The sequence below is a fragment of the Chaetodon auriga genome, chromosome 21 (genome assembly GCF_051107435.1).
Source record: "Chaetodon auriga isolate fChaAug3 chromosome 21, fChaAug3.hap1, whole genome shotgun sequence".
Lineage (NCBI taxonomy): Eukaryota > Metazoa > Chordata > Actinopteri > Chaetodontiformes > Chaetodontidae > Chaetodon > Chaetodon auriga.
The window spans coordinates 8,680,500-8,909,890 of NC_135094.1; the positions used below are offsets into that span (position 1 = coordinate 8,680,500).

The following is a 229,391-nucleotide window of genomic DNA, read 5'->3' on the forward strand; positions in this document are numbered from 1 at the left end:
GCTCCTCTGATCCCGATACACAAATAAACGTTCTGCTCAATTTACCAGATCTACAATTAACCAAATGTCTGAATGGATCATTATGCTGCTATGGATGCTATATTATTCTAAGTCCTGTCTGTTCGCTGGGATAGCTAAACGCTAGAAAGAGACAGATAAAGACTGTTGACAGTATGCAAACACAAGAGGTAGCTGTGTTGTGTTTTTTGCCACCACTGTGCAGCAGCTAATAAAAGTTGGGATGAATCTATCATGCTGTTATGGAAAGCACGAAGGATGCGTCAGTCAAATTATGAGGTGCAAAACGAACCAAACTGTGACTGCATGAATCACACTCTTACTGTGAGAGAGAGCACTGCGGGCTGTAGTTGCTGTAGAATCACAGAACAATAACAGCACTGATCAAAGTGCTGCATGACAGTACGTGCTGCAAAGGCTGTGGTGTGATGGTGTAGGTCCGCAACTCACGCCTGCAGTTCTAAATAGATGCATCTACATCAATAGTCGTATTGATTAGGAGACCATGCAGTTGGCTTAAGAAGGAGTGTCTGTATCCAGTAGAAACATACAAACTGCCTAAAATAAAACAAAAACATTGAGAATTTGGAAATTTAACTCCCCAAATTGAATATTTCTTGAAACTCTTGATGTTTAAATCAAAGTGTATGGACATTAAAGTCAATTTAGAATCAATTAATCAATTAGTTGATTGATAGAAAATTGATTGAGAGTCATTTCCCAAACGGCAACATTAAAAATCCTTTGGTTTTGTACTGTTTTGCAGACCGTCAAGCAAAAAAGCAAGACATCAAATTTGGCTCAGGGGCATTTTGCCATTGATCCTACAGATTAATCAATAATGGAAATAATCATTAGTTGCACTCCAAGCACATCAGATCTTGGTGACACGTTGACTCTCAGTCGATTTTGCTTACTGTCTAAATGTTCTATTAGAAAGTGACACTCACATTCATCTGAGTGAAACCAATGTGAATGACATGCGAGCACATTTGACGGGAACACTTCACACACCAGACAGCAGGCAGTTCTTTAGTCAGAGACATTATGATAATATTTCTGTCTGACCGCTTTATCTAAAGGTGGCGGATGGTGAGACAGTGCTGACTGCCTGATGCTACCTTATAACACTGTGGTTTTTCAATCTCTTGATCATTTTAAACCACTTTGACCCAGACATGACATTTAGCAAATCACTGGAGGATGTAGATATTATAAACTTTTTTGTTCAGATGCCACGAGTCAGTTACAAAGGCCAAAGACACCTGGGGGATATTATCCCTGCTATTATTCCTGCTATAAATGCCTAGTGGGGAGAGAGTGTGATAGTGGAAGCTGATTATATTTCACTTTTCTGGATGAAGAGTTGAATTTTTCATTGTAAAATTTACTCAACTGAATCCCCAATTTGTGCTTCCTACCATAAAATCTGCCATTTACCAACTGGCATTGCATGTATTCATACTACTTTTGTGTTCTGAATTAATTTCGGTTCAGGGGAAACTCAGATCAGCACACAGATCCTTGTAATCTACCAGCTTTATCTGGTCTCAGAAATGAAACACTAGTATCACTATACTATAGCCCTTGTACAAAGCCACGAAAGAGGAAAATGGATCAATAAGATATTCTGTTTTACACCTCAAATGTCTGACGGAAAGTCCACTGAAGCGTACACCACCACCGAGGGCCTGAATAAAATCAATCTCAAACAACAGCAAATGGGAATCACATTGACTGCCACACCTGCGAATAAATGTGCCCTTCAAAGTCCTTTGTGGAGTCACTAGTCTGCTACAAAACAAGCTGTACAGTATTGAATGCATTTATCATATTCAATATCCGATGTGGTTTCTAATTGGACAGCAGGGTGAGGGGGGAGGAGAGGCGGGATTTTCTGACATGTGATGACTTCTTTCCCACACAGGCCTATCACTGCTGTGACAGCACTGCAATGCACACCAGCAATTACAGCAAAATCTGGGGTCAGATTATTAGAGGAGCACAATCCATTATTTGATAGAGTATTAATCATCATCTGCATCACGACAGCGTTGTCTAAAGATGGAGTAGTGGGCGTGACGAAGGTCAGAGGGAAAGGTGATTAATTATGGATTCAATAGCACCCCATATGAAAATAAATATAAATTTTGCTCTTCTTCATTGCGCATACCTTCACTTATATTGCCAATCCATGAAATAAGAATAGCTGATTTAGGATGTAAAACCCAGGCTTGAACTGACGATGAAACTTGTTGTCAGCACATAATTCAATTCCTTGCAACTGCTTGATTCAAAGGATGATATTCCTGATGAAAACACCAAAACCGCCAATGACCAGTTAACAAGTACTGCCTATGTAGCCAAAGCCTGACTTATCGTATTAGTCGCTATCATACAGCTCCAATGCTCTAAAACTATTAGCAAGACAAAAACTCTGCAACCACGCTAGCAGCTATGCAGGACTGCAGGACAGGCTCAGTAGAGCTGTGAGTGAAATGCTAACATCAGTGTGCTAACATTCTCACCTTAACAATGCTAACATGCTGTTTACAATCTTAGTTTAGGATGGAATGGGAATGTTTTGCAGGTTTTTGGTCATAAAGCAAAGATTTGGAGGAACTAAAATTTTGACCCGGTGATGGCACTCGAACAGTCAGGAGGACTGTTGCTCAACCTATAAAATTTCATGGCAATCCATCCACATTTCACTTAAAACCACCAACGTGAACCTCATGGTGGTACAAGAGGAAAAAGCAGGAGATCATTACGATGAGTAAGCTTCATCCTCAGGGGACGACATTACCCTTCCTAGAGACATGCCTCTAGCATGGCAAAAAACAAAACAAAACACACAGCTGTAAAGAATGAACATAGGCATATTATAGCTTATTTCTCACACACCAATGCATTAAACATACACACAAAATGTGTATTAATCCACAGCTGAAAATAGTTCCCAATAACTGCACTCACTATACTCCTCTTTGAGAAATGTTTGCTACAGTGCTCAGCTGTTTTAGAAAATTGCTGAGCCTTTAAAAAAATGAAACTACAGGGTATATTTTAAAGATTTAGTGGGAATGAATGGGCTCAGGACTGCATGTCACAGTGTAGGGAAGTCAGAAAGTACTGATAAAAAACATAATTCATTCTTGATTTGGATCTTTTCATGGGATTTGCCGACAGCAAGAAAAATATAGAATAGCACCAGAGTTACTCATTAAGTCTGTCACTGAGAACAACTCTACCTCCTTCTCTATTAGCTCCCATTTCCCAGTCTATTTGTCGTCAGGAGAAAACACAGAGAGGGCTGTAGTATGCCATTTCTTTATTACCCCTGACTACACGTATTTTCAATTCGGCTTTTAAATTCACCAAGACTGCCTGCTTTTTCCATTACGCCCACAAAGTGCCTCCTTGAAATGCCCATCAACATGTTCTCTCAGTGTATTAGACCATGAGGCAGGGCAGTTTGTTTTGATTTTGCTTGAGGGGAACATTTTCTTCAAACAGTCCTTGTCACCAGATACCGCAGAGTATTGATTAGAGCACTCAGGTCACCCCATTAAATTTATCTCCACAAACACAGTCAGTATGACATGAAACCCGTTGTTAAGCTAATTTTACTGAAAAGGTTGACAAGAATCAGATAATGACAGTGAGTATTTGACGTATAGGATATAACAGTCAGTGTAAACAGCAACGTTTCAATCAGGAATGGCAGGAACATATTACATCTGCTGCGTCAGGGATGCTGATAGCACAAGCTAACATACGGTAATAAAATACAGCCACAGATGTCATCGCTATGTCGGGCTGAAACGGATTATAATAGCCTTATGCACTGACGCATTTTCATCAGTGAATAATGTCATGAGATGAAGGACATAAATCACGCTGAGTAAATGTTAGTGGGTAATAAAGAACTGGATAATAGCACGGTTTTCATGCACGTAGTGTAAGAAAATGTGGCTTCAGCATGTTATACAAAGCTCAAGCTTCAAGTTTCAAGCTGCAATTTGAAATTAAGGTGTCAGGAAAGTCTTTATCAATATCTCTACATTATATGAGTGTGAATAAATTCACCTTGGAGCCCTCCAGTAATATGTATTTTTCCGCTGCCACAGCACACTGTAGTTCATCATTGTTCCCATACCTCTACCTCAGAACCAGCAGAAAAACTCATCGACCTACAGAGCGAGCTACAGACCGCTTTGACTGGCTACCTCTCCTGGTGGCCATTATTTTTACTGCCTTGTTACCAGATGGAGCCTGTCAGCACTGGCACACAAAACAACCTCATGCACCTCCTTTGTGCGAACAGATGGACCATGAGGGGACGGGTGATATCACATGGTGCGAAGATGCAAAAACATGAAAGAGGGACGCTCGCTGACTGTGTGCAACTAGGCGCTACGATGCTATGTCTATGATCGGGTCACAGCCTGTCGAGGTGCGCACATCAAAAATAAGAGGAAGCGCTGGCCCGCTGGACTGTTATCAACCAGACTCTAGAGGTGGAAACAGACAAATTAGCTACACCTCTGTGCTACTGTCTCTGGTTTTCTGCTTCTTTTTTAAAGAGAAAACACAAATATACAAACATTTCATGAAGCATTCTTAACTTTTGACCACTCATTAAGCACCAGTAATAGCACCACAGACAGCACCATGAGTCCATCCATCTTCAGTTCCATCAATACACAGCACAGTTAGGTTACTGATATTTCACAGGATCAGGCAGACTAGGCTAACATTCAGCCAAACAGCCGCTCTGACCGCACTCTCTCTGTTACTAGGAGATGGAGAGGAGGGACGGCAGCTTAACAAGGGGGATGCATTTTGGTCATCTTGCTAACAAGGATGATGGCACCCCCCTCTTCTTGCCTACACTGGCTGGAGCACTATGTGCCTGACCCTGTTATCACTGGGAAAGTGATTTTTAAAGATGCAGAGAAAGATGAAGGTCTCTCACATTGACAGAATGAACCCCTACTGCAGGAGAGACACTGTTACTGGAGGTATTATTGGAACCAGTGTACTAATGTCTGCCGTGGTGAGAGGATTTGTTGATTTATCCGTCACTTCATCCCAAAATGGCCTCATTAGAGAGGATTCTTCCTTGGCAGAGACATTTCTCCCCATACTGACTCACAACACAAAGAAGTGTTGGGCTTTACTCTGGAGGTTTTTGAAGCACTGCCTGCCCTCATTTCTGGCACACCTCCTCTTGGCACCGCAAAGGACCTGAGCACATGTTAAAATGAGACAGATCTACACCTTACCAAATGCTCTCATCCTGTTTCTCTGGCTCTTACTCTCTCTCTTTTCCCTATCTGAGGATCTGGCCTGGGGGATCCTATTTATGTGGCCAGGCAGCTGTCAACAGGGCAGCCTGGCAGACTGCAGAGGAGACTGAAATGGGAAATGCTATTTCTAGGACTCCACAGAATACAAAAATGAAGCTCAGGAGAGAATAAGTCATGCCACACACTGAACTGACGTGCAGCGGATATGTAATCAGGTCATGCTGCTTTATTTTGCTTTCCCCAACATGCCACCTTATCCCTCTGAAAATATCAGTTGGCACATCCTCTATTTTGTTTTTTTATATATAATTTTGCGCTTTGCCCTCCCTTTCTGCTTAGATTATATCAAAAACATATAATAAAGAAGCAGTGGGAGACGAGGGCGTGTATGTGTGTGCCGCTGTGTGCAGTAATGTGTTTACAAATGAGACGGGGACACAGCGATGAAAGAAAGGGAGGGAGAGAGCGAGAAAGGGAGAAAAAGGAGGCGCATGAGAGAGGGAGAACTGATAGATTGCCACGACAAAATGAGGCATGAGTCATGTTCAGCGGTGACGTAGATGGATGGGTCAGGTAAGCAGCACCCGTGTCATGTAATCACTGACCCAGAGGCTGCAGAGAAAGTGCAACATTATTCCGGCAATAAAGAGAGGCAAGAATCCTAGATCGATAACTGCCCTAACTCTCAGTGTTATGTCATTTTTATGGTGCATTTTACTGGGTGTTTGATGTGGCGCTATCTCCCCTCAGCAGAATTTATTTGTCACCAAGTCTCTGAAAGCATTTAGTCGTTGAAGACTTACTTCGCGTGTTCGTGTTAGAGTTTTAGAAAATGCGTTTTTGTTGCAATTCTGTTTTGAAAAGCGCATTTGAAACTTTGTGTTGATGACGAGGGAAAGTCTGGTGAGTTTAAATTGGTAATAGAAAGGAAAATCAAAGCGGCATGGTTTGACTGAGGGGGGAAAAAAAAAATCAATAAATGCAGGTTGAATGCTACATGATGAAATGACATTTTAGACAATAGCATGCTTCCATTTCGTAGCCAAGGCCCTTTTCAACATGTCAGCGACCCCATGTACAAGGCGATGTCCATAAAGAAATAGTTACCCAGATTGGTTTGGAGGAACTTGACTGTTCTGCACAGGAGAAGATGAACAGAAACACATAGCCAGGCCTTAGATTGATGGGGTGTTCACATTGTTTTGGCCACACAGCCTTGATAGAAATATCAGCTGAAAAGCTTTTTATGACCCCCCTTTTTAAGAAAATACCCAGAGTTCAATAAATCCCACACTATCGCTTCCACGCAGCCATGTTCAATACATTTTCATCAACCCTTGCCTCAGATGTTCAGGGATTAAAGGGAAAAAAAGTGAGTGTGTAAATATGGAAAAAGAAATGAGACTTTAAATGCAGCTGACTCATTCACTGAATTCAATATACTGAATCACAGAGAGCTAAGCAGATTATAACTGTGTGTTCCTCTGCAGGGCAATTATTGTTGTGTTGGAAGTCTCATCAGGATCTTCTCCTGTTGCTCAAACAGTAATGGATTAGCGTCTTTAAATCCAAACACACCGGCATTAACACTTTGGTTTGGATCTTTTGTTTTGGCGGTGACTCAGGTATGAATATGTGCATGTAAAAAGACAGAGCATGGCCAACTTCTAAACTACTTTGCAATGTTACTTATCCTCCTATAATGTCCACATTAGTCACAATAGGAGCAATCTGTGCTCTTGAAATGGAACTGACAGCTGGGACTGGAGAACATGGTGGTGTACTGATGGCTACTCTCACACCTGTGCATGAAGATGGTAAAAATGTGATTCAAAATGCCAGCTTTGTGGAAAAAAAGCTGACCTTTCACTGCATTTCTAACACAAGCGTGTTCATATTTATCTTTTTATACATCAGATAAGAAAAGTCTGGTCCTATCTAAGAGGATGAGGGCCGCAAAATGAAACTCATGAAATAAAATGTAATTAAATGAGAGTAAATGTCAAGAAATGTCAATAAAATATCTCTTTTTATCTATTAGATTTGGTTTAGCTATCACACCACATTTTTTAACATTTGTATTTTGTGCATTTCCTCATTGTTTGGGCCACAGACATGGATTATCGACTATCTGTGTTTGTGTTTGCATTGTGAGGTGGTGAGCGAACATTACGGTCATTTTAATATTAAATCAACAGGCAAGATAAAAGGCTCCTTTGCCCACACTGGATAGCAGATGGAGATAAAAGCCCTTGACGGCAGCCTGATCAGAGAAGACAAATCCAATCACAGGGCTAATTAACATGAGGAGCCTATTTTATAGACCATAACCTCTAGACATTCGAATGTGATATCTGTATTTGGTTACCGTGTGTAAAAATGAAATATCGAAAGCAGACTAAATTTGTATTACAAATGCCTTAATAATTTCTCCGATCCAATTTTGAGTGCCTCAAATTACTCAAGCACATTATCATATTTGGCTCATCAGGGAAGGGAAAGCCATTTGTGCTAACTGTGTCTCAAAAAAGGCGTTTTGCATCTTAAAAAGGAAAATGATCTCTCTGCATGTGTAATATCTCAATAACAGCTATTTTTACTGGAATGCTAGTTTGAAAGCATCTTTAAACATACGCTTCTTCGTTTCCTTGCCAAGAGTTCGATGAGAATACTGTTATCACTCTCATGTCTATATGCTAAATATGACAGCAGCCGGTTAGCTTGGCGTAGCATCATGACTGGAAACAGGGAGAAAGAGCTATAGTAGCCTGGCTCTGTCTGAAAATAACACAATCTAGCTAGCAGCACCTCTAAAGCTCACTAATTAAACACACGACATCTTGCTTGTTTAATCCATACAAATATATACATATGCAAACTGTTACTGGGTGAGCTCTAGAGGCGCTGGCAGATGGATTTTCTTACCTTTGCACAAAGCCAGACAAGCTGTTCCACCTTGTTTCCAGTGTTTACGTTAAGCTAAGCTAAGCAAGCTGAGAGCGGTTTCGTCTAACTCTTGGCAAGGGATGCTACAGTTTTCTATTTTTCCTTGAAACTGATCGTACGCAAGCATTCAGCCATCATCCACGAAGAGACCATTCTGGAGGCTTTCGAGCCCCCTGAGTCTGCTGCTGCTCATACTCCATGTTTAACCACACTCAGTTTGATGCTGCTTCAAGCACCCCACCGCCGAGGAACATGCAGAAGCAAGACCACTGCATTCTGCCAGAGGCCATTAAGATAGCAAATGGATCCTACTTAGCCTTTTCGATCAATGGATTATTTCTGACTGGAGCGCAGGCAGTTCTTAGAGGTTATGAAGGGGTCAGCAGAGAAGGGAAGGAGAGGTTACCTCAGTGCAAATGTGGTCAAGCGTAGCATTAGAAATGAAATGCAATGCATTTTTAATAAAGCAGCACAAACAGTAGAGTTTGGTACTGTATTGCAGGTTATACGCCATGCTTTTTTTTTCTGTTTTTGGGGCTCCTGTTTGAAAACATACAGCATTTTGAAGACATGTTGTCTTAACTTTGATATCTGTATTTGCTCGTGGGGATAGTGGAACAGAGGAGTTATTTCTGAGAGAAGAGTAAATGGATCATCTGTTATTCTTCCAGCCCCCAGACAGACGAGAGCTGATTTTTGTTAATCCACTCCCTTGTTAGTGAAATTTGCTCCACAGCATTGTGTGAATGTACCGCACCGTCTGCATTCATCCTCGCTACGTCAAATCAAACAGATGGTGTCTGACAGAGGTACGAACATATCATGGCGCTGTAACTGCTGCAGAAGGTTACATATTAAGAGTGCAGATTTTCTTTCCACATCTCTTCCTGGAATTGCATGCTGCCTGAAATGTCAGGATAGTAATCTAGGGCAGAGAAATAGCAATTGAAAGGAAGAGAAGAATCAGCAACTGCCAGCTGGCTGACTTCAGGGCACACGGCTGAAGTCACGCCTACATGATGAGCCACATTATGGGCTTACTGGAAAAAGTAAAGCTTTGATCGCAGCTCCCTGCACACTGGGAACACCTATAAGTCCACCCCTGCGTCTCTCCCACTGTTGACATTTAAGAACACTGTGCACTTTGCAGCTGTAGCTTAGTACAGCTGGCCCCTCAGAAATCAATTCTAAATCGATCAGAACATGAATAGGAAATAAGTGGAGGCGGTGCATAAAAGTGGGATGTTAAGAAAAAGAGACTGAATTTTCAGACATCTTGCAACACCCTGTAATCATGTCCTTCATGGCAATTTCCAGTTGCCATAGGGACAGAGACAATGCAATCAATTAAACCGCGTGTGTCGGTCTGCTGGAGACACAGATGTTAACATAATTATTCAACAGATTAATGGAAGAATACATTGTTTCTATGACAAAATAATTATGTATTATAGTGTTTTTGCAGCAGAAAGCTGAACTTGATTTAAAATACTCCAACTGTTTTCTTTTTTTGAAGTTTTACATAATCAAGACATACTCGTATACGCAACTTTCCTGCCTGAAAGTTTGACAGGCAGAAAGACTCATTTAGATGACAGGGAGCGATTTGGTTAATGCACAGAGATTAATTAACCTCTTCACCGTTATTACATCTGTAATCCATACGATGAAGCCTTGTCCGCAGAGGTGTGTGCAGGTGCAGTGCATGCGGGGAACACAATGTACTGAGGAGAAATTAGCGTCTGAATCAGTGAAGCGCTCCCTCCCGTGCTTTGCGCCTTTATCAACATGTTTATGTGACACGTGTCTGCAGGCGGGGCTGAAAAACCGAACAGGCCACAGTCACATTGTCAGAGGACACTGGATGACCACTGTGGAAACTTGCCATCAGCGCATTGAAAGCCTCCCACACACAAACGCAGATCCACGCACACACATCCAGATGCAAGCACATAGGCAACGCTCCCTCCGACTCTTGCGTCTGATGGGCCAGTGTTGACAGAAGGAGCCGCTGATGACTCACCACCAGATAAGTGATCAGCCGGCCCCCTCTGAGTCACATGGGTGTTCTGATCTCCATTTATCACAGTAATTGTAGTCACAGGTGGAGGCAGGGGCCTAGACCCACCTGCCATCCTCTGTTTGCCTCTGGCTAGGTAAACAAAGTCTTCATTTCATGTGTTGGCGTTGCACTAAAACACAGACAGCTCCACCTCCGCCTGTCCCCACGGACTCAGAAAGCTGAATTACACTATCTGCCAATGCAAAGCCTGCCCATTCATACAATCACAGTAATTATGATAGATTGTTAATGCCATCAACTGATAGCAGTTCACGCAAACCCTAATAGCAATTTAATGACCAGCATAACAAATGACCCCTGATTTGGTGCTGCATTCAAGGGCGCATTAGTGATGTGAATGCAGGATGAATTAGAAAGCTCTCCACAGACGCCGGACCATTTAAAAGCAGGAGGAAGAGGAACGTAAGGCTTTCACACAGCAGGAGAAAAGCACAGGGCCCATTTCCCGCCCCCCACCCCCCCCCCACCCCTCGCTCTGCAAAGTAATTACAAAAAAAAGGGAATCTCGAGGGGAAGCTGAGTGTGTGCGCAGCTCAGCTGTTGGAGAATGTGGCCTAACCTGATAACAGCACATTTTCACTTTAGTACACATGCAGTACATATTCAACCCACACAGACAATTTTCTACTGCGTTACTCTTATTTTGGCCATTGTTTGCATGGGCTCTCTTGTGTGTGTCCCCCTTCAATTTTCACCCCCTCCCAGCTCTGTTTGAATATTATTACACTCTCCATGTCTGGCGGCTCAGGTTTTGTCAAAATAATGTGTACACAGAGGCACAGTGCAGAGGCTGAGCAGCAAAGGCTCGCTCTATCAGCCTTTAGATGTTTACATAAGCAGCACTTGCCTACAGAGACTCCATTGTTAGTCATATATGAGTCTGAAATGAGGTTTGTGATATATTCTGCTTTTTGTCTTTTTGTATCTGGCTGAGCAGAGCAGGCCACTCACACTTGGGGTCAGATTATCAATGAAAACCAGTGAATTTTTCAGTCAGAAAAACTCATTTTCACCTCCTCTCTCCCCACATCCATGTGCGCACCTCCGACAGCTCTACTCCATAATTTTCCTTCATTTTTTATCTGTCTGCGCCACCATTCCCTCTCCTCCCTCTCTCCATGAGATGGTGCCTCCATTTTGCTCTGAAAATCTACCACAGTTCATTGCCCTCCACCATACTGGCAGCATCACACAACTCTATCAGGTAGTTCAGTGCTTTTTGGGGGGGGCTTGACACAAGGACACGAGCTGAGTGAAGCACACGCTGTATTGTCAAATTTGGGCTCTCATCTGTTTATGAACGCACACACATGCAGAGCAGAGCCAAAGCTCACTGACAGTGGCACAACTAAGAAATAAGCGCTGGAGCGGTTTATGCACATGGATGATAAACCACGTGACTGAGCATTTTATTCATCGACAGAGGGAGATTGGTACACTCGCGTTCAGGCTTTTCTCTGGGCGAGAATGCACTGTGAACATGATCTGGCAAATATCTTTTGAGTTGAATGTGCTGCGGAGCACTGACATCAAAAGTAGGATTTATGCAAAATACGAGAGCGTAATAATATGTGTGCAGCACTGCAGCTGTGATGTTTGGAAACTGCAGCAAGGCTGTGCTCCAGTTTCACAGCCTTACCTAACAATAGCTTTTACAAACACCACAACATGCAAGCTAATGCAGAATTCAGTTTTGCGTGGGTCCTTTAGTGAATAGCATGCTCTATCGTGTGTATGTTCATATATGTTGGCTGAGGAGGGCCAAAGCTAGGCATGCACTGCCCTGAGGGGTGGATGGTTAACTGGTAAATGAGGTTAACACTAAGAGACAGCTCCCTATCCGGTCAAAACCAAGCCTGGGTAGTGGTGGGGATGTCACAGCAAATATGTCAGAGACACAGGAAAACAGCAGGGCACATGCTGAGCTGTGTTTCCCCATCCACTCATATTCATCGTGAGAGGCTGAGCCGAACCTTTATCCGTCTGTCTCATCTGCTGCGTCTCACCAGAGCAAAGTGCTTCCTGATCAGTCGGACAAAAAAGTGAGAAAACTGGGAGTAAAAATCGCTGCCGACTCTCTGAAGCTGCAGCAGCTTGACATTATTTGAGCAATCTGTGTATAACACTTAGAAAACGCTGCCAGAACAAATCTATTTTTTCTTGTTCGTGTTCTGCCGTGATGAAAGCGGCGGCTTTGCAACGGTAATGCAGTGGCAATATTTCTTTTTAATGTCACTATATAATTTCAAAGGGAAGCCTCCAGGACACAATGGGCATAAAAACTTTGCTTCCAAACTCTTTGGAAAAGAAATGTAATGAGCATCAATCAGAAAACAGCTCATGAATGTTAGGAACAAATTAATGAAAGCACCTAAGGGACCCAAAGATATTGGATGATAATTGAAGGAGCAATCTGATTTGGACGTTAATAAATCAGAGACAAAAAAAAAAAAAAAATGCCACACATACAAGTGAAGCCAGATTTTCAGGTTAAGAGATTGGGAGCCACAGAAGCAGATGGGTGCAGGCTTGACATCAGCAGGGTCATCCTGACAGAAGAACAATATGTGCTGTCTTGTGTGGCCAGCTCCTCACCCCTGCTGAATGGCAATTAGTATTGGAAATAAAGCAGGACACCCTCTCCTGACCTCCCTTTTTTCCTGCTGCATCCTATTTGCCTTATCTCTTTGTCTCTTGTCACCAGGAAACCAGCACAAATTGTGTGAGATTAACTTTGGGCAATTTTGCTGCCTTTGATGGAAGGAAAGGAAAAGGTGTTAGAGAGTGAGAGGCGGCAAAGATCTCAGACAGAGATGAAGCTGAAAGGTCTGGGATACCTGCTTCTCAGATAAAATAATAAAACTAGATGGTTTTTGTTTTTTCCTCCAGTGATGGCAGTGTTGGTTGGTCGGTCCTCGACTTTCCAGACTGATACATCTCAACTATCGGACGGATTGCCATTTTGTACAGACATTCATGGTCCCCAGAAAATGAATCCTTTTGACTGATGATCCCCTGACTTTCATGCTCAGGATTTACACAATAAGCCCACTTTGTTTCATGACCTAACACCTGCAAAACTAATGAAATTCTAATCACTCAGCTGTAATTTGTGTTTTGTGCTAATTAGGAATTGTTAGCACGATAAACCATGCCAAATTAAGATGGTCAACATGGTATTTTACCTGCTACATATTAGTACATTAGCATTGTTATTATGAGCATGTTGACATGCTGGCGTTAGCATTTAGCTCAAAGTACCACCGTGCCTACGTACAGCCTCACAGAGCTGCTAGCAAGGCTGTAGACTCTTATTTTGTTCAAATGCTTAAAAGATATCTATCTTTATGCTTTCCTGACGAGCGACCTCTCATGTTCATGTGAATAACAACTGTCCTCTCTCAGAAACAAGGCGGCAGAAGCGTGCCGGTCTTACACTGCCACAAAACCACCTAACCTAACCTTAACCCCACCGAGAAAAGAGGTTCCTTTGACCATGACATGATTCTACCTTAATCCTAATGTGTCTGATACTAGAAGATGTCTGACTTTGACAGTGAAGGCCACCTTCACTTCCCTTCCAACATCAATCAACACATAGTTCCTTTTAGCCAGAACCACAATGGTTCCCTTACTTTAACCAACTAGCTTTGGTTTCCTGAACTTAATCAAAATTCAATCATAGAAATGACACATCAGAACATGCTCCCATTAGTGCACAAGTCGCCTTAGCACTGAGCGTGAACTTCAGTGTCCTGGTTTGTGTCCGGCCAGGGACCTTTGAAGCATATCATTCCCCTTATTTCCTGCCATCTCTCTACTGTCAGCTGTCATCAAGACCTATTTTGTCATCTAGGAATCACTCAACCACCAGCAGCACTGCCCCTCAGTCTGCTTTCTAACACTCGCCACACATGTAGGAAAACAGCACAATATTGTAGACTGCCAAATCCTATAAGCAGCATGTTTCAGAACAATTTCAGAGCAAATCTATAAAGATATAACATATAGCCAGCTGACAATGACTGCAACTGAAAAAGATGAATACAAGATCCTGATGAATTCAGGCCCCTCGGAGTGACAGTCCTTTCCACGAATGCATGTCATTACAGCCTGTACATTTGTCGTCTAACGCAGTCGGGCACTTATTGAGATTATTCCCAGGCTCTGGCATGCACACTGTGAAGAACACTGCATGGCACTGGTATGAAAATGCAGCCTCTAGCATTTCCAAATATAGGCTACGCCACGCCAAGATATCCGTGATTAGGGTGGGAAGGTGACACAAACAGAAAACAGAAGCCTTTGACTGTCTATAGCCTTTTTTTCCCACTCATACATGCTATAAACATACCAAAGAGTCGCAACATTTCACTGGGTATCCACACAAGCCAATCGAACTGTTTTCAACATAAGAGTCAGCCCTGAACGTTCGCATCATCCAGAGGAGAAAAAGCAAGATGCAGCTTTATGTGGAGATGTGTGACCACCGTGGTTGAAGCATTTACTCGCTCGTTTTTCAAAGCTCTCTTCTGACATCTCTGCACCTTTTTCATCCCTTCCCTCCATCCTAACCCCCCCGCCCCCTTTCTCCGTAGTTATTCTATTTCACAATTTGTCATGCTGCAACGACAGGCTGAGGCAACGGGCACTATGCTGGTGCCTGTGAGCCGAGCCTCTCAGAGGGTGAGATAAAGCTAAGCTGACAAGTGGGTTCAGCTGTGTCAGAGTGTCCTTTGAAACCATCTCAGAAAACGCAGAAATGAAGGCAGGGCATGTTCCTCCAGAGGTGGCCCCCTTACACGTCACCTCTTGGCTCCTCTTGGCACGCAGCTGCTGGCTTTTGCCTGAGGCTGTATCTTCAAATAATGCCATCTTCATGCTCCAAAGGCATCATAAAAGGAACGAAACAGCATATTCACCCCGAGGTCATGCACAAAAAAATCATAAACGCCACACAGCTCTATGCTGTGTTCATTTGAAGCTTGAGGTTTTCAGTTTTCTGCAAAATTTCAACATAGCTTCAATCAAATTTCAGCATGTAGGCAGAGGAGCCAAAGCTACTGAGCTGCTACATATTCATCTCAGAAATATAATCCTTCATCTAACACACACACACACAGGTGTGCCAGAGGAAGGCTTCCTTAAGAGCACCACTCACTCTCTGGTGGATAAAGACAAATCCATCTCCCTCTCGTCTTTCTTCCCCCACACAGTCTTTTCTTCCCATGAATGCCCATCCCCCCCTTCAACTGAGGAGGGCCCTGGTAAATAATTGAGGCATATTCCCGGTGCTAGTGTAGCTTCCCTGCTTATTTTTACTTTTTCTGGGTCTTGCCAATATTTGGTGATTCTGATATACAGATATTGAGAATACATTGTGATGTATGTTATGATAAATGGTTGGTGCTGTCCATGTAGAAGTCACAGGATAAAAATCCTTAAGTTCAAATAGCAAAAAGAAATGAAAGCATGGGTCTCATCATTAGCTAGAGTATCACCATTTCCCACACAGATGCCCCCTACTTGCTTCTGATTTCATTCTGAAGAAGGCTTTTCCAGCCAAGTGGGCCAGCCACCGCAGCAGGTACCACACATATGCCCAGACCTGCATGTATGGAGCACTGAATGATATGAATGGTACAAATGATGCATGTTGTCACTGGGTCTGACAGGCATCAGTGCTTTGAAGTTCCCCTCACTAATGCAAGCAGCTTGTATTCTGAAAGATCCGATTCCACAACTGTACCGAGGAGTTCACCGAGGAGATGTGATCTTCGCAAAAACATTGTGCAGAAAGATTTGATGCATCCATTCATTTTTGAAAATCTGACACAGCAGACCTAATCTGACCACAGTTTTGAGGCTGCAATGGCAGAAAACTGAATCATTTCTGTTTGGGATCTATAATGAGGTGTTTGCTGACACCTGCTGTCTCAAAGCATGAAGTCAGTCCTCTAGATGCATATTCCACAAAAGTATACACATACAGTATGCATAATGTATGTATATGTGTGTGTGTGTGTGTGTGTGTGTGTGTATATATATATCGTATAACACTCATCCATGCACACAAACATATATATGTATGTATACTGATACACGCACACACGCAGTTATGCCCATACCTAACAAAAAAGACATTAATTCGATTGGGGCAGGTTCATCTTGAGCATCTTCTTTTTATAAATATTTGAATATTTTTGTCCATCCATAAAACTCTGTAACATAATTGAATTAAAATCTATATAAAGAGAGGAAACAGAAAACAATCAAAGCTGCATCAAACATGGCTCACTCACGTACACAAATCAGAAGTCGAACCTACACTTAAGAAAGGAGGGTATTTAAAATGAGACATAAGGCAAAGAGGCTTACATGGTAAATGCCTGAGGTTAAAAAATCTTCCTTCTTTTCTTTTTTTTTTTTGTTACACATATACTCATCTCAAACTCAATCCACGGGAAAATAAAAACATTAACCCTAAATTCCAAAATATAAAAAACCAAAACCACATGATGGATCTGTGTGAACTCCAGCTCAAGCTCTCGGTTTCTAACAGTGTTTAGTACTATTTAGCAGGCAATGATGGTAAGAGCAACTAGATAAAACATTATGCACCTTTGGCATTTTAGTGCAACCTGGGATGATATTTAACAGCAACTAAGACTCAACTAAAGCTTCATCCCGCTTGATGAGACTTACAGTATGCCTAAATTGGAGAGTACATTCAGATTGTATCCCACCTACCTTCCAGTCAACATAAAACCTTCTTCTTAAATGTGCAATTCAGGGTGCCGCAATGGCACCTGTACATAAATAAAACTCTTTGAAATTAGAAAATGATTTCAGTGATGCAACTTACAATCTTAAGGGAAGCGTTCGGTATCATAGTGTGCTCTAAATCTCCTCTAATGCAACTGCTTCTTAACTGTCTGGCGCAGCAGTCTCCGACGTCTGCTCCTCGGTGATATTAGCTGACCTTGAGGGCTCAGAACTGGTGTCTTGCACCTCTGGGATACTTGGGTCACTCAGGCTCTCTGTGGTGACTTCAAGGCCAACAAGGGTGTCTGCAGTCTCTCTGCTTGGAGAAGCGGTGGTGATCATGTCAGTAACATGCTCCTGCTCAGTCTGCTGGGTGTCTGAGTCTTCCTCCCTCTCCAGAGATGAATATCTTTGGTCAACGGATGAGGTATCTGAAAAACAATCAGGGATCATATAAGGCAGAGAAGTGTTGCTGCTTTACTATACATAACTTAAAAAAATAAATTCTGATTATTGCACCTCTGGCTGAACACCGATGAAGATATCAGAAATGCTCTGCTATTCCTATATTAGCTGTGTTGCACATTAATTTATCTGCCATTTGAGAACACTGTTCTTCAACATGAATAAAAAATAATTCACCAGCAAACAATAGCTGGTTTAAACTGCTTTTCCTCTCCATGCAGGATGGCATTGGAAACATGTAATTGCTCTATTCAGCTACACACTTCAATCACTTGTGGAGGATGTAGAGATACTTACCCAAGCTACACTGATCACCAGAGTCATCTCCATAATTAGCTAGCATGGAGCTCAGGCCAGTGTTTGACAATTCTGGCGTCATTGTCCCAGGATTGTCGGTGATATCTGCAATCGACAAAGAACAAATATCCATTTTGATCTGTGTGAAAACAGGGAGTATGTCAGACACTGAAAACAAATTCATGCTTCTTAAAAGTAGATCTGGTTACCGAAATCTACAGCTGGCTGTGTGGGTGAGGCTGCACACAAGTCCTGCTCAGCTCCTTTGATTTGATTAAAATCTATTTCACTGACGCTAGAGGGACTACATGCAGGCACTGAAGGCTCCTGAGGACAGAGAGAGTCTCAGACTTAAAGAAAACTCAAAACAAAACCTCTACCAAAGAACACTTAATAAATGAAAGATGTGATAAGCTGTACCTCAGTGTGGTCACTCCCAGCCAGCCCCTCACTGCTGCCAATCACTGTGGACTGCAGAACATTTTTGCTCTGGGTGTTAGGCTGAGCTGGACGAGTTGGGATTCTGTGCAAGTAGCCATAGCCAATGCCACAGCCTAAACTACATTTAAAACAAGCAAGACAAGGGTATTACTGTAAATGTTTACTGTGTCTGTACATACACAGGTGACATGATACTAAAAAGGTTTTAGCTGTTTAAAAAAAATGAAAAACTATTTGAAACCACACAGCACCTACCTTCCCTCTCCTCCCCATGCTCCATTTGGAGTCACCACCACCTCTCTGCATTGGTCAGTCTGTGTATTGTACACCAGCAGCTTAAGAGGTTTCCCCTCATTGGCTTCAATCAAAGAGAAGAAATCCTCAGACTGCAAAGGTGACACAAACAGAGAGGACTTTAACATTTTGCGATTATTTTGTTCATGGATGGTTGTTCATGGATGGTTTCTTATTTTCAAAAGCAAGAAAGCTTACGTCTTGTAACACTTGGTCAGCTCCTACAATGAAGTCATCGTGAGCAATTAGGCCGGCCAAAGCTGCCGGAGAGCTGGCTTCCACATCCTAAAAAAAACCAGTGATGATTATGAAGGAATTTTTATTTAAAACCACCATGTCAACTAAATTAAGACTTTAAAATGTAGTGTTATATGTGAGTTTATGTATGAGAATGACACACAAAAATTTTCCCTTCTGGTGGGACCAACCTGACAGGAATATGACTTTTTCTAATGGTTAGGACCCCCGAGCAAATTCACCACATTAGTTAAGTACATTTGGTTTTCTTCTCTTAGCTTTCTTTAACTGCATCTAACATACATGAAAACACTGAAAGAAAATGTGCTGACTACGACCTCAGAGCTGCCACTAAAGTGTTTTATGTCAGGCCAACAAGAGTTTACCATAAAGAACTTTAAAGAATAGCCCCAATTAAGGCCAGACTTGACTTACCAACACATGCCAAACATTCTCATTGGCTCCTTCAAAGCTGCAGAAGCGGACACTGGCCCCCAGCAGACCCTGACCACCCCACATATTACTGGGTGTCACTTCCAGTTCCCTCACCCGCTGGGTTTTAGAGTTGTACACTTCAAGTTTGACCGCTTTCTCCACATTGGCTTTTAGAAGGTCTTTCAGCAAGTCACTTTCTTTATTCTGGTGGAACAGAGAAATATGGACTACTCCAGCTGTGACAGGGCAGGGACCCGTTTTAATGTGAAAGAACATGAAATGAAATTACAGCAGACCACTTTTTTTCTCCTGAGGGTACAATTCAGGCCCATTAAAAAGAAAGAAAAATTGGCTGTCAAATAGAGTTGCAGTAAAAAGCAGACGCAGAAGCACACATCACATCAAACCAATGTTGAGAAAATCTAACATCAGATCAAAGCTACACAAAATCCATAGCAAGTCACCACATTATACTTTAGACTTAAACAGTCCAAAATTAGTTAATAAGACCAGAAAAATGAAGTTAATCTTTGTTGCGCTGTAAAATATTATGCAAACCTGCACCTTCATGTAAGACTTAATACGGTTGACAAAGGGCGCATCAGAGGGCTTTCATCATAAGTGAACATATGCAGATACTATGTTAAACACACTGGGACTCATTGCCCCTTTGGTGCCATGTTTCAGACCTTCTGCAGCTGAACTCCATAAAGACATAAGATCAAACTGCAAGGCCACAATGATTATTTTCATTGTTGATTGGCATGCTGATTATTTTTTCGATTCATCGATAAGTTGTTTGGTCTTTAAAAGACAATAGTGACAAATGTTGATCAATGTCTCCCAAAGTCCAAGACGACGCCCTCAAATGTCTGTTTTGTCCACAACCCAAAGACATTCACTTTACTGTCATGGCAGAGTGAACAAACAAAAAATATTCACATTTACGGAGCTGAAATCAGAAAATTCTGACTTTCTATTTTTTAGATAAATATACTCCATGGTTAACTGATTATCAAAACAGTTCAGGATTAATTTAATAGCTGACTACTAATCAATTAAGTGATTTGTTGCAGTTCTACTTAAGTGATAACAGAAAAAGTCTTAATGACATAAATGTTTGACATTTTTACATTGATAACTACAGTTTTCTGTTGTCATCTTGTCCTTTAAGCCTACTTCTGTTCATACTTGTGAAGACAACTATTTATAAATAATTGCTTCATCAAATGTACTCATCCATTCAAAGATTTGTCATTTGGTCATATTAACCTTTATGACATTTGATGAGTGGACATGCCAAACCACCACTGATTTACAGCAATCATCACAGCAGTCTACTCACAAGCCTCGTGTTTCCTATAGAGAGAATGAAATCAAAGAAGGGCTCCAGACCGGCCTTCAGGGCAGGTGAATCCTCTTGAACCTGAAATATTTAAAAAACAAACCGTGTTACAGTCGCCGACTAGTGTCAAGTAAACACATTGCATCGACCAGAATTTGGGGATCCTCATTGCGAGATATCGCACAGCTGCTGCTCTTCACATGGTGAACAGGCTGACATTCGTTACAGTTTAACATTGCTCGTATCAGTGTCTGCAGTGAGTGCTATGACAGTCTGAAGCAAAGCTAAATAGCCTGGATGTGTGCCAAATGCCACCTCATCATGGGCGGACACCATTAAAGCTGACCACGAGTTACTACACTTCCACTCAACGTTACAGAATAACCCGACAGTTAACAACCAGCTAATATTACTGTATTTTATGCAGCATATCTTTTCAGGACTAGCATAGTTAGCAAGTTAGTGAGCTAAAAACCCAGATTTAAATGAAGAGCTGTAGAGACAAACCCAGGTTTGGGTATAACCTTGCACAACGCTGCAACGTACCCCATGGACATGATATCCACTATTAGTTCCCCCGTCCGACAAAAACGAGCTCTGTGGCAGCCCCATGGCCTTCAACAGTTCCGTAACAGTAACGCTGACGAAATGTCACTGAGGTAGAGCGAAGTTAGAAGTCATTACTGAAGGCAATTCATGCTAGCTAGCGCCAACGGCTGCGGCAGGTTGACAGCAGGCGCTCGAGGGCTAGGCCAGGCTAATAAATAAAGATGCCAGAAAAATCGAACCTGTGCTACTCTTGGTATCCGTGATGATCAAGGAAACTATGTTCGATTAGCCATCCTTGACGGAGTGCCCTACGCGGTTGCCCGGCAACAGATAACGCTAGTGTTTTATTCTCATTCATTCATTGAAAAATTGACATTGTCCGTGATAAATTTACATTTTTGGTGGAACATTTTGTTGTAAAAATGAGTTTGACAGTTTGTAGGTGTTGTCTGAGGAAAATCAAGCAAAGAGTAAATTTAAAAAAACAAATCAAAACAACTTTATGTGTAATTAAGCAATATTTCTCATTGATCTTGTTTTAGCTTTGCCTTGAGTTTAGATATCTTATATTTTATAGCGAACATAAGGTTGCAATGAAAGAGAGAAGCAGTGCCAAGAACATATATAACTTGTAATCTCATTAAGTAAATTACCAGAATTATATATAAATTAGATGAGGAATAAAAACATCAAGCAGAGAACTAGAAAATTGTTTTCCTAGATTATATGTTTATATATTTATTTGATCTCATATCTGTATATTTAATTTGACTTTTTATATGCATTTTTTATGTTTGTACTGTATAATAACAGATGTGTCTGTTTGTCACAATATGGAGTTGAGCAAAGTCGTATTCTGTAAGCAGTCTGCACAACATTTTCTTCTCATGGGGTGTGTGAAACTTTGTGTTTGAGTCACCTTTTTTACAGATGTCCTGGTTGATTTTGCCCGCATGTGAATGCACCTGCCCTTTTCTCACTATGATAAGAAATATGAGCTTTTGTTTTTTTACGTTTCCTAAATGAATAACAATGCAAATACAATGATAACAATGATTATATAACTACATACATGGATTTTGAGAGATTTAAATGGCTGCAGACTACTTGTAAAGCAATGTAACATCTTTCCAACATGTTTTTCCATTCCTCAGTACATCATGGCAAGGCATGCTTTTAATCTGGAATTATCCACATGATTTGCTGACACTGGCAGGTAACTTAATGGTTGCCTAATACTTTCTCAAGGTCTCCCAGTCACAGACTGATATAAATAGTTAAACTGCCACAGGTCCTCAGTGCTCCAACATGATTTGGCTTGTGGCTTTCCTGTCCTGCATTGGTAAGTTTTTAAAGAAATAAACCAAAACAATTTACAATGGACTTTAACAGCGCTGTTAGCAATTTTGTGAAATGTCACCACTGCAATCTCTGTTCATGTTTGTGTGTGAAAAAAAGGACTGATTTGTGCTGAAGCACCCATCAACCACTATGTGCACAATCAGAGGGTCATAGGAGGCCAAGACGCTGCACCCAACACCTGGAAATGGCAGGTAAAACCTATAAGCACACACACACACACACACACACACACACACACACACACACACACACACACACTAAAAACACATCTATCTATCTATCTATCTATCTATCTATATATATATATATATATTTTTTTTTTTTTTTACAGTGATTCTACAGTGACACAATTTTGCTCCATTAAACATGTGCCTGTGTATTAAACATTAACATGATTTGCATGTTTAAAATTAAATGTGCAAATGTTTAAATCTACTTAAACCTAAACTTAAACATTTGTAGGACTGAAGTTGATTGAAACAGTGCAGTTGTTTTGCATGTTCTTTTGTTTTATCATTGACATAACCACTACATTAAAAAGGGGTTGGTCCTTTTTTAAATTATTTATTCATTTTTTATGGGACTTGTCAAAATCTTGATGTAGAAACAGGGGTAGGTTGTGGATGGGGAGATTTCCTTTTTTCTTATTGAGCAAATAGGGTGAAAATTGAGCTACTGATCCTCATACTGGATGATTTCTGAAATAGCATTTAGTCCTCTACCTTATCAGTGTGCGTTTCGTCTCTGTTTTCTCTCAGATTTCTCTCCAGCAGGATTCATACAATGACGGTTATTTCTACCACATCTGTGGAGGTACTATCATTGATGGTTTCCACATTATGACTGCAGCTCACTGCATCCTCAGGTTGGGCCTCTCACTGCTCCTTATTGGTATCAATATACACCTAGTGAGCTGTGTCTCTTACTGTCAGACTGAATGCATTCCTTGTCTGCTGGATAAATGATTGTAAGTAAGCATAGTGTGTTTTTGTTCCTTATGTTCCTGTCAGCATGGACGCTAGTAAGTACCGTGTGGTGGCAGGTGAATATAACCTGTACGAGTATGATAACAGTGAGCAGTTCATCGGTGTGGACAGGATTACCATCCATCCTGAATGGAATGGAGACCTTGGCAGAGGGTAAAATGACAGCAAGTCAGACCCCTTCTCTTTATTTAACCACAATCTTAAAAGGCAAGCTACTCAAAAACACAATTATATTGACATGTTGTGTTTTATTGTTTATTAGTTTTGATATTGCTATCATGAGACTGGCTGAGCCTGTGTATGACAACGGCTACGTGGCTATCGCCAGCCTCCCTGCTCCTGGCGAGATGCTGCCTCATGGCCTCACCTGTTACATCACCGGCTGGGGACTTATGGACTGTGAGAAGACACTTGTGCACACATGCAGTGCAATATATGTCCCATGCACACCACTCATATATGTCAAATTAACAAAATTCCTGCACTTGCTCCTTTCACAGATCAAGGGAGTGTCCCTGACATTCTGCAGGTGGCTGCCCTCCCTGTGGTGGAGCATTCAGTCTGCTCCCAGCCCGACTGGTGGGGCAGCATTGCTCTGAAAACCATGGTGTGTGCTGGAGGGGATGGAGTCATATCTGGCTGCCAGGTACAGCAAACATATGTGTTCATCTTCCTAAAGCAGGACATTTTTGTCTTGATTCACCCAGAACTAGCATTTCATGCACACTTCTGCATTTCTTTTCAAAGGCAGCTTATCAGAGATGATGATCCTGACAACAATGCCAGCTTTATTGGGAATTATACTTACCACCAAGCAGATCTTTGGCTCAGTAAAAGTCTTCAAACTGGACTCTCTCTTCTTGTGTCTGTTCTGATTGCTACCTGTCCCAGGGCGACTCCGGAGGTCCCCTGAACTGTTACACTGATGGAGCCTGGAGAGTCCATGGTGTTGTCAGTTACGGTCCATCTGGCATGTGCAACCAAGTGAAGAAGCCCACCGTCTTCACCAGAGTCTCTTCCTTCCAGGACTGGATCTATTCAGTAAGACTCCTTTTACCTCCACAATGTGATTCTGGAAATATCACCGTATTTTGTCTGTATATTTCAGATTTATAGCTGACTTTAATTTCTTTGTATGTTTTCCCCAGGTTTTGTAAATCGATGGAAAAGTGCTCTGTCCAAGCTGTCAAGTAGAGCCTGTAAAATAAAATAAATATGCATCACAGTCATTTGTGTCACATACAAAATATCTTTGCTTGTAGTTCTTAATTCAACCAAAGGGTGGCGATAGTGGTTCATCTTCAAACCAGCCACTCTAACTCCTTACAGGCTTTGATGTGTTTCTCAGCACTCTTCTACTTTCTCAGTCTCACAAATGTATTGCTTATGGATGTACTTTGTGTTGATGCTTACAACCAGTCTGAAAATGGGGCCACAGTTAAAGGGTCATGGGTGAATACTAACAAAAATGGTGACAGTCCCAATTCTCTGACCTCCCAGGCTGCAACCCCAGGGGATGGAAAATTCCTCGGGATGTTTTGATGGATGTTTCAAACCAGAGACCAAAGGGACTGGACTTCTTTTAAGCTAAAAGGGCTTTAAGTGGCAATGTGGCATGGAGGTAAAACCCTTTAATGTCAGCATCACATCTACCTAAAGACTTAACAAGAACCACATTTTCTTAATGGTGGCCGAATGTGAGCTATATGCAGCCCTTGGCCCGTCGGGGAATTCTGGTCGTATGTTTGTGGTGGCAGTCAGGAGACTTCAGCATGACATCACATAATGAGTTTTTCTCTTAACCATGGAGACCAGAAACCACAGATGAATTCCAGTGGTTTACACAAAAAACAAAAAGAATGTCAGTGCATCCAATGTGAGCGCAAACTGTCTATTGCCTTTAGGGAGCCAAGACTACATAAAATATGCATGAGATGAATTAAAGAAAGCAAGTGTGTGGGCTTATTTACTTATTCTCTAAGGTTTAACATAAAGTCAGGAGTCAAGCATTTAGAAAATGTTTTTTTTTTATTATTATTTGGAGGGACAGGCTGTCAAGATGGCTTAGATGAAAGAAACTGTTTTTGAACAGCAGGTTAAAGTGTGAATATGTAAAAAATAAAGCAGCTTTGTTTGCTCTGCAGGACCATTCAAGCAGAAATATGTACAACACAAAAGGCAAAAAGTAAGACACGTTCTTTGAAAATAAAATTTAAAAAGCTGTACTGTAATACATTACATTGATAAAACACTCACTGTTGCCATTTCTTCATGAGAATTGATGTTTTATACAAGAGAAACAAATGTTTGCTTGCAAAAATCAGTGCCCTCTTCATGGCATAAGAACATATATCGGATGGATTTCAAAGCAATCAAAAAGGCAAAAAGCGAATAATACATTTCCAATGTGCACTCAGCACTTTTCAAAGTATACAATTAATCAGAACAAGTTTTAACAAACAGGACCTGCATGCATAATTTCTAAAGGGTCCAGAAAGGCTGTTGAAACAGCTGTAGAAAGGGTGAGATATGTACATCAACTCTCTAGTGTCCTCAACTGTTCACACAGGCGACAGCAGAATCACCTTTGAAAGGTCTTGTTCTATAATTAATGAGGCAACTCTTCAATTTTCAGGATTTGTGTGCGCGATAAAAATTGTATAATATATGCAGTTTTTATCCACAAAAACCCTTTACATGTGTCATTTCTAACATAATGTAACCCAAGTCACAGACTTCCAAAAAATTCAGAATACAATCAAATTGATCTTTGCAATTTCTCAGTTTTAGTGGCATTTTGCTAAAATATCAAACCATAAGACTGCCTATGAAAAATACTTCAGAATGCTAGAGAGCGATAACCTTCATAAGTATACATTTCTCTATAATTCATATATTACAAAGGTTGTCCCAGATTGAAAATTACTCATTTCGCTTTCTTAATAAAATATTCAATTTGTCAGTGATTAGAATTCTTTTGTCAACCTACATAAATTAGTTACAAAATATTAGTGTAATTTTCTATGGTTACATTATAGGCAGCGATACAATAGACCCATAATTTAGTTTCAGTGATTAGGGAGATTCCACAGTTTTCAGTCCCAAAGCTTAAATGGAAGCACTGCGCACACACCATCGGCAGGCATGGCTCCCCTGATAAGCAGGCACGTCCAGTAAACTTCACAACACCCCATTTTATTGCCAAAATGTCTTAAATTAAATAACTAATGAAATGATGACATAATAAGTTATCAAAAAAAAAAAAAAAAAAGTTAAATGTAGAAGAGAATAGATATTAAATACTTTCTGATGGACTCGTGGTCCCATTTCCCATAGCGACGCCTAAATGTGATATGGAAAAAAGGAAGGAAGATTGCACTTTGAGGTGAAAATATCAAACCACAGTGCTTCTTGAGTGAAAGTAGGCTTTATCTGAAATAAATAAAATAAAATCATAAAGGAAATAATTTAAAACAAAAGCAATAAAGACAATACAGCTACAGCTTTTAATGGTGTGAGCATTATTTCTAGTTACCCGGCTCATAAATAAGATACTCCATAATTTAGCGTTGAACTGTTGAATCGACCCCATACAACCAAAACAATGCCTATTCATACATAACTATTTTCACAGATAAAGTGCTGATCGAGGAGCTTTTAGAGGGATTTCTTTTGTACCATATAACTCTTGGGAGAGATCTTGAGGAGCAGGAGTCCACTAGCTTCAGGATTCAACACAGGGAGGACCCTATCCACTCAAGTGATCTGGGTGTAAGCCCAAGGGGAGGACATGAACAGGACTATGTTGTGATTTAACTCGGGTTTCATATGAAGGCCATCACAGCAATGGTCACCATACATTGCCTCCAAAAGCTAGAAAGCTAGAAAAAAGTCCCTGAGGTGCACATTCAGCTGTGTTGAGATTCCCAACCTGGCCCCGGTTAAGGTTGATTCCTGTTTAGCATATGGTTGGTGATCTTGGTTTGGTTAAAAGAGCTTCCTTAGGAATTGAGAGTCATCATTGGTTTCTATGGGCCTGGTCAAATTCACCTCTATTCTGTATCATCTCACTTTTAACATTAGCTGCCATCTCACACAGCAATAATCCCAAACTGCTTTGCTAACGTTTTGAAGGCAAGTCTGGAATCTGAACATTTATTAGGCAAGAGGGAAATCACAGCTTCCTCCCAAATCACGCTGACTTCTTATGTGCATGTTCAGTCCCCTCCCAAACCCCTCTTTTTTCTTGCACTGTCCACACATTTTCACGTTTTTTGTCAAACTTTCACAGACTCCATCACAGACAATTTCATGGCTTCCTCCAACAGCTGATTGTCTGTAAATGTGGCAGGGGGTTCTGGGACGGATTCTGAAAGGCCAATCAGTGACTCCAGGAGGCAGGTCCCCGGGTCGCTCGCTGGAGGGAGGCTGGGGTAACTAGGCAACTGAAACTGAAAAAAGTTGTCCATGTGTTCGTACTCCTTGAGGGAGTTGTAGAGCGAGCTGGGCCCCAAGCAGGGGAAACCGTCAAAGAACTCCAGGTCTGACTCCGAGGAGAGGCTCAGGTCCATGTTGTAGCTTGCAGAGCGATCGACGGTGGGGGAGGGTGTGCGTGGCACACTACTGCTATGGAATAGGGCGTTTCCCTGGTTGGCGTTCTCATCCAAGAGTTCTGAGATGGCTGTTGCTCGATTGTCTGTGTGATCGTCTGCAGAGTCCAACAGTGCAGCGTCTATATTATCATTCTCATCTGCAAAGTCCACCATGCTAAAGCTACTAAAAGCCTCCGTAGATGGCTGCTGTTGTTCTTGCCGTTGGTCTTGGCAGTGCATGTCTTTACGGTCCCCACCGTCCCGGCTACTTCTCGAGCCATTTTCTGAATCGCTGAAACTGAGAATGCGGCTCAGGCCTTTCTCATCGACATCCAGCTGGGTGTGATGCTCACACCGGCTCTCGCCAGTCTCAGAGTCCTCACTCTGACCTGAAGAGTCAGAGTCCGTCATATCGCTGCTGCAACTGTTCTCCCCAGTTGTCGCCAGCTCTGAGCTAAAGGGGAAGGAGGGCACCGCTGGTAAGGACGTGGCCCCTGTTGTGTTCTCCTCCTCCTCCTCCTCTGTGCTGGACTGCTCCTCCAGCCTCTTCTCCAGCTCCAGCTTCATGATAGTGTGGATGTAATGTGTCTGTACCCTGGTGGAGTTGAACTCAATGCGGCCCTCTGTGTTTCCACAGCCGTCCTTGGTACAGCCGCATGGGAAAGAGGAATGATCCATCTGTGGGAAGCAGAGGGAAGTTGTTAAATTACATGTGAAATGCAGATAAGAAGAGTCCTGGTGGCCTGTACTGTTGGACATCTTTTCAGCTCTTACCTGACATTTGATGCCGGCCAGACTGCAGCTACATGTCTCAGGCTCGCAGAAGCCCTGGCAGTCACAACCGCAGTTCTCCCTGGAGATCCTCAGCTCATGCAGCTGCCTCTTCTCCTCCTTGTCGATCTTCTTCACCCCGGCTGCTTTGAGCAGTGCGTAGCGACGTTTAGGCGGGTAAGGCTGGAGGAAAGAGCCCTCCTCCAGGTTGGCTCCGCTGATGTCGATGTCCTGCTCGGGGATGTCATCCACCGTTAGCCGCTCAGCCTCCTCGCTCTCCTGGGTTCCATTCTTAGTCAGCTGGAGAACAAAAGACATCAAATGTGTAATTGATGCATTGAATTTGTGCATTACAACTTTTGGATTTTTACAAATCATTCAAAACACTTAAAGGAAAGTTTGCTCACCTTCAGTTTGAGAGCCTCCAGCTTCTCCTCCCTGAGTCTGTTGAGGAATTTTTCCCGACGTAGGAGCCGCTGCTCCACAGCAAACTCGGCAAGCGTATAAGTGCGGAGCACACTGTGGCGCTGCATCATGCCCAGAGTGCATCCTCCTCTACTGGGAACACTGGTGAAACCCTGGCACCGCGGGAAGAAGAACACTGTCACCTGATCAAACGTCACATTGCCCCGCCGTGCTCTCTTGGATTTCTTCAGGATTGATGTTGCTGTGAATGAAGAAAAGGCAGATTTAGAATACATCTCAACCAAGAAGATTTGTGTTTTAAACAGGAGCAATGTCTTGAACAGTTGGTCAGTTGCTTTTATGTGCCACTAGATGGCATAATGCCCCACCACTTGAAGTCTACAGATGTCTGCTGAACAGACTGTAAAAGGACACCCCTCTGATTCATTGCCCTAGTCCCCAACCAAGCCTTATCATGTACCCAATTAAAAGACACTTCTAACAAGAGTCCAACACACTTACATCCTGTAAAGTGAAACCTAAACTACCAAGAACCCATTCAGCCTTGTTTCTTGTCCTACTATGTGACAAAAAAAAAACAAAAAAACACCCAGCACAGGAATTTCCCCGTGGTGGCCAACACAGTGGAGGAAGTAGAACTGCCAGGATCACAAACTGGTGAGTTAATGCTTCGGGCTTCCGGAAGAGGTGGAGGGTGGAAGTGTAGCTCAGGACAGAAATAAAAACTGCCCACCATGGTCTCCTGCAAGCTGACAATCCCCACAAATGGCCCAGTAACTGACAGGAGTCAAAGGTCCATCTCTGTTTAAAACATTCAGGACCCACAGCAACCGGCCATCTTTCTTTACCCCGACAAATACAATAAAACCATATGGGAATCAAAGTGGAACCACATGTGGGATCAAGTCCAACAATTATTCAAGCTTTATTATAAATTCCACTTCCTCTGCCCAGGAATATTCAACATGACTTCTGAGCCTCGCTTAAAGACAAGCAACTTTTTCCTCTGCTTAAGACGCCAGAGCCAATGTTTTCTTTGTGTGTGTGTGTGTGTGTGTGTGTGTGTGTGTGTGAACAGAAAAGGATGCTAATACTCCACATGTGTTGAGCATGTGAGGTGGGGAATTCCTTGTAGATTCCCATTTTCTCAGCCATGGAGATTTTTTTTGGACGCACCCTGAACACGAGCAGAAGTCAGAAGGGAAAATCTGTGTACTTGGTGTGATAACTGAAGCTCAGTGGAAGAGAAGCAACCTTTTAGCCCAATGCAGGTACAGACAATAGTCTTACTATATCGTCCAATCTGCCGCTAGGGGTAATACAGACGAAAGAAACTGCCAGTTTCAGCTTCACATCCATCAAATCCAGTCAGGCTTATGACACCCACAGGAGACAAATGATACCTTCTCTGCTGCCTCTAAATGGGATAGCTTTGCTGGCTTGTTTTCCCCCTTCACTTCACAATGGCAGGCAACTTTCTGTCCAACACAAACACTGGATTTATAATGGTCTGCACAATCTGCTCTTCTAGATGTGTCTGCATGCCTTCTTTTCTTGATTGGCCAACCCCCCTTTTTGTATCCCTTCACCCAGCCTCTTTCAGCACCTGTGCTGGGTGCACGCCCGGGCTTCAGACAAGGCTCTGTGTGTTTCCAGCCTTGGCAACCTGCCACGCTCCTCTTCCTGGCTACACGCCCCACCATCCTGGAAACCTCACAACTGTTTGCCCTTCTCCCCTACAATCCCTGTCCAAGCTGACCGGTCCCCTAAAGGCCAGCAGACGCACCCGGGTCCAGACAGAAACACCCTGAAGCCGCTCAACCCACACCTCTCAAGGAAAGGTGAGGCTCTGTTTGCAAGGCTCTGGGAAGAAGGTGGAGACAGAGCCAAGGTGAGCAGCCACTGCATAATGCGATTAGCCATTTTGCAGCTTCAGGGCATGAAATCAAAAGGGGTATTCATTGCAGAAGTCTGAAATAATTTCTGTGAAGTGTTTCATGGGCTGCCAGCTGCCTAAATTCCTTAACTCCCTCCCATTTTTATGGGTTTGTTATCAGAGCCTCCACGGAGCAGTAAAGACAAGGCGAGAGAACGCATTAAAAAGCATGTACCATCAGCTCTTTCTATGATTTATTGTTGCTGGAAGAGGACACTCACTGTTGAAATTTGTTGCTGGGGAGCTGGGGTTGCTGGGAGTGGAATCCAGGGTGTCCGAGTAGCAGCTCTCCCCCTCCGAGTCCCAGCCTGAGCAGGCAGAGGAGAGGGAGGAGGGTGAGGAGTAGCACGGGTCCTCATCCACCTCCTCAAACTTCCTCTTGAGAAGCCCACTCATGGCGTTAGTGCGAACAATCTGCAGGAGAGAGCAGAGGGAGGGGTTATTAGCAAATTATTCACGCTTTTTTAACAGCTTTGATCACTAAGGGTTCAAGTTTTGTCTCATGAATGTAAAGTATCTGGTAATATAACAGAACCAGAAAACAGTGAATAAACATGACCTGTATGTGGCATGGAGGCTATTGTACACACACACACGGGCTTCTCACAGTGTTATCGGTACAAGCGAGTCCTGTGCTCAGCCATGTGAGACCGTATGCATCCCAGTCTCGTGCTGCACTCAGCTGAGAGTGGAAATAAGCCATGGCACAGGAAGCAATCAATCAGGCCTATTCGCATAAGTCAACAATTACTGGACCCTTCACCCTCTTCCAAATCCCATCAGCTCAGCAAATGCATTGATTAGAGAGAAGGGCCGAGCACAGAGGTGACCAAATCATCTAGCCATAGATGTTTAATTTCAATCATTCCCTTTAGGCAACACTCACTGTCAAGAATGCGGGCCAAAGCCAGGGCAACTCGCCACTTGTCCTGTTTAATGTGCTCACATGGCCTTCATAGTAAATGTGCACGGCTATGCATAGTCAAGATGTTTTGTTATGCAACTCCTGCGTGTATTCTTTCAGAGCTCCCGTGAGAGAGGCTGCTGGTTCAGCGATAAAAACAATCAATCCTTTGAGAGAGACAGACAGGGAGACAGACAGACAGGAGAAAAAAATGATCGTCACTTTATGAGAAGAGGGAATGCCATTTACACTCTAATCTTCAAAAGAATTGCCTGATATCTGTGAGAGCGCTTCCACGTACCAGCTTTGTTGGTATTGTTAAATCTTATTTTAGTCAATGAATAACGCTCTCGAAGCTCAACCGAATCAAACTCCTGTCTCCTCGGTTTGTTCCAGGAAAGAAAAAAAATAAGAAAAAAGAACAGAAACCACATGACATGAAAAATGATCATGTTGGATGAGAAAGAAGGTTCGCTGCTGATGTGTTTTATGGTTATGGGATGTAAAAGCGTCACAAGGCTCTGACAAACAACAGACAATCTTCATAACTTCTGGGAAGCGAATCAATGACGACTGCTGGACAAGACAGGTCATCATCACAGTCCGTGGGCCGAGCTCCTGCTAACTTAAACAGGGAGGGATCGAGGGGTGGAGGGAGGAGGGAAGTGAGGGGAGAAAGGAGACATGACTGGGCTCAACTCCAGTGTAGACACTCCCTTCGATGATGTGGAATGGGAAAGGAGGCTTTTACTTTACGCATAAAGAGATCATTTTGCCATCAAACTGTTTACTGTCTTCGGAATCGCGGCCAAATCACTTACAGCTGCTGCAGCTCGAGCATGTTATGGATGTGCTTCAATCTTTGGTTATTTTTAGCTTGTGTTTGCTCAAATATTTGCTTGGTAATACCTATAATTTTGTAAAAATGTTTATAAGGAACTCTCAGAGGTTGTTTTTTCACTTTATTTCTTTTAGGCTAGTTAAATTTTTGGGGGTAATTGTAGAGTAGGTACCTTTAAATTAGCTAAATTTATGTCCCAAACATGTCAATTATTAAACCGAACACGGCTCAGACACACAGACACCAAGCTGTCCTGCCAACAAGCTAATTTGTCACCACTACTCCTTAGAGGACTGCTAAATGTGTCAAAGGCAGAACACGTCATGCCCAGAGATCCTCCAATGGCTTTAGAAGAACTTTAACACCATGTGCGACCTGCTGCAAGCCTGGTGTTTCTTATCAGTTGCATAACATATGCAAGTGTCAGCACTTGGGAAACAGTAAAAAAAAAAAGCCTGACCAGGTATGCAAGGAGAGGGTCATTTTCAGCATGCAACGGGGAGCAATTATGCAAAACCAGTCCTCCCTTTTGACAAGGATAAAAGAGAAGTCAGAGTCAAGGGCAAGAGGCTGACACCTCTGTATGGGCAGTGGGGGTAGCTTTGCAGCTGTACACAGGGTTATTGTTATTGCTGCAGTCAGATATTGTTGTCCCCAGTGCACATATGATGAATGAATCACCTTGCAATAGGTCAAGCTGGCTCATACCATTTCTGCAACAAACAAAAAGGCTTCCTTCCCTGTGACCATCTCGTTGCTTAAGTGTGTTTTGCATTACCAGCAGCCGCTTATTTGTCATCCATCAACTTACTCGAGCAGCAAATAATCTCCAAATGCCTTCCACAGTTACTGATATTATCACATTGTGGGATTTGCCTTGAAACAATTTAGAAACACCTGGGTGCAGCATCTGTTACTTATGTAGTCACTGATCAGACAACAAGTGTGCTTTAAACGCCACACCACAGCAAACAAATCTCAATGCGAGAAAAGCGGAGCACACATGGGTTCACCTTACATTTTTGCCATCACTCCCACCACCCCTTATTCCCTGAAAAAAAAATCGAAAACAAAGCTGTGAGGCATCCTCAAGGGAGTGCATAGCGCCAGCTAAGCAAAGTCTTTTTAATTAAAAGCTGCAGTGAGGCAGAAGGGGGAGGAGAGGGAGAGAGGTGGGGAGGCAGTGGTGTCAGAACTGGGTCATTGTCTCCTGACTGCAGTCTACCTGACACATTGATTTGTTAATCCTGTTCAACGGGCAGAAACAATGGCGAGAGGTTAATCCTGGCAAGGGGACGGCTTGTAGTCAATCTGGGGCTTCTCAGCCTGCTCAGCCGCTGCATCCACAGAACAAGGCCAAGAGAGCAGGGAGAGCGGATGGAGCAAGGGACTGGGGGTAAAAAGACAACAATCGTGCAATGACTCATTTGCAAAAGGGTGGAGGAAGGGGTGGAAAAAAAGAACAAAGATAAAAGAGGAGAATTCAGAGCTGGCTCCTCAAGAAAGCAGCGCCTGTGAACGTCTGCTCTAAATGGAGAATGGATGTGATCGGACAGCCGAGCCAGAGAGGGAGCACAGCATGTTTTCTGTGCGCGCTAAATTATGCATCACTGTCATTCCATCAACCGCACACAGGCAGGCAGATAAAGGACGCATCCGCTGAGGTGCTCCCCAGCCAGTTGTCACAGAGTTGGGAAGATAAATCTCAGGCGAGGAGATTTGTCACCAGAAGCGCTACACAGCTCAAGTCAGATGCATAACTATGTCAGTCGAATAAGATTATCTTGATACATGCAGCTACAGGCTGTTAATTTGACTTCAGAATCCCAATTCATTTCTATTTTATCTGCAGACAGCTACTCAAGTTCTTATTAAGGAATCCTAAATTATTCAAATGGGGCAGGATGTTCAAAATGTTAAAAAGTTTAGGTTTAATCAATCACTCACTAAGAACATTCAACAGCTATGAGCTAATAAAACTGCGCTACCTTTTCACTTATGATAATAGCTAAAAAAAAGAGGATTTTAAGGTAGAACAATCCCTATCTTCATATCTAGTTTTCCCAGTGTGGCAGAGAAGAGTTATTCTATAAGAGCTGTAATCGGGAGCATAAAAAACTGGAAAATCATAAGAACAGAGAGGAATTTACATTTCCAGGAAAATCTGAAAAGCCTTAAGGAAATAATTATTATGTTCATCCCTGCATATGTGGAGACATCAGCCAGCAGCCTGTTTGAACTGCCCCCATTTGCCCTGCAGCCCAACAGGACAAGTCACAGTTGACTTTGCCCCCTTGCACTCCCTGCTCAGCCCCTTTGCAGCTGATAACAGTGTGGGTGGGAACGACAACTCACACTAAACTTAGCCAGCCGAGAGCATTTACATGGCACACTGACAACTCTGCGCAGCGTCTGAATGACTGACTGAGTGAGTTGAGTGCTCATAAAATGTGATAATGATGAGCCTGGGAGTCTTCCTGTGTGTGTGGAAGCGTGTCTGTGCAGGCCGTCCCCCTCCAGGCTTCAAGGTATTGCACCTCTCACTTCCAGCTCTGTCACCGAGAAGACGGAGGTAATTGATCAGAGCCATCAAGGTGACGGCGGGGCTGGATTCCAGCTCCTGCACAGCTGGGGAAACACTGGCTCATTTCTTCGACTCAGCTGTTGCTCAGAAGCGCTCCACCTGCTGGAACAATGCAGGGAGAGCTCCCGTTTTCTCCTCTATGAGCCTGTTGTTCTCACTGAAGCCCAAAGCTCACTGTGACTGTGCCACAGAAACATTCTGTTCCTCTGCCTCGACCCGTGCACACACTGATTCCAAAAAGGAGAGGTAGTGGGAAGAAGGAGGGAGGATTGTACAAAACAAATAAATAATGTCATGTCTCCAAGCCACAGGAATTCCATTCTGGCAGCGCCACTCTTGCTATAATAGTGGGAGAAGAACACAGGCTCTATCTAATCCAGATGTGTTTTCTACTGCTAACCACTGGAAAGTCCTTCTCCCAAAAGGCAGCCTAGCGAGCCACCTTTCCTAGCCACACCTGACAGGGTATTAGCTTGCACGTGGACCTCACATGCCCTCAGCTGTCACTAATCTATTATGCAGGCCAAACTTGAATGGCCAGGTGATGTCCTTGGGCTGGTTTACTCAAATTATAAACCAAAAAGAGGGATGAAAACCTAATTTAAAGTATGTTTATTCTCTGGAAAGTCTTATTATATGCAGTCAGAAAGCTGAAAGATTAGAAAAATATGTAGCTGTGATTTGTTTTTTCCCTGCATGTATCAGAAACTGAGCATATGTGTATAAAAAGCAGAGTAGAGAAACTCAAGTAAAGCATTCCTTAGCAGAACAGTCTGCGAGCAGCAAACATGCAGCTTTGGGGCGTGTGTGTGTGTGAGTGTGGAGGAAGGGAGGAGGTGGTTGTGGGTTCAGGGGTCGTGCTCCAGTCTGGGACACTTGCAGTATGGAATGCTGGGAGAGGACAAAGCAGATGGGAGCTCTCCACTACTGTGTGGGAGACCGTCAGCAGACTCCTGCACGCACGCACACACACACACACACACACACACACACACACACACACACACACACACACACACACACACCCTCCCCTCACCCTCTCTCTCGTCTACAGGCACAAAAGCGTGGGGGCCATCCTGCGTGACCAAAATGAAGCAGGCACAGACAACCTTGTCTGAACCCAGCACTGCTGCTGCTGCTGCTGCTGCTGCTGCCTCTGCCAGCTGGGGACACAGATACTAAAAGTGTGTGTGAGCTTCCTGAGCTTGTGAAACATACCCTGCAGTGCACAGGAAGTGGCCATCCAGTTTATCTATGCTGTGTCTGACAGCTGCAGGCACCACAAGGTTAGCTCAGTGCAGGATCATATGATGGAGGTGAGGGAGTCAGGAGGTATGGATGGTATTAATCATTCGTGGAATTCCTCCAAATGTTGCCATTCTATCATCTGATTTAGTTTTTAAAGAAAGGGCAGCAATCTGGTTCGTTGTTGTTATTTACAGATTCATCTTGAGGTAAAATGGAAAATAATAATATGTACACGGGGATTAAGATTTATTCAACATTATTGCACATTGCTGGGAAATGAAGACCACAAGAAATGCACAGCATCAAGTGCTATATTCCCTCTCTGTAAACAAAGGATCATTCAGCTCCCTGTAGCCTAATTCCAGAAAACATGATTCCAAAAATGATCCGGGTGAGGTCGCGCTAGAGACGATTATATTCATTCAGCCGCTCTATCAAAAACAGATAGAGCCTGGCTCTAGAAAATAAGAGCCTCAGACTTTAGTGTCATTTCACACAAAATGCATTAATAACAGCTCCCGATGGGACGATCACGTAAATAAACAAACAGCAGCCGCACACGCACGCGTTTCCAGAGACGAACACAAACATTTATGCGCCACAATGACTGGTTATGAAAAGGAAATATCCATGTGCTGTTATGGAAAAAATGTCCAAACAATGAAGGCGCCCAGAATTCTTTACCCACGCCTGGCTCCGTGTTAGATGCACGAGGTGGAAAATGAATCATCAATCAAAAATCAATCATTAAATGTGGCCGAAACGTGCGCGTCGCGGAGCCGGGGCAGTGCGCTCCCTCCCCGTTGACCCGATCATTCCTCATGATTAATGCTAATTCTAATGACAGCAGCCCTGTCAGCTGTGCGTGTCCGTGTGTGCGTGTGTGTGTGCTCATGTAGTGCCTTCAGGAGTCGCTCGAGTTACAAGAGGCGCACCAGCACCGCTGAGGTGAACAAGAACAACTCCACACGGGCTGAATACACAAAGCCGACCTCATCAACAGTTCACACAAATGAATCCACAGCCGAAAACACACTCATCTAAAGTAAGCTCCAACACTCCCGGTGCGAGCTGGGAAGTTTCCACAAAACCCGGATAATCAATGATCGATGTATGAATCAATAAGTGAATGAAGCGGATTGTTGGAATCTCGCCTAAATCAATAAATCATTCCATTTCTTTGCCACTATCAGATCGTGATCAGCTGTGTGTAAACCGGCCATAAGTGAAAACTCACTCCAGTCAGGCGCAAACGATGTCAGCTTTTACAATAAAGCGTCAAGTTAAACGACTAAAACGTAAAGTGTGTTTTTTTCCTTTTTTAAAAAAGAAACCCAGCCAACACTGCGTAAAGATTCACCTGTAACAGCGGCTTTTTCGCCCTCGCACGGCCACACAGGCGGCGCGTTTAAATGACACGAGAGAAAAGAACATTCAAACTATTTGGCTTCCCTCCTCCGCTGAGCTGAAACACAGAAAATACGGTGTTCAATAACCCCAGCAGCGAACTCTCCGCTCCGTCTCTACTCACCACCAATTCGGGTATCCGATCACCATTAGTGGCCAAATAGCGTTGGGTAAAACAGCCGATGGGGTGTGAGTGGAAGTAATCCAAACGGCAGAAATAAATGCGCTTATCCCCGCATATAGACAGCTCCTCGGCGCTATTGTCTGCGTCTGTCCGGCGCACAGGGCTCCGTACCAGCTGAAGCGCTTCCCTTGTCTGTAGCAGACTGCCGAGAAGCGCAGCCTTTTTCGTCAGTGGAAAACTCCCCCCTGGCGTCTGGTCTGACGCAGGCGGTGACACAGGGAGGCTGCCCACGCCGCTTCCTGCCTGTCCTCCTCTGTGACTGCGCCCGTACTACCTGCAGGAGAATAATGCACACGCGCATCCGTGGAGATAGAGTGATAACGATAATATGTCGTGGAATAAATCTGCAGAGCGCAGCCTAACAAATAGAGAGGTAAATAAATACATAGACGGATGGGGTTTGGAAAATGAGAGAGGAACAATGAGTGATATCATGAGAGTGAGTTTCAGGGAGGTGTGAGGTTCAGAAAAAAAATGGAGAAGTGACAATATAAACAGTAATGAGTTTAAAAAATATGAAACAACATAGTACATCATAATATATGCAATATAAGATCACATCATTATGACAGAGAGCAATAAGTATAAAACATATTTTAAAAAAATCACTAAACAAACAACATTATGGCACTGAGAGAGACGGTAAGAGAAGTATGAAATAACCACTGAATACATAACAGACTTAGAAACCAAAACTAAAAATGTATATACTGTACACCATAAGTGTTCTTTTACAGACTGAGAAATACTTCTTTAGCTAAGTTCACTGTTTGCTTATGAGGAATGCATTGCCTTTACTGTGTAGATAATATGCTGTTATGTACTGTATAGATAGATGGACTATAAAAACATATGTGTCTAAAATCAATATGAAAACCAGTACTCTAAATAAACAATGATAGTGGGTGTCATTATATATTTAAATCATATATATTCTTGGAGCGTTAGTTGAAGTGTAGTATAAGGATCAAGTGTTTTTTTTAATAGGTGGAGAGAACTTAAAGAAAGTCCTTTTGGTGTATCTGAGAAATGCATTGGAACAAAGCTGTAAACAGGGCTGATGTTTTGGAGATATGCGGTTTTAAAAGGATGGCAACAATATATTATCTTGTGATGTTGTTCTGAACCGAGCGTCTGATCTGCCACATCACCCAAACATCTTCACCTACGGAAACAGACTTTCAGAGAATCCCCGGGTTCATCTCTATGAGCTCACTGGAGTACAGTGAGAAGTATTATCATCACTGCACACACAACATCGAGCACTAATAGTGACGTGGGTGGCGCTGTAATGCTGCGTGGCGTGGCTTATTTCCAGTCAAAGGAAAACACTGACTAAGCTCTATGAAATTATGACTCAGATTCTTTTTCATGGAACACAAAAGTGAAGCTCCGTTTCAAAGCAAACAACGATCCAAACTACATTCTTGAAATGACTCCCAGCGTGTCGCAGGAGCTGAGCCTCAGCTGACATAAAGACTGTTACCTTTAATCGTTTTTTTGCATTGTAACGACAGCGGTGGTTATTAGCAGTTTGGCAAAAATAATGTCAACTCCATACGCCAGCTTGTTGTTTGCTCAGTATCTGCTGTTTGCTCAGTATCTGAGCAAACAGCAGCCACCCGGGAGACCATGAGATACAGTTGGAATTTAGGAGTTTTAGCAACCTTGAGGAAGTTTTCGTTCAATAGTTTAAAATGTACACACGGTGGATATTTTTAGACTCCTTTAAAGGAAAAGTTTGTCCTTCGGGGAAATGACCTTTGCTTTCGTGCTGAGAGTCAGACGAGAAGATTAATATCATATTTGAAATATGAAGCTACAGTTAGCGGCTAGTTAGCTTAGCTTAGCTTAGCACAAAGATAGGAAGCAGTCTGGCTCAGTAACTGAAGCTCACTAATTAATGTTATACCTGGTTTGTTTAATCCAGACAAATACAAAGTCTAAATATGACAGTTTGTCATTGTACAGGAGGTTATGACTCAGACTTGGAAGAGTTGCCAGGCAGGAAGAAGCTTTAATTTGACATCAAAAACAAATAAATAAATCATTCCTGACAGCACGAAGAGGGCTTTAAAAAAGCATTTAGACCTTTATTTTGAAAGGAAAGCCCTCAATTTAATAGGTCAAAGAGTTCCTAATAACTTCCTATTAACATCTCTGTAAGGAATTTTGTAATGTGGAGCTAATTTAAGGGAAAATATAAAATGTTCTGTAAGAGTTATTCCAGTCAGATTTTAGGTTTATTAGAGGCTGTTGATCTTCAGAGGAAGAGAAGAGCTGCCCCTTTAAATAAAACTTTATTTTGGTGTGGGGCATTCGTGGGGGTTTTACTCTTGACCTCGGCTTTTCTGCTCTCGCTAAGGCCCTGAAACCAATGTTACTGAGGTCAGGACCAAATATTCACACAGAATTAATGACTTCACGTCTGCACAATATTTGAAATTCCCACAGTGTGGTAATCGCTGATTGAATCAGTCTTTTCTCCAGAAGCAGCAGCGTCACACGCCCTTTCCCTCCTCTGAACTCCTCCCAGGTATTTACAAGTCTCGCTGCCCACGGCGAGCTCGCTGACATACTCTGCTTTCATTCTCAGCTGGACCTGAACACTGAGGCAAAGTGTTCTGCCAATGTCAATACAGGTGCTCGACTCAGATATGTGGGGACGGCTCTCCTAAAGCTGTGTACATAGAGCTATGCTAATTGTCTCCTGCTAATAGAGGGCCCTTTCTCACTGGCCTGTTGAGCCCCAGGGCCCCATTTAGGGCAGAGGCAAAACAAGCACATCAAGCTGAATGACAGCAGAAGTACTCTCATTACTGCTAATATTGAGCCCACAGTGTTTTCAAATGAACTTCTCTTTTCCAAGTTTACAGTAAAACATATTGAAATCACAAGATCCAGTGAGCAAGTGTGTGGCTTTACTCGATTTGCTTTGGAAGCAGGAGTTTCGCTGGAGCCACAAATTAGCATTTAAACAAGAGTGAATGGCTTTGTGATAATGAACATGTTAGATAACAGAAATTACAGCTGACCACGCAACTTATTTGTTTACCCAAAGGAGTCATTGGAAGCTATGGTGAAAATGTGAGAAAAGCTGCTCATTAACAACACAGGAGAACATGTATTGCATGTTACTGACATTAAGTCAGTGTGATTAAAGCCAGATTCTGACTGATCAGTGAGACAATCAGGTGATCCAATGTCGTTCTTAAGTTTTTCTGTGGTTCCAACATGCAGCGTTTCCTCAGTAAAAAGTCAAGATCAAGGTATCCATTTCATCACATACTGTTACACCCTAATTACACTGTGATTAAGGTGAGGCGCAAAGGGGCAATTTAAAGTGTTATTGAAGCCTTTGCATTGTTGTTATCGCAACTAGAAGAAATGGAAGAAGTGGAAAATAGGTGTAGAGAGTTGGATCCCAAACCAGGGATCAATCTGATCTCTAATATCTGCTGGTTTATTGTGAAATACTGGACACTTTTTCTACTTAAGGTATGTAAAATCCTTCAAAAATCACTGGTTAAGCTGCTCACAGCGAATCGCTTTGCTTTAAGTTGCTAAGCGGTCCGGTTAAGTAAGGAAGTAAATAAACATTTACTGGTGCTATCTGCACACAGAATCTCTGCTGTTATCTGTGTCGTAATGCCATCCAGGAGTTTGTTTGTTTTCATGCATCCAAGGTGTGTAACAGCATAGGTGAGGGCGTGTGACGTGGTACTGCTCTAGTGCAGCCTGGGAGTCTGTATGTCCAGACAGACTCCACCCAATTAGCTTCCCTGTCGCCCTGCAACTCCTAAAAGACACAACAATGAACTGTCCACGGCCCCCGAGGAAGAAACCGGCGGTCACATGAGCGGCAGCAGCAGTCACAGCCATTACTGAGGAATTCTGCCCTCCTCACACACACACACACACACACACACAAAAACCCCTAATAATCACCAACATTAACAATTAGCCCTCTGTTTGACAAGTCCCCGAGAGCCTGGAGACATTCTCTCTCACTCTGACACTTCTGTGGTTTAGTTCAGCGTAAAGCCTAATTATAGCCGAAGCTTTGCAAACATCAGATCACTGACACGGCGTCGACAATGCTGCTTGACGGACAAACATTATGTAAGAGGCGAATCTGGGATCTGGACAGCATAAAGACTTGTTGCGAGTTCCTGTGCTGGTTTTCAGTCTTTGATGAAGTGTCCTTCATGAAGTTCTCTTGAGATAAACAGGAAATGTCTTGGCGGTGGGACTCGTGCTTTTTTGTGTTGCCCTTTGAAGTCCCCTGTCAGGCCCATCAATTCCCTTTCTGATAAACAAGGAAAAAGTTCCAGGGAACAGCGCGACTCACACATGTTTACCCTCTCTTCTAAGAAAAAGAGCTGCATACGTGTGTGTGTGTGTAGGATGGGGGGATGGTAGCCCAAGTGCCAAAGCCACTGAATCAGGCCTGAATACATTAAGGCCACTCTCTTTAAAAGTGTGCCAGAGAGTTCATGGTGGAAGACGCCCCTCCAAGAGCACAATAATGGGCTTCAATGCTTTCCATCTGCGGAGGGAGAAAGGCCTGTGACTGCACGTGCTGCGTGGAGTGGGCTCAACAATGTATCAATTTATGGCCATCAGAGGCATCATAAAAACGCTCCCGAGGTGAAGACCGGGGCTGTGAGAGTGAAATACCAAAGCCATCGATAAATAGGCACGATTCAAAGAAAGGAAAAAAAAAACAATTCGCAGCATGAGAATGTTGGCTGAGATGCAGAAAGCTCGCCCCGAAAGCCTGGAAATAAGCAAATTCATAGCAACATTTGTGTTGATAGAAGTGTCCCCTGGAGGAGCGACAGACCAGATGAGACAGTCTGGTGTTGTTGTTGTTGTGGTGGCGGCTGTGGTGGTCAGACCGGGGCAGACGGACGCACCGGGGCTCAGGGGGAGATGATTGATGGCTCCAGCTGTCCCAGAGGAGAGGAACACAGGCAGACAGCTGGTCACCTGTAGCCCCAGACATGGCTGTGATAGAGGCGCATGGCATTGTGTTTCACTGCAGAGGGCAGCCAGTGCAATGCAGAGTTCAGGCCGCTGTTCATCACAGCCAAGAAAACAAGCAGGATGGCTACAGGGGATGAGACTTGAGGATTAAAAGAGCACTTGAGGAAATAGATTTAGCCAAGAAAAGCATGCATACGGCTAATTTATTGGATTTTGAGCAGCAATTCAACACTCAGTAAGTGTTTTGTTAATAAGATTACTGACAACCTGAGCAGAAAACACACACACACACACACACGCACACCTCAACATCGTCATCTAGCTAATGACAACGCAGTCCTCTGAATCATGCAGCTTTGTGTGAGACTGCTGGGACATGACTACATGGAGAAAAACGGTTGTTTTGACACAAGTTACATGAGGGAGAGAAAAAAGAAGAGATGAGCTCACTCAGGCACAGGGATTAATCCAGAAGCAGGAGAGAAAGAAGAAGAAGAAGAAGAAGAAGAAGAAGAAGAAGAAGAAGAAGAAGAAGAAGAAGGAGAAGAAGGAGAAGGGGGAAAAAAAAAAAAGAAAAAACACCCTCCCCCTCTCGCAGCCCGCCAGCCAATCAGCACGCAGAGGAGCTGGTTTACTTGGAGACCAAAGATTCTGTGTGTAGTGATGTGACATCATCAGCTGCCCATTAAAGGAGAGGTCACTTTTTCTTCTCTTCCCCCTTTTTTTTCCTCCACCTTTGAGGATGAGTGAGGAAATGTGGTGCAGTTTTCCAAGAAGAACAAAGACCCTTTCAGGCGTCGTACCTTTCCTGTTGTTTTCCTCATATTGATTGTCGACATGAAAGGATTGTTGTGTAGTAGCCTGTTCTCAATTTCACCGTCCAGGATTGCCTGAACTGGATGCTTGAGTAATATTCATGAGTTTCAGCTGTTCAGCTCTGGGACAGGCACGATTCATAAATTCAACAACTTGCCTCTGCTGTTTTCCTTTGTCACCACAACACTCAGACAAGAAATGTTGGGTTTTCAATGCTTCCATTCATTCAGTAACAAACAAGCGCTATGTTTGGGTTGCCATCACTGCATACAGTAAGCGTGTTTGCTCTTACTGGGTCTCTGTATGTGTCTTTAGCTTTAGGGGAAGAAAAGCTGCCAGTTTGTGTTTTGTTTACTTGGCAACGTCACAGGGCTGTCTGACTAATGCATTCTGGATTGCCTCTCCCAGGACGTTTGTTCTATGTTTTATTCATCGGTGTGATGTGCTATAGACTTCCCCCTGACATAATATTATTGATTGCCTAATAGACTATCAAAAGAATGGCCTCACTCAAGGCATCAAGAGTTTAGTGTACCTTTATTTTTCTAGATAATTAGATTTAAAAAAGAAAAAAAAAAAGCAGGGCTGCAACAGTTTCAACATTGATGTCAGGCTGCGAATATAAATAAAAGAATTAGGCTCAATTAGGCTATTATAGTTTAATATCTCCCCTTCCTTTGAGGAAGAGCTTGTATCAATGTGAACAGGCTCCGTGGAAATCCATAATGATAACTAGACACTTAATAACTAGAAAATGTTTTCAGATCTCCATTGAGGAGTCAGCGCTCAACACAAAACCCATACTTCAGCTACCGATGAATGAGTCCTTAGCTTCACAAAAACTCCTCTTCAGGACCCCAGGAAGCAAACAAAAATACTCAATTTGACACTCTAAACAACGCCTCTTGCATCTGATAGACAAGGTTAATGATTCTCCGACAGCTCCTGTGTTACCTCATGCAGCCCAGCCAGGGAGCTGCTGTCGGCTCCAGGGAATGGCCGGTGGTTTGAGGGCGGGTCCGCGTGTAGAGAAGATGGAGCTGGAGAATAATCCAATTCTGTAGAACTGGTGAACTATGAATTTTTAATGAAACAGACTTTTTGGATTGTTGCCAGGGGTTGGCAAGCTAATCGACAATCGCTCTCAGGATGGACTGGACCTCTTCCCCTCACCAGTAGATGCACACATTTTCTGAATTCATCAATATTCTGCAGGCGGGATGGGAAGCTTTGGTGGGCCGGATGTGGCCCTCAGGCCACCAGTAGATGAAACCGACAGTCCAAAATTCAATTCAGTTCAATGTCACACAAGACAAAGAAAAGTAATGCTGAAATTATAATTTGATTAACTGATAAGTCAATCCACAGAAAAATCAATCTGCAACTATTATTGATAATTGACTTATTCAAATTTTAAAGCAAAAATTCTCTTTTTCTTAATTCACTATGATATTAAAGTTAATGTGATTGAATTTTGGACTGATGGGGGACAAAACAAGGCACTGGAATTTGTCAACTTGAAACTGAATTTAATATTTTAAATTGAATATGTCCATTTTCAGAAATGTAATGCACAGAGCGATGAATTGAGGGATCACATTAGTTGTGACCAAAAAAATCCTCTAAATTGAGAAACTGGAACCACACAATATTTGACCTTTTTGCTTGAAAAAATGACTTCAACAGTGACTTGATGAAAATCTTTGGGATTAATTTTCCCCTGCTTGACTAATTGATTAATCAGCCAATTGTTTCACCTCCTTTGCCCTTGTTTTCAACTTATTTTTGGACATGAGGTGTATTTTGTGAATCCAGGTAATCCTCCAGTTTCATGAGACAGATGGTTCTGGCACCCAGAATATTAATAGGCTGAATCTATTATTGAAGTGTTTTTGTGCTGTGAAGCGAACAAGTAAGAGATCAACAAAGAGCATCTCTCGCTGCAGAGAAATAATGCTCACAAGAAACCGTTACACTAAACAGAAAGTGGAAAAAAGAGGTGTGTAAGAGGCGTGAAAGGGTTAATGATGAGTGACATGAGTATTAATGAAGGGGTCCCCTGCTTGGAGCACATCCCTGACCAACACTCAGGCCCATTATTCACATGACCGAGCTAAACCTCACTTCCAATCCAGACCGCGCAGTTGGCCTTTATCTCTGCGACTTCATCACAAAGCTGCTGTGATCATTGTAGACTCCTGAGCTGCCATCACACTCTCCTCAATTGCTGTGAAACTGCTGTCAGTGCTCCGGCGGAAGTGTTGTTGGGACACATGTCTTCCAGAATTTACCGCTCCTGACGGCTCCTTCCATTGCCCAGAAATCAATACGTGGCAACCTGTGCTTTATGGCAACATAACAGTCCTAAAAGATGTAGTGCAGGAGTGCATACAGAGATATTAGCTCGGTTGAGTGCCAGACAACAAAAGCGAAACCCCTCATCTGCTTATTTTCCTTTTACTGCAGCACTTCCTCATTGAAATGTTTACATGCAGCACACGTGCTTTCAAAGAAAAGGCAGAGGCTTGTGAAGCACAGGAAGCGCTCTGCTGATACTGATACAGAGCTGATAGTAACAGTCACACAAGGTCTGATTTAATATGTACTCATACAGCAGTCAAGACTGATGCACAATCACATGAAACTGTAAAACTCTACCTCTTGACTAAAGTTTTTTTTTGCAAGATTTAGAGCCACTGCACCATTAAACAAAGATGTTATTAGTATATCTGCCCAGAAATAACTTCCCTAGGCTCACTCTCACGCCTTCATATGTTACTGTGATCCCGATCAGTGTTAATGGAGACGTGATTTACAGAAAGAGTCTGCCTTTCACCAGAAACTGAGAAGCTGCTTCTCAGCAACAGAAGGTGAGAGTCCGACTGCATGTGATGGAAGTCCCTCGTCGCGTCACGCTCTCCCTGACACAAGGAGAAGGAAACCACACACTGCCGTGTTTCCCGTAACAAACCGAGCACTTCCTCCTTTTTTTTGTTCTCATTGTCTGTGTGACAATTTCAAAGCGTACAGTATCTCACGATGTCAAAATAAGTGCTGCCGGGAAAAAAAAAAGCAGGCCGGCCCGGTGAAATTTCCAGCAACGGCAGAAAACCGATGTCTCGAAGACTCAGAAGAAATATGTCAACTGCTCATTCACTTTCTGACTCAGACAAATAACAATGTAGTTATCATAACTCAGCAAATAAGTCATCAGTTTCTGCCCATGTGGGGTTTTCTCTGTGTTTGTGGTTTAGTGCATGGCTGCCATTGAGGTTCTAAACAAATTGAATGCAAAACAGCTTTGCGAGACTATTTGTGACAGAAAATTAGATTTGTGTTGGGTTGACAGCAAATCAGCTTTTATACTCCTCTAGCGTTTCCAAGTGGCATTATTGTTGCCGCCGCTGTTGCAAAGGCATCCGGATCACTTTCCATTTTCCTCAGAGCTTAGTGCCTCCCAGCAAAACAGGACAAACGGCATTCGCTTCCAAATGTCTGTGAAGAGACGATCAACACCACTTTGGAAAAAGGAGGGAGGGAAGAAGCCGAAGAGGTAAAGTGAAACTGTTATATGGAGTAATAACAGTTTGAGTATTCACATAAACAAATAACTACAGCAGGGGTCGGCTTCAGGGCGGAGGGGGGAGAGGAAGAACACCCTGTGAGTTCATTCATTGACTTAAGCTTGGTTTAGGCTTCTGCGTCGCGGCGACGCCGTACCTACGGCGTACACCCTACGCCGTCACTGAGCATTCGTAGTTCTGCGTCGAGGGAACGCGTTGCTCCGCAATTCACCGCCAAGCCGCTAGGGGGGTGCGGCTGTGTCTTTGTATGGTTTCGGGGGGCTCTTGCTGCCGCGAAGAGGAGTTGTAGAGGTGGTCGTACTTGCGTACCTCCTCGATAATTCTTTCTTCGGCTTGGTCCAGTTTTTCTTGTAGCTCTCACCACAGAAACTTTGAAAATGGCGGTGTTGTTGTGCTGCGACCATAGGGCTGCGACTGAACCGAAAATTACGTTCTGAACGGACCAATCACAGTCCTCGACGTTCACGTCACTACGCGTCGACGCGACGCGTAGTCAGGATTTTTTGGAGGCGCGCGTCAGGCTACGGCGTAGGGTCCGCGTAGGGGTCTGCGTCGACGGCGTAGGTACGGCGTCGCCGCGACGCAGAAGCCTAAACCAAGCTTTAGTCTCGAATGGAGACATGGAAGCAGACAGAACTTCTTCAGCGTTAGTGTTAAAAAAAAAAAAAAAAAGCAAACTAAGTTATTTTATATTTTTACAAAATGAAGGTCTATTTCCAGTTTAAGCTAGCTGTTTCCCCTTGTTTCCAGTCTTTATGCTAAGCTAAGCTAACAGGAGGCTGGCCTCTTGCCGACAAGAAACAAGCCAATTAACGGCAACAAAGTCTCGCCACTTTCCTTCCAGATTATCACAGCAATTTAACTCATTCTGGTTATGTAATCCAGTTATGTGTGTTTATGTAAACAAACGGTCTGAGTCATGTGTGCACCCACTCCATTAAAACTGCCGCACGTTAACTAAATCCCAGCTTCCTGCTCTCACAGTAGTTGGTTGTCGTCAAACAAAATCAGCCCGTAATGTCTAATTTGTGGCATTTTTTCACTTTTTTTGGGGGGGGGGTGGTGGTGGTTGGTAATAGGGGAACGGCAGGGGGGGAGCAGGTGGGGGTGGCTGGGGGGACGTGCAGTCGCTGAGGCTCGGAGAATCAGCATCACAGCATGCTGCTGTTACCACGGCTACAGTGACATGCGGGCCAACTGCAGGTGCCAGGCCGACAACAGTGAGGCCCAATTAGAGACCCTGGGAGAGGGAAGATAATGAAATCCAGCCCCGGACTGACGTGGGTTAACTAAATAAGTCCACCGTCGTTTAGCGTTAACAAAAAAAGACGACCGGTTGGATGTCAGGGCAGGAGAAGTGGTCACAGGCCCCTGGACAGTCGTTCAGATTTATTGACTGACAGACTGAGGAGATGATTGGATTTGGTGCTGTGTTATGTAAGAATTTAAGATTAAAATTCATCATTTATATGCCCTTGATTAGCTTGCATTACCACACTTTCCCTTCCTCTCATTCCCCCCGCTCTCTCTTTCTCTTTCTCTTTCTCTCAGTCCATTTCAGCTGTACCTCACTTACTCTGACCCACACACACACACACACACACACACACACACACTTCCGCCAATACACACAAACACACACATGCACTCCACAGCGTCAGCCTCCGGGCTAGCCGCTGCAGAATGGCCTCAGAATGTGAGAAAGGGACAAGTAGCTGTGTTTACCGAGCACTACTGTCCACACATCCGTTCCCACAATGGCCCCATTGAGGGTGGGCCCAGGTTAAAGCCTATTTAAAAGGCTTGTTTAACACTGAGAAGAGGGGCCGCATACCCGAACCGCAGGGAAGGGGAGGTGGGGGGAGGGAGAGGGATTCACAGCGGGCTCCTCACCCTCCACCCCGGCTTTTTCTTCAAAGTCAGGCCCATGTTGTGCTGACAGTTCACTTTATCTTTTTCTCTCGCTGCACTTCTGCTTTTTGTTCTTTTTCCTGCGCACTTTCTGAAATTTCTTTCTCACGTCGCGCCTGTGTGCACGTGTGAGGGTGCATGAGGACGTGCCACAGTTTGAGCTGAACATCGGACAGGGGCCAACGGAAAGGGAGAGGACGGAGACAAGGGTGGGAGTAGTTGTAAAAGTAGATAGTTTGGGGAGGGAGAAGCAGGATGGATGGGCAGAGGGGAGGAAAGAGAGAGTAAAGGACAACGAGGGAATATTTTCCCCTCCACCCTCCCTCCTTCCCGCCTTTCTCTTCTCCTCATGTGAAGGACAAGCCTGGCGGGGCTGCGGTCTGGCCCAGTGATTGTGTACGGCGCCTTGCGGTGCCTCACACAGGAACCCCATTAATCACTGGAGCAGGTCTCTCACTCCTGGACACAAAGACCCCACACACTGACTCTGCTGCATACACTTGCACATGTAAACACGCAAACATAAAAAAATACTTGCATATCTGCTTGTGCATGTGAGGCAAAGAGGAAGAGAAGAGCGAGGATGGAGATTCCTGAGCGTTTTCACAGAAGTACACGTAATTATTTCTAAAATGTTTTGGCAGCGCTGTGCAGAGAGAACTGAGAAAGGAATGCCAAACAGTTTGGAGTCACACCAAGAGAGCGGTCTTGAATTGCTTTAGCATTTAGTCGTGGACTGAATTTGCTCCTACAACACAGCACAATCCTGATATTTAAGACATTAAAGTGCCCTGATAGTGATGTCAAGAAAACTTATTTCATGTTCTTCCTTACGGTGCAAAAAAGAAAGAAAGAAAAAGAAAAAACAGCATCTGATTTAATTAAGCAAGCAGGCAAATAGCTAAAGATGACTCTGGTGTCTTGATAAATTACATATTAGTGCTACGACGTGCAGGAGATACACATATTATCCCACAACTCCAGCAGGCAATGTTTTCCAGGTCATTTGGTGGAGAAATCCCTGCAGCAATTCTATTTCCATCGGCTGCCTTGAGCTCGAGTCCATGTGTGCACAGTCCGTCTATAGTAGCAGCCGAGGAAAGGACACCACTGAGGTCATTCCCTATATTAAGACTGCTGGCTCCTCTTACCCCCAACATGCATTGCAAAAAAAGAAAGAAAGAAAAAAAGAAATATTGACCTTAACAAGTCATTTACTCCCACATGCGGTTTTAAAATGAAAAATTGTGTCATTAGGTGAGGTGATTAGACCTGTTTCCAACATTTGCATGAGGGAAGGAGCGCTGATTATTTACTATTTTTAGAAAATTACACTAAACCCAGGCAAAAAAATCATGAATGATTTTCACTGTAAATAAATATAAATATTGATCTATGTAAATGTTGCACCCTGCATCTTCACTTGTTCTGAAGAAAATAAATGTTTTTAGCGACACACTCTCCAAAGTTTGACTCATCAACAGGTCCACACATTCATTTCTTAACTGTCCATCATGTTGTTTGTCGTCTGAACAGCTGCAGAAATGGTCCTTCTCAGCCTGCTGCATGCTGCATTCAAACGTGTGCATCTGCAAACATAAAAAGTAAAACATGAAATTGGATTGATTGATAGAGCAATCTGCAGGTGGAAGAGGGGGAGGAGCACTAAAATGTGGAGTTGTCTGGCATACGGAGAGACAATCATCTGTGTGAGTATGTGTGTGTTTGCGTGCGTGCATCCTCCTCCACTCTGCCTCTCAGACATCCCCCTCTCATACCTAATCCCAGCCCAGCCACTATAATTTACTGCCCCATTGGTAACTAGCCATCGACAGGGAGGAGATGAGGAAGGGAGAGGGAAAGGCAGGAGCCAGAGGCAGGCTGAGGGTCAATGGCTATATCGAGCACATAAACCCCCATGTAATGAGCAATATTTGTGTACCAGGAGGAAGGTCGTCCGGGTGAAATGGAGAGGGAGTTGCACGTCACATGCAGACACAGGACTCCATTAGTCAAGAGCTATAGAGCCCGTGTATAATGCTTTTTCGTGCATGTATGCAAAGCAAATAAACCAAAACTGAAGAAATGTGAATGCCTTTTCTTCCCTTTGTCCTTCCTTTTTATGATGTATCATTTATCGCTTTTATTATTTTCTGTCTGACGCCAAATGCGCCGCTGATTCTTTGCTTATAAAAGAGATTTCTGATCTTAATGGGACTAATCTAGATAAGCAAAGATGAAACCGAAAAACAAAAGCCATACGCTAAAGGGGCCATTTGTTTCCTTTCTGAACGCAGGCGTTAACTGTCATGTGCGGCAGAGTGAATCACTATCCTAATTATGTGCTGTTGCATAATCAGTGTGTTTATCGTGATGAAGCAGATTAGTTTGTGTCTAAATTCCTGCGTGCTGTAAGGTAGAAATGCAAATGACGGCCGACACTTTGGAGCTTAATGTCCATCAGTGCTGTAAATACTTACAGTATGTCTTAGCTCTTATGATTAAAAACACACAGCAAAGTGAATCCAATCAGCGCTCAGCAGCTGACCTCAGCCTGGGTAAACACATTTAATGTGTTGCAAGGAGTGCTTGTTTTTTTTTTGTCCACGTTAAAGCTGGGCCTTTGTAGAGAGATTAAGGCAGCGGATCCTGCGTGTTTGAGATTTGATGCGCATTGTGGCTACTTTAATCATCTCGGTCCTAACATGCCCTCACACTGTACGAGCATACTCTACAGATGCATCCAGAGCCTCCAGGTCTGTCACCCCGCACTCATCCCCGGTGGTGAAAGCCCTGCTGGGATTGGCCCAAACTAAACCCCTTTCTAACTGATGGAGCTCAGGGACGTGGAGTGACAGCATGTGTTTCACGATGATTAAACGCTGAGCGAGGAGTCCATCGGTGACCGGGCGTTGGCTTCCGAACACCTCCAGATGCTGTTAATCATCTAAACAATACACTGCCTCCATCTCACACACAATGGATCCATATTCACGAGCAATCAGCCGTGAACCCATCAGGCCTGGTATCAGCTGTCCTCATGGTAACGACTGTGATCCTGCTGATGACAAGTGTTTCTTTCTGGGTGAGAATAGGTGTTATGGCAGGCAAGTCCAAGAGCTGACTGATCCACATCAATGTGCTAATGACGCCCTGATACTCTAATTAATTAAACTAGCAAAAGCAAACCGAGTCTATTTATTTACAGCTTCCTGGAGTTAATTCTTCAGTATATCAGCTCCATGTTTGCAGGTGTGATTAGGACACAAGATGTTGATGGAATCTGACACCTCAGCACTGTTAAACCCTCATGAGCAAATATGTAACACAAGCAAATAACCAGGGTGTAGAAGTAGCAGCACGGCAGATGCAGTGAATTTAATAAAAGCCCTTTAAGAGGACACATGCATTAAATATGCAGCCTGTAAATCTTTTATAATCTAATTATACAAGCAATTTGGAAATCTTTTACAAACCATTTATTTATATGTGTAACCACGATCAGATGAAAACTCTCCGTTTGCTTAATCGATTAAAATCCAGCTTAATGAGGTAAAACTGCTGTTTTGTTGTTGTTGTTTCTAGAAGAAATAGACTTGTGACCCACGTCCAGTCTGTAAAATTCAACAACAGTGGCTTTAGATAAGAGGAGGTATTACAGAATAACATGTTTCCTTTCTGTCTGATTAATGCATCAGTGGCAGATGCTGAGGGGATTAGGTCTAGATTAGTATCCTTTCCACTGACTCTGTTTTCCTCTGTTTGCCACATTGCCTTTCCAATGGTCCTTTTTAAGAAACAAACAGGATCAGCTTTCCCTGTTTTTCATCTTACTCAGCCATTGTTGTTTTTCATGCTGTTTTTGTCAAATATATCATGCAATATTTTCAAAAAAAAACGGCCGCTGGACCTCAGGTGCACGTATGGAAATGTCAGACTGCTCGGCCAGGCACAGTCAAACAAAAGGCTTTCCCGCTCGGGGTGGTCTGTTTCACTTCACCGTTCTGGCACTGTGTGCGCTCTTCTTTTCAGGCGTGACTCATTATTTCACCTTTATTAACCTGACTCATCAGTTTTGCAGACCACATCATGGCAGGATACAGGAAGTTGCTTTTTTTTTCTGTTGAAGCTGGCAATGTGCTTCTGGGCGGATTCTGGCATCTGTTTAACCACCCAGAGATAAAGCTATCAGCAGCAGGGCCTGTTCTCCATTGTTAAGAGGAACACCCGGACCCTAATGAAGTGCATGTAAGCGGCATAAAGGGACCGGGGTGTGTCTCTTCCTCTCTAACCTAAGTAACGCCGGTTTTCTCTGTGTTCCCTGAAACTGCATTCACAAGCAGATGTCTGCTGGCAGGGCCTGCCAGATAATGACAAAGGATTAAATCGCCTGATTCCCACACCACCAGCCCACTGTGTTTGTCTACCCTCTTTAGCCACAATTTATGGGCTCTGCAGAGCTGAGATAGATCGACTATAGGAGTATAAGCCTCAGAGGAATAAAGAGGGGCGCTAATCGGCGAGGAATAATCCCAATTCAGGGCAGTGATTTGGGATTAATAAAAATGCAAATTTGCAGAGATGTGATGGAATGATTTCTCGTGTTGGTGACATGTCATCTGATATACATACTCAAGTTGTTTCATCACTGATTGTCACAGCACTTTCTTGTGTTAGAAAAAAGTCCATTAGCTTAGCTTAGCACCACCACCTCTAAAGTCAAACTGCACAAAAATCAAAGTGTAAAAATGATGCTAGCTAGCCAGGCTAGCTGCTATCCACTGCTTCCATTTTTCATCTCGCATCTATTATTTTCCAGTTTTTCTTTCCTTATTTTTGAATTTTCCATGTAACTATTTCTACCTAAATGCATCAAACGCCACTGATTGCAAATGAGAAATGTGAAACTCATGGTATAGAATTTGCCTAAACCCTACACACATCTCAGTTTGCATTGATAATGCATATTTTTGGAGCTTTTGGATGCAGAACTCCCTGCAAACAAAAATGATTTGACTAAAACTTGATTAGAGTTGATAAGATGATGATGATGCTAGAAACTAGTTAAGTTAAAAATGAATGAGCTATCATTCAAAGACAAACAAGACAGAGACTGAAATAAACATAACAAAACCTGCCACACATGATAACCTGCAATTTGAAATCAAAACACAGATTTTTTTTGGTTTTATTTGTAAAATACAGAGGCAATTTTTGTCTGAACACAAGGACGCTTTGGATACACACTGCTCATTTCTAGTGGATGATTTGTGTACCAAACCTGGCAGACTATCATTTGTGTGTGTTTTAATGCGGAGTCCTACTGACTCCTGCAGTTTTGCGGATCACCCAAAATAACACCGTGTGTTTGTCATTTAGGGATAATGTAGCTGGCTGGCAACGGAGAGCAGCAAAGCAACAATTAGAGAACTGTTCTCTCCGGCTCGCGAACAGGAGACGAGAGGAGGTCACTGTTTTCATTCGGTCAGGTTTGCTCGGCCGCAGAGTAATAATCAACTGGCAGGCTGTCTTACTGTAAAGAAAGCAGTCGGCGGAGAGTTGAAAGGAGGGCACGTGTTCTCACTTCACTTCAGCCTCTTTATTCAGTGCTGGGAAATGTAGTGTGAAATGAAAGACTCACATTTTTGTTTTCAGCTGTTTACAGTCTTGACTTTACTGGTGTACATTTCTATTCATAACCTCCCAGTGCATGAATTCTCCCCCTGTGCTTACACATACACAAGAGGCGGCACTTTCCACCACAGTGTATGCAATGAGGAAAGTATCTTGACAATCCCTGTCTTTGTTTGCAGTAAACTACAGCGCTCACCTGTGACTGCAGTGGCACTGGCAGCTATCCAGAGGTGTGTGTGTGTGTGCATGTGCGACTAAGTGTACAAAAGACAAAGAGAGGGCCAGTCAGGCGCCTGTGCATTGGTTTGCCTGTTTCCACACAGTCTGGGCCCCAGAGGAGGATTTGCAGGCCAGATAGGATTAGGCTCCCTCTCTTTACACAACAGTGATGGGGATAAGGAGTCCGCAGAGCTCAGGAGCACTCCAAAGCCCTATTAATACACAGCAGCAGAAACCGCACAGATGAGTACCTTAAACAGCTGAGCCCACTCTGTCCATGTTTGGTTATCAATGCTCGGCTGCTGCGCCACTGGTCAATTATGTCCACAGCCAGCAATGCCCGGTGGAAAATTTACTCAATGCACCAATTATCAGGCACATCTTCCTGTTGCTGAGCTGCAGCTGCTTTTGATCAGTCATTACAAACAAAGTCCTTCTTTGACTGTCATCCCGGATGTCACCTCGTCATAGTGCTTAATAAAAGCAGGAAGGACACTCAATATTTGGTGCATTCGGTTCATCTAATCAGTGTGTGGCAACCCGCAACACACACAGTCAGATGTTACCTGTAATTATATCTCTCATTTAGTCTCCCATTCAGAACCATCAATGGCAATTTTCACACTCTAATGAATTCCTGTATCACAAAAATACAGAACAAGTCAAGCCATTATCCCTGATTATCTGCCAATAAAAACTGCCGGTGACAACAGTCCCAGTGGGTCTTGCATACTGGTAGCTGACTGACGAGCGTTGCATAAGTGAAGGGTCCTTCCTGCCCTGCGAGGGTTCAAAGAGCCCTAATCACATTAAGACAAGCCACTTGCAGCTGAGTTCAATCTAACTGCAAACTCTCTCTGAGCTCAGATAAGACCTCCCGAGCCATTCAGACAAGACAGTAGCAGCATGTTTGCTTCGCTTTGATCCCTGTGAAGTCTTTATGGTAGGAAGCATACAGTTCATTGCTTATTTTGCCATTAGTTCAACACATTCATGTGGGCTGTCATCAAGGTTCGGCACAAATTTCCTCCCCCTTCCTTTTTTTTTCCTGTCGTCAGAGCTTCAGCATCACATTTCCCATCTCATCCTAAAGTCTCGTCCTCTTATCTCCTTCATTTGCTACCTCCTGCAGAGTGTATTGATCTCTCCACAATCTGCCAGCCTACATGTCCCACAGAGGCTGCTGGGCCTCCTGTACAGTACTGGAAGTTAGAGGAGGACAAACGGCTCTGCTAGATGTCTACCGTCTGCAGCCAGTTGCCCATTTTCTGCACGCTGCTTCTTTGATTTAAAAAAGAGATGTTGCCGTGAATGAAGATCCTTCTCTTTGGGTCAATATTTCCTATGAAGTGTCATACACCCTAAATTCTGTCATCAAATTCCTTCAGGCAAACAACATTAGCAACTCGCAGGGGGAACATTATTGGTCTTAAATCCATCAGGTGGCCAGGACCTCCAAATAAATGCCAATGCTGCTCTGTATCTGCTGGATGTATAGATAAGATTCTGTAACAGGCTGACAAATTTCCATATGAACTTAAACGGTGACAGTCTGGTGTCCTGCATGAAAGTCTATGCACTGTATGCCCATCCACCACCCGGACCTCCACATCCTTCCTTTCCACTTCTATAAAAGCCAGACTATTTCCTGCATTGGCATATTAGAATTGGGCGTAAATCACGCAATATGAACATAATTCCTTGGGATACTGTGCTGGGATTAAACTAATCATTTTACAATGTAATTGTAGTGTAAATGACTTGAATGATGTGTAATTTTTGCTAACAGGTCTCTCAAATGTCTGGAATCAGCCAAAAAAGGTTCCACTTGTCCAACACTAAATCCCAAATTTCATGCCACCAAATTACTCGGTGGTTGCAGAGTGCTGATGCACAGTATTCTCATTGATTCAGAGGCGAGGAGACTGACATGCAGCCAGCTAGACGGCACTCTGCCGAGATTACTGCTACCCTCCCGGTCTGTTCTGGTGTTTAAGATTAGGAAAATAACTTGCTGTGGACAGTGAGGACATTATTAACCAAGGTGTTGGTGCAGAGATGTGCTCAGGGCTTAATTTCACCACAAGTCTCTATGTGTGTGTTAAAAGCTGATTAGCATTAGCATTAGCCTCACACGGGATGTAAACAGGCAAAGAAAGGGTGTAACAGCGATGGCAGCCCATGAAAGAAGAGGGAGGTCGTAAAGAATCCTGTTTCCGACTCCACAGAGCATTTTTACAGGGTCTCCGCCACAGAGGGTCAGGGGGTTTGGAGTGGAACTGTGTGTCAGTGCGATTATTGAGCAGTGAGCAGCGAGGTCACATCACGGTCATGGACGTTTACAGATAGAAATATATGATCTCCAAACAATGACTTGCAACAAAGCCTAAAACTGAGAGCTCATTAAAACTCACAGCTGTGGAGGGATGGAGGGGTGGCGAATTAGCAGAAGGGAGGAGAAGGAGGCCACTTTCCCTGTCTCTGTTCAGCCCACAGTGTGCAGACCTGTAGATGGAGGGGGGGAGAGAGGGGAGGGAAGGAGGGAGGGAGGGGGTCAGCTGTATTTAGCAGGAGAAGCTTCCTGTGCGTGGGCCTCATGGCGCCGAGCGGGGGACGGGATCCACAATCCAACTTGCTGTCTCCACAAAACACCCTTTGCTACAAAACACACACACCCTCTGGCACCGATTCTGCTCTCAATTTCCTGCCTGTAATTCTGGCTGCTGGTCAGAGAAAAAGCGACTTCCTAACAGTGAAAGAGCCCCGGACAATCATTCGCTGCTTAGATCACGTGTAAATAATCACGCTTCGTGGTACGAGAGGTGTTGTGTAAGAGCAGAGGAAAGGGGATGGTGAGGAAGACTGAAAATTAGTGACACTCACTGATGAGCTGAGGAACTAATTATTACTCTTAAGGTTCAAACAAGCTGCATGAGTTACCCTAACAGTGTATATTCAGTGTATACAGCACAAAAGATCTAAAAAATATTTGAGTTTACAGTGTCGTGTTCTGTGTGCAGCCATTATCAATCAATTATATGATCCATATCCAGTCAGTAAAAGGAATTCCCTAAAGGTGCACAAAGCGTTTGACTACCAGATCCTGTGCATTTGCATCATGTCTGTGTGAGTTTTTGCAAATTAGGTGGTGCAGAAGCCACTCTTAGGTACAGTTTGCCTCTCAGTTATATTTGAATTTGTCTTACCAGAAAAGACGACAAATCACTTCCTGTTCATGCTTTCACTGTTCCCTATATGAGAAATCCTATATAGTGTTCTCTATAGATATGTGATGTAGTGCATTGTGGGATTGCAGATTTTCATACATTCATCGTGGGATTTTTTTGAGGTCACTTGAGAGTAAGAACACTCAGAGGATGAAACCTCATATAAGATAGCAGAGGGTAAATCTAAATGTGTTATAAGGTAAAAGGGGAGCTTACAGTTGTGGGAAATGTTCACCTTGTTCACCATCTTATTAAATATGTTAGCATGCTACTGTTTGCCAATTAGCACTCAACACAAAGCACAGCTGAGCCTGATGGGGATGTCAGTAGTTTTGTAGGTATAAATGAAAACATTGGACAGTTAAAATCGTAACCTGATGATGGTGCAACAGGAAGTCAGAGGCTTTCATTCTGTATTTGTTGAGAAACTTCAGCTGGGACCAAAGCGATGCTCCAGCTGACCTATGTTACCATTCATTGAGCAACACCGAAAAACAAACAGACAAATAAAACCAGAGCTGACAATTCAAAAACAAACAAAACAAAAATAGACTGCAGATTTATGCCACGGACCAGTTTAGCTGCTTTTTGATTGCTTGATTAGCAGGTTTGTTACCACTGACACTGACATGTACAAGGACACTTTCATGATCTTAAGAGGCAGAACAATGTGTTTTACATCAGCAATCTATAGTCAAATCTAATACCACACATATAACCAAACATTACATTAAAGACAGCCACAAGGTGCCGAACCTCTAATTAGCCTGGCCTTTAGTTCACACCCATGAAAAACAATCTGAGCGAGGACAGCCCTGTAATTAAAACCTGAGAAACGCTGCGTCCACGAGCTGTAAAACAAACATTTATTCCAACCGTATCTCTGACTTTGTTCACCCGTGCTGGCCATCTCCTCCCAAACAATTCCTAATTCATGGACATTACAAGACCCAGAGGATGTTCCTAATTACAGGGCGCGTGTAAAACCAAACCAAGGCTGGTTACCCCTGGAGGGGTAAGAACACAGGAACATCAGGCTGGAGCCAGTTTTATTGCTGTTGCCAAGGCTGAGGAGAAGAGCACGGAGGAAGTCCTAAATCAATCCTGCTCACTGAGGGGTTCACAGTAGGAAAGAGGCTGTCATCAACAGGAGGTGGATCTGTCACGATCAATTACAAATCCACAGGGAACAGGCCTAATGAATTCTGATACCAGCCTTTGTCTCGCTTTGTTTTCATTTCAGGACTTTTCCCCGAGCTGATAAAGTCTGAACAGCTCATTTCTACGTTTAAAACAGACTCAAATCCCCTATTTCTCCAAAATGTCGCATGTTTAGGATTTTCTGCTTTTGAAAAATGCTGTCGTTTCATGCCTGTGTGAATATAAAGATTTATGGAAATCCTTTCAGCCTAAAAGATTAGCCACTTAATTACTATGTAAATGTGTCAATAAAGTTTACTTTACTTGTGCAATTCAACTATTATTATACAGATAAATATAAATAATTATAAGTGCAACAGCCGTTTGTTTCCTGTTTTAAGAATGTTGTGCATTTCTGAGCGCACTCGTTAAAAGCTGAGACCTAAATACTTAATAGAATCATTAAACATCTGCTGTCTGGTTGCAGCCGCTCCATTAGCCACTCTATCTCCATTTCTGTTGTCAGTCATCAAAGCTGTCTGCAGGCACATTAGATACCTGACTGTGTGAGATGTAATCTGTGCAGAGTCATCATCGTTCTTCTCCATGCAACTTTCAAAGGAAGGGCAGGGCAACGAACACGGTGTTCAAACCAGAAAGACTGGGACACAAATCAAGCCACAACTGAAATACTTAGCGAGAGAACACATAACGTGGAGGCCTAACTAGGTCAAAAGTTAACCTAAGCGCTTTGCCGTTCCGAAACAGTCACCTAAAGATGAGACTGGGAGTGGAAACATAACCCTCTATTGATGTTCAGAGAGCAGAGCTATTGACTTAAGGCAACAGTCATCTGAAAATCAAGAAAAATAGATTTTTAAACTCCAGAAATTGCGTAAAAACGAGAGATTTCAAAATGATCTGCCCAACTTTGCAGGATGCCAACAGGTTGATAAGAAACCCCAGGCAGCCAAGTGATTATCACTGTGCACAGTTACAAACTGAAACTAAATTACGAGCTTCCCACGACAGCAACAACAACATTTGTTCCATTCAAAAGCATAACCCCGGTGCCAAGTGCAAGGACGTTGTGTTGTATTGATTCCTGCAAAGCTTTACCAATGTTCTCCTGATATGTAGGTCAATGAGGCTGCAGACTCGCTCAAGTGCAGCTTCAGTCAGATATTTAGGTCACACCCCAATTACAGCGAGGCAGAGAGATGAGCTCTGCAGGGGAAATATCTTTATGGAGTACAGCCATTTCTTTGAATATTATTTTGTAGTTATTTTGAGACTGAGCCCTGGCAGGGGCTCGGAGCAACAAGCAGCGGTAGCAGGAAGATGACAGCTCGGGTGATTGGGTTTGAAAGTGGACCTGTCTAGCCTCTATGCTAATGCTCTGGCTCCTAGACAGTCTTCTGTTGGCGACGCTCTCCGGCGAGCTCCAACCCTTTTCTTTTAGGTGACATCACCATTCATACAGGCGTGTTGACATCACTGGGAGAGCATGTTTGGGAATCACAACCAACAGCAGATCTTGCAATTTCTACCTTGTGCTGGTCTGTGTGCGCCTTTGTTCTCTTCGACAAGACAGTCTCTCCATCATATCTGCATGTTGTCACTGCTGATAAAACCTGATTCACATCCCAAAACAAATCCGTCCTGCACGCTGGAACTCAATGTGAGATTTTTTACAAGAAGCAAAAGAATGTTGCCAGCACTATTTTACATCTCCAAGGGAAGCCCTGGGAGCGTAAGCAGACTGAATGTAAAGTCAATACCATCGTACACAAGCTCTGCATGTGGTCTGCGTCAGATCAGTCCTGGGGGCAACTCTCAGCGAGGGGGATGGATGGGAGGGCTCGTTTAAAATCCTTTGAATACACAGAATAATTGAAGCAGATATGTTGAAGTCTGTAGCAAAAAATGACAAAAAAGCGACTGCGGGTGCTGCAACTAAAACACTTCTTTTTTTAAAGAAAAAGTGAAACGAACAAATGATGAAGACAGACAGTTGTGAAGAGGAAGGAGGCAGGAGAACAAGTGTTCCTAATTCACAAGATTGTGATTAGCGTGACAGATTTAGTGCATGGTGACAAGAGGGCCTTGCACTCTAATTGGGGGTTTTCAGCTCTGTATGTTATTTTAAACTAGCTTATGATGATTATGGCAAACTGACACTAACTCAACTCCCACATATGCTGCTGGCAAGAGTATGGTGGATGAAGAAATAGTTATTTTGTGTTTAAAATAAAATCCTGCTTGCATCATGTGCTATGAATAACAAAACGCAATTTCATGCAATCTTGTTTTTCCAGATAAAATATGCACCTATAAAATGACCTCGTCCAAAAAAAGACTTGATATTATGACAAACATGGTGGAAAACAGTTATAAAGGGTAAATGTTTCATGAGCACAAGCTACTCACACACGGAACTTCACCCTCATACAACAATGAGCGTTGGTGGGTTAACTGTGGGTTTTCCAGTTGCTTTATTACCACCTGGCACTCCACATCACATAAACTGGTCCAGCTGCATAGTCACGCCCGTCAACAGAAATCCCCTGTGTGGTGTTGTGCACAAATATGCTGCTAAATAAAACAAATAACATCCAACAACAAGAAGACACTTCGGCGGGACGACTCAGTTTTCAGAGTCTGGAGAGATGAAACGTCAGTCTTTCAAAGTTTTCATAGGAAGTTCATACATCATTTACATGTCTGAAAAACAAGTTGGAGGAAAGTCCCTGTGATTTGATTAGACCACAGAGGAGTTTTCTCTCAGCTGCTGCTGCCACAATTTGAGTTTTTAAAGATAAAACCGGGCATTACAGTCATAATGAGCATTTTTGTAGGCCATGTGAGTAGCTTGGCTGTTGGTCAGTTGGATGGTGCAACACTTTGACCTAGACTGAAATATTTTAACAACTATTGGTTGGATTGCCATGAAATTTTGTCCAGACATTCTTCTTGTCCAGAGGACATTGACCTTAACTTTTCCTTTTGGGGATGTTGGCACCGTGCTTCATGGTGAAATACCTTATTTCGTGGACTGTGTTAAAGGTTGCTACAGATATTCAAGGTCCCCAGAGGACTGATTCTAATAAATAACTACAATTTGTCCAATACTTTGCTTTAGATAATGAGATTTCCATCAGCCCACTTTGCATCTAGTGCTAATTAGCAAATGCTAGCATGCTAACAAGCTAAACCAAGATGGTGAACACTTTAAAGATTACACCTGCCCAGCATCAGCATGTTAGCACTGTCAATGTGAGCACGCTAGCATGCTAAAATGACTGCTGTGCAAAAGTAGAGCCTCACAGAGCTGCTGTGTGTCTGTAGACATTTTTAATGTGTTTGAGAGTACGTGCAACCAGAAGCATATATTTACTCTTCAAGTCTGCTGTCTTCCATTCATGCTTGTAACTACAGGAGGCTAATGATCAATGCTGAAAAGCCAGGCGGTAGCACTGATGCTGCTGCTGCTCTGCTAATATGCTGCTTTCGCTACGCAGGCATTGTGTAAGATGCAAAGGAGGAACATTAACATTAAAAAAAATCTGACTATGCACTTTGATTCGGTTTGGACATCTTACACATGTTTGAAGATGAATCAAGACTGGACTTTCCTCACCGACAGACATTTCGGCTCATATTAGGCAAACACAGGTGTAGTTAATAACATGAATTAATGATGGCTCTGTTCCATTTAGTGACTCAGTAAGCCATGACAGTGAGCCGGCGTGTACAAGACCTCAAACACCTAACTGGAATACAGCCTTCATTAAAGTTGCTGCTATAAACCCCATTCTGCATCCATCAGGCTCTTCAGTGAGGTTTTTTAGAGTAGAAAGTTCCCTGTTTTTCTCCCTCACTCAAAAAAAAAAAGAGATCATCTTACAATTTGGAAACGATGTACTGTCACTCGGGTTTTCTCTAAAGCTCTTCCCTGTTACTCATCACCACCAGCCACATTGAATATTTTGACTTCTTTCCCGCTGAAAAATTCTTGTGAGCTGTACTAACAATGAGCGAAAGCAGAAAATATTTCCTCCTTAATCTTAAGCCTGTTATTCTAAGGCTCTTTCCCTCTGGCAGAAAAGACACACAAGATGGCTTTCCCAATGTTATCCCTTAAATCTTCCCCAAGTTATTGCTGGCATTAGTCTGGCTATTTCAGCTGTGATATCAAAGCAACACAAAGGACACATCAGAACACAATGTCCTATGAAAATGCATGAGGGAAAACCAAAGTCTGTAAAAGATACATAATCAATTCTTTCAGCAGAGGCCGGCCTGGAGAGGTCTTTAAAAAGCTGAATTACATCACGTGGATCTAATGAGTGATGAGTCTCTGGATTTCTAGCAACCAGACCTGTGTCTCATACACAGTGTGTCGATAGCAGATAATTACATGGTTTACACTACACACACGCACACACACACACACACACACACACACACACACACACACACACACACACACGAGCGAGTATGTCTGCTTCAGGAGGTGATTTTCACAAATGGAATGTATGATCTCAGTGTGTAAACGGAGGGTAAAACCATAGACTGGAAAATACGAGACCAAGCCCTTAAAACATAGTGAGAATTCAACAACGCGACACGGGGGAGGGAGGGGTTTCCCGACGAACACTCCCATGTTTTTTTTCCAATTCTGCTGATGCCGTGGAAACTTCAAAGAAGTCAGAAAACAAGGAGAGGGAAAAGAGATCTGTTTTGTTTTCCCTCTGCCTGCTACTAGGTGACTTGGCAGATGGCCAGGGAAAGGAAAGCAGGAGTCTAAAGTACAAGAGGCAGCACCTCATCAACAGCGACTGATGTCCCGATCTTATCTTCTGACACCTGGTCAGTCAGCAGCGGCAGTCTGACTGTAGGCAATCAGTGCTACGGATCAAATGTCTCAGGAGTGTTACCAGACTGCCATGCAGATAGCATTAGTCATGTCTCTGCAATGTACGCTAAAGGAAATTAGAACAATATGTGCTTACTGCACAAGCAACTATTCCCCTTTTTCTCTACAATTTCTCCTTCCAGGAGAACGTTAAATTCATGTGAATATTAACGACAGGTTTTAGAAATACGCACCTCATGAGTCCAAAGTACTGCCAACCAAACTCCATGAGATTTTCGGAGTATTTTAAAACAAATTTGATATTTTATTCATTTATTGTGGTTAGCACTGAGGCCTCACAGTAAAGTTTGCATGTGCCTGTCTGTGTTTCCTCCCACAGTCCAAAAACATGCATGCTATCTTAACTGGAGCCTCCAAATCGCCCATGGGTGTGAATGTGGGTGTGAATGGTTGCCTGTGTACATGTGTCAGCTCTGTGACTGACCCTAACCTGACCAGGGTGTACAACGCCTCTCTGGTATCAGCTCCAGCCCCTGTGACCTTCTAAAGGATGAGCAGTTATAGCTGAAGGATGGATGGACATATAACCGTTCAGTTATGCCAAAAACAGCAAAAATTTCAAGATGTTTAGACTGAACACTGTAATGGGATCAGTGCAAAAAAACCCAATGAAAAATAAATTCCTCTTCATGTTCACACTTGTGAATTCCTTGAGTTGATGCAGAGAATAGGACGACCCTGGTACATATATTTTGAATTTAATCAGGTATAAAATCTATGATTTCATCAAGTTTTATCATATAGGAACTGTCTGAAAGCCACTTGAACCTATGGAGGCTACTACATTGGGAATCTCTCTATGGAAAGAAGAATAGGCCGGCTACAAATTAAAGGAAAAACATGACTATAAATTAGTATAAAAACTTAAATGCAGATTGTTTCATACAGTCAGTGAATCTGTGTTAGCCTCTTGGTCATCAGATCAGTGTTGGACGTGCTCAAATGAGGCAGTTTTGTGCTTTAGGATGGTGTTCATCCCTCCTGTAGAGTTACACAGACTTAAAGAATCTATAGCAGGGAGATTTGAAGATGCTCTTTATGTCAATTTTCCTTTAACTTCTAACTCATCTGCGCTTCTTCTTCCAGGACACGTGATGCACAGCCAGGAAACGGCTATCAGCATCTCCTCAACTAACAAGTTTGAGTCACTATTGTTCATTCAAGGACATGACTGGCTTCCCACCTGAGAATTCAACAAACTGTGTACACGCTGCACTCTGTCTCTGCAACGCAACTGTGCCTCTGCGTCCCCTCCCCGTGCGCTCACATGGCAGACATTAGCCAGATGAATGGAACATTTTCACCACACTACGTGTTTGCCCGAAATGCTTTCAGGTGAGATTCGCTGTCAGTCCATGAAGTGCCTTACTGCCGAGGCGATGCAACGCTGCCTATCATTATAAATGTAAATATGACATGGGGAGCACTCTCATTTACAGAGAGGGAAATGGGAATGTCTCAGCTCCAGTGCTCACACTCACGTCGTGCAGAGAAAACACTGGAGGCTTTGCTCAATCATGTCCTGTTTCAGCACCTTGTGAATGCAGCACAGGGGCGGCGTGGCATTCGAGATAAGTTATAATGACTGCCTTAACGATGGCAACTGGTGATTATTGAAATGTTAGTGTGGCAATTCATGCAGAGGGTGGGAGATCCACCGGGCAGCAGGACTACTGTATGTTAAATAATTTCCTTACAATGAGATTACTCCCCATTCATCACTCTTTCTCACACACGCAGACTCACTCATACACACACAGCCGGAGAGCACCCTCTGCTTTATTTGATGCTTCTCTCTTCACACAGATCAAAGGGAGAAGGACTGATCATGCATGCATTAGGACAAAACACAGACTGCCTCCAGCATGAATGCATTACCAGGTTAGTTATTTTAATTAACTCTTCAGCACCATCACCTTTCACCTGCTTTCAATATCCCGTTCAATCAAAAGAGGTTATGATTTAGGGAGCTGCTGTGCTCTCATGATTTCATCCAGCAAGCTCCCGATACTTTGCAAATGACTTGTAATTCTGAGGCTTTCGCTGGCAAAGTAGACACAAAACCAACAAAAAGTCTAAGCAAAGCGAGGCTTTTCTGCACACTGTCTATATCAGGCCTCTTATCTTTCTGTCAGCCATGACAGCTGATTGCTCCTGCAGAGGAACAGCAGTGTGTAAAAGACCACAGGGAAAGCATGCCTTAAATGGCGAGTCGGCAGCTTGCAGCCAGGTGCTCTGGGTGTCCAAAGGACACAGTCGGCCAAAGGTCACTGGAGTGCAGAGCTTAAATTACATAATCAAAGTTTGTTTTAGGCTTTCAATACATTTCCTGGCTGACTCTCCTGAATGTGCTGCTGACTTAAAGCCAATATGTGAGGAAATGTTATGCGATTGCACCATCTTTTAAATTATTCTGATGGCATAAGTTTGTGAATGAGACAGAAAACTGCTGCAGTTGTGTTGCTCGCAGCCCATTCATCTCACTGTCCCTGGGTCAGATCCATACGGGGATGAGAGAGAGAATCAGCAAATATTGATGTCTGCCACAGTGTCTCTTTTTTGTACTACTAGTGGAAGTTGCCAAACGCTGGAAATACCTCCCTATGGTGGCTTTGGAGACCAAAATTATGTCATAAATGAAAAACGATGTCAACCATGTAGATATCATAAATTATAAACTATGCTAAATTGTATGGTGTCTCTGTGGGAGTCAGATCCGTGAATCTCGTTTGGTCATCCATCTTTTTTCTATCTATTCTTAGTACTTTGGGTCAACAGGGGTTGGAGCCTTCTCCGGGACGCTGGACAGGTGGCCGCTGTGTTGATGCAGCTGTGGTGCTAGTGCAGGTGAATAAAGCTGAGGGTTGTCCAGCAAAAGTTGAATTTTTGCTGCAAAGCAACACCATTCAGAAGGCGTTGCATTGGCAGATGTAATATGTTTTAAAATGTCTTTCTGGTATCTGATTAGGCTTCAAACATATGAACCTGTTACTCAGACCGGACAAGATGCCCCCCAACATCGCAGGCTATTGCAGTTTTTTTTTAATGCAGAACAGTTTTTGGTCTGAACAGCCACTAAAAAAGAGACAAACACATCCACACCTAAAAACAAAGAGTCCTTCAACTGTGAAGCTGCAGCACCTGAAAAGCAGGCAGAAAAGTCAGGATCTCCGTACTGTGACACTCCAGTGCAAACTGGGGCTAATAAAACTTTCAAATATAGACGCCCAAAGAAATTTGGGTGGTGTGCTGTCGTGTCAAGAATAATAAGCTATTCCAACTGAACCTATGCAATGTTTGCATTGCAAAATGAGATGGTTTTTGGCACTGTTACAGGCTCACAGTTTCCCAGCTCATACATGTGTTTAAACAGCCACGAGCTGTTCAAGACAGGAGAGGGACAACTGACGTCTTTGGGTGGTCCCCATTTCTCCACACTGCACCTAACAGTCGTGCGACATTCCTCACGGGGGTTACCGCAGGGTCCGTCCTTTCTCATTGATGTTTGGGAAAATTTGAAGAATTTTTATTGTTCTTTGTTGGCCTTGCTGCTCTTTGGACAATAGGGAGGCATGGAAAGGAATGCACAGATCATTAAAGGGTCGGTTCACCCAAATTAAAAGAAAACATATTTCACTGTTTTTTTTATTTACTCAGGCTTAGAGATATCCTCTGGTCAGACTACTGACACCTCCCGACACAGAGTGGGGAGAAGTGTCAGCAGCCGATATCTCAAAAAGTGAAGAGATGAAAATAAACTAACTAATGGGAAAATAGAAGCTGTTATGTGGTTTGGGTGAACTGACCGTTTAAAAAGTAAACCAAAACCCCTTTGTTTAAAAATACAGGCCAATGAGAAGGTCAGATTTTTATGATTACTTCACGTCTGCACTTCTGGTATTAACAAGATCTCCACATTTTGTCTAAGTAGTCATCCAAATACTCTTTGAATTACACAAAAGTCTGTTTCGAAATGTCTCACTCCTGCAGACAGTACGAAAAATGATTCAAATACTTCACTCACTCACTTTATTTCTGACCTCAAAAGACAGGAAGTGCTGCACACAATAAAATGTCCACTGATGTTTATGGAGACTTAATGACCTCTTCTGATGTTTACAGTTTTCATATTCTTACCGAAGCAGATGCAGTTGTTTGTCTGCCTGACAAAGACGTGTGTGTGAGGCCTCTTGTCTGATGCCAGTGACTGCAAACTCCTCAAGGAGAACAAAAAGCATTCTTCCAAAAATTAATATAGTTATAACCCACACTCCTAAAACCCCCTTTGCCTCTAATATCAGCTAGGAATGATTTTTATTTCCCTCAGAAGACCGACACTCACTGGCACTCCCAACCATCTTCCCTTTGTCTTTCTGCCTCTGCGGGCTTTTGGCGCTCAGTGCGAGGCGCGAGGGCAGGAGGAGCCCCACTTGGCATGAGGGGAGGATGACTCCCGAGCAGCCTGTCGACTTCACTCCCTAATGCTCTTTCGCCTGCCCCACTGACTGAGTTTTTAATAAATGATGAGATGTGGTATAAATAAACCACAAGGCAGTGCAACTGCCAAAAGGCAGAGAGAGATACCAAGGTAACACACAAGAGTGATAAATAAGTCAACAAGGACTCATTTGCACAACTTGGTTTCTATCACTGTCATCACGGCACTGCGTCAGATTGGATTTGAGAGGTAGTGAGTATGTCTCTGCACATGCACGAATTATTTTTGGAACAGAAACACTCAAGTTGTGCACCACTTCTGTATGATTTCTAAATATAACCCAGAGGTCAGGAGCTTGGCTTTTTGCTCTTTAGCTTGTTCCTTTCACTAGTCCACCAGTCAACAAGCCATTTGTGTTGGCCTCATTGATGTGATTTTCATTCCTAAGTATGAAACACCTTAATATCGGTGAATTTGAGAAGATACTGTATGTAATGCAGCATAACATTAGACTGCAGCAACATCCGAGATATTGACCATACAAGGTTCTGCTTGATACGAAACATAAAATAAAATCAAAATTACTCATCCATTGCACGATATCCCCCTGTGTGCATTAAGTCATACTAATTTTCCTAGATTTGTACTTCAAGGTTATTATATTAATACACTAAGAAAACACAACTATAAAACATGTGTTCCAATAATTCTATAATAACCTTGGCTTGCTATGCACTGCTAAATTTGATAAAAGCTACTTTCTAGTTACAAGCATTAGTATTTCCATACAAAGGCATTCAAAGGGATCCCATCCCAACACTGACTTTCATGTCTGCGCTTGCAGATGCATCATATGAAACAGAACAAAATGCTCCAAAAAAAGCACGTTCAACAACATTTGTACGAAATGATGTTAAACAAAGAAGAACTTGAACCAGCACAGACAACCCCGGGCAGAATCGCTGCCTTGAATGTGAAAATGGACATTGTTATTAATAGTTGACAAGCCCGGTTTCATCACGAACAGGTCATTGATTCATATGTCAAGATGTGGGGAAATCATAACAACAGTGCAGACCTCTTTATCTTCAGCCAACCGTTGGGAAAACAGTGGTATTTTGCAACAGAATATCAGCCTATATTCCAACTCTGTCACTGCCACTTTTGCTCCAGTTATGGTTTGCAGATAAAGACAAACCTTGTCCTAGATTCTGCAAGAGCTCAAGCTGGTGCTGGGCGAACTTTTAACTAGGTGAATTCATACTTGGACGACTCTTTTTCACAGGAAAAGTCCACCAGGCAACAGCCAATGCTGCAAATTTATATCACTTTGAATAAGCAACATTAAGTGATTTTAGAGCAGCGCAGGGCAGGAAGACGCCAAAACAAACACAACCCCTGAAAATCTTATCATGTGTTTATGGCTAATGTGTTAGCAAACAATTTCCTCCCTCACATCCTGCAGACACAGAGCAACATGAGCATCCCACTGGAGTTTGTTCAACACAAATCCAATATGCATTCACTTGAATTGCTATTAAGAAGGACCAGCTCTTTTGAAGTAAAAAAAAAAAAACCCATTAAGTTAAAATTTACCAGATTGGTCACTTTGATTGGAAAAAGGTAGACAAAGCCAAAGGCAGAGATGAATGGAGATGGAGTTAGGAAAGGCTGAAAGGTTGTAAATTACAAGGCATATCAGGATCCAGCATTAGTCAATGGAGCTGGAATGATGAAAAGAATGATGAAAGGCAGGGGTGAAAAGCTGAAATGAGGTGGGGGGCTGTTTAAAATATCCTCCATTTCATCAAAGTGATTATTGGGGGTACTTAGCAGCTTTCATATTAAAATGATTAAGGTCTCTTTGAAAAACTAAGAGCTGGTGTGGCTGTAGTCGGTGGGAGGCCTCGAATAAAAGGTTCTTGTGGTAAGAGAAGAATGAGCTTTAAATACCTTACAGGGGACGGACGACGTGGCAGGTTTTGGGGCTTTCGGCGCTGCTTCTGCTCACTTACAGGGGGTTTCTGCAACGAGGAGAATCAGCTATAAAACTGACAAATATAAATGTTAACATGGAATCACCTGTTATACTGATGTTTTTCTCCTTTCTTTCATTGACGGCTATTTTAACATAGATAAAAACAGTATAATTCAGACCCCAAATGTATTATTTACATCTGAGATCAGTTTGGCCGCAAAAGAAGAAGAATTAAAAGACTCAAACTTCGATTTCCCCACGCTGTTGCACGGCGGGGGAGGATGCTGTTGTAACCAGTTTGCCCCAAAATACTCTTCGATTTTGTATTTGTTTACCAGCCCAGAAAGCAAAAGATCATTATTGAACCACAGCGGTGCAATTTGGGCTCTAAATATTTTGTTAACCTGGTTTGCTGCAGGTCCTCTGCAGTCCAGCCGGTGGTTAGCTTGAACAGGTTTAAACTGTGATTTGTCAGTCCAAAGTGTGCTCAGCTGGTATTCTGTGACTCAGCTCCAGTAGCGCTCACACTAGACTGACCTTCTATTTCTAAAGCTAAAGCATTTATTGTGCACTTGACACTGAAACAGGAACTTGTTCCTTCTTAAATCTGCACAGATTTTGAGGCTAAGCCTCCGACTTCTTTCACCGCTGACTGCTGATTCTTATTTAACTGTTGCTCAGACGATCTTTGTCTCTTCGTGCCCTTTCAGTTGTCAGTCTGGTTGAACTATTGTACAGTGTTTTGTTCTCTATGTGTTTTCTACTTTTTTGCAAACCCTTCATAAAAAATAACATGTATTTGTAGTCATTCAAAACCATAATCTGACTGGACTCAAGCTTTTGTTGCAGGCGATTCCAAACTTTTGAGCGGTGATGTGCGTCCCTGTGGATATCCGCCTCAGCCGTTCACTTTACGGCTGTTGGCAACATTCACAATGCACAATCCTGCTATCACAAGCAAGTATTGTAAAGCTTGTCCTTCAAACAGATGGTCAACACAAACAGGTGAGGACTGTCTGTTCTGGCCTGCTCCCTTGACATCCGCCAGGGCACACAGAGCTCAAACAATCTCCCCCTGGAACATACAGTAAGAACCTGTTCTACATCTCGCCGAGCTGCAACCTAACACCGCCATCGAATAAAAGAGAGACATTACTCAATTCTGCGTCACCGTCGGACCTTTGAGGACAAACCGTGCATATTAGCAAACACAGCAGTCAGCTACATTATAAATTGTTAGACTCACTTTGCAGTAAATGCAACAGAGGAGCAAATATTGATCAATTGATTAGCGTCTGAATGTGACTTTGCTCGGTTGAATGTTAATGGCAGTGAACAGATGCCTGGAGAGGCGCTGGCTGCAAAAAAAAAAAAAAAAAAAAAAAAAAAAACAGCTCTCCATTTTGTCTGGATTAAGGGCTTGTGTCACAAAATCACTGACTTAAGTGAACAGGAGAGGGGTCGCGACCTCTGCGGGGGCCAGTCTGGTTCGGACTTGAGATTGCAACTGGACAGTTTTTTTTGTAAGCCTTGTTAAAAGGTCAGCCAGTTCCCAAGAAAATGCTGTTAAAAGATCACACTGTCTGAAAATGAGAATCAAATGTGGCGCCCGCTCCACTAGACATGACAGAACGTTCCCTGCTCGCTGCAGAAGGATTACAGAGACAACTAGAAACAGGGAGCAGGTTAATATTTAGATACAGCCGGGCGGAAAGTAAAAGCACTGTGGTTGGGGTGTTAGGTAGGCGTACACAAAACTGTCTATAATTCAACAGCCTGAAGCCAACTGCCAACTCATGCTGAGAGGCGGTCGAAAAGGCTCAAAACTTTTCTGTTTGCCTCTGCCTTTTATTCAATTGCATTTGGAGCTATTCATTTATATCACACATTGTACCGTCACTGTCATGTTCACTCTTCTGATTATTCTGTTTTGTTCGATTTTAGCTTATTTCACACCATTAAAATCCTATTTGCATGTGCCTTCTGATATCGCCTTGTGTTTCTTTTATATCTTGTCTTAATGCCTTTTTATGCTGATGTGGAGCACTTTGAATTACCCCGGTATTAAAAAATGCTACAGTATACACATAAACTTGCCTGGCCTTGAATTACCTTATAAGAGAAGTTGTATTTTTATTTATTTATCTTTTTTTTTCTGAGCTTCAAATGAACCAAACCATAGCATGCACAACTTGAGAAAAGTGTCAGAAACTCTAATTTGTGATGGATAAAAGCATGTTTACATTATTTATGTTTATGCATGACTTCATTACATTTTAAAGGAAACCTGTGACCACTGGAGATGTTCAGGGACGGTAAATCCACCGGTAGCTTCTCACTTTTACCAGTTACTTTAAAGTTTTCATGCAGAGGCTTCACACTGACGTTAAAATAAAAAATACCTTGTGATAATACCGTCATCAAACATTCCAACCTGCTCTGCAGCCACCCACGTACACATATCTAGGGGGATATGATGTTGCTAACAGGGAGGCTACAAATTTGCCACCCAGCCGCCAGATCACTGGAAGCTGGACTGTAGCTGCTGCAGCTGCAGGGGCAATACGCAGCGTGTCATAAAACTCTGGGAACCAGAGAGCTGCACGTTGTCCTCACTTCACACACACACACACACACACTCTCCCAGGGGAGACAGAGACAGTCAATCAGTCGTAGCAACTAGGGCATCTTATCCTCAGCTCACCTTCTCTTGTTGGACGTTAGCTCATCTGGCTTAGATGGGGAGGGGTCCTGTCCTCGGTTCACACTGAGTGAAGGTAACACCGGGACAGAGAGAAAATATTGCGTCTGCCTTTGATGCAGCTTGGAGCTGCAAAACAGCTGCTCCCACTTCATCCTTTAACAAAGCCCCTAATTTTCAACCTCATTCAATTAATGCCACCTTTTCTTCTGTTTTTGATAATAAAAGTGTGGAGGTGTCTGAAGGTGTCAGCCACTGGTGCTGCTTTTCCAGAGACTTAGAATTATTTCATGTTTGATGACAGTATAACTTAATCCTTGATTTAACCCCATAACCCCTTTCATCATGCTGTGACCCACGCTGCACTGCTCCCCTGCTTCATCAATAAATCAGACTTTTGCTTCAGAATTTCAAGATGGGCCCGAGACAGAAATGAATTTCCAACTAAAATGGAACCATTTGCGTCTCCGCCAGAAATCAATTCATTTTCAGCTTTCAGTGGGAAAGCAGAAAAAGAAATGAGAGAGAGAGAAAAAAAAAAGTCTCTTAACATCTCATCTCTGCTGCTTTTCCACAGAGAGCCTCGGCATTGTCTAGAGACGGTGCAGAGATCTTCTACCGAGGCTTATTAATTCACTACTCTCATCTCCCCGAGCTGGCTATCATTACAGCCCTATATATAGAGTCGCGCGGGGAATAGTGAGGGATGCACACACACATTAACATTAATGACTTTAGGCTCTGCTCATGAGCCGTGTGCGCTCACAGACGCACTCACACATGCAACTGTGAAAAAAAAAATCAACCAACTGTGCTTGCACCCCATGAAATAAACACTCCTCTGTTTACAAACAAAAGAAAGACTGGTTTCATTTTCACTACGATATCTCAGCATCGAGCTGATGCCGCGTCTCTGATTTCACGACTGAACGTGCGTCAGGTTTGGCTGCAGGCGAGAGCAGAGAGTCTAATCCGGGATCTTCGGTAGGTTGGTCGAGTGCAAGCTCCTACTGAGTCTGCTAATGAACAATCATCAGTGCCTCCCCCAGTGGCTGCTGTAAAGGACCAGTGCACGGCTGTATTGTGAAAGCAGGATTTCATTGTGTTGGACCCTTCCTTAGTAATTCTATCCCGATCTCAGCAGGAGTCTACACAGCCCATTACATTTTCCACATCGTGTTAATCAGGATCTAATGTCCAATATTGCAACCACACGCTCTGGGTTTTGTGCACAGGTCTGTGCACATCTCTTTGAGCACAATCCTGCAGGATGCATCTGAAGGAGAGAGCCAGTGTTGAGGCTACTTTAAGTCCTTCCTCCCCTGCAGCACCCCCAGGCCCCATCCTGGGTGGCTCAGTAGTGGGGTAGCAGATGGTGCTTGGGGGTTGTGAGGGGCGGGGGGGCTCGCACACACACTCCTGTCCCCCTGCATGAGCCTTGGGGGTGTTTGCGGCTCAGCAGGGGCGATCCAGTGGGCTTCCACCCAGGAGCAGCAGAATGTGACCCCACTCTCTCTCTTGCACTGCCCTTAGGCCTGAACACGGTCAGCCACGCATGAACCAAAGACACTCACGCATAAACACACACAAGGGCTGCGATGGACAGGTCGATTCCCAGCTATTTCCCCCCATCGAGGATCCATTAAGTGTCTTGTGCATGCATGTTGTTCGCACGTTACATTAACTGACAGCAGGATGAATGATTTATTCGGGGAGCTTTTCAATTGTCAGAGATGGATGGCATCAATAGGGGTTTTGTCCTTGCCGATGAATCAGGCGATTTGCCACTTTAAACAAATCTATCCTCATGCTGTTGTACAGGCACACACTCAGAGAGGACTCCAGGGACCTCCTCTGTCTGTTTAGAAACTGGACTAAAAAGGAAGGAGAAACAGGTGAGGGAAGCAGGCAGAAACGAGGAGCATATTGCAGTGTACATGCCCTAAGCCCCTCGCTGCTCCCCTTCAGTCTCTTTGATATCTTTATGCAAATATGAGCTGGCTGATTTGGGAGTATGGAGAGGATTAATAGCTCTCTCTGTGGACACGCTGTAACACAGTAGCACAGGATTGTGGGTCAGAGCGCTGAGACCCCTGGGCACAGCGGGCATCAGCTGCCATTCTCCAGGTACGAAGGCTTGAGGAAAGCTGTGAATGGTCTCACACCTGGATACAAACCACTCCACATTACATCATTTTATTTATATTTACTAGAAAACATGTTTTCCAATCCAAATTCCTTTATCCACTATTAATTTCTATATTCTCTTGTTTTACAGTCTCGAATAACATCAGCTGGGCATGTGTGTCCCCCTGTGGAATTAGCTGATAAATTAGCCTGGAAGCATTATATGCATTTGAATAAGCAGCCGTTTAGATTATTTAGCCATGGGAATACTAAAATAACATACAATGGTAAACAATTAATGAGGAGATAAAGCGGCAATTAATCAAAACGAATGAAGGAGGATGAAAATGGCACATCACTTGAGGTGTAATATGATTTAAGCATGCAGGTTTTGATTAAATCTGCATGATTCTACAGTGAGCCCGCTGCACATTAGGCGGTGGGATATTGCAGTGGGGTATGAGCGCTGTGAAATAGGCACAATAGGCTGAGCTTGTGTTTTCCTGGAGGCATACTGCATGCTCTCGTGTCAGCCTCACTCACTGCCGGCAATGACCAAATCCATCATGACATGTGGACAACAAAGAGCTACAAGAATGCCTGCCTTTAGTGTGCACGCACACCACACTGCGTCTTAGAAGGCACTATCTCCCCAGAACACAAGCCTATCCCCATGCACGGGGAGCATTACATGTCACAGAACACAGTGAAATCTTTAAGCACCGTATCCAAACGAAAAAGCCCTGTCAAATAGTTCTACTCGACATGAAATACAGTAGAGCGGTTGATGGTGCCAGAGCGGAACTAGTCAGCGGAGGGAATTTTCCAGATAAAGCTTTCTGGTAGAAAATTGGGAGAGTCCAGTCATCAGTATGTTCCAGGCAATTCTTTAAATTAGCACGAGATTAGGGAGTGCATGGTGATTAAGCTCATTTGAAGTATTGAGGATCCGTCTGGGCATTGGCAACAGCCACACTTTAATTAATCTGGTAATGGATGAGAAAAATAAGCACTCTTACGCACATATCAGCATTTTGCTGAACAGGAGGAAGTAGAGGAGATGGAGGGGAGGGGGTGCGGTGTGTGGTTGGGGGTGGAGAGGGGTGGATTTTTAAAGGCAGACACAGAGAGTGAAATGGAGCATGTTGCCTACAGAGAAATTAGCACTGAGTGTAGCCTGATGAATACACCATTGTATCTATGTTATAATGGAAAAAAGGAGACTGTATGATTTTTTTTTTTTTTTTTTTATCACTTGCCCTTGTCCGGGATTTTTCCCTGGAAACAAGGGATGTGAGAGGATTTCAGATCATGCACAGAAAGGCTGCGGCGCCACATTAACAGTGAGAACTGTACAGTGTGCGAGACAGCAGCGAGGCTATAAGTCTTTCTACTCTTTGTTTGGTTCACTATGAATGACCCGAGTCAGACAGACACTGTGACTGACCCCCGCATGACAAACACGGACTCAGTTGCTCATCTAACCCTGTTCCACCAGTTTGAAGCAGTGACGCCTTGGTGACAAATGTCTGCGCTCGCTTAGTCGAGTCATGTATTTTATAGGGTTTGACAAATTAGCTGTGTGTGTACATGCAGCACAGCAGTCAGCAACAAAAGTAACATTTAGTCACGCGGTCCATGAACCAAGCTGGTGCTTCTTAAATAATTGAACCCTGGGAAAGGAGCCCTGGAAGAGGTTAAGAGAGGCTGAGCTGCACAGGCGTTCTTGCTCGGTGGTCGCGACTCTGCCAGCAGGACGGCCTCTCACCCAGGACTGTCCCAGGAGTGGACTGCTTTGCCTAATTAGGCTTACGCCCTTTTAACATTTAATAACGGCCAACTGGATCTTCAGTTGAATACTTAATCCAAGTCTATGCTGAGGGATTTCACAAAGATTATCGGGATTATGAGACAAAAGACTGTCCCTTCCTGTTTGAAATTGCCCCCCGATATTTTAGAAATTCATAATTTTAAATGACAACTTTTACAACTCCCTCGACAGTCAGACGATGCACAAATAAATTACAGCCATATTCTTCCGTTTTCCTTTGTTGTGCTGCAGGAGCTCATTTTTTCACAGACATAAGCTGAAGAACAGATGCATGCACTGCATCATGCAGCGGGAAAAATCTGTGCCAGTGTCGATCACTCTAATACACTGAGCCGTGGATAGTATAATAAGCAGAGAGATCTTCTGAAAGCCTCTACTAAAAAGCCTAATCACATATGGGGAGGTCAGTGGACCATCTGGTGGCTCATTGTTATCTTGGACAGCTCTCACCATACCTGAACATCAGCATACTGAAGGCATTCCCCGGCTGCACTAATTCAAAATAAATCCTCTCCAAAAACCAGAAAAAAAAAAAAAAAATAGGAAGCTCATGAAGAGGAATCGCTTGTCAGAATTTCAAAGAACACGACAAATATAAACCTCAAAGGACCAATAGGCTCATAAATGAGTAACACTTTGTGTGTTAGATATGGAATATCAGATGCAAATCAGCTGCTCGCAGGACTCAAAGGTGGCTGTGGTTGTGTGCGGCAGGATTTTTAATGCAGAGTGTCATTCCTCAGCTCAGTGTACATTAAGACATGCCACTGTCTATTTACCACCTCTGACATCCCCCCACCGGACATGCAGCCCTTGTCGGCTTTGCTCCGAACCAACTTCACGGCATGAAAAACAGATAATGCTAGCGTGGCCTACTTATTTTCCCCTGCCTTTCCCTGTGTGCGTAATAAGTAGTGATGGCATGTCCTCTTCAGGGAATGTAACTCTGAATGTGAAGAGGCCCTGTAGAGGACAGGTCAGTGTGAGGGGGGGAGACGAGGACTCTCGTCACAGCAGCTCCCCTGCTCCCAAAACAGATTCAGAGTGATAATTAGAGGTAGGTGACACGATAAACTTAGTATACTGTTTATAGAAAGACGGTTCTGCCTTTGGCTGCATTATACCAGTGCTGCCACTCAATGATCAGGACTGCGTTATGGCTATTTTGATATTTTTTATGTGTATAATTCACCAGATTAGGCAAAAATATATATTAAAATTAGCTAACAGTAGCTAGCATTAGCCACCGTAAGCTGCCAGCCGTACCAGGCAGAGTAAGGCTGTAGCAGCAAAAACCACTGAGCATATTGAATTGAGCTGCAGAGCGTTTCATTACTTCTAAGTTGAACTTTTCTTTTGTATGATGCAGACTATGTTATTTCATCTTTTAAAAGGGACATAGGCTTGGCTTTAAAGGCACAAGTGAAAAGGAGCAGTTATTATTAAAGCCACCTGTAAGCTCATACAATAGAAAACCAAAGTCGGGTCTGAGCTGCTTTATGGGTCATTTCAGCAAATGACCTGTGTTAAGTCAATCAAATGGCTCCGGATAGGACAGCCACTCTCAGCACACAGGATTAGGTCTACTGACCCACACTGCCTGGGCTACTTATGTAAACACACTGTAACAAGCCGGTTGTGTAAAACTCGTCCACTTCCTATAACCTTGCTGCTGTGAATTAGGTTTCTGTGCATCCTCCTCTGTCTCCTTTGTACCGTATGACCCTGAATTGTAAGCAGGATTTTGATCTTGCTAAGGAGATGCATTGGATGCATTTAGCAGCTCTGGATGCCGTCCCCCTCCTGCTGGCACCAAGGCATCTTAATTCAGGATGTGGATCTCAGTCAGCAGGTGAATGCTGGTCTAATCAGCCAACCATATGTCCTCATATCCCCTGGCTGATTAAGGTTTCCTCTCTCCCCCTCACTGATTGCTGTATGGTTTGATAAATCATATCCCCTGTGAAAAATGCTAATGATATGGTAATGCCGGTTCCAAACTGCTGTCCGGCCAGATAAAGGCTTCCAGCTCATATGACCCTCATACTAAATTCCTGCCCACGTTCGAGGAAAGAAAACAGGAGTTCCTGTCAATTCGGAATAAACCCAATCTCTCTTTCCTCTTTTTCTTTTCCAGGAATCTGTTGCCCTTGTCCTCCCACATGGCCCATCTGTGTAGCCGGGTTAGTCACAGGAGCTCCATGCGGCTCCCTCAATCCCCCTCAATCTCTTTGTGGGTCACGGAAGCGCATCTACTCTGCTAGTCGAGAGCAAGAGCAGAATCAGTTACCAGATCTCGGTCAAATCACAGACACATTAAAAACAGTAGCCTGGTACTAATACCCCTCACACACTCACTCACTCACTCACACACACAGGCGGTTTTATAGTTTGTTTCACATGTTGCAAACCAATGTCCCCTGCTGTGGAACCAGGCATTGAATTTAGGTCATGACCGTTTACCTTGTTATCTTGTGATTTTATACCGTAGCAAGCGAATAAACTGCAGTGACGCCTTAATGCAGCTAAAGCCCCAATGAAACCAGCCACCGTGCAGGAAGAGTTCATCCCATTTCAGCAGCTGATGAACATCTGTTCAGCATTAGTGGTTACTGCTTTGTGGTCTGTGGTCCTGTGGGTGCAGCGCAGGGCTCAACTGATAATGTCGAATCCTCAGGTGCAGCGTGCTTCAGTTCAGAGGTAAAAACAGACAGGAAGGAGAAACAGGAGCAAATTTCCTGTTTGCTTCGTATGCAATCCAAGACCGATGTTTGAAGCCTGTCACAGAGCTCAAAACATGAATGCAGACGCTCACTATTTGTTTTTTAGACTGAGCCAACATGCAGTTTGCCTCCTAACTTTCTGTTAAAAGTTTTTTTTTCTTTGTTTGTGAATAAAGACAATATAGAAAAAAATGTTGGAATTCTTTAAATGAAGCGTAGCATTCATTTAGGCAGATGAACCAAACTAATAAATAACTAAAGCCGCGCTAAAAGCTGATTAGCATTAGCTGTTTCATTCGCGCTTTACAGTGATTGGGTCATTCATCTGTGTTCGTCTGTCAGCTGACTGGAAACCTTCCAGTCATATTCATGCAGGTGTACTCAGGTGGTCTTATAACCTTCTCATTACAACTCTGCTGACATGCTCATGTTTCCAGTGTTTGCTCACACAGCTCACCCGCCTTAAGTCTTTGGTTTTGTTTATTTATCATGTTTATGTGGAGCCTTTTCCATTAAATCTAACTATACAACTATTTGCTACAAATGGTCAATTTCTTGTCTGGAATTTGCCTTCTTTGAGTTAATTTATCTCTTTTAATCAACCCTCTTGTGGTTTTTATGAGCCACATGAGGACCCCCACCATCTGAACATGGGATGCTGCAGATAAATAACACCATCACACTTACTATCCCGCCCATTTTCATTTTTATATATCATTTTTGGAGCTTTCTGCTGGATTGGAGACATTTAGCTTTGAGCCCATAAGACATAAACAGACATTAATACCATAAGATATATTTTATTTGTTTATTTATGGCAAAACATAAAAAATATTATATTATTATTTGATTTATTTGATCATTTCAGGTATTATTATTTCACGTTTCCACTCATATTTTTTTTATATATATATATCTGCATCCCAATACCACACCCTCTGTCCTTGGAGTTAGTTTTTGTCAACTGTTGTTTAAAAAGTCAAGAATAAACCCTCAGTCACAAATTTTGAGCCAACATAAAGTCCTCAAAGTGCTCCAAAAGGCTCCAGAACTGCTCCTGGGTGGATTCTGTGGTCACAGTGTTTTTGTCAATTATTTCTGTTGTTGCTTCTGTTGTTGTTTGTTGAGTATTTTTCTGTCAGTGCATATGTGTGTGTGTGCACGAGTGTGTGTGTGTGTGTGTGTGTGTGTGTGTGTGTGTGTGTGTGTGTGTGTGTGTGTGTGTCCAGGGGTGCACATTCTTGAGTGTGTTTGTGTGATTCACACATTCCACAGGCTTAAGGAGAGGTCATGATGAGCATATTTCTCCAATCCTGTGGCACCTCTTTGTTTACATACCAGACATGCTCCTGGGAGACAGAGTGACTGACTCAATAAGCTTGCCTGGGCTGTCTGTACATCACAGCAGGCCTCTAGCACATCGTAGTATATCAACAAGTTCCCAAATACACGGAGGAGCCGATGGTGCAACCACTGTAAACTGAGTAGCTTGAGGCTTTTGGACATTGTTGTAGGAATTTCACCATGTTTTGACATTTTAAAGACCAAATGATTAACTGATTACTTCATAATGAAAAGAATGACTTGCTGCCCTCGAGGTGACATTGACATACTGTAGCTGGCAGGCTCTGGTTTAACTCAGAAGGAACATCTTTGCATGTTGTTTTTGTCTCAGTAAATCTAAAAGAAGCCAGTTGTCCCTCATCAAATCATCAACTTAGCAAAAGCAGCCTCTTCTCCAACATGATGGGGGTTACTGACAAGGTGGAATGGCCCTTGGTGGAGACGGACGACCTTTCCCCCGGAGCCTGACCCCTGACCCCCCTCTCTGTGATCAGCTAATTGGGAGAGAGAGCTAGAAGAGACTAAAAGCTCTCTGGTAGGAGCCGAGCGGCTGGGACCAGGACAAGCCTTCTGGGGAAAGAGCTGGTCTGCTTGAGGAGAAGGGACTGAATAATGGCTTCGTGTAGAGGCCAGTGTGTGTGTGTGTGTGTGTGTGTGTGTGTGTGTGCGGGGGTAACAAGTCGCGGGAACACCACTCATTACAGCCACATAAACTGAAGGAACAGACATGAGAATACCCCAGGCAGGTGTGGTGCCACAGACTGCACATGATGAGTCAATAAATCACAAAGCCGATAGAGTTTTAAGCAGGGCGGTCATCAGCATTCAGACAGTCTGTGCAGATTTATGAACCACAAGATTGCAATACCTTTCACAAGCAGTTATCTTATGAATAATACACGCAGACCGTATTTGATGAGCCAATCTACAGGCGACTATAAACTTCTTTTATTTGCGACGCCGGGGTTGGTCTGTAGTGCCTCTCTCTTCATAAAAATGGGATCTTCATTGAGGTAACAGCAGCACCATTTGGGTAATGGCACACTAATATTTTACACCAGCTCTGGGAGACCTGATTAACTGCAGCGATGCTGGGAGAAATCTTATGCAATCAAAGCACTGTTTCACCTCCCACGATGTTACTTGAAAGACGATTATGAAATCAGGAACCTTAGCTCTTGATACAGAGACAACTTTTAAGCACAGTGTGAAGGAGAATCACACACAAAAAAACAAGGATGTGATCCCAAAAGGAATTATATCTTCACACTGACATGACGCCTTTTAAACAAGCTTGAAGCTTTGGGGAGAGCATGCATATATTGGTATTTTGTCCAAAGGTGCTACACATGCACAAAACATCAAGATATTTTATAATATCTGTGATGAAAACCTAATGTTTTGAATACATACTATTCAAATTATGTATTTATTTTCCATCAGATTTCTTTTACTATTTGAGATACATACCACCAAAACCCTTTTTTTCTTTAAAGCAAACCCTCACAAAACAGTGTCTTTGGGTTGCAGAGAACAGCCTGACAAAGAGGAGTATTGGTTCAAATATAGCTTTAGTGGTTATTCTGATGGTGGCTCTTTGTACAGTATCCGGTCTAATGCTTTAGTCTGTAATAGTAACACACTTCTGGTCGCTGACTGACAGATACGGTTGATGTGAGAGAGAGTGAAAGTCTGTTTTCAATGGAAAAACAAGCTGTCTTCTCTTCTGTTGCGTCACATTCAGCAACATGCAAATGTGCCAGATCTGTCCTTTTTGCTTTCATCAGCAAACACGGCAATCTGAGAGTAGTGGGGCCTTGACAGCACGCACACATGCACACACGCTGCAGATGATTGACTGAGTGTGTGTGTGTTTAAGATAAACTGGTCAAAAAGGCTCTGAATCCCTTATAAAACAGCGAGCAGGCCTGGTTTTGACACTCATTAACTAGACAACCCAGATCTCAGTGTACGTAGTGTAGCACAGTGTACTAGTGTGTGGTTGCAGGCTAAAGAGTGCGCATGTGTGTGTGCGAGTATGTGTGTGGTTTGTGCGTCACACTCAGCTGCAGCCTGATACCACTGGCCTACCAAGCTCTGACCTCTGAGCTCCAGCCACGTAACAATCTGCCGACCTGCCGCCAGCATGAAGCGCAGGCCGTCCTCAGGGTCACACACACACACACGAACATATAAACACACACAGCACATTGGTCGCTGCAGATCTCAGGGTCTGCATTAATGTTTGCTTACGCTGTCTGACTCTAAAAAGCTGTGACTGCTTGTACGTGATGAGGCTGAGCCGAGGTGAATCATGAATGGTTTCGCCTCGTTTTGTGAAATACAAATGATGTAACGTCAGTTCGCTGATAGAACGGAGCCGTCTCAGACCTCGGTACAAATCCAAGGTGTTTTGTTAGTTGCTGAGCAGTTCCTATAAATACATCATGTTTGAAGTCGGGCTGAGGAACGTCTGACTCAACTCTGAGACACCCACCAGGATAGAGCTGACAGCTGATTGGCTGAACAACCGATCAAAAACCATCCGTCTCAATTTCTGGTCTATTCACAACACAAACAAACTACACTGCACATGCAAACACACTTTAACGATGCAGAAATGCTTATGTTCATACACATTTCATACATTATTCTGCTAAGTTACACTTACAATAAAGCTATTTCTTTACATGTTAGGAGCGTCGTTTTGAGGATGGCGATGGTGAAATATCTCAATAACTATTGAATGGATTCACATGAAGTGAACACGGTAAACACTGCAGTATAGCCGCTATGCATTGGCATGTTAGCATTGTCATTACGAGCATATTAGCATGCAAATCTTAGCATTTAGCCCCAAATATTACTTCGCCTTGCAGGGCTGCTAGCATAGCTGCAGACTCTTAACCTTGTTAATCTCATCTTAAAACCCATTTTTGTAGGATAGCTTCTATGCGTGTTGCTACGTCGTATTGTTTTCCCTGCAGTCTTACAATTTTCAGTCTCATCTTAATGATCTAGGACTTATCTAGGACTTTGTACATTTTGACTTTTCTGCTATGTTGCATAAATATTTTGCTGTTGCTTTCACTGTTGTGACATGTGCTCTACAGTATATACGAATATACTGTTTATAAACACTATGAGAGACTAAACTACCACAAACAAAACAGATACAAACTATTTAAGCCATAATTATGAGAGACAGAGAGCACACTGTTCCAATGTGGAGTTAAAAAACTTTCCAATATACAGAAAAATTTTTCCAATTGAGTCTGCAGAACAGTACATTCAAGCACAAGCACACACAGAACTGATGACAAAAGCAAGGAGGTGGCCAGCACTTGCTGAGCCCACACCGCTACGGAGGAGGCATGTGCTGAGGCTGAGTCACGGCGTAGCCAGAAATCATCAAGTCATGAATCCGTCTGTGTTTGGGCGTACAGAGGCACATATGAGTCATGACAGAGAGAGGGAGAAACGAGGAGAGAGACAGAAAGCTGCAGAGACAAAGACAGAGGACAAGCAGTCTCAGGTCAGACATACATTAGTTCCACACAGTCAGTTGTGGTGACAGTCTGGAGTGTCAGCAGCTCTGAAGTCAGCCTGAACTTGAAATAAACCCCGAGCTGAGCGGCAGCAGCACTGGGGTGACACAGTTTTTATGTCTTCAGTTCAGTCTTTGTGGAGAAACACACAGTCCTCCCACCCTCACTCTCTGTGTCCTCATACACTCCTACACTCCATTTCTCATCTAAAATATATGCTCAAGATCCCGTGGATAATGTGAAACTAGGCAGAAACACTGGCTCGACTCAGACATCAGCCCCTTCCGTTGACTTTTGGTCTAAAAAGAAAAAAAAAAAAATCCTACTTGATCCGTGTCCTACATTTGGCAAGACTTGGAGGCTCCCTGGTCAGTCTGTGCCAAGGCTTTTCCCTGGTCTAAGCCACGGGCGGTGTGCAAAAACCGAGCACAATCCCTCCAGCAGTATGTTGTCAGTGCATATTCTATCAACACAGTCAGGCGGTGTTGTGCAACTCTCCACTGACAGGGTGGGGGTGACGGGGTCTGCCATAGGTGAGGGAGGGAGAGGCTGCAACAATCGGTCAGGAGCAGCTGAGCCTTTTGTGTGTTATTACAGGTTAAAGCTCTTCACCTTATGGTCCCACCTGGTGCCACTGAGGAAAAAAAGGAGGGAGACCTTTTCTATGTAGGAGGCCTGCAAAATTTTTAGATTGATATTTCCAGTTGATGCTAACAGTGGTGGAAAGTAACTAAGTACATTTACTCAAGTACTGTGCTTAAATGCAATTCTGAGGTGCTTTTACTTTACTTGAGTATTTCAGTTGTATGCTACTTTATACTAATACTCCACTAGATTTCAGTCTACAAACCAAACAAATGAGCACAAATGATACTGTGCTATAGAAACGATCTAACTACATAAAGTACTTCAAACATGCGCCACCTCCACCAGCTGTAGCATTAAAATACAGCTTATGTGTGAAAGCATCAGTAATGATATTCCCGTCATGTATGTATAATCATACAAATCTCGGATAGAGCTCATTCTGGCCAACAAATACTTTAATACTTTAAGTACATTTTGCTGTTAATCCTTTTGCACTTTTACTTTAGTACTATTTTTACAGAGCAGTATTGCTACTTTTACTGAAGTAAACCATCTGAGTGCTTCTTCCAGCGCTCGCGTGAGTCAGTTTTCCAGAGTCCTGAGTGATTGAGGAATTGTTTTTGAGATGGAGCGATGTTTTGGTTACAGGAGTTTTCCCCATGCTGTCAAGGCAACCAGCAGAGAGGGCAGTTGGCAGGATGGTAGTAAGACAGCGAGGGCGACATGCTGTTTGTTCTGCAGATGCAGCCCTCTGTTCCCGAGAAGTCCCTAGGTGGTGCAGACTGAGTGGTGTATCCCGAGGGGCTATCGCGTTTCAGAGCGAAAACAAGCCGGCCGGGCTCTGGCAAACAGGATCGCTCATTGCAAAACCTTTCATTTGCAAAGGACTCTGTAGCTGGAGGCTTGTTTCTTTTTCTGAGAACCCCTCAGAGAAGTCAGACAACGGCAAACTAAATTTTGCAGAATAGTTTTGGGAAATGTGATCCCTGTTTTTTTTTTTTTTTTTGCTTCTGGTACTATTGGGGGGGGGGGGGGGGGGGGGAATCAAAGCCCACCTGTTTCTGCACACTGGAAACAATGAAAAAACCAACACAAAGTGGAAGACGGTGTTGATGTTTGTGCACGCTCGACAGTCATCACAATAAATATCCAGTGGTTGAAAAAGCCAGTTCAAATCTATTTTGGGGTCATGTTTTTGTGGTCATCCATGTGAGTCATTAAGTCCCAGCCACATGAACGAGCAATAGCTAATGCTGTCTGTGGAGGATAAAAGGCTACTGTTGCCGGCATTGATATAAAAGGCAACACTTCCTAAAAATAGACTCACCCGAGGCCATGGGGATGACATAAGTACCTCAATCTACCACAGTGGCGCGGCTTGTTTCCTTTTTTAACTTCTCTCTATTTACCCATCACCACATATGGGGAGCAGCACGTGGTGTCATGTGCCATTTTTATCCCAGTACAAATATCCTGAATAGTCGCTAATAATGCAGCTCAAGGTCAGGATGATGAGTAATTTATGTAAGGTGTCATCGTGTTTTTATCAACAGTGTGACATCAGGAAGTAAGTAAAGATGCTGCATGTCATGAGTGACAGCCTGCAGATTGAATCATTTTTCATTAACACTTACTGAAGCACCTGTTTGCATTCCCTTTTTTCTTCAGGTCTTAGCAGAGTTCACTGCATGTCACGTCATTACTGTTAATAACGCTTTCATCATAAAAGCGTCACAGACTCTGTGAGTGTGTGCAAGACTCCCTTTTCTAATTACGCTGATAATAGTGAGGGTTTCTGAAAGGCTTCATTCACAATGGCACACATTTCCTGCAGAGTATGAGTCATTTGTTCGACCAGAGGGAGAGAGAAGAGCACCTCCATCATCCGTCATCCATTGTGATGTCATCCTGAGTCATAATATTAGTGCCTTGACACGTTAAAGATCATCCGCAGGTCATAAATCCTACTCACACCACCTCCTCGGTCTGTGTCACAGGTGTTCTGCAAGATTCGAGTCGTGATGCTGGAGCTTCGAGTCACGACCGACAAGTCCCCAGTCGAGTCCAAAGTTAAGGACTCGACTGGGGACTGACCTTTGAGGCCTACACAAGTCATTGTGGGTTATTCACCAAATGTAAGAGTCATAGGCCAACTAACTACGCAAGCTCCAACCTTGTTAAAAGTTTAAGGCGTTAAAGGTTAAGTCTAGTTTTTACAGCTTAGTTTGGGCCATGTTATGTTAGTGCATATTATTTTAAGAATAATTCCAGTTTGGTCTTATTTTCATAGTTTTTACCTTTATTTCTATTAGTTATGATAATGTTTTAGACACCAAGTCAGCTGCTGACATTTGGAAACATAGCAGCAGTGCAGGGAAACACATGAGCTTGACTGACTCCCTCATATACCTCCAGCCTTATTCCTCCATATGCTCCATCACATCCTTCACATCCCCTTGATGCCGACTATTTAACCATTCCTCTAACCAACCACTGCACATTCAGGAGGCGAGGCCTGACGATGCTTTCAAAAACACGTCTGTTTTCTGTTTCCTTTCAACGGGATCTTCACTGGTTTCACTGGCTGGAAAACAACCACTGTTTTTCCTCATTGATTGTAGGCTAGCCACCACAATCCTGCTCTGACCATCTGACCTCTGTTTTTAAAACTACTAACCTCAACCTTGCTGTCACATTACCATTATTGCTTGCGAGTGTGTTTGTATGTGTGTGCGCTTTTACCTGTGATATGGTGTGTTCTCCTTCTGTTATTTTGCATTAACTTGTAAAAGGGAACAGAGACTGTCTGGCTGATGTGTACTTTTTTAAACAAACCCTCAGGTTATTCAGACTTATTTGGAAATGAAAATGACAGTGAATGCTAAAAATATTACAGACTGCTGTAAACACCCATCCGCTGGCTCTATTTGGCTGTACTGTGTGCACATAGTTTCCCTGTAATAGAAGGGATTATTAGCCTTACTATTATCTGCTGATGCTTCTTTTCCCCGTGTTGACCCACTCCCAAATCCCAGCAGCTGACTTCACGAGTACAGTCTTATCATAACTGATAAAAACCTACGAAAACAGGTATCAAATTGTAATAAATCAGAATAAACCATTGCATAATATGTACTGACAAGGAGCGGCAGTGGAACACCGCCGTGTTACACATATGAGAAAAGAGAAGTGAGAGAGAAACTAAAAGAAAAGAGAAGATTCACGGAAATTACCGAATTTTCCAATAAAATTCAACCTGTTGAGGGATGGAAGCCGCTTAGCTCGCTGTCTAACCACATTATCCTCAACATGTTCTTCTTGGTGCAGCCTGAAATGTCAGAGAAGTTGTATGTTGCTGCGTCTCCATCTGTGATGTTTGTCCTGCTTGTTTTTTCATTGACTGATTGAATTTTTATTTATTTATTTATTTTCGCTGAACTGTGTGTAGTATCCAAATCCTTCCTGGTATCATCTCTCATCTCTCTGCTCCGCTGTGTGAAAACTGAAGCGCTAATTCACTTCACGCTAACCCACTTCACACAGCAGCATCATTTGGTTACCGGCTACAATATATCGTGAGACTTGTTTATGTATTTCTTCAGTCACATTTATTTATGTATTTACTTGTTTTACTTGGTGAAATTCACGGAAAAAAAAACCTGTGGGCGGACAAAGTGTTGCGCTGCTCTGCGGCTCCAGCGTGGAGCAGAGCGTTTGTGGCGACTGAATGTAAGAGAGAAATAAGACTTAGGTCAAAAGGCAGCTTTGAAACACGCAGGCGATAACAGCAATCCAGACTCTCTGGATTCATTTAATGACTGGGGATGAATTACAGTGAGATTACAGGTCGGATAGTGTCTGTTGTGCTGCAACAATAAAACATTTCTTCCTGAAATTACTCTGTCAAGGCTTTACCAATAGCTGTTACAGTCTTTATGTTCTCAGGAGGTGTACGTTACTGACATTAATGACGTGCATTTGATCTAATTAAGCTCCATATTTAATGTAAGGATGGACTGGTGTTTAATGAATGAGTATTATGAAATCAAGGAACCCTGTTCTTCCCATTTGATGGTAACAATTTGTATTCACTGCTCAGGACGCGGTTGAGGTCAGAGACAATGTTCTTGGCAACCTTAATATGTTATTATGGAGGGCTGATTCTTAGAGCTTCTCAAGGGCTTGGCCCACAATCTTTGCGCAGACTGTCATTTGTTTTGACTTTAAAGTAGTGGACAGACACTTGTACCAGGCAGTATTACAATACTGTTCAACACTCATAGTCACAAAATAAAAAAAAATCAAACAAAAGAAGGATTTGTCTATTCGCTCCAAAAGACCTAAGGCGGCGGACAAAATAAATGCTTTGTTTTGTCTTTCTGCAGACTCAATGTGGTCTTTCCAGGACAGCAGATGGTCTGACATTATATCCAAGTATTTGTATGGAAATACCTGCTTGATTTTTTCCATCATGGATAACAATGGGAACTTTATGGGAGTCAGATGTTGAACCAAGCACAATTTCTTCCATTTTCTTTGTGTTCAGCATTAAGTGGATTCAATCTATGATGCTCAGATTACGTATGATCAAACCAGGAGTGCAGCACATTAAAATCAGAGGGGGGGATAATCCCTCCGCTGAGCCCACTGTTTGTGACACCTCTCGCCGTCTGCCCCATGACTTCCCCGAGTTCAGGTCGCCAAGCAACCGGTCCCCTGCTATTACAGTCTTCATGCACCACTGTCTCCGCGTTGATGTCATGGTTGCCCCGGCAACCATATGGCCGAGACACTTTTCTTTGCCACCATTAAGAATCTATAAGCCTTTTTTTTTTCACGAGCGAGCACGAGCGGTGATGGTATGTGATGTCACGTCACTGCACATCTTCATTTTTTAGAAGCATCATTCTGAAGAACATGAGCATTAACTTCAGCATTTTGAGATGAAAAAAAAGGGTTTAAAGGTCCAGTGTGAAGGAAGGGGGGGTCCAAATACCTATGATGTACTGCCCCTCAGCGTCTCATACAGATGCTAAAGATACCATTTGACATTGAAAGGTATCCTTCAGCATCTGTACGAGACGCCTGTTAGAAAGCCTTAAAATAAAGTGTGTTAAAGGGGTAAAAATATGCACTTTTATAAACACGTGTTACGTACAAAATGTAATGTATGTTACATCAGTTAAAACACACTGACGTTGACTAATGGTTTCAAATGGGACGTGAACTTTGACTTTGTGTTCTTTGCACTATACCTCACCTTGCTCTGAGCGTCTCAGAGTCGTTTGTAAGGTATGCTTTAAAGTCTCATACAGACTTTAAAGCATACCTTACATGTCTGTATGAGATGCTGGGGGGGAAATGTGACAAACTGTTGGTATCTGATGACCTGGGAATGAGAACGATGTGGGTGTTCATTTGGGTGCAATCTGCAACCTCACCACTAGATGCCACTAAATCCCACACGCTGGTCCTTTAAATATGGGTCCAATTGGCAGTGAAAGTCAGGATGCATGCCTGTAATTTCTTTAAAATAGGGTTTGCCTCTCGGCAGCTCCTACAGTCAATGGATTCTAAATGGCAACAGTCCAAAGATAATCCACAGCTGAAAAATCAAATGATTAATGCCCCTGACATAAATCTACTGTAGATTGCGACTGCCAAAACCCAAGAATTGTGGTAATCTCAGCCGCTCATTTCCTCCAGCGAATCAGCCACAAAGCCGTGGGATAGTGCTTTATTTAGATTAGGTCAGGGTCAATGCAGCAGGACTCAACTCCAAACGGTGCCATTCATTTAAAGTATACAGCATCAGACTGTAGTCCCATGTTTTCTTTGATTATCAAAAATACCATGACTTTCCAGATTTAACGGCATGAGGAGCAAGGGACCAAAAAGAAAGCAAAGCAATCATGATCACGAGACAAGAGTTAACCCTCGCTCTTCCTGTCGACACTCTCCCTCACACTGAGCCTAAAGGGGTCGCGACCTCCCAACTTAGACTACAGCAGCTGCCCTCCTTCTGAAGAGCAAACACATGCCGATAATCGCAGCCACAATGGAAGTGTTTTTCCTCTGAGATAGATGTGACAATAAGCAATAAAAAACATGCTGACAGAGTTCAGGATCCACAACAAAGCCAGCACAGTTGAGGTCAGAGAGTCTGCACTGTTTTCTGAAGAATGTTAATGCTTTAATTTACAATTTCTTATTAACTATTCATTGTTTTGTCCCGTTCCAGCAATTTATGTCTGACAACTAGAAATTAGATTATCAGTGTGATACGTCTGGAGGTTGTCAGAGACAAATCAGCTGCTGATCTTACAATAGGACGCCTGAGATAAACCCTTTTTGCTGAAGCTCTTTCCTAAGAGCGTCCAAATGAGCTAACCACCGTGCTCCGCTGATAATAATCTTTATAACTGAGAGACTTTTGTTGGGTTCCCCGGAGGGAGCGAAATACTGATGGTGAGGACTGTTATGCGATGATCTGTCTCGATCTCTTCCCTCGACAAAGATAATCCGTCTAGTTCACTGTGTGCTGTGCCTGTTTGCCCGGCAGCCTCAGTCTGCAGGCTGGCGGTGGCACGCTGGAGCGGAGCTGCAGGGAACTAGGTAAAGGATGGGGAGGAATCAGCGCTCACTACGTCTGGCGGTGCCAAGGGCGATCTGCCGACTGGGAAGCACGCCCAGAATATGTGTCCAGATAGGAAAACAATCTGAGGGATCTTTTCCCCCACACAGTAAGCAGGAAATGAGGGCGATAGTGTGGTGTCTCCGCAGGTGAGAGGAGGCAAAGCAACTGCTTCTGTCAGAGGATTAATTCAGTCTGGTTGCGCTATTAATGGTTGTTCTGGAAGTTCACCCTAAAGGCAGCGACACCGGGCTGCCAAAGTCCTTCCAGTGTGGAGTCTGCAGCGCTGAAACGATTAGTTGAGTAATAAATTAGCCGATTACCAGGAAATTGATTGACAACAATGTTGACATCCGATTACTGGGGCCTGCAGGGTAAAAAAAAGTGGAGTGAACCTAAAGTGTAATATGATATGAAAGTGTTTATGAAGGAACAATAAACTCAAGCATTCTGATATAATTCAAGTCTAATTTAACAGGGATTGTTTGTGTTGTAACTCATGAGAAACTTCCATGAAACACTCATTCATGTTCCTGTTGTTTCAACACATTCATCTTGACTCTCATGCTGCTAGCGTCTTTATTTTTGCTTGATAAAAAATTCATCTCTGGAAGGGCGTGATTTTTATTTTATATTTTTGGGTTCTTGGTCTGGTTTTTAGTTTTGATTACTTATTCACTGACCAGCGATTTCCTGAAGCTATTACTAAATAAGAAATTAGCTCATTTCACCTTGTATTTCATTTTGTCTGGGCGAGGATCTTTCACGAGCGGCTGTCTGAAAACAAGAATAAACACTGATGTGACGAGCAGCTTATTTCATGTATATTTAATGACACAATAATAACATTGCGTAAACACTTTCTCTTAGACTAAAGTGAATCTTACAGTTATTTCACTAATGAGTAATCTGCCAGATACATTTGACTGGAAAAATGTTTTGTAGAACAAGATGTTTATATTCTTTAGGTATTGCTTTACACCAGTACATCAAAATCTCCACCAAACCTTTCTCACAAAAGGGACTATTTCTTGACGTTATAGACTACAAGATTAATAATAACACATATAATAGATTATGCCCTGTGATTCTGTCCTAAAATTGTTGTATGACAGTGAGTCTCTTTCTTTCACAAGTGATTTTTTTCCTATTGTTTATAATCCCTAAAAATCCCTATTTTGAGCCCACTATGAGTACTACATACAGCTTTGTGTTGCGTCCCCAGCAGGGCTGGCTTCCAGGCAGCCAGTTAGTTGTGAATGTTTATCTGAGGCTGTGCTGCTTACACCACAGAGGCAGCATGGGAGTCTGGCACAGACACAACGCTGTGAGCTGAAACTGTGACTGTGACGTCATGTGGGTGGCCGTTCCTATGTAGTCAGCACTTTTTACCCCTCCTCCTCCTCTTCTTCTTCTTCTCCCTCCAGCTGCACATCACACACTGACCTCTGGCTATCCTCCATGAGGCCCAGGGGGAGGGGTCTCGACCAGGAGCCCTGCACACAGGTCAGGGGAGACGGGCACAAAAGCAACCCATGGGGGGAATAGGAGCTTAAGTTTTAGGGGGAAGGGCGGCGAGCTCGGTTCACCTCTGTCCTCTGCAGACTGACTGATCAGAGAGCATGAAGAGCAGCCTGGTGTCGTTCTGGGCATCTCGTCCAGATAGAGCGAGACACAAAGGGGTGGGAAAGAGCAACAGCAGCGGCGGCGGCGGCGGCAGCAACAGAGAGCGCCCGTCTCACATGCTCCCCCATGTGAGAGTGAGCCAAGCAGGAACGGGAGCAGCTTTATGTAAGTGTCTCCCAGCAGCCTGTGGGACTGCTGGAGAGCCTCACATGTTTGTGTTGTGGTCATCCCACACGGATGGACTTGGGACGGCTCGGCTGGACCGGACCACAGCGCGTCCTGCCTCGAGCCGCTTGTCATCCGTCTGCCTCTGTCTGAACATTTGGTTTGTTTTTGTGCCCATGGCGCTGTCTGTCCGTCTGTCTGTCTCTCTGTCTGTCTGTCTGTCTGTCTGTCTCTCTGTTGTCCACTCCTCCCATCATCGTCTTTCCACTCCTGCTGCTGCTCCCTGGTTCACCCCTGGCTGCGAGGGCTTGCAGCTGGGACAGGGAGGAGCAGGCGGAGGCAAAGGGAGGGAGGGGGAGGAAAGGCGGGAAGAGGAGGAGGAGGAGGAGGACAGATCAGAGGTGCCGGCTGTGTTTCCCAGCAGACATAGCAGAGATCAGAACCGAGCCCAAAACACAAACAGTGGCCAAAATCTGCACGTGAGGCATTGAGACGTGTGCCATAAGAAACACCCCTCAGAGTCCTGCATGGACCACAAACACCAAATATCTTCAAACAACAACTCCCCAATTCAGATGCTATAAATAACATTTAGTACATAACATCAACCACATATATGCACACACATTCAGCCTCGCGGCCACCCCTCGCCCCCGCCCCTCCTCCTCTCAGGGCAGCTGGCAAAACACAAAGGAGAGAAGTGTGCAACTGGTGCGATAAAGCTGGGAACATCTTGCTATTCAAGCGTCAGCATAATAAACTGGAGGCACAATTAAGGAAGAAAAAAATCCCCTAAACCACATGAACAAGTGCTCAGTGCTGCAGCAGCGTTCAGCGCCTCAGTCCAGCTGCGGGTTGTCTTTAGGACACAGGAAAAAAAGGACAACAGAGCTTTTCTGTTCCTCCTTCTGGGGAATGCAAATGATCAGACAGTGACATACTGAGGGACTACAAAGCATGTGTGTTTTAACCTCACATGTGCTGCCATGATACTATTCGGGAGGTCTGATATATTCGTGTGCGCACACATTACTCCCTTTGTCTGAAAATCCCAAAAGCAACACACAGTGGGACATTCACGTAAAGTTAATAGTAAAAAGGTGCTTTAAACTTTATGATTTAACAAGATAGAACAAAGAGCCCTTATTTAAAGCTTAGATTAAAAAAAAAAAAAGTTGCTGAAATCTTAAAAAAAAAAGCAAAAAAAAAAAACCCTCCTGTAAAATTAACAGCCCTGAAAAGCATAAAGTTTGGAGGTTTTCCCTAAAGCTTTTTTTTTTTTTTTTTTTGTTAAAAAAAGAAAACCCAGAGAGATTCCTCGCCCTAAACCCTCCTCTCTGTTCCCACAATCCCCCGAGGAGGCTGGTGCAAAGTCTGCCGCTGTCTGGCTGTTCCCATGGCAACCACCAGGTGAGCAGACAGGCTTGGAAAGCACGGCGGAGAACACGTGACTCCCTCCACATGCTCAGGCACAGCGCACACACGCGCACACGCACACGCACACACCCTCAGCTAACAGGAGGCGAACTCCCTCTTTTATTCAAACTTGCAAGTACATGGCGTAGTCACAAAAAGGCAATGTTTGGTGAGTCTGAAAGCAGACAAGCAGATGACCAGTCTGCCAGTCCGTCTGTTTACCACTCTGTGTCTGTCTGTGACACATGCACACACACACAAACACACACACACACACACTGTACTGAGGAGTGAGGAAGAAGAGGAGGAGGAGGCTGCCCTGGAGGGGGGCGACTGAGATGTGTCATAACCGCTGAACGTCAAGTCCAGTTCTGCCACAGCGGCAAAAGGAGAAGGAGAGGGTGGTGAAAAAGTCACACGGACGACAGAGAGAGGAGAGGAGGATCGTTCTGAGAGACAAAAAGGATTCTGAGGAGAAAGAGGAAGAGCTTGGAGCTAAATGTCAGCATGATAACACGCTCGCAGTGACGATGCTAAATGGGTTAATGCTCACCATCTTGGTTTAGCATGTTAGCATGCTAATATTTGCTAATTAGCAGAAGGTACGGCTGAGGATGGTGGGAACGTCATTAGCTCTGCAGTTATTTGGCCATAAAATGAAATATTGGACACTTTGAGCTGATGATGGTGTTAGCTGAGAAGACATCATTACAATTCATCCTGAGGGGGACAGTGCATCCAATGGTTGTTGAGACATTTCACTCAAAATTAAAATATCAACCTCATGGTGGCGCTGGAGGATGAGTCAGGTGACTGGGGGTCTTCCTCTGGGGACCATGAACGTTTGCACAAAGTCTCGTCGCACTCCACCCGGTCGTGGTGGAGTTAATTCGTCCTGGACCAAAGTGGTGGACAGATGGACCGACTGATCTTTGACAATCTAATCTTATCTTTCTATTTTACTGCTCTGTTATTTCTTTCTTTCGCTGTACTGACGCCAGAGCAGTTCTTCGCACACATGTCCTCGGTGACTAAAGTCTGATTCTGATGAGGAGCTTAAACAATATTATTAGAATTCACAAATGCGTTGTGTTATGTATTAAATTTCAGTCAGGAAAAAGAAAAAAAACAACGTGTTGCTTAGTAGCATGTACACAAAGCCGTGTGTAGTTACTGGAAGGAAGTATTATGATCTGACTGTTTGTTATTGACTCTTTATATCACTAAGATATTGCCTGTTTGTGCTGTCTATTGTGTTTCCTCCTTCTGCACGTGGCACACACGGATGGATTACTCCAGTGATGAGGCTTCAGTCTCAGTCGTATCCAACAATACAAACTATCACCGGGCTGCCAAAACACAGTCAAATGGATGTTCTGTCCAGCAGCCACATGTGATTAAGATGAACATGTTTTGGCTGGAGAGATTCACCATTAGCCAAATCAAATTGTTCTGTTGGGAAACAGCAGCGGGCCCCGTGTCCGTCACGAGACTTATTAAGATGTGATGAATAAGGCCGAATCAGCCCTGCACTGTCGATCTGAGGAGGGCCGAACCTCTCCTCTGTCCTCTTGTCATAGCTCTGTCTGGGATTTGCATAATCAGGCAGGTGACAGAGGTCAACGTGCAGCCATGTTGTCTCTCGTTACTCAGCTATCCCTGCCTCTCTTGTTTGTGTCTAACCTCTCAGGATGACACAGGACGCCTAAGCCAAACGAAGGTCAATCCACCCACCTGACCCGCCTCAGACGCTCCACCTTCATGCTCTCATGCTGCTGGTGCGTGATTCATCTTTTATTCATGTCTGCTTCAAATGGGAGCTTGATTAAAAGCATGGCCACATAACACGAGGGGGAACACACACATTCCTTAGAGATTTCATCACTGTTTTAACATGTAGGCTACAGAGTGAAAACCCTCACGAGGGTGTGTTTGTGCAGGAGGCTGACACAGAGGTGGGGAAAAGTGCACACCTGCATGAATATTACATTACATGTGTTTTTGCTTTAACAGCCACATGTGTCTCTTTCATTCGTAAGCATTTCCCTCCCATAACTGCCACCGGCGTTCTATAAAAAACTCTTTCCCCTGCCGTGGCCAAGTTGTGCTCCCGGCCCCTGGGCTTTGCAGCTCCTTTCCGCCGAGGCGATTTCTGTGGAACACGACTCCAGAATAGGCTGGATCGTGTTGCCGTGGATTCCGCCTGTCCGCCTGCAGGGTCTATAAATAGTGCCTGTCAGATATTTTCACTCCTGTGCTGAGCGCACTCAGTGGCAGAGCAGTGTATTAATATCCACGGTGACCAGAGTCGTGCCTCAGGAGTATGGTGCGGAGGTGTGGGTGTGTGAGTGTGCAGGGAGGGTAGGTGGAGGGACAAACAGCCAGGAGCTCAGCAAGACTACACACAACCAGCAGGCTGTCATCTTCCCTCCAACCTCCCTCTGCAGACTGAAGCTCCAACAAAAGAGCTCTTCATGTCTCACTCTCTGACGTCTCCCCACAATGTGTACACACAGTTGATTTCAGCTTACGGGGGACGTGATCTGAGTCACATTACCTCTTCACCCTGATTACTCCATGTTATAACTGCCTCCCGGAGGCTCTAACCAATGTCTCTATTACGCAATCAAATGCGAAAAGCACACAAGGCCTATCATCTTAATCATAAGGATTCTGCAGCACATGAATTACATTACAGAGGGCTAATATCCCTGGTGCATGTTGTTAATCAGCCTTGAGAAAGTGCAGATCTGCAGATAACCCCTGAGAGCTTCAGCTGTGTGAGATTTAAACATGAAAAATAAATCAGGAGAATAACTACGAGGATTAAATGGAAACAACCGGGTAAACAAGCCACATTGGGTATGAGTTCAATAATAAGATAAAGGGTTTTTACCAGTTTGTGCAGCTCACACATACAGTAGGTGCAAATAATACAGTTTCTTTTAAAGCTACAGCAATTCATCACTTCTGAGTAGGTCATGTGCATACACCCCAGCTTTCACGGCTCTCTCACACACAAACACACACGTACACACATGCACATAACCAGTGACTGCCTTGTGTAACAGGGGAGGACTCTGCATGCGCAGTTGCAAAGCATCACATGTGCAGATGAACAACCTGAGGTCAGACAACAACATACAACACACCAACAGAAAATGCGGCTCAGCAGCCAAACTCTCCGCATGTTTTGAGCAATTAAGAAATTATGTTAATTTAGCCAATTTCCATGAATTTTCTCCCACTGTTCCTCTTTGTGTAAGAAACAAGCTCTCTCCTCTCCTTACACACACACACACACACACACACACACACACACACACACACACACTGTCACACCCTTGATCATTAAAAACATGCACAACAAAAGCATATCAAAGGAGAATAAATGCTGCAAGAGTGTGACGATATTCAACATGATTGCATCATGTGTCTCCGTACAGTGGGATCCTGCTCTTCATGAACACGGACTGTGTGCAGAGAGCCTGCAGAACACTGCCTCCAGTGGAGAGGGTCGGTATAACTAAAACAGCTCCTAATGACAGTGCTGAGAAGCAGCCACAGAGGGTGGACACAATAACATGAACATCTCCTCTGACTGTAATATAAGCCAGTGGAATATAAAGCAGTAAATATGATCTTTTTAAGATGTTAATATTCAGTTTTTATTGGAACGGGTTCATTAAGGTGCTGATGTCCCACTGGGAAATTGAGCCATCCTCCACAAGGAAATATATTTTCAATACTCTTTGGTTTATAATGTGCATAGCTTCTATAGTTGATTTTATTTGGCGTCTTTTTTTATTCCCTGTTTGTTCTTTTTTCTACCTCTACCGCTTTTTATTCTTGCTATTGTTACAAGTGAATTTCCCCAGCATGGGATCAATGAAGTCTTATCTTGTCACCTCTATGGTTATTTGTGAATATGCAGTTGTAATGAATTACATGATACTGCAAGGTGGTCCTGGTATTTCATTCACTCCTGTATGTGATATAAGTGTAAAAGCTGCTGAGCATAATGAGTTTTAACATGCATAATTTAACATGCATGCATGCAACAGCTCTAAGGGGATAGATGGTATTTTGAAAAACTCCTTTTCAAAGTCTGTAATTTAGCTAATTTAGCACTGCACTTGGAAACTGGAGGACTTACAAAATCTAAAACGCATAAATTTGTGTATCAAAAGCCAAGACTTGCTGACTTTTAGTCCCCAATAAACTGAAGTCAAGCTCCAAAAACACGGCTCCTGCATGTCTGACATCTTTTCGTTAGACACTTCCTGTCTGGTAAATGCCCACGTCTTTCAAACTCCACGCCCATATAACTCAGAGTTTCTATTTTAAATGTGTAGTTTCCAAGCCTAACCCAAGATACCCCCTGGTGACATCACTAGGGGATATTTTCTCAAACTTTAAAAAGCTTCCTTCAGAGCGACAGAGCACATACAGCTGATCTTGACAGGGAAAGTCAGGGCAGTTCCCCTTTAATTCACTTTTTTTTTTTTTACTTTTTTTGTGCATTAAAAAGTCTACACTTTCAATGCAAAATCAGTGTATCACCAACTGCCTCATAATTAACCTTCGCATAGATGTTACAGTATGGCACTGATCCACAGCTCTTGTAATGCCAATGACTAGGAATCTGTCATCTGCGTCAATGATCTCTGCTCTTCATCTAATGTTTCAGACGCTTCTTAACCTGCTGAAGACTCGGTGGGATCGTGCTGCAATATATTTTCAAATGTGGATTATAAAAAGTTCTCTGTGAAACTTCTCTGAGGTAAACAGTGCAGATATCTGCCCGTGTGACAGCGTTGCAGTACAAAGTGTCACAGGCGGAGATAAGAGATTGCAGTTGGCTTCTGTCTGAGTTTGTTCTGTTTGTGAGTAGACATTCCAGGAGCCGCACCGTGTGACGTCTCACATACGGCATCACATTTCACAGTGGCCCACAGTCAAAACCACAGACCTCTTTCCTGGTGCAGCTGATTACTTGCAAGCATTAAATTAAACTTTTGGACTAGGTTATTAAATAAAGGCCAGCGTGCACACAGGAGCAATTCATCCCTTCGCTCTTAAAGTAGGAAAAGAGGAGGAAACTGTTCAGATACACCCTCTTTTTCCTCTCTCATGTTGCACGCGACTACGCTGCAGTATTGTGTGCTTGTCATCTTTTTTCTCCAGCTTCATAAATTTACTCTAATATCCTCATATGCTCCACTTCGCTCTCCTCCCCTTTCCTCCTCCTCTTCCTCCTTCACAGTGCCCAGCCTCTACTGGCGCCACAGCAGGGTCATCTGGGGTTCCACAGCAGAGGGGGAATGCGTAGAAACAACAGTCGTACATTTTCACAGAATGAAACCATGAATGAGCCGCACACCAAGCACCAAATGCTCTGGCTGTATGCAAAACAGACCCAGAAAATCTCATTAAAACACTTTTAGGATTCATTGTTGCTGCTGTGCCACCAGTTATCCAAATGCATAAAAAGGTGGTTTTAACTCCCTGTGATTATTATCTCCTGACCTTAAATCCACTGACAGCGGTTGGGTGGGTATATGCTTAGAGAGCAGCAGCAGCAGCAGCAGAGAGTGCCCTGATGCAGTGCTGCTGCTGTGTGCTGACAGAGGAGGAACAAAGGTGAAGCTGTGAGTACAAACTCTGCACAAAGACAGGAAACCTGATATTCCAGCTCTCAACATGGACTGAGTCTAGAGAGAGGGAGAGTGTGTGCATGTGTGTGATATCAACAGCAGGGAACATTAAGTCCTGCAGGACACATTCTGCACAGACGGGTACACTGCATGTGCGTATGTGCCTTTTTTTCCTTTTTTTTTTTTTGTACAGTACATCTGCAGCACAATTAATCATCCTCGACTAAAGTAAGTTGAGAAACTGTGTCAGAGTTTAACCTGCTTTTCCATGCGCTCACACTTCAGCTTCATGAGCACAGATTGCAACAAAGAAGAATATTTAAATATCGCTAACCACTAAAATGTATCAAATGAATTAGAGACCCTTGCAAAGATTTTCCTCATCAATAAAAAGAGGCCCTTTCATGGGTTAATCAAGCAAGGAAAGATAAATACTTTCAGACCCATTGACAGATTAATGCTGTCACTTTCTTTGACTGCCGAACAAGAGCTGTGTTTGTGACCATGTACAGTTCAGTGCAGTGCCTCCGTGGGCAGCCCCTGACCCTGCATTGTTATGTGAAACCCTGGGCACCATGCTCCAGTGCTCAGCTATGCCGTCACCCCCTCTAGGCATGTAGCAAACACAGCCCTCTGAGTAGCCAGCGAGCGGCTGCCCTCCTAAGCCTCGCAAAGCAGCTTAGAGCTCCGGCTGCCTCCACGGTGGTCACATGTGTGAAACGTGCACTCTCGCTGACACAGAAACACATGCAGGCAGGCTCGCCGCCGCCTTCTGCATGGCCACAGCGAGACAGGCGGGGCTTGCTCGGCCTCATATGGACAAAAAGGGGACGGGTTAGGTCATAGTCACTCCCACTCAGCTGTACCAAAGCACGTTCCCCCTCAGGCACAACACACACACCTGCAGAAAAACATGCACAGGGACAGAGAACACACACAGTGTTCTGCTGCTCAGCACAGCTCATGTTCTTCGCAGGAGAGAGGGAGTGTTCCAGCAAATCATAGCCATGTGCCGGGAGAAGGCTGGAAAGAATACACTTTCCCAATGACACATAGATTCCCACTTAGATCCGTCCATCAGGCGCTGAGAACAAATGAGCTGAAAAATACTTTGGTAAAACTCAGCTTCAGTTTTGTTTGGTTTCCCTCGCTGCTCCCCAAAACATGACGCAGCCTGGGTGAGCTGCTACACCTAATTACAGTCAATTATGGGCAAGAAAAACAGCCAAACAATGTAGTTTCTCTGACAACAGAACAAAAGCGAGTTTATCTTGTTTTATCTCTGTGGACATGGGAATATTGTCTGAGTTTGTGTCAACTCCTGCTATTGGTTGCTTGTGATTTCGGTGAACTAAGGATTTAATCCTCAATAAAAGTCAATCAAATGACTAAAATCTTAATGTAAAATGTGCTGTAAGCTCAGCACAGGGGCTCCGTCTTGCACACAGAAAGCTCGGTGATTCCTTTCAAGCCTCAGCTTCTCTCCAGTAGTTTCTTTGATTTGTGACTCAGCTAAAGGATAAATATATACACCTTTATCTTGCTCTTTTCATTCCTCCTCGTCTTGTTTCTCTTCCTCCTCCTCACTTTTCTCTGCGAGGGGAAGAATGAAGAACTAGCCAGCAGCAACCAGCAGCAGAGGGATTCATAAATATGTGAGGATGTGAAATATATTCTCAAACCTGAGTTAAAAACATGAAGAACTGTGTTTTCTAGGGCATAATGCATTAGCACATTACACTGGTGTTTTGCTAATTGCATTGTTAGCACTAATAAATCTCAATAATAACAGCGCTGTAACCTAAAACACAGTGAAAACAAGAAAGGAAATTTTGTTTTTGTAGATTATCTGAGCTGATAATACTGTCTTCTCCCCTGTCACAGATTAATTAACTTTACAAAGTTCTTGTCATAATGATCTATTCATCCAACATCTTAAACATAATCAGTGTAATTATCTCTGCCACCACTGTTGCCTCAGACATTCAGTAGTCTTTTCTTGCCTTTGGCAGAATGGTTTATGCAGCCATATGTAAGGCTCAGATGCACTTTATGATGGTTTTTCACATCTGACTTGATGCCTCTGCAGAGGATCAGTAACATGTTGAATTTTCCATGTTCACTAATGGTTCAGCATAACATGAGCAGGCAGCACATGTGCAAATTGCATCAAGGGTTAAGTCTCAGTTCAGTCAGGTCATTGTCAGGTGCAGCAACTGTGAATCTATCAAAATAAAAACGTGTGTTAGGTAACAAAAAGCAAAGTTTTCTTCTCAGTCTCAGCCGTCCAATGCATCCTCCATATTTTAACATTTGGCAGCACACACACTGCAGCGAACCCTCATCTGCTCTCTGTCTGCTTCTGTTTTGGATCCATACACTGAACATTTGCTCTTACGTCAAGCGTCACAAGGAACAGATGAACACAAGAGGATGCATATTGAGACAGAACTGATGCATTCGCTAATAACTGATAATGTCCTGCATACATGACATATATCATCTATAGCACTGTCGCACATCGCAAACGTTGGAACTCCTATTTAAAATATTGAAATATGTTGCATTATTTATGTAATGCATATGCATGATATTCAGGCAGTGAGTAGTTGTACATACTGTACAGCAGACTGAGGGAAATATGCCTCAATCTTTTTGGCACGAGACTGGAAAAACACTTTTACATACTGTCGGTCTGGCACTTCATTTTTAACGAGTAAAAACCCAAAATCAAGGAGTATTAAAGTTAGACATTAGAGTATAAATTAATTAATAGTTAGGGCAAAAAGAAAAACCAGTAAATTAAATTGTGCTTCCTCTAGTACTAGTTATGCTGCATGCTTTTGCCTCTTCAGGGGTGGTCTGTTTCTAGACTACAGATGGGACATTTCTAACTAATTGGGCTCAAATCTTGGCATCAAAGTAATCTGGCTGAGAGATGACTGATGAATAAATAAGACATTCCTACATGAGCCAAAACTGATTTGAAGAATTACTTTTTCAGTGTGATTAGTCTAATAAGCAAAGCTACACCAAACTGATTAAGTTATGAACAGCATCTAATAGCTGCAGAGTTATTTAATGAACATTGCAAATTGAAAAAATAAGCGCTTTCTCCCACATTCACAAATGACGAGAGTGTTTTTTTTCTCGAAAGTTCTCTGAATGAAAACCAACTAGATTACCTCAATTGCATGTTGGGCAGTATCACTAGTAGCAGCAGCATGAATCACACCCGCACCCACACACACACACACACACCACTGCTGAGTCACACACACTGTGCCTGCCCTCTGTGTCATGATGCATACATATTAGCCATCACGGGCAAACTCATGACTGCCGGCCCTGTGAGATGCGTGGTGCATGGCGTGTGTTTGTGTTTGTGTGTGTGTGTGTGTGTGTGTGTGTGTCACTCACGTCCAACACGTCATCCAGTATCACATGCTCTGTAAAGCACTGCAGACCTCAGACTGGCATGTGCAATGCAGACAGGATGCTGTAGAAATGAGAAGCCGCAGCAGGGTCGAGTGAGGTAACGGACCTTAAATGCCTTATGATGACAGAATTTGTCTCCAGCACATGATGAGACAGAATAGTGCTGCAGATAAATTGATTTTACTGTCTGTGATCAAATATGGTTATGCTTGCATCACAGGCGAAACGCTTGAGCAGTTATGACCTTATCTTCCTCAACTGTCTGGTCTCTGTTCTCACCGCTGTACATTCTGGGTTATTTTGGTGCACTGAAATAACCCAGTTTGGCCTCGAATGGCCCCACTGTAATGTTCCCATATAACCCAAATGTGGGCAAGACAATACAGAGCACTGAGTTTATGTGGTCTTTACCGCCCCCTGCTGGACAAGCTCATAATGTTATGCATATGCAATAGGAAAGGCCAGTCCATTCTCATGGCTGTTTTTACACATTCAAACACAGGAAGTGAAACAGATGCATCTGTGAGTGTGTTCACGCTCTCCTCTTTGCAGCTCTTCACCAGTCACAGAGTGTAATCCGCTGGTATTTAAGTCTCCTTCCAACCAGCCGGGATCCTCCCTCTAAAACAGCTGGCTGGTGTACGCAAGTGTGCTTAAAACGCAGACAAGGCCAGTAAACTTCCCCCTAATAACACTGCACAGTTCACAGTCAAAAGGCGGCACATTGCATATTCCCTTTCATCTCTCCAGTGCCTCTGAGACAGAGACAGGAGTGGGTTTTGAAGGGAGGGATGAGGGTTGTAGTCAGAGGAGGGGCAGAGGAGGGGGAGACAGCCAGGCTGAATCTCCCATTTTTGCCCCAGGGGTGTGTGCTGCTGTGTTGCTCTCTCTTTGTCTGAAGGCTGATTAACAGAAAGCAAGACTAAAGAGAGTGAATATGAATTCTGGGCGCTGACAAAAGCTTCTATTGTCTCAAACTTCCACTGCATTTTACAAATGCGTGAAACAGAGGGAAACCCAGATAAAGGATGATGACAAAAGCTGTGTTCAGATTGAGTAAAATGGATTTGTCTGCTGTAAAGTTAACTGGAAATACTGATTTGATTAATTTATGGGTTTATCTCACAAATCTTAACACCTGAAAATCATAGCTAATGAGTAACTATAGCCACCATGTACTGGAGACAAACATGTAATTTCTATCTTAAATAATAACAACATCAAAAACTGTAAATATGGTGACAGTATGTCAATGTTGTGTTTTCAGCTTGTTCTGTTGCCCCCAAGTGGCCAAAATCAATTAATGCAGCTTTAATGTCAGCATTTCAGTAAGTTACAGCACTCTCCAAAACTGCCCGTAGAGCTGTCAGTTCCAAGTTTATGGGATGTGCAGTTGATTTCATTTTAAATAACATTCGGACATTTTCTCTCTTTTTCTTTTCTAGTTTTAGTTTTTAGCTTTTGTGTCAATGCACTAATCCAGCCCTCCATGGTTTTACTGCGGTAAAGATATTTCACCACATGATAGCATCATTATCAAACCCCCCTATCATTTCACATATGGAAAAAGCTTCCATATGCACATCAGCACTGTGATTATACTATGCAGTACCAGCCAGAAACAAAATAATAATTACAGCGCCAGTATGCGGCCCACAAAGCTGAATGTCACGACGGGTAATATGTATTTAGTTCGTTTAACGTTCAAGCCCAGAAAAGCTGCAGCGGAGTACGCATTTCTTAGCTGATGCGGTTTTGTTGCAGCATGTGTCAGGGGGAGTCTGGTTGGGGTTGGTGTAGTCAGCGAGGTCATGAGGGAGCAGAGTTTCCTGCTGCTCTTACTTGATCCCTGAGGGTCAGCAGGTCTTGGAATTCCTGGGTGGAGACGAACTCCCACACCACTTGTTTCCTCGCTGGCTGTCTGGAACGGCTGAACCCCAGCCAGCTGAAATCTAATCTAAGAACTAAGAACCTCTGAAACAGGGGTGCCCAGACTTTTCACCTCGGAGGGCCAAAACCGAAACATAATTGTGGGCCAAGGGCCAAAAGCAAACAAGCACGCAAAATGGTACAAAGATGCCAAGTTCTCTACTTGACTGGTTTCCTTTGCAAAGTGCCGATATGCTGGCTGTGCTCAGATTATGAAAAATAATAAATAATTAGGGATTCTACATATTTAAAGGCCATTTTTACCACACAAAAATAAAACAATGATTTATATCAGATTTTATTTTTTGATTAGAGGCATCCAGGTGTCCTTATTGCTACCTGTCAACACTGGGATTTGAAAATGAGGGAAATTTTCCAGCCCTCCAATCTGGACCACATTACTTACACATTATGCTTCAGTTGTGATTTTGAGGGAGGCTACTGGCAGTGAAGCAATTGGTGGAGAGGGTGATGATGAAAATGGGTGATAGCAATACTTTAAATGCAATCACTGGCGAAGCATGTCCCTGTGCCTCATGGGTGCACTTATGCTTTGCAGATTTGTCATGCTGGCTCATATCGATCCTCCCTCTGTGTGATACATTAAAATCTGTGCGCCATTTTGTAAAAAAAAGAAAAAAAAAAGAAAAAAAGAGCACGACTGATGGATGTTGCTCTTCATTAACTACAGGTGGCCGGTGCTGTTTGAGTGAATGAGCTAATGTTCTACATACTGCCACCTGCTGTACAAGAAGGGAAAGTAGCAAACACATCAGGTAGGCAGTTAGGCCTCCCGTCAAGGTTACAGCCAGGTTAAAAAGGTTAAAAATATGGGGGATGTACGGGGAAATATTTAAATGGAGGTACAGCAAGAGAGAAGAGTAAAATATGTGAGAATTCAAGGAAAACTGGAGGGTTGCCAGGTCTGACTTGCAGCAGCACCCTGAGCCCTTTGCTGCACGTCATTCCCTCTCTCTCTGTATACCTTTCCTGCCTGTCTCCTGCTGTCACTATCAATAACAAAAACAGCAGAAATGGCAAAAAATAAATTAAAATACATTACAGTTTTACGTATCTTAGCAAGAAACATCTGGCAGACCAAACAGAGCCTTCTAACAGGCCAAAGCTGGTCCGTGGGCCCCACTTTGGGCAGCCCTGCTTTAAAAGAAGCAGTAAAAAATAATTGTCTAATTGCAGTGGTGTATCCAGGCTGTTACGAACGGGGCGTTCAAAGTGGGACTCAGACTTAAAAAGGGAATTTGCACCAACCATAACATTCCAGATCTTCAGAGTTTTGCAGTCAAGTCATGTCAAACTTTTCCAGAAGCGTGTGCCAGATTTACTCTTTGTTTCTGGTCTTTTTGTTGCTGTTTCTGGTAGCAATGATTTATTAGGAAAGTGCTATGCAAATCTCAAAAGTGAGAGAGCACAGAACTGAACCTGATGATGTTTTTGCATTCACCTTACTGGAGTGTCCTCGAGCCACACACCCAGTCACAAGGGCCTCAAGGGGTGCAGTTTTGTACCCAAGCTTGCAAGAGTAAGCAGCATTTATCATACAAACCTATTTCAGTGTTCCTTCTAGTTCCTTAAAACGATCTGAGCGCACCTGAATGTACATGGTGTTTCAGAATAAGCACTATTTGGGAATACAGGAAGAGAGCAAACATTACAAGCAGTTGACGTGATGCATGCTGTGTCTTAAGCACTGTTGAAACCAGTGATAATCTACTTACATGTGATTATTTCCAAATGTTCGGGAGTTAGGAAATGTTTCCCTGTCTGGTTTAGAAATTGTCCTGATAGAATACAATGAAGCACACACTGTACATTAACTCTTAGGCATTGTACATTAACAGTGCTCATATGCTTTGAAACTGCATTGTAAAGCTGTAACCCGAGAATCTCTGTTAATCAGTATCTCTCAAGACTCAACCCACACAAGATGCTCTCAAAGCAACAGAGCTACATCTTATCATAATTCTCTCGATTTAAAATATTTCGCGTTCGTTGTTCTTTGTCTCTGTCCTACTCTTAAACGCTGTAATGACTTCCCCTCAGGATCAATAAAGTTAATCTCATTTTATCTTAATGGATGTTGTGTTGCTGCTCAAAGATCAGGCAATTACGTCTGAGCTCTGGAGGTCTGACCTGACGTTAAACATCAAGGATTCTCCTGAAAACTCTCATGGGAGAGAAAACACTCGCTAATGACAACAGATGTTTGATACAGAGCGAAATGGGGATATTGGATAATTGATTTAAGTAACAACATTAGCTTCTGTACTTGAGATGAACGCTGCAGATGCAGTCTACATTACTTACCAATGTTTTGGCCACTGATATCCTATTGTTTGCTAGTAGACTTTTTCATAGATTGTGTTACACAGTGTGTGGTAATGAGGAAGAAAAAGGACTTTGTTCACAAACGCTTCACATCGTGTGCAAGTCTTGTGATGCTGCAGGAGTGTCTCTGATGGTCACAGGGAACATGGACATCTGTGAGGTAACGATTCTCTTCTAAATTTCCTATATGTAGTCCGACACCTTGGTTTTTATCTCTACATTGAGGAGTTATCGCACTCTTCTGCATTGCTGTAAAATCGCATGACTTCCTCCTGCATGACATCAAGGGCGATGCATTATTGATGCTGTAACCTGCTACTTCTACAAGTTAGTGGAAGAATGTGAAGCTCCTCGAGCAGCTAAAATGCTCACTGGTGGTGTTAAGATGATGGCTAAAACAACATTTATTGCTAGAATTAAAGAATTAACAGACTATGATTTCAGGCTCTGCTGATCCTCAGAGAAAAGGTATTAATGATCATTGATTATCCATCATGTACATTAGGGGATATCGTTATTTGCAAACTGTGTGCTGCTGTGACGTGATTGGTCACGGAATGGAAGAGCAACCTGAGGCGCGCCCAGTCACTGAGGAGCATCCACCCGTCATGTGACCTGCCCACCTGGACAGATGCAAGGCTGCAAAACAAGACAAAATCTGTGTCCCAGCTAGTTGCCAGGTGAGAGAAGAATCACCTTCCTCACTCTTTGTGCATATGTGACAACAAAGCACATAGTCCAACCCTCCATAACCATCTGCATGCAGTGCCTCCATAGATGATTCATATAGCTTTTGTGTTATTTAGCAGGTATGAAACTACAGTGGAAGTGAGTGCTTCCATTCAAGAAACTTTGGTAAATAATGGTGAAGCAAAGCCAAAGCATCTGAGCACTTTACATGACATTTCTGAGCTGTTTGCAAACATCATCGCCATGGGAAGAATAATCAATACAGCTGAATGCTGCTTTTTTTTTTTCCTGTGTCACTGTCAGACAACTCCATCTCTTCAGGAGACTACAGAGACTCATCTGGAAGCTCTGATGTGGAGGAATAACGAGAGGGAACAGTCTCGAGCCAAGACCAATTTGGTCGGCACTCAGTCAATAGGAAGCCTTCAAACCAGCGCTGTGTCCATCGAGACCCTGAAGGCTCTGTTCGAGTCGAAGGCAGCCGCTCAAAACAAGGCCAAGAGCAGTTTCAGAGCTGCAAGTTCCCCATCACCTTACAAGGCAGCAGACACCATGCTGGCCATGAATAGAGGGGCTGAGAAGGTAAAGGGCCCTGCAGAGAAACAGAAGACCCAAATTCCTGCTGATGCTCCAGTTAATGATGCAAAACATGATCATGTGACGCAAAAGGTAAATTCACTGTTAGCTTAATGGTCCAATTTTTAATAGGTCAAAACGAGAGTTTTTTGTGTTTCTTGACTGATGAGTATAGAAAATATTTACTTGTGCGACTCTTTTTACAAATATTACTAAAGAAAACAAGCGTCAGAAAACATCAGTAAAATATTTCATTTACATTTAGCTGTCATCTAGTGTAAGTGTGCGTATGCAGATGCATCTTGATCATTATGGGACTGATGGCAGATTCATTTTCAGCGCTTGTTTAACTTGAAACCATCAAGTTTCTGTCAAATCCATAATGTTACTTCCAAAAATAGAATCAGGACTTTGTACTGTCACATCGACAGATGCAGGTCTGCTTAGTAGCAGTGACAGTTCATTATTTCTCTCGCTAGGTGGTGAATCAGACCCGCATGGAGAGGAGAAAAACAACGGGGGGTATTGATTTTGAAAAAATTGCAGCCTCTCAAGGTGGTGAGTACCAGACAGCGTTCATTAAAGCATGCGAGGAACCGCCAACCTGACCACTAGTTCTTCCTATCTGCTGTACAATAAATCTGCTAAATGAATGCTTAAGCGCTCTCTCTACTGATTAGTTATCAGCAGAACTTTGATGAAAATGTTTTATTGTTTGGTGAAGGACATTTGCCTGGCAGACAGAATAAACATTAAAAAAAACACAACAAATAATAAAAAGCCCAGTCATAAAGCATATGTAACAATAATAAAATCATCTACAAATTAACTACACTTAACTACATGTATACACTTCCAGGAAAAAGCTGATAAAACCAAATGAGATACTGTAGCAGAGAACAGCCCTCACAAGGCTGGGGGGAAGGGGATTCATAAGGACAGCATGGTGCAAAGTCGAACACCACAAGACTTGTTCAAAGGTACTGTGCGTGGGTTAATGGACATGACTTACTGACTGAGAAACACACATATAACATTGTCTTTAATTTCCAAATAATTTCCCAGGAAATTTCCTGAAATTAACAATGTATTTCAGCCCAAATTCCACAGAAAACAGAGTGCTCAATTAGTATTAATACATTCAAATTTATTGCTAGCATAGAGAGTCTTTTAGTCAGTGCACAGCTTGTCAGCTGAACATGCAAAAATGTGAAATTTGTCTACAGGCATGAATTCAACACATATGAAGAAAAAAGTTTTTACAAAACTACATGAATAATAAACGAACAATAGAGTGAGTATAAATGGAGCGGTTCTTTCAAGAAGTCGTGTTTTCCTTATAATTAGCACCAGATTACACAGATTTCTTTCTGTAACATCAGAAGGAATTACTCATCTATAAAATAAAGTAATACCAAACATCTTTTGCTTTTTGATCCACCACAATAACATGTTTAGCTTCTCATAACATCACAGTTCTTAGCCTATACCCTCATGCAACTGAAAAAACCTGCACAAGAGGCCGGCTCGCCTGGTAAACATTGCCTGGAAAGTCCTCTGTGACTCAGGTCAAAGCTGTGGATGGCATGAATGAAAGCGAAGAGGGGAAATGGAGACGAATATTCACACAGTGACTGTGCAAGAAGCCGTGATTGACTCAACCTGGTGTGGGCAGAGTAGGCCACTCCACAACAGGCCAGAAATAGCCGACATGCTGCAAGTCCTGAATAAGTGCAGGAGGGTGAAAGGGTCAGCTGTCACCAGGGCAGGAACGAGACAGAGAGAGGGAGCCACCGAGTGTGGCAGAGGCACCACTGCCAGACTGGAAATCAGACCTAAAAACGTTCACAAAGACTGAACAGAAATAAGAGGACAGGCAGGCCAGAGGAACTGGGAGCTGTTCAGTTTCTGTGAGTACAGATTTGTGTTTTGATCAAATGGGAAAACTAGAGAATATTCAGTGTCTGCTGAGTAGAAACAGTCTTACCAGCATTTTATATGGCACGTACTCTAAAAAAAAAAAAAAAAAAAAAAAAAAGTGCCTACTCTTAAAAGCTTAAAATACAGAGTAAATTAGGGGAACTAAAACTACCTGTGATTGATAGTTTTAGCAGCTATGTGGAGCGTGGAGACTTTAATATCACTGGAGGTTGACCTACATGTTGTGGTCAGAATTCACCAAATCCTCATCTTGAAGAGTTCTCCCTTTGTACCACATAATGTTTTGCCGTGTGCTCCAGCTGCTCAAGGATTATTGATTTACTGTCTCTACTTCCATAAACAATTTTAAAACATATGTGTATTTACTTTTGCTCTCCTATGCTTAGTCAACTATAGCTGCGGTGACTTGACTGTCCTTTAACGCTCAGTATTTGTGTCAGTGGAGTCAGGTATCTGTCCCTCTCCACCACAAGTGGTACATTTATAACTCGACCACATGGCAGCTGTTACCCTAAATTTCTAACTTTAAACGAGCAGTTTAGTGACAGGGATGGGAACATAGAATTTACCTGCATATTATTAAAAAAAATATTAAATTGCCTGTCTTTTAGTCACATGGTGCTGTGACAGTCAACAAAGTGAACACAAAATTACAACCACTTCTGTCCCATGTGATGAATTTGATGCCACATTTTTAAGTGCTTGATACCATTGTCAACATCAACAAAGAGCCCTGATTAGGACCTTTTTAAAAGTACTACACAGTATAACTTGCGTCATTAAACATTAAACCTGCTGTGTCTGATGTCTCTGCAGATGAAAAGAGGAGGTCAGTAGCAGATTTCAGAGACAGCTCCTTCACCCAAATCAAGGAGAAACCGTGTGTCTCGGTCAAAGCTATGTCAGCTCTCTATCTGTCAAAGGTGGCACCTCAGGAATCAACACAGAGTCTTTTAAAACCGGTAAACATCTGTCAGCTCTGTCTGCTGTCTTTCTTTCTAGTCCTGGATTTCTTTGATTTTTTCAAAACCACAAAAAAATAATCCAGATAGTAATCTAATTTTACAAATATACAGTCCAGCAATGCACGTACACTGGGGCAACATGTTTCACAAAGAAGATTGGCAGCTGCACTGACACTGACAGTGTGTGATCCTTGGCAGTCTCCAGTAAGGCATCATACAGTATGACACAAGTTAACCTGACCTGAAATGATTACTGTTTCTATCCAGGCACAAGATCAGTCATCTGAATCTGGGAGAGGAGTCAAACTAACCAAGGTAGGGTAACATTTCACTGGGTAATTTGCATGAAGATGTGTGTTAGATTTGTCACAATAATATAATCTTCCACACTATCATACACCATATGGCTCAAGAACCAAATGCTTGTTTTTCCTTGAAAGACAGAAACAGCTGTGAATGGATGCCATCCACTCTGTGTTTTATTTTATTTATAATTGTGGTTGCATTTGCGGTGGAATCTCCAAGTTGCTTTGGAGGTCTGCTAACCCACTGACACCTGGCATGTGGAAAGCAAATAAGTTGGCTTGATGAAGGTAACATATCGCTCTCATTGCCGTAAGCATGTCTGCACAGTCTGGAGCATGATATTTACTGGATAACTCAGTTACAAAGGACTCAATGATGAGAACGTTGCTTTGTTCTTCAAAGATGGCTGAAGACTTCCAACAGAGCAAAGACGACCTCCATCCACTTCCTTCAACCAGGCATCAGTCAGGGCCAGAAGACATCTCTGGGGCACATTTACAACGGGGAAAGTTATACCAGCAGCGGCAGAAATGTGAGCTGAGGAGACTCCTGAAGCACACTCACCCAGAACTGCAGATGTTGGATGATGTTGTGGATGAGGAGCTTGCTGAGGTTTTAAGCTCAGAGACTGGTTTGACAACTGGTGGAACTGGATATGAGGGAGAAGTCCTTTCAAGATGCTTGATATTTGAGAACTGTGCCTTGGGTGACAAAGTATCTCGTTGCACCCCCAAGGGGCAGATGGCAGAGGGAACAGCGGAAAAAGGCGATGTCAGTAAAACATCAGCTGTATCTGAGGAACATGAAGAAAGGCCATGCAGTGAAAGTGTTAAAGGCATTTTGGAGGATGACAAAACATTGGGTTCCAGGATAGATCCTCACAATCTGTGTGAGGAGGATATGATAAGAATAGATGTTCAGGCCACCAGAAGGATATTTGAGAGTCAGTCTGTGAACACATCCAGACTAAATCCAGATCCTAAGTTCCAGGGGAAAGTTTCTATTTCTGGGGATCAGACAGGGGCAGTCCCAAAACAAAAACAGGAGGCAAGAAAAGAGAATCTACACAATGAAAACAAAAGTAATGCATGTACCAAAAGTCTTGGTTTGACAGCTCAGCTCCATAATCAAGGGCCATGTGTTCCTATCATTGGTCAAAGCACTGACCATCAGTTTTCTGGTAGGGAAGAGGTCTCTACAGGTGAGACACTCTTTGAGGATTGGCCTATGAGCCCCCCTGATGCAGAAAAACTAATCAAAACGAGTGCAGCTCTTTTTGAAAACAATCCATTTATCCAAACAAACATAGAAAGAGAGCATTCCTTTGTGCATCCATCAAAATCCCAAAGCCCAGCAGGAGACGGGGCAGCTCAGCACTACCCAATAGCTAATGTCAAGTACAGAGCCAATTTGTTTGAATCAATGCCATTTGACAAAATTAGGCATCAGAACAAGGATGAAGTTGAGACAATGGTGGAGAACATCAAGGAAACACTGAATTCCCTTCATCACATTAATGCCATACATTCAAGTGGCTCAATCATTGAGGTGAATGAGACAATGATTGCTAAAAAGGCCAAATTTACACTATTAGAGAGCGGGCCGAAGATAAATTATGATGAGGTGACTGAAGGTGGTGCACAAAACCTCTTACTCCAGTTGCTACCACGGACAAACCTGAAGCGTGGCATCATTTACCTAAAGGAGGACAGTAAAGGCAGTATGGAGGCAACAGTGGTGAATGTACCTGTGCGCCAGCATCACTTCAATACCAACCAAGACACAGAGTTTAAAACTGCCAATTTCGTTCAGGTTGTTGAGGATATTCTCAATCAAGATAACTCTCTGAGGAAAGGGGTGATAATCCAGGAGGATGTGGGCAGATGTGCTGAAGTCACTGTTTACTCTCTCTTCAGTTATTTTGACGAGGAAGATGTGAAAAGTTACTGTCTTTCAGAAGATGTAGTGTATGATGAACCAGAGCCAGAAAGAGGTGATGTGAGAAAAAAAGACAATCAAGGACTAAGAAAAGGCGCTATTGAATCAACCATTAGCTGCCTTCTAGAAACTTCTGAAGATCAAACGTGCCAAGGATCAATAAGGCCTGAAATCACAGTAACAGGCAATGTGAAACTGTTCAAGAGTTGTATTGAAAAGGGAGATTTGGAGTGTTTGAAAAGTCTTCAAGCTGAGGCAACAGTGCAAGAACAAGAACCAGGTTGCCAAAATGTGGCTGGACCAGGCATGGAGCTTTATCATGAAAAGAGATCCGATCAGGCAGAGGAGAATACTTCAGAATGGGTCCCAGTGGATGTAAAGAGACTAAAAAACATGTTCTCCGGAGATCAAAGACCACCCCAACCAAAACAAAATCTATACGAAAATCTTGCCCAATCTACCACCATTTCTTGTGCATTTAAAGGTCAAAATGTGCCACTTGGAAAGAGCCAGCCCTCTACAGAATGCAATATTGGGGTATTCTCCCATGGGCAAACAAAGAATACCTTTGGGGAGAGTGGTGTCCAAACACAAAAAGAAGCTTGCAACTCTACAGTTGCCCCACAGGGATCATACCTACTGGATGACGACAGGGTCCACCAGGCTGAATTAGTCGAGGTGGTAGATGATAATGATGAGATCTCAAGCCTCCAAATTGCAATACATAGCCTCCAACAGGCCACAATTGAGGCCAAATCTTTGCATCAGTCATCACAAGAAAAAAAGGAATTCCTTGTTCAAGAATCATCTAAGGAACCTGTTGTCTCAGTTACAGCAGGGAATGTCAAACACTCAACAGAAGCAAAATTACCTCAAGAAAATGTGGACCAAAAAGAGGACCCATGCCTGAAGCCAAGTTGGGATGAAGTCCCATCAATCAACACCATCAACATCACCTCAGAGCATAAATCACGCTGCCAACACAAGAATATAGAGACTCACCACAAAGACATTAATTCTGAAAAAGAGCAAACTACTGACATATGCAGCAACAGTTCAGAAACAACAGCTGCACAGCCAGAGGATGAGGAAGTTGTTTTTAAAGGTAAACTTCAAGCAGCTATGAATTCCTTGGAGAGATCTAACATCAATGTCAGTCGAGGAGATTTCAGAGCAGCTATGATATATAGAAACTCTTCCAAACCTCACAAAGAAAGCTCTCAAAATGTGGATGCAGTGTCAAATCAAAAGCCCACTAAGGAGGAGCTTTGCCCCGTGACTGACCCTAAATCAACTCAAGCACCACTGAGACAAGAGGTCTCCAAAGAACAAGTGACTCCAGTCAATGCAGAGCTCCCAAGCCAAAGTGAAACACTCAATAAACCAGCCATCTCAGAGAAAAGCAAAAGGCCTGTTGGTCAAAAACCAGCCATCCCGCCTAAACCTGAGCATTTGAAAGTGAAACAAAGAGACATTCAATCAACCAAGGATGAACATGAGCAACATCTGTTCAAGATTAACAGTAATGCAAACTCAGGACCTGATTCAGTGGATCTTAAAAGAAATGAGCCTTTTGATGAAACTATACCAATGTCTCAGGAAACTGAAGTGAGGCATCAAGTCCAAGGTCCAGCTGTTACCTTGGAAAGTGATAACACAGATAAGAATATCATTAATCAACAACAGGTGACAAATGTCACAGCAGAAGAGAAAAAAACCCAGGACTTCCCAGTCAAAGAGGATATGAATGAAAAAGATGAAAGCCATGTAGATTTTCATGAAGCGTGCAAGAAATTTGGAGGTAAAAAGATGTTTTCTGTTAAGAATGCTCCTGTAAAGCCAAAAAGGGTAAAGATTGCTCAGCCTGACAACAAAAACCCAAAACACATGTGTGGAGATAAGAAATCCTCAATTCCTGCACATATGGCTGAGGAGCCACAGCAAACTGTAACCAGTCCATCGTGCTATAACCTAAACACATGTGGACAAACTGCTGACAGCACAGACGAGCATGAGAAAGAAATGAAACAAGAAAGCAAAGTTGAGATGCGGGAAAAGAAAGGACGAACAGAGACAGAGGATGAACGCCGACAGCGTCTGTCAGTTCACATGGATGAGATCATGAGAGGGAACATAACAGCGGCCATGGAAATTTTTGACAACTTGCGAAAGCAGGAGGAGCTGCAGAGCATCCTCAGTCGAGTTGAAGAAATTGAAAAAGACACGAGTGAGGTTGATGTAAGGTCACTGAGGGGAGTATTTGAGAACGTCCCTGACTGGGTTGTCAGCTCTGAAAAAAACAAACATAAAAAGGTAAAAGTACAAAACAAAGATGAGAGGTTGCCATTAACAAGAGACACTGAAAGCAAGTCCTCAATGGCACATGTTTTTGGAGATCTTGAGCGAGCCAGTGAGGAAATCATGAATCTAAAAGAACAGACTTTAGCCAGACTCATGGACATAGAGGAATCCATAAAGAAGGCTCTTTATTCTGTCTCTGCTTTGAAATCTGACTCAGATATTGCTGGTTTATCATGCCTGTTCAAAGAGTCATTAGGGGCAGTGCAAGGATCCCCATCCTCTGGTAATATTAGCAAAATTAGCATTGGCTCAAGCAGAACAAAATCACTGCCAAAACAGGAACGCCCTATAGCACAGGGAAGCACAGTTCAGCCAGAAACCAAGACAGCGAGCGTCGAAGTAGCCTTTGCAAAACAACAAGCAAGCCCTCCATCTTCACCTGCCTTCATCTCCATCCAGTCAGCTGCTAGAAAGACGGATAAAACAGAGACCACAATCTGCCCGACATGTCAGCACAACCCAACGACAGAGGAGAAATTCCGTACAACCAAAACTCTGACATGCAACAGCCCTGCTCAAAACAGAAAAGGGGACCCGAGAAAAGAAGGTCAAAAACAATCCTCTTACAACCCACCTAAACCTAAACGAGAGCTCAGTGTACTGGAGGTGCAGACTGACGGTGAGGTAAACAGTGTTATGGGCACCAAAACAGTCACAGAGAACTACGAGAGGACTGACAGCCTTGGAAACCGGTTTTACTCTTCCAAAACCTCCACCGTCATCACTGCTCAGCCAGACACGAAAACATCCACAAGTCAGGCAGCGGTCGGTCCGGCTGCATATCAGGTCACCAAGTACCCAGAAGTTCGGCTACCAATCAATCAGAAACCTTAAATCATTCGCAAACAGGTGCAGTTTGTTACCTATTAGCTACGTGTTGGGAGTGTTTTTCATATTCCGAATAATAAAGTTATGTACAGAATTTTATTAGCTAAGATATTATGTTGTTTATTTATACGAGGTTACCGTTTATGTTTATGTTTGAGGATTTATTTTATAGCCTGCAGTCTGTTTTTGATTTGCATTTGAAATTAAACATTATTGCTTTTCATTGCGTTTGTGTTTGCTGTTGTCAAAACAATCTTTCAGTTTCAACCAGCTTGTCGAGAGATGTGCTCAGCCTGTCTGAAGACAGTTTATCCTTTGGAAAAAATCACTGCTGACAAATACATTTTTCACAAAACTTGCTTCTGTTGTAAACAGTGCAAGAAGAAATTGAGGTGAGATATTAAAATACGCTACAGAAAATCACCAGAAACACTGAACAATTATTCCCATTTATTGATTTCTGTGCCAAAAATCACTCCGATATTAATAAATTAATTGATCTGAATTTTGACTGCACTGTTCTATGCAACTGGTTTTATATGAAATACTAAGTTAAAAACAAATATTCCATATCCAACAAAGTTCAGATGCAACATCACATGAAAATCATATGAGATGCATTAAATCACTACAAATGTAAATAATCAACAAATGTAATCAAATTTTGTCTAATTCTAAATTACTTCTAACACAAACTGAACAAGAACTGAGCAACTTTTCTCTCCTGGAAGTCATGTTTGTGTCAGATAAAGGAGAAACTTTGCCAGTTTTAACTTACCCAAGTTTGTTTAAGAGCGCAGAGGGAAGCTGAAGATCTCAGGAGACATTTCTTCCACTCAGTTGTTCCTCCATGGAAGCCTTAGCACAGCTGTGAGCTGTCTTCTGCTAAGACAGGACACTTTTGCAGCTGGTGAACTTTACCAGAATCACCCTAAATGGAGGGAAGAAGCTTGCTTCTTCTTCTTCTTCTTCTTCTTCTTCTTCTTCTTCTTTAAAGTTTTATGACAGCTGGCATCCATATTGTTGCATTACTGCCACCTGCAGGTTTTATTCTCCTTCTTCTTTACCCATTTTAAAGCATCCCCTTCCAGCCGTCTCTCCACAGGCTCACTTCTGTAGCTCCGTCCTGGCCTGGTCCTGGCTGCATACATTCACAAAGAACATCAGCTCTAACTGACAAACTGTGCTTATTTGTAGCATGTACAGTTACGCACCATTATATGGGGAATTCTACTGTATATTTCACTACCAACAACTGTTCAGAAGAAAAGGGAACTATGATGAGGGCTTTGGACATGCTCAACACAAGAACCGATGGCTTCTCAGGAAAACTGCTGACATGGTGTCCAGTGAGTCTGAGGCATAAATAATCAGCGGCGATGTGAGTATTCGCATGCTTTATTATCTTTGTCATGTTCATGATAATTCATTAACTTGGCTTCCCTCCATTAAAAATGTGTGTCCCTCCATGTGTTCTGTTTCTGTCCTCAGCTGATGTGACGGTGACGGTAACAACATGAAAAAATCTTCTTGAAGACGTGTTTGAGGCTCCATGCAACAGTCTACTGTCCACATCTTACTGTGTGTTCAAATACTGTTTTGCAATGAAGTGTGTTGACACATAACCTATGGCCTCCTTTAACTGCAACAATTGTTTAATCATTGCAAGAAAGTGCAGCATAACAGGTTGACAGGTGCTGACACATGCCATCATGTCTTTTTTATTCAAGTTTACTTAAATTACCTGTTGCTTTTTTTAGATCGCAACTGCTACAACAAATCACAGTAAACATGTGTGTATAATCAAATAAAGGTCTTTTTGTTGCAAATATTCTGGGTAGAAGTGTAGTATGCAGAAAAATCCCAAAGTTGACGTTCTTCCTTTTTTTTTTTTTTTTAAATTTACTGAAAATAAATATATTTAAATAAAGGTCAAATGCTAATCTCCTACTGTGTGCAGTACTGAACAGTTCACATCAATGACACTACACGTCTTTGACAGTGTGTGTCTTAACTGAGTGCTCATGAGCTTCATTCCCACCAGTTACATTTCTGCCTGCCATTCATACAAAAAATGTGATTTGATTGACTCTTTATATGTTTTGGGGGGGTTTTTTGTGCCCTGCAAATGTGACTTTTCTAGCTGACCCTTCCCAGGTCTTAATTAAACATACCAGCAGCATTGTGGAGTATGTTGTGAGCTTCCATTATCAGGATGCCAGAAGACAAAAAATGTGAGAGGACCCGGTGCAGAAAGCTGGCGGGGAGCAGGTTAAGGTAAGTGTTCACCTAGCTGCACAGCTAACTGAGCTAACTGAGCTAACTAGCTAACGGCAGTGACAATTACCAGCAGTGAGCAGTTACTTTAGTAACAAGTAAAGCTATCCGTCCATCAGAAAACTCTGTAAATCACTGAGAGCCGAGACAGAGCAGCTGGAGGACATCAGAAGGAAAACCAGAGAACATTTTCTCCATAAAATATGATCCAGATCAGAGTCCTGGCTGTAAATCACGGTGCATAATGTTGCTTTACATAATATTTTTTACAACCCTCCTGTTACATGATGCACTGCAATAAAACAAAAGTTAATACAAACTAATAAATATTGCTATTTAGCATTATAAAGTTATATTACGAGTCATTTTATGCCTTTATGCCACAGGAAGGTGGGGCCTGGTGTGCATACAAGAAAGGTCCCAACAGGACACAGGCCGTGGACAGTGCAGTTTATAAACCCTTAGACTAGCCTTGAGCTTTGTGCTTCAGTAAAGTGACTCTACTATGCCAACAGTTTAATTCTTGCATGTCAACTGACAAAAACTCTATATCAGGTAATAAATAAAAAAAGGGGACAAAATAACTCTGATTTTGTCAAATAAAAGTTGCGCAGTTGTTCGACATGGACTTAGTTCCCTGTTGGCCCATTTTCTGGTTTTCTGAAATGAAAAACAGAAGAAGGATTAATCTATGGAATTACATCATTTATTTATCTTATTTAGCATCAAGTCATTGATGCTGCCTGAGGAAGAGCACCACGCCTGAAATGCATACCTTTTTACCGATGCTATTGAATGCCTGTATTTGCACACATACTTACAAAGCATTATATGTTTTCACCTCTCTGCATTTTCCTCATTTTTCCTATCCATCCTCAAAATCATATTACGTTGAAGTAACTCACTTGAATTCGGTGTGATCTTGAAGTTCATTGTTGAGGGTTTCAGGAAGTAACAAACAGAGACCCCCAGCAGCAATGGGGATGATGCCATATATCAGCATGGGGATGGTGTAGTGGTAGACCTCCAGCAGCCTGATCAGTGGAGCGAGGATGCCCGCCACGCGAGCACACATAGAGTTTACACCTACACCATTCTGCCTGCAAGACAGGAAAACTGACTTAAAGGAATATCATGCTGATTGTTAGTCCTTAAAATTGGCCTTTAATAACCACAATAGCAGAGTTTTCTATAGTACAAAATAGACATTACCTTAAAATGGTGGGGTATAGTTCTGCAGTATAAACATAGGATGTGCTGAAAGAGGATGTGGCAGAATATTTCCCCAGTACGGCTATGGCTGTGACCGCCGCAGGAAGGTCTGATGAGTATATAATCAGACATACAATTACATGTTGAGACCTCAAGAACAAATATTAAAAGAAATTAAGGGCATGTTCAACATACTTGACCTTTTGGGATAGCAAGGACCACGAGGCAAGCAGCGCCCCCAAAGAGCAGAAAGCCTGCTTGACTTATTCTCCTCCCAAAGAATTGAATTACGGCAAAACTGCTGAACTGTGCAGGAATTTCGACAAGCCCAAAGATGAACTGTGTGAGATAGATGTTCAGGCCAAAACCGCCAACATTCAGGCTCAGTCCATAATATAGAAGACTTGTTGAAAACCTGGTGAGGAGAGTAGTGTCACTTTGATGTTAGAGTGTACTGATACACACAGGAGTACACATGTTTACCATTACTAAAGTAATCACAACATATCATAGATAAACATGGCAGGTGTTAACAAATGTGTTCACAAACCAGTTAAATCCCATTATGAGAGTGCGTTTTCTCAAATATGATATCCGGAAGATGTCCAGCATGCTTGTTTTTCTGCAGGTAACCTCCACCTCCAGCTGAAAAGTAGGAAAGAAACTTTTAGAGAATAATGTAAATGAGACTTTTACTTTATCGTGGATGAAACTTAAATGTATTTGATGCAGCTCACCTTGTCTAGCTGATCGTCTGTGACCATCCTTCTGTTCATCCTGGCTGCCCTCCGAAGCTCCTTTTGTGCCTCCTCCTTCCTGCCCTTGGTCAGGAGCCAGCGTGCTGATTCTGGGAGAAACCTGATGGAAGTAGTATGTTTTATTTATAACCTCTAAGGAAATCCTTTAAGAGAGTCACATTTGTCTATGCATTATGGCTGTGGTGGCTGCTGACCAGTAGAGTAGGCCCACAATGAGGAGAAGGGGGCTGAAGAGCACCAGCTGCAGGATCCTCCAGTTGTGGATCAAATAGGCAATGCCAGGTAACACCATCAGCCCAATGGGGACGAAAAGCAGGATCACCATTGTACAAAAAGCAGACTTGGAGGAATCAGTCCACTCCACCACTGTATGACAGATGTTGATCCAATTAGTAACTTTGGTCTCCCGATAGTCCTATTTTTCTCACTTTATACAATCTGAGTGACTTAAATCACAAACAAACAGTGCACCTACCCATCACAGATGTGTTCATCATAGTGACTCCTCCCGAAGCCCCGCAGAAAAATTTTAAGATCATGTAAACGTAAATGTTTGGTGAGAAAGCAAGACCCACGCCAAACAAGAGCAGGAGGAAGAGGGCGAGTAGGACCGCAAAGCGTCGGCCAAACCTAAAGAGGAGAAAAAGCATTTCTTTTGATGATGCAAGATTTTGGTATTGAAGCATTGACCAATCACGTTTGAGCGGGCTTTGGTTGCATGTAGGCAAACGACGGTTTAGCTTTTTTATTTTGAAAGTTTGAAAGTTAAGTTGATAATCACACCGTCTTGAAACAATGATGGGTGCAAGGAAGCGGAAGTCTTGACCGACCTTTGTCCAGTAACCGCTCTTCACGCCATTATTGGTCGATCGATCCCTCAGTATATTTTTCCTTGCCCATGTGTATATCCATTTTTTTTTTTTTTTTTTTTGCCAAGTCTCGCACTGACTTCCTTTTTGTTAAGCATCAAAAACTTTAAGGTCTTGACTTCAATATTTTTTATTTAGTCTCTGAGGAGACCTTTCTGTCAAGAATGACAACTGTCACTTGCGTTGGACAGGAGGTGGGAGTGCCTGCGTTACTTGTCCTTACCTGTCAGAAATTGCCCCAAACACCAGCGCTCCAACCAAAAAACCTGCCATGTAGATGGACTGTGATGCCTCAGTCAAACCGCTCTTGTCACAAACCAGATCAAACTGAATAGAGAAAAGGATGGTGAAAGAAAGAGAGGGGAAAGGAACAGATCAAAGGGAGAACGAGAGCAGGCCCTCTGCAAGGAATTACAGGCTCAATGCACAGAACTGAGGGGCTGTGTGATAATTGTCGATGCCAATATTTAGAGCTTGTGAATGACAGGTGAATGAAGTTTTAGTGACGCAGATAGTGTTAGTGCATGCAGTGGCCCAAATGATCACTTATTTAACACTACTGTATTATTCAAAAAATGTGCATTGTCTTCAATGTGTCTGCAGACGACTGATGCCGGTGATCTCAAAATGCCAGATATTGGCCCAATCAACTGGGACCCAGGAGGTCAAAATTACACTTAGTTAGGACCCTGAGCGTTTTCCTCCTTACTTCTGTCACAATGCTGGAAGCACCTTCGGGTGCCTCATAGTCCCATCCATCTTCGCATCCAGTTGTGCTGTTAATCCCATATGCTTCAATGCTTTCCAAATCCCAATCCACAGGTGTGAACATTTCACAGCTTTCAAACCCTCCGTCCTTGTTCACTGGGAGGGTGAGATTTCTCTGTTCCTGAATCGGCAGTTTGGTTCCATTCTCCAAGATCCAGTCTGTGTTGCAGTGATGTGGGAAGGTCATACCTACAAACACCTGGCTAATCACGTCAAAAGCAGCAAACATGCTGGGGATGCATAGTGCAGCCACTAAACATTTCTGAAATAAACCAAACTCCCCGATCTCCTTCAGGACCTGCCCAAAGTTGCTCATTTTGATATGTGGCTGCGCGCTTCTTCATCGAAATCAAGTGTGCTGTATGGAGGAGCCCAGCTCTAAGTGTCTTACATACGGTAATTATGAACATATCTGATCTGGCTCATTAATCTTTAACCCAACTGCAACTCTAGAGTTTGATATGACACTCACAGTTTATTTGGTTTCATTTTCTTGTTGGGAACAACAGCATTATTCTTTAAAGTTTCATCAGTTTTAAGACTTTGAACAAAACAATAAAATGAGCTAAATCCAGATAATGACAATAATTCAGCTCTGCAAAGTTAAACTTTATTTATCTTGCATTTTTAACACAGTGGCGTTTGTACAATGAGCTTCATAGTGCAGAGAGATGAGAGAAATGACAGAATGAATGCAAATCACATGTTCAAAAGAATGTACAAGTGGCAAAATACTCCCTTTATATACATACAGGTTCAAACAAACGGCAGCAAACATGCAGGTGTGCCCTTTTGGACTTGGTTTTCTGACAGTCTGCCAGGTGCTGACTTGCATTGAGCGGCTGCGTCTGTCTCATATAGATGTGCGTAAATACAGTGTCTTCATATTTTGTTCATATGTTGTCAATCGTATGTTGGGAACAGAACACAAACTTATGTGATTTAAGGAACAGAACCATTTGTGAGAATAAATCAACTTCCAATAAACTTCTAGCTATAAAAACACTAATAAAAATAAAACAAACTATCATTTTAAAATGAAATGAAACAAAATCCTTCAATAATGTTTGACCCTTAATTCCTGATTACTGCATCCTAAACTGTAAACTTAAAACTTCACAGCTTTTATACACGTGAATAAATAAGGAAAAAGAGAAACTACAAACTTTTGATTATGCTTACAAATTACAGTTTTTCCTCTGCAGTAATTTGCTCAGCAGTGTATTCGCTCTGTGGTTCTCTGAAATCAAAAATAGATGACAATACAGAATTATTTACACTTAAAACAATTCAATTTACTTCAGCTTTATTTCAGACTCAGAGGTCCATATCAGTATAAAAATAATCCACATGCAGCATTTATACTCACTTGTCCTCAGTGTGATCTTGAAGTTCAACATTGAGGGTTTCAGGCAGTAGCAAACTGAAACCACCAGCAGCAATGGGGATGATGCCATATATCAGCATGGGGATGGTGTAGTGGTAGACCTCCAGCAGCCTGATCAGTGGAGCGAGGATGCCCCCCACGCGAGCACACATGGAGTTTAGACCAACACCGCTGTGCCTGCGAGAATTTAGATTTAGACTTTAGATCACGCTAATTATACCATACTTAATAAGTATATAAAAAAACAAGGTACCTATATGTGTGTGTATGAGAACATATAGGTGTGTGTGTTGAATCTGCTCTTAGATATTTTTGACATTACTGGATATCTATTGAATCATTTTATTGCTGTGTAAGAAGTAAACTTATCATTTAAAAAGTTTTTAAGTACAGAGTACTTATTGTTATTAAAATAGTGTACAGTGTTCACCCCTTTTTCACCGTAATTATGTATACTCACATTGTTTAAGGGTGGTCTAACCCTGTTTTCACTGTAGTTAGTAACTTGGCAAATGGGCTTTAAAGTGGTCTGTTGTTCGCAATACTAGCAGTAATTACTATGTAGTTACAGAGTATTGCTGCTGTCAAGCGAAGCAGTCTTTTGTTTGCCCCATTTTTAAGGTAATTACCAGTAAATATTCTGACTTTATTATGTAGCATTGTTTGTTGCAGTATGATGACACAGTGCAGTCTATCACCACAAAATGCATCAAACTGAATGCTGAAACGGATCAGTGTTAAGAAGATTTTATGCCATCATCATGAACAGCAGCAGAAAGAGTGACGTTACCTTAAAACAGTCGGGTATAATTCAGCAGCATAAACGTAGGCTGTGCTGAAAGCGGCAGTAGCAGCAAACTTCCCCAGTACGGCAATGGTCGTTCCCACCTCTGGAAGATCTGATGGGTAAAACACATATTTGAAAAGTGGATACTGTGCCTGTTACATGAACACTGAACAACTGACACCTTTACTACGAATGCTTTCAGACGATAGAAACAAGGTTTTGAAAGTACCATTTGGGACAGCAAGGACAAAAAGGCAAGCAGCACCCCCAGCAAACAGAAAGCTTGCTTGACATATTTTTCTTCCAAAGCGCTGAATTAGAGCCAAACCACCCAAGTTTGCAGGAACTTCGACGAGACCAAAGATGAACTGCGTGAGGTAGATGTTCAGGCCAAAACTGCCAACATTCAGGCTCAGTCCATAATATAGAAGACTTACTGCAAACCTAGTGTCAGAGTTTGGAGAGACAGCATTCCAACTTATTACACATCATTACTGAACATCACTGATGTGACATGTAGAATTATATCAGTTAAAGAGGACACACCAGTCAAAGCCCATTATGAGGGTGCGTTTTCTCAAATACGATATTCGGAAGATGTCCAACATGTTTCTTCTTTTCGGTGAGGCCTCCATCTCAAGCTAAACAAAAAAAGTACTGTTTTAGAAAATATTTGGGTTTACTATATTTACGTGGTTAAAGTGTGTCTGGTGCAGCTCACCTTGTCCAGGTGATCATCTGTGATTGTCCTTCTATTCACCCTGGCTGCCCTCAAAAGCTGCTTTTTTGCCTCCTCCGACTTGCCTTGGGTCACGAGCCAGCGTGCTGATTCTGGGAGAAGCCTATTAGAGCACAGGTTCAAAATCACAAAGTATGATCTACATAGTACTTTTATAACCTTGTGATGTTTTTGGCAACTAGCGCTAGATGAACTTGTATGGTCAGATTACAGCTGCTGACCAGTAGAATAGTCCCAGAACGAGGAGAAGAGGGCTGAAGAGCACCAGCTGCAGGATCCTCCAGTTGGGGATTAAATATGCAACGCCAGACAACACCATCAGTCCAGTAGAGAAAGAGATTACGATGAACATCGTGCAAATCGCAGCCTTAGTGGGATCAGTCCACTCCACCGCTGTATGACAGACATGGGTTGCACATATTTTATTTCAGTGGTCACAGCAGTGTTTCATTTGTATCGTATTACCGGCATGATTTTTAAACATAATATTTTACATCACATTTTGCTTTATTTTAAGGGATCATATCAAGATTTTTTGGTTAGTGCTTGGTCATGCTTTGGTTAGTCTGCTACAAACAAACAGCATACTTTACATTAATTTTTCCAGATTTTTGATTGTGTTTTTCTGTGTTCCAGACAGCCACTGGATTCACATTTGTTTTTGGAGGGAAAAATGGGAGGCGGACTCCCTCCATGTCACATTCATGCGCATAATTATATAGCTCTAATGATGTTATATTGCCTTTAATTTTCTCTAGTGAGGCAATATCACTAAGTATACAAATGGACGATAATGTGAATCTAAATTAGTCAATAAGGCAACAGCAATAATAATAATAATAATAATAGAACCCTGGAAAAAATAGACCTACCCATCACAGATGTGTTCATGACAAGGACAGCACTTGAAGTCCCGGAGAAAAATTTGAGAACTATATAAACATAGATATTGGGCGAGAAAGCAGTACCCACTCCGAACAGCAGCGGGATGGAGAGAGAAAGCAGGATTGCAAAGCGTCGCCCAAACCTACAAAAAAAAAAGGACAAAGAGCATGTTTCCAGTTCTTTAAAGGGGCATAATATTGAGTTAGATCCTTCTCTGTATTCTTCACATCTTTATATTTTTTTTATTCATGTTCATTGCAATAACATTATTGTGATTATTAGACATTGATAATAACAATACTCATGATGAATAGAATGATGTCTCTACTTTGTAGTAAAATCACAGAAACTCCTCACGAGGGAGTGGAGATATTATAGGTAATTACTAAACCATTTTCATTCCCAGGTCATTAAATACTGACGTTTTTCATGTCCCTCTGCACCTTATATAGATAAGGTACCCTTTTCAATCTGTATGAGAAGCCTGCCAGAAAGCCTTTCATATATGTGGTCAACATCGTGAAAGGGTCACAGTTTGGTTTAGGTTGAGGCACCAAAATGACAGGAAAAGATCATGGTTTTGGTTGTGTGTTTACATATGTGATGTAATTATGTTACGTAAGATAAGTTCAAATGTCGGTATCTGGTGAACCAGGCAGGAGAACGGTCTCCTGTTTATACCTGTCAGAAATTGCCCCATAGGATAGTGCTCCAACCAGAACTCCTGCCATGAAGATGGACTGTGACACCTCAATCAAACCACTGTCGTCACAAACCAGATCAAACTGAAAAAAGACGAAAGGAGAGAAAGACAAATAAATAAATAAAAGACAGTACTGAAAGCTAAAAACCCAATACACAGCACTGAGGGACCCTGACAGGTCTGCAAACCGCAGACAAGTTAATTAAGATATCCCTTTGTTTACCTCTGTCACAATGCTGGAACCTCCTCTGGGTGTCTCATAGTCCCATCCATTTTCGCATCCAGTTGTGCTGTTAATCCCATATTTTTTAATGCTTTCCAAATCCCAATCCACAGGTGTGAACATTTCACAGCTTTCATACTCTCCGTCATTGTTCACTGGGAGGGTGAGATTTCTCTGTTCCTGAATCGGCAGTTTGGTTCCATTTGCCAAGATCCAGTCTGTGTTGCAGTGATGTGGGAAGTTCAAACCTGTAAACACCTGGCTGATCACATCAAAAGCAGCAAACAAATTGGGGATGCATAGTGCAGCCACTAGTTGTTTCTGAAATAAACCAAACTCCCCGATCTCCTTCAGGATCTGTCCGAAGCTGCTCATTTTGATATGTGGCTGCGCGCTTCCTCATCAAAGTGCTGTGTGAGGTATGAACGAGCCCAGCTCTAAGCATTATAGGTGAATATATCTGATCATGCGTATTAATCTTTAATCCATGACAGTCCAAGAGTTTCATATTACACTCACAGTTTATTTGGTTTAATTTTCCAGTTGGGAAAAACAGCTTCCAGCTGTTGTAAAACTGTCAACAAAACAATAAAATGGGCAATAATACAAACAGTGGTCATTATGTATTATGGCATTTACCTTCATCTTTTATTAGAGTAAAATGTTGTCGCTGTTCCATTCCAATCCCCATTGTAAAATCTGGGATAGGCAAACTAATAAACTATGCATCAACACAGATCATGACCATTCCTCCACTTTAAGGACAACACAGGTCACACAGCGTGCTCACGTGGGAGGAACGGAAAATAAAGGCAATAACAAGGGAAAACAAATTATAGGATAGAAATCTCACAGAAAATAAAATCCAGAAACCCAAATCCAGAGCCAATGACAACAGGATGCAACCATTAACTTGGTTTGGGACATGCTGATGGCGAGTAAATTACTCGGCTAGATTCAGAGAAACGCTCTGCATGCTTGAGATGGATGGCAAATGAAGAATCTCATACCTACAGCTGATGTATCTGCCAACCACAGGTCCTCTTACTGGCTCCAACAGACCATAATAGGTACAGCTTGAATGACTGTGTCATTATTTTACCAAGAACACCTGCCAGCATATGGTAGTTTCTTACTTTCAAGGGCTAGCTAACTTCCTTAATTTGTGGGCTAGAAGTTACATTTAGAAATGACCCCACCATGAGAAAGTTTTGCTGAAGTACACTAACGTATGAGGCTTTGCTCTTGGCCTTCTTCACGGATCATTTGTTGTTAAGGCTACTGACTTTTTCTAAGCTATAGCCTCAAGCGTTGACAACACATATATGGATGTTTTCTAAAGCGAACATTTTCCATCATTTTCCAAAATAAATCCGTACACAAAGGAAAGAAATGACTTCACAAATGCTCCATTTTTACCATTTCATGTACACACAGATGCACAGAAACCGGAGCGTTGCAAAATCTCCATATAGACGTCATCAAGGCTGTCCGAGCCGAGTTAGCATGATATCATCAGAATAACAATCAGCTTTAGCTGTTGTGGCATCACAAGGGGGCATGTGGCAGAAGTGGCCTCACCACTCAGACAGGTGTGGGTGCTTAAGCCACCTAATTGAAGCAGGACTGGAGGGAAGGAAGCAAAAAGGGGGGCAGATGGACAGAGCGCACACGGCTGTGAGGAGCTGGGCGACCAGACTTTGAAGAGAGCACGACCGTTCAGAAACATACCTGAGTGTCGAGGAAATGTTCAGGTGGAAGACAACAACATTTTTATGTTGCCGTCTTGTGTCGTTGATGTTGGGGGCAGAACTCCATGACAGGAACATTACACACACTTCATGCAGAGTTGTACTGCATGATACATATAAATCCACCAGTTCTCAAGAGAAATATCTTGGTCTTTTTGCTGCTAAGTGTTCCTCTGTGTTCACCAGCCAGTTGCTAACTCACAGCTCAAAGATGAACAAACTTAACAGAGATAGTTATACTGTGCTATGACATATCAAAGCATCTATTCCCATTTTCTATAATGAGCTACACTTGACTTGTAGCAACTGAAATACATACAGAGGGAATATATTCATAATATATTCAACAATTAAAATGATGAGAAACAAACCAGTAAGTGCAAAGTGAATACACACATATATAATTTAATATACTGTACATACAAATCCCAGTTATCAAACAGTGTATAACATCTGTAGCGTTGTTTAAAAGTGCAACATGATTCAGCTGAAGCTTTACATTTCGGTGACCAGTTATCAGTTGTGAGCAGCAAACGATATGAAAAAATGGTGAAAACCATTATGTCCATATAAATTACATTTTTGTGCTCTTTCCTGAGTTCAAGCAGGATCCCGTCACATCAGTCCTGTTCTCAGGGTTTCTGAAATTAAAAACAAGAAGGCATTTATATAGAGATGCTTTGAGTTTCCTGTAAGCAAAGTAAGGCCTCTGTTGTGAGAGCGTCCATCAACTCACGTGGCATGATCCTGGAGTTTAACATTGAGGGTTTCCGGCAGGAATAAGCAGAAACCTGAGGCGACAATGGGGACAATGCCATATATCAGCATCGGGATGGTGTGATGGTAGACTTCCAGGAGCCTGATCAGTGGAGCGAGGATGCCCGCCACGCGAGCACACATGGAGTTTAGACCTACACCATTCTGCCTGCCAGTGAAGACAAAGCACTTATAAGCAACCACATTGCATGTATTTTCTGCAAATATTAAGTGAAATCATTTTACCTCTGGGACATTACCTACCTTACCTTAGAGTGGTGGGATACAGTTCTGCAGTATAAACATAGATTATGGAGAAACTGGAAGTGGCAGCAAATTTTCCCACTACAGCTATGACTGTTATCACGACAGGAAGGTCTGAAGGACAAATAAATAATAACACATTTGTGACACATAGAAATTAAACATACTGTACATGGCAGAATGCAGTGCATGTGTATGGATGTGCATTGAATCTGTGTGCATAGAATGTATCTTCAGGTGCAGCAAGGCTCACAAGGCCAATAACAATTTTCTTAAATGTGATGTTTTCATTAATGTGGTGGGTGTCCCAGTTCTCAGGGATCAAGGAAATGTTCAAGTCAGCCTACAACAGACTGCCGTTATTAAACTAAGTACCTTTTGGAATTGCAAGAATCGCAAGACATGCACAGCCTCCAAATGACAGGACCCCTGCTTGACACATTTTCCTCCCAAAGCGCTGGATGAGAGGCAAAGAGCCCAGACGCGCAGGGATTTCAACTAGACCAAAGATGAACTGTGTGAGGTAGATATCCAGACCGAAATTTCCAACATTCAGGCTCAGTCCGTAATACGTCAGGCTTGTTCCAAACCTGTTAACAGAATGGAGGAGATGCCTTCAGCGCAGCTACAAAGACACGGCTCAACATGGTGGTCATGGCTGACACTCACCAGACGTAGCTCATGATGACAGCGCGTTTTTTCAGATACGACACCCTGAAGATGTCCAATATGCTTCCTCTTTTGGATGGAGCCTCATCGTCCAGCTGAACAATGTAGGTGTCATTTTTTAGACGGTGTATATTTAGTCAAGAGCTTTATTGTGTTTGATTTCTGATGCAGGTTACCTTTTCTAGCAGATCTTCTGGGACCTTCCTCCCGTTCACCTTGGCTGCTCTCTGGATCTCCTTTATGGCCCCCTCCTTCCTGCCCTGGGTGATGAGCCAACGAGCTGACTCTGGAAGAATCCTAATGAGATGTAGGTCCGTGATCAGCTATAATGTGTGCTTAATTGCATTTTTTCTATAGCTATAATGGAGATTAGTATCTAAAACATTAAATTCTAGTCTGGCCTGAGAGGCTGCTTACCAGTAGAAGATTCCCAGCACAAGGACAAGAGGGCTGAAGAGCACCAGCTGCAAGATCCTCCAGTTGCGGATCAAATAGGCAATGCCAGACAATATCATCAGTCCGATAGGGTAAAAAGAGTGGCAGATGATGGTGCAGAGAGCAAACTTGGAGGAATCACTCCACTCACCACCTTCAAAGCAATAATACAGACAGAAATAGCATCAGTTCAGTCACATTTTTTTTTTTAAAGTTAGCATGTGAAACTTCATACGAAGTACTCCCATTACTGGTCATTTCAATTTTGACAACATTCAGTTAAATGTATGTACGCTTCTGTGGTGAAGAAGTAAGATCAGCGCAGTGCATGCCACACACAACAACGCAACACATCTGCAATGCAACACAAGGCACGCACATTGCAAATGTCGATCATAGTTCAGGTCTGAATGTGCATGTGTTAGTTTGAATTTAGGAGACCCAGGCATGCCAGGAAATAATCAAATTTGTTATATCACCATATGTTCTGCGGTAGATCACAGTTCATCCCTGCAAGTCAACTGTCATTCTATTGGCAATGCAACCACTACATACCAGGAATTTCACTCATGTTTAAACACTGCAGTCAATGTAGTTGCAACGGGGGAAAAAGACAATAGTTCAATGCTAAAGAATAAGTTAAGTAGAGCAAAAAATATAAAATAAACAATATATACAAAGAATGATGAGGCAATAAACAACATGTACAAATGAGATGTGGCCCTACCAATCACAAAGACATTAACCAAAATGCCTGAAACGGCGATGCCACCCAAAAACTTCACAACCATGTAAAAATAGATGTTGGGTGAGAAACCAGAACTGACGCCAAACACCAGCAGCAGGAGGAGTGAAAGCAGGACCACAAAGCGTCGGCCAAACCTGCAAAGAGAAAAGGTGAGACACATGAGAACCTTTCCCTCATATAAGATCAGCTTGTTTGATCTTTTCAGCAGCTGTATGAGCATGAATGCAGGCAGAATCATGAGTGTCATGGACATGGAGTAAAGGTGGGAGTGAACATGTACCTGTCCGCCATCGGCCCCATCATCAGCGCTCCCACCAGAAGACCGGCCATGTAGATGGACTGTGATGCTTCGATCAAACTGCTTCTGTCACACACCAGGTTGAACTGTCAACAGGGAGGATGATGAAAGGAGGAGAAAACCAAAGACAACATCGAACCAAGTTCTGCTTTCCTCAGCTGCTATTTGAAAATTTGAAAAACTGACAATTAAAACGTTTAATTGTGGTTTGGAATACTTTATCACACCAGACAAGTGAATCCACAGAGTGCTGGTATGGTGGCTCAGGAGCAGCAAAAAGTCAACAACTGATACAACACACAAAGCAGCTGCCTCACCCCTTGATTCAATGGAACATCCTCTATATTAACATTCCTTTTAACACTTGAAAAATGTAACCCGACAATAAAATAATCACAAGAAATAAGAAGTACATTCAGTGGAAGAGTTAAGTGTCCAGTGTGTGGGATTTAGAGGATCTATTGTCCGAAATGAAATATTCATTCATGTAGAATCTACAGTAGCCCAGATTGGACAAACCAAACACTGGCTCTAGAAAGCACCTTTTGTGCTTTCCATGTTTTTTACGGCCACTGTAGGGACAGTGAGGCGAACTGTACTCAGCTGGTTGCAGTCTTCTTCCTCACTGCTAGATGTCGCTACATCCTACACACTGGACCTTTAAGTGTCTTGCTCTGTTAGTGAATCTCTTACCTCCGTCAAAATGCTGGAGGCACCTTTGGGTGCCTCAAAGTCGGATCCATTCATGCATCCGCTCGTATCGTTAATCCCGTAGGTTTTAATTGTTTCCAAATCCCAATCCACAGGTGTGAACATTTTACAAGTTTCATACTTCCCATCCTCGTTCACTGGGAGGGTGAGATTTCTCCGTTCCTCAGCTGTCAGGTTGGACCCAAGTTCTAAGATCCAATCAGTGTTGCAGTGATGTGGGAAGCTCAAACCCACAAACACTTGACCAATGACATCGAAAGCGGTAAAGATACTGGGGATGCATAGCGCAGCCACTAAACGTTTCTGAAACAAACCAAACTCCCCGATCTCCTTCAGGATCTGGTCAAAGCTGCTCATATTGGTATCCAAATGTGCCCGGAGTGCAGCGTGGGACAGAGAAGAGTCGGGCTTTAAGCAACATCCAGCCGCACTCAGTCAACTTGACTCTCCTCCTGCAAGTTAATGTTTAAACTGACATGGACAGTGCCTTTATGACTGCTGCCAAGTTGCTAACAAACAGACTAACGAAGTATTAAAAAGTGACAAGTCAGGATGCCTCAGGCTGAAGTCCAGCACATGGTCAGATGGCTTTCTGCAGATGCTCTTATGTTGTGCAATTTAACAAAAGGTCCGATTTTAATGACAGGCTTTCTCGATGCATCATTGTGGCTTTTAGATCACTACGATGGCTAATTTTCTCAACCACATTCTGCACTTACACAAAGAGTGGCGCTCAAATGCATGGATGTTCAGCCTCGGTCTCACAGTTAGCAGCCGTTAGTCCGATTGGTCACAAACAGGACGAGCCAGAAGCCCCTGGAAAGTAAAACTCAACATTTCCCTAAATAAAGTCAAAAAATAGAAAAGACAAAAGGCAATCCTTTTGCTGCAATTAACGGATCCTGTCTGCGCTTTCCTTTCAACGGCAACGGCACAGAAACCAGTAGCACAGTTGTTTTCCAGCAGCAGCGCACCAGTGGCCATGTCTCATTTTCTCTGTATGTCGAGAGCACACAGTAAAATGTGATGCATGAGAATAAATATCTGGAGGTCCTGAGCAAAGTCAGGAGAACAGACAGTTGAGAAACAAACATCCACGTCCAATCAGGATGAAGAATGAGAAAGTCTTCAGGCACCTACTTTTACAGGTTAGTTCAATGTTAGCTTTGAATTTGCCTTCCTTTTTGTCAATTTCAAACTTTGCACTTCGGGGCCACCGCAGCAACAAGCTGCAAACACTTGACGAGTAGTTAAATAACACAGTAACGTGACATGGCCACAGAGGCCAAAGACCCCCGGCTCCTATGGAATCCTACACAGAGAGCACTTAGACCTGATTATATCAATATGTTTGTCCTCCACAACATTTGATCGAATGCTTTTTCTCCTTCTTGTACCAAGATCAACAAAGTATACTAAAAAAATAGACGTAGGGAAGCAGCCACTGGTCCCCTGACTTTACATCCTTGGCCCACACTCGTTTGAAGCCGCGGATCAGGTTCAGTCATTCCTGTCCAGTCTGAGGCATTAGGGAAAACTAGAGATCACACCAATCAATCAATGAGCAGTACCCAGTGCCGTACGCAGTAATGCAGTAATCAGTACTGGGTACTCGTGGGTCAGAGTGTTGAGGGGCACCGTGACTGGTGTTGAGGTCTTGTGAGTGGCATGAAAGGACTACAGCTAGCATTTTGTTATATAACCCTGTGTTGTAAAATGATAATAAGTGAACTGTGAACCTTTACAAGACACTGAGGCTCAAACAATGTGGTGCAACATGGGAACTGTAGGGTTTTTGAAGCTTGATCCATACGAGGGCCTAACAGGATATCTGCCCATCTGCTTCACTGATTTTGACTATTTTTAAGGATTCTGTGTCTTGAAAGTCCCCCAGCTTTATGAGAGAGCTATACTGAATGGCTGGAGGGTCGTTTGAATGTCTAGAAAGCAGAAAATGACTTTCTCTGGGTGAAAGCGTCGTCAAAGGACAGCTGTGGTCACACTGGAAGATAGTGAGGGCCATAAAGCTGAAGGCAGTGACAGCGAATGTAAGGATTACTACTTGAAATACAACTTTAAGAAGAGAGAGACAACACGAGTGAAGACGACAGACCGCATAGAAAACATTTATCCATTTACAGGAACAGCTTACTCTCAATGACAAGTAATGATGTACATAAAAAACAGAAAGTGCCAAGAGGTGGCTGATATGCTCATTCTTTATTGATTAAAAATAATCAAGAGAAACATGCTTTGAACTCCAAAACGATCCAAAAAAAAAAAAAAAAAAAAAAAAAAAGGGCAAATGAAAGAATGAAAGAACTGAAAACAGGTGGAAAATTCAAATATATTACAGCCTTGATGAGTTATTGCCTGGACAAAAGGTTTTTTTTTGTTTGTTTGTTTGTTTTTTTTTTGCCAGTCATCTGTTCAGTTGCTACAGCTTCGTTAGACTACATGGAAGCAGGACAGAGGAGACAGCTGGAGAAAGGATGAGAACAAAGCCATCAGAGCTTCAACTCTGTGAGAAGCAGGGCTCAATCTATGCAACACACACACACACATACACACACACACACTCTCTCAGGGCTCATACACACTTATCCTGTCCTTGTCTGCTGTCAGCTGCAGACTAAACCAGGTAAATGGCACCAAATACTGCAGTTCAGAAACTGAAGAGTAACATGGGGTTGCTGACTTTGTTGCGCCCCTTTGAGGAGAACACTGGGTCGACACACCTGTTTATCTTTATTTCAGGTATCTTCACGTGTAACAAGAACTACATTTCAAAGACACTGAAAATCTGAATCAAAACCTTGACATTATGTCAAAAAAAAAAAAGAAAAGGAAAAAAAGAAAAAGAAACACTTGGTCATTTTCAATTTAAGGCGAGCGTAAAATTTAACAAGTCAAAATACAAAGATTTCCTCTTAACATTTGATCTGCAAGCAAAAAAAAAAAATTCATTCATTTTCATTTAATATGGCATCTGGAGGGTTATGACATTATCACATCACCAAATTAAACAGTAAAACCTTGCTGGCGTTTCAGATCTACACATTAGAGCAGAGTGTTTAATGAACCTGCCGCCGGCGCCAGTAACTGCGAGATGCACATTCATTATAAAACATCCAGAGTGCGGTGGAGGATGTCACATCTGTACTGATGAGGACCCTTTTCATCCGAATCCAAAACACATCTCTGATCGTTCAAAATGTCTACAATCATAGCTGAGCTGCTTCGAAACTGCAGGACGTAAAATCTTCATTTTAGCCGTTTTAAAAATTATTAGCAAGTGATAACACAGCTGTTTGACGTCAGATGAGGGTTAAAGTAAGTACTGTAAACAGCCTCCACTTGGTGTTATTAAGTACTGGAGACAAATTTGCTGCACAGCTTGAAATTTGGGGGAATTTAAGGTGGACATGCAGTGCATCAGGACAGCTGTGGCTCCACAGTAAAGGATATTCAAACTTCTCAAAAGGCAAAAAACGAAAAGCGCCGTGAGTCAAGGTAAATGAGTCGAACATGACACACAGCACGTGACAGCATGTCCTGCAAAACCAGAGCGTTCGAAGCGAAAGCTGCAGTGTCGTCGTCTTCCTTCACGCAGCGCTACAACCCACGATCGTGTCATAGGACAGAAAAAAGGCCAAGAGTGAAACACACGGTATAAAAACAAATCAAAGCCAAATGTCATTATTTACAGACTAGAGGTTAAATCAAGTACTTGTGTTTCATCCACATAAACAAAAAAAAAAATGCACTTAAGTCTTTTTTTTTTCTTTTTTTTTTGTTAGAATTTGAGAAACTAATTCCAAACAGACACAAACTAATACCAACAGACAGACACATCTGCTCACAGGACACGTGTGGCTTCAGCTGCTCTTAAACTTTTTACTTCACTGCAGTTTCAACGAATGATCAGATTTACAAAAACTGGGTTTTCTGGTTTTCATGCTACATCGATTCTGAGTTCTGACAAGCACAAAGGTAAAAATCAAGAACAAACTCAGTGTTATCTTGCAATCCTTTTAGTATATATTGAAGCACTGTCTAATCTACATGTGTAATAATTTAAAACCAGCTCCATTAAGTCATCTTTTAATGCTGGCTGTATCAATATTTAAAAGGCTACAACTTCTTACTGTCAACAAATCCCACGAGAAGACAAAAAAATAACAACGAGCTGATCCGACTAAGTACTGTCTGCGTATCCTAACGAGGATACATTTATCCCTGCTGCTGGAAATACTAACGAGAGCACCAATTGTTGGTGTATTGATCCGCAGCTGAAAATAGTCCCCAAACAAATGCGCTATTTACTTTTCAGGAAATAACTTTGCCTTAAAAAAAAAACAATGAATTGTGACCCATTTTTGAAGATTTGTGCCTCCCATAGGAATGAATGGGCCAGAGGCAACGCAGGGTGGGGTCCGAAAGTATTGAGAGGCGGACTAACATGTTGGTGGTTTTGGTCTTTTCGTGGCATCTGTTGGCAATAAGAAGAATACAGACTCAAACTGTCCTTGTCCTTTGAAGACTGGTACTGCTGGGAGTGTTCACATCCTTCTTTTCTCACTCGTCGGTGAGAAAATGCTTCATGGTTCATTAGAGAAACGTGCCTAAAAGTTCATTTCTAGCCAGCTAAACGGGCTGCATCTTACCTCCTCTGAAGGCTAAAGTAAAAAGTTCGACACGAGCAACTGAGACCACATTTGTACACTTCAGACGACGTAATGCTCCATATGGTAACTGGGGACTTCCCCAAAAACGTGCATTCAGTAGTTCCGATGAATATAAGGCATTGTTACACTTATCAGGGTTCAAGGGCGTTAGTTCAGATTGTGCAAATGCATCACATATTAGAGAGAAAGAAATAACAGAATGCGGGAGACCAGAATGGTAAATGTTTGCTGTAGATACCTGCGTCCTTCTACATGTACGCTGTAAACGTTTCGAGTGATTCTTACACTGTACGCTCGGACACTTCAGCCGACCGCCCAATTCAACCAGGCGGCCTTGTATAATCCTATGGGTGACAAAACGGTACTGTTTTCTTTGGCAGTAGTGGTTTCTTTACGGCCATAGAAAGAAAAAATGCATTAAACTATTTTTTTTTTTTTTTTAATTTTCACATTTTTTAGGCAAGTCACGGTCCCAGGTAGAACAACAGTTTAACTAGTACTAATGCTGAGCTGAGCAAAGCCCATCAATTTGACGTCATCTGGTATTTCAGATCCCTCAATTCCAGAAGCCTGTGAAAACAAGAGGGGAAGAACGAAAAGCAGTGAGCGAAAATGACGTTTGAGCAGTGACACGTTATGTACAATAGCCTGATTTACACGTTTTCTTAAAATTGGCACATGAAAATGTGAATTTCTGGTGTTTCCACTACTGTTATTTGAACATTAGCAGTTGTTTGGCTGAGATAAGGTGTATGTGACCATCAAAGCATTGCAGAGGAAGAGGACGCAACCACATGACGTCATTAAAAGAGCTCCAGTCAAACCTCAAATGATGGAAAAAATGTAGAAAACACGGTGGAAATACATCATTTCTGTTTGTTTCCTGTATGAATTTGAGGAAGATTATATTCTCCTCTTCGCTCCACACAAGAAAAATCAGTAGAAATACATATCAGGGATTTCTTCAACACAACTACTGTCATTAATACAGATGAAGGTGTAACACTCACCAGTTTGAAAGTGACATTTTTATTGGTTAGAGGCTCATCTACTATTTTCTGCAAATTTGCAGCGACTGAAAAGAAAGAAAGTGTTTCAGTCCGATGACAGTGAACAAAAACTGTGTGTTCAGAAAGAGCAGAAAAATGTGACACGACATAATCCACAGAGAATTTTTAACCCTCAGGTTAAAAATTCTTCTGAGGAAAGAAATAATATGGGAACATTTTTTTTTATCACTGACCTATTACTAGGTCCCTCCCGTCCACCAGGCCTGCCGACACGAGCTCCTGGGACACACCATCTGCTGTGTCTGAAAAGTCAGAGCGTACGAGACAAACTGTGACAGGTGGACAAAAAGAAAGAAACATTCAGACCGTGCATCTCTAATTTGTTGGCAGTAGAACAAACAGAACTACTACATGTCCGTGGTGTCACGGCTGATTCAGGCGTACAGTCAGGCCCTTCCAGTTCTGGTGAAACAACCACTGAGCCTCTGAGTCCTCATTAATATTGAAATGAGCTGGTTTGGCTCAGATTTTTCAGACTTCAGGCGTCTGTGTGGGAAGCCGACGTGCCAAATATACCGATTCTCTTACTGATTACCCATAATGTGCAGCCACGAGGTCTTGACCTCAAGACATTTTTTAAACCACCTGCCGACAGCACAAGCTGATCGATGCGGCCCTGAAACAGAAACCTCACTCACCTCTGCCTGGCATAAATTCAAAGCGGATGTCGTTTAGCTCCTTCTTTAAATTTCTGAAGAAACGAGAGAAAGACAAAGAGTGAAGATCAGTCATTCACTGGCCAGTAAAACAAACAGATTAAGACATATATAGAATATGCATACACATATATGAAGAATGAAGATTCACCCACTGGTTTACTGATTTTTATGAGGTCATGGGAAACATACCTTAACCTTAATACCAAACTAATTGGAGCCTTCACATCCCCTGAGACCGCCTGTTAAAACACAGAGAATGACAAGAATAAAGTAATATAAAAAAATCAATGGTTAACAGATGATGCATTTAGAGCCTCAACAAAGAGAACAGAGGATGAAACTCGGTAATGCTGACCTGTGTGGGAGCAGCAGCAGCAGCAGCAGCAGCAGCAGGAACTCCTGGTGCAGGAGATGCAGTCTGGGCAGTGGATTGAGTGTTGACTGGGGTGGGCTGCAGGGGGACCTGGCCTGCAGCCTGAGGTAGTTCTGCCTGACCTGCAACCACCGGCTGGATTTGACTACTTAAAGGCTCGGGAGTCTGGAAAACCTGAAGGATGAGAGAAATTTCATCAAATCCTGCTCGTTCTGTTATGTCACTGTTCAAATAGGACAAAAAAAAGCTCTTGAGTATTCAAGATTAACAAATGTTTCATATTTTATCTTTGAATGATGTAACAGACAGCACACATGCTTCAATACCTATTCGACACTCAGGCTTAACATGCAAATAAATCTGTATTTCCGCCTGCTGCACAACCAGGATGAACAATTAACACGCATTAAAGGGCCAGTGTGTTGAATTTTGAGACATCTAGTGGTGACGTTGCAGATTGCACAACCCTTCGTCTCACCCCTCACTTTACAAGCACGGAGGAGAGGCTACGGTGGCTGCCAATCTCTCCGAAAAGAAAGCAATTCTGAGCATTATTCTGCTGATACAGCAGTGTTTATGCCACCTATGACAGTCTCCATTGCTCAGGGGTCTGACACACGTATACGTCTTTGACTCTGAAGCATGAAGTACACTGAAGAGTAAAGAAAGAGCCTTTTGAAACTCACCTCTGAATTCTGTGATCCCTCCTTCACTCTTGGTGACTGTTGAAAAACACAGAGTGGAAGACAGCACTCAGAGAAGGATATCACCGCGGTGGCTTCAGCAAAGCAAAAACAGGACGCGTGGATGCAAAGAACACACAGAAAGCGAGAGCGGCGAACAGGTTAACACGGCTCACTCGTTTACTTTGCTCATTCATGAGACCGCTTAGCTTATCCTTATCTGCTTTAAGGTGAATGCAGTGACATCATTAGAGTGGGAGCAGAGATAGGTGCTGATAGTACTTATACTGCTGAATACCACACTTCACAAACTGGTGCTGATGTGGTGGTATTTAGTGAGAGGAGACAGCAGAGATATTGCTGCACAGCGTCTCGCAGAGTAGCCGTCCCTAATATATTCAAGCAGGAATGCAAATCAATGAGTAGGTCTGATTTATGGGAATATTGGATTTGCAGGATTTTTGCATTAATGTGATAAAGTACTGTGATCTGTCAAGTATTTCATTTAATGGATTAGCAAAAAAAACCAAACAAAATAAACAGCCATTCCCGTCTGATAAATTTATCTTTCGAGAGAAATTTACTACATCACTACATACATCATGACATAAAATGACATCCACAGTGATCTTATGTGCACGGCACGCCTCTGGGTGCCGGTAACTGACATGTAAACGAGTGAAAATACATATTCTACAGCTGCAGTTATGCTTTTAGTTTTAGATTTGAGAAGCAGAGAAGCGGCACGAGTGCATACGAAATCAGGAGAGAGTCACACGGTTATGTGGTCAAACTGATTATCTGCAGAACAGAAAGAGTTTAAAACCAGCTCCGCGGAACGCACAGAGACAGACAGAAGCCTCGCAGGCCCAAATGAAGACAAACTGACTTGACTGAGAGGACGTGACATGGCGTCTGGCTGATGTCGGGAATCACATCAGCTCAGGATTCGGCGCTCTGATTCAGACAAAGCGACGGCGTGTTCAGGCTGAGGAGACTGTATCAGTCTTTAAATGTTACGCAGGTACTCAGCCGAGCTGCATCCAATAGAGCTGATGTAAAAATGTGAAGTTCAGTTTGCCAACAAATAGCCAGTAAAGCAGCATCAAAGCAGCAGAGGTATTGTAAAATTGGAGTCCCTCGATGGTCATTAGTGCTCCAATTGAAAACCACTTAAAGGGCTGATAAGTCATTGTATTGATTAAATGTGATTTGGTGAGTATAAATAAAATAATTTAGAGAGAGAAATGGAAAATACAGATGGCTTCCAGGAAAGGCACCTCTCACGTCTTTGATTTAATAAAGCTCTCTCAAAGCGAACTGTTTAATGAATGAATGAAGAACTTAACTCTCCTTTATTTACCGTAACTTTTCGACCTTTAAGCACAAATCTGGTATCTGATGATGCTCACAATCTAGGTATGTGGATACAAACTCTTTCATAATCTCCCATATTTCAGTAAAGGCCACATATTTGCTTCCCTTCCCGTGAGATAGGAAACATTTCACGGTTTAAAAACTCTTCCTGTACTGACTAATTGGCCCTGACAAGGTTAACTTGTGGGTCAAATTCTACTCGCATGTGATCTACAGCGTGCACGGATTTCTGCTTCGAAATGATGACGTCAACCTTTGCTGTCAACAAACCCATTGCGTAACTTAGGCCAGTAATTACTAGTCGTTCTCCGATAGGTTAGTGTTAAGTTACATAACGCCAGAACAAAGTCGCTACTATCAAGAGGATAAGAGCTTATCTGTGTGCAGATTTACTGCGGCAATATTCTAATCAGTCCTATAAAGGCCTCATGCACATTTAACCAAAAGTCAAGATGACCTGAGCGCGGTATCCGCAGCCTCCTCTGAAGGCTACAGCCCTCACACTAACAGCAAAGGTTATCTGTCCTTTTCTGCACCTTCTTGTCTCACTACAAGGTCTTTCCTGCCCTTTCTAGCAGTCACATGATGCCTATCTGACACGTGCAGAGAGAGTCCTTCCTTGTTAGGGGAATGCCATCTGTATTGTGTGGGCATGTGAACAACCCTGGACGCAGGCAGCTCGAGTGGGTAGGAGAAGCGCACTTGTCGCCTGGTGGCGCCAACAGGCTTCACCTGCTGCTCCTTGGCCGTCAGACAGAACATACACACATACGGGAGACTCAGTGGAGAGACAGTGGACAAACATGCTACTGCACAGACATGAGAATGACAGTTTAAACATCGTACAGATTAAAAGACAAGACGTGTGGAGTATAATGTGTGCACGGGAGGGGGGAAACAAGGGCTAGCTTCATCTCACCCTCAAGGCTGCAACGGCTGCTTTGCCCTCTTCGCTTTCTTCATCCAGCTCATCATCACTCCATTCCCATTCGCCATCCTCCGTTTTGTGCAGCCGACCACTGGAACCTGGCACTCGACGTACCTGACGGCACACATGAACACGACTGAGCTCGCCTTCTTAGCAATAAAGCAAAAAGTGTAGACTGGAATGGTTTCCGTCTTACCCTTTTCGACCTCTCTGTTATTGTGGGCGCCCTCTGAAGTAACTTCTCGTGTAAATACTCGTGGGTCTGTCAGAGGAGGAAAGACATAAACGTCTGTCACTGTGACAAAATCCTCTTTATCTGTTTATGGATTAAGTCTTGCATTATTCAGAGTCTGACCTGTGACCCATAATGTGCTTTACTAACACAGACTCTCCGCTACACCGGCTTCCTGTCAAATTTAGAATTTAAATCAAGAGCCATCTAATTACTTTTCACGCCTCACACAGCTCGGCTGCACCAGATTCTGTATCGGTGAGTTGCTGACCCCGAACATGTCCGCTCGGCCTCTCAGGTCATCTAAACAAGGGCTCCTGGTTGTGCTCTACTCAAAGTATAACACTTGTCGTAACTAAGCTTCTGCTGTCCTGCCTCCCTGGTTATGAAAGTCTCCCTCTGATGGGCAGTTCGGTAAATGTTTGAAATCTCACCTCAAGACCTATTTACTCTAAAAGCAAAAAGTGCAAACAAAGTAAAAAACATTCCCACTTTAACTCTCACTGTGACGTCTAATGCTGGACATTTCATTTGGGGGTAAACCTTCAAATACCTTACTGACAAAAAAAAAAAACTCTTGTTCTCGACAGATAGTGACAGGAGCTAATCAATAATCATCTGCTTGCTTCAGAACCATTTCAATCCCTCCCACAGGCTGTCACAGGACCACAGTTTGCCCATCTGCAGCAGATCTGCTCTAAAACAATGACAAAGCCTGCCCTCTGCTGTGCATGCACAGTACTGTGGTTCTTGGTGCTCAACAGTCATATCCAGCAAACCAACCAGGTTGTATTTGGGCTGTGTGACATGCTGAGACAGCACATTTGTTGTTCTAGTTGCTAGGGTACTGGGCAGCCGGAGGCTGGAGTTAGACTGCTTATCCCTGCCTTTGTTAGAAACAGCTCTGCACGGTCAATAATGAGAGGAATGCTGCAATGGCCTCAGCTTGGGTCAGACACACTGACAAGTCGAGCCAAGTGAGAAGTAGCCTGACTCACACAAACACCTCAGGGAAAGAGACTTTATCTATTTTTTCCATCTCTTGTTGCATTACAGTTGACCTTTTTTCCCCTGCATTAAAGCCTCCTTCAATCATTTCAAAACTTGTGGAGCAAAAAAAGAAAAAAAAAAACAACTACTTTTAGCGATGAAGAATGGCTTAATTTTAAACAGAGGCCAAACTGAGGCCACCCCGATCCGATCACTTCTGCGGGCTTAGACCTTTACTCATCAACCAGCTCAACGGGTGCCTGACACAGAGGTGATGCTGAGTCATCATGTAACTGATTCAGTCTCAGGCCCAGAGGGAGCTCAGGCACCTACCTTTGCCTTCTGAAAGAATTTATGCTTCAACAGCTCTGAGGAGGTTGGCCTGAAAAACAGCAGAGGAACAAAAAATGAGCTCTGTTCATTTGAGCTTTCATACTAAAATACTTGTAGAACACGTGTTTAACAGAAACCTGGAAGCTGGATGAAACAAAATGACTGAAGGCATTACAAACACCTTTTCTCTGGGTCCTTCTGTAGACACAGGGAGATCATCTTCCTGAAGGATTTGCCGTATTTCTTTACCATCTCCTTGTCTGTGATGCCGGTCTCCAGGGATGGGGGGTCATTCTGCAGCGTCAGCATCAAGACCTAAAGACACCAAGAACACATTTAGCAAAAAAGAGGAACTGACTTTGCACTTGTTCTGTCATTCGCTGCACATTTCTAGATACGTCTGATTCTTACCTTCATTGGTGGGTATTTGTGGTAAGGTGCAGCCCCTGTTGCGAGCTCAATGGCCGTGACCCCAAAACTCCAAATATCCGCTTTGAAATCATAACCCCGCACCTGTGGAAGCAGAAACATCTTCAACTTCAAAATATGAGCTTTCTGTTGTCTGGTTACTTCCTGTCTCCATGCTAAAGACAACCGACCTGCTCCATGACCTCCGGGGCCATCCAGCACGGCGTTCCCACAAACGTCTTGCGCACTTTATTTCGAGTGATGTCACCACCTGTGGCTAGAAAGGCACTGACGCCGAAGTCTGAAGGAAGGGGAGAGAGAGAAGAAATAATGAGACCAACACACACAAAACACACCCGGCGCAGAAAGTCAATGATGTTATTGTCAAGAAGGTTCATTTTCCTCCGCAGACTAAGCCTCCTGTGCATACATACAGTGAGATACTGGAGCAGAGCTGGCAGGGGTAAACGAGTTACAGCACAGCACAACACCTTCTTCACACCTAATCTGGGTCACCTGTGACAGGCACTGATCAGTGATGTTGCCTTGTGGCTAAATACCTGCAATTTGCACTGAACCGTCATCCCCGAGGAGAATGTTTCCAGCCTTAAGATCTCTGCGAAAGAAAGGAGAAGAGCTTGTACATTACACAATTACTTCTCACACGGAGCTCTCAAAGAGAGAGTGGCTCAACCGGATCAAACAGTGAACATGAACAAAGGCAGTTAAAGTCGGAGTAATTACAGTTATTAACTAGTTTCTGTTTATTGAAGCATAGCATCAGTACAGCCCCAGTTTAATGATGTCACAGACTCAAGGCAACCTTAGGATCTCTTCTTCACTTGTTTGCTGATTAATGACTTGTCAAAAAGACTCGACTTTATACATCCTGGTGCTATAAATAGGCTTCGAAGATTTTATCGCTCTGCCTCTCTGGGTTGCTATTTTTTAAAGACTTTATTAGCAACACACACACGGCCTGTAGTTAATTTGTTCATCCCTGTTCAGCCTCCCCTGGTGGCGATAAGAAGATTCAGCAGGGACGACTGTCTGGCTGCCCGTCTGCTCACTAAAGCACAGACTGCCACACACACTGAATACTGCCACCTCACCAGGTAGACGGAGTTGTCATAGCAACAGACTTTCAGAGATAAAGTGGAAGGGTCAAGTGAAAGGTGATGAAAAAAAAAAAGTACGGATGGCAGCAGAGTCACGGAGGACAACAGTTAGCTCTGTCTGCTGTCCAGGCTTTCAGGAAGTGAAGGCCTGGTTTTAAATGGAATAATGGGAGAAAGACAAAGAACACCAACCTGGTACAACCCCAGAACACTGTCAGCCACTGCACCACCTCCAATGACTTCAAACAGATTTGCACAAATCATCCTGAGGCTGATCTTTGAACCCCACTGACAGACAGACAAATGACTCAAATTAGATGCGTCTCAACAGCTGTGCAGTTCACCTTGCTACCAGACGGGGGCACTGGAGTAAAAAGCTTGCAGCTTCAGCTGAAAGATAAAAGCTGTTTGACCATTCCAGCAAAGAAATTGGTCTCAATGAAAGTAAAAATAGACTGGTCTTTGGAGAGCTGGGCTGGAGATGAGATACAACACAGCTTCCAAGAAACAAAGGCTCAATTTATTGAGGATATAATTCAATCCATATAGACTATAAACACATGCCAAATACCAGACACATGGGGGCAAATGCTGCAGACATTGCGCTGGCTGGAAAGCCTCTTGTGCCTCTCAGACAAGAATACCTTTGACGCATGCTAACAACTTGAAATGCATGCCGAAACTTCGCCTGTCGGCAGTCGGGCTTAAGCACCCCCTCTCCTGTAGCTATAAGTCAGAAGTACAATCTTTACAAGCAACCTCCTCAGGACACACAATGTGCTATGGGGACCCAAGAGTGGGCAGGTCACAGTTCAGATCTTTGTTCAAATGTTGCTGCATACTTGTGTGTAGAGGCCTCTTTGCTAAGAGTGCTCTAGTAAAATACCACACAGACAACAGGTCTTGAAGTGACGGGCAGGGAGTGGCCAACAGTGAGCCACAGAGGGAGGAATGCAGCATATGTGACATATTAGGACCACTGGCTTAAGATGGGGATTCCTGCTGCAGGGCAAAATCTCTGCCGGGATAATACGACGATCCAGAGGCAGACTGAGATAGCACACGGGACGGGGCATCGGCAGCCTTCTCTAAAACGGAGTGTTTTCAGCAGTCCGCTCAGGCAGACAGAGCTGTCTTTGCACCGCACGAGGCAAAACTTCTGATGTGCATTTGTGTCTTGATGAGTTCAATTACATAACTGTCACACCGGGGACGATGCAGAGGAAGGGAAAGGGTGGATGAGAAACGGACACGACAGGCTTTGCGAGCGGCTTTGAAAAACCACCGTTAGAAATGTCTGCTGCCGCACAGACGTCTGTGCTCCGCGGCTCTCTGGCTCGTCCCACTGTCACTTCGCTGCTCTGACATTACAGCTAGCTGATATCAGGTCACGGTGTCGTCCCGTTTCTTGAGCTCGCTTCTTCTGCTTAATCAAGAATACGCTCATCGTCCGCTCTGGGTGTTAGTACATACAACAGCGATGAGTTACGTCTGGTAATTTGAGATGTTTCTTTTTAAGGATTAGAGGGGTGGTGCAGAGTGGACCACCTGAGGCTGAAAGGCAAGTCTGAGAATATCCCAAAATACCTTTCCTCGTTTACACAACCACATCCCCTCTCTCTGAGGGTCCAGTCTTGTCACGTAGTGCTTGTGGTACAGGGTTTAGCCTGTGCTAATAATGCACTGTATTCTAATTAAGTATTGTGGGTTCAGTCTGGGCCAATAAACCACTCTGTCATGTCACAAGGCCTTCTAACTTACCACCTCTCCTGTCACGTCTGTTTGAGGACAAGTCTAGTTGTGGGACTGCATTCTGCTTCTACAATGGGAAACATGCCAAGAAGCTACGCTATGCTAGCTGAAGAAAAATATTCACCCCAACGCAGAGTTTACACTGAGCTATGTGAATGATAGCATGAGTCATGCTAGCAGCTCTGTGAGACTTTACATCGGAACAGCAGTGTTTTGAGCTAAATGCTAATGTTTGCTAACAGCTAATGCTTAGCAGGTATACTGTTTGACATGTTCCCCACCTGTTAGTTTTGCCCATGGCCGTAGCTTTGGCCATGAAACCAAAGTTTTGGACAAAAGTTTGACCTGATGATGGTGCTAGATGAGGTGTCACTGTATCATTGAAGGAGCAGGTTTCATAGCTGTGCATCCAATAGTCGCTGAGATATTTCAAAGTGGTGGCTGCTAATATGGCTAAAAATCAAGATCAGGCTTGAGATGATCAAGTCATCAGAGGACATTTTTTAAGTTGTGATATAAATGAATTAGTGAGTAACTTTGTGAGCTCAAAGGTCTTGTGTTTCACATACTACGTCATGATTAGTTTAGATGAATGAAGAGCTTAAAGCTATTAATCAGAGCCATTTTACTGCCTGTGTCCTCACGGTTGTTTCATTACTCACTGTTTAAATATACCTCTATATGACAACACGTGTTATTTCTCAGAATAGCTTTCATTTGGGATTTCGCACAAGCGGCTGAAAACTATTTCAAGGTGGATTTTCAATGTAATAAGCTTCACTCCGATGAAAGGCAGCCCATGATGCCGCATCATTCACGAAGAGTGATCAAGGCCGTCCGACTGCATCCCTCCTGCACTCATTCAAGAACCATGGAGACGACAGTTCACTGCAGCAGATTGCAATGCTCTGAAAAAAAGGCTGCAGAGTGCAGACAATCATTAACATTCACCGGAGAGGAAGAGGAGGAGGAGGGAGGAGGTGGTGACACAATGCACCACACAAGTTCAAAGAAATTCTGTAGCAGAGAGGAAAAAAGCCAACCTGCAGTTTAAGTCCCTACGCCGACCGTACTAGTCATCCAGCCATACGGTGCAATAGTAGGCGGGCTTAAGTCAGAAGAATAACCGGCTGATTCACTTTATTTCTACATGTTGAAGCACATTAAAGCCAATCAGAACTGTTGCCAGAGACTTGAAGGCGTTACGCAGCCAACAGATATTGTAAAATGAACAAGATATGTGTGGTCTCTTCATATTTACGACCCACTGAAACGATGGCCGGGCAGTAGCCAGGTGGGAACAGCCGCGGCATGAAACTGTCAAGAAGATTTATCATTCTCATCTCGCACCTCGCAACTCCGACGGGTCACCTCCTGTGACATCACATCCTGGTGCCAGGCTCACAGTGGCCCTAACAGGGCCGTGAAAGACAGCTTATGAAATCCCCCCCCCACCCACCCACCCACTTTTAACCGTGCCCTTTGTGACCACAAAAATATCTTCCCTTTGCTTCGCTGTTTTGATTGCTTTCTCCGTCTTGCTGAATTTCATTCTCATCCGTTTTCCAAATCAATTTTTATGTCTTATTTTGTCAATTTTCCGTTAATTCACAGCGAGAGACTCTCTGCTCCCAGAGGCAGCGTAACTACAGCCATTACCTGGTCATTACTAAACCACACGCCAAGTACTTTGGCGAGCAGAACCTTCCCATGTACCTTCAGAAGACGTGAGGTTTCAGAGATGAGTGAGGCAGAGAGCTCTCCACACCAGGATGGCTGTCTAAGAGGCCTTTGCGATAATTAACTTGCAGGCTTTTCTGCCGCTCACTCCCCTTCACTCACTCAACCACACCCATAAAGCTCTGAGCTCGAACAAGAACACAACGGAGGACACAGAACGTTCTGTGTTCTCTTCTTTTAGTATCACCTCGCTTGGAACCTCAACCTAACCTCAACGACTCTACGGAGACATTCATCTCCTGTCATGTGCGCGATGTCTACCTGCCGCTCGAGTTCGAGGACAAGTGCCGCCTTTGAATCAGTGACTTTCCGAGCTGCTGTGAATGTGGAGGTGGAGCAGTTTGCCGTCTTGTGGTAAATGTCTCTGGTTGAGGCTACAGCTCGGGCCGCGAGACTCTAATTGCTTTTCTGCCGTCCTTGGCTGGATGGAACACATCATGTGACACTTTCTCCCTCCTCGTCAAGCCCCGGCCCCTTGACTCTCTCCATCACTCCTGCCCCGAGGCCACGACTCATATGATCCAGCTTACACAGGAGGAACTCGCACGGCCATAAGTGCACGTTTACAACACCGATCAACTGAGCATGGCCTCTCCATTCTCAGCGTGTCAGTGATTCGGTGGTGGTTGGGATTACCTCACGTGCCTCGCACTTTCTTTTTTCACAAGTCACACCTCGGAGCCTGGGGTGGACAGGAGTGATGAATGAATGATCCTCCTTAGACTGGGCACAGAGTTTAAGGAAGGTTTTCACTTTGGGAAAAACATTCCCCTCTCTCTGGCAATGACCAATAACCCTGTCACATTATGCTGAAAGCGGATACTTAAATGCTGCAGCAGAGGTGTACCGCAGTGGATTTTCCTTTTAATTAACACAGTCATTTAAACAGAGTTGTATGCTAATTCCTTACATCTCTATCTATACTTTCTATAGGAAACAGCCGTTTGCTTACTGGCTGGTTAATGAGCTGATGATTCATCTACATGGCTCAACACAAAACATCATTCATCCAAGCCCGTGGTCAAAGCTTTCAATCAAGCCTCTCTCGCTGTTTCTCATTGGCATGCTACTCTGAAAGCCGCTGAGCACTTAACCAAGCCGAAAAAAGCTATGCATTATTTATACATGTAGCCTGTCCCGGGCTATATGTGTGCCAGTAGGAGAGAAGAGGAGACATACGAAAAAGTGAGTAATGAATATTAAATACAGCGAAGGTAGCGCGATGACTTCTGCAGCCGGCGTGTCGACTGGGTTCATTGTGACAGCTCGAGTGCGAGGATTTAGCCAGGTCTCGAACTGGCTTAGAAAGAGAGCTTTCAGGATCACATTTCCTGTGGCACGCAAATCTGCCATTGACACATCCTGCTGATGCATATTCATACTGTAGCTCTTAAAGATTATCAGGTCTGAAAGATTACCAGCGCTGAAGTGTCTGCTTACAGATTTCTTGCAGTGTTTTTTTTTATTTAAAAGTTAAAGTTGCTGCAGCTTCATTAAAACACTGTGGGCTTGTATCATGTGTACAGCTTTAAAATGAAATAATGACTGTTTTTTTTTAAATTTTATTCATAACCATACTTCTGTGGTAAAGCATAACCACATCATTACTGCAGCTTCTTCTGGAAGACCTGTCACAGTCCCACTGGGGAAGTATACTGCCTCATCTCTATATAGAGCCCTATGACACCCTTGACCTTTAGTGAGTGAAAGTGGCTGTCTGAAAATGCCATTTCCTTGGTACAGTCATCTGTCTAGTCTGACGGAGAATACTAATCATTTCTGTGCATTGAACTTTGCAATAAACCATTCACTAAGAGCAGGGATTCAATGCAGATTACTTGAGATTTTGCTTCCGTTTTGGTCTAAGGCAGAGGAAATAAGTGACGGGATCACTGACAAAAACGAAAAGACTGCGATGGGAACATGTACCACATGATGATAAGGGACACATAATGATACGAGTAGTCAATATAAAAACAGAAAGTTATGCTAATGAGTACCTCAATGTAGGCATCAGCAAAGTATTCTGTGGTGAGTAAGTAATCTGTATGTCAAAAACACTGAATTATGGTAGCTAAATGCTAATTTAATCCAAAAAATGTATCTGCTCTATCGTGGGAACTCAATTAACTGTATCTGAACTACTGGGCTCATGAGAAAGTGTCAGCACAAACAAACTGGACTCCACTGTAAAACATAATGTCCCATGTAGTCAAGGTGGAGGACAATATATATATTAGTTTGACAGCTTTTAGGACAGAGGAGGAGGAAACGGGAAGGAGGGGCAGAGTCATGTATATTTCTGCTCCATAAACCCTGAAGGTGAAGTCTAATAAAGCCTCTGTGCTTAGTGATAACGGCAGGGCCGTGAGTCCTCTCACCTGTGGATCTGTCCGTTCTTGTGTAGGTACTCCAGGCCCTCGAGCACATCTTTCAGCACGGTGGCTATGCTGGCCTCGTCCAAGACGCCCGTCTTGTGCTCCCCTCGCGAGATGATATGCTTGATCACGTCCAGCACGGAGCCTGGACAATAACCACAGGAGACAGCGGTTGATAAAAAAGAACTTACGATGTCATGCTTCATTTTTCTTTGTTGAAAACTGTATTTGTGATTGTCAGCATCAATGTCAGGGAGGAATGAAAATTATCCAGCCGTCACCGACTTTAAAAATGGCTGCGTAAATAAATTGTACCGTTTCTGGTCTTGACTGATGATCTCCCCCTGCAACAATGAGAAAGTCACCTCAGGCTACCCTATATCATTTGCTGAGTCTACTCTAAACCAAACCTTATTTATGAAAACACATACTTCCTGGTGGATTGGCAGCCATTCAGTCAAGATAATTCACGTATAATCTTATAATGTTTGGATAAATTAGATTGTGGGTACACAAAGATCTTTTTTCCAGTTCCAGTAAGACGGATTTTATTGAAGGGGAAAACAAATGATTTAGTTGTGTTAAGACAAAGTCCTTTAACCATAAACATCACCATGACCTTTCCATTTGGCCATGGCAAAACAAACCAATGGTGGAGAGAGGGAAATCAGAACAGTCACTATCATGCATTGTTTGAAGGGTAAATCCGCCTTTAAAAAGAATTTATGTTGTGTTTTGTCCGATTTTAAAAGGTAAAGTCAGTGTCTATAAACACAGACAGTTGTCTCTGTGACTAAGCAACAGCGAGACTTGAATTTATGATGTCATTAGGGGACATTTTTTGGGCTTGGTCCACTGATTTTAAATTAGATTGACTTTGTTGGCTCAAAGGATTTTTCTTTAAGCTTTTCCATCCAAATGACTTTCATTGGGATGTGCCGCTCACAGCTGGCAATCAGAAAGTGTGGCCAGTTAAAAATCACCATGGCTACTGTCAGAATCACGCCATTATTCACCGTCTATGAAGCAGCTACAGGACTTGACTCTCGATGACATCATTACTACAGTCCACCTCTCCGAAGTTCAGTTTCACAAAAACCAACTGTGCTCTGCAAAAATACACTGTATGTGCATCCTTTAATGCCTTTACAATTGGTCAGAGATCTGCATGAAAGACAAGTGTGCATGCTAACATCGGAGGTTAGAAGTCAAACTGTTGCTTTGTCTTTAGTTGCTCAGGCTGAATCGACAACTAGCCTTGCTCTGCTCACTGACCAGGCAGGTCACCATGTCTCCCTCAGCCCGGCTCCTGCTGAATAAAAGGAGCGCTCTGGATGAAAAGTCAGACTGCTGTCAGTGTATGATTTCCTTTGTGCGACTTTCCAAAGAATAAAGAACATCCCTCTGAAAAGAGGTTCAGTATTTGCATTCAGAATGACAGAAAATTGGGGGACACTGGTGAATGGGGACAAAGCAGAGAAGCAAAAAGAATGCCACTTGGCTGACAAGCTGCATTGTGCTGCAGTGATACACAAACACAAACACCACACTGCCACACTGTCTATCTGTCACACACACCCTCAGCCACACACACCCACACAGCGGCACTTGCGAACAAAAGCTGGAAATGGCCTTTTCAAGGTCCCGAAACACTGTCCACACACAATTCCAGGACTGAATTGATTGGATTTTAGCAACCGTGCCAGCGCAACGATATTTATTTGCACAATCACTTCAGGGTGTCCTCGCCTGCAGCACTCAGTCGAGGACTGCATTACCCAGCGGAGCCGGCGATGACGGGCCACCTGAGACTAGACGGTGTTACTGCAGAGAGTCTTAGACACAGCGAGGCGGAGTGGAGAGAGCGAGCGAGGGAGAGACGAGTTCAACGGGTTCGTCGCGCAGTGACGGCGCGCAGCAGAAAATGTGATTCAGCAGCGAGGAAGGGAGACAAACCCATTCAAAGAGAGGACAGATGAGGGGGAAAGCAGCCTAGATGTGTGTCTTGAGTGTGTGCAATAGCGGGTGTATATGTGAGTGAGTGGATTGGCAAGGAGCGAGAGGGAAGCATAAGAAGAGAGCAGCCTCGCCTCTCTGATGTGACAGCGCTTTGAAGCTCATTGAGAAAAGGCAGCCTTTTTTTCCCCCCCTCCCCTGTTCTCCGCACACGGTTCCCTCCTCTCTCAATGCTTCTGCGCTCAGCATGATGTTCGTCTCCTCGTCGCAAATGGCTGTAGGGAGGAGAGGAATTGACAGGAAGTGACAGGTGACAATGAGGGAGGCGCTGAGAGAAGGAGTGAGGAGAGTCAAGTCTAAGTGAGCGGGAGTCACAGTCCTAACGAGCTAACAGGTGTAATTACATGAGAAAGTGACCATGTAGCTGATGTGTGGGACCTTATCCTTGCTCACTCAACCAGATACAAAAAGCTACAGCCCTTCTTTATCTATGTAACATGAAAGACATAGACTTTTTTGGAATAAACGCCTTTTTGCCGAAAGCTAGATGAGAAGGTTTATACTGATGTCTGTATGCTAAGTATTAAGCTATCACCAGCAGCTAACTCAACTTAGCACACAGACTGTAGGGAAACAGCTAGCTCTGCTCTGTCCAAACGGTAACAAAATCTGCCTTCCAGCACCTTTAATTGGTAGAAAAATGTGGAAAAACAACAGTTTGTTGTTTGATGGGGGGTTATGTGCCGGACTTCTTGTTCTCACTCCCGCTCAGGACCAGTAACTTCCTGAACTCTGAGCTGGTTGTCTGGCAGCTGTTCCCAGCCAAGGAATAGGGATTTTTACAGTTTTTGCATGGATTAAACAAACAAAACATGTGTTAATTAATGAGCTTAAAGGAGGTGGTAGGTGAATTTTGTTGCATTTGGACAGAACCAGACGAGTTGTTTCCCCTCTGTTTTCAGTACTTATGCAATGCTAAGGTAACTGGCTGCTTGCTCCAGCTTCATATTACCGTACAGACATGAGAGTGGTATCGATCTTTTTGTCTAACTCATGGCAGAAAAGCAATCGTATGCCAAAATGTCAAACTTTTCTTTCAAGAGAACAGAAAAACATTGATACAGATAAAGGAAGACAATTAGTGTACAGCAAAGACTTTTCCAGAGCAGGCTGAGGTGGCACTGAGGGGAGGACATTTCTGAGAGCACACTCACAGCATGATGTAAGCTTTGGAGGATCACTAAATGCCAGCCTTGTCAGCCTCTTTCACATTCATCTGATTGAACTCTTCATGCCTCATTAGGTTGTTTCAACACGCTGACAATGACTGACAGGTTAACAATACAAAGGTTCATTTTGCATGGGAAAGACTACGGCGTCCAAGACAAGTGACACCTGTTGGCCTGGTTGGAACGGTGCCTGTCCAAGACCCCAGAGGGAATTTAATACTGATCACAGGGAGTAAATTAAGTCTTTGCAGTGTATTGCCCTGTAGAGTGTGCAAAAACTCAGGAAAATGTCAAATCATCATGTCAGTTACATGCTGGATTAGCCAGATCTCTCCCTCTTAGGATTTCAAACAAAACCTGTGAAGATGTAAAAGCCAGGATTTATACATAGCTCTACTTAACTCTACTTCATCCAACAACAACATCACTTTTACAGTCTTTCCATTCTCCTGTTCGGAGCGGGCGGTTTGAGACTGTGGGAGAGGATGAGAGACGAAAAGGGGGGAGGAGGGGGAAGTGGATGAAGGAGATGAGAGCTGGTGCCAACTGTGCTAAAGGCCGATGGAGAATGCCAAGCAAAGTTGGAGTGGCAGAGGGAGGGTGGGGCAAGGGAGGGGCTGTGGAGAGGCACAGGTGGTGTAAAAGAAAGGTGAAGAGGAGAGGACTGTTGGCTCAGGCTGAAAGAAGTCTCCATCTAAACTTCTAAATTGCACAGTTTAATTTTCTAGGGAGGAAGAACAATGTGATATAATGGTGAAAAAGGGTAATTCTGTTTTTGTCTTAATTCTGTAAACCTCAATCAAAGCTCCCCGTCAGCACTTTGGCAATAGTTGAGGGCCACATCATGATGTGACAAATCCACTGGCTCCAAACTTGACAGAGTCCTTTCATATGCTAAATCCAGTCAATAACAATCTGCCTTTAGCTGGGTTTCACTCTGAGTGGCATTCGATTGAGCTCGGCAGCAGCGACTGCAGGTCGGCGAAGGCTGCGCACTAATCTCCTGAGAACACATTCCTCTGCTCTGGCATGACTCATATTCTGTCCCTGTGGGTTTCAGTGGATGTCTCTCCGATGTGAATTTGGCCATTGACAGGTTATGCGGCGCCCTAATGAAACAGTTGTTCACATGTCACATTCAGAACAGGAATTTCCTGAAAAGCCCTGCACCTGCTGCGTACCTACCTCAACACGCAGCTCTACAGGTTTGGCCTTTAACGGATTTGCCAGAGACGAGTGCAGTCCTGACTGAGAAGACTACATACTACGCTGTCAGTCAGAGAGTTACTTTAGAGGAGCGAACAGCGACCAGTACCAACAAGTGAGACCGGCTGACCAACACACACTGCAGCATTAAGCAAGTTGAAGTAGCTGAGGTGAAGAAAACGCAGCGCTCGGCCTGATTCACGTCTAAAAGCCTGCAGCCGCTCACGTGTTATTCAGCGATGGCTTCCCATCGAGGCAGCTCTGCACAGCTGGACATACAACATTTATAACACAGCAGAGTACTTCCCCTCGTTTTGTTACTCACATACAGGCAGGAGGCTGTAAGAAGCTTTCAAATGAATGCATTAATTAATGCTGTTAACTTTTTACAATGAACAGGCCGCAGATCTGAATTGATAGTTACGTTTCATATTGTATTTCTGTAGACTAAGGACAGCAGTGAACCTCTTGCACAGTAAACAGTGAATCAGTAAGTGAGATTCCCAAAGATTCAAATCTACTGCTAAAGACTAATCCGCTGGTGCTCGGGGTTTTTGTGTATATGTGCAATGATGAGCTTTTTTGATCGAGGGACACCAAGATCGAACTGTGGCCTGTGGCGTGTTTCAGTGGCATGCGCCGATTCTTAGAGATATGTCGCGGTTTCCAGAAGGGAGTGTTGTTTGCCAGTGGTAGACTGGTGACATATGGGCCGTGTGCCAGGTGAAAATAAGTGCCATACCACCACGAACACAACACGAGACTGTCACTGACACCACCCATCCTGCTCCAAATGTGTTCATTCGATTCTATTCTAAAATGGATGTTTTTTAACGCTATTAGTTATATAAAAGTAGACTGCCACAATATTTTTAATACAGGGCATAACTGTCCTGAAACTGTCATTCTTCAGGTTTGGTCTTTTTTACTTTTAGCCACTTATTTTGACTTTTCTGCTTGTTGAACTTTTCCTTTAAGAATGTAAGTCTGGCTATGGTTAGCCTAGCTTAGCATAAAGACTGAAAGCAGCCTTGTTCTAATAACATCCACCAACACAACACAAGGTACAACAACTATTTGTGTTGTCAGGAGACGTTTATCCATCCGCCCAGGACTGTTTCAAAAGTGTTCACATATAGCTTATGGCAGAAGTCTATTCCCCTCAAATCATGATGTCAGATGTTTTTTTTAAAGCAAGCCGAGCTACTCCACAATCTTTTCACGTATCCCCTGGCAACTGCTGAAGCACACCCTGGGCTACAAGCATCCCTGGTTGGAAATCACTGTGCCAATACAGCATGAGTGGCATACAGTACCTTCTGTAAGTGCCATGAGCCGGTGGAACAGCAGTGGCATACCAATACTCAACAGTGACGCACCACTAAGAATGAGTGCATGGCATGAAAACAAGAGTAGTGTACTATCAGTGAACATCTGTATATTCAGACATGTGCTTTAAGAGTGCTACTTGATGAAAATCATCATAATTATTGTGGTCATTATTAGGATCATGATAATCTAACACAATTACTCACTGACTTTGGAAACATGCAGATGTAATTCAAGTGAAATCTCAACTCTAATATATACAGCGGCTTCATGTGATTCACTGCGTCCTTTTGTTCGGTTCTGTCTGTGTGACATGTCTGCGTTCTCTCTAACTTATTCAGTACTGAACGTGCTTGGTAACCAGCAGCACACAGTCATCACTGTAGAGAGCCAGTGCATGTCCTACAAGCTGTATGCTTAGGCTCTCTTTATGAGAGTCTTGGGACTGCCACAGTGGCTAACGACCGTACCTGCCTGCTCTCTCAACATGAGTTCACCGTGTATGAATGTGTCTGTGGGTGCGCTTGCTGAACTGGTTTTAGTTTTCTCGTTGACCAAAGGCTCTCCTTTCGTCATCTTGGCTTGAGCTGAACTAAACATGCCACACTTTGTGAGTTTGGGCTTTTAAGGGGCACCACTGTAATGGAAAGGGGAGCACTGGATTTATGAGACAAAAGGAGAGCATCACTGCTAAATGGAATGCGGCACAATAATCATTTTAGCTCAATTACCAATTATTTTAATTGTTGGAAGCCAAATATTATAACAACTGTCTCAGATGGGTGAAGTGCGCCTGGAGCAAACATGAAAATGTTGCTTAACAAATGTGACCTGGTGGCCGAACAACATTCTTCTCTGTTAGAAAGGAGACCTGAAGGAATGTACTCTGCTGCTTTATGATGCACTCCACAAACAACAACTGTTGATAAAAACACGTCAGGGCTTTGTCAGATCAACTGTCAAGCTGTTATCGGCCTTCCGACAGCAGGAGACGCAAGACAGGATGGAGTCGGAGGGTGGAGGCGTTCTTACGCTGCATCAAGCCAGAGGAGCAGACAGGGGTTGGCCTCCTCTGGGTTGGTATGCTCTGCCCTGTGGAGTGATGCTCTATAAACCCAACCTCATTTGAGGTCTGTCTCCATGGCAGACGTCGCCGCGGCCATCATTTAATTACTCCGCACAATAAAACTCAACATCAAGGGCTCTCTGTTTAACTAGGATCAGGGGGATGAGAGAGGCCATCTTAAGTGCTGTCTGCTCCTGCTGTGAGGCTGGCCGCCTGCTCGAGCGTCGCTTGGCGGGCACTGTGACCCCGGGCCCAGCTGCAAGGCGGCTGCCAAGAGGCTCGTGACTCGAGTGTATCCGAGAGAGCCAGGCATGCCACCTGGACACTATCCGTTACAGTGGGATGCTGTTTACACTGGGGGCTGGAGGGGAACAAGGGAGGATAGAAATAGAGTGGAAATGTTTAGTGTGTGGATGTATCAGTGAATGCTTGGGCTTGTATAATTAAGTGTGTGAGACTGAGAGCAGGTTTTGGAGAGTGACGAGTGGCAATTTTTTTGCCTCTTTGTAAACAGCAGACCATAACTTCAGGCTGTCTTCTGCTCCGAGTTAAAGGAGCCCACTGCTTCTTGCTTGTCAACTGTTTGGCGCAGGAGGCCTTCATCTACATTCTGTTTGTGTCTAAGAGCCCTCACAGGTCTGCTCTAAAAGCTTCTCCTTCACAGGCGGATCCAGATACCATAGCTTGATGTTTCTGGTGTAAAATAAAAAAGAAACAAAACAATCAGAAGCAGATGCAATCATTGCATTATGAGGTCTCTCTCTCCATGGTGGCCCTCTCTTCATGCTCCTCTCACTTGTTAATTGCAGCGCTGCCACATGGGTGCCATGACGCCGGGCTGCGGGCTGTTATTACCTCTGCCCTGTCATTAGCTCCTGCACTGTACTGAGTTAAAGCCCGGAAAGAGCTGCAGCTCACATGGGACACAATGAGGATCAGTGCTGTCACATTCCCTACAATCACAGTCAACATCACCAGCAGTAAGTGGCCCAGCTCTTCCTACTGGCCCCTCTCCCATCTTGAGGGACCCTGCCAAATAGTCTGGACCCGACCAGTTATGAATTTAAAGGGATAGTTTGGGTTTATTGAAGTGGTGTATGAGGCACTTATCCATATTCAGTGTATTACCTCCGGTAGATGGTGGTTGAACATCACAAAGTCACACAGATAAACAAACTGACTGAGGCAACGGAAGACCAGCAACCCCCGTGTTATGGAAGGTAAAAATTAGTGATTTTGTCATAGGAGTCTGGTAACTGTGTCCTGTCGGAAAGGCCTGTTTGACAGCAAGGTAAGGCGGTGGAAATATTCTAAATATACACTTGAATGATTTTTTGGGTGGCTAAAATGTGCTTTTCCGCTGCCCCCATCCACAGCAGTACATCGCTTAGCTTCCTACGGCAGAACTCCTGCTACTTCTCCAAACTGGGGCTGTGCCAGAAGCCATCAACTGCAGATAATACACTGATTATGGATAAGTACCTCTTACATCTCCTTTTAAAAAAAAAAAACTGAACTATCATGTTGAAGCTAGAAGTATACTCCAAACCAAATTACATTTGATGTGGTATACTCACTTTAACCCCTTTTTCTGAAATCAGAAATATTGAGATTGGTATTTTGGTCTGTGCAGGATCTCGACATTCAAATTGACGGGCAGAAATCAGGGGCAGCGTAATAAGAGACTGGACAGATGGAAGAAGAAAACCCTGGAAGACACATGCACTTACCACCACTGAGCAGCTTCATGACCAGCCACAGCTCATCCTTTACCACGAACGAGGTGTAGTAAGACACGATGTTGGGGTGGTGGCACTGGCTCATGGCCTGAATCTCTTTCTGTGAGAAGAAAACAGAAACAGAGAGATATGAGCTGTAAAACATTAAATGTATTGTCTTTGTACTGTTTTCAGTTGAGCGTATGTCAAAAAGGATTAGCAAGTTATCACACTGTGTTTATGTTTTACACAGTGGCCTGTTTTTTGTGGAGTAGGGGCTGTAAAACCTGAAACACACGATACACCCTCCTTATGTTTTCATGCAAGACACACAGAGCTGGTAGCTAACTTTGCTCATTTGGCTCCCACAGAACGATACGAGAAAACCCTGGAGGAAACAAACTGAGCGTACTCACAATAAATACCTTTGATGCTGCAGCTATTCTTGAAATTTAGTACTTAATATCTTAATGACGTCAGTAGTCAGACGAGAAATAGGTTAGGTCACTATAATGCACATCTATGCAGAAGTGAAAAACAGCCGGTACTCAGCCCTTTCTACAGCTGTAAAGCTTTCTTTCTGTGTGTGTGTGTGTGTGTGTGTGTGTGTGTGTTTGGGAAGCAGGGGAGCTGAGGTAATGCTGGCACAGAAGTCTAATCCATCACTTCAGCACCGGTCCTGAAGTCATTTGAGGAGAGACAAGCTTCCTAAGGAAAAGAAAGTTGGGACCAGTGCTTCTGTTTCTGCACTTGACAAATGACTGAACCCGTTACTGGAGCTCCATGTTAATGCACTGCATCTCTGTACTACAACTCGTCCTAAACTTGTCTTCTTGAGGATGTGGATGAATAACACTGAAAATATTATTTTTAATTATTAACGATATATCCAACAAATTTCTCAAATCTGAATATTTGATGTTCTTCTAGTTGTCTATGACAGTAAATTGGATTTCTTTTGGTACTGGACTGCTGGCTGGACAAAACATGCAATTTAAAGACGTCACCTTTGGGGAAAATGTCATGGACATGTTTTTTAACATTTTCAGATATTTTACAGACCAAACAGTTAGCTGGTGAATTGTGAAACAATCAGCAGATCAACAGACAATGGAAAAGAGTCAGTTAAATGTTAAGTTGCATCACAGCTTGGTTATGACATTAAACGCTATCATGCAGAATATATTTTCCAAAAGTAACCTTTCATTGGAACATTTTTTCTTTATACATGAATTTTAGTGAAATATTTGAGCAAATGCAATAATTTCACATCAAACCCTTCTGTGTTAAATTCAGCAAAATTGATCCAGGGTGCATTTACACGTTGCATCTCCAGTCTTTGCGCTAAGCTGTGCTGTCTGTCTGTACTGGATCCACAGAGGTGAAATCAATACAGACCTCCTCATCTAATTATGGGTTTCCACCACAAACGACCATATTTGCCCAGATTTCAGAGTGTTATCTAAAACAGCTATCGAGTGTTGTTCCATGACAGGTGCAGCACAAGCATGTCAACTGAAAAACCACAACACTTGAGCTGAGAACATTTGTTGAAGGCATCAATCAATAGATGCTCGTGGTTCAATCAAAGCCTGATGTTCCATCAGCATAAATGCTTAGCTTACACAAAGTGCATTAGCATTATCTGCTGCAGAGTCATCACTATTGAGCTTGTGGCCTTCAGTCAGCGCGTCCGCCAAGAGAGGCCTGGACAGGCACGTGACATCATGATGCCTTTGGAGAAGAGCACTTGACAAAAGAAGGTTAAGATCAGGAACTGAGTCATAATAAGGGCGGATACAGACTGTGCATGAAACAAAGTCATTGGACCATGACGGGTACAGACATGTTTAAATGCACACAGATCTGTAGAGGACAATATAAGGGTTAGAGTTAGAGTGTCAGTCAAAAAAAAAAAATTAAAAAAATCGCCCAACAGGTGAGGCCAAACGCCACTCCAACGGCTCTCTACTAAAGCTGTTTTTGATTGTCAAGCAGACTAATAACTTCCAGTCTGCCGGGCCAGACGGCGAGCTCTGTGGGTTGTCTCCGCTATCATTCTTTCTCTGGATGCTACAGGCTGAGAGAGAACAATAATGATATAGCCTGTTGGCTGCTAACTGGCTTCAGTGGAGCCTAACTCAGCCCCCCTGTGTTCTCAGCACAGTGGAAGAGGCAGGTCACCACAGCACTGTGGGCCAGGGTAACCCCAGAAAAGAAAAACAATGGGATAACAGGGAGGATATCGTGCTCTGGCCGTTGGCAGGTTTTCCCATCTTTTCCAGCGGACAATGTGTGAATCAGAGAGGCTCTTTGTTGTGGGGATTAGGTCACTGTAAACCTATGCTGCAGCAAAGACAGTGGAAATGTTCTCATGCTCAAAACCATTCATATGTCTTTCTGTGTAACCTTCAACGTGCAACCTTTGACATTTGAGGAAATTTTGCTTTGTGAAAATATTTTTGCAGGCCATCTCAATGCCGCCTGGAAAACAAAGATATTTTTAAGTATTCCTGCATGATGACCCGCACGAAGTCTGGCTTCATTTGCTTAGAAATCTTACATTGCCGCATGTTGAATACGTGGGAAAAATACTTGTCTTAAGAGACAACATAAACAAGAGAAACAGAGAAATACTTTGTCCAAACAATCTTTGTTTTGGCCTTTGTGTTTGGTTGTTGCAATGCCCTCATCCTAAAACAGACATTCAGAGCAGGCTTATTCAAACCATCCGACCTGCAAACCACAAGCGACACACCTGTCTGCCGCCTCCCACAAAGCCTCGCTGTCCCGAGATTAAATTTCCAATTTAATATAAAAAGCACAGATGACACAGCAACCTGTGTAGGACATCATTGTCAAGTGACTTTTTCTAAAGACCATCTGTGTTACATTCATAAGCAGCATACCATTACCATAGTTTATCTGTTAACTGTACAGCATTTGTTCACCTTATAATGTCAATACCATTCTAGATACCTCGCTTTAACAAAACATGCTAAGAAGCTGACACATTCTCTCCCAGCCGTGTTATTAAAGCGTAATTTCAAGAAATTAAAGCCTTTGTCATGAGAACTTAAACTCCATTTTCAACAGGTTTTGTTTTTAGTGGAGGACTAGCAGGCTGGTGTGTGCCAAAAGTTCAATCAATATCAGCATCAGACTGCTCCTCCATCCCCTCTCTCCACCCCCGTAATGAAACTGTCTCTCTTCCTCATTATTAGGACCTAATGGAAATCACATTGGTATATAGAGTCTGTAACTTTTGACTCAAATCTCCCCAAAATGTCATCACAATTAAAATGAGTAAAACAAGGCATTCATTGTGACATGAGCGAGTTCAATTCAGTTTATTTCATAAACAAAACTAAAACTGACCATTCACTTCTGCGATGGGCCTATAAATGCACGTTAATGCCCTGCAAAAGGAAGGGAGGAAGCGTAACCATTTACAGATCCTCCAGGAAATAGACCGATCCACATCAATTGTGTTTTTCTATGAGGCCCGATCTTTGCAGTATTTGGCGTGTCTGCTGACCTTGAAACTGAGCAAAAAATAAATGACCTATTGTCACAAACAGAATACAGTGCTGGGTCACAAACTGGTGCCACAGAATCACACTGATGGCAGACGCACAGAGAAGCCACTATAGAAGCAATGTTACGTCACTATCAGTCACTCAGAGCCGAACACACACTCACTATGACCCAATCTCACACTCTCACACACACGAGAAACCATTGAGGAACACAGGCTCTGCCAAATGAGGGGGAAACGTACTGCAATGTGATCTTAAGGCTGCTGAGATAACAAATATACCTCTGAATCATTTCCTTTTGCTCAATTCAGACTTCTTCTACGAGAAATAACTATTTTCACGTCAAGGCACTCAAGATCTTTGTTACCTCAAGGTGTTTTCAGGTATTTTGAAGCATAAGCCTGGTAGATATTTGGTCACACACCAAAGAACTGGGCAAAATGAATTATTGACTGAGGATGGAGATGGATGAAAAGTTAAGAGAACATCAAAGTTAGTATTATTATTATTCACCTTGAGGGGCACATGAATGTGTGTACTAAATTTAATAAGAGTCCATCCACTAGTTGTTAAGATACTTCACTGGTTAAGAGAAAACTTTGGCCAGCTGGTGGCGCTAGAGGAAAACTCAGGTCTCTAGGATTCATCCCCTGGGCACCATGGATATCTGTACCAAATCTCATGGCAATACATCCAATAATTTTGCAAAAAACCCCCAAAACTTGTCAGTTAGGACTGAGATCTGACCTGGAAGAGAGAAAACTGGAGGTCAGAAACCAAATGTATGGAAGACTGAAAGCAACGGAGATGGAGCGAGACAAAGACTTTCTCTGGAGATGATGGAGACGTGCAAGAGGGAAAGAGGAGGGAGAAACAGAAACAGAGAAGAGGATGAAGCAGAGGGAGGAGAGAGGAGGAGGAGGAGGAGAGCAAAGGAACACAAAGCCTGAGAGAAAAGAACAAGACCATCTGAAGAAAGAGAGGCTGCAGTGGGGAAAGGTGATGCTGCTGGAGGAGGAGCCTGTTAACAGGCAGGTTTACACCAAGTGCCCTGAAAAAAGAGCAACAGAGGAGGTGAGAGGAGGCTGAGCTCTGCCGTCTGCTAAAGGTGCCTGACCTCTGACCCGAGGGCCAAGCAGCAGGGTGAGAAAGTCAGCCTGTCAGAGAGTCCCACCCAAACGCTCAGCCGCTCCACCTATCTCCTCTTCACTGGCCCCAAGCCTGAAGGTGTTCATCACATTTGTATCGCTTTCCTTCATCCTGCTTATTTACCACTGAACCTGTGCAGCCTGAAAGTGTCCAACAGTATAATATAAATACAGAATTATGAAAAAAATTGTCCACATGAATAAACTCTGGTTATGTCTTTATTTCATTCGCAAGAATGGAGGGCAAACAGTGCCAAAGTAATTCTGAATCAATCAACCAGCTGCTGCAGTAAATAAACAGTATACACAGGACTCATTAACTAACCTCCTTTTATCAAGCTTCACAAAGCTGCCTCTGTTTCTGGATAATAAGTTAGACTAGGTTATCAGCTTGGACACTACTTAACATGAAAACAAAGGACCAGCATTAGCCAGTGTTCCTAATGTTTTTAATTATTTAATACTGAACTCTTTGGGGCCTTCTGTATTCTTTTAAACTTGTACTCAAACACCCTAACTCAATGAAACACTGCAGTGGCTGCAGGGGAGACTCAGAGTTCAATACTGGACCGTTAAGTACCAGGACCACAGAGGGAGGAAGGGTGAGGAGTGCAAGCTCGAAGCAGAGGAGCAATGTGTGAGATGGACCGCCTTCAAGGCAAGCCGTGCCATCCAGTTCTGTTACAGGCAGAAACAGCATCCTCAAATCCATTTTTTAATGAGCTTCATTTACTTACTTTCTTCATATTTTGTATTTTTGTGACGTAACAAAGTAAAATTGTGTTGATGTTGAACATGAAGTTGTACTGATTATAGTGGTTAAACACACTGAAGTGATGCTCATGTCACAAATACTGGCACTGTGCACTGAAGCCAAAAACAAGACGAGTCTACAGGCACGCTAACTGCTCTGTGAGGCTATTTATGCACAGCAGAGCTTTGAAGTCCTCAAGCTGACGCTCACCGTGACAATGCTAACATGCTAGCTTTTAGCAGGTACATTTTGTTTTTATAAAACAAACTTCAAAAGCATGTTACAGTCAGAACAGACACTAACTGCGAAAGGCTAAGTCTGACAGTTTTCTGATATATCCTTTGACTGTGTGCTTGATTTTTTAAAGCGGAAAAGGCATCAAATCTGCAACCAAGATGTTGCGCCAGGGGTATTTGGACACTTCTAATATAACAATGTGCGACATGTGGCTGTGAGGGTAGCAAACCCGACAAGGCCATCTTGGCAATTGGAGACACAGATTAGTATTTTGTAGTGAACTAGATATTAGCAGAGAAGAACAATAAAGTAAGTTTCAATAAATCCGTAAACCCAACAGTTGTAACAATTGTGTAATTATGTAAGAGGATATTCAAACTGCACTGCACGTAAATTGTAAACAAACCTCCTCCTCATCTGATCTAGAGTCACTCAAACTGCTGTGCCAGGAATAACTACAACATACCGCTGCATACAGACACATGACAGATTATTGGTCTTTCCGACATCAAAGAAATTCACAGGTAAGACTAAAGACCTGCAGACTTCTTTCAAACTCGTGGCATCCTCTTTTCAAGCTGCTTCTTTAGAGAATCAGTCTGGGACCAATTTAATGCTTCCCCGACGTTTAAACGGGTACCCAGCAGGCTGTGGAGCTGGGGGGGGGGGGGGGGACCACAGGCAGGAAATCCGACCTCGCTGTATTCCATGTGACCGCCTGCTCCGAGAATCCGGGAGCAACATTCCCCTGATTCATCCTCCAGAAATCTGGGGGGTGGGGTGGGGTGGGGAAGGGTTCCTCCTCAGTTTAGCATTGCCAGAGAGTAGTGAGAACCCTGCCAGTAATCTCTAGCCATGATCTTCCATGCACACGTAAAGGCTTACACAATAACTATTTCGCACAGGTTACTTTCACAGACTTTTGGATGAGAACTTGGAAAGAGGAAAAATCAATCAGTCACTCTCCTGGTGTGGGTTAACGGCTCATTTCCCAGGAAAATCTCATGTCTACTGTAACGTAGCCAAGAAATGAAAAACCAAACCATTTGAAAAATACATATTGTATATAAGAAACTCTTCGCCATCTCCAAAGCAAGAACACAAGCCACAGACAAGCTCCCGGTCATCTGAACGTGCAGGGGAGCTTGATGCGATCATTCCACCTCTTGAGGTAAATCGTAAACCACATGTCACGCAGTACATGATGTGCCGGGCTGCGGTGCAAGACTGCATCGAGGGCATAAAAACACAATACAGTCCTCAGGAAGATGTCCCACGGTGGTCTAATAGTTTCCTGGCAGTAAGTGGAGTCCTCCTTCAGAGAACAACCAGAATAGTGTTTGACGTGACAGTAATGATTGGCTTGGAGAAAACAAGTAATGAAAAGCAGAGGTGGAACTAACTCTGTCCACACGCAGAGACCACAAAGACAAAGCTTTAATTGAAATCTCGTGTTGTAAGGGAGTATAGCTCCCTTTGATCACATAAAAAGAAATGTAGTCATTTCATTTAGTGGTCAAAAATAATGCCCTCGTGTTTTTTAAATGCTTTGCTAATTGTGTTTATAGTATCACAAGGAAGGAAAAAGGTCTTTAGGAAAATATCAGGAATGTTGTTTTTCATCTCAGGTCTCTTCAGCTGGCAGGCTGAGCCCCGGCAGGGGAACAAGAGGCAAAGTAAGGCTGTAGCCTACAAGCTAAGTGCAGCGTATTGTTAGCAATGCTAGAGTAAACCCAAAATTATAACTTCCATATGCACGTGATGGATTTTGCCATCAGACAGTGTACACGCAGGCTCTGTGTGGACATCCATATACGTACAATTTGTTGTGACTATGCAACTGCTAGGCTACAACAAGCTACAGAAAACATCTGTACATGTGCTCCAGGCTGACCCCAGAAAAGCAGTTCATTCTTAACTACTACACATCCATGGTGTAGCAGCTGTCTGTGTATGCGTCCATTCAGGAGCATATTCGGGCCTTAAGAACCAGACCAGCATCTAACTGGACCAAAGAGGCATTTGCAGGTACTTTTACATCCCGTTTATGTGCAAATTAGCTTTCTAGCCTGCAGACTAACATTAGCAGTGCACTTTGCTGATACGCATCACTTGGTTGCTCGTTCAACAAGGTAAGGGGTGGGACAAGACGTGTTCATGTTGGTAAGCTAGATCAGACGGAAACAGGAAAGCTAATGTAGGCTGCTGTGTAGTAGGTTGCTCTCTGGCTCAGTTTGCTCTGCCTCTGTCAGAAGGCTGCCAAAACTGCTTTATGCAATATTTGATTGACTATATTGAATGTCTACATAGACAGCATTCATAGGAATTAATGCAAAACTAGAGGGTGCCATTATTAAACAATACTATATTAATTAACTATTACGAATTTCTCCCTTTTGGTTTCTGATGTTTTTCTTAAAGGAGAACACAGGCCATGTGATTTACAGTACAGATGTGCATGCTGTTTAATTTCAGTTGGATCTAGGTCAATCTAACATGCATTTAATTAGCAGTGTTGTGTGCGTCTTACCAGGAGTTCATCCATACTAGTCTGGCATTTCTCTAGGTTGATGCGTTTGATGGCCACCTTCTCCTTGCGTGGTGTACAGTAGGCTGCTTGAACCACTGCTGTGGCCCCACTCCCTAAAACAGACAGGAAAACAACATATTAGCACCTTTATTATGATTCAGTGAAATATTAGTTATGTCAGGCCAGACGGGACTCTCAGTGCTGTTGTAGAACACAACTTTGGCACATACAGCACATTCATCTCAGGTAACATTCATATCCTTACACTGCCCCGGCTTCTTTCAGTTGTTGGCCCCTTCACTAACCCCTGTCTCCATCAAAAGATAATGGCGACCACAGGATAATAAACCTAACTTTTATTATTACCTCAAAATTCTTCTGGGTTCGAGAAGGCTGAACAGTTCTGCTTTGACGGTTCATTTAATTTCACTTCGGTGCAGCTTAACTGTCTATTCATCAATTATGAATCAGCTTTCCCAAATCCTGCCTGATGAAGTGAGTCTGATTAGGGACGGTGACTCTGCTGAACAAAGCATATCCCCAGGAGGCTTTTGAAGATTCATGCTAGAAAGGACCAAAGTTTGGTTCCTTTTTCTGGACCTTATATCCACAGCACAACTTGTTTAGTTCACTGTGCATTGAAAATTTGCAGTTACTCTTTACAGCACCAAATACCACAATCCACTACATGACAGTAGCTTTAAAACTATAAGTCCAAAGGTTTATTTGTCACACACATAATGAGTGAAATCATTCATCAATACTTTTCAAGATTTGTATTTCATGAACTTTTCAAGACCAGGACACTTTAAATCAGCCTCTTTTTCCATGTTTTCAAGATGTTTGCGCAACAAGGTACAAACCCTCAGCAACAGTGGGAAGTCTATGCTCGTTTATCGCACCACACCTATTTTGATGTGCAAGCAAACAACACATAAATCACAATGTGATTTAAGCTTAGACCCTAAAACAGTACGCTAATCGTTATTTTGAATTATATGCAATAGTCAGGAGTAAAAGCTTGTAAAATCCTCCCTGGGAGAGGTGCGCCCGTTGCTCCTGCATCGTGTGAGGTCATTTCACTGCTCCCTCTATGCTCTTATTTGATGCCATGCATTCACACATGGTTGTTTCCACAAGTTCTCTGGAGTATACGTGATGCTGAGCAATGCTGGGAGCACATTCTCCTCCGGCGACAGGCTTTGGTGAGTGAAAGAGTGAGAGGTAAGTCGGTTCGCCCTCCAGTAAGCTTTTCCTAACCTCCCTCATCTTAGCTATGCCCAAATATTAACAAAGTGCTCATTGTTTTGAGTTTTCATTGAGCCAGAGGTGTGTGGAGGTTTAAAAAGGGTTATAGTAAAGGGGAAAAAAAGAGTTCACTGATTTTAATTAAAAAGTAAAGCTTTCCCTGAAGACTTGGCCACTTTTTATTTAACTGTTTTTATTCAAGATAATTATGACTTCAGGCTGTATGAGAGAAGCAGAGAATAAAACAGCATAAACCTATTCAGTATGGCTGAAACTAAAATAAACCACAAACTCTTCCTCTCGAAGATAATACAATAAACTTGCAATTTCCTTGTAATTTCGTATTATTAATGGGCCGTAATGGTCACTTGACTCATCATAAATATACTGTATGTGAAAGGCTGCTTCCTACAGCTGTAGCGGGTGCCATCTATTGACTGGCAACCTCTGACAATGTGTGGTTGGCCTTGCTCAACTCTCCATCATGCAAGTAATCACAGATCACTCCTCCATTGCTCAAAGAAAGGGGCTGAACAGCTCTTTAAATATATCCCCAAGCCCCCTCCTGCCACCACCATCACCACCAGCAATACCCAACAAACCTCTGGAGGCCGGCCAGTGATGGGGAGCTCAGCCCTGGCTGGACCACAGAGAGCCAGTTGCCCTGTACACAGCGGAGTGTAAATTCCTCCACACAAACAAACAGCCAGTCGTCAGGGGTGGCTGGACAAGCTGGAGAGCATGTGTGCTTGCATGTATGTGTGTGTGTGTGTGTGTGTGTGTGTGTGTGTAGAGGATGAAAAAGGGGGAGATTGTTGGGTTTGCAGCAGGCAAGGTTAAGGGGCACCTAAGCTCTGCAAGCCATTTAGACTGAGGAAGCCCAATTCTACAAACCAGCTGGGACCTTGAGTTAATATAGACCTGATGCTCTTTGATATTTGCTACTTCCAATCTTAGCACAAGGTTAGTCTCCACTATTTGTATCCAGTTACATGATTATTCGATGCTTCACGAGGCCTTTGAGGTTCTAAACCTCCAAACCATGACTGTCATCACACTCACTAACCAGCAGATTGATAATCCCAAACCTAATTGTGAGTGAGGCCGTAAATACAAAACACAAATTTCAAAAACATCAGATCTTATCAAATAAGCCACACATCATCACATGTCTGTCACTCTCCCAGACAACATCACCACCGCCCTCTTCGTCAGAGTGGGAGGAAGCACACAAAAGAGCCATCCTCACAAAGGCAAGCGCTGCAGTAGGATGAGGGCTTTGAAAAAGTCAGGCCAACATCTAATCTGCTAAACAGTCTGGCACAGGCAAAAAGGCGGCATATCAAGCAGGGGGTGCCTTTTCCCTTCTGTGAATGAATTAATAAATGATAATGAACAGGAGTCAGCCCTTTATAGATACAAATAAAACTTCCAACTTTGCCTGTCTGTATTTTCTATTTCCAAAAGCTTCGCAACAAGAGTTCGCGTGTTCTGGATGTGGATGGCTAAATCCAATCTACATATTAAGTTTCCACATTAGGCAAAATCAAATGAAGACGATCCAGCTGTCAGCTGAAAACGTGGTGTGTTGACGAGGCTGAGGGATACAAAGCTTTTTTGGCTCGGTGATTTCCATTTGTTTCCATGTCTGATTTCCTTTTACATGATATTTCCATTTCATTTTTCATAGTGTCGTTAACATTTTAAGACAACTGCAGAAACAGCCAAGAGGAAAATATCATTAACTGCTGTATGTAGCTGTTTTTTTCAGCCAAAAAAAAAAAAAAAAGAAACAAACGCAAATGTCATGTTTCCACTAATTAACAATACAATGATCCCTGCACAATAAGTCAAGAGCTTCTCCAAAGCTTTCTTAATTGATGGCTGAGTTTAATCTGTGTTTAAATGTGCCTTTGTTTAGATTCATCCTCTTTCCTCACACTTACTTTGCATTTACTCCATGTGCAACACTATAGCTCTTGACGTAAAGGTCTACACTGTGTAATGAAAAAAAATAATGTTGCAGACGGGGTGATACAACTTGATCGCTCCTGAGGGGGGAACATTGACAAAACAATGATGATCTTTGAAAAAGCAGCCAATGTTTTCTGTAAGCATGTTTCCTCAAAACAAGTCCAGCTTGGCATGGAGCGCCTTATTATACTATAACCTGGCAATATGTGAATGGGACACGCAAGACTGGAGCTTTTTCTTTACAATCAACTGTTGTAAACCTAAACACGCCAGTGAGGGCTGCTAGCTATTAACCCGTACACTAGCATGTTTGCTTTTTAAGGAGTTTACATCTGCGTCTGGAATGTCTGCCTTCCTCCTATCCTGGTCTTCTTAAATAAAGCATTAGTAAACAGAATCATAGGTTTACTTGGGCAACAGACAAAGCTGCAGCATTACACTAAATTAGAATTATTAAAACAGCTCAAAAGACCATTAAAATACCAAGAGGCCATTTAAATCTCAAGGTTTCATTAAGGAGCTGTTACTGAAGACTCCAAATAAAAAGATAGCTCACAATGCAGGCCAACATTAACCTGATGAAAACCTGAAAGTATCTGACAAAAAAAGATGAAGTAAGATCAAGGCAGAACAGCCACTGCTGCAGTTCATTTCTTTAACCGCAAAAAAAGTACATACTGCCCAGTACAATAATATCTTATCAGATCAGGCCGGCCTTGAATTAGCTTCTTAATGGAGTCGGTCACCCGCAGTGAGGCAGCAGCTCTGAGTTTGTCTTTCCTGCCCTCAGCAGGCTGCTTTGCTGCTTTATGTCAGTCATGTTTTATTACATTTCCTCTAAATACCTGGCTGACATTCCACACATTATTCAAAAGGCAGAATGAGAAATGTCACAAATGACTAGAAATCACTCCAGCAGCCACTGCCTTGTCGTGTGTCCGCCCCTCATATCCCAGGATGCAATGTTCTAAAAAAAAAAAAACATGTGGGGGTAAACACTGAAGCTAACCCCATTGGAGAAATGTTAGTCTGCAGGTTGCTTTCCATTGTGATAAGTTTCTTAGAACATAACCATACAGAAGTTTTTCAGAAGCGTCTGAGGGACAGGACAAGGAACAGGGAGGAAACATGGTTACCGGTGGATACAAACAGTGGGAGCAGTAAGTTTCCAGTGGAGAACTGCCAACATGAATGATCCAAAGTCTGATCCAGAATGAGAGAGCAAGCGGTTCTTTTTTTTTTTTTTCTTTTTTCCTACAGGTTCTGTCCAGTATGATCCGATGTTCAGTGGGGTGAAAAGAGTGGGTGTGAACCATGTAATAACAAGTCCTCTTTCCCTGGGGAAGTTACCAAAACAATAGCTCTGCTGGGCATGCTGGGTATGCAGGGCCATCCTCACAACACCAACCTAGCAGCTGAGCACAAGAGCTGAAGAAAACATCTCTCTGGGATGAAACAGCTTTATTCAGTGTCCCACCCAATCAGTTTCTGCTAAAGAGGTGGGTTTAGGTCTGTCAGGCTGTCGTAGACGTTTAGCCAGTGGCTACCTGCTGAGGTTTTAACCACTGCAGGTTATTTGATAATGAAAATATTAATTAGCTGCAGCCCTCTATATGAATGCATAGCTCATACATGTGGATTTCTTGCACTGAGCTTGTGGTGGGAAATCAAGAAGGTCTCACTGCCCTCATTATAATCCTCCATGAGTCCATGTGCATGCACCGTGCTGTACGTTGTGGTGGGCTATTAATTGACTGTGACGAAAATTAAGAAGCCAATAAAACCCACTCTTTCAATTTAATCAGTGACGCCTGAAAGCAATTAAAACACTCGTCCCCCTGCAAGTAATGACGGAGACACACACAACAAATCAGTGACTCGTCACTGGTCTGAAATCTGAAAAGCCTATCTATATAACTTTCTAAAACAAACAGTGGCCTGTAGTAATTTGCAGGACTCTATACTGAATTTGTGTTTACCCACCCCCCTCCCTGAATACACACTCCACAACACCACCACAGCTCACCCCTGGCTGATTGCGCAATCTCAGGAATATGCCATCCAACCAAGAACCCACACTCCTGACTTTAAAGCTCACGTCTTTTCTTTGGTAAATTAAGTTAGCAAATCCTTCATATTAAGGCACACATCACATGTTTTTTTTTTTCCAGAGTAAGTTGAATTCTACTGTGATTTAGGAATATGTGGTGAGAAATCCTGAGGGCAAATGTCAAGATGGTAACCGGAGAAAAACGGTATGTGGAAGTCACTCCAGTGTGATCCCCTGTGTACATGAGAAGAGGAGCAACAGCTCTTCGCTGTGCTCATTCATACTGAAAGCCTCTTCCCTAATATCCCCTCATCCTGAACTTAACAAGAAGAAAGATCAAGCAACAGAGAATCAACTGTTTAACCAATCACTGATCCAGTCGGCCTGATGAGGAAATTGCAGCTGCTCAGACTGAAAGCTCAATTTTTTAAAAAGTCATAGCGCTTTTTGTAACACTTGCTGGCTGCAACGAATTAATTTCCCCGGTGTGGAATCAATAAGGTCTTATCTTATCTTATTGGTCATATGTTAATCAAGCACAGACTGCATAAGCAGGCAGAGACAGAAAGCTCCACAGACGAGGTTTAATGTGAACCAAAAAGGATGATGCCAAACAGGAGGATATTTCTCGTTAACCTGGAGTTCATGAGGAGCCTGGAAACAGCTTCACATAGAGGGATTCGCTAATTCAGATGATATACGAGGAAGATCAACTTCAGATGAAACAGCACAACTGGTGATCAGCTTTCAGCCATTTATAAAACGAGAGGAAGAAACTAGGCAAGCTGTACAATTTGTTTCCAAAGTTAAGTTGATAATCATGATTCTTGCCCTAACCCCAAGTCAGCATGCTGCAGTCCAAACTTGAAACAGCCTTGCCGAATTCAGACCTACGCTGACAATTTGTGCCACACATCGCACAGGAAAAGGCCACAGAACTGGTTTCTATACAAGAGGGGCTTTATCTCTGTGTGCACTGCTAAATTGGAGGGCGTTATCTTGTGAGGTGCCCCAGATCAAATTTTCCAAGAAACCGAGGGAGAAAATGTTGAAATGGGTTAAAGTTAAATGAAAGTCTTATAAAAATACACAGAAAGGTTAATTTGGGGCCTGCAGAGTGGACCCTCTATAAACACACAGATTCCCTGAAGAGGAAGCCCGCACCACTGAGGTAAAGCAAACCAGAGGCACCAACTAACAGATTTGAGAGGACAATACGTTGCTTATGTGTTCATATTCTCAACCTCGACAAAGTCAGCTAGCGAAGGAAAAGCTGTCATTCCTCAGGCCAAACAGCAGATAAGCCATTTGCAGGACTCTGCGAGCCCTGATCCTGCACAGGAAAGGTGTGCATGCCTCCCACCACACTGGAGGGCTTGATAGAGACATGACCCTAACAACAATTAACTTCAACCCAGACTGGTTTAAACAAAGCATTATTGATGATGTCACCTAGGAATTTATCAAATGACTTTCCCCCAATTTCTGTGAGGGACGTGGTGAGAAGCCCCATAATTCTGATTAATCCTCTCCAAAGAGCTCTCACATAACTGGATTAATTCAGGCAGTAAATTGCCCAAAACAATACCGATACCACAGAGGACCAGGAAGACTAATCTCTGGGCTCTGCAGTGGTAAGGCGAGTGTTTTAGGGGGAGGAAAAAGTTCTGTGCTTGAAGGCCAGTGTATTTTAATTGGAAATGGGCGTGAACACACACACACACACACACACACACACACACACACACACACACACACACACTGTCTTACTTGCAGTGACGCTACCTGCATGATACTTGGCTTTAGCCTTAACAATGCAGTGTCTTCCCAAATAAAAAGGTAACTTTGAGAATTTGTGATTTGTAGTGTCCCTTCTGTCTAAAATAGCAGCGCTGATTAATTTATGTAAGACATGGTTAATATTCTTATAATTTTATAGATACTACGCCCTCTATCTACAGTACATTACAGAAAGTATTAAGATAGCTGTTCGCATGAATTCACGACTGCTCAATGAAAGCGGTATTTTTTTTTCCAGCAAATAGTCAGAGCCTGACTAGACAGTAACGTTATAACGCTCGTTTACGACTTCGGCATAGCCCCAGCGGACGGGGTAACCGCTCTCACTCGAAACATTCCACTGACTCCAGTCACAACACCGCCCGGCTAGGATTGCCAAGTTGCCGAACGCGATGAACTCAACCTAGCTCAAGAGAAAGAAGATGCCTTCTGCTCGCTTTAACACTTGAATTGTATCACCATTAACCGTGAGTCCGCTTTTCACGTAGCCAACGACAGACATTCTCAGACTGTCTGGTAGCACATACATTGAGCTAACAAGCTAAGGACCACATACCAATCACCTCGTGTAGCTCATAATCATCTTTGTTGATGGACCAAGGTTGGGAGCTCAGGTCCTCCGACATGGCTGTGGGGTCTGCTGGAGCCGTACTATCTGTAGAAAGGTGGTGAATCCAAAGACTGTGCGTAAAAAGAAGTCAAAGTAATCCAAACAGGACCAACAAGGGCGACACTTCCCCTTCTTTGCGAATCCTGCAGCACTCCTGTCATTCCCAAAGTTTGACACTAGCCTAGCAGCCCCGCCTACCGCATTCCTACTGATCAAATGTGGACCTTCCCGGCGGACATATTGAGTGTGCGGCGTTAGAGCACACTGTCCCGGAATCTCACGATTCGAGTAAGTAAAGAGGAAATTACTATCGGCAATGGCTGGCGGCTAATTAGACTGAGCCAACCCTGAAGAGACGGTGCCAAACATACAACGACAGAAGCACAACTGTTTAAAACGATAGCTACACAAAACCATAAGCTGTATCTGTTAAAACTGTTTTTGTGTATAGAATTTATCTTTGAAATGTACTTGCAAACACAAGCCACAACGGAGATTATTTAATTATTAGGTAAAACATGCCCCAAAACAATCATGCCTTTGGTTTCCGCCACACTTTTAATGGCGGATTTCAAATAGAGGGACCTGAGTCACCCCGAGCAGAGACTTAAAGGCATTCAGTCGTTTTATACAGCAACCAAGCCGCATTTTTTTTTTTTTTTTTTTTTTTTGCTCGCTTAGTACATTTCTCTTCCAGCTCTGCCACACCCAAATCGTTTGATTAATAGAGTGCAGTTAAGCATACAAGCACTAGCACGTACTACCTGACAGGCACAACCCGGGGCAAAGCGCTGTCAAATTTCAATGTATGAAAAGAGGCGTGTTGTTCCAAGAACATCCTGTGCTCTGATTGGACAGTACCACGTACGCTGTTCTGTGATTGGATGCCCACGTGTTAAGCGTAAAATGTACTAAGCAATAGTTATACTTTACAGCATTCAATTAGCGACACCTCTGGTGCATTTTACAGCATGCAGGACTTGACCAATCGCGATCCCTGCTGGAGAACTACAGAACATGCTGTGCTTTCAAAGCTGAACATATGCTTTACAAATAAAAGAAAACTGGCATTGAAAAAGATAATACAATTTATTTTCAGGAAATCATATTGAGACCATTTGTTCAAGACAGATTAAATTCACTTTTTATGAAACTGCCCTAAAAAGACCCTATCAAAAAATACACAAATGTCAGACATCATGCTGATAGAGACAGTGAGAGAAAGGCAGGTGTCAGCAGTCAGTAAAACAGAACGTACTGAACTGGAAGTATCACTATCACAATATCTCTTCCTCTTCAGCTTCAATCTCATGTAGAAGCTGCTGACTTATAAGAGGAAGTGGCCAGTGCACGGAAAAAAAAAATGCTTTTACAGAACATTTAGTACATGCTGCCCCAAATACAAACAGATCTCTCTTCTCCAATATAACTCACATATATACTAGCCGCAGGAAGGCACAACCTTAGTTAATGTATTCTTGAAATTCTGATAACATTAATGGCTTTGTGCAGTGACAACTGCTGATATCTGGTATCCTTGTGCGGCTTAAGTTTCATAATGACACTTATTCAGAAACCACCTTGTGATCTTCATAGGAAACACAAACAGTTGCATTATAATATATACCGTATACACACAGTAAATGGTAAGTGGGTTCAGAAGCCAGCAGGCTGCGGATAACAATCAAAAGCAGACGCTTGAGCCTGTAATGTGTGGCCATTGTCCAATATTCGCCTTTTCTAGTATAAAAAAAGGCACCTGTAAGCATGATTAACTCTGTGCTCCTTGATTATGGCAGTGAGAGCGCTTTGGCCAGCCGCACCCAGAACCAGGCCTGCGTGCAAGGCCGAGTATAGTCGCATACGGTGAGGAAGCGTAAAATGCTGGGGAACGGCTTCGTCATTGTCTTGTATACCACTGGAATAAGCCTTTTATGTCGAGCTCCTGAAACATCAAAAAAGGATAAAAAGGTAAATGACACGCACGCACTGGCAGTATGTCAGACAAAAGGACGACAGAAATATGCAATTTACCGGGACAGAGGCTGAGAGCGAACTTGGTCTGAAAGTCACAGGCGTCGCTGTTAAGGTATTCGTCAGAAATCACCACCACCATCCTCTTGCACCTGCAAAGACGGTCACATGTTATAGTTGTTGCAAAATGTGAGCGTCAGAAATAGGGGAGGAAGGGGAGAAGGGGAGCTGTGGGTTGTCTCACAGAAAACCTCTAGCTCTCGAGTGGCTATCTATATCTAAATTTAAAATGAAACAGTCATTAGGCAAGTTTGTGCTGACCTACAAGGAGTTTAAGGACCAGATCGAGCCCCATGTGTCGGTATGTTCCCAGTAACATCTAAAAACCAAATCAGCAGACTAGACCTGGACGTGGTTACGCATGCATCGATATCTCACCTCTTCTCAATGAGTTCACTGGTGATGGTCCATACACAGGAGCCCGGGAGGACATCTCTGTCGAACACACACAATTTCAGCTTGTACTCCGTCTGCTCCAGTTCCCGAATCATCTCATGGACAAACCCAAAGTCACTCTGGCAGTAGCAGATGAAGGCGTCGAACAGCTCAGGGGTTCCTGGATTCAATTCAGTAAGGTTAAAGTCAATAACACCACTTAATTCAACCTTATAAGGCCTGTGCTGCACTAAAGCGCGTAACCCAGGACAATTTACAAGAAGGTAGGAGAAAATATTATTCCACAGAAATTAGATTATTACACACAGATATAACAACAAAGGTGCGCGGGGGAGTGGAGCGGTGCAGATGAGTGGGATTAGAGCCTCAGATGACTCGTCAGATTACGAGACGAGCCGGAGCTCTTCCTGTGCGATGCCTCCATCACAGAAAGTAATGCTGATGTCTCTACTTCAAGTCTGACTTGAGCAAATACACTGGCTCTTATGACTGCATTACAAAGCCACCCATTTCTAATATTTTTGATGCCACAGTTGCTAAGATGTGACACTGAGGTATTATGTCTGCCGAGGAAACAGCAGATGGCATGAGAATTTTTTTAGAAATGGGAGAAAAGTCATTCCAATTGCTGAAATTTCTTGTGATCTAAATGTACTTACTTACTTAAGTTTAATCATAAATATAACATAAAAATGTCAAACATTTGCTCATTCCAGCTCCTTAAACACATGAGCATTTTTCACAATTTGTTGACATTTACAGGACTGGATCACTGCTGTCGACAAGCAGCATGTTACTGCTGCAGTTGGTCAGGGTGAAGCTAATGTGAACGTCTTTGCATGCAGTACAGCTGTGAGATAAATGCAGTGGTGTAGAGCGCAATATTTCCATGGCAGCTCCACGGTGGCTGTCAGAGCATCATACAACTTGTTATGAGTAGAAATGATTCGCTGCATGATGCTAAATCATATATATCACGTGTTTCTGATGCGATCATGCTGACAGGGGATGTAATGCAGGGTGTTGCTGTGATATGTTGATGTGTTACATAAATACAGACCATCGGGGTCGTCCTCCAGGGTGAGACCCACTCTCTCTGGGGTGGGAGGGAGGCAGCTGTCAACCACATCAACCTGAACTGGGGGCTCAGCTGCCTTCTTCAGACTTTCGCAATACTTCCTGACATTCTCATCTGGTGCATGAAAAGATGCAAACAGCACACAAAGACACATGTTTACTGTTCAGGATGCTGCAGAAAGTGAGATCAGACTTGAGGAAACACGGATAACTGACCTGACACCTTATTCTCAGCCTATTAATACATGAGCACTAACTGTATTTGGATAAATATTTCTTAATACATTCTGAATCATGTGCGTGCCTTTATGCAAGTCAGGCATGTGACTCATTTCCTGAACCACTGGGACGGGACGGCCGATGGAAAAAAAAGGTACAAATGAGTCAATGCTGTGTACTTGCACCAATGGAACGAGCATTTAAAGAGACAGAAAACAGCCAGAATTTCCAAATGCCACCAACGAACCTATAAGCGGTCGAAGGTCCTCCACTATGTCCTTCCTGTCCACCTCCGTCAGGATTGACAGCAGCTTTCCCACAGTGGCGTCTGTGGAGCGGGCCCGCCAGTCCTCCAGGACCGCCTCTGTGGGGCTCCTGGACGCTTCATGGTTCTTTATCTCGAGGTAAGTGAAGCCCATGGCCTCTGCCACGGCCATCCAGTCCGCGGCCACGGTGTTCCTGGGGTTCAGGTACAGCCCCAACTTTTTCCTCAGGCTGACGTTCAGCGCGATGAGAGGAACCGTCCCCAGGTCGACTTCTGGGCCAGAAGAAGCCATGCTGGAGGGTTTCCGGGGAGCTCCGCGGGACGACATGCTTTAGTTGAAATGTGAGAAGGCAGACATAACTCCAGATGAGGTGAGGACGGACAGAGAGAGCCTCAGGCGCGTGCAGCTTACCTGACGAGGGAACAAGGAAGTGATGTCAGCTGGTGTTTGCGGCGGACTGCGTCACGCGAGGGGAGGGAATGTTCTGTTTACTTACAGACAACAGAGGCTGAGGGAGAGCGCGCGCCCACTGAACTGGACCACCCGACCTTAAAAAAGAGTTTGGACGCTGCGTGAATCATAGATAGAAACAGAATACAGTCATTTCCAAACGATCTGTGTTCACTGACAACAGTTGTACAAAGTGTTACTGAGTTCATGTTGTCATAGCCTTCATCCAATCACGTGTTCATAAAGTGGCCAAGCTCCCTCCATCCTTGCTTGTGAACAACACTTTCCCAGTCTTTAGTTTGAAACGTGTTGCTGGCATCAAGTTCAGAATAAACAGATATTTACAAAAATCAAACAAGTTGATCGTTATTGTCTCTGTGATGTTTTCAAATGAGTAGATGTCAAAAAAAGATCAGAAAGTGGTCAGAGTCGGTCTATTTGTTGTTCACAGCGTCACAATTTTCTTGGAATCAGGGTTGAAGTTCATTTTGTATTTTTCAGTAAATGGCGTGCAGCAGTAGGCACCATGGGAAAATGTTGGCAAAACAGAAATGGGTTTCTGTTCCCCTTTCTTCTTTATGGCCCAGTGAAATCTTATTGCTCTACCTCCTTCCTTAAATCACGTCTGATGGCAAAATGAAATCAAGATTCATTCTAAAGCTTAAAAAGGTGTCATTTACAACAACGAATAACAAAATCACTGAACACAAACTTTTCCATTTGCCAGTTTTATTTTGGATCTGCCCCAAACAGGAAAACTCTGAAAATGTACATATACATAAAAAAAAAAAACTGTATTTCCAAAGAGACATAAGAAAACTGCAAAGAATACAATCTACACATAAACATTGTAACTGATTCATTGCATCAAAACTAAAAACCACAGTGTGGCTTTCACTGCTGCTGCAGCTCAACAGGAAGAGAAATGAGTCCATGAAAGGTGCATCATGGGGTCTATTTTTCTAGAGAACTGGTCGCATCAGGCAAGTTCAAGTATTCAAGTGTAGGCAGGACCATGCATTTCCTCAAATCCACTTCCCTCAATCAGCACGACAGTGTGCAACACAGCTTTTACAGCAACAGTAGTCCAGGTTTGCATCACTGGAGCGTCTGAACATCCGTCCACGCTTCAGCATTTTGCTTTGAGGCAGATCACAGGTTTTTGCTTCTGGAGAAATAGAAATCTATGCCTCTGTCCCGGTGTTGTTTGGGAGTGTGAGATGGGCCTTTCCTTCCTCTTGGTGAAGGCCCCGTGCCACTCTGGAAAAAAAAAACAAAAAACGAAATAAACCTTTGCCCACACTGTGATGCTTTAAAAGAAGACAGTGAGGCCACATCGCCTGTTCAACGCTTGTTTTTACATTTTCAGTTCAAACCATGAAGTATTATTGTTTGCCAGTGGTGGAACGAGTATTCAAAGCCTTGATTTAAGTAAGCAGTGATACCCTAGTGTAACTAGTAAGTTTATCTGTCAGTTGAAATGACTTGATTATTACAAAGAAATACTCAAGTACAAGTACCTAAAATATTGTACTGAAGTACAGTGCTTGAGTACATGTACTTAGTCACATTCCACCACTCGTGTTTGCTGCCATAAAGCATAAAAAAAAGCTATCACAGCAGCACCATCAAACTATCCACTTCCCTTTTCTCAAACAGTCACCCACCGGTTTCTTGTTAACATGTCTGCTCCATTCAGGCGCTGTGACGATGGGGGTGGGGTAGGTCTCACCGAGGGACACGTGACCATGTGACAGCGCCGCAGTGCTGAGGGCCCACGGCGTGTGAACGTCAGCTCCCTTGATCCCCTGCAGCTCAGGAACCCACCGCCGCACGTAGACGCCCTACAGCAGGTGCACGGGCAACCAAGCACAAATTAATCAATGACTGAGATTTCAATCCGACAGCTCGCTTCACGTTTGGTTTCATCACCGTCACAAAGCATGAATGAGACGCTTTGTATGGAAGCGCAAACACGGACAAGCTGACAACTCGCGCATCTTCTCAAACATACATTACTGTCGTAGTCGAGGCCTTGCTTGATCATGTTGAACTTCCTGTTCTCTCTGGGGTCGTTTCCTACACCGGCGCTGTACAGCCAGTTGCCATAGTTGCTGCAGACATCGTGGTCAATCTTTGGAGGAAAATTGGAAAGTGCAATACCTCAAAAAAATGTTTTTCTGCTATTGGATAACATCTCAATAATGACATCATTTATTAGATAATTAGTCAAATCCTAATAACACCAGTTCCAAACTAAAACATGGCCTGAACTACTTACCAGAAGATACTCAAACCACTCAGCTCCCATCCTCCAATCCAGGCCCAGGTCTTTTGTGAGGAAGCTAGCAACATTTTGCCGCCCCCTGTTGGACATGAAGCCTGTCATTGCCAACTCCCTCATGTTGGCGTCCACAAAGGGCACTCCTGTTCGGCCCTCTGGTGTTAAAAGATGATAAACGTTTTCAGCCATAATTCATAGATTTTTAATTCACCTCTGAAAGAAACTACTTGATATTTCTGAAAGACTATTTTGTGACCAGTGAAGAAAAGAATGGTGCAAACCTTTCCACGCATTGAAAAGCTTTGTGTCCTTCTTCCATGGAATCGATTTGTCTTGAAGACCTGAGATAAAATTACCATGAGCTTTACATTCATTTATAGTGTATTAAAAAAAAAAAAAATCAGCTGAAAGCTCATTTTACCTTTGATCTGAAACAGTCTGTTTCCATACTTGACGGCTACGAACTTGAAGTAATCCCTCCACAAAAGTTCGAAAATGACCCTGAAAGACAGCAGTGACGAGCATCAGAGTAGAGTCAAATCATTCTTCCAATGTACAGATACATTTTAACTCATTATAGCACTATATGTCTAGTCCTTTCTAACTCCAGACTCACCAGTACGTGCTCTGATTGGCTGTTCGCTCGTTCTCATACTGCTTGATCTGATGATAAATATACTTGGGTGAAATGCAACCCATCGCCAGCCTGCAGAGTTAGAGCACAGTTAGAGATATATTTATAGGAATTACTTCCATGGAACATTAAACTGCAGTAGGTCTTCACTAGTGGAGGAAATGCTCACTCACCAAGGTGCAAATTTAGTGGAATAATCCACACCAACCAAGCCATTACGAGTCTCCTTGTAAGTCGCAACTGCATCCTATAAAACAGAGAACATGCATTTGTCACACCTACAGCACATTAAAGATAATACATCATGGTGTGAGCATAATGAAGCTGCACTCACAGTGTCCCAGAAATAGTGTTTGAGTCTGGCCAGAGCCTGACTTTCACCACCACTGCAGGGGAAGGCTGAGCGAGGATCAGTCACAGGCTCTGTGAGAATAAAACAAAAGGAGGAATTTCGGCATCAGACTGAATTCATACATGTTAAACACTCCCTGGTGTACATTAAAGACACGCAGAATCATAAAAGCTTAATCGTATACATGGAAATCAAGGCTGTCTGCTCGCTCGCTGGCACTTAATGAGGAAATCTGTGCTCAGCAGTTTGCCTATTGAATTCTGAAAGCAGCAAGCAGCAGCAGCAGCAGTGTGGATTTACTCAACAGAGGCACCGCATAAAATAAGCAATTTACGCTTAATATTTGCCAACAGCCTGCAAACACATTTACAGAGAAGTCAATTTAATAAGCACATAAAATACACGTGCAGGCATTTGATCTGTTGACACTGATACAGATATAGTTTCATTATTTCTGCAAATTCACAGAACATGAACACATGAAGATACATATCATGCACAAATGAAACCATTTGGACTGATCAGATACAACATTAGAGTATTTCACCTGTCTGTTGCAGGTCCTCTGCTGTAGGAATGGCTCCTTCCTCCAGCCCTTCAGGGAGAGGCTTTAGCTGCTCGGGGGTTGGGAAGACGGGCCTCACCCTGCTCTGAGTCTCCACTGCCTTCCTGAACTGAGTGTACACATCGGGCAGCCTATCAAGGAGGAAATGGTACAAGATATTCAAAACTCTTAACACTTCTAAATCTACAGAACACCTCTCATAAAATTGCCAGAATCAAAAACAGGATGTTAGGCAGAACTTTGACATCTTGTCCCTGGGCCGTAACCTCTGTCTCACCTGGATATGTGGTGAAATGGAAGATCATCTCTGTGGTACAGTGTAGACCCCCAGCAGGTGTGAACTTTGACCTTCATCTGTGCACAGACGTCCTTCACTCGTTTCTCGACATTCAGTTCTTCTGAAGTTACCTGGAACATCGAGTGAGGGAAAATCTGTGTCAAAGTCAGCAGACAATGTAATGTAAGCGGTGACAATAAGAGAAGGACTGTTTAAAACTACCTCTTCGTGGAAGGCCACAGTGCTGACAGAGCCCAGCTGCTTGATGAGGTCGGCAACAACGTCCTCTGGCTTACCCCGTCTTACCACGAGGTTGCTGTCACACGCACACACAAAAAAATACACACGCACAAAAGTTAACACCATGCCAGGCAAGCTGCATCCTGGGTAGACAGCTAGTAACTCTCCCCCCATGCTGACTGGAAAAATGATGGGAAACGTGTGTGCAGCACCGGTGTTAATGTAAACATGACCCCCTATAAGCCCAGGTGTGTCCTGATCCTGTTACATCTGTATCAGTTAAATCCTAGAAAGCTGAGCTGCACTGACTGGACACTTGAAGTGTACGTAAGTTCATGATCACTCTTAAACCCTGTAAATAGAATACAAGCCAGTCAACAAACAACCGTTTTGTTACCTGCCCTTGTTGAGCAACGTGTTTCTGAGGTCCCTGATGCTCTCCAGTAAGAAGCGCAGGCGGAAAGGCCCCGTTTTCGGTAGGTTGTAGTTGTACGTTCCCACATAATGTCTGGGGTCGAAGCAGTACAGTGGGACGATGTACTCTGCATTTCTTTGAGCCCAGTAGAAAAGCTGCACACAAAGAGTGCAAAGTATGTGTCAAGCCATCATCTCTTACGAAAAGTGATTTGAGTCTATGAGAAAATTATTTCAGAACGACATATATGGCTGCTGTAAGTGCACAGCTTTGGTATACAACTATAACATGCCAGCTTGTGTTGAAAACACATAACCTTGAATCGAATTTGATGTTTCAAGGACATTCAAAGTAAGCAAAAGCATTTCCTATGCTGCAATTTCATATGGAAATGTATGTCTTTTATTTTGAAAAACGCAAGCGGAAATCGTACATCGTGTCGATATTCTACAATATGGCTGACTGATGGCCTGTAGTACTTGCAATCCAAAGCTAAACATAAAAAGGCAGGTGGGGAATAATTTTTTAACATGTACTTTGTGCAGGTTTTGTGACGAACTCAAATTTTCTTACTTTTTAAAAAACAAATTTAACTTTAAGGCAAATGCTTTTATTGTCAAGCATGAAGCCGGAAGTACTATTGCTGTTGCTGCCAGCGAAACAAAGGTAGCTTGATGCTAGTAGTATACATAATACAGTCAAAATGTTCTCGTAATGACAGTGATATCAAAGCGAGTGCGACACAGTAGACACATAACGTCAAACAGACGCTTTTACTTGTACGTTTGGGTGCTTCAAAATTAAAAAAAAAACCCGTCGCATTTCATAACTACATGGACTCGTAACATTCATACTCTTAACGTTACCTCATTGTCGTGGAGACGTAAGTCGTTCCGCAGTAAACATATGATGGTACGGGAGGTGGACATATTTGTCGTTTTCAATATAGCAGCAAAAGTTTGATCAGAAACACACAAAGGGCTCCGTGTCAGAGAGCAGCGTCCTCCGGTCTGTCGGTCCCTCGGTGTTCGCTGCTCGAGCCGCCTGAGTCAGTCACGTTTTCAGACACGACGTTACAAAACGTCAGGTTTTGTAAGCTGCCTCGCGCTCAGTTTTCACCAACACGTTGCGTCTCAATTGGATGCTTTTGTCGAGACACACACACGCAAACAAACACACTGGCCACTTTATTAGGTCCACCTCGTTTACATGTTTTCATTGTCTGTCCATGTGAAACTAAATGCAAAAAAGAGGACGGATTCACAAGAGATGAAATAATTCTGATTATGACTTTACAGAAGTAAAAAGTAGTAATAATTCTACACTTTGAAGTATGTGTGGTGTGTTTTCTCTCCCTTTGCTTCTCTTGTGAGTTCCTGCCATGATTAAAAATCACCCGAATCAAATTAGGAAGTTAAAAAAAAAGCAACAAGAATTTGCTTGGAAAAGAAAGAAAACCAAAACAAATTGAGCCCCTAATTTTTAATGCGATGCCTGACTGGATTTTATACTATAATATAAATCAGATGATGTTGTACAGAAATAAATATTAGCTCTGCGGAAGAAGAATGTAAGAGTGGATTTTCATAGCAGTCTGGGGCAATGCAAAACAACACAATAAAATCACACAGGGAAATAGTCTTAGACCTTGGATTTATTAAGTTAAATGTACAAAAGATCAACGACTTGATACATTTCATGTTTGAAGGCTTTGTCATTAAGACAAAACAAACTCTGTCCCAATCGAAAGCCTCCCAGCCTTTTCATGCCGCCTGCCAGCTCTCAAAGAGACAATCATACATACTCCTGTCTAAATCACAGTACAGCCTACTGTATAACATAGCTATTTCATCAAATAGATTTGTATATAATGTAAAGAAATTTCATACAAAAGTGCAGAACAATATGTATTTACAGTATAATCTTTTTTTGTTTTTCCATATAAAAGAACTTCAGCAAATCCTGTGTGTGCTCTCGACTGAACAGCTGCTCACCTCAGCGTTCCGCTTTGGCAGTGAACATTTGTGTGTACGAGCAGATTCAGATAAGGCACTGACAAGGGCCAAAAAAGATTTGATCATTCCTTTAGTGCCACTGTGTCACAGCTAGCCACTACCCCTCCATCATCAATCTCCCCAGTTAAAGTTTCATCTCATCGCTCTGAAGAACACAGCATTCAGCTCCGTCCGTCCTACTTTTTTTGGCGACCTGTAACGTCATTCTCCACCTCACGTGACACAGACCGAGGCGCGCTGTCAAGTGGTCATCGAGTGGCCCGTTCATATAGTGTGGGAAGCAAAGTAAAGGCATGGGGTGACTGGATTCATACAACAAAAACCGTTAAATGAGACGCTTACTTCAACCTAATTTCATAATGCTTTTCATACTAACACGATGTGACGTCAATGCATCTGATTTGGTCTGTGCAGTCTACTGTGCACGAAGCTGCCATAACATAGAAAAGGCTATAGGGCTCTGAGGTGACACAACAATCCAACATGACTAATACTGCACATTAACTTTAGCCGAACGTTGTTGAGAGTTTCCGCTTTTCTTTGGCCACTTCGTTCTGTGGACCCAAGGCTCACTGCATGGAAGCTGGAATGGATGTCACAGACTCCAACAGTAGTGTTGGTATTGCTTAATATACATTGCACATGAATGCAAAAGTTTGGTTCTTCTCTTTTTTTTTCTCTCTTTACATCAGAAACAAACTACGCAATTCTCCTTATGAAATTATATTTAAAAAAAAAAAAAGCTTCAAATAGAAAAATATCTCCTCAGTTGATTATCCTGCATGTTGGAAACGTTGCAATGCATGATATCAAAAGTGCAATGTCGACAATCCTTCTAAATGAGCTTGTGAGTGCTATGAAAGTCGGGTCATGCGACCCTCTAAAGATGTTAAAAAAAAGACATTCTTGCTTACAAATTCTTATTGTAAGGCGTTGACGAAAATACATTTACACTTTTCAGGCGACAGTAGAAAACTCGTTTGCTAGGATGACTTTGTGTGTGTTATTGTCTGTCGTATAAAAATATTTTACCTTCTTTATTTCCCTCCCAGCTGACTTCAGCTGATGAGTAACTTACAGTACTGTCACATGTCACCAGTCAGTCACGACTACATACCGTCTGGCCAGACCGAGACACTGTTCTGCGGCAGTAAATGAGTGTAAAGACCCCGAAAGCTTGAGAAGTCACCGCTCTCTAACTTGAGTCACTTTTCCTGCTCTTGTTAACGGACAGCAGTCTGCAGCTTGTCAGACTGCAAAGTGCTTTCTCGTCATTTCCCTCCCGGGGGAACAGCACTGCGACGCCTCGGAGGACTCTGGAGGCCTGACGCCATCGAGCCGGCCTCTCTGTGAAAAATCCATGTTGAGCTAGTTGGTGAGAGATGCAGGGTCCTGACAAGGCAGACACTGGTGATAGATGACAGGGCAGGAAGCTGGAGTGATGTTGAGCTCCGGAGCCTGGTGGGGGGACAGCGGGGTGGGGCTGGGGACGGGACGGGGTGGGCCGGAGAGGGGCCGCGGTGGCCTCGCAGGCAGGGGAGGGGAGGGAGGGGGGCGTCCGCAGGCTTCAGAAGCTGCCCTGGACAAACGGGTGGGTGAGCAGAACGTCTGCAGTGGGCCGCCACTTCTCCTCCACAAACACCTGCCGCAGGAAGTCCCTGCATGCCTCGGACACGCCCTCGGGGAGCATGGGCTTCGTCGGCTGGGTGGCGATCTTAAAAATGGCTGCCATGGCCTCGTACTCGGCCCATGGAGGTTTCTGGGTCAGCATTTCCACGACGGTGCAGGCGACACTCCTGAGGACAAACGAGATGCAGCAGAGTTTAGAATTGAATCACATCAAAGGTTAGTTAACATGTAGTTTCATGGGGTGTCATAAATATATTAAACGACACTTATTGCACAAACCTTGTGAATAATAAGAGTTCAAAAGTAAAAGTTGACCCTTAAACAGTCGCCTAATGAAATGGATTAAATACCTTTCTTATGCTAAAATAAATCTCTAAACAAACTGAACTGAATCTTTATAAAAAGAAATATTTGTCCCTCTTCTTCGTGAAAAGCTGATGTCTTAGAGACACGGGGTTTTCACTGGACAGGAACAAACTGTAATACTCACTGCAGGGATATTGCTTTGGATTGCATTGTATTTCACAGGTGTGGATGCTGATTTATTCTCCCCAGCATTTCTATTACAAGTTAATATTTCTGCTTTGCAATCCAAATTTAAATTAGCATTTACCTCCCGGTGGCTGGTACATATTTAACTGCTGCAACTGGCTTTATTTCCCAGTCATTCAGTCCGCTTGTTGAACTGAACTTTATTGCTGCATGCACTGTACCTGCACTGTGCATTCTGTTTGAAAACAACCCAAAACACCAAAGTCTAATCTAACAAAACATATGTATGACATGGCCATATTCATTTAGGGTCTTATAGTGCTAGTGCCCCAGATGCAGAACAGCAGGTTGTGAGACGTTTAATACATTTATACAGTCAAATCTCACATGAATTGTACATTATAAGCTTCACAAATGTAGTATTTACTGCATACATTATATTTCACATGAATATTTATCTATTCTAGCACAAATTTAAGATAGCATTTATGTGTTGGTGACTGTTTTAAGTGTTAACAGAATACCCTTACATGCTCTACATACTACACAGCTGTGTCTTTACCACCATGTATTGAGGTAACTTTATTGCCTTTACTGCGACTGTATTTTTGTGCCTGTGGTATAACTTCTGAGCTGCTGCAGTCTAATATCCCCTTCGGGCCTCATTACAGTTCCATCTGATCTTAGTCTTACCAAACATCAGCCTTGCGGCCGTAGCCCTCCCCGTTGATGACTTCCGGGCTCATCCAGTAGGGGGTGCCAGTGACAGACTTGATTCCTGTACCAGACATGCAGATGGTCTGGATACGTTTGCTCGCTCCAAAGTCTCCCAGCTTCACGTTCCCTGATGAGTCTCTCAGGATGTTAGCACCTGGTGGAACGAAAACAAAATGAGCTCAGAGTTATTCAAGAGTCTCCCGAGGCCTGGCGATATCCTTCAAGGGATACTTTGACAGTTTGGAGGTTCAGTCAATGCAGTCGGCCGTTACAGAGAGCCTGTGCCAGAACCTCAACCAGGCCGAACGGCTTTAAGGGGAAAGGTAAACTTTTACGGCTGTGATGATGGAACACTGGCAGGCTATACCTTTCAGCAATCACTTTATATAAATACCACACTAACTCAACTCTGCAGACACTTAAGTTTTCACTTCTCACACATTGGACAAATAAGAAAATGAAAAACTGAATCAACGGTCTGCTCCTCATGGATCGAACACCCTTTTCTTTTCTCCCCCTCCTTTAGTAATTTTCCGACTTGTAGCTGTGTCTATCCCATTTCCTCCGGGCGCTCCACTTGTTTGATCAGTGACTAATGTACACCACTGGCCACTCACTCTCCACACCCACCGTCGGATGGAGCACTGAAACTGTGACCTTTACTCTCAACTTCTCACTTCTTTAATCCGTTTCCACTGCCTGTGCGTTTGTCGCAAGGATGTGAGACCCTCTAATAAATTAACGCTCGCATTTATTTGGCTCATCGGGACGTTAAATTCACAGAAACTTTTCAAGTCACGGCTGCGATGCCAAGCTCTGTCCGAAAACCGCATGTGCCGACAGCTCTTTTTACAGCATACAGAAGAGCTCTTGTGTGGTGAGATGAGCACACACCGTATTTTACACATGAGGAGCATTTCTAAGTGGAAAATCCCACCCACATATATACTCTAATAGGTCCCATGTCCTGTGAGACCTACTATCTTTTTTTCCCCACCAGACGGTATATTTCCCTCTTCTTGGCCACCGCTGAACAAAACAGTGGCTCCCTGAAGCTGCGGGCAGCCAAACTGAAGCCTTTCCATCCGGTGTTGAACATTTTTAGCCTGGCCGATTTCACCAGCACGAAGCCTAATATATCTCAAAGGGGAGTTCAAAATAGCCCTTTTTTTTTCCGGGCACCTTCTGTAGACGGTGAGTAACCAAATGAGGAAATGTCAACCAGAATAAAATGAATGGATCTGTAGTAACAGTTGCTGCAATGTGAACCGTAAAGATTTGCCGTTTGCACGCTGTCAGCTAAGCCAGTCTCTCCAGTGTGGGTGTTCACTGGTTGCAAATCCAATTAAAATGCTATCCTGACCTTTGCTTAGCTGGCTGTGTCTGTTACCTTTGATGTCCCTGTGTACAATCATGTTGCTGTGCAGGTAGGAGACTCCTTGGAGGATCTGCCTGGTGTATCTCCTCGTCACCTTCTCTGTCAGGGCCCCATAAGCTTTCAGCTGGTCCTTTATTGAGCCCTGGAGAGACGAGAGAGATTTAGTGGCAATCAGAAATGCACTCATGATCTTCATATTGGCCGTAGTGTTCGCTAATATTTTTGTCACGGCTGTGTAAAATCCTAAAAGATCTGCTTTGGAAGGATGTGTTTGGCGGATCAGTGTCTGATATAACAGTGATTTGAAGAAAAATGTGGCTGCATACTTTCATCAACATTTCCAGCTGAATGATTTATTTTCTTTTATGGTGAAAACGGCCTCAGAGCCAGTTTTTAAGTACAAAAACCAAGTATATAAACACACAATGTGCCGACAGAAATCTGAGTCCAAACACCATCCACGTCCTGCATTTCCTTTCGCTTCCTGTTTTCAGTTCCTCGTGAGGAAAGTCGCGGGAGCAAAGACCTGATCCAGCGACACCTGTGACGCAGTCTTGGACTCACACAGTGAAAACAAATCCCCTCTCTCTGTTCAGCTGTCAACAAGACTCCTCAACAGCTCTCTGGCTCTCAGAGGGACACTCGGCCCCCCTGCTCCCTGACACACTGCGGGCGACTTAAGTGTTATCGGTCAGCCACAGCGGTGCAGTCGTGCCGTGCAGTCACACACACAAACTTGGCTTTGTCACCTCCTCTCTCGCCTCTGCCAGCAAACTCCAGTGAAACATAAACATTTCCAAGTTCCAGACAATGTGTGACTAAGACGCTCAATGCCACTCAGGGAAAAAAATAGCTCAGGAAATATTAAAAACAGGCGCAGGGACAGGGTCCACAGGCGACAGCAGCTCATTAAGACGCTCATTTAGCGAGAAAATGATCTCATAAACTGAGCTGTTCTGCTGACATCAACCACCGAGGACATGTTTGTTGACAGCTGGTGACATTTCAAAATTGGTTTTTAGCAGATGTGGCCGGTACGGGTTTGATTTGATGTTTGTCTTACAACGTCTGTGTACCTATCTGCACGGCCAAAACCACTCACAATGTGACAAATGCTCAGACATTATTGTGTCTCAGTCGAACTTTAAGGGCAGCTGACTCGCTGTTGTGCTTCTTCTAAAAGCTAAAACACATTCAAACAAAATGCCCTGCAGAAAACGCACCCCGGGCATGAACTCAACAAAAATGCTGAGTTTCCTCTGTTCCAGGTCCCGAAGACAACCATAATACTGGACGATCCGCTCGTGACGCAGATTCTTCAGCAGCTGGATCTCACACTCCAGAGCATTCACCTCCTACAGAGAGATATAAGAAAAGCATTTCAGACGTACGGTATCTTTAATGGTGAGTCTTGTGTCTTAACATGCATGCAGTCAGTGACTTATTGTGCTCTCTCTCACCTTGCTGGTTTCCTGACAGTCGGGATCAAAGGGCACCTGCTTGGCGGCCAGCTCGCGGCCTGTGTCGGCGTCGTAGCAGAGGTAGACCTCCCCGAAAGCCCCGCGCCCCAGCAGCTTTCCTTGTCTCCAGTTGACTGGCGCCCGCGGTGCTGCAGAAACACGACACCATATGATGAAAACCCACCCCGTAATTCATTTTGTTGCTGAGCCCCCAGAGGCAGACAGATCCACTGTGATATACTGATTTGAGCAAACACCAACAGCTACGAACCCGCCTTCGGCTCGCACACTAACTTCACCGAGGCCAGACGTCAAAATCCACCGCAGGGTTGTTAAACAATTCCCACCGCAGACCCTCTCAGAAGGGGGAAACCCCCTGATATCTGAGTCCAACCACGCTCAGCAGACAGAAAGTCGTCAAAACCTAGAGAGAGCATCTCAACAATCTTCACAGGCCCAGACTCTGAGACTTTGTTTTGGTATTAACAAGCTTCTTTGCGGCCGCGTTAGACAGCTCGGTCGTGTGTGGGTGTGAAGGACAGCGGAGACTGAGACGTCAACCACAGACTGCTGAGCTGAGCTTTCGTTTCATGACAAAGGCGATTTCTGGGTAACGCATCCTGACTGAGTGAGGACAGACGTGGGCCGGTGACACGGACGGTGAGAGGGGAATTCTGCCTGCTGTGACATACAGTATTACTGTACATTAGTTCCACTCCCTTTCCCTTCCTACTGCTGAGAGTTACAACAGACTGTAAACTGGAAACAGATGTTTGTTTTGTCTCTATCCATAACGGCAGAACACATTTAAGATTCTTTTAACTCAGCTTAAACAATGAAGTCACTCTGTTTTCAGATCCAGTCCTTTTGTTTTCTGCGTGAGTTTTCTGTCGTGCATATTTTGTGGCGCGCCCAGGGTCCAATAACACGCTGGTAGGATACCCGAGTTTCAATACTGACACTTTATGTTCTACTTTCCCTTCACGAAAGAAGAACTTTACCTAATTTTTCATGTCAAATCTGAAAAGATCTGATCAAAGAATAAGCAAACATGAGTACGAATCTGACTATACTTGCCTGCTTTCAGTATGTGGCAGTTTGTGATGGATACCAAAAGACAGATGGGAGGGAAATTGTTTTTTAAAGCCCAGTAAGTCACAATAAATGTGGTGGACACGTGGCCGTACATACACGCATACATCATGGGGGGTTACAGCACCGGAGCGCTGAGGTCTGAAGCCCGGCCCTGCTCTTGACAAGCAGCAGAAAACAAGCCTGAACTTTCTTTATTCATGTCTGGGTTATCAGTGAGGGTTTATTTGCCTCATTATCCACAGGAACCAGACAGATACAACACCAATCAACAACAAAGGCCCAGAAATTCTGTTTATTTAAGACTGTTTATATGTTTGTGGCGGAATGTTCCTTTAGCGCTCCTCCGTCCCTTGGTTTGAACAGTTTCGAGGTTTTAACGGCTCCACTTACACTTGGCTGTACCACGCTGGCAGCTTTTGTCAGCGGTGCGGCCCAGCGAGCGCAGGTCGCTGTACTGCAGCGTGCTGTCTCCGTTATAACTGCGCGTGCGACTGGAAGGAACCAGCTGAAACAGGTTCTCCTGCGGCATGAAGCTGCGGGGAAGTGTCCTGCGACCTGAAAACACACATTCAAAAACAATAAACAGACATATTAATGACTTCACACCCACTCACGGACAGGCCTCCGCATCTTTTGTTTGCACTGATTCTCACAGTTACTTTACAGGTGTTGTGTAGAAAGTGAGCTCTTGGCCAAGACTTAGGGCCAGCCGGAGCAGAGTGCCTCTCGCCACTCCGGCCCACTTCCCCTCAGACAGGAAGCAGGGCGCTGTGTTTTTATACAAGTTCGGGTTCACCGCAGGGAAACGTAAATCATTGCTAGCCAAGGTTAGCCTCTGAGTAAGCAATTACTAGCAGCTGCCTGGAAGAGCGAGCCAGCACTTCGTGTACCGAATCTACCCAGAGAGCAAAAAAATGCCGAAGCAGTCAACAATATTTAAAAATATTCTATCTGGAAAAGTGGTAGAAATGTGAGGAGGAGGCACGGTGAAGATGTGTGGTAGTGTGTGTGTGTGTTGTCATGTACACTTTGTAATGTATCTGTTCAACCTGTGCAATAATAGTGGTGTTGTTATTGCTGTAGAAAAGCCGGTTTCTTACGGTCTCCATAATCCTTGCTGCGATTGGGCAACTGGAACTGGCGAGGGAAAGTCCCCCCTTTCCCGTGGCGACCTGAGGAGGGAGCAACGAGGCAGAGCTGTGAGTAGGAAGTGAAGCCTCAACAACTAGCCACACGTTACAACTGAATTCTCAATTTCCATTTTTGTGTGTCTCTCAAGCTCAGTCATGCATCTGGAGCTGGTCAGAAACGACACACACACACATCGACGCCTAATAAAGACGACAGATTTCACATTCATGTTTCAGCTGATCACATCCGACAGACGCCACACTGGTATCGCTCGTCTCGGCGTGTCAAATCAAAGTCGCGCTGACTGGAAGACAGCTTTTCGCAGGGCGAACGGAGCTGTTGTGGCGCCTCACTGCAGCCAAGAGAGAAACTGAAAACAGCTCATGTGTGCTAGCTTAGCCTTAGCTCTGAACCCAGCGGAGCAGTAACTAAAGGCAGGTGGGGAGCACTGCTGACGCAGGCGAGCGCTGACACTCTCACTCACGCACGCACGCACACACACACACACACACCCACCCACACGCACACACAGAGTGGAGAGCAGCGGAGCCACTTGCAATTGAAAGCAGCTGTTCTGTCAGATGACTGCCTCCCCTCGCGCTGTTTTTGTGGCCGTATCCCATGGAGACGGGAGTTATTTTTTGTGTTTGGCAGCGCGGGATGGAGAGGAAAAATCTACTCACAGGGAATGGTAAACAAATACTGTAGCCCTCAGCAGGAAGGGCCACACAGCTTTACATCTGGGAGAAGAGAGCGTGCATACGGGTGTGTGGAGGCACGTGCATGCAAGCGTGCCCAAGACTTCAAGTGCTGCTGCAGCTATATGAAGCTCCCATAGTCCCAGTCTGTGTACACAATGTGCAGCACTCCCCTTTTTTTTTAATTTACAGCGCGGGGGGTGGTGCAGGAGGAAAAGAAATGACCAGATTGGGAGAGCTGCTGTGGTTCCTCTGTTCGTGAGGATTAGTATGGCGTTATCTGTCATCCTGCTCCATTTGATCTGCGTTCTGAAGGAAAGGGGACAGACAGGGAGCCAAGGGACGAGGACTAGACGAGTGAAGGGGGGGCGGGGGCGTCAAGAGGCGAGGGGACAGAGAGGGGAAGTGATCATGAAAAGACAGGAAAGCAACGATGTCTATTAGGAGTTTGAAAAAAAAAAGATGGGACGAGGGAGACAAAGGGGAAAAGGAGGTGGACGGAGAGTGGACGATAAAGCAGGAAGAGTTATGCTATCACGCTCTTCATCTCCTCCTGAGACACAACAAATGTGACCAAGATATTAAACGTCTTCCCAATAAGCCATTCCTCATTTTAAGTATTTACTCCCAGATAAAGCCATCAGACGACATCATCTCCCTCCTCGTTAGTAATCTCAAAGAGGGCATTTTCAAGGGGGAAAGATTTTGTGTAATGAGGAGCAACACGAACAAAGCTTTAGCTCTTCTTCTGTGAAACTGCTTGTGTGGCTGTAATCACCACAAAACCACCCCCCAAAAAAAGTAAGAACAGATAAAACTTTCTAATAATGAACAAGCTTTTAGCGCCTCTCTTTATCTTTCTCTCATGTTTGAGATGAGAGCAAAGAAGCAGTTTTTAGAAGTGCTGCAGATTTCGCCTCTCTTACCTTTGTATTCATAGTTGAGGTTCAGGTAATTATTGTCACGGTTGTTCTGCGAGAAAGGAGGACTGGAATGACAAGAGAACGGGGAGGGGGGGGAAAAGTTGAGAAACGGTTTGCTATTTCAGTCAGTAATTTGTCCTTATCTTCAAACAGAGTCTGGCTACAGCTGCTGGTCGGAAACTTCAGAACAGCCTCGACTGTAAAAGCAGCACAAAATGCCTCCAAATGACTTTTGCGTTCGAGCTACTTCGCTTTCAGTCACAGTTGATTTTAAACACCAATGTGCTGAATTAGGAAAGATAAGCTGGATGTTGAGAACCTCTCCGCACTAACAATAAGAAAGTGAAAGTGAAGTTCACGGTGCTAAATTGCTGCACTTGAGCTTTCTGTGATTAAATGTGTCGACGCACCTCCCACCCCCCCCGGCCCGCCTGTGGCCAGCCCTGCCCCGACAGAGAGTGACGTCTCTGTTGACCGCAGGGCGGCGCGGGGCCACGAGACCCTGGATAAGGGGCACGCATGCCCGCTCGAAGGGAAAAGTTCCATGCACTCGTTTCCTGCCATTGTTCTGCAGCCTGGAGCCCAGATAAGCCTCGTGCAGGTAGAGCTGTTTCCGTCCTACACTCTCTCTCTCAACCTCGCTCTTTGCACACTTTCCTTTCCCCTTTGATTCACATTCAGTCTTTTGGCTCCTCACCCCCCCCCCCCCCCCCCCCCCCCCTCCACTGCACTCTCACTCTTCCACCACTTTTCATTTTTTCTGGCTCAATTTTTCCTCTCATCCAGCATGTTCTTGCTTTACACTTTTACGTCTCTCACTCAGTCTGCCTGTTTCTCTCCCTCTCTCAAGATAACGGAGGAATCCAGGCGTCCAGATAAGAGTTTTGTCGCCATGGCAACACCAAAGCGACCCAATCCCTTTTTTCCACAGAAGCAGGGTCAGGGAGCTCTGCTGGCCTTTAGCACCGTTTACAAAGTTGACCGAGAGCCTCTGGTTGCTTCTGTGTGTGTGTTTGCAACATATAGGATCACATCCAAGTGTGTTAACAGGCACGGACGCTGTAACACAAACCAAGTCTCACATCTCTGTTAATAACACTGGTCCGCAGTATGAATGTGCACATCATAAATATGACCCCACTCGGACGAGGGTCATAAATCACACGCTGCACGATGACTCACCTGTCCAGTGCTTGATCTATTGATTGACAGCTGCTCGACAGTGAGTTGTCTGCACTCCCAAAGGGATCCAGCATCTGACAGAGACAATAACACGGAGGAATTGAGGGTCACAGAGCATGCAATCATGTGGGAGAGAATATAAAGCAGGGAAGATGGACTACAACTGCAGCGCAACGTACGAATGTGAAGGGGCTTGAGCGCTGCATGTCTTGGACAGGTCTCTTTGAAAGCTGCATGTAAATCATATGCAGCTACACTTAAAACAACAATGTAGGCCGTCATGTATAAGCAGTGTGTTTACATTAGAGTCAAGGACAGTTTCTGATTGGCTGACAGGTCATTAAATAGGCACAGACTGTAACCCCTTAACGGACTTCAAGAGAGAGAAAGAACTCAAGACTTCAGACCTGTGCTGTGTTTTTAAATACACCTCAGAGTGATTTATTTTGTGTGGTTGCCAGACCACAAAAATAGCAAAATTAGAGGGTTATGAAGCCAAAGTTAGCCATTCCTGTGCATTAACTGGGATGGCTACAATTTCATGTTGATACTGAAACAGTCTGGACTAAAATAATAATTAAATGATACCCTCTTAGCTGGAGACAATTAAAAATTAATGATAATTTTCTGTTTTTGTTTTTTTTGGTCAGTGGCCGTGAAGAGATTGACTCTCTTGAGAAGTTAAAAATAAGTTGGATGTAGACAAAGTCACGACAAAGCTGAGCGGCATTCTCTCTAATGAGTCAGACCTCTGCTGGCTTAAACACACACCTCAACACTTCACGCCACTGGTCATATTTCTTTAAAAAGAGCCAAATTAGAAGTTATGAAGATTAGTCACGACTAAGACTTCATAGTATGTTCATACAGCCACCCACTGTGGGTAGCTTAGCGAGTTTCCATTCAGTATTTGAAGTAAAAGCAGTGATTACATAGCAGCGTAACATAACTTTTTCCTCTGGACATGCTCTTACATTCTGATCGTGAGTCTCCGGGATGAACTCCCCTTCACTGTGGATGCTGGTGTAGGAGCCCTGGCGGGCAATTTGCTGCTGCTCCTCCGGGACGCTGCCGGGAGGCGGAGACGTCCGACCTGTGTGCAGGGAACCTGGGCAGGTTTGAAAGGGTGGAGTCAGGAGAAAGAACAGGAAGCAGTGAGTAAGAACGGAAGAAAAGGAGAAATTGAGCAGCGAAGGTGAGAAGGAAAGGAGGCAGCACAAGGTAAAGATGATGAAGAGATGAAAGTGAGAGGGCAGAGGGGAGAAAAAGGCGTCACGGCGTTATTCATGGGTACAAATTCAACAGTGCCGGGACTACGAGAAATGATTTACTAAACCACACTGATGCCACCTCTAACCTCAATTACTGTGACAAACGCTCCTCCGGCTGAGCTGCAGCGGAGACTGAGCACTCGTCCTTGACACAGTGAGAAGACATGCTGGAAGTCGGACTGTCTCTGGCTGAGCTGACAGGAATACTGAAACAGTGCAACAGGCCAAAAGGTGCCAAGATGTACAGGAACGGTCAAAATAAACAGGCTGGTTTCCGACTGCAAGCTGAAACTACAACTCCTTTTTCTTCACAGTTCAGTTTCTTTCTGCCTCTTTCCCCCCCAGACTCCGTCTTCTCCTCTCCCCCTGCTGCTATACGTCATGGAGGCATCCGGGCTCACATCACATCTTCACTCAACCATCCACTGTGACCACTCTCCTGTCACCTCTCATCTGCCACCACTCCTCCACTGCTATCCCTCTGCTGCTCTGACATGCAGCTGGCGGGTAATTCTATACAATTTATATGACTCGGGATGGTGACAGTGCTGATGCTATTGGGAATACGTGAGAAACACCGGCGCTGACAGCGATCATGAAGCGGTTTTTCAGCTGCGAAAAATGCAAATGCGACACAGAGGTGCGCGCTATTCGTCTGCGTGTCTGATGGTGGAGATACGACTGCAGCGCTGACCTTTCTGGATGGACCTGATATAAGGGAGTGAAGAGACTCAGACACGGGAGACAGGGGAGAGCTTAGTATTTCACAGAGCAAAATAAACCTTCACGCTGTGTTACCAAACAAGCCAGGGGGGACAACAGAACTGATGCGTACCGTGTTATCTGGAGTGTGACGTGACAAGAAAAGGACCTTTGTCTGCCTTAAAGGAACAGTTTGGCATCTTTGGCTTATTTTTCTTTCTTGACTTTGATGAGAAGATTTGAAACCACTTTCATAATAGTCTGTTAAACAGAAATCAACAGCCAGAAGCAGATTAACCGCTAGCTAGCTGAGCTAACCACCTGGAAACTGGAAGCAGAGGGAAACGGCTAACCTGGCTCTATCCTCCGAGCACCTCTAGAGCTCATTAATGAACATGTATTTTGCTTATTTTTCAACATAAAAACCCAATTTTCCATTGTTACACTTCAGTTTTATGTCAGTGTAAATCAGCAAATATATCCTAAGTATCAATTAGCGAGCTTTAGCACTGGATGGAGCCAGTTTCCTCCATTTCTTTATGCTAGCTAAGCTAACCGTCTCCTGGCTCTAGCTTCATATTTATCAGATTGACAGTGGCAAAGATCATCACATCTAACACTCTGGAAGAAAGTGAATAAGTGTAAGTTGAATGACGCTTTTAACATCCAAGGATGAACACTTTTAACATAAACATCTTCAAAATCAAAGCGCTGACTAATCAAGGTGATGATGCAGGCGGAGAGCTCATTGGTATGAGAGCAGAAGCCTGTCCTTGCTCTGACCTGACATCTCTCCGGCGGTTACAGTTGTCGCTTTCACCTCCAATTTACATTTTTCTCCTCTGACAAAGCATGTCCCTCATCCTGCCATTAACATTCCTATGACTGTGGCATCACTCGGTGCTGTAAATTGACAATGACACGGCACCCTTGAGGCCTCAGCAGGTGGACGAGAAATCTTGGCATCAGCAGGATTTGGTTGAGAAATTGCGTCGGAACAGCTCCTGATAGAGCTGTAATGCCAGTCTAATTACGGCCGATGACTTTGCATTTCTGTGCGCGTCTACGTGCCAGCTCACCTGTCGAGTGTTTGCGCACCCTCTCAGAGCCTTTGAGCAGGGAGCCCTTAAGATCTCCCAGTGACCGCGATGACCTCATCTCGCTCTGTTTGTCCCTGCTGTTCACCTGTAGGTACTGCAGAGAGAAAACACACAGGAAGTACGCATCAGTGGAGAAAGAGGAAGAGGAAGTGAGCACAGCATTACAAATCTGTCCAGTTATATGTGCACTGACCTCAGACTTCATCACAACCCTGTCAACACTAAAATTAATGTTCAGGATGTAGAAATCGTTGAGTCGTACACGTACATACACCAATATGTGTGGGGAAAGCCGGCAGCACTTTGCACCTGTAGCTGGCTAAGTTCAGCGCTGAGAGGACTCATGATGGCTTTGCTTTACAGATCTTTTACTGAGTCTCCATATGCTTCTCTCAATCTTAAAGGTGGTCAATGTCTGCAGCACTGTCACATGATCTCAGCAGTCAGATCTGCCTGATTTATGTAACAAACGGCCGTTAAAGAAAGCAGAATCCATCCTGTCTGACAGCGCCTGCTCAACCAGCTGCAGACCTTGCCTTCGGGCTCCCGCTTCAAATGCCCGCAGCCAGAACCAAACTCTAATGATAAAAGGTAATATCAGACCAACCACGCTCGGTAAACACTGCATTGCTTTATTTTTTAGTAGTATTCTATGAACTGCCTTTTGGATATTGTGGGATGTTGTGTGTTACTGTTTCACAGCTGCACAGATGACAAGTAAAGCTCTGCTTGACCTCTTGACCCGAGTTACATCATCGGATCAGTGGGGGAGTTCCTCTGAGTTCAGTGAAGGTTACTTGGGTTTAAATAGAGAATGACTTCACACAGCTAAACTCCCACTAATTGTCAAAATGACTAACCTGCAGCTGTCCCCGTTTGTTATAACTTCTGTTTACACACTGACGCATCTCCCTATGACAACATGTATTTGCATTCAAAGATTTTACGCCTTCAAGTCTCCCTGGTGCTCAGTTTCACGTCTTCAATGCGTGCACCCTGTTAGGAACTCACATGGTTGTTCTTGGGGGTCTTGAGCAGTATCCTGAGAAGCCCGTTGGTCCCCAAGCTGCAGCCCAGCGTCAGCACCGCCTGATCCAGGTCCTCCTGCGTCTTCAGGGGCAGCAGCGACTGAAAGGACAAGTAAACACACAGCACATGACCTTTCATTCACCATTGTTCCATAACCATGGCATGCAAAAGCATCGGCACATGCAGGACGTACTGTAGATGTTGTTGGCGTGTTAAAGCTCCAGATAAAGCTGCTTTCTTGTTTTCAGCGCTTGTGACACTGATAATAAGATTCATACCAGCAGCTTAAGGTATCAACTGCATGTCCATTAACTGCTCTTGTACCTCTTTCTCCATGAAGAACATGTCCATCTGCTGGCCAAAGGCCTCGGTCACTTTCTGCAGCAGCTCCTTGATCTTTAGCGGCCTCTGGAACGGGATGATTCTGGGAAGCAGAGAACGGCGGCAGGGTCAGAGGTCGGAGATAGAAGCTGGTGTTGTGTCTAGTTCACGAGCTCAGACTCTGAAACTCAAGCTTGCAGCTACACCTGCTCATAGCTCACATGATTGTTCCAGTTATTCCAAGACGATGTGTCACAGCGCAGAAAAAGGAGGCGGAGAAGGAAAGAGAAATGGAGTTACAGATGTGATGGATCCACTCCTTTCTTAGTCTTTGTAGCTTTACTGGTTTTCTAGCGTACGTGTGGATTGGATGACCGCGTAAGAACCTCTTTCTGAGCCATTTCATGACAATGTTTCTATGGTAACAAGAGGAAAAATGGACAGGTCAGCTGGGTCAATTAGCTGAGCGAGCTGATGCTAGAGGGCCATTAATCAATGCGATGAAAACACAGTGACCCCTCTGACGTACGATGGCCTTATCTACTGTACGCCTACGTGTATGACTGAGTGTGCGCACTTTGCTTGTCTGTCCGAGTCCGAGCTTATCAGCAAGTGTCTGCAGCGAGCGTCTATATGGATGCGTGCATGTTTGTAAAACCCTGCATGCATGAGTGTGCTTCCCAATCAGTGTGTGCATCGGCCACTGTTTCAACACCACTGGGCCTCTCCACTAAGCCAGCACAAAGGCAGATGGGAAACTTCCTGAGAGGAAAGGGCAAAAAAAAAAAAAAAAAAAAATCTGGAGCGGCAGCAAAGGCAGCAGGATGTGTGTCTTTCCCTCCTCTTTTAAAGAGTGACAGAGTGAAAGATACAGAGTTACGGAGGTATTTACAGACTGTGAGAGAGCAGGCAGCCTGACTAAATAAAAGAAAGAGAAAGACTTTCTCTCCGGCATTTCTTCTCCTCTCTCTGCCCTCACTCGCTGCTTTTGAAGGATTCGCAGCCCACTATCTCTTTATAGTATCCTGATAAAAGGGCTTGTTTTTATCCCATCATTTCCTCATCAGAGGCCAAAGCTCTGCCTATCTTAATGACTGCTCATTGGTTCCCTCATTTGAGGAGAGGATTCTGGGAATAGGGAGGCTTGCAGATCAGAGGCGAGCAGCAGCACAGCTAAACGCTCTCCATCTCTGTTTATACTCGCCGATGATGTGTGTGATAAAGAGCTGGGGGGATGTGGTGGTGGTGGTGGGGGGGGGGGGTCGGGGGTATGAGGATGCTGCTCCGAAAGATATGGCTTTCCTTCCTCTGTGCAAGCATGTGGACACACAGATTTGCAGAGTAAAAGAGAACGCTTTCACACATCCCAGCACACTCTCTCTTTCTCTTTCCCTTTCTCTCGTGGACACAATCACAATCACATACGCACAGGAAAAAAAAAAAAAAGGTCTGGCTCTGTTCCTTCACTCTCTGGCAGGAGACCCTGAGGCAGAGCCAGGGGGAAGAGAGACACAGCTCCTATTTCCTGCCCCAAACCTTCAGCTCTTGCCAATGAAAAGAGAGACCATCCAATTAGATTCCATTGTGGACAGACAACACGGTTATCCTGACTCAGGGACTCTTAATACCTCAAGTGCTGCGGACGCTCCTCCGATACAACAATTCGCGCCGCAACTTGGGTTTCAATTGTACAGTTCAGTTGTTCTGATAAATAACCAATAAGATCTTACCTCTGAGTGAAGTTATATCATTAATTAATTAAACTTAGTCATACAGTCAGTGCCTTCATAATCAGGTTAAGGCGCTTCTTGCTCAGTAAGTTGAAGTGTTTCTTCAGGAGGGCTCAGAAATGCATTTCAGTTGCCTTTCATGTAATAGAGAAAGAAGGTGCTAACCAGCTTAGAAAACTAACGCAAATTAGCAATTATAAACACTAAGCCTGCATTTAGCGATTTTTTGGCTACGTTTTATCTTGTAATGGATAACTTGCTAGCAAACAGCTGTCTATTTAGATGTCCAGCAGATATAAAGGAACATTATTGTTCACCCAGACTCATGTTTCTGTCCACGTTATGAATGTAAGTTCAATATTCACTCTCTCTTAGCTCGATTTTGTTCTCCACCAACTCCTGAGAAAAACATCCTAGCAGCTAAATGCGGCACTATGTTCACTGGCTAATTGCCGGCTGTTTTTAGGGTTTTTTTTTGCTGCCTGAAAGATGTTAAAACTCTGCAGAGCTGTCGGGGACTGCGGCGTCTGTGTGTTTGTCACTGTGAGCGACTGCTTTCATATACATAATAACGTGAGCTATTGTGAATATAAAAATGTTGATTATAGCAGTTTTAAATAAATAAATATGTTAGTCATGCTAACGCTACAATGCGATGTTATTATTTTACGCCTTGAGGTAACAGACTCAGGATATCCTACTGATTTCCAAAACAGGCCCAAAATCAAAGAGAAAGCGGTCAGAGCTCGGACAAGCATAACATGGAAACAGCTATCTAACAACATGACACACAAAAAAAGCGAGTGTTTATGAAAAAAAGCATTAAAAAGAGTTTGAAAGAGTGAATGGCGTCTTCCAGAGTGAGCTGTTGTTCCAGAAGAGCAGTGCGGTGTGAGGGGAGCTCGTGAGAAAGGGGCTGCGAGATGGAAAAACAGACGGAGACAGGAACATGAAAAACTCGTCTCTTCCTCAGCAGTAGCCAATTAGGGCTGTGAAAAAGCGAGAGAGGCCCAACGTGAAGCCGTATTCTGCTGGAGAGGCTTGCCGTTTCCCGACTCTTCCTCACTCCTGTGAGCCTGTGGCTTTCTAATCAAAGCCTCACTGAACCAATGCACGCTCCCCTGGTCTATATTCTGATGAATCAAGGCAATTATTCTAGCAGGTTCTGGTCAGTCTCCCTCCGATGCTTTTTTCACAGTAACAGCAGACTGTCTTTGTCATTCCCCCCCCGAGGAGTTGTTTGGACAACTTCAGACTCTCTGCGTGTTGTTGAATAAAGGTTTCATGGGGAACAAAGTACGTCTGCGAACTTGGACCTCTCCCAGGATGCAATGCTAAAAAGGCCTGACAACGAAATCACACAGCATCCATACATGGAATGATGGAGCTACAATGAGCTAGACTAAATGAACCTCAGCACCAAATAAAGATCTGTTATTTATATCGGGGGGCCTTAGCTTTTCAAAGTGCTCCCGCACGGTAAACAAGCTGTAAGGCACCTTGGTGGAAAAATGCTTGTAAGACCGTCTCCAGACAGTATGAGTGTAACCATGCTTTGCCTCTTGAGTAACTCTGAGGCTGGTGGTATGAGGGAGGACAGATGGCTGCAGGGTGAGGGATGTGGAGGCAGGCAAACGCACAAGAAAACACAGAAGATGAAGTATTAATTTGGGGTGTGCCTGGAGGACTGGACACTGAACTGACACTCTTGGCACTCTGTCTTTTCGCTCACTCCCTCACTAAACGGCCGTCCGAGTCTGAAACACAAGGCCGTGGCTAAATGTCAAAGCAGGAATTTTTTCCTCTCTTTATGCTACTCTGGCATGTAGCTGTGATTTCCCCCAGACACAAAATCCCAGGCATGGCAAAGCATAACAAAAAAGATCTGAACTGAAGAGTTAAGGCTTGGACAGAGGAGCAGAAAAAACAATACGGAGGTTCCAACATACCGTTTTTCTCTCTCATGCTCCAGCTTGACTCTTAAATCCTGTTGAGAGGAAAAATAACAACAGAGGGGGAGTTATGGAAGTGGAAAGTTAAAATGATTCATGGTTGTATGTGGGATTTGTGCTGCTGAATAAATGAAAGCGATAAGCTGGACAAGGAATTTAAGTGACAAAAAGCTTTATAATGATAGATGTTGTACTGCTGCTGGTGGATTTTTGCTCGGCAACACAAAGACGGCGTTATCCTTCGATTTGACTCAAAAGACGGCACGACAAAAGCTGAGTTTTCTATTTACAAAAAGCAGGAATCTGGAGGAGCCTGCTAGTCTGCATGAGGTCATGGCGATAAACTAACACTGACATCATATCAGTGCGAGCGGTTGGCTAAAAAGTAGGGGTTTACCCCGACTCACAGATGGGCGCTCGGAGCGGAAACTCTCTGCTCCTCACTGTTTGTTTATGTCTCATCATAAACATTGGTGCTTCAAGAGGATTTGCCAATTATCATTCCACAGAGGCAACAAATGCACAAGGAAACGACTTCAGAAAGAGGCACAAGGTGATTGAGAGGCATTAAATCCTGGGGGCACTGAAGTTTTCAGTGTGCAAAAACCACGAAGGAGAACGATTAGCTGCACAAAATGTGTCAATTTGTCTTTTCCAATGATTTCTAAACTGATCTGCTGTGGCTAAGAACAGGCCATAACACCATACCATAATCTCCGTTAGTGATGGCTTTGCGAATGCATGTGTCTTTTTTTCTAAACAGTACATTCTGAAACAGATTTTTCTGCCCGGTCGGGGCACAAGCTGGACCAAATGCTCACATTTGCTTCGCGTGTGTGCTGCAGATGCACACAATACACCACAAGCTGTCAAATCTGCTTCCTTGAATCTAAGTTTAGAATTCCCATGCCAATAAATGTTAGTGAATGCAGCACGCTGTCACATTAGCGTCCGTAAAATGTGTTCGAATTAGACTCCGAATAAGCTCCTTTCAGTCACAGCGCAACCTTCACCTGACTTTGGCAGCCAGCAGCTGTCAGTCCAGCAAAAAATCAAAAAGGAAGTGGTGCTGCTGGAGTTTTTGTGTGTAAACCCAGAATGACAGTAAAGGTTACAGGCACCGCTGTGCTTCTGGTGTGTATGGTTAATAAACTGTAATGGAGCACAAAGTGTGACGGCTTTAATGTGATACCCAAACCAAAAATCTACACTCAACCCCTGCGGGCTCGAAAGGTGGCAGTAAAAAGTTTATAGTTTATACTCAGCAGCTGCGATCACACTGAATTCATGTCCGTCACAATGGATTCCAGTGGCAGGACTGTTTTACAATGGAAAAAGTTTCAAAAAGATTTTTTTTTTCATGCAGCATAATCCACTTCTTCTCTGTCCTTTCATAAACTCAGCACGTCCCAATCATTCGCCGTTTTATCAAAATACGGCTAAATAGCCTCTTGCATGCTGCAGAGACGCAGGGTAGGAAATTCAATGTGCCATGGATAAATGCCACTCAATAGCAAATCATTATTTCGTGTCTACCAGCCATTTTACAAACATTTGGCTGGTGGCTGGTGCTGATATCCCACCATGCAAAGACTCCACTGATGAGTGCAGTCTGGTAGAGATGCACTTAAGTTTTGTCAAAAACAGGACTCTTTGGAACATGCAGAAGAGGTTTGGGACGTTTGTGTTGATGTTCTGACTTCTCAGCTATGAATACCTTCATTAAAATCCAATTTACATTTTAACAGGATTTGACCTGAGCTGCTCTTCTCATCTGTAAAGAAGCCTTTTACGGGCACCATGTAAGCCCAGAGATAGAGTTCAAAATGTACTATCACTTTAAATGAAGTGCGACTGGAGGCCATGTGTACCTGTTTGTAGAGTAAGGTTCTGTTCTTGGGCTTGTGGCTGTTGTGCTGGGTGTAGCAGCGACCCAGAGCCGCCAGGTCCTTCATAATGGAGTTAAGCGCCTCCTCGTCGTCTAAGGGCAGAAAATACACATTAGTTACGTGCAAACACTCTCACTTCTTTGAGGTTAATTAAAGGAACTGACACATTTAAATCACCTTAAGATGATCTACAGCTGTGTAAACTCATAGCATGGCGACTTGAGCCACGCATGTGACCATTCCTTGACATTTTGGCACGGATGAGTGGCCTGAGAGGGTAACACAAGTCGGGTTGGCTCAGACCAGGCAATGAGGCAACACCTGGGGCCGGGAAGCATGCATGCACTTTCCCCACCCACACATGTAAGGCGGTGTTTATGAAGGAAGAATGCACGGCAGGAATGTGCACGCACACGTCAGAGCAGGAGGACAGTTTACAAGAGATAGCTGCGCAGCGTTTGGTAAAATGTTACTCAGAGGCGAATTTTGAAACTCAATATCAAATTATCTACGAGTGGTATCATCCTTTTTTTTTATTTACACTTTGCAAAGCACTTAGTAAAGTCTGCTTCAGTGTGAGTTCTGTAGATTAGACACTGATCATCCCTCTGATCTACAGTAATGATGACTGAGACATGTCTGAGATGATGCCTTAAAGGCTCGTATGATGAATTAGAGGTACGGGAGACTGAAAACTGATGATGATGATGTGACTTTTGCTGGGGTCTCTTAGATATTGCACGTGTCCATACGGCGATTTTGAAAATGTTTCAATGAATTTTTCAGCCCCAATGCAACACATATTTCTCTCTCTGCACGTACGCGCAGTTTCAGTCATGAAAGCACACAGAGTTTGATTCATCTGGCCCCAGGTGTGTTACTTCCTGCTCTGATACCATCTGTTAAGTTTCCTGTCATGGTAAGAGTCCAGCGGTTACTCTCTTGCACAATCGGAACAAGAACAAGTTTTGTCTGAGGGACACCTGTACGAGACAAGTCTTCCCTCACTCAAGTGAGAGTAAGGTGAGGAATTCTGTGAATTAACTTCATGCTGATGGCTCTCAAACTCAGCACAGAAAGGCTGTGAAAGAGCAAAGGCGTTTAATAATGCAGCATGTGTGTCAATGAGTGCCTGTCGCAGGGGACAATGTGGTCACGACTGCGTAGCCTGGAGCTTATTAAGGACTTCAATATTTCATTTTACGTTTCAGGAACATAATTCTTTAGTCGTCTGCTGTAATCAGACAAAGATTGATCTTTTCTTTTGTCAAACACTGATTGAGAATGAAAGTGGCTGCAGGCTTAAACTGAGCTTAGTGACTTTGATGGGGAAATCAGAGGCTAAACAAGAGGAAGTCAAGTGTGTTTAAAATTCATAAATCACTCCTTACAGGGGACAGGCCCATGGTGTTCATTAAACCCTTATAATTCATTCAGAAAACCTGCGAGTGCAAGAGGCCGACTCTCAGCATCCAGTTAGTTCCTCATGTCTCGTTTCTCTTCTTCCACTTCACACACTCTGCCATACACACTCACAAACACACCAACAACACACTCTCTTGTGTAAAGGGGGCAATCATGCAGATGAGCATGTCAGACATTACCATATCAAGAGACTTTAATAGAACCAATTATCTGAGAGCGGTGATTACAATATAAAGACGAGGTCATTGACCTCAGCTCCTGCCTGCCTCTCAGATGAGCCCCGGGTGCATTCATTATAAAAACACAAAAACACACACACACACACACACACACACACACACACACACACACACACACACACACACATCCTTCACTGGGAAACCAGGCCAGGTGTGTGCCATGCAACACAAACAGCACCTGCAGGATAGACTACATTCTTTAAAAGAAAAAAAAAGGAAAGTGTCTGTGTGTGTGTGTGTGTGTGTGTGTGTGTGTGTGTGTGAAAGACCACTGGGAATGTCACATATCAGGTGTGATAGTAGCACGGGGAGCAGATGGGGTCTGAGGCGACACTTGATCTCGTTCCCACTGTACTGGTCTTGTGGCCAGCTGTTCGCCGACATCGGGCCAGTCCGTTGGGTTCGCCCAGGGGACACAGCACACACACAAACGCGGATTTACCTTCCCAGATAAGGGATACACCTCTTTTTCCTCGATGACCACTCCACTACCTCAACTGTGTGTGTTGATGCTAATCCCTAATCCGATTCCGGTGGTCTATTTTTCCCAAATTCAAAGGCTCATTTTTATGTAAGGTGACATGAGCGCGTTGGGGCGGAAACCTTAGCTTTTGATGAAGAGCTAACAAATATTAAAACTTAGTTTAACAGAAGCCCAAAGAGAAAAGACACCGGACTCACTGTGTGCTGTCTGTTAATTTAGCTAACTTAAGCTAATATTAGCCACCATAAGAGACTGGTAATACCAGACCAAGTCAGGCTGGAGCTCCGAAAGAGTGCACTGAACTAAGCAAGGGTGTGTTTTATTGCTTGTGGATTCAACTTTTCACGTTTAAGAGGAAGAATGTGTTGTTTCTTCCATCACAAGTTGCACAATCTCACTTCAAACCCTTCATCAATAATCTGCTTTTCACTTGCAGCTATTTTCCAGTGGAGAGCTACTCCTACTCACTGCGACCGCAAACGCTCACCCCTGACTGGCCCGGTCGCCGAGCTAACATAAACTGAGGTCGAGCCACACCAACAGCAAACCACAGAGGTGGACGTCTTGTTTGACAATCCCAATATAGCAACAGGAGTGAAGGGAGAGACCCTGCGAGTCTCCTCCCCGCTGACCGTCACACTCCCTCCACTTAGCGATAAGTCAAGTTACACCCACAAAATCTCATAGTGCAAACAGTGAAAACAAAGAGAGGAGATACTCGTCACGATAACTTTATTACGTCAAACGCTGACTCAGAACTAAATGAATGAGAATAAAGTTTAATCAGAGACAATCAGGTAAGCACTTCTCTTATCAAGCGCAGCGGCATGCTGTCATTGTGCCACATTAGCACATTCCTCTCCGGAGCAACAAGTTCAAAACTACACATACTGCATGTGTGGGCTGTTTGGTTGCGATAAGATCAGGTGAGACAGGTGAGCCACTTCTGGTGTCTTCCTCTCTTAGCTTGTTAAAGAGATAAGACAGAGGGAACAATCGAGAAAAGAATGAACTCACACCTGCGTATGTCAATAAGTCGCATACCTCCACAGACCAAACCAGACGATGCACATACATACTGTATCGAGCTGAGGCTCCCTGTTGGGACTCACTCAGAGGAGCGTGGCTGGTTAAAAAATAAGCTGTCAGGAGTGGTGGATGACTAACAGCTCGACCGGGGCCGTCCTCTCCAAACAGGAAGGAACTGAGTCACTGTCTCTGCTCTGAATGCGGAGCTGGGTTAACCACATTATTCCACATTAAGCAATTAATGGATCTTTGATTGAATCAGTCAAAGATGGACACGAGGCTTAAGAGCACTTGTCCACGGCCACTCTGTGACATTTAATTAATCAACATGCCGGTATTACTTCATATGCAAGAGGAGAAAAATGTGCAGGGTGTTTTGTCTTATTTCATAGAGATGGAATTTCACTTATGTCCTCATAATTGATTGAAATGTTTCAGATGAATGCTCGGTCACTTAGTCAACAAAATGTCCCAAAAATAACCCTAACCCTGTCCAATAACAGTTCAAAACCAAAAGATGTTTCATTCACAACTATATAAAAACAAAGAAACGCAAACAAGCATTTTTACAACTAAACCACCTATTCTATTAAATCCTAAATTAAAATCTAATAATCAAAACCAGCGCTGCCTCTGTCTTTATTTCTCTCTGTTGCTGCCTCTCTCTCTGGTGACGTGTTGTTTCAGCGCACAGCCTCAGAGCTCCAGACTACCCCGTGCACGGCAGTCAAGGATACAAAACAAACAGAGGCCCGCATGTGTGTGTCTGTGTGTGTGTCCTTACATGTGTTTGAGCCCTGTGCTGAGGCCTATGGATAACAGTAGAGAGGGAAGAGTGGGAGTGTCGGCTGGCGAAGGGGGCAGTGAGAGTGTGAGAAATGCGTGGTGGCGTACAGATCCGGCTGTGACGGCCGTCTATAAATGAAGTTATTACATCACCGAGGCCTGGTCCACGGCCGCTGCCAGGCTGAGGCCGGCCAAGGCTAACCACCAACACAGTGGAAAGCAACCAGCTCACACATCACTGCCAGGAGCTGCCTCACAAACCAGCTACTTGAGGAACCTCATGTCAATGTGACAGAGACCGGTTGATGATTTCTGGTGGATGCGCATAGTCTGGGATACCTGCAGCTCATTTCCCGAGCTTCGTCTTGTGTCTTGGGTAAAATGTGACTAGCATAAGAAAAGGGGGAATTCCAGGAAGCTGAGCAGAGCGAGCAACAATCCACAATGAAGGCTGATTGCTGGGCATTGCATCATCACTCTGCATCTTTCTGGTTTTTTTTTTCTCAGGCAAAGGCTGAGCACTGTGAAAGTGGCAGTGGGTGAAATGAAGTTGGAATTCCAGTCGAAGATAGTTTACATGAAAGGAGTTTTTTTTCCTGTAGCTGTACTGCTCGATAGTCTGCAGATAGCCGCGAGCCCTTCAAAGCCAGAACAGCTGAAAGAGTTCGGAGCTGAAGATGCAGGCTACGGCCTCGAGAGTGTTTAAAGAACAACACTGGCTTTAAGAGGCTAGTACTGGAACTTGCAAGCTAACAAAGTGTTCGCAAGAGCCAGCGAGGCAGCGACTGTGTGTGTGAGGCAGGCTGCCTGAATGAAGACATTGAGGGGATTTCCTGGTGCCGAGAGACACATCATGGCAAAGGCATCCGGCAGGATTAGCAGCTGGAGCCAAATGTGTCCTCACTCTGCAGCAGCATGGGCCGAGCTCTGACGCACAACACACACACACACACGCAGATACACACAGCAGCTATAATAAGCAAGGCACGCTGAAAACTCTCTACACACCTTGCTGTTTGTGGAAACTGCAACACAACTAATTTAGCACCTAATGGGTGTAACATTTCAGCCCCTGAAGTTAATCTTTCACTGGGGATAATGACTCTGATGTAATTGTATTGTGGGTGTGCGACAATAGTTGCGCAATTAATGTTTGTACACCATCTATGCTGAAAGTCTTTTCATTGGTGAACATATGCAAACATTTCCATTCAATATCTAAAGGCTGTGACATTCCTCCTATTGGTCTGTGCATGCTTCTATTTCCACTACACTGTAATGGAAATGTAATGAGCTCTTAAAGAGGGCTTTGTGTATACTCATGTTATAATAATAATTAGACATTTTGGGAAATATGCCCATATGCAGTGAGTTATTTACACTGCTGTAATGAAGCACAGAGCTAGAGCCAAGAGGCAATTTGCTTAGCTTAGCCAAAAGGCTGGAGGCAAAGGGGACACAGCTAGCTCAGCTTTCTCCACAGTCCAAAAATACACTTCTGAAGCTCACAACAGAAAAAGGCACAGAAAAGTTCATCTACTCGGCCTCCCATATTAGACGGCACTAGAGGCTTGGTGATGTAGACACTGCTACGTCTAAACAAGCCAGTAAAACAGCAACAAGCTAGCAAGACAGCAACAAGCCAGTAAAACAGCAACAAGCTAGCAAGACAGCAACAAGCTAGTGCTATTTTTACTGAGCTGTTTGGCATTTTGTTCTCAATGTTTTAAATAACTGAATTCATTAAAAAGTTATTGAAGAGAGAGAAAAAGCTCTCAGAACTAGCTAGCTTGCTAACCAGTACCAGTATTTAAGGCTACGGTCAACTAAGCTAGCTGCTTAACATACAGACATGATAGTAGTAATGATCAAGTCATTCACCTTTAACTGTATTTCCCAAAAAGCCAAACTATTTCTACAATGCTTTTCATCTGGGACAATTAGGGCTTACCTTGTGAGTTCCTGTGCTGTCCGGGTCCATTTTGGAGACCGTCATCTGTGGATATAAAGGCAACACGGTTTTGGTTCATGGTGGAAAGAAGTCAGAAATAAAGAGTCACGGGTGGACGCTGCGCTGTAGCTATGATGCATAGTGCATTGTGTTGGGTTTTGAATGGTGAGAATAGACCACTGATATCGATTCAATATTTCCAGCTTTGTTTACGGAGGTCAGTTAGCAACAGGTCGAGGTGACAGCTCCTCCAGGCCTGCAGGTCCTGTGCACATGCAAATACACCACAGTCTATTGTTTGAGCTGCATTGTATGGAGGAACTGTGAGTGTGTGTGTGTGTGTGCGTGTGTGTGTGGGTGACTGGTTTTGCATAAAGGTAGGAGTGCATATGTGTGCACACAGGCTTGGTAAGTGTGAATATAAATAAATGTGCAACACTGGAATCTTGTCTACTTTGAATGTTCGAGGGAGATGTGTGTGCACCCCGAACCTGCCCGTGTGCAAAACCGTGTGTGCACATCTGAATAAAAATCGGGAAAACAACATTTTCACTAACAATGCAGAAAGACTCAAAACAAGTGTGTATAAAACAGGCCATCTGGAGCTGTTAACAGCCTGCTCACACTTTTCCGCTCTCGTACATGTGTTATTTTTCTCCGCACTGTTCCTGCCAGAGGATGTGTGAGAGGTGTGTATGTTTGTGTGCTTCCCTACAGTCGTGCAAGTCTCTGTATGTATGCACTGCGCGCCAGCCTGCTTTCGAATACTACTCACCCATGTTTACTGTCATCATCAGGAAGTGGCCCTGTTGAACTCGAGCACAGAGCTCAACTTCTCTCTGCAAGCGAAGATTTCATCCTGAGAACAAAAAGCAAAAACAACGCGGTTTCAACATCCAAGAACTGTGCCACTTTGCTTCATCTCGGTGCACATAATATTTCTGTGATTGCGCAAAACCAATGACAAAACAGGACGCAGGTGGTAGTTTCAACACAAAGCGTTTTTTTTCCAATATCAATGTCACCCGCTTCTGCTATTTACTTAATCTTTATTTAACCAGGATGGTCTCTTGAGATTGACATATCCGTTTTTTTGAAAGCTCCTGGCAGACAAATAACAACATGACAGCCAAGAGCTGCATTTGATGCTTGTAACTCAAGCCATCTAAATCCTGTCAATGCCCTGATGTCTCTCTACTGCCACTCTGAGAGCCACAAGCCAGCACCGGCGGAGGAATTCCTCAGTGTTTGATGATGGAGGAGCCTCGTGCCCTTGAGATCTCATAGTGCAGCCGAGATGCAGGCGTGGGTGTTTGCCTAACTGCCTGCCTCAGGTGAAGACAATGAGCACTTCAAAGACAAAGCCTTCATTGTGCTTTAAGTTGGTGAGCGCGGAGCAGAAAAGCGGTTGTCACATCCCATAATGAGGTGATACAGAAAAAAGACTTTCACCTCTGACAGTTATAGTTCTTTTTGTTTTTTTTTTTACTGATGATATTAAGTATAGAACAGAGGAGAAAATGCAGCTGTTCTGCAGAGTAAACCACTTCCCAAAAATCAATCTCACACCATCTATGTATACGCATCATCTCACACTGCTTTCCTTAGAGATGTCACATCCTGTTGTAGGCACACACACACACACGTCAGATGATATTACATTGACTTTCACTGAGACTTCCCCGAACACTAACCCTAACCTTAACCCAAATCTTCACCCTAAAATTTCATGTTTTACATTTGCATCCCCAAAAGGATGGCCAGTCCTCACAATGTGACTGTGCAAACAGATTAGTGTCTCCACAACACGACACGAGTAATACACGTCCACACGCACACATTTGTTTGTTTTCTTTGCATGCAGGCTTAGCGAAAGGAGAACAGGAACTGGAGAAATAGCTGCAGTACAGTATGTTGTGGCATTAAAATGTGCTTTCCCCGACAGCATCAGTCACAAAGTCATGCAAGGCTGACCAGAGTGAAGCTGCAGGTTTCAGAAAGCCAAAAAAAGCTACAATGCTAGCTAAAACGTATAAGTTAGCAGATGAGGGATTTAGTTTTGTCAGTTGTACAAATCCAAAGTTTGCTAACTTCAGCTAATATTAGCCACCATGAGTCACAGGTCCTCCCAGACCGAGCTGCATCAGGAAAACCACTCAGTGTGTGGACTTGAGCAGGAGCTTATGAATTCAACTTAACTTGAATTCAACTTGCAGGAGGAACAATGTGCCATTTCTTCTTTCATCGTGTCGTTTTAAAATGCAAAACAAAGAAACAAGCTGAAATAACAATTTGCATTTGAACATGCAGTAGCTCATGAAAGAGGAAGTACGAGAGAACCAAAAACAGGACATCAGTAAAAGTACTTTAATACGTCTATTCCTCTTCAGTATGAGTGAAGACGTACAGCACAAAGAAACCTGTTAAGCTTTTAGCCAGAATGCTGCAAAACTTCCTGTTGAGTCCCTACATTCACATTAAGAGCAGACCTTTTAAGGACCCTTGCATTAAAAACAGGTAAACAGGTTGTTCTGGCTGAGTGATCTGCTGCGACACAGAATCACAGCTACTGTCAGTAGCTACAGTGTCAGAGTCTAACAAGCCCAATGATTGAGCCAACATCTGGTAACAGCGCTGCAGTTTGACTACAATGCTTCAGCTCTGCTGCTGTGTCATGTCTTATGATTCATTTTCAACTAAACGCTCTATCACATGATTAATTGCACAGTCCCATTCAGAGGCAGCTCGGTTACAACGGGAGTGAGCATCAATGTAATATATCAGTGTTAAAGGGAGGTAATATGCTGGGTTAGCAGGAAGCTATCCATACAAAGCTTGCCGGGGAAAAACACATAGTAGATAATATATTGTAAAACACTATATTAATGAAGGAGTGATGGTATATAAAGTTGTACAGCCAAGACACAATCTTTGGAAAAGGATTAAAGAGCCTCCAGAGAGATTAATAGCAACACTCCCCAGATATTTTTTTCTTAAAACATCGTTTACTTTCTGTTTTCTATCTCCAGTGTCCGTACTGCATGTGTTCTTGTGCTTTTAAAGCCTGCACCACTGTGTACACTGTGTCCCAAACACTCAGCACAGACAAACGCCCCAGCCTGTCTGCAGAGACACTAATACTTTCTCTTTGTGTCAGCCAGAAAACTTTTCATAAAAGCAATAAAAACGGCCACTGGAGCAATTTACAGCCTGAGGGGCAGAGTCACAGGGCGCCAGCTGAGTTTGAACATGGGAACATGCAGTACGCTGCTGTCAGTGGCACAAATCACAAGAGCTGACGGATCGGAAAGCTGAAACTTTCAAGCACTAATGTGGAGTGGGCAGAAATGGGTCAAGGGTGGCCACTTTGTGAGAACAGTGTGTTCTGAATCCATCACAATATGACATGTGGATAAACTCAAATTCATCACCGAAACCAAATCAGATACACCTTTGACATAAGGCAGCGAGGACTGAAGAGGGGCATAATAAGTCCCAGCAAAGCTCTGTGTCAGGCTGTGCTAGTATGGTGCTGCTGACCACACATGAAAGAGATGAAGAGCAGCCACGAGACAGGTGGTCTCCTAACACCACGTGGCCCAGTCTGTTGATGCTGCACACACACAAACACACACACACGCACACACGGGAACAGAACAGCCCCTGTCTTGTGCCAGCGAGTCACCAGATGGCCCATCTGCTTCGCCCCTCTGCCCAGCGGGACGCCGGGCGAGTGGTGCCCACAGATCGCCAGCCCAATTCTCCACACGCTCCTTGGCAGGCGGGCGCTGTGACGGCCCCGCTTGTTGAAGATCAAATGCTAATCGCCGCTCGCTCTCGTCGCTCTGCCGCCGCACGTCCTCCAAGAAAAGACTGTCTGTCCCTCCACTCGATCATGAGACAAACCTAGAAAATGCTACCCACATCCAGAAGTGCTTTCGAACCCTGTGATGCACTTCACTGTCAAACACGGATAACATCACGGCTCGGGCCAGTGTTTCACTGGCAGAGGCCTCTCCTTTGTCACAGTATGAGGACTGTGCTGACATGACAGAGGAAGTTAATTAAAAAGAAGACGGCAGAGGATGGGATTTCAGGCAAGGGTTGTGGGGGAATTGTCTGAGCCAGACGAAGCAGAGCCGTGCTTCTCAAACCGCACACTGCAATTTTTATTTTTATTGGACTGATTGAACAGGAATCACAGCCAACACTTTGCAGGCGAGCACGTATATGCATGCGCACGTATGCACTAACCTCTTTCAGCTCCGTTACATCACTCTCTAACCAAGTAAACAATGTGATGTCGGCTGTGGGTCTCCGAGGGAAACTCCCCCCTCTTTGCAACAGAGAAGTGGAAGGTCTGCTCTCCAGCTGCCTGGTGGCCTGAGCGGCATGACCTCATGTCTGACATCACTCCAGTGGAGTCCCAAGGAAATCGCCATTTCAGGGGTCAACTTCTAAACTTTGCAACATGCCTGTTCACTGGGCTAACTGGGTTTCCATTCTCCAGCACAGCTTGTCTGTAACAGCCATCCGATGCCAAAGTAGACAGTCCATAAAGGGAATCACAGAGATCAGTTGGTGGAGAGGACAAGACATCAGTGAGTGTTTGATCACTGAGGACATGCACCCGGGCTAAAGCACTGCACCGATGGAACACAAGGAAGGATCAGAGCACCTTGGTCCTTTCCAACCCACAGACGTGCAGCTTTTTCTTCCAAGCAACTGTAAAACTGACTGATTTTGACAACCCAGCTTCTTTTCTGATTGGTTTAAAGGAAAACCTGCATATTCATGAGCACCAGAGATGACATGAGATGGCTGCTTAAACTCCAAGACTGGCAGCAAGATTTAAAGGACCGTGCCAGCATGTTTGCACATATTAGCCCCTTAAAGGACAGGAAAGGTTAGACATTTTGGGAAATATCCATATTTCCCTTTTTGTTGAGCATTAGATGATAAGATTGATGCCACCATCGCGTCTGTGCAGTGAATATGAAAATAGCAGCTGGTTAGCTTCGCTTAGCATAAAGACTGAAAACATGGAAATAGCTAGCTTCTCTAAAGCTCACAAAATTAACATGTTATATCTTGTTTTAATACATACAAAAAACAAAATTTACATAGTCTGGTTCTAAACAAACAAGATATAACATGTTAATTAGTGTATCTAGAGGTACTGGTGGGAGGGTTTCGATAATTTTAGACAAACCCAGGTGAGCCCTTTCCCCAAGTTCTGGTCTTTGTGCTAAGCTAAGCTAACTGGCTGCTAGGACTAGCTTGAAGATTCATTTTTACCATACAGATGAGTGAATGTGCTTCCCAAAGTGTCCAACTTTTCCTTCAACTACATTTCTTACAAACAGGAAAATATTTAAAGGAGGCTTTCTACTTCAATAGTTGATTTCCTTTCATTTCTGTCTAACATGAAAAAGCAGCCTCTTGAAATGTGCTCATATTGTATAATTCATCACAGTAAAACCAACCTTTAATTTTTGTTACATTATACTGATATGGTCTTTTAACAATTACAAATCATCAATTGTTGACATGACAACACACAGGTTTTCAAATCCTGTATCCAAAATAGAAATGAACAACGCAGGCCGGCGCCACTGATGAGGTCACATATAATGCATCATAGGCCTGATATCATGAGGAGACGGTGAGCTGGTCACAATACCCAGCAAGCTGTCTGAATTGCAACAGGGGCAGGAAGTGAAGGGTGATTAGTGAGCCACGGATATTTAGGTGACTTACTCTTTTTTAAAAGGTCAGTGGCGGGGGTGTCCTGTCCGCTGAACGCTTGCCAAGACTGAGCCGTGGCCACATGAGTCAGACACGTTCTTCAGGCCGATTCTGGGAAGTGAAACAATACAGTATGTGCTCCAGCACACGAAGCAAACCGAGGGTTTTCTGCGCAGGGGCGCACTTGAGGACTCCTGGGTGGTGTTAGCAGTGCGTAGGCAGGAGACTGTCACTCCGTGTGGGGCCTCATTTATCATAACCTTGGCTCCTCTTGCTTTGTCTCACAGGAGTTATAGCTGTGAACAGATCCAAGACTTTCAATGGGATGCATGGCCGAACAACTCCCTGCTAGAATACAACAAGAGGACTCTTCCCGTCATCTGGCACTAAATCTGTGTTTTATTTCAAATAAAGGAATTTCCCTCTTGATTCGATGCCATTATTTACACATTTGTATCTCTTGTTTCAACTGTAAATGAAAGGAGTGCCAAGTGTTCAAATGAGCTTTTCATTCTGCAGAGCGCTGGAGAGTTTCATTTACGGTTGACAATAGTAGTCGGTATGATCAGGACCCAAAGGGGCATATAAATATTGGAGCTGGATGTACTGTGTTAAGGCAGTCCACTGGTACCAATCAGACTCCAGTGAAAGAGGATCCTCCTCAGTGACAGTGATGGCTCTATTAGCTCAGAGATAAGTAGATCTGTCTGCCATTATCATCAAACGCACAACACTGGCTAAAAATAGCCAAATGAGCGAGTGATTCTCCTGCCTTCCACTATATATCCACTCCCTCCATCACCAGAGCCATGCTCTTCCCCCAGAGAGGAATCTAAGCACAATCTGTAAAGTAAGCTGTCTTTTCCATTATGCGGTGACATGCTATTACAAGCACATTCATTCATTGTGTTTCTCCACCCAAATGCAGCCATGCAGAGACAGCTCATAGACTTAAACCCATTTCACGAGACAGAATGTCAAACAGCTGTGGTTCGGGAACAGGCAAGAGAGTATTTCTGCTTGGCCACCACAGGTTTGTCCACGAAGAGCGTGCCGGTTCTGGGCTTTTGATACTCAAGAGGCTGAGTGAGTGTGACGATGAAAAATCTAAAAGCAATTTCATGATTTGAGAGCCCCAACCCCCCCCCCCCCCCCCCGTCAATGTCATTTAACGTCTCTGCAACATACCCGGCCTCGCTTCTTTACTTAAATACTCGCTGGGATACAATCAGGAGGCCTGACCAGTTACGGTATCTGACGAAACACTTAACACAAACTTGTCCTCGGTGTTATTGTATGAGAGCAGTGAGTTGTTGTCTATCCGGCTGCCCTTGCAGGCTCGGGCTCTGCTGCTGCTGATGGCATTGTCCTTACGGTCAGACAATCTGTGCAGACAAAGCTCAATCAGGACAACTTCCTCTTGCTTTCTGGGGAGGAGGGGGGCTGGACCTTACCGTGCTATCACAGATAAAGAAAGGCGACCCAGACGGACTCCTGAAAGCTCCACATTATGTTCTGCTGTGGGCTTAATTTAAAAGTGATAAAAGCTGTTTTTACTTCCATTAGCCTTCGCTAAATACCCCACAATGGCAAAGCAATAGTAGTTCTTTAAGTTTAATGAAAAAAACAAACAAACTCTTGATTCAGTATTACCATCCAGAAGCACCGCAGTCAGCAGTTAGTGACTTACGTCATCTTGGGTGTGCCGCAACCTGCTCTGCACACCTGTCTTTGTGCAGTGTCAGTCTTTCTTCTTTGCACAGCAGCTCAAAGTCTGCCACACTGTTTAGAAAGTGTCTGCAAACTGAGATTTTTAGATCATTTCACAGAGCAGAGACAATAAGAGAGCATTTTCTGTGACTTTGCCGAGCTGAGCCGTGACTCCTTCCAATTCTGTGGACTCTGAAGCCGATTTATCTGCATTTGTCTGAGCTGGTTGCTTCCTCTGTCCTGACCTGTCTCCCAGTCTCTACAGCTGAGAAGCACGAGGCTACAACTACCTTGCTTCACCACAGGGATGGTATAATCCAGGTGGCTGGTATTTGGGCTCTGCCAGATACAGTGCTTGGCAATCAGGCCAAAGAGCTCAATTTCTTGTCTTGACAGACCAGATAATCTTTTCCCTCTCATGCTCAGAGTCCTGTGTGCCATCTGGCGAAGTCTGAGAGGGCTTTCGTTAGTGTTTTACTAAAGAGTGATTTCGTTCTCGCGGTCTATCTACCCACAAAGCTCTGATGGACGTGATGAGTGCTGCAGAGATGGTTACCCTTGGGCCTGGTTCTCCCGTCTCTGCAGAGGACTGAAGCACTCTTACAATGGTTACTTGTTATTTGGCCTTTCTTGCCCAGTTCCTGAGATTGGTCAGATTGGCAGCTTTAGGAAGACTCATGGCGGCCTTCCATTATGTCCCAGTGATGAAACTTTAAATGGTTTTTGTCCCCGTCTCTGGCTCTATGCCTCAACACAATGCTATCTAATAGATCGACAGAGAATCTCTTGGACTTAATAGCTTAGTTTTGACGGGTGCTGGCCCGTATTTATTATATCTAGTGAACTGAATCTGGCCGAGACGGACTCAACTTATAGGCACCGGAATGAAGACTGAAGGAAATCTGGACGATCTAAGCTCAATTTGGAGCGTTACAGCAATGGCTTTGACCACATGTGTAAAGAGGGCATTTCTACATCTAAGTTTCAATGGATTATCAAATCTTTAACGACGTGTTCACTTTGCCATCATGCGTTAAAGACGCCATGTTATGCTTTTCCATTAGTATCTTACATAACTCATTTGTGCATATTAAAGGTTACAAAACCCAAAGTTTACGTCAAGGGGAGTTACTCTCTCGCACTGAAAACACTGTTACTAAATGGCTTGTCAGTAGTCCAGCCTTTACTTCTGTTTAGTGTCTACGTCACTATGTAACACAGCACCACCTCCAGCGGCTCCAACCATTCTCCACCTAGGTGACTGTTACAACTGACTGGATTAACTTAATTTTTGATGAAATGTGATGCAAAACTGCATTTTAACGTTACAAGCTCTCAGAGAGCAGCGCCAGCTTAGGCCTGTGTGAACTGACCAATCAGAGCAGACTTGGGCTGGTCTGGAGGGCGGCCTTCAGGTGGACTGGAGCAAAAACAAGAAATGTAGTGTTGAAGCAATGGGCAGTATGAGAAAAATATTGTGTTTTTTGTACATTAAATCACATCAACCTCTTCCAGTAGACATGCAAAATAAAAGTTTGAACCTGAGTGAGCGTCATATGGCCTCTCTAACGTCTCTGGACTGATGGGAAAATGATCAGCAATTCAGTCCTGCTCTTCCACAAAGCTATGTGACTCACAGTGGACAAATTGGGGGAAAAAACGTCACAGTTTGACCTCACTTTCAGTCCCGTGAACAGATCAAGCTCTACAAATGCTGGCTCCTACATTTCCCATAATGCAATCAATAGCCTTTTTCTGTTACACCCTCTCTGGTGGGTGCATTTGCATGTCTTTCAAGCTCCAGACCTCCAGTTTGCAAAGCAGGCTTTGTGTTAGACTGCAAGACCACAACATCTCTGCTGACTGCCAGGCCACAGTAACACACTGTCCAATAATCCGCTGCCAGGCTGGTTAAGAAGGTACGACACTTTCTCACACCTAAAGACAAATGTGTTTTGTTTTCTAGTGTAACCAGGCAACATCCACAACAGGCCTTCAAGGGAAGATAATAAGCCTTCTTACATGAGTCACGGTAACCTTTCACCTCCAGCCCCTCTGGTCAGTGGGCGTCTGGCAAGAGGCGGTCAGGCTTCTGTGAATCAGGCATATGATAGCATGACTTCACACTCCTCAGCGGAGGGGCAAAGTGAGGGAGAGGAGGTCGCGTTTACCCTGATTAAGACACTCAGCTAATGACTTGCGAGAAGGAGCCAGCGTGAAATTGTCCTGAGAGTTGACAGCAGGATGTTAAGGAGAGTTAATAGGTGAACAGAGTTTTCTCACAAGTGGGCTGCTGATCCTGCACGAGCAGAGTCTGCAGAGCATGACACGCTCCTTCCAAGACTGGCAGCACAGTGCTCCCTCAAAGCCTTTTATCCGAACGAGACGCCTTGAAACTCTCCTTAAGCACATGACAAACACTATCGATCTTTTGGTAAACTCCTGTTTCAGACCCCACTTCTTCATTAGTCCCATCAAAACACAATTAGAAACCCATCGCTTCTGTCTCTGGCTGGCGTATTTACTGTGGGACCCAGTCCTGTTATCAGCCAAATGGATTGTTTTACTTGAGGCACACCAACCATATCTGTGGGCGGTTTCCATTTGACAGTTTGACTCTCACTTTAAGGCTATTTCGGAGCCCCCAGGGCACGCCAACGTGCTGATAAACCCATCCGTCAGTTCGCTGCTCGGACTCCTGCGAGTGCAGTTCGTATGGATTTGATTTGATGAACACGATGGCCTCATTAAAATCTAATTTGGCGGATTGTCTCAGAGGTCTGCCATTGCAGGGATATGTGGTGCTACTCTGGATGAAGCTCGTCAGCATCCTCACCACTGTTAACACTATAAGGCCCTCAGCGTGGACTCAAAATACTTTGAAAATGGACGGATGGGACAGGAAGCAGGAAGACAGCGAAACACATGAAGGACTTTTCTGGACATGAGGATTCCTCCTTTCAAGGAAACAACCGGTTTAACTGACCACTGTGAATCACAGAGGTCTGGACGAGTGACAGCAGAGAAGAAAGGATGCAGACCATGAGTGAGTCTGCAAGCACAGGATGAGCACGACTTTCCAGAAATCGCTCACACCTGCAATTTATGCTTTCCTGATGAGAAATACAGCACACAGCAGAGTTAAAACCGTGTGAAAAGAGTACCTGGCACTGGAATTAAGCATTGATAATGAACTCAAACCTTTATTCCAGCAGCAACACATGGATTTATCAACAAAGCATATCTGCTCAGAACAAAAATGAGGCTGATTATGAGTCTGCACGTCACCAATATCAAATTTACTGAAGAAGCAGTCTTGTCTTGAAACACGTTTGTCCAACAGTTTCCACTTGGAAGGAGGCCTATCCTGTGTGCTGCTGTCAGTGAACAACTCCTGCACATGTTTGATTAGAACAGCCATTAAACTACAGATTAGCATAATTAATAATAGCTGCAAGTCTATTTCAATGTCCTGGCATTTCGCTTGCAATAAACAGGAAATAACAGTCCAAAAGCAGGGATCTCAGTAAGTGGCACAAAACAAATGAAGAAACCATCTAGACTGGACTCCTACCTTGTTATCTGGATGTCTCCATGTTGTATTTGTGGCAGCGGGATTTATGAAGATGAATTAATCGGCGAGTTTAAGTTATGACAGAAAAACGACAACGAGAGCGGAAAAAACCAAAGAGATGCAGAGCAAAATCTTCCCAAAACAGTGGGCTGATATCCGGAAACTGCGCTCTGTACTGAAGCGCAGAAATTACAACCAGAAGCTGTGATCGGCCGGAAAGACCTTCTCTTCTCTCAGGTGCATAATCCAGAGCTGCGTTCACGGGCGGGAATCAACCGCAACGTCTGCTGCGTTTCAGAGGAAAGTTTTTTCACCCTGCTCTTTGCTGTCTCCTCACACACTACAGCGCGGAGCCGAGTTTCTCCCTGGAGCTGCGCCTCTGATGTCAGCAACAACGTGAGCTCCAGGAAGTGGTGACGCTCTCCGGTGGTGCGTTTCCAAGGCGGCGGCGTCAAAGCGGAGGGAATGCCGCCCCCCTGTGGACGCGCGGGGCAAGCGCAACAGCCGATCCGAATATCTGGTGTCAGGTCGACTTCAAGTCGCCGGCTGCAGGACGCTGACATATGTAGGATGCTCAAACAGCCCCCGTCAGAAGCCGACAACACCGAGGAAAAGGTTAAATTCAAATAAATGCGACAGAACAGAATTTTATTTTGAAGTTCAATAAGTGGTGGAATTTAATTAGTGCATTCACTCAAGTACTGCACTGAAGTTCAAATGTAAGGTATTTGTACTTTAAGTATTTCCATGTAAAACATTGTCTTATTTAATACATGTGCACGTATAGTATAAGATTTTGCAGTCTTCTTTTATTTACAAGGAGCATAAAGCAGCAACCAGCTGTGGCTGCTGATGGCTTGAGGACGGCTTGAAGACTAGTTGACATTGCAGGTTTGCATACATGCAGCTGTTCAGGATGCTGTAGATGACAGAATACCATTTCACCACCACACACCTGATCAGCCGCTGCACGCAGAGATGGCAGCAGAGCTCGCAGGTGTCGACTGTCGCCTGATGAGCCGTTCTTTACAGCTGTTGGAGGTTAGTCGTTTTGTGTAAACACATTTTGAGTTCACCTACAGTTTGTGTAGGTCTTGTGCCGGATGGCCGGCGTGACAGTGCTTTCTCAGGATGGAGTGCTTCACACAGTGGTGAGCGCTCCTCATTAGCGCAGCCACAGTGTTTCTGACTGCTGTCGTGATCTCAGTGGAGTTTCTAGTAATTCTGCCTGTCTGCAGTCAACAGACAGAGCTTCTCTTGGCTCAGTTTAAGCAGGTGAAACAACCTGACTGGACCAGTAATCACTGAACCTCACAAAATGATCACGACAAACCAAAACCTCCTCCCTTCACTGGGTCTGCAGGATCCAGTAAGGACTTAGACCTTACCTCTGTGTAAGAAACCCGTAACACCTGCAAACACTAAAACCTCCAGTACAGATGATAAATTATATATTTTACACTTTAAATACACAGATTTCATCATCAGCTGTATAGACATGTGGGCATGCATACACTCTACACACCCACCTACTTCATGTATAAGAAGTAACCTATTCTATCATTTATTCCAGCACATTTTTTATGTACGCTGTTGTTCATTGTTGCTTTTTACTGAATTTTATTTGTTTTTACCTGTATCTGTGATTCGATCTTCCTGTAAATTGTTCTTTGAAGTGTTTGTAAGAACACTGTCGGCAACATAAAACCTTAAAGTCAGAATCCTTGTATCTGGACACATACTTGGCCAATGAAGCAGATTCTCCTTCTGAAACATCTGTAATATTTGGACACTGAGCCCCCAGTTGTGCAGAACATGTGTTCAATCAGCAAGTGTGTCAGTGAGCTCCAGACTAATGGACAGCGACAGTGAGCCGGGCCATACAAATGCAGCAGTGGATTGTAACTCCGGGTATGATTGAACACATTTTAACAGCATGCCGTTCTCTTGTCAGACTGCTGAACCCTCGCTCTGCAAGGTAAAGAGGCTACCTGTTTACCGCAATTATTTATAATGGGCACAAAAATGCACCTCCAGGCAGTCCTGTCTTCTCTTTTTGGCATATTAGACAATCAGAATAACAAATGCTCCACTGACCTTGGCTCCAGCATCGCTCTCTTCAGATTAGTTCCACACAGCTCTTGTTTTATTGTGATCAGACATGCCCTTGCTCTGTGT

At 43.6% G+C, this 229,391-nt stretch overlaps 11 protein-coding genes across 13 annotated transcripts; 2 read left to right on the plus strand and 9 right to left on the minus strand.

Moving 5' to 3' along the window:
- Positions 1–16,521: 16,521 nt before the first annotated feature.
- Positions 16,522–21,397, minus strand: LOC143314501 (Golgi reassembly-stacking protein 1-like). Its single transcript, XM_076721566.1, has 9 exons — positions 21,185–21,397; positions 20,639–20,719; positions 19,294–19,497; positions 18,820–18,906; positions 18,583–18,713; positions 18,307–18,445; positions 18,096–18,213; positions 17,887–17,991; positions 16,522–17,555 (listed from the first exon to the last, which is right to left on the minus strand). The coding sequence occupies exons 1-9, from the start codon at positions 21,248–21,250 to the stop codon at positions 17,287–17,289; spliced, it is 1,200 nt and encodes a 399-aa protein (XP_076577681.1). The 5' UTR covers positions 21,251–21,397; the 3' UTR covers positions 16,522–17,286.
- A 1,098-nt stretch (positions 21,398–22,495) lies between these two features.
- Positions 22,496–25,077, plus strand: LOC143314525 (chymotrypsin-like elastase family member 1). The gene is made up of 8 exons (XM_076721589.1): positions 22,496–22,529; positions 22,646–22,740; positions 23,308–23,414; positions 23,560–23,688; positions 23,798–23,934; positions 24,036–24,181; positions 24,427–24,621; positions 25,036–25,077. The coding sequence occupies exons 1-8, from the start codon at positions 22,496–22,498 to the stop codon at positions 25,075–25,077; spliced, it is 885 nt and encodes a 294-aa protein (XP_076577704.1).
- A 475-nt stretch (positions 25,078–25,552) lies between these two features.
- Positions 25,553–38,558, minus strand: csrnp1b (cysteine-serine-rich nuclear protein 1b). The gene is made up of 5 exons (XM_076761499.1): positions 38,369–38,558; positions 31,482–31,674; positions 29,306–29,565; positions 28,902–29,198; positions 25,553–28,805 (listed from the first exon to the last, which is right to left on the minus strand). The coding sequence occupies exons 2-5, from the start codon at positions 31,654–31,656 to the stop codon at positions 27,813–27,815; spliced, it is 1,725 nt and encodes a 574-aa protein (XP_076617614.1). The 5' UTR covers positions 31,657–31,674; positions 38,369–38,558; the 3' UTR covers positions 25,553–27,812.
- A 73,950-nt stretch (positions 38,559–112,508) lies between these two features.
- LOC143340130 (xin actin-binding repeat-containing protein 1) lies at positions 112,509–118,987 on the plus strand. Of its 2 annotated transcripts, XM_076761757.1 has the most exons (4): positions 112,509–112,552; positions 113,400–113,545; positions 113,816–113,863; positions 114,221–118,987. In XM_076761757.1, the coding sequence occupies exons 2-4, from the start codon at positions 113,483–113,485 to the stop codon at positions 118,985–118,987; spliced, it is 4,878 nt and encodes a 1,625-aa protein (XP_076617872.1). In that variant the 5' UTR covers positions 112,509–112,552; positions 113,400–113,482. The 2 variants fall into 2 exon arrangements, 1 of the variants encoding a protein (XP_076617872.1); XR_013079394.1 differs by lacking the exons at positions 112,509–112,552; positions 113,400–113,545 and having other exon boundaries at positions 113,815–113,863; positions 114,257–114,313.
- Positions 118,988–122,159: 3,172 nt separating this feature from the next.
- LOC143340149 (solute carrier family 22 member 13-like) lies at positions 122,160–125,181 on the minus strand. Its single transcript, XM_076761788.1, has 9 exons — positions 124,807–125,181; positions 124,321–124,424; positions 123,704–123,858; positions 123,423–123,594; positions 123,208–123,328; positions 123,021–123,115; positions 122,671–122,885; positions 122,471–122,579; positions 122,160–122,358 (listed from the first exon to the last, which is right to left on the minus strand). Exons 1-9 carry the CDS (start codon positions 125,179–125,181, stop codon positions 122,160–122,162), a joined length of 1,545 nt encoding a protein of 514 aa, XP_076617903.1.
- Positions 125,182–126,044: 863 nt separating this feature from the next.
- Positions 126,045–129,964, minus strand: LOC143340173 (solute carrier family 22 member 13-like). The gene is made up of 10 exons (XM_076761828.1): positions 129,590–129,964; positions 129,345–129,448; positions 128,651–128,805; positions 128,000–128,171; positions 127,761–127,881; positions 127,586–127,680; positions 127,269–127,483; positions 127,043–127,151; positions 126,235–126,429; positions 126,045–126,105 (listed from the first exon to the last, which is right to left on the minus strand). Exons 1-10 carry the CDS (start codon positions 129,962–129,964, stop codon positions 126,051–126,053), a joined length of 1,596 nt encoding a protein of 531 aa, XP_076617943.1. The 3' UTR covers positions 126,045–126,050.
- A 1,837-nt stretch (positions 129,965–131,801) lies between these two features.
- LOC143339878 (solute carrier family 22 member 13-like) lies at positions 131,802–135,601 on the minus strand. Its single transcript, XM_076761405.1, has 10 exons — positions 135,204–135,601; positions 134,493–134,596; positions 134,192–134,346; positions 133,447–133,618; positions 133,206–133,326; positions 133,030–133,124; positions 132,736–132,950; positions 132,366–132,474; positions 132,077–132,265; positions 131,802–131,981 (listed from the first exon to the last, which is right to left on the minus strand). The coding sequence occupies exons 1-10, from the start codon at positions 135,576–135,578 to the stop codon at positions 131,915–131,917; spliced, it is 1,602 nt and encodes a 533-aa protein (XP_076617520.1). The 5' UTR covers positions 135,579–135,601; the 3' UTR covers positions 131,802–131,914.
- A 2,349-nt stretch (positions 135,602–137,950) lies between these two features.
- On the minus strand, positions 137,951–178,623 carry oxsr1b (oxidative stress responsive kinase 1b). 2 transcript variants are annotated; one of them, XM_076761403.1, is made up of 18 exons: positions 178,291–178,623; positions 170,663–170,775; positions 162,467–162,575; positions 153,954–154,095; positions 147,523–147,578; positions 147,154–147,263; positions 146,966–147,067; positions 146,736–146,869; positions 146,555–146,603; positions 145,196–145,261; positions 144,991–145,113; positions 142,698–142,733; positions 141,994–142,185; positions 141,828–141,877; positions 141,618–141,670; positions 141,153–141,221; positions 140,920–140,984; positions 137,951–140,479 (listed from the first exon to the last, which is right to left on the minus strand). In XM_076761403.1, the coding sequence occupies exons 1-18, from the start codon at positions 178,358–178,360 to the stop codon at positions 140,399–140,401; spliced, it is 1,620 nt and encodes a 539-aa protein (XP_076617518.1). In that variant the 5' UTR covers positions 178,361–178,623; the 3' UTR covers positions 137,951–140,398. The 2 variants fall into 2 exon arrangements, with proteins under 2 accessions (XP_076617518.1, XP_076617519.1); XM_076761404.1 differs by having other exon boundaries at positions 178,298–178,357.
- A 791-nt stretch (positions 178,624–179,414) lies between these two features.
- Positions 179,415–182,768, minus strand: myd88 (MYD88 innate immune signal transduction adaptor). Its single transcript, XM_076761599.1, has 5 exons — positions 182,318–182,768; positions 181,835–181,966; positions 180,757–180,934; positions 180,379–180,470; positions 179,415–180,289 (listed from the first exon to the last, which is right to left on the minus strand). Exons 1-5 carry the CDS (start codon positions 182,661–182,663, stop codon positions 180,135–180,137), a joined length of 903 nt encoding a protein of 300 aa, XP_076617714.1. The 5' UTR covers positions 182,664–182,768; the 3' UTR covers positions 179,415–180,134.
- A 734-nt stretch (positions 182,769–183,502) lies between these two features.
- On the minus strand, positions 183,503–188,616 carry cry-dash (cryptochrome DASH). Its single transcript, XM_076761598.1, has 14 exons — positions 188,420–188,616; positions 187,536–187,708; positions 187,121–187,214; positions 186,899–187,029; positions 186,604–186,752; positions 186,039–186,127; positions 185,878–185,951; positions 185,687–185,776; positions 185,492–185,571; positions 185,352–185,411; positions 185,068–185,225; positions 184,801–184,920; positions 184,454–184,630; positions 183,503–184,046 (listed from the first exon to the last, which is right to left on the minus strand). Exons 1-14 carry the CDS (start codon positions 188,480–188,482, stop codon positions 183,939–183,941), a joined length of 1,566 nt encoding a protein of 521 aa, XP_076617713.1. The 5' UTR covers positions 188,483–188,616; the 3' UTR covers positions 183,503–183,938.
- Positions 188,617–189,188: 572 nt separating this feature from the next.
- map3k22 (mitogen-activated protein kinase kinase kinase 22) lies at positions 189,189–227,586 on the minus strand. Its single transcript, XM_076761391.1, has 18 exons — positions 227,214–227,586; positions 216,957–217,040; positions 216,182–216,226; positions 210,250–210,359; positions 208,376–208,413; positions 204,700–204,799; positions 204,358–204,474; positions 203,326–203,440; positions 201,248–201,381; positions 200,274–200,347; positions 199,095–199,156; positions 197,440–197,511; positions 196,730–196,894; positions 195,245–195,393; positions 195,008–195,139; positions 193,797–193,926; positions 192,383–192,560; positions 189,189–191,364 (listed from the first exon to the last, which is right to left on the minus strand). The coding sequence occupies exons 2-18, from the start codon at positions 216,973–216,975 to the stop codon at positions 191,136–191,138; spliced, it is 1,869 nt and encodes a 622-aa protein (XP_076617506.1). The 5' UTR covers positions 216,976–217,040; positions 227,214–227,586; the 3' UTR covers positions 189,189–191,135.
- Between the last annotated feature and the right edge of the window lie 1,805 nt (positions 227,587–229,391).

Bases quoted from the DNA above. Each gene is read 5' to 3' on its own strand.
- LOC143314501 (XM_076721566.1), bottom strand. From the start codon at position 21,250: ATGGGGCTGCCACAGAGCTCGTTTTTGTCGGACGGGGGAACTAATAGT. The intron at 18,907-19,293 runs GTAAGTCAAGTC...GGTTTTTTTTAG, and splicing joins AGAATGTTTGGCATGTGTTG to GATGTGGAAGCCAGCTCTCC. The intron at 18,446-18,582 runs GTAGGTGCTGTG...TTTTAAATGTAG, and splicing joins GCATGGGGAGGAGAGGGAAG to TTTAGGCTGTGGCATTGGCT.
- LOC143314525 (XM_076721589.1), top strand. From the start codon at position 22,496: ATGATTTGGCTTGTGGCTTTCCTGTCCTGCATTG. The intron at 23,689-23,797 runs GTAAAATGACAG...ATTGTTTATTAG, and splicing joins AATGGAGACCTTGGCAGAGG to TTTTGATATTGCTATCATGA. The intron at 24,622-25,035 runs GTATTTTGTCTG...CTGACCTCCCAG, and splicing joins GTGATTCTGGAAATATCACC to GCTGCAACCCCAGGGGATGG.
- csrnp1b (XM_076761499.1), bottom strand. From the start codon at position 31,656: ATGAGTGGGCTTCTCAAGAGGAAGTTTGAGGAGGTGGATGAGGACCCG. The intron at 29,199-29,305 runs GTGAGCAAACTT...TTTGTTCTCCAG, and splicing joins TGGAGGCTCTCAAACTGAAG to CTGACTAAGAATGGAACCCA. The intron at 28,806-28,901 runs GTAAGAGCTGAA...TGCTTCCCACAG, and splicing joins TGGCCGGCATCAAATGTCAG to ATGGATCATTCCTCTTTCCC.
- LOC143340130 (XM_076761757.1), top strand. From the start codon at position 113,483: ATGTCAGCTCTCTATCTGTCAAAGGTGGCACCTCAGGAATCAACACAG. The intron at 113,546-113,815 runs GTAAACATCTGT...GTTTCTATCCAG, and splicing joins CACAGAGTCTTTTAAAACCG to GCACAAGATCAGTCATCTGA. The intron at 113,864-114,220 runs GTAGGGTAACAT...TCAGTTACAAAG, and splicing joins GAGGAGTCAAACTAACCAAG to GACTCAATGATGAGAACGTT.
- LOC143340149 (XM_076761788.1), bottom strand. From the start codon at position 125,181: ATGAGCAACTTTGGGCAGGTCCTGAAGGAGATCGGGGAGTTTGGTTTA. The intron at 122,886-123,020 runs GTTTGTGAACAC...TCTCCTCACCAG, and splicing joins CTCATAATGGGATTTAACTG to GTTTTCAACAAGTCTTCTAT. The intron at 122,359-122,470 runs GTAATGTCTATT...CCTGTCTTGCAG, and splicing joins CTATACCCCACCATTTTAAG to GCAGAATGGTGTAGGTGTAA.
- LOC143340173 (XM_076761828.1), bottom strand. From the start codon at position 129,964: ATGAGCAGCTTCGGACAGATCCTGAAGGAGATCGGGGAGTTTGGTTTA. The intron at 129,449-129,589 runs GTAAACAAAGGG...GTCTTTTTTCAG, and splicing joins GTTCCAGCATTGTGACAGAG to TTTGATCTGGTTTGTGACGA. The intron at 127,484-127,585 runs GTGTGTCCTCTT...CTCTGACACTAG, and splicing joins CTCATAATGGGCTTTGACTG to GTTTGCAGTAAGTCTTCTAT.
- LOC143339878 (XM_076761405.1), bottom strand. From the start codon at position 135,578: ATGAGCAGCTTTGACCAGATCCTGAAGGAGATCGGGGAGTTTGGTTTG. The intron at 132,951-133,029 runs GTGAGTGTCAGC...TTCTGTTAACAG, and splicing joins GTCATCATGAGCTACGTCTG to GTTTGGAACAAGCCTGACGT. The intron at 132,475-132,735 runs GTACTTAGTTTA...TTTGTCCTTCAG, and splicing joins GATTCTTGCAATTCCAAAAG to ACCTTCCTGTCGTGATAACA.
- oxsr1b (XM_076761403.1), bottom strand. From the start codon at position 178,360: ATGTCGGAGGACCTGAGCTCCCAACCTTGGTCCATCAACAAAGATGAT. The intron at 146,604-146,735 runs GTGTTTGTAATG...GCTGTTTTTCAG, and splicing joins CAGAAGGACCCAGAGAAAAG to GCCAACCTCCTCAGAGCTGT. The intron at 142,186-142,697 runs GTGAGTTTCAAA...CTCATCCTTCAG, and splicing joins AGGGATCACAGAATTCAGAG to GTTTTCCAGACTCCCGAGCC.
- myd88 (XM_076761599.1), bottom strand. From the start codon at position 182,663: ATGTCGTCCCGCGGAGCTCCCCGGAAACCCTCCAGCATGGCTTCTTCT. The intron at 181,967-182,317 runs GTTCGTTGGTGG...TTCATGCACCAG, and splicing joins GGACCTTCGACCGCTTATAG to ATGAGAATGTCAGGAAGTAT. The intron at 180,935-181,834 runs GTCTGTATTTAT...AATTGAATCCAG, and splicing joins CCTGGAGGACGACCCCGATG to GAACCCCTGAGCTGTTCGAC.
- cry-dash (XM_076761598.1), bottom strand. From the start codon at position 188,482: ATGTCCACCTCCCGTACCATCATATGTTTACTGCGGAACGACTTACGT. The intron at 185,952-186,038 runs GTGAGTGCAGCT...TCTGTTTTATAG, and splicing joins AACACTATTTCTGGGACACT to GATGCAGTTGCGACTTACAA. The intron at 184,631-184,800 runs GTATGTTTGAGA...CACCTGCTGTAG, and splicing joins GCCTCGACTACGACAGTAAT to GGCGTCTACGTGCGGCGGTG.
- map3k22 (XM_076761391.1), bottom strand. The intron at 193,927-195,007 runs GTGCGTTTTCTG...TCGTCTCTCCAG, and splicing joins TTGTTGAGTTCATGCCCGGG to GGCTCAATAAAGGACCAGCT. The intron at 192,561-193,796 runs GTAACAGACACA...TCGTTCCACCAG, and splicing joins TGTACACAGGGACATCAAAG to GTGCTAACATCCTGAGAGAC.